This window comes from Anas platyrhynchos, chromosome 1 (assembly GCF_047663525.1).
Source record: "Anas platyrhynchos isolate ZD024472 breed Pekin duck chromosome 1, IASCAAS_PekinDuck_T2T, whole genome shotgun sequence".
NCBI classification, from domain to species: Eukaryota; Metazoa; Chordata; class Aves; order Anseriformes; family Anatidae; genus Anas; species Anas platyrhynchos.
The window spans coordinates 142,473,307-142,715,512 of record NC_092587.1 but is presented as its reverse complement, the minus strand read 5'-3'; the positions used below and the strand labels follow the sequence as shown (position 1 = coordinate 142,715,512).

The 242,206-nt window shown below is 40.5% G+C and overlaps 4 protein-coding genes and 3 long non-coding RNA genes across 15 annotated transcripts; 2 read left to right on the top strand and 5 right to left on the bottom strand.

The window, feature by feature from the left end:
• Positions 1-34,180: 34,180 nt before the first annotated feature.
• Positions 34,181-46,894, bottom strand: LOC113839965 (uncharacterized). The gene is made up of 3 exons (XR_011805892.1): positions 46,423-46,894; positions 45,126-45,218; positions 34,181-42,675 (listed from the first exon to the last, which is right to left on the bottom strand). It is a non-coding gene; the product is annotated as an uncharacterized lncRNA (long non-coding RNA).
• A 39-nt stretch (positions 46,895-46,933) lies between these two features.
• Positions 46,934-78,530, bottom strand: LOC140000718 (uncharacterized). Its single transcript, XR_011805890.1, has 4 exons — positions 78,151-78,530; positions 52,224-52,367; positions 48,923-49,037; positions 46,934-47,753 (listed from the first exon to the last, which is right to left on the bottom strand). It is a non-coding gene; the product is annotated as an uncharacterized lncRNA (long non-coding RNA).
• Positions 55,630-76,702, bottom strand: LOC140000716 (uncharacterized). Its single transcript, XR_011805889.1, has 4 exons — positions 76,237-76,702; positions 70,883-71,121; positions 57,386-57,518; positions 55,630-57,205 (listed from the first exon to the last, which is right to left on the bottom strand). It is a non-coding gene; the product is annotated as an uncharacterized lncRNA (long non-coding RNA).
• Positions 78,531-85,917: 7,387 nt separating the features above from the next.
• On the top strand, positions 85,918-127,096 carry FHL2 (four and a half LIM domains 2). Of its 6 annotated transcripts, none has more exons than XM_038173261.2 (7): positions 85,937-86,076; positions 101,799-101,888; positions 113,274-113,448; positions 121,256-121,430; positions 123,353-123,522; positions 124,525-124,711; positions 126,213-127,096. In XM_038173261.2, exons 3-7 carry the CDS (start codon positions 113,293-113,295, stop codon positions 126,362-126,364), a joined length of 840 nt encoding a protein of 279 aa, XP_038029189.1. In that variant the 5' UTR covers positions 85,937-86,076; positions 101,799-101,888; positions 113,274-113,292; the 3' UTR covers positions 126,365-127,096. The 6 variants fall into 6 exon arrangements, with proteins under 6 accessions (XP_012965303.1, XP_038029187.1, XP_038029189.1 ...); XM_038173260.2 differs by having other exon boundaries at positions 113,269-113,448; XM_013109849.5 differs by lacking the exon at positions 101,799-101,888 and having other exon boundaries at positions 85,918-86,076.
• Positions 127,097-128,829: 1,733 nt separating this feature from the next.
• On the bottom strand, positions 128,830-140,969 carry C1H2orf49 (chromosome 1 C2orf49 homolog). Of its 2 annotated transcripts, none has more exons than XM_027445419.3 (4): positions 140,784-140,968; positions 138,594-138,760; positions 133,515-133,887; positions 128,830-130,398 (listed from the first exon to the last, which is right to left on the bottom strand). In XM_027445419.3, the coding sequence occupies exons 1-4, from the start codon at positions 140,910-140,912 to the stop codon at positions 130,342-130,344; spliced, it is 726 nt and encodes a 241-aa protein (XP_027301220.1). In that variant the 5' UTR covers positions 140,913-140,968; the 3' UTR covers positions 128,830-130,341. The 2 variants fall into 2 exon arrangements, with proteins under 2 accessions (XP_027301220.1, XP_071887477.1); XM_072031376.1 differs by lacking the exon at positions 128,830-130,398 and adding an exon at positions 130,419-132,696 and having other exon boundaries at positions 140,784-140,969.
• Positions 140,970-141,965: 996 nt separating this feature from the next.
• On the top strand, positions 141,966-176,987 carry TGFBRAP1 (transforming growth factor beta receptor associated protein 1). Of its 3 annotated transcripts, none has more exons than XM_027445429.3 (12): positions 141,966-142,108; positions 143,885-144,586; positions 149,634-149,828; positions 150,830-150,984; positions 157,287-157,369; positions 163,526-163,867; positions 165,191-165,248; positions 166,546-166,689; positions 167,755-167,898; positions 169,722-169,881; positions 171,001-171,434; positions 172,399-176,987. In XM_027445429.3, exons 2-12 carry the CDS (start codon positions 143,902-143,904, stop codon positions 172,585-172,587), a joined length of 2,589 nt encoding a protein of 862 aa, XP_027301230.2. In that variant the 5' UTR covers positions 141,966-142,108; positions 143,885-143,901; the 3' UTR covers positions 172,588-176,987. The 3 variants fall into 3 exon arrangements, with proteins under 3 accessions (XP_027301230.2, XP_027301238.2, XP_027301246.2); XM_027445437.3 differs by lacking the exon at positions 141,966-142,108 and adding an exon at positions 142,144-142,226; XM_027445445.3 differs by lacking the exon at positions 141,966-142,108 and adding an exon at positions 142,240-142,375.
• Positions 176,988-199,065: 22,078 nt separating this feature from the next.
• MRPS9 (mitochondrial ribosomal protein S9) lies at positions 199,066-229,784 on the bottom strand. The gene is made up of 11 exons (XM_027445458.3): positions 229,356-229,784; positions 225,270-225,449; positions 217,596-217,658; positions 217,471-217,501; positions 215,087-215,166; positions 209,286-209,368; positions 206,495-206,570; positions 203,721-203,889; positions 201,912-202,020; positions 200,581-200,750; positions 199,066-199,270 (listed from the first exon to the last, which is right to left on the bottom strand). The coding sequence occupies exons 1-11, from the start codon at positions 229,767-229,769 to the stop codon at positions 199,179-199,181; spliced, it is 1,467 nt and encodes a 488-aa protein (XP_027301259.3). The 5' UTR covers positions 229,770-229,784; the 3' UTR covers positions 199,066-199,178.
• Positions 229,785-242,206: the final 12,422 nt, after the last annotated feature.

The window sequence follows — 242,206 nt, the reverse complement described above, 5'->3', positions numbered from 1 at the left end:
ATTTTTCCCTGTTTGCTCTGGGCTTCTAAAGAAAGGGTAGAACTCAGGGGAGGACAGGGTAACTGAGGAAATGAGATAAAAAAGCTACAGAAATTGAATTTCCTTGCAGAGTTATGCTTCCATAAGCTGCATAAACTTTCTGTACTTAAACAAATACTTTGAGGCTGACAAGTTTTTACATTTCCAGTGTAACTAACGGTGGCCTTTGCCCTATGTTGTGACTGTCCAGGAATCTCAGAAAATAGCTTGTACATTTGCATCCTATATAACACCTTGAGATAGACAAAATAAAGGGAAGCACAAAATTCTTCCAGACATTCTGCAAATACCAGAGCCTTATAAAAAATGAAATTTACAAATGATTTTAAATATATATATAGAAGAACCTTGTTCTTTTTGGTGACTGTACCATAAACACCTCTCTTTCTTTCAGTGTCAATGCTTGACTGATTCTGCCTGGACAGGCCACATATAAGGACAAAAGAAAATAATGAGGAAAATGTTTCAGATGCCTACTCTAGAAAATATCAACCTGAATATCAGCTATAATAGCACTAATGCAGTATTTTCAGTATATACAGTTCTGCTCTCTCCTGGAGTTTCCCACGAGACAGGTGTACTTTATATAGAGCTCCATTTAGGACAAAGAAATTGTGGCATACAGCAGTTAGGAGAGTTGCCTTTGATCAGAAAGCAGTTCATTATTAGAGATGAAATTCACCGCAAAGCTCCCGATTCCACTGCTCCCATCCATTGTCTGAACAGGAAGATAAATAATTCTGCATTTATAAAATGAGAATTAAAATTATTTTTGCTACAAGTGATTTTCTCAGTTCAGAAATATTCTAAAAAATAAACTTAGTCATCAATTTCTTACCTGATCTGTAATCTAAATGAATGATAATAGCCATCCCTTAACCACTAATGCCACATATGTCTTATGCAGCAGCATGGAGTCTAACAGCATCAGCTCTTGACAAGCAGAGATGGATAAAGTCTTACCTCCTTGATCTACCACAGCCAGCCTTTGGAGAGTTTATTTTTAATCCCTTTCCTCTCTATTAAATGAACAGTTCAAATCAGATGGATTGCCTTAAACATATTAATTTATTTTTTCCTCCATGAGACTCCTTTATAAAGATCTATTTTCCATCCCTGAAAGAAAAAAAAAGAAAAAAAAAATCTAAATAAAAGCAAACAACGAGCAGCAAGGCAGGATCTGTGATTTATTCAGTCTGGTCCCTTCCGAGGGTCCAAACAGCTGCAGTCTGCCAGGAAGGCATCTCACAGTGCTGGAGAATCAGTTCTTCACTCAAAACTGAAGCACGGAGAATTTAGAGCCAAATTAGCTCCTTTCATTCAAAGAAAAGACAATGAATCATCACTTGTTTACACACAGTCTGTCTTACTCTGCTCTGGGTAGAGGAAGTGCTTTCACCCACACATCGCTCCGCCTGACCTGTTCTTGTTCAGATTTCGTTGTCAGATGTCCTTGTCATCAACAACAACAGGAACTAAACATGGTTTTGTAGTATTTAAATTGTTTCATCCAGACTGTCAATAAAATAATTTTTTTTAAAAAAAGACACTTTAAAGTTAACCTCCTCAGCAGAAAGAGGATAAAACCCATCATCCATATAGATTTTTTCCCTTCGCTACTCATACTGCGCTCTGCAGTGTGGCCTTCAGCTCTGCATGGCTGGAGTTAATTACCTTTAGCAGAATTTTGCTGTCCCCTCACTTTTATTGTTCAAAGTAAACTCTTTCATCATAAATTATGACCGCCATAAACTGAACCACGGAACTAAGATGATGATTATTGCTACCACCAATAATGAAAAAAGTTATCTACCGTACTGGAACAAATCCCACAGCCTTTTAAGTTTCCTGCATGAATAATCTCTTATGTGCCTAGTTTAAACCTTTACTAACATTGTCTCCCAGTTTTGAGAGCTTTCAGAGTTTGACAGGGTAGTTTTAATTTATTGCAGCCTAAAGATCTTTACAAGACCGGGAATAACAAGACTCCTTGTCTAAATGGCAGGGAAGAGACAGCTGCAGGCCCATTACCTGCTACATTTGCAAATACTGCGCTAGCTGATGATACTCACGGGGGCTAAAGCCCCTTCCATGCTGCTGTTTTCCCTCTCCTCCCTTCCCATCATCTCTTCTCGGTGGCTGAAAACAATATTTTCAATAAAACGCTGCCATCGGAAATAAGGGAAATACAGCGGAACGAAAGGTGAAAGTGTATTTTTAGTGCACTGACCTGAAAACTCAAACCAAATCGAACTGATTAATTTATAGTACGAAGAGATTTATGTTATTTGTGCTGGCTGCATGCATACTTCTGCAGTCTCTCTTACCAAGAAAACACCATCACTTCAACTGCTTGGAATAGCATCAAGTGAATTCTGTGGTAAGAAGACGCATACGCAATAACATCACTCAGATATGAAAGCAGTTGTAGTAAAAAAAAAAAAATATTATTACTTTATAACGAGGCATTACTTTTACTGGAAACATTGGAGAGCGTACTAGAATAAGTGGCTGTGCATCTCCCCAAATTTCTTCAATCTACCTAAATTTCTTCAATCTCACATAAAGAGGGACAAAATTGATGGGAAAATCGCTTTGGGAAAATGTATGAATAAAAGTAATATTTAAATAATTCAGTTCTCTAGAATGGTCTCTGAAGTCTTTTCCCCATCATAGTGAAAAATGTAACATCCACCTGTGGCAGCCTGTAGATGAGGACTGTACTAAGAGACATTTAAATCAGGATGTGATTCCAACAATTTCCAGCTTCCCATGCCTCAGACAGCACTTCTGACATGGACTGAGTTTATAGGAGGTGTAATAAATATTCAATTTATTCAAGAGCTTACATAGTTTTTAGACTATTTGCTACCTAGTAGCAGAACCTTTCAAAGAAGTGAACTTTAACAAGGAGAGAAACCCAGCTCTCCCACAAGATTTCCATCTTTGCAGGATTTGTGGAAAACCAAGTACTTTGCATCGACTAGTCTAAAATTCAGATGTAATGGACATAGACTGGAACAGAAGAGTGTTTTTAAATAGATGGAGATGTCCCCAGAGATACATGGTTCTTGGGACTGCAATATTCCGGCATCTGTGCTTAGGGGCAGGGGTCAGCAAACCTCAAAAGCTGTTCTTATGGGTGGTGTCTGTAAAAAAGAGCTTCATACACCCACTTTTTTTTGGAGGGGAGGGGGACACTGAACAAGAGATATCCATAGGGTAAAAGGTCCATTCCCAAGTCAAGTGGCAAATGCCCCATGCAACACCCACAGCACCTCCAGGGAAGAGGGGGTCACAGCCCTGTTCCTTCCCCTCTATGTCCCCCCAGCACATAGGTGTCAAAAAATAAAGACCAGGCCTTCAAATGTGGTCAAACACAGGAACCTCATTTTGAAACATATATTTCTGCACAGTCTTTATTAGAATTTTGTTTTCCCAAAGTACGAGGGCAACAGTGTTACAAAAATAAAGCCAGAAAGATGAATTGGAATAAAACATTTGGGTGGAAACACTGAGTTGTTGCCATGACTAAAGGGAGCTAATTTATTTACTTATACATTCTTTGTAATCTCATCTTCTCCCATGTGACTGCCAGTGACTCACAGTTTGTTTACTGATGAAGAAAACATGCTTTCTGAGATCTATAAATGGAGGCATCTTCTCCGGACGGACAGCATTCCTCCCACGCACAAGAGATGCTGAGCCTCCTCCGCGAGGCCAGCCCCACAGACGAGGCTGAGCATCTTTGGGGTCGGCAGGGCAGGAAGAAGTGGCGAGGCACCTGCACAGGTGCTGTCCACAGGGACCACTTAGGGCAAATAGTACAGCTTGGGCTTGTTTCGCTTCTCCCACAGGGTTTCCCGACCTTGGTGGTTTGGGGACTTTCTGGACAGAGAAACTGCCTAGTAATGATGCTAGGAGAGCTGTAAGGCCAGTAGTTCAGAGCCAGCTCTGGTGTGCTCTGCTGCTGTAGGAGGGTTCAAGCCTCCTGAAGGCTTTTGTGGGCATGGGCTGCTTCGTAGGATCAGCCAGGCTGGGCCACGTGATGTTTTGTCTGGTTGCATTAACAACCCTCTGCATGGGGCTTAACCAGAGAGAGAATTATCTGCCTCATTGACACCATAATGCACGAGGCAAACTACTTAGCAATCCCAAAAGAAAACAAAACAAGGAAGTGCATAGTTTCTAGTTCACAGATTTCTACAAGGATGCTCCAGCTTCCGTACCGAGGCCAGTCTGCTGTACTTCTGGGCTTGATGTATGTCTTTTCAGACACCAGGACTGAGTAATGCAAAAGGGGAGATGTTTGCCATGTCTCTCCTCTCCTCTCCTCTCCTCTCCTCTCCTCTCCTCTCCTCTCCTCTCCTCTCCTCTCCTCTCCTCTCCTCTCCTCTCCTCTCCTCTCCTCTCCTCTCCTCTCCTCTCCTCTCCTCTCCTCTCCTCTCCTCTCCTCTCCTCTCCTCTCCTCTCCTCTCCTCTCCTCTCCTCTCCTCTCCTCTCCTCTCCTCTCCTCTCCTCTCCTCTCCTCTCCTCTCCTCTCCTCTCCTCTCCTCTCCTCTCCTCTCCTCTCCTCTCCTCTTTTTTTTCCACTCACATCCCCATTGCGATAAAGATGAGCAGAAATTGAAATCTAAAGATGTTCATGGGATGCTTCACGTTAGCAAAACAGAAAATTTTCTGTTGTTAAAGAAAAGAACAGAAGTTCATAATTGCTAACAAAGAAAGCCAGCAAGAATCACTGTGGTAATCTGCCAGCATCTTGGGAATGAAGGAGGGCTGCCTATAGGTGTGTCATGAGAAAAGCTGCTACTTGATTGTTTGTCTTTCAAAGGGACTTGCTGGACCTGGCTCCAGGATTTGTTAACTGGCTGTGTACGTTACCAGCAGCACGGCTGAGCACGGCTGTCCCTCTCTGCCTGTCCCCAGGCCACAGCCCAGTCCTCCGTTGGAGGTGACGGAGAGCCGCAGTCATTTGACGCCGTGGCTTTGCATCACTCTAGGCCTCCACTTATTGAAAAGTAACAAAACTGCTTGCAGGTAAACACATGAGATCATCAACCCTCCCATTAATTAGGAGGGAGTGTTCCAATACTGGCCATAATCATCTCAAGCGGATACGGAAGACCAGCCTCGTGGTAGGACTTAATGCAGCAGGGAAGCTCTTAACACCAGGAGGTAACGTTAGTCATCTGGGAAACCCTGAAAGGCCTCTCCAAAAGTAAGGCTAGGCTGCTGTCTGCAGCTGGAAAACAAATGATGTGCTATGGGCTAAGTCATGGCACATGCCCAAGCCCACAAATTCTGTCCACTGCTTGACTGTAGACTGGCCTTTGACAGCCCACTTCATGGTGCTGCAGCTCGGTTCCTGTACCTGTAACATAATGCAAAAGGAGAAAGCCCTGGATTCAGAAAAAAAAAAAAAAAATGAAATTATTGAATATAGATGCCTAAGTCAAAAACTGCAGCTTTGAAAGCCTCTGTCTTAGGCACCAGAAAAATCACTGATGCCTTGATTTGGCCAGTGAAGCCTTCCCCAGCCAAATCTACAGGTGTAGCTCATGCCACTGTTAAGGTCCGCAGTACTGCAGTGGTTAAATAGATTACTAGAAATATTTTTAGTCAAGATCTTAACCTGCACTAACCTTACGGGTGCTTTTGTTTCATAGAAATGAGCTGCAAAAGCAGGAAGCCCTGTCGAGCACAGCACTCCAGGAAGAACACAGAGGGTGCCAGCAAACCTGACCGCCTTGGAGTATGGCGATTGAGTGCTTTTATGCGTGTTCATCCCTGAACCTTTGCTTACATGAAGATTCAGAGGGACGTATATTTTATCTGTCTCTAACCTAAAATTCTCCAGGGTGATTGTTTAGCTTGTAAAATATTTAGATGCACACACCCACACATGGCCCATTTTGTTTTTTGAGTGAGGTTTGTATAGTTGTATGCCTAATTTGTTTGTGCAGCTTCTGTCACTGAATATTCATATTGTAAATGGACATGCAAATGCTTAGATACAAAGATACCAAACTCACTTTTCCTCATTTTTTTGTAGAAACGAGAATGCATTTTGTCACACAATGAGTAGACAGCAGTCTGTGCTTTTTAAAGGGAAAGTGGGCTCAGGAAGAAAAAAGTTCCAGTTACCCCACCACAAATGCATTAAGCCTAAAATAAGTTGTTCTAAAAATATATGTACCAAAGCTGTAAGTGGGAACTATTCATAGTGGATGGCCACATTCTTGACCCCTGTCTGTGCTGGTTATAAGATAACTGCAGGAATTCCCAAGTTGCAATTAGAAGTGCTACCCCATTCTAGAAACACTTGAAAATGAAGTTATGGTTACTGTAGAGAGGTGCTTCCGATTTTTTTATTTATTCACTAATTCAGAAAAAAATAAATTAAATGTAATTATCATATTCCTAGAGGTTTGTTTATGCTAAACTTCACTAGGGTTTTACCAGATACCTTACATAATTCCTAGTAAAAGCTCACGTAAGTTTTAAACTTGCATTAAAGGAACAGATGAAAATAATGTCACAGTCAAGGTGTACACAGAGCCTATATAAAAATATGTGGTGTTGGTGCATCAGCCAGTGCTGTGACTCATGTTAAACTGCGTCATGAATGCTATGCCACTGGGGTACAGCTATTGACTTTGAGAGATCTTTTGCCTTACAATGCTCTATTGCTTCCTCCGTACTTAAGAAGCATGGTTTTCCAAATTCCTTTCTGTAAATTTGTAGATGTCATCCTCGTGGAATTCCTGACTGAATGCTCATCCTCATCTCTGCAAACTGCCTGTAGTTGCACTCTGCATCTCTCTCAAAGGAATCCCTTCCCTCTCCTTGGCATTTTATTTACACTCAGATTTTTCTCCACTTTCCCTCTGAACAGCCACCTTGTGTCTCCAGAGGCCGGGAGGGAGAGCCAAGTGCTTTCTCTGTTTTACTAAAGGCCAAGGCCAGAGGCATCAGTTGTGATGGACTAGGGAGTCTATGAAGTGTCTCCTTCCTCTTCTGAAGTCCATGGGACATTTAGGGTTGAGTCTGGGGGCTGCTTGTGCCAGCTGACGTTCCCGGGGGAGCTGATATCCCTACACGGGGCTGGCAGATACGATACCTGCATCCTCCTGCATCAATGCCAGGAGTTTGAGGAGCTACTATGCTGGCTAAGTGTAGGTGCCTATACTAAGATTGGCTGACATCATTTTAGACATGACTTTTAGCTGTCAATAACTATATTGAACTATTTGTCCATTGGGGGAATACAGTAGGAACTTAAACATTCAGCGTGTGTGCAGAGACAGGCATTTGGAGTCTTCATGTGGAGCTAACTCCTGCTCCAAGCTCTCAATTCAGTTGGTTAAAGGGAAAAACCTGGAGCATTTTGAGATGCCCAGGACCTGTCCCTTCCTGCTTGGCCTCCAGCTCTGTGCTCCAGAGGGACATGGGTTTCCTGTGGCATATCTGTCAGTTCTCAGTGCATCTCACAACCTTTGGGGCCATCAGGCCATGTCTGCATGTGAGCAACTGAATGAAGCCTTAAATCACTGCTGATTATAAAAGGACATTCAATATCTCTATCGTGTAGACACTTCCCTGTTCAAACCAGCAAGCTGAATCTTTCCCCACATCCTTTCCCCCATCTTAATGTACTTTTCATTTGCTCTGAGACAAGAAATTATATGCAATTCTATAATACTTCCTTCAATATTATGGATGAATTTAGTCAGGGCAGTTAATCTACCAAATATTTTCTTGCATGCTTTTTTATCAACAGCTAAAATGTTGTCGATTCTTCTTAAGTGCCAGCACTCCACCTTCATTTTTCTTTCTATTAAAATAATAATAATAATAAAAGTTTGAAAATAGTTCTGTATTATTCCTATTTTGTAACAATTTATTTCACTTCCATCTATAGAAAGAGGCCTGCTTCCTCTTTGGTACAGTGTTCATTTTATCTGATGCCCCTTTGGCTATCCTTAACTCATTCTGCTTTCTTGCTGTTTTTGTCTTTTCCTGTGGACTTTAATCGAGTCTGACAAGCAGTCTTTCTAAAGGCACACTGTCTGTTTCCTTCTCCATTTTGTTTTCTTTCTCAGGGGGACTGCAGACAGATATGCTGCAAATGCAGTTTCTTTTAAAGTTCTCCAGCATTCCTGTAAACTCATGTTTAGTTGTTTGTTCAAGTGCTCCATTGCATCACAGCCACTAGTGGTCTTAATACCTTCCAAATTTGATTCCACACCTCTTACCTCCTGTAGTAAACATCTAATCCAAAACTTCTGGTTATTGGTGTTTGTCTCCTATACAACAGATTGTTTTGGTTTTGCTTACTTGAACTCGTTTCATTGTGAGTGCCAGGATCAAACTTTCCTACTCCTCTCACATACCTAATTCCCCTTCGCTGGACAGAAATAACTCAAGGCTGACATCTTCTTTGAAACAATTCCAGCTGTGCCAAACCCAAAAACACAAGGAACTTGTAGATCAGCCTTTCCGTATATAACTATGTGATCCTGGTTAAAAAAGGAGAATTGGAGGTCAAGAAATCATGGAAGTAAGTTAGCTTTTATTTGTGTTCAGGTCCTCTGAGTATACAGGCCATCCTTTTATGCTTTTCACTGCATGAGGGAGAGAAAAAGAGGTAGGCAGAGGGATGAAGGAGGGAGAGAGGGAGAAAGGAGAGGGGAGAGAGGGAGAAAGGAAGGGGGGAGAGAGGGAGAAAGGAGGGAAGGAGGGAAGGAGGGAAGGAGGGAGGGAGGGAGGGAGGGAGGGAGGAAGGAAGGAAGGAAGGAAGGAAGGAAGGAAGGAAGGAAGGAAGGAAGGAAGGAAGGAAGGAAGGAAGGAAGGAAGGAAGGAAGGAAGGAAGGAAGGAAGGAAGGAAGGAAGGAAGGAAGGAAGGAAGGAAGGAATTTTTATGTAAAAGGACAACTCTGACAATGATGTTTTAAGACAACTTTGAAAGCTCACATTAAAGTTAAAATGGTTAGCAGCACAAAGGCTCTTTATTATCTGAATCGTGATGCAGCTGTGTCTGCAACATAGAAATGCCTTGATATTTGCCGTAGCTATAAATGTCACACCACAGATGTCCCCCTGGGGTGGGGTGCCCCCCTGGTCCTGGTATTCCCAAACTCTGTGGTTGTCAGTCCCGGGATTGCTCAGATTCCCTCTCCTCCAGCCAGGCCCTCGCTTCCCACTTGTCCCCCACACCCGTTCATTTCATATTCCCTATTAAAAACAGCCTAACTCCACATACTCTGCCACCCCCTTTCCTGACCTAATCACATTGTTAGCACCCCCTGCCCCATCCCTGTCTGCTGTGACACCGTGCCAGGCCTAGGCCGCATGCCCATGACCACCCCACCATGGCTCAGCCCCATGGCCTCTCTCCTCTGCTGGGACCCCCCCAGTGCCATGGGGGCTGCTCCCTGCCATGGGGGTGCTGCCATGGGGAGGGTGCCCACCCTAGGGTGCCGTGCCAAAAAGCCCACGTCTGCAGGATAGACAGAGTCCATGCTGCAGGTGGCCTGACACAAGTGCCTCACATGCCAGAAAAGAAGGAAATTAGGGGGTTGGCAGCTATCAAAACTAATAGTGGCTTTGTGCTGGAAGCACTGGATAGAGGCGATATGAAGACAAAATGATAGGAAAACACCATCTTCGCGCAGTAAATCAATACTGTTAATATAACTAAGACCTTCTTGAAAGGCGAGGGCACAAATTTCTGACATTAGTTGTTGTCATAACAAGTGGTCCCTACTGCTCACATTTAAAAATTGACCTTTTCATCTTTCATTACTGCCATGGAGATCAATAATCTCATGCATGAGGAGAGCTACTGGTATCTGTAGGATGTCCCGAGGATTAAAAAAACAGAGTTGTACTTCCTGCACTGTCTGCCTGGGCACCTTTCTGTGAGTCTTACAGAACAACCTGGGTGAATTTCTTCTATGGTGCAGAGACGGAAGATAAGACGAGAACTCATCATCATTCATTCTACATAATTAATCAGCTATGATAAAAGCTTGATGAAGCAACATTTGCAGTAATGCAGACTTTAAAAATAGATTGTATAATTCCCTCCATGTCTACACTCATGCAGAGTGCTATGCAAATGCATAATCACATCCCTTACTCCCACACACATGTACTCGTAGGAAGGCTCGCTGATACATACGGTAATAAAACACACGTTCCCATGCAAAAACATGCTTGTTTTGAGGTGTATAAATTAAACATGCTAACATTTAATATTTACATTGTTTTCATCGTTCTTTTTAACCGCATATTTCTGTATGTGTTTACATACCGTGCCATCATAAGATATCATGTAAGCACACTGGTATCCATATATGAAGCTATCAAGCTGCAGAGACATAAGATGAACACTGCGGGTGAGGGACACAATGTATGTGTTCAGATGCATCTTCATTACATACAAGTGTTCAAAAGATTTTTGTCCTCCCTAGGTATATATCACCAAATAATTGGTTTGAAGGAATTTTTAGTTTCTAATTATTAGTCCTACATCTGAAATCTTTCTATTATCTCTATATACATATACGTATAAATCCATATTTTCATTTGTGCTTGTACCTATACACACAAGTGTATGTATATACACAGCATATAAATACCAACCCAAGCACAAAACTTCTGCAAGAGGAAGACAGCAGTGAATCCGACCCCAAAACGCCTTACAAAACAGGGCAGCCAGCTTATGCAACCTGTGTCTGCAGATCACCCTAGGCACAAAGGGCTGGTTCCCAGGGGACACGCCGCTGCTGCCAGCAGCGCCTTGCAGGCAGGTTTGCTGCACGAGCAGCATCAGCCGCAGCAGAGTGGGGATAAAGTCACTGAAATCGCTGACACGGCTCCTCAGCTAGAAAAAGCCCCGCGGTGGCCCAAAAAGAAAAAAAAAAAAAAGAAAGAAAGAAAAAAAGAGCCAATTTCTTTCCTCATCACGTCCTAATATACACCGCTGTCATGTCTTGGAAGAAATTCAGGGCTTTCTCCTGCAAGAAATAGCAAAAAGGAGGATAAATTGCTTTATCTTTGGCAGAAGTGGAGCAGGCCTTCAGTTATATCCCCAAAGCTGCTCCAAGGAGAGGATTTCCTCGCATGCATTCAGGCAATTATTTCACACTGAATGAGGAGCAGAAACGTTTCTGCTTTGTGACTGAGCCTCCCCCGGGGTCCTCTGTTGCAAATGCCTGGAGCCTGCCGTGCCTGGGGACAGGGCTGAGGGCAGGTCTGCTGTCGGCAGCCCTTTCCTCCCCCAGGGTCACACTTCCTTCATCAGCATCAGTTTTTAGAAAGGCGAATGGGCAGCCAGCACTGATTCTGCATGCAGAGTGACCATTTTAATTCTCAGCTCCACAGTTTCCTTCTAAACTCTGATATAGCCAGAGGTCAAGCACAGCCCTGAGTAACAGCAATGAGGCATTCGTAAAGTGAAGGACAAGCAAACTTCCAGCACCGATCTAGTTATAATTTTGTACAGCAAAAGTTTGTTTTCCTAACTATCTGCTTACACTTATGGGCATCAGACTTTCAAGTTTACTGGGGCACACCCGTGGTGAATACTGTTTTCTGCAACTTTTATTATTCTGGAGATTGAATCCCAGCAGAACATTAGAAGAATAAAATTGGACTTGTAAACTTTATGTCCTGAATCCACCCACATGTAATTGAAATAAATACTTGGATGGTTCAGTTCCACTTAACTGAAACTCATATTGATTGTGAGGGTGACAAATATTACACAAATATATACATATATATATAAGTACATATGCAAAGATTTGTCGATCCTTTGCATCTCTAAATGATCTTTACCTGAATTTTCACATTGATATGTAGCTTTGAAAAGTGGAAACATTTTCATTTTTGCTACACTCCCATGTGAAGACTAGCCCTCAGCATGGATTTTTACCAGAACTACAGCATCAGACTGACTGCCACATTGCCTTTAAGTGTAATAATTAGTTTCTTGGTATATTGAAAGCACTTGGGACAGAGGTCAAGGAAGGGGAGAGAGTTGCTCTATTTTCATGGAGTGGAGGCAGAACAGATTTGGCCAGCTGTGCAAAGTCACAGGGCTGGCAGTACTGCCACGAGTAATTTGAGTGGGAGAGGAGCCTGCTCAGCACTTGTCCATTTCCAGGTGCTTTCTGCACCTACGTGCACAGGCTAACACCACAAAGAAACCGAGTCTTTGGTACCTTGCTGTAAAGAGAGTGGAAGTTGTAGGGAGTTTTATTTGTAATGGATGAAAGATATTTCCCAAGACACGAGGCTTTGCTGAGACAAGAAGAAGCCATACGGAGGAGACAGGAGCAGCCCGCTGAAGAGCAGTGTGCTTGCTTTCAGCAACAGGGATGTGTCTGGCGCAGAGGGTGCTGCTGCTTGTCTGACACCAAAGTGCCCTGTGGGATCTGTAACAATGGGGGCTGGGAAAACAGGGACCATTTCTGTACAGAGAGCATCCTGCTTGTGGCACAACCACTGCGGTTAAGGGAAGAAAGGGAGACAAGAAACAGGGCACATGGCAGGAGAGGGAAGAAAGCTGTATTCGGCGAAGGCTTAAAACTCAGAGACATTGGCTGGCTGAGACACCCTGCCTGTGGATGTTTCTGAGCTCTCATTTCACCTTGGCTAGTCGGCGGCACGCTATCGCATCCCAGCACACCCACCACAGCCCTGGCGCTGCCCAGGCATGGCACCCGCAGAGCAGCTGGGGCTCGAGTCACGAAATGCGTGACAGTAAAAACACAGCTGAAAGAGAAAAGGCAGAGGCTTAGGAAACAATTAAGCTGCTTAAAAGCTGTGTGAGACTCTTGGGGGAAAACAAACGAAAAAGAGTTCTTACAGCTCTCAGCAGGGGAGCGGGGAGAGGTTTGCACAGCTCTTTCTTGCGGTGCTGTGCCTATGACATTTTGCAGATGTGAGCTCACCTTTGTTTAAGGTCAACTTTCCGGAGCTTGAAGTTACTAATCCTGCTGAATAGTCAGGCCCCAAATGAGCTCCATCCCAAAGGGAGCTGTCAAGCAATGCTTCCCTGCTTAACTGATTAAGACCTGCTCCTAGTTTTTTTGCAGGCAATTGATGAATCTAGTAGTTGTCTTTCCTGTGCACGGTAGATCAATTGACAAGAAAACTGTTTAATGGCAAAGCTTCTAAATGCTTGTCTAAATTCTTTTTGCATTTTAAGAGTGGAGACAAGTTATTCAATCAAGCGTGGCACTTCACACCACAGTGTCTAGTTAAACCATATCAGCCTCTCTGAAGAAAATGCTTCGGGTCATATTGTGGACAGAATATCCTGAGGAACATTTAATGTGACAGGCTTTGTCATCCAATATCTATGAGTTTTGGTTGGAAACAAGCTTGCAGAGGTGCTCAAAAATGCCTTCTGAGCTTGCAGGCATGTAGCCTGATTTGCTGGTTTAATCCCTAAGGGCGCTGCTGTGGTTGCAGCAGTGTGAAGGTGCAGATGGGCAGCTGGTGCCGCGCAGTAGCCCCAGATCTGTTTTCTGCTCAGTTGCTGGCTGCAGGCTTTGTTTCACCTCTACACAAGCATTTCTCTGGTCACGGTTTTGTTAGGCAATGCCTTCTCAGAAGGTCTCTGTGTTTTCCCTACCTTTACTAATTGGAGGCACAGTAGATTACACTCTTGCTGAATAGACTAATTTATTTCTAAGTCAATGCTCTTACACATTTATAAATTTGGCGTGAAGGAGAACTTACATTGGTCTGGAAAGTTTTCAACCATAGTCTGTTTTCCCCATATTAATAATCCTGTTCATAAATAAATTTGACTGATTTTTTCCTTTTTTTTGCATTTTGGGAGAGTACCAAACTTTCCAGCACTCAAAGAAGCAATGTAAACAGTGCACATTTTGCCTCGCTGAGCAGGGCTTCAGTTCAAGAAGAGCCCATCTGAGTCATTGTGGTAATGGCTCTCAAAGATGGCATAACCCGGTCTGCTTTGAGATATTCAGAGCAAAAAGCAGGCTGACTCCAAGGTAAGAAACTATTCTCTCTGGATTGGATCCCGCTCCTCTTTTCAAGGAGTCATCTTGCCCAGCAGTCACTTCTAAACTGAGCATTTCGAGCTGAAGAGGCTGCCACCTGCATAGGGTCAAATAAAGCGGGGGAAGCCAGCCTTTTGTGTGCTGAGGTACGTGCCCTTCCTGAGCTCACTAACAGCAGAGTCGTGCTTCAGTACGCCGTCCTTCTGTCAGAGAAGCAGCAGAGGAAAAGCAAGCCTGGAGCAAAACCACAGGTTGCCCTTGGGATTTTCACCTTTTCTCATCATACCTGCTTGTCTAAGGCAGGTCGTGCTTTCCAGTCTTTCATGCTTGTGGGCAGCCTGAACTAAAGACCCCAAAATGCAGGCAGCTGCAAAGCTGCAAGCTGTTAGAGAGCACTGTCTATTGCTCCAGTCTGAATTGTGGCATTCCTGCCTTTAACTATCTTTCCCCCTCTCTGGCACTGCCATTTGTTAATAGAGGCTGCCTTGCCTTTTAAGCATTAACATGAAGTTTATTGCCTTGAAAGATGGGGTAAGACTAGTTAGTGTATGATACCTCACTCATATCTATTTAATTGAAAATGACCACAATTTCCCTGCGAATTTATCTGGCCAAGGAAACCAAATAGTCCCTTTCATGATGTCCCAGTTATATTTCTTGTGTGCTACAGGACAATAACAAGTCCAGAAAGTACTGCTCTATTACCATTGATCGGAGGGTGATGCTCCAGCTGCGCCTGCTGCCATGCTTCAGCCACCCTTAAGATCAGGACTGCTGTGAGTATCACTTAATAAGCCTTCTTACACCGAAGTTTTGTCAGCCGCAGACTCCTGCAGAGCACCAGCTGCCTCGGTATTTACTCTGTTTTACAACAAAAAAGTTGAGGCTGCCAAAAAATTGCCAGACAACTTCCCATTTTTGCACATGAAACAGCTGCAGCTACGTTCCCTTCAAGGCATGAAAATTGATCTGAGAATGAATTTGGGGTTTGGGGAGGCTTTAGGAAAAAAAAATCTTTTTCTATTTTTGAAGTAAAAGAGGGTGGAAGAGTAAATACACTGAGCAAACCACTTCCCTAATATTCACTGTGCGGTTTGCTCAGACTTCTTTGGAGGGGAAAGGCGAAAGGCAATGGTTTGAACACATCTAAGAATATGTAGCCCAGCTGGGTGCAGGCAGGTGTGCTCCTCTTCCACCTGCATTTGAGAATATGCAAAGCAAAGGCACTCATCCGCACCTGTTTATGTAGACACATCCTGCATTTTGAAGCTTGAAATTTGGTATCAAAATAATCCCTTCTGTGCTGAACAGGTGTTTGAGGAGCTGCACACAGCTCGTTGTAGAGGAGCAGTCCTGAAAGCTAGGCAGTATGCGCCAGCTCTCTGGAGCAGACTGCAGGCTTTGGGCTGTTGGTTCAGCCTGAATGCACCCACAAACAGAGTGCATTCAGCTCACCTGTCTCATGACATCAACCTACAGCCATGACCTAACACATCAACTTCCTACATTTCAGGGGAAATCAAAATGATAATAATAATAATGTAATAGTAATGCTGAATAGTGATGCTGATAGCAATATAATAACCACTATCTGCTGGGGCTGCCATTGGACTTATGCAGCATGAGATTCTGCTAGAATTGCAGTTTGGATGCAGTTTGGCTACACGTAGCCAATGAACTGAGGGAGCACAAACCACCTTGTCCAACTCATTCCCTTCCTCGCCTTGTTGATGGATGTTTTGTGCAAGGACTTGTTCTGATGGCTTGAGGCCCCAGTGATTTTGGCTTTCTGTCAAGCGTGTTACAGACAAAGTTGGATGCAAGTCATCCTGTTTATGAAACTGAGAGAGACCTTTATAATGACATGTCTACACTGTGGCAAGACAAAGGAACATCTACACTTCTAAGAATCTTTTTTTTTTGGTTGTTTTTTTTTTTTTTTGGGCTGAGTTTGTTTAACTGCACTGTCCCAAATCTTCTACTGGCAGTACTGAATGTCTCCTCCATGAGGTACCTTTCCCATGCACAAGTACTTACAGAGCGTGGCCAAGGTGTCACTGAGCATGATTAGTTGTCTCCAAGAGCCATTGGAGGCAAGCACTCCGATCATTCCATGATCCTCATTTCCACTGGTTTTCCATCCTGAATCAATTGGTGTCCTTGCTCTGACATCCCTCAGTATCTCCACAGCAAATACCAATAACAAACCTGCACACAACACTCCTCACGAGGCTTTGTTGATGTGGCAGGCAGGAGTAAACTCCTTTCCTACCTCCCTCCTCAACATGATTTTAGGCTGTTAATTGTTGTAAAAATAGCTTTTCTTCTTGTGTATTTTATGTAGATCTTTTCAGAATGCTTTTTTTTTTTTTTTTTCCTCACTTAGGAAGACTTTGCTTTTCTAGTCGAGCTGATCCCTCACTACCCCGACCCTTAGTAGTTGGGCTAGATGAGAAACATGAATGCTGAAGGCTTTCTCTGCAGTCACTTGTAAGCTACCTAAATGTTTGGTGCCTTTAATTATCCCCAAAGTGAATGTTGCAACATGACCGCACCACCTGGATGGATGGCTTGGGAGCCAGAGAGCTGTGCTGGCTGCCTGTATGGTACTTGCAGGGCTTTACTTTGCTCCATAGCAGTATCTATTAGACATGCATGCATATGCATTTCTGCAAGACAGCCGTGCTAGAGCTCTCCAGGCTACCAGCTGGTGTGTCTCCGTGGTGCACAGCAGCTTTGATCCCAGAATCTCCATAATTATGTTACCGTATTGCTTCCTCCCAACTGCTTAGCTAAGCCGAGAAGCCATCTGCAAGACGCTTTGGGTCGGATGACGTCTTGCTCTCCCATATCAGGTGGTGATGCAGGTTTGCTCCCAGCCAGCTCTGGAGCTGCCAGCCCCTCTCACCTGGCCCCAGCCTGGAGCTCCCCAGCTGTGGCTGCTGCACCATGGCACGGGCACCGCTCGGCTTGTCAACCAGAACAGGGTGCCTGCACGCCGACACCCGCTGCTCATCTGCTCCCACCCAGGGCACAGCGAGACCACAGAGCCGAGCAGAGCTGGGGTTGTTCCTCCCGTGCTGGATGGTGCTTTCCCTCACCCAAAGTACCAGCTGCTTATCCTGGTGATGGGCATTTATGTTGGATTCTCTCCATCACAAGGGCTGAAAAGCATGAGTGGCTACTAAGGGGGCTTGCATGATACATAAAGGGAGACTACCCAGTTCCTACACACTTCTGCAGTGACAATATTGTTTACTAGCTCAGACAGGGAAACTGAACCATGTACATTTTCATTGTCTCATCCCTGCTCTGAAAAGCTCACTGGTGATGGTTGTGTTTTTTTTTCAGGACAACACCTGAAAACAAACCTGTCAAAAACAGAGAGATTACGTGAGGGTGGATCCAGATAAAGAGGAGATTGCCTGGTTTTAAAACCCCGGGGTGAGAAATAATAGAAGGAATTTGGGGAACTGCAGCTCTTCAATCAATACGTTTTCTGTCTGAAAAAGAGAGAAAGAGAAAGAGAGTGAAGACGCGCGGAGTAGGAAGGATTGCCTTGTGGTTAAGGGTCTCAGGAGCTCTAGCCTCATTTCCTGGCTCTGCTCAGGCTTCTCACATAACCTTGGCCAAAGTCACTCAATCTCCCCGTGCCACAGCTCTTCTGCTATTACATGCATCCCCATCTCACAGCATTGCCCCTCTTCTTCCCTCCTTTGCCTCACCTGCTGAGAGTGTAAAATCTCTGAGGTGCAGACTGCCTCTCATTTCGGATTTGTCTCTGTTTTTATTGTCTCTGGTTTGATTTGTTTCTGTTTGTACCCTATCCAGCAACCTCAGGCAGAGCCTATAGGTGATACCACAACACAAACAAAATAGCAACTGAGTTTTTGAAAGCTTCTGTGTTAAAAATAAAAAAAATAAAATCTGAAATGTTCTGCTTCTGATAAACTGGTAGTAAATTCTGAGAAAGATTGGCTTGTTCTGACAGTGTAATGGGTTTGCTGTATTGCAGACACTAACTGGCAGATTCTTATGGAGTTACTCTATGGATTTTTACATAACACATTTAATGTTGTAATCTTAGTCTGCTGCATTTAAATATTTGAACATAGTCCTATGCTCAGGGACTGTAAACTTAATTTTGCCAACAGTCAGCAGAGCCTTCCACAGGTGAAACTCTGGTGTAAGCACTAATCCCTGACATATGGCTGTTATCTAACTGGGCTCCAATTACCTCACTGGTGATATCCCTGTTGCTGGTAAGAAGCAAATTTCCATGAAGTCACACGGTATCAGTCAGAGGGCTCATACATTTGCTGTGCTAGTGACGTAATCCACCCGTTCAGATAACTGCTGTTCACTGTAGGAATGAATAAAGATTAATTCAGAACCTAATGTCCATTGGTAAACAAGGAAGACAAAAAATATGAAAACTTCATTTTCATCCAGAGTGTTTGCTTTCTCTTATCAATAAGCTCACTAGCAATAAAGCTTGCTGCTGTTTCATTAGGGAAAGGGAATGCAAATCAGTGTGTACAGGTACGGTCACTGTTCAGAGTTTATACATTATTGCTCAGACATACCCACAACATTTTCCAGGCAGCAATGGCTCTATTTCAGGTGAATTTTGTTGAGATCTTTGCTGCTGGGTAGAGGCATGGAGATCCTTTCTCAGTGCTGACCTTGACCCATGGCACATGCAGAGAGGGTAGGCTGGAAATGGAGGAAGCACGACCCAGGGGGACTGCCAAAAAATCCACTTTTCTCAGCTTAGAAAGGGGAGAAGCCTGGCTCAATGGTTTATAGGGTTTTGTTGCTTCTGTCAAGTGGGAAAGTGATCTAGTGACAGTCATGGCTTTCCAGTTCTGACACATCCCGTTCTGGAGAGATAACACCGCTACTCTCAGGCCTTTGGAGCCAACTGCAGGGATGTCTCCACCGAAGCCATTTTACAGTGCTTGTTCTGACACAAACCTGGCATTAACAGCTTAAAGCGAAGCGAGATAAAACAGTTCCTTTTATGTGCTTTATTTATTTATCTCCAGATCCGAGATAAGTGCCTGGCCAAAAACAAAATCTCGCGTGGCCCTGGTTCAGCGTCTGCAAACAGGAACCTGTGAGAACCCACCAGTCACCAACGCCGGAGTCTCCTTGCCAGGCTCATAATTAAATATAGATACGCAGGAGATGAAAGCACGCTACAGTGCTGAGACAGTTTGCTATCAGAGCGCTGAGAATGAGAAGCAGCCAGCGCAGAGCCAACTGCGAGGAGTCAGTGGAGCTCATTTGCAAGGGAAATGCAAATCCCGAGCTGATTGCGTTCCCTTAAATGGGAAAGTGTGCTAAATCTGATAAGGGCGCTCCGAGGGCCTCCTGAGCGTGGGCTTGTCTCGGTGCTGAGTTTCTGTTCTTCAGTGGGTGAGGGAGTGAATGCTCTTCTGAAAGCGCGCACAGGTGAGAGATAGCAATTATTTCCCTCTACTTCTTCCACTATCTGCATAAATTATCATCTAGATAGCCTTCATATCTCCAAAGCACTCCACATATATTAACTAATTAATGCTCGCTCTATCCCTCTGTATTAAAGAAAGAATTATCCTCATTTTGCTAATGCTGAAATACAAGGAGGAAGATTAAGTGCCAGAGAGAGAATCCAGCTAAGCACTTTAGTCGCTGAAGTCAAAGGGACTAAAAATTAATCATATGTTTGAGAGCTTCGGTGGGCTGGGACCTCGGTCTTGCACAACGCTGAGCACCTTGTAGAATCAGGCGTGCCCAAAGCCACGGAGGAATGAGAATAATAATAAAAAAAAAAAAAAAAAGCAATGAATATGAGAACATGGCATGGAATTGCTCTCCAGGAGCCGTCACGCAGACTCTGAAAGAAGCTGAAAGTCAGCTCTAGAAATGAGCTTTGCAAACTTATGCCCGTACAAGGTAGATATGAGAAAAAAAAAAAAAACAAAAACCTCCTTGAAACAAAAAGACATTGCCCACATTTAAATTGTGCATGTTTTCCTCATGGCCACATTTACAATGTGCTAATATATGAGCCTGGCACTTTCCAAAACCCCACTCTGTCATTACCTGCAGCGCCCATGGCAGAACGCATTAGCTGCTACCTGCACGTTGCATACAGCTCTCGAGGAAGCTCGCTGCATCTTCCCACAGTCATAAAAGCAAACAGTGAATTTTGAAATACTTTTTCCTGGCTTCAGAGCAACATTACCAGACAAGTGATCTGACAGTCCTTTCCAGAAGAAATTAATTGAGAAAAAGTATTTAGAGGAGCTGTGCAGCCAGTGGTCTTTAATTACCTTCATTTGCATATATGCAAAAGAATTTTTTGAGAGACAAAGAGGGGAGAGCTCTACCTGAATCTTTAACAAGTGCTTGTTTTATCAAGTTCAAGTTCAGGACTAAGCCCAGATCAGATACCCAACAAAATTTACATAGAGCAATCCCAGGGCCACTTGAATGTGCCTTTCCCTCACCGATTTGCTGCAGTTTACTGATACTGCACAAGATTGCGAGTTACTTTTGTAAGCAGCCCTGAACTGCTCGTATTAAAAATCCTCCTGACTCGTGTTTGTGGGGAGCCTTATTTGGGGATAAATATTCATCAGCACCTGACTATAGTGAGCGGGGCATTTTCCTTTTCTCAAGAAATGGCTCTTTTGTTGACATTGAAAATAAACGGTGAGCTTCTGAACAGACTGGTCTATTGTAAGAGTTCCCAAAATTAGGCTAAACGGCTGGTGACTCATTGCTGGAATATTAATCAGAGCGAGATAAATGTGTGTGCAAAGCAAGGGACATGGCTTATCTGATTGGGTTATTGATTGATTTGGAATTAATTTCAGAAGGAGACAGGTGTTGAAGGGGGGTGAGACCCACAGCCATAGAAAACAGTCAGGGCTCAGCTCCGTCAGCCCCTCCTGGCGCTGATAAGCTGAGAAGAAAAACGCTTTCAGAAGCAGAGGAGGGATAAAGGAGAACAGCAGGGCAGGGCAGCTTGCGAAGCCTGGTGCTCACAGGCAAACAGGAGGCAGCTTTTGTGTGTGCAGACAATAAAATGGCAATGTGCAGGGGGAGTCCAAGGGCCAGCAAAAGGGAAACCTGTGCCCGGGCAAGCCTTGTGCAAGAAGAAGACCTGTGCCAGCCCTACTGCTGTGGCTGGTTGTAAAAGAAGAGGGGTATTGCTATGGGATGAACAAACTCAGATGGGCTGGGTATGGCAGAGCAGAGTTCACCCGCGGAAGTTATTGGGCCGAGCAGTTGTGAGTAACGTGGAGGGAGGGAAGTGCAAGCGGCCAAGTGTGGAGAGGAAGCTGCCACTGGTCCCAGGGGAAGGAGGAGGCAAGCAGCGGAGAGAAGGGCTGGTCCTGGGGAGGCACAGCAAGCACCACCACGAGCGAGGAAGAAAACACCAAGGTGGAGAAAGTTACACCGAGATAGTGACTTTCAGCAGCTCCCAATGAAGTCTGGAAGAGAATAAGTGGAAAGAGTAAATACCCTTCTTTCAAAACCAGCTGCCTAACTTGACTATTTTGGGGGCCTGCAGAATTTCCCTGTGCGATAGGGATGCACTAGATGGGCACAGCATGAAGGCAGTCCTTGGTATTTAGCACACGTCTCCACATTACTGCTATCGATATGTTCTCACCCTCTGAACTATGTAGCACTTATTTTTCACATGAGTAAACTAGCTTTAATATTGGCTTTGAATGCAGATAAATACACAGAGCATATAGATTTCTCTCTGTCCCCATAATACTGCATGCATCTCTGGCCTGGATCTCTGGCTTTTCGCACTGGTAGCCCATCGCTAATATTGATTTGGGACGTAGATAGATAGTACACACATTATGGATTTATTTCAGTCTTTGTTGAATCTCTGTTGGTTTGGAAAGTAGATAATCTGCAAGAATGATTTTTCCCCATAACATAGCTTTTTGCACGTACGGGGTGAGAAAATATTATAATGAATATCTTCCAGTGCACTCAGTAACTTCCCTTTTGCTGACTGTACCTCATCCTCCCCAGCATCTGATATCTGTGGCTGACTATCTCAGTGAAAGGGCTGTGTATTGTCGTAGCACGGCACTTTCACAGTGAGCCATCCCATCTGTCTTCCTTTCCCACAGAATTTCAAGTGTCCCTTCACTTGAATACCAGTTGCTGAGCCTGCCTTTCATCTACTGCTGCACATTCAGAAGTGGGAACGCTGTAAAAATGTCAGACTTCTGGATTTGGGGTGTTTTTTTGTTTTCTTTTTTTCTTTTTTTTTTTATCTCCTGATGGGTTGGAGGTGGCTTTTGGTTTTTACTTGAGGGTGGCACATAGCTTGGGACAGATGGCGTGCAGTAAAATGTGTGGGAGCATGATATGCTACCACCAAGGAAACCAGTGTGTCCACACCATGCCCTACTGCACAGAGGAGTGTGGTGAGCACAGGGAAGCCAGGCATTACCTAGCATTGACAGTTCTTCAGAGCCAGGAGCCTGAAATTCTCAGAAGGCAACCTGAGCATTTTGTGACATCGTTCTTTGTAGCACGATGGGATGAATTCTCCAGCTTCATTTTTACGGTGCTGTCGGGTTTGTTGCTTGCCAGTAGAGGAGGGCACCCAGCTGTGTGGTGCCCAGGTGGCTCTGGGTGGATGCCTGTGCCCACCCCTTAGAGCTGCTGGAGAGGAACAGGCACTCACAGGGCCTCTTCCATCTCACCCAGAGGGGAACATTGAAGATAAGTTGCAGTGGTTCCTGTCCTTGAGGTGTTGGTTTGAAATGCAGGATGACCAGATCACATACAAACGTCTGTCAGAAGAATCCCACTTCTTGTGACTAATGGGCAGGCTCCTGAACTTAGAGAGTAAGAAATACAAAGGATAGTTGATTTGTTTGCCTTGTCATTTCTGCTCTGTGCCCCTGTACAGTACCAGCCACCACAGCAACTGGACTAAAAAAAGTCTTAACACTCATCCTATTCAGGCTTGTTCTGAGTTCACTTGTTTTTGGCCTACAGAACGTTTTCTGCATGCCAGTTTCATCATCATCCAGGCTATTTGTAATCCACCTGCTTACTTTAATAGGATTTTGTTGTCAGATAGGATTCCCTTTAATATTATAATCAGTCTTAGCTTCCTTAACATCTTGCTGTTCTTTATTAGATTCACCAAAATTGCTGGAGGGTTAATGTAGGTCTGGCCTTTTGGGGAGGACCCTTACATTTTGGAGCCTTTATGTTGGTTGGCTATGTGCAAAGCATCTCAAGTACCATTACACTCATTGGTACCCCAGAACTCTGTAGAAGCCTATTACTAAACACAAGTGTCTAATACTGTTTGAAGCATGTGAATGGGTAGAAAATGTAGTGCTGGTAGATATAACACAGGGCTTCTGAAGACCTGTGCCTTTTTGGAGCAGCTGCTGAAGTCAGGGCAGGAGACCCCAGGACTTCTCAAATGGCATGAGACCCTTGCATGTGTGCTAAGACATTGACTCTCCAGCAGCCATAGCTACCACTATGTAGCACCGTGCTCCCAACCTTCATTTTTTTTTCTGTTAATTTACTGCATTTAGGGAATGTTATCCAGAGCCTTTGCTTTGCATTGGTATCAAAAACATAATCACATCACTTCTTTTTTGCTAAAAAAATACTGGTGCAAATAATTTTCAGTAAGGGCTTCTATTATTATTTTTTTTTTCTCCTTTTTCTTTTCTCTGTAAGCCTGTATTTTGACTTTAAAAATGCATATAAAACCCACTTTTCCTCTCAGGTCCCCAGACCTCAAAAGGCTCGTCATAACTTCAGCCAAATATCATCAAACCTTCATTTCCTGCCTATAGCTGCTCTTATACTGAAGTTTAATAGGGACTTTTATGAATTTGAGCACAATGGAGATAAAAATAGGCAAAGCACAGGATGTTCATCAGGACTCCTTTGTAGAAGAGCCTGAAGCTGCTACCTCTCTCTGGATCCCCATTGTTTCCCAACTTTACCCCTTCAGGGAGAGATGTATCCTTAGCCAATTGACAAGAAGGAAAATATGCTGCTAGAGGAAATATCTTACTGTGATTTCTCTGCATGAAAAATATGTTTAGCTCATTGCTATCCTTAGCTTTCATGGAGCAGAGTATGGATAGGATTGTAAGATCCACCTGTCTTCAACTGTCTTTTGCTAGAGGGATGAGATGCAGAAAACCTATCCACGATATGTAGATGAATGCCAAAAATATCTAGGTCATAGGAAGCTCCTGATTATATCTCTATCCATTCCTTTAGAACTAAAATTTAAATTACGTCACCTCATCTCCAAAGTTTTTGTCTGGAGTAGCTTCTGAAAAATTTAAGCAAAATTCCCTTAAATTAAACTGCAGCTGAGCTTGTTTTGCTTAATTAGCACTTTTTCACATCAGGGAATAAGAGCAGAATGCAAAGAGACTGCCTTAGTAGATTGGAAATTATGAGCATTTTATACTGTGTAATAGGACTTTGTGCAAGTACAACTAGCAGGCTTAACAGCTCAAACTCTCCTGGCTTTGAACACTGAAAATGCTGTTAAATTATTAAGCTTAGTCTCAACTGGCAAGGACATTCAGTGTCTGAAACCTTACCAAACCTCAAGGCAGTTGCCAGCAGATAGTATAATGAACACAACAAGGAGAAATTAGGACTTTTTAAAGAATTCATTCTTCAGTTCATCCTTCAAACCGCAAAATTTTAAAACAGCAGCTATAAAACACGAATCAGGATTAAAACTTTTTGAATTTCTCTGGTAGAAGAAAATGGTAACAATTGCCACTTCAGACTGAAGGAAAACTTATCAAATCTATTTCAAGCCTTTAATCCCACATGAAATGAATTGCAAAATATAGGCATTGTTCAAAACTGGGAAGGAAGTGAAGAACGTAGTGCTTGCTTTATACAAAAGCTCACAGGTTAAATATAAATTGAGTGAGAAGCAGAGAAAGATGGATGGAGTGCAGGTCAGGGTGTTCCTCTGGGACTTGTAATACCAGGGTGCCAGTTCCTATGCCTGTAACTTTTCAGATGTGAAGATAAGTTACATTAACAGGAGCATCCTTTTATTACACAGCCCAGTGTTTAGGCACTTCTGGGAGGTAAATGTAGGTTCAAAACCACCCTGGTTATTGCACAAATGAATTATGGATGTCACATATTCTAAGGATCACTTTAATTTGTGGACTTCAGCCAAAACCTGGGAACATGTGCAGCAATATTTTCTTCTCTGTCCACCTGGTTTCATGCAGGCAAACCACCCATAATTCAGTTTAACCTGTTCCTCTGGTTCGGAAGCCCAGGTATTAACATTTCTTAAAATGTTGATTTTATGTATAACCAAAGTGAAAATTATTTGTAGATGTTGCACAAAAAAAGTAGTATAACATTCGGATTGTGATAAGAAGAAACCTCAATGGTATATTCACTAGCTTCTGAAAAGAGTTATAAAGAAAAAACTGTGTAGGGGCATGGGAGAAGATTATGCCAGTTGAATCTGTGCTGACTTTTACAATATTGGATTTCTGCAAAATCAAGTGAGGAAATGTTTCTTTCACACTGTAGAAAAATATGGTTTTAATATGGTTTAATAAAATTTCCCATATGAGTAGTAGACAGAGACTCTACATCATACCACCTTGTGTCTCCCACCCCATTGAGAGACCCACCATCACAGTGCCTGGTTCCTTCATGGGATCTCCTCCTGGTCTGTGTGTGCTGCCATTCCTCCTGGCACTTTGCAGCAGTGCCAGGCAACAATGTGGAGCGTCAGCTTAAAATGCTGTCACTCTGCTGCCAAGAAGAAGCCCGTGAATCTCAGTCAAGTTGCATTTCCTACACTCACAGCTAGTCAAGGTCAAGATGTCCTAAATGTTTACAGGAGATCACTGATGAATGAAGCACTGTTCAGACATGCTGAATTGCAGATAGCTACTTTAACTGACTTAATTAGAACATGCTCACTATAAATACTGGGTGAAGATGAATTTTGCTTCTGCTAGAAGCTAAGTGGTCTTTATCTAGAGGCTAAATAGGTTGAAAAAAAAATGAGGTATGGCCAAACTTCAAATAAATCATAAAAGGAGTGTGAATAAATGAAGAACTGAGTGCAAGGTTGAAATACATATGGTGTTTAGACAGTATGCATATATACTGTGCTCTCTGATGGTAGTGTCAATTTTCCAGGTCAAGCAGAAAGAGTTATGAGAGAGTTTGACCCAGTTATTGCTGAGACCCTCTGAGGCAATTCAATATTGGATTACTGCTAGTAAAGGGCATGCAGAACAAAATACAATCTTTCTGCTAATTGCTGTGAGCCTGCAAACACTTTTTTTTTTTTTTTTTAATAATAATAATAAAGAAAGCCAAGTGTTATTCAGGACTCTTGGATGGTACTCAAGATCTGTCACCAACAGCAGATGCCAGTAATAAATACAGACACGTTTCCAGAAATGCAATAAATATGGAGGTACACTCTTTTTTTTTTCCCATTGGTTCAGTTTTAGAATAGAATATATACTGTAAACAAGAGGAAACAGTATTTTGGTATTCTCACCTGGAATTTATCAATTAATTTTAAATATTTTATTGTTGCTTTTCCTCCCTTCCATCCAGATAACACAAACTCTCACTCTCTCTCACACACACACACACATACACACACACAAAGGCACAAAATAAGCACACGGCAGAGAGGTACAAAGGGTCTTTGTTCTGAATCACCCTGCAATGTTTTCCTTTTATTCCTTTCTGGAATACAGAAAGATGAAACCTTTGCTGGAGAAGCAGGGTGCAATTTCATTGCATCCCTAAATTTTTATGGAGAGCACTTCTGTCTTTTATGTTTTATCACTACAGGCAAAGCTGCCCTGTTTCAGTTCTGACTTCCAGAAAGAAAAGGACTGTGCCCTGCAGCAAACTATTACATGGGAAGATCCTGTTTTGAATGCAGACTTCCTCTATTATGACAGATGATTCCTGTCTGCTCTACCAAAGACACAGAACACACTGGAGAGACACTTGATAGCATTCATCTCACCTAACCCGAGGCACCTGCCAGGTAGATGTCTCCACCTGAGCAGGACTGGAGTTCCCTTCCTAGACTAATGGCTAGAAACGTGCATTTCTAGTTCATGATTCATCTGATCTGGTTGGGGTGATTACCTTAGGACAAGATGAATCACAAGTGAGCAGGGCTCATTTCTCTCTGCTGATAAGAAGAGAGTGGGTAGGAGAAGAGCCCTAATGGAGACATCTCCTTTGTAGGCGCCTACATTTAGTTGAGTGAATTCCACCTTCTGATTCAGAAAGATCAGTAATTAGTGTCTGACACAAATTCCATAAAACATGGACAAACAATTTTGCTGAGCCCATTTAGATATTTTGGCCATGGTTGCTGGGGTTTTGTCAAAACATTTCTGGCACAGGTAGGGCTGTGTTTTCTCTGGGTGTATCACTCTCAGCAGGAGAGTTAGCCTGCTAAACAAACCTGCAGGACATAAAATGGTTATTTCCTTAGCATTGGGGTTAATCTCTTGTCTTGTGATTTTAAGGAAATCATGAAGCTTAAATGCTGTAATGAAAACCCATGAGAAAATCACACAAATAAAAACCACACAATTAATTTATGTAACGTTATTCCTGAATGTCTAGCTATACTTCTCGAATCATTAGTGCAGAACAAAGCATTACAATTTTTCCTTGTTCTGCCTAAAAGACTGCCATTTCGATACAATTTTATCAGCAAGTTCTACAAATTACTGCTCCTTACTTTAAATATCAAGTTAACTAGAAGGCCTGGAAGTTTTTGTGAAAAATGCAGGATTAAAATATTGCTGGAGGCCTTCTCTCAGCTGCAAGGAGCTTGGGATTTCTGAATGAGACATGGTAATTCCTCCTACTTCACATTTCATATGAGTGGAGCCCCTGGGAAATAGAAATGGTAACAAGGGCAGGTACCAGAAGTGTTACTCAAGTATTAACTTCATTTTAACCATCTGTCAACATAAAGGATAAACCAGAACTGCATGACCAGCCAGCACTCAGAGAGTTCAAGAGTGTATAATCCAAGCAGTACAATGTGAAAATCTCTTTTCCGCTCTTCAGACAAATATCATCACTCCTCAGCTCCTGCACGTCTCTGGGAAAGGACCATGAGAGCCCACACAAAGCTGGTGGCGCAGAGACCAGAAGGAAGATCTACGCTCCAAGGAAAGAGTCCAAGTTCAGCTCACTATAGTGTAACATAATTTACCGAGTAACTCATCATTCAGATCACATTGTTTAGACTTGGGGATCTCAGTTAATTCTGCAGTAGGTGCAAAACTTAACTGAGAGTGGGGAATACAGGGATTTGTGAGAGGATATTAATGCAGGAGAAGAATCAATATTAGGAAAAACCTGATTTTTCTAACTGTTATGGCTTTCATGTACATCCAAGGACATCAAACACTTATCTCTGATTCTGAAAACATATTGGGATTAAAAAAATAGGCTAAATTAATACTATTGCTATTAATAACCATAATAACATAAAAAGGAAACAAATCCCTCTGTTCTAAATTTATTCAGCTGTCTTTGAAAAGACACATGTGTCCTTATTAAATCAGATGTATTCCATTTTCTCGTCAATTTTTGTTCTGTTTTTTGCCCACTTGTTTTCTTTAAGAAAAATTCTGGCATTCTTATTTGAAATCATGTAGCTAACTGCATCGTGTATCCATCTGACACAAATGGTTATGCATTGCCCGTGATAAATTAACTGGTGATGTTATACACCCAGATATTGTTTGACAAAACTGTCTTCATTCTTTGCATAAAGAAATCACTAAAACAATATTTTTTTTTGAGGCATTGTCCAGATATAAACAATATAAATACTTAAATGAAGCTTTATTAAAAGCTACTGCAATAATTAAAGACCCTAGTACATTAAAAAGAACTTTATGGAACTGTAGCTAATAGTAGAAATACAATGAAATTGAAGTTTCAATCCTACACACAGCCGTAACTTTCAATTTTAACATCTGTCCCTCCAAAACCCCTCTGAATGAACTCTCCTTGGCCAACCAAACACAACACTTCTTCCAAATCACAAGTGCTTAATGCAGAATACCATCTACCACAATTTAAATGAAGTCACAAGCTGCTCTGCATCGTAGAGATATGGGATGCCAGCTCAACACGTGGTTATCTCCATTTCTACATAATGCCTGTTGACAGCACAGCACTTCCCCTGTCTCAGCTGTCACGTACTTTCCATCTACGTCCAGAGTCCCCCTTCTCATATATGTGCATTCAACTCATCTGTGTTTAATCCTTCTAAGTATCCTCTTCCCCTCCCTTATCCAGCTCCTGAAATATCTTAAATATATACCGTGAGCCTCTGAACTCTGATATTATGCCTCAGTTACTCATTCATACAAGTTAAATGAAGTATAAATAGGAGGTAAGTGGGAGGTAATAGGATGGAATTAACGTCATTTTGGTGGATCTTGATTTGCAGGAATCAAACCTGTGTTTCAGGCTTTAACGTCCTGAAAATAAAAGTTCCTGTGTGGACACGAACATTATGTTATGGCTTAAGACAAATACATCGGGAAGACATATTACTATTAAACCTTTTATTGATTCATTTAATAGATAACACTATTCAACTGTTTCTCAGCCCTGAAAGAGCCGTACAATGAATCCCATCTGATCCTGATTTATTGGTATTCATCCCTCCCAATATGTGTGGAGTCCTTTTGGCAGAGGCTTAAGTTCTCTCATCTGCTGTATCCTGGTACACATCTGCTCGTAAGTGTCACATGTAGGTCAGGCACAGCCAGAGCCACAGACAAATAGTACAAAGGCAGATGGTTACCAACTGCATTCTGGGCAAGATTTTGGCTGAACAAGGTAATCACTTGCTCTGCTCTCAAACACAGTCCCTATTTCTCTAAAGTTTTTTTCCACTTTTATTTTTTTATTATATATTTTTTAATAATGACAAATTTTGGACAAGGAAGATTTCTCTACTGAGTGATGCAACTTATCATTGCCAACAACCTTTGTTATTTGCCAGTAGCTTTAGCAGAATCGTGTAATTTAGCCATAAATTGTTCACATATCACTCTTTAGAGAGGTCATAAAGGGGGGCAGTTTTTGATTGAGAAGAATTGCATGGAACCCTTCCACCCTGATCTCTAGTGTAAATGTTAAACCCATCACTCACACCTAATCCAAAATTAATAACATAGTCTAGCAATACCTCTGCTGGAGTTTGCATCTCTGTTGCTTCCCATGTTTTATTATCTTGACAGCTTTTCTTCACAGCAACATAATAGTTTACCCCAAAACATCAGATCAAGCTTCTATTTTTAAATGCAGAACAACAACTGTAGCTAAACATAAAAACTTTAACTTACTCAATAACCTGTGTAGGAAGGTTGTTTTATCTCCATTAGGAAGCTGTTAGAGGTTTGGTATTTTGGGATTTATTTTCAGCGTCTACGTGATGTGTTTAACAATACTAATGATGAACTGATAATTATATCTTGGGCTATTGTATGATGTCTAAAATGTGATGGGTGTTTACCCTGTAAATTTTGAGTACAATTCTGTATCAACCAGCGATTATTTAGCTACATGAAAGACTACTGCAATTAAATGATCAATCTTATGTGAAGATTAATGCTGTTTTCAAGGCCATTGTCCTTTTCACCAGTCATCTATATTGAGTGAATAAACTGGTAGAATATAATTTCCCCTCACCCCTTATAAAAATCACTTCAATTCTGTTGATATGTGATGTACTATTGAAATAATATCTCAGATGAATATTTATAGGCATTTCTGCTCTGTACACATACATTGATTGGGTTCATCTGCACTGTGCAGACACACGTTTCTTGTTGGCTAATGATAATAGTAATTATAATAGCAATACTAATACTGCTCTTCTTTGTAAGGCATGTTGATATCTCCGATTCAAAAGAACTAGAGAAGAACTAGGTATGATTGGTATAGGTTGTTATTGTAATAGCAATATCTTACTTCAATATTTTTTCAAAATCTGGGCTTCTTAGGTATAGTAATACTCTGAATTTTTTTTGCACATCCTTGTGTTTAAGTGCACAGAACCCAAAGTGTACAGAGAAGCCAGGTTTATATATGTTGTTATTTATGTGTTTGTTTATTTTCCCATTCAGAGCATGAGTGAGAATGATAGCTCTCAAGCCTTAGATTTTTATATTTCAAAGCAATGAGATAACAAGGGGCACAGTTCAGTTGAAATTCCTGTTTACTTTCTTGACTCTTTGCCTATGTAACATGTGCAGGATCTGTGCCCCACACGAGCTCCAGTTACTTTGATGTGAAGAATATTATCTGTGACTTTTGAACCATTGCTGGATGCTGAGAGATGTGCTATTTAATTGTCATGGTTAGGACTACATCTGACTGTGCTAGTCAAGAAAAGTCATCATCCTACTTAACATCAGCACACAGCTACCCACCCCTCTCCAAAAATCTCTCCTCCAGTGAAGTACCCCAAATTGGTACACACAGGCTGAAAAGACGCCCATCTGCTCCATGAATGCCCCTGTTAATAGTCAGTATTTGTAAATACTGCAAATGGTATTTTTAATATGTTGCAATCACATTGTGAAATCGGTTATTTTGTGAAATGACTGTTTTATAATGTCACTGTAGCACATACATAATTGGACTCTCTCAGAGGAGACAAACTGACAGAACACATACCACATACTGAGAAAACTGAAAGGTCTGTGTACAGCTCCAGATTTCCTAACGAATGAAAATGATTGAAAAAGTGTTCTTTTTTTTTTTTTTTTTTTTTTTTCCTTTCTTTTGGCAGCTTAGTCAGAATGATGAGACACTCAGTATCTAAAGCCAAATGGCTTCTGCTTAGCGATAGCAAAGACACAGGAGGACAGCACTGACCTCATTGAAAACTACAGGACTTCTACCTTTGATTTCAAAGGGTGAGAAATTAACCAGTTATTTCTAATGGACACAGAGGATTATGAGGAACAGAGAAGTGGAAAGTATGCTCAAGATGACCAGACATTTCTTGTGCACTTGTGGAACAGAGCACGAAAAACTTCAGTGAAGCACCTTTGCAGTGCTGAAGAGCAAGAAGAAAACTACGTTACTGAGCCAAAAAGCAGAGAAATTATGCAATTTTCACATATCTGATAGCTTTTAATCTTTTTCTTTTTTTTTTTTTTTTTCTTTGCTGTGTTGTTGTGCACATGCCTGTATGTTCTGCACACAGCAGATGTACACAGGCAATTGCATAGCAGATGTTAGTGCACGCCCCAAGGTCCTGACTCACCCGGCTAGGGACCTGGCTAGAAGGTGCCATCAAGCCTGGTCACCCAGGCTTCCTTATCATGACAACCATAAAAAAAACAAAACAGAGAGATATTACGTACTGGGGCTCATCCTGACAAAACAACAAGACACTCTGATGTCCCTCCATTTGGATGTGGCCAGACTTAATTCTCTAATATTTGATCAGCTTGCAGGGAAGCTACATGTTCAGAGACCTACTATCTAAGCAAGTTGCCAATTAACTAATGATGCTCCAAGACAGGCTGTAATATTGCCCAGTCTCTTGGGATGCAAAGTGATTATACAGCAAGAACAGATCCCATTTGCACTTTTCTCCAACAACGTTAAGAGGGGAGGGGGCTTTCTGTGTCTGAGCTCTGAAGATGTGCTGACTAGGGAGAGCAGTACTCTTGCATTGGACCTGCCGTGGACTTTTGGGAAAAGTAGGGGCAAAATAATTGTTCACTAAATTGTCCTCTTCCAAAGCTTAGTAGGAAGATTAACAACAGTGTTTGTGAAATGCTTTGAAAGCTATGGATTAAATTTATGTGCCTGAAGTCACGTGGAGTGCTAAATACTATTATTGTCTCCCGAAATTAGAAACACCTTCCAAACACTTTCAAACTCTTCTCTCGCACAGTCAAATAAAGGAAATTAATCTTGGCCACAATTAACTTTCTATCCTCATTTCTCAAGCTGTTCTGTCTGCTACTTCATCTGACCTGTTCCTGCACTTCACTGATCAAATGCAGTTGTGAGCTTATCCATCATCTTTTAACATAATGAAGTGTAAATATTTTCTGCATCAATCTATCATGTGAGCCATAATTTGAAGTTCAAAAGATTGTGTCCAAGACCATTTTGAGCTTTAATCACAACCAAGCTGAATGATGGGCTACTTGCCTTCAGCAAATATGTTTGTCCTTTACTGTTGGACACTCTCAATGAATCCAGAAATTTTATAATCTTAATAAACTTTTGGAGTTAACGAGAATTTTCTAAACAAAAACAACCAAAAAAAACTCATATAATTTTTCCAACATGACCTTGTTTAATAGCTATCTTTAATCACTAGATTGATATTTGAGGTGAGTACTAAAGAAAACATGATAACAAAATTATCTCAATGACCTGAAAGCAGATGCTGGGAGCAAGGATGCAAGACTAAGGATGATTATACCAGGGGTATTGCCTGTATCTTTCAATTTTGCCTCATAAAGCCCATTGCTACATAAAGGCCATTTCAAAACATCCTGCAGAAAAAGTATCCACGCACCATTTCAAATACATTTTGCATATATTGCTGAAGTAATCAAGCAGCAATGTAGCACTGGTACACCAAAGACAAAAAAAAAAAATGCCATCACTGGCTTTCATACTGTTGTCAAAAAATATTGATAGCAACTGACTCCAGCATCTGGTCCTCAGTAAGAAAGAACAATCTTTCTCCACTAGGCGTCACATCCATAATATATAATATTGAATTGAGAACAAACAAGTTGTAAAATATGTTTCAAACAGCAAGGAGCAGGGAGGACACCAAGGAATACAGGAGAACAAGAGGAAGACAAAGGAAAGCACAGGTCCGACATCTCACAAGGGAGAAGAGCAACAGTGGACAAAGTATTCAGCAGCCTCAGTCCTCACAAAAAAAAAAAAAAGGTTAACTGGACCTAGATTCTTACCACAATTAATTTCAATAATGGGGAGAAAAATCAGGATGAACGTGCAAAAGAAGAGATTAAACAGCATTTAGGTAAATAGAGGTGTTCATATTGGTAACACCCAGAGAAACACACACTGGAAAACTTGGAGGGCTAGCTGAAGCAATTTTCAAGTCTCTAACAATTATTTTCAAGACTTTATAGACGGCTGAGAGAAATGTAGAATGGCAAATACGGTGCATGTTTTTTAACAGGTTTGGAAGACTCCTAAAAACAAGAGTTCAGGGAATATAACTTCGATGCTTACAGCTAGTTAACTGAACACCACAGAAGCACCTAATGCATAATATGGTGATTGAAAACCAGAGATTGTGGAGTTATCGAAAGGAATGATGTAAACCCAATCTAATTCCAGTCTTTGAGAAAATAATTGGCCTAAGTGATAAAAAACTTGATTTGCTTTGATTTTCATACAGCTTTTCAGACTGCTCGTTATGGCATTCCCCTAAGCAAAAATGAAGATAGGTAGGACAAGATGCAGCATCAGATTTGTGGTTCATACAGAGAGATTTCTCTTTTTATTGTGGAGGTGTCCACACATAAGATAGCTTTCTATGTTTCCTTTGCAGTGACATTTAGGGCTCACTGCAGTTGCCCACATAAAAGTGTCTTGTGCCACCTGCATGTCTCCTGGCTGACCTTCAACTACCACTTCAAAGCCGGGTGGACCTCCCATACATCCTGCGTCCGACCTGTCAGCCTTGTAAGACTGCTGTGAGGGCATCATGGTACGAGTACTTCTGGGCAACCAGAGCAATTAGCCAATGCAGCCAAGGGAGCCTAGGGATGAATTTACCTGACCATGCCTGACCATGTTGTGCTTACTCAAGGATGAGCAAAATTGGTCTCCAGCCTCCACTGGCTGTGACAGATGTTTAGACACCTAGCTCATAGGTGGACTGAGAGAAAAACACTGAGGGAAAAACACATGCAGAGTTTTATTTATTTATTTATTTATTTGTCAAATTGGGATGCATTTCAAATAATATTCAGTGGAGATTTACCTTAGATTTGGTCTTGTTAGGCAATTTGCCAGATGGAACAGAAAATATTTTTCTGTTGTTCGTAAGTGACAGAAAGCTGGAAAATAATGTAGATACTTCTGAGGACAGGGATAACATTTAAAATGATCTTGACAGGCTGGGGAAGTAACTCAAGGCTTGTAAGGTCTCAGTAAATAGAAATGCAAAATTCTTCCTTTAGCCATTAGATTCAAATACAGAAATACACAATGGAGAGCTAACAGTAAGTCAGCAGTGCAGTGGAAAAGAATTTGGCAGTTGCTGTGATTCACAAACTAAAAATGTGTGTGTGATGTTGCTGCAGAAAAGGCAACTCCCATTCTTGGATCTTCTGGCAGGGATGTCATGTGCAAGGCATCGGAACTATTTAACATGCTCTGATTCATAATGATAAGGCCTCGGCTAGGGTGTTCCTCTGGCCAGGGCTGATAACCACACTTTAAAGACAGATAATGACAAGCTGCAGAGAGGCCTAAGGAGAAAATGAAATATGATAGGAGAGTTATATTACTTGTGCATAAATTCAGGGATTTTGCTGTGCTTATTCTGGAGAAGATTGGAGGACAGGGGGTGAGGGAGGGCAGGAACCAGTCACCCAGCTCATCAAAGGTTATAATAAAAACGAGGAAGATCAGACTTCCTCTGTCTGCTAAGCGAAGAATGCAAGATAATTGGCCTGATTTGCATCAGCAAAGGTGTAGCTAAATCCTAGAACCTGCAGAAACTGCTGAGCTTCTTTTATGTTAGATTTTTAGGAACAGGTTCAAAAAAAGGGGAAGCTGTCAGGTGTAGTGATGGGACTCAGTAGGTCAGGTAGACTGTTGGACCTGATGATCTCGAAGGTTATCAGAAAGAAAGAAAAATAAAGAAAATAAAAACAGCTGCTTTATGGCAGCAGAAGATGGACTTGTGCCTATCTGCACACCAACAGCCCCCTAGAAAGAGGAAGGATGAAATCCTAGTCGATGGGAATGGTTGAGAAGACCTTGAAGGAGGTGGCCGAGTGCTACATGAATCAAACCTGATTCCTGCAACAAGTGCTCCTTGGCACCTTCCCACCAAGGTCAGATAAAATGCATAATAATAGCTGGAGCTGACTCCAGCACCTGGTCCTCAGCGAGGCAAGTAAGGAGGAGCCCTGGTGGGGTGGCCTTTCTCTGCAGAAGGCATTCATTTCCCTGGTCCTATCACAACTCCACTACGGCACAAAGCTGGGTTTTGGGGGACCTGTTTTTTTTTATTTTCTTTTGTTTTGTTTTGTTTTGTGATTGCTGATCGAAGGCAATATGCAAACATTCTGCTCATTTTATCTTTCCTTTTGCTGTGAAGATGGAGTGATGCGAGTTTTATTACCGCACAACAGTTCTTTAGGAAGGTGGTTAATGAGCTGTCAGGATTTCTGTAATAAACTTCTCTTTCAGAGGGGTAAGTAATAACTCACTGCAAGATGAAGCACACTTTTAGTCATTGCTCAGAAATGTGTTTTACCAGTTCTGAAAAATAAACCTCATTTTATTCAAGAACCTTATGTCTCAGTAAAAACAGACTATGGAGTTTTCTCAGAGCAACTTGTTTTTCAAAATATGAATATAATTGCTCCTTTATACTTATATTGAAAGTACGTGTGTTGTAGAGCTGTAGAACCATAGAGGGAATTGGGACATTCTGCCTCATTAGTGTCATTCTTTCTTTGTCTAATGCTATTTCCCTCTCCTCAAGTGTATCCCTCGCAGGAGATGACTAATCCTGGCCACCAGTAAATGACAGTGCGCAGAACTCCAGCCAGGACATGGCTCTGCTTTACAGCAGAGCCAGGTACTTTCTCTGCCACACAGTTGCTTGGCTTGACACTTCCTGAATTTAAAAAAATACAAATAAAATAATACCATTTTGTTTTACCAACCTTGACCCTTTCTTTCCCAACATATGTTGCCTGCTAGAGTGGTCAAAGGGGCAGGGAGAGGAGATTGTGTTATGTCATGAGTAATTTGTCTGATAAGGCACATTGCCTGTTGCAAACAATCTGCATGCAGTTTGCAGTCCTTGACTTTAATAATTGTTTAAAGGTTTATGGTGTAGGATACCTGAGCCGATTTTCACCCTGGGTTTTCTGCAGCCGTCCCAGTTTTGCAGTCTTACAGCTGATCAATGAGATCAAGTGGTCTTGTTTCTTGTTTGTGAGCTGATACAGGCTTTATGGCTGGGAAAATTCCCTCTCTTCATTGCTCAGATGCTTTTTTAGCGTTCCAGAAATGTGCTTGCAAATAGTAAAAGCACAATTTCAGGCAAGTGCCTTTTTTGAATATGCACACAGGTTTTGATGGGGCTTTTCGGTTCTGCACACATTCTTGAAAAGCACGGGAAGTTTCCTACATTAGCATTCATGAATAATCAAACACAAAAGGACAACAAACGTCAACAAATCATTGTTATATTCAGCAAAGGGTGCAGAGCACATCTCCCTGCCCGTCTCCCATCTCCCACGCTTGCAGACTGATGGTTTCATTGCTAAACTTGCCTCTTTCCCTCTGAATTGCTCGGGATCCTTTCTAATATGGTCTTCATTTTCCTCGTTGTGAATGAAGCAGTGTTTTTGCTGATTTTCCACTTCTCCCTCTCCGGGGCACCGATTGAGGAAAACAGGGCTCCGTGGCGGGGCTGCGATGTTTTGCTTCTGACCTCTGGTGGTTAGAGGGGGCTCTGCAAGCCCATTACTTTCAGAAATAAGGGGCATGGAAAAAGCAGGCAGCCTCGGTGGTTTCCTGCTAAGAATCAGATTTGCTGTGGACGGGTTGTTATCCAGCACTGAATTTACCTTAAGTACATCCTTAGGTGATGTTTAGCTGATTGAATGAAGGCAGTCATGCAAACAACGCGATGGGCAGAGGCACGCTCAGGGACACAAGTACCTTCATTCACCCTCTTCTAGAGTGCTCACTACTCACTGAATGTCCTTATTCTGCATTTTACATGGTGTTTTGTTTTACCAATTCTCCTTCTCTAAAGAAAAGTACTCAAAATAATATATACATATTTTAGTATTGAAGACTTTGTTTATAAAATTCAATTAAATCACAGTTTTCTGAGTGATTTACACCAGGTAAACTGCAATCTTTTTTGCAGCCATACAAATTTGTAGGCAAGGGAGGATCTGGCCATAGCTTGGTTAACTAATCTGCAGAGCCACAGTGAAGTGCATACACATAAACTGTGCATTCATTAAGTATTTATAAATATTAACTGCGTATTAGCGAGGAGGAAGTTGTGGAGAATGGAAATCAGGTAACATGCACACATCTGCATAACAAAGTCAGGGCTGGGCATAGGACAGGAATTCCTGCAGTCTAGTCCTGTTTTCAGCCAGCTGCCAGGCAAAAGCAAGAACCAAATGGCTTTACTTCCTTGCACCAGCTGTAGCTGCTGCCCTGCTCCTGCCCATGCTCCAGAGGTGAGCAGCTGCATGTCTGTTGTCTGGTGGATTTTAAGTCTCAAGCTTTACCTCTGCTATGCCATTCTGAGGGCACAAAAAACCCTAAGATTTTGCCCCTGCTTGAGCTGCCTCTCCCTGTGGGGAAGTTATCCTGCACCCTGCAGGGGTAAGATGTCTCTCTGATGGAGAACAGGACAAGGCAAGTCTCCGTCTCCATCACAGTCCTCAAACTGTGCAGAAAATCACACAGCAGGGATTTTTGCTTGAGTCAACAACCTCCTCTTGAACTGCACAGCAAAATGAGGTTTGGCTTCCTAGACCCTCAGCAGTACTTCAAAATCCTTTCTGTATGAAGTCCGATGTGGGAGAGCTAGGATTAATGAAATGGCAGGGAGGGGATGAGCTGCAGGAGAGCACATTTCCCCTGCAGAGTCCTGCAAAGAAATCGGGTCACCTCAATGGGTCTGACAGCAGGGCTTCATCCTGACAAAGCATGTCTGCCTACTTTTAGCCTTGTGTACATGCAGATCCCACCAGCCTGTCCTTAGTTTTAAGCCTGCTGACTTCACTGGGATCTTTCCTTTGCTTAAATCTCAGGGCTTTTTTTGAGATGGGTCAGCAAAATTAGCCTTTTCAAGCTCGCTGGGTCTGAATTAATGAGGCTGGGGTGTTTTTGAAGCAGTCTTTTCAAAAGTTGATTTAGAAATCTTTATCCTTTATTATCCGTGCCCTAAGAAGGTAAACAGCCCCTTCAGTGTGATGTGGTATCAGAAGGCATGTCTGCGCAGCTGCAGCCACAGATACATTTTCTTCCCCGAGAACTCAAAGAACATGCAGTTTATTCCAAGGCCAAACAATTTAATTGCTGTTGAGAAGAGTTTCATTACGGGTAGCAGACAAAGTCCTCTCAACAGATGGATGTAAAATCTCCACCGCATTTCACACATTTGCTTGAAGGGAGTCCAAATCTGAAGTCACTGTGGCTAATTTATATGTATTTTTGTTTTTATTTTTTTGGCTTGTTGTACCATACATGCCCCGGCTTCTACACCTTTACACCAGCTGCCATGGGCTTGGAGAAGGGGCACAGCAGCTCAGACTCATGCCCAGACCAGTACATCTCACCCCATATCTATCAATCCCCTGGTAGGCTAATCTCCAGGCCTCCTAATGACCGCAAATGGAGACAATGACTGGGATGAGCCATTTATCAGCCATTTGATTCCCATGTGTAAAGGTAAGTCCATGAATCTGGACTGAAGGATTTACAGTAGTTACATAGGAGAAGTCCTGGAGAGAAAAGAAATCAGCTCTGCTAAGTGTGGCGTGGAGTGCTGGAGGATCTGTGGACTCATCCAAGTGTGCACAGACGACCTGGGTGAGAGCCAGGGATGAATACACAGCTCCAGTGCCCTGGTCCTACATGTCCCAGAGAGGTGTGAAATGGGTAGCTGTGGTCTGACAGCTCTTCTCAGGACTGGTGGTGAGCAAGGAGGATGGAAACAAGGATCAGAAGAGTAGAGATGCTCAGCCAAGTGCTTGTCTATCCGCCGTCTCACACTTTCAAAGCCAAGATATTCATGGTAAAGGAAGTCCACTGCATTCATGTCAAACCTTTTGAGATCTCTTACTGTACCGGGAACCTGGAGTAGAGCTAAGAGATGAGAAGCCCTGAGGCTGTTCCTAGCTCTCCAAATGATTTTCCAGGTGGATGGAACAGACAGAAAAAGAGTTTGCAGTTTATGATGTGAAATGCTTGCTTTGTTCTGAAGCAAAGGTACTCAGCTTCTGTCTTAAGCTTTAATGTTTTAGAAAAGGGGAGTTTGAAAAACAGGCCGAGGTGGAACCCAAAGTGTGAAAACAAAATGTTTCAGTGCGGGGAACTACTTCTAGCTGTGTCTTCTCTCACCCCACCCACGGATGAGCTACACAGTGAAGTGAGAGCACAGGAAATGATTTGGTATTGCTGGGTTCAGATACGGCACCTGAAAAGAGCTTTAGGGGTGAGGAAAGGAGAGGAGGGGGGAAAAGGCCCTTTTTTACGCCTTTTCATGCAATATGGAGGACATATGGAAAAGCTAAAATCCAAGGACCACCGGCAGGTGTTAGGTATTCACCAGACAGCAAGAAAGGAGGGGAGCCAATTTCAGCAAGAAGCAGCCAAAATTGCTGTGCCAGGCTGGAGGCAGTGAGGAGAGGCAGGCAGCAAATGACACAAGAAAACAGGCAAACCAGCCAAAACCTGCACAAGTCCCGCGTCAGCAATACCTCCCCCGAGTCTCGCACGGTCTCAGCCTGGGAAGCACGGACAAGGGCACGAGGGAGAAGAGAGTGAAAAGACAAGGGCAAGCAGGAGAAAGGGGAGAGCAGCACGCCTCTCCCAGCAGAAACCTGCTTCCCTTTGCTCTGTGTGCTTTTCCTATCTCACCCTACCAAGCTTGCGGCTAGTCGATTAGATCGCTCTCTCCCCCTTGCCGTTTGTGTGTCACTTCTCTGCTTATCTTGGATCTTCCCCAGGGTAGGGAGCATATCTACGTGTACACAGCCTCGCTGCACTGCAACACAGAGGTTAAGGAGAATAGGAAAGTGCTCACAGAGAGAAAACACGGCAAGTAGGGAGATATTTTTTTTTTTCTGTGAGCAATGAAAAAAAATAGAAATGTTAGTGTCTGAACTGGTTACATTTAACTGTATAAACATATTGCAAGTCTGCTGCCCTCTGTGCTGTCATTATTCCCATGTACCTATTTCCCTAACCTCGCTTACCCTGTGCAGCTAAGTATGGTGCCCTTTTACTGGAAATCAGCCCTGCCCCTGTCAGCTTTGAGAAGGATCATTGTAATGCTTGCTGTAGGGGAAAGAAAGAGGAAAATCAGTGCCTGATGTGCTAGCAGACAGTAAAACTTGAGGGTCAGAGGAAGCCACAAATCTGCCAGAGATGATTAATTCAGTGGAGAAAGTGGAAGCCTGAAAGTTTTTTTCTGTTTCATCTGTACTGTCAAATTTCTTTTCGCTTGATGCAAGGGACAGCACATCATTAGGAGAGATGTCTGAAATGAGGTGTCCTAGGGCATGGCAGACATCGGGATACCAGGCTGTTACAGGGCAGTGTGCCACCGATCGGGACCTATTGGAGCATGGGTGATATGTGCCTGGCATGTCAGCCCCTGTCCCATCCTGAGAAGTAGCACATTGGAGGATGTCAGATGCTGCCTTTTGGATGACCAAATCAGAGCCATTTTTGATAGGATCCAACCTGTGGTGCTACCACCTCATCTCCAGATTTATGGTCTTAGCTCTCCTTGGAGCAGCACCAAGATGAGTCGTGTGAGTCTGAACTGTGCAACAAGGATGGAGAATTATTATACAAGTGAAGCTGCCAGAAGCACACCTCCATAATCCCACAGTCATTGGGAATTCCCAGTAGCATATTTATTAGAGAAGAATGAACACATTTGGACAAAAATACTTTCTTAGTTGCTGACCCACCTCTGGAAAAGGAACTGCTTCCTTCAGACTGAACACACCATCTGTCTGCCCCTTTGTGTTCCCACCCTGTGTTCCCTGACCCACACAGCTTAAAAAAAATCAGACATCTCTATTCCACTATCAAGACCCTATGTAGTCCTGCCTCTGCAAATGCCCTTCTGATCTTCCCTTCCCACCCCTCTATCCCCCATAAAGCCACGGACATCTTTTCTTTCTCTGTTTACTGCTCCCATTCTGCTGCCTCTCCTTTTGCAGCTCTGCAATGCATGAAAAAAGCTTTTTGTATTCTTACCATCTCCCCTCTGAAGCTCAAATCTGTCATGGATCTGACAGGTAGCGCAGTAATATGGTAGCAATAACACATACTCTGGATCCTCAAGATGTGCATGGTGGATATATGCATATAAGAGAGCTGTCAGAGGATGCAACCAAAGGGATGCAGGACGTTCTTCTTCATCCTCCTCTCCACTCATCCATTTCTTCCTGCTTTCTGCATTGCCTCTTCATTTTTTTTCAGTGAACTCTGAACCAGGGACTTTGTTTCTGCCACTGGTGAGGCACTAAAATGAAAATAACAACGGGGAAAAAAAAAAAAAAAAAAAAGCAAACAGGGAGTTTTAAGATTTGGCCTTCCCTGGTGATAATGCAGAAGTTATTGAGTAACTGGTAAGAAACCAGGGCAAGGAGTGATGGGAAGGCTTCTGTGTAGCTGTGGTGTCTCTGGCAGCCAGGAGGCAGCAGGGAAACATAGCAACTGGATCTTAACTCCCCCTCTCACAGCTTTGGGCCCACCCCAGGAATCACCTTCACTACAACCTTGTCCAAATCTTGTCTGTTGCTGTGGGCTGCTGACAAAGCCCACGGGAAAATGTTACTTTCACTACCCAGTAAATCAAATGTTACATGTACAGCTTTCAGATTTGACTTAATCTTCATTACATCTTCCCATCTTCAAAATCTTCAAAACCCAAAGAGCTAGCTAACATTTTGTGCGTTTTTCTTACAATTTTCAATGTATGTACACATGCATGGTTGTCCCGGAGCACAGATCTAATAAAAGACAATTGTCTGCAAACAGGGATCTCAATTAGTACAAACCCAGTAATGAACTGGATGTCATGCAACAAATCTCTCAAAGGACTAGGATTACAAATCTCACAATTTTTAGGCCCATAATCCATGTTTACACTTAGTGCAAAATGGAAAAGGGACTGATTCCATCTTGGAAACAAAGTGGTAATGTATTCTCATATCCAGCCAGCTAGACACCATGACCTCTCCTTCCTCCTCTCAAAGCTCCCCAGCATGGCCATGTCCAGACTCCTGCTGGCATTGTCCCTGCACATCCTAACCTCTGAATTGTTCCCAGCCATGGTGTAGGGGATTGCTGGCTGTCTTGGCCAAAACACTTTGGGGAAAATGCTACTGACAAGCTGCATGGTCACCTAGAAGAAGCTCAGGCTCATATCCTGTTGCTGTTTAATTTACCAATGCAAACATATCCATGTTGCATCCATTCTCTAACATTTTTGTTTTCTTGTTCTTATCCTTTCTTGACAACCTCACATGGCATTTATCTGTGTATTGAAATGTGAGAGGCTAATATCCAACTGTGTCCAGCAGAATCTGAAGAAAATGCTATATTGAGAAGCAGATCATGAAATCCCGCAGGTCACTACATGCATGCTGGACTCTTTGGCTGATTTATAGGGCGTTATGTACACGAGGCTGATTTCTCCCAAAGACCCAACATCAGCATGCTTTGAACACAGACCCTGAAACACACCACTCATCAACCCGTGCCTTATATGTGAACATAAACAGGAAGAGAGACACGTTCTCAAAATGTTGTTCATAAAAGAAGCAGCTGAGGAGATGATGACCATTGTTTTAATCAGATGGGAAGTTTTCCCCACACACTTTCCTAAACTAAAATCTTGGTCTGCTCATCTGCCTTGGCAAAAGAGCTGTCAGATGTAAGGCACACAGACCTGTCATATGCTTTTGTTTTTGAGTGAATGTAAAGAAAGTAATAAACACACCTTGCAATGGACAATTGGCTTGCAAATAATTTCCATACTCTGAACTATACCATGGTCAGAAGAAGCTTCAGAAACCTAAGCATGCACTGGGATATGAAAATTAATAGCTGGAAAGTGATCTTTGATGAAGTGTTTCAAAACCTTGGATCCAAACCTCTCTGAACCTTTAATAATGAACCATCATGCTTGGACTGGCTGCTGGTGCCTCTTTTCTCTGGACTCTACAAACTAACAAATTCACTGATCTTTGAAGCAGAAGAAACTGCTATGACTGACAAGTGTGATCTTTTCCACTTTGCTGGCCACAGATTTTCACCAGACAAAACGTGCCCAGGAGGGAATTCTGGGCCGCTATTGTGTAGGCATCCACGCAGGGAGGATCTGGTGCACCATTTCTTGCACAGAGCATCAGTTGGGTTATGATGAATTTGGCACTCACTGCTTCGGCAGTTTTGAGGTCAGATACCCCTCCTTGGCGCTAACAAAAAGTACACATACATTTTGCTTCAGATGCACAAAGACCCCATGTAGACTTTTGTCCTGGTAAGGAAAGAAGTACACCTGGGATATCAGGTGCCTTATCTATTGCAGGGATCTGATGGAGGTCACCACCATCCCGTAGAAGGACACGTCAAGGAGCATTGGGTAGTGAAGACTTGGGTGGTGCGAGTTAGGTACCTTAATGAAACACAGCTTCCCCCAGCTTTCTGGCCTCCAGGAAAGGAAACTCAGGAGTGTGGTCTCAAAGTGCCTCTCAGGTAGCTGGGGACCAGAAAGTAGGGCCATGTCATATTCTGCATCTGCTCTGTAGTTTGAGTTTAGCTCTTCCTATAAGTTCCGGTTTGTTCATTTATTACTTGCCGTGATTGATTTCCGTGGTTATTTGTTCAGTCATGCAACAATAACTGAATATAAGCTGGTTATTTGTCTGTTCTATAGGCTATCCAATAGGTAAGAAATGTCCTTACCTTTATGAAAGCTCAACAGGCATGAAGCATCATTTATTAAAGCAGGGAGAAAAAAAAATGCTGGACTGAATGTAGAATGTGCCTGCAACCTGCCTGGGAAAGAAAAGAGACAGAGTTCTCAATTTCTGAAAACTGAAGTCTTAGACTTGATATTATTCATTTTATCTGAATAATTAAGCAGTAATGACCATGGCATAGGCTATTTCAGGCAATTAATGAACAGCTCTAGGGGTTGATGGCCTGTGAGGAAGCTAAGGGACATTAACCTCTGCTGGCTATTAGTCATCCAGATATTGCCATGTGCTGACTCTATTGCAAATTCCTCCCATTTTTAAAATATACAAGTTCAAAGTTACACTAAAAGCATCCACGGTGAAATGACTGCAAGGGAGACAGACACCTCTGCAGAAATAGCAAGCAACAGGGGCAGTGCTGTGATGGCCCAAAGACCTCTCGAGGATGTCTTGGCTTCTCTAAGAGTCCTGGGGCTGTGCTGCTACTGAGGACTGGTGGCAGAAGGACCAGGAGGGCCTGACACAGGCTTCCCAGAGAAGCTGTGGATGCCCCATCCCTGGAGGAGTTCACGACCAGGCTTTGGGCAACCTGGTCTAGTGGGTGGCATCCCTACCCATGGCAGGGGGTTGGAAGTAGATGATCTTTAAGGTCCCTTCCAAACAGAGCTGTTCTTTGATTCTACGATTCTATGTAAACATTTGATCTGCCTTTCTCACAGTCTGCCCAGACATATCCCTTTGTAGCCTGTTTAACTGTCCCTATGCTGGTCACACAGCACAGAGAGAATGGCCCCAGCAAAGACGAAACAGAGCTTCAAGATCACTGGCGTTTCAAACTGCAGTCTCAAATGTTAGACAGGGACTAAATATGTAGTTTAATAAGAAAAGGAAAAAAATAAAAATAAAAATAAAAAAATCCACAGACTCCCAAGTCTGCAATAATCAAATTAACATGGGTAAAGAGTCAGTTGACCATCAGCAGAGAAGAAGAAACCAGAATAGTAATTGTAGTAATTGTTTTCATTTAATTGGCAGAAAATTTACTTCATTCACTTTTTTTTTTTTAATTCATGCGTGTCCTAGGGAAAAGGGGGAAACAAGGGGGGGTGTTCATAATGAAATTATACTAGAAACAGTCTAGTGGGTCACATGTATTGTTGGCGTAATTTTGCTGCAGAGGAAAGTAGTCTAGCTCTTGTGAGACCACTCTATGGCTTATTTCTCTGGGCCACTTACAACGGACTCTGGAGAAAGAGAAGTGTGAAAATTGTATGAAAAAATACCTAAACAGCATTTATCGTTTCTATGGATGATGGAATTCTTATCTGTTGCAGAGTTTATTCATTTTGTTGCATAGTATTATATCCTCAGGCCCAAGCTGTAATTGTTATTTCATTGAAAGTAGAGAAGAAGTGATGTCATCAGACCAAGTGCATTACTGGATGAGAAGAGACAAAATGTAAATAAACTTTTTGCTGTGGCCTACGTTTAAAAACTGCATCCAGATTTCACACCAAATTGCCCTATTAAGCCGTAAATTCATGGTCTTCTCAAAGGTTCTTCTGCAGTGGTAGTTTGTCTTTTTTCTTTTTTTTTTTTTTTCTTTTTCCTCTTTTTCTTTATTGTTTCCTTTTTTTTTCTCTTTTCTTTTCTTTTCTTTTCTTTTCTTTTCTTTTCTTTTCTTTTCTTTTCTTTTCTTTTCTTTTCTTTTCTTTTCTTTTCTTTTCTTTTCTTTCTTTTTCCCCCCTCTTTTCTCTTTTTCTCTTTTCTATTTTTTCCTTTTTTTCATCTTTTTTTTTTTTTTTTTTTTTGCCAAGAGTCTAATCTTTTGATATTGCCGTTCAGATAAGCTTTCAAGGGTTAGTATTTTTTTACAGTGCTTAATACATGGGATTTGGGAAGGTGAGGGTCTAAGAGAGCTGCTGGCCTTGAAGTTTCTGAAGAAAACAGCTGTGGGGACGAGGACAGAGAAACTCAGCTTAACCTTACCAACCCTATGAAGTCAGCTGCCCTGTGTCCCTTTCTGGTTTAATTAAGACTGGCAAAATATGCTTGCCTCAGCCCAAATCTTGTCTAAAAGCCTTTACTGCTGTGATGAGTGAAATGAAAATGCTCAAGCTATTTTTTTCACCCATAAAAAAAAAAAAAGCAGCTTACTTTAAATGGATAATAATTTGCAGCTGGTTGAGTTTCCCTGGTAATTAGGTTTATCCCTCTTAGAGTTTTTGTTTTTCTCATATTTTCACAGTTTCAAGTCTGATAGCCCAAGTATTTAGAGTAGTTTCTCACGTCCAAACTACTCACATTAGTTTATTTATAAACCCTTAGGTTTACAAACTAATTCATAGATATAAATCACCTTTAAAGTGTGAATGTCAGCCTTCATCCTGTCTTTTCTCATTTTCACTTCATGGTAAAGTTAAATTGCTCAAAACATTCCCATATTCTCCTCATGTATTTTTACAAGGAGTAAATTAATTTCAGATTCAAGAAAAAAAAGATGCAGTAGATGCCTTTTACACAAGAGGGCAGATCTGCTTCTCCTTTCATACTCTGTAGTCCCCTGTTCCACCTTGTTCACCAATAACTTCTGCATTCAGCCAGGTATCTGGGTCTAGATATCACAGAGAAATCATGGTATTAGAGAAGGGTTTTGGTCTGAACAAACACTACCATCTAGGGATGGTCTAAAGGCTTTTTATACTGCTAAAGCAATGCCCATAAGAGTATAAGCACACACTTATAAATGCTCTGTTATATAATTATCACTGTGGTTACAGAAGCTAATCTTTGGGTTTGCAAGCCTAGAAAGGAAGAAAGGAAGAAAGGAAGAAAGAAAAAGAAAGAAAGGAAGGAAGGAAGGAAGGAAGGAAGGAAGGAAGGAAGGAAGGAAGGAAGGAAGGAAGGAAGGAAGGAAGGAAGGAAGGAAGGAAGGAAGGAAGGAAGGAAGGAAGGAAGGAAGGAAGGAAGGAAGGAAGGAAGGAAGGAAGGAAGGAAGGAAGGAAGGAAGGAAGGAAGGAAGGAAGGAAGGAAGAAAAAAGAATTTCCAAGCCTACAAAGAGGCAGGTTCACATTTGGGTTTTTCATCCTGTCCCTCACCTTACTTCCTCCCCTTTCCTCAAAACAATTCTGAAGTCTCAGACCACAGGTACCAGTTTCCAGCCCTCTCTGCTGGCTGAGTATGAAGATTTCATTTTGAAGCCTTCTGACAGGGAAGAAGTGGCCCCAACCTGGAGCCAGGCTGGGGGCTCTGCAGCTCACTTAATTGTCTAGAGAGTCAAGCCAATATCTGTGACACACTCCCCAGGCTGTCAGCAACCCAACACAAGTGACAGTCCACTCCTTCTCCTACAAAGGACTGATTTAACACACAAAAAAAAAAAAAAAAAAATCAAGGTCCTATATGATGATACTGTCATACAGCTGCATTTGGTACTCCATATACACCAAAAAAAAATAACAAAAAAAAAAGTTGCAAATTTTGAAGAGCACCAAAGGGTTACTTTTTAAGAGAAAAGGCATTCTATATAAATCCCTTGTCTTGCAGCTCCTGGAAGTTTTAGAAAAAATATGCACAGTGTTTGCCTTCTGAATGCCCTTAGGCAAAGGCTGGAGTCAGAGAATGGGAAAAATAGGACTTTTTATGAGAAGAGATCTGATAAGCTCATCAGAAAAAAAAAAAAAAAAAAAAAAAAAGAGAGAGAGAGGCAGAGAGAGAACTGACCAGAGCTTATCTGTATATCTTTCTCTTGTACTTTATGGTGTCCTTTAACTCTGTCATACCTCATATATTTCAATTACAGGAGCAGATTATTGCTGTCACCACTGTCGCTTGGTAACTGTACAGCTAAAGCCACCTGTTGGAGACCATGTCAACACAAGAGCCAAATGCCACCCGCTGTAAAATAAAAAAAAAAAAAAAAGGAAAAAAAAAAAAGAAGAAGAATAGGAGTAAAGCCACTCATTTCAGACGCAACTGAAGATTTACTGGGATGTTGCTGGAAGAGATTTTGGAACTTTCCAAAAAGCTGGGCTGCTGACTGTCAAATGTGTTTGCTTTTCCATTTTAACAATCAATGGAAGCTGCGTATGTGGAGAGACTGATGAACTATTTCTCACGTCAATCATAATTAGAGAAGTGCTAATCATGTTAAGGAGTTGTTATCATACATTAAATTAAATGAATGACACATGCTCTTGTACAGTGCACTCACCAAATGACAAACCCATCTAAGGTACTCTCTCTTGCTCTCTACATCATGCATGTTTGGCCTACGAATATATAGTAATTGATGTTTTTAATTAGATTATGGCAGTGCATACAGTAAACAGTATTCCTGTTATCTGCTAGACATCTTTTTCCTTTTGCAGAGGCTTCTATACAGTCAAGACATTAATGGATGTACCTTCTAAATATATCCCACAATGTTGTTGAAAAATTGCTCTAAGGACTTGAGCAGTACTATAGAATCATAGAACCATTCAGGTTGGAAAGCCCTCCAAGATCACCTGGTCCAACCATCCCCCTACCACCACTGTCACCCACTAACCCATGTCCCCAAGCACCAGGTCCAACCTCTCCTTGAACACCCCCAGGGACGGTGACTCCACCACCTCCCTGGGCAACCCGTCCCAGTGCCTGACTGCTCTTTCTGAGCAGAAATGTCTCTGAGCAGAGTACAGGGGGATGACCACCTCCCTGGTCCTGCTGGCTGCACTATTACTGATACAAGCCAGGATGCTGTTGGCACTCTTGGCCACCTTGGCACACTGCTGGCTCATGTTCAGGTGAGCATTGACCAATAGTGAATCAACGGGGAGGAAAAAAGGAGATTGTGTGAAAGTGCCCTCTGAGCAAGCCAGCAATGGAAGACAGCTAATCAGCTGTGTTACAGTGGGATTTGGATTCCCTTAGCTAGGTCAGTACAGGGAAGAAACATCAAGAGGTACTGAAGTGGTATATCCAAAAATTTTCTTAGCCATGGCTAAAAAGCAACTCTTCTGCAATCAAGAGAGATTTGGCTAAACTATGTGCTTGTTAATAGTGAAGGGAGGAGCTTGTGAGAGTGTATACATGTATGTACATATACACAAACAAAAAAAGTTTACATACAAAAAATGTGTACATATATGTACACATACATAAACATGAATGTAGGGAATGCAAAGACAAGTAATACAAATTAGAAAATATGCTGTGTAGCAAAACAGAAGAAAATACAAGCCTACTGGCAGGCTGCCTGCAGAGCACATGGGGCGATTCACCTGACCTTATCAGCTTTCCTCAGCAATTGATTTTGGTCACTGCAGGGTGCTGTGCTGGCTGGCTCTGTGCTCAGAAGCAGTACAGCCTGTCTCTCATCAGGCTTACAGACTGCTGGAGAAATTGTAGTTCTACCAGGAGCAAAATACTTACCGTGATACCAGCCAACTGTTAGAAGGAGATGACAATCTATTAAAGATGGTAATTAAAAAAAAAAAAAAAAAAGAATTTATATTGGTGTTAGTGAAAAAGCAGAATGGCCTTTTTTTGACGATAATTGTGTAGAGATCTTGGAGCACCATGCACATCCCAGAAGTGTGGGAACACACTGATTCTGTGTCAGCAGCAGACTAACTTCGGCTGTTGAGCCTGACATCAAACATCAGCAAACAGAAAATAACAAAAGGCCTGGAAAACAAAAGGAGCAAAGGCAGAGAGTTTAATGTTGATCCACATGGCTTTATGAAAAATCAATCTGTTCATAAAAAAGTTTGATTTCTTTTTTTTTTTTCTTTTTGGCAAGATTACCAGTTTGCATGATAAAGAAGCTTGACGGAAGAAGAAATAGGAGGACACGCCCTCTGACAGGTATGGCATCACAGCCAAAACGTGCTGTGATGCTACAGCCAAATGAGAATCATGCATCAAAGAACCACAGCTAGACAAAAACTGGGCCATTCCCACTGGGTAGGTAATGGTATCCTCAGGAATATCAACTCCCTACAGCAGCTCGAGAGGTGACACTGGACAAGGAGCAGCACAGTCACCTGGGACCGTGCCAGCAGCCTAGATCCTGGGTGTATAATCAGAGAAGCAGTGAATTAAATTTAGCTCTGTTGTCAACATAGATAACAGCGAGTAATTCTGGTGTCCTGATTTTCAGAAGGATTTGAAAGGCTATGGAACCTGCAGTGAAGAACTACCAAGACGAATTGAAGGCTGGAAAAAATGCCTTGTAATCACAAACTGGAATAATCTGGTAGTTCTTAAAAACAGACTGAAGGGAGGTTCAATTTCTGTGTGCAATTTCTGTGTAATTTCCTGTGTGAGAAAATATACATATATATATATATATTTGGAAGCTAAATCCAAGTGCATTCAAATCAGAAACAGTGACAGACATTTTCAGCTGTGGGACTTAGTTGCTGGAACAAGCTACAAAAGAAGATGCTGCGTTTGCCATCATTAGGTGTCTCTGAGTAAGGCCAAATCTTTTTCTTTTTCTTTTTCTTTTTCTTTTTCTTTTTCTTTTTCTTTTTCTTTTTCTTTTTCTTTTTCTTTTTCTTTTTCTTTTTCTTTTTCTTTTTCTTTTTCTTTTTCTTTTTCTGTTCCTTTTCCTATTCCTATTCCTGTTCCTGTTCCTATTCCTGTTCCTGTTCCTATTCCTGTTCCTGTTCCTATTCCTGTTCCTGTTCCTTTTTATTTCCCAAAAAAATATGGAACTATGACCTTTGTTGTGAAGCAGATGAGATTTGAGTTATCACAAGAAGTTGTCTCAACACATCAGGATAGAATAGAGAACTTGCTCCTACCAAGACAGTGCAGGTCACATCCATGTAGTGAAGCCCATTAAATGCCACTGCAGTTTCCACTGCTGAGTCTCTGGGACTGATAGTTAATTTTAAAAATTGACTGGGTTTCTTCCCACTTGTGGCTGTGCTACAGTGGCTGGAATAAGGTTGCTTGTACTTAGCCCCAGGCATGGATGTGGGAGAGGAAGGATGGCTGGAAGAACATGTGCCAGGAATGTGTTTAGATATCCCAGATAGTACTTTGTGGTGTGAAACAGACACACATCGCCATCCAGGCAAGCACTCTTACCTGTTTATTTTAGTGCTGCTGGAAGCTAAACATGTTCCTGCTTTTCCTCAGTTGCCACGTAACATCCCCTTCTGTTGTCACAACCCAGCTCTTGCACTTGACCAAGACATCTTGGCTGTTTGGAGCCACTCTTGGCTTCTCTCTCTGTCAGACATAAAGTTTCAAGTGACTCAGTAGGGTCTTTCTGGAAAAGATGAACTTGCTTAAATGGAATAATTTCTGTAAGTATTCTTACATCTAAGTTGTAAATGTTATTTAACCCAGAGCGACTACTTTGTGTTTGTGCTGTGGATTTCATACACACTGGGGAGTGTTTCAGACCTGTTGTCTTTAACTGCTGATGGGATTTGCAGCTATGTTTGTGAATTCCAGCTTTCCCATTTACCTCACTGAGCTCCAAGTTTATACACTGAAAAGAACTGGAATAAAATATTAACACCACACGGCTAAACAGAGAACGTTTGTACAGTATCCTGCACTACATTTTTCTCTGCTTTCCATTGGAAAAAGAACAAATAAGGCAAAATGAGGCTGAACGTCTATAGCAATACATTGGTTTAGAAAACATTGTCTTTACTTTAGAAAACAAAACACCCTGACTCACATATAATTTATGTGGAGCATGCAGCTGATTTAGAGAAGGCCTTAAAATGACCCATTAATCCCAAATCAGCTGGAAACTAGAATAGCTGTAACTGATCTGTTGTCACAACAGCAGTACACAGAAGTCATAGGAACAGACGGAGAAGATAACACTGCTAAAATGTAGATGTTTTCCCACAGTATCCTCAGGCAGCCACAAACTCTTTTATAGTTATCAAAAAGATATAATTACATTAAAAAATATAATTGATGTCCTTTTCTTACCTTTTTTATGTAAAACAGAGTATCGCTTACTCTTTGCCATTTACGTATTTTTTACCTTATAATTTTACTATTTTTCTTTTACTCCTTGAAGTATTTATATTTCCAGCCCACTCGTTCATTCTCACATATCAGCACATTGCTTACATGTTAGGATTTACAGCAGAGAATTCAGTTTAAATCAGAAAAAGATTGAATTCTAATTAAACGAGTTCTGAAGCATAAAACAGGGATAAAGCTCTTACTAACTAGAAATTTTTCATCCCTGACCAAAGTTAATAAATAAATATTTATTATTATACTAGATTTTGGTTTGTTTTCTTATAATTCCCTAGACATTTGTTCGTAATAGCCAATCAGTTCCAGAAGCATCTGCAGCCATGAGTTTGCTGGGGATGCTCAGTCCTGCAAGCTTCTGAGCTTGGTATGAAACTGGAGGAGGGAAGTTGGGAAACTCCCCCTCAAAGTGACCACAGCATATATGCAGTTACATCTTTATCTCCATCCCTTCTTGGAGGAAATGCACAGCCTGCATATCCTGTTTTGTGGGCACCCATGCTGTAGTGGCAGAAAATGTGTGTTGCAGAAACCAAGAGAAGCACTCCTCTCTGCACAGCTCTTCTCCAGCTGATTAATGAGGGGGGAATTAGGACCAACCAACGTCTGTGGAATGATGGCAAGCCACAAATTATCCAGCTGTCCCAGCTGGGAAAAGTGAGTCTGTCTCCCTGAGTGGGCGGCCCAGTGCCCACACAATTGCCAGAGACCTTACTGCCAATTGTCATTCAGAGGACGTTTGTCCTTAGCCCTATCTCTCCATTTTCTGCCCACCCCTCCAATGGGGGAATTCATCTGTGGTGACCTGAATGTCCCATTACCCTTCACAGACCTTCTGCTCTTCTACTTAGGTCGTTCTGATGGCCCACCCATGCTGAAGCCTTCCAGTGTCTTCTTCATCTGAACTTGTATGACCTTCTTACTACACACTGGGGCTCCTTTCTGAGAAAGCCCTTCATGGAAAGGTTAAGGAAGCACACAAGCCATCAGCATGATAAGAACGTGCAGCTTGCAGTCATCACCAGGATTTTTAACTGCTGTTTGCAAATATGAACAGATCCACTTTCCGCTGCAAAAATTGCTTTGATACAAAAGGCCTGCTCTTGTCTGGGCTGGTCACATGGAGGCTTCCGTGTTTGTTTGCTGCATTTTTCTTGTTATTCATAATTTATTTAGAACTGACCCTGTTCAAAGTCAAAACAAAGACAGTATGTTCAGTCACTCAAATTATAGTCTGTTCCCCAGGGCAATAACCCAAGACTGCAAAAATTCATACAAAGCCTTCAAAAAAGAAGGAAGAACAGCAGCCTTGTTATTTGGCAAGCAAGAGCTATGATTTTGTTGAGACTTGCATAAAAGAAACATTATTAGATCTTGTTTTGTCCTCTCACCAAGGATCTATGCATAAGAGTAAATTATTCAAGCATTCAGGATTTAGGGTATGCCAGAATAGAAGTGCCCATCACCGTGCCCTCCATTTGCCCTGTGTTCCTCAAAACAATCCTCCTGTGCTGGGCTGCCTAATGATCCTCAAAATGTTGGCTTGCTGATCAGATGAAGTGACTGGCTTTTCCACTGAAAGATGGTTCACGTCAGAGCTGTGAACCGCAGAAGAGCAAGCTAGGAAAACTTCAGGAAGCTCTCTCAGTCAAGACGAGAGACATACGGATGTTTACGGCTCTTGAAAGACTCAGCAGCAAGCTTCAGAAAGGAGGCCACAGGACAGTGATTACATTAATAAAAATAAAGATTTTTTTTATTTTTTTCTTTTTTTCCTGGAGATGTACTTGGTGGCTTGAAACTAGCTTCCCTGCAAGCACAAGGGGATGATGCTCAAAGTTCACTGTCCAGCAGGCACTTGGGCATCACCTTCTGGTTGTTGAAGTGAGTTATGGGGGACCTGTAGGGGAGATGCACCTATGGAAATGTTACAAAAGCCTAATTCCAAGCAGGCTTCCTCAAACAGACTCTTCTACTTTCTTTTATTTTATTTATTTATTTATTTATTTTTAGTTTTCAGTGTTTGTTTGTGTGTGTGTGTGTGTGTGTGAGTGTGAGCTTTTTTGTTTGTTTTTATTTTTCTTTTGTTTGTTTCTAATGATTTGTAGTCAGAAGTATAGAGTTGCAGATCGATGCAGTATTTCCTGATAATTTGCCATTCTTTCTGCTACTCTTATAGCACAGCACATCTAAACTTAGCTAACCGTGACCTTTTAATATTTTTTTTTTTTTCAGAATTTCTCACTTAGACTTACCATACCTTTCTTTTTTTAGATCAGTGTGATAGTGATTTTTGGAAACTGAGAGACTACTGTGGGGAAGAAGGATTCTTGCTCTTATTTCTACTTATATGTTTTCAGCCAATTTTGGAGACAGGTTACCATGCATTGGACTTTTGGTCATATGTTGTTATAGTTTCCTCCTCCCAAAAAGGAAATTATTTTCTGAATAACAGCATACACAGACTGACCATGTTTATGAGTCATTTTGTTAACACTGTTCTCCAAATCTGCTCTAGTTTTGGCAGTTTGTGCCTGTAGTACAAAAGCTTTATTCCTTAGATACTTTCCCCAGGTAGATAACATGGAGTCAGAAACAATATTGTGGGTGGATCAAACTGTGTTTATTTCACAAGGGCTAATGAACAGCCATGGTATGGCAGAAATTTTTATGACCTCCACTTAGTTTAATATGCAACCACCTACCATTTCTTAATGAAATTGCTGACTACGAATCAGTCCTATGGACCATTTGAAAGCTTTAAATGCATTGTTCACTGGTGGCTTTTTTCTGGACTGTGTGTTGACCTTTGTGTGCCTTCTCTCTAATTTGTTAGTGAAGGTGTAAAAATGAGCAGCAGAAACATCTAAGCAGAAATCCCTAACCCTGCCATTTAACCCTCATCAGAAGTCCTAAAGCGTTGTGATATAACTAGCTGAGGTGCTGCAGATGAGTGTTATGCAGGTAGAACAGTATAACTTTGTGGAAGAAGCAGGCAGAAGGACAAGATAAATCATAGAACTATAAGAAATAAAAGGTCTTGATACCATGTTTTGCAACCTGAAAGAAAACCCACTAAATGCATAAAGCGAATCATATGACCCAGTAGTTCAGTAAAACTGTCATTACATAGGATGCTTTTTTCCCCCACTGTGCTAATTTAAATCACTTCTGCAGATGAAGAGGAAAATCTACATACAGTTCTTTATGAATTTAAAGAGAAAAGGCCAAGAGCAGTATTCTCATTCACTTCCATGACACAGCAAAACTCTTCACAATGATCAAAGTTATACCCTGAATCACAGTCTGTGTGACCTTTTCATTTATTTACTTGTAATGGCTACCAAAAGCAGATAAAATCTTCACACTGTTATCTTAAAGGGCAATGAGTGAGTCACTTATGTTTCTGAAGTCAAACAAGCTATAAACCAGTATCTTCTCTACTATATACATGTAAGTTTATCTTGAAAATCCAGAGCTAAGTTTTGGGATAGTCAGGTCTTTTGCTCTGACCAGGTAAGAGATTTGGGGTCTGTTGATCTCTTAGGAGTGTTCGACCAACACTGCCCACGCTAGTGCCTGATCCATCTGCATGTGGCCCAGGACCTATTGACTTTTCATTACATAAGGACCAGAGACAACCATTCCAGATTAGTTATCTCCTTCTTTTCTTTCTCTCTGTCTATCTTTCTGTCTGTTAGTGCTTGAACAAGAGAGAGGATTCCTGTCTGAACTTGACTTAACATTTGCCAGTGAAGACCATTAATCCCAGAGACAAGGCAATCTCCCATCTTGTTTTCTCTTCTGCTTGAAGACTCCCCTCCTGCTCCTCCTCAGCTCTCTCCCAAACCCTGTCAGAGAGATAACAGCTTCTCCTCGGGGGCAGCAGAGACTGTCTGGGACAGTCAGCCCCAGACACCCCAGCTCTATTTGGCAGGTCAGTCACTGTTCAGGTATGAACTTGGCAGATGCGTGATATGATCTACCTGCCCTCCTTTTTCTCCTCCGAAGGTCAGTGTGCTTGTTTTGCTTGCAGCACCCAAGTGACAAAACTAGCAAGGCTGTGGAGATAAAGAAGAAAATGACTGAGCTATTGAGGACTGAGAAAATGCAGGGATAAGAAGGAGAACCAGGCTAGAAAAGCTAGAGCTAGCAGCCAGCAGGGAACCAGCAATAAAAGCCCGTAGCTCCCCTTGGGTTTGTATAAACTTTCTACTTTTATATCCATGAAAGTGACTCACAGCTCCCGCAGAACTGGATTTCAGGATGACGAGGCAGAACCTGGCAGACGGCCGTCCCATGCTGTTCCTGCTCTTGCTCAGCACTATGTCTCTCCTCCCACATGGCATTTGCTTTAAAACACCAGAGCTGATTCTAGGGAAGATTTTGAAATGCTAACATGAAGGCAAAAAATAAGAACTTATCTTTCAAATAGTTTTCCTAATTAATTTGATATGAGGAAACTGACAGGTAAGGTTTTCAGGTTCCTGGGCTCTGCAGAATTCGGAAAGACTTTCAAGGGAGAACAACCTGTTTGCTACACTGCTGCAAATGTCTTTTTGCATGGTCATACTGTGTGCATGTATCACCCAACAACCACTAAGAGCCCTTGATAATTTTCACATACATTGTTAGAGGAGTAGTGATTTCAAATATATGTGTGTTTTGTTTTGTTTTGTTTTGTTTTGTTTTGTTTTGTTTTGTTTTGTTTTTCCTACAGGAGTCAAGAAAATAAAAAGCTAGTTAGAGAAACAAAACTATGGAAACATACAGGGTTGAGGTTGTCTCCCCATTAGACATCAGGGAATCCACACCAAATGCTCCAAACAAAAGCGGGGTGGCAGTTCGAACTTCTGCATTTTTGATAATGCCAAGATTAATACAAAACTATAAAAGGAAAAATGGAAAAGGAAAAAAAAATACTTTCCCATTACATATTTCTATAAAGCAGTAGGAGCTTGTTCTTGTTTTGAATTGCTAAAAAGTCTCTGCTTCTTATTGTATCTGGTGTATATGTTGCATATGTATTGACATCTTTGCAGATTTATTATCTGATAGATAAGGAACTTCAACACATCCTTGTTTAAATTCATCTATATTTTAAATTCTCATCCTGGTCTGAAAGGTACTAAGGGATTTGTCAAACAAATGTAAGGATTTGCTATTTGTCAGTTTAAAATCTGTTACTTCGGCTTCAGAAAAGAAATGTTGTTCTGGTTTCTATGAGTTTCTGGTCTCTGTCAGGGTTCCTAGGCACTATGGCAATACAGATAAATAATATCTGCAGAGAGAGCCAAATGGCACAGGTGCAAAAATAGTTTGTACCAGCTGAGCAGAAAAACTGTGCTCCTTGTGCTTCCCTTGTTTTGCAAGGAAATTTTAATTTTCTTGATAGAAAGAGAGAGAGAGAGTGGAAACCTCTAGGTCATGCTAAAAATAATTAAAAAAATAATAATAAAAAATTGTGTTTTAGAAATGCCTCTGAAGTGCCTGCTGAGAGCTGTTTACCCTCTGTCTTAGCTCCTCATCCTTTCCACACACCAGGATCCCATAACAAGCTGTGCTATTTTTGTGTTTTCATTCTGAGGAGCTGGGTTCCCTGGGATACAGTGCTGCAGGTGAGGAACCAACCTGAGAGAGAAGAACAGCCCCTAAGCTCGCTGAACCATAGCTCTCATAAGGTCTTACAGTCAAAGTTTCAATTCATTTCAGTTGTTTTCCCAACAAACCAAACATCAATTTTAGGAAGCAAACGTTTCATTGGCAAAAAATAAAAAAATAAAAATAAAATTGATAAAATTTAAAAATATATATTTTTTTTCTTTTTCACTAGAGAATGCTTTTGAAGGAAAATCTGGGGCAAGTCCTAATCAGGAATTAGAGCATAATAGTCCTATGGGGATGGCTTGTGATTTCCAGTATCTGGGCAAAGGAAATCAGGCTCTGCACAGCCACAGAATGACAGAAATGAACAAAATGTACCACTGCAAGACTACTTATTTCTCCCAGTTCTTAGTTGTGGTAGAGGACTATTGAATGATGTTTTCATCAGAAACTCAGATGTCTTTAAGAGCAGAAGGTCAGAACAAGTTGCATGGTGTTGCCCATTTACCATTTTTTTCAAATGGTTAAATAAAATTTTGATCTTTTACTCCAGGCCTGAAGACACAGGACCGAACAAGAATATCAGCTTTAATTTTCCAAAATGACACCTTCAAGTCTTGTGATAGATAAAGAAAGTTGTTAAGGTAACATCCTTCCCTGCCCACACATATACAACCCTTCCTTACACTGCAAGCCAAAGTATCAGGAGGCCATTAACACAATCCAGACACACATTTTTAATCTCTAGTTTGTTGAAATCTGTCTCATTGTTTGTCTTTTTCTTAACACTTGGCATTGGCAATAACTAATGCTGCCAACGTTTTCTTGCCAGGAAAGATATTTCTTTCTTCTCTGGAGTTCCAGCAAGGCCTGGAGAAACCTCCTGCTACAGGGCTGCCTATCACCCCTCACCTATGGGGAGGGCAGCAAAGAGGGTGAGGGTGAAAGAAAGAGAGGCAATTGCAAGCACAAAGGAAACAAACAAACAAAACAAAAAAAAAGGACCAGTTTGGGTCAAGATCAACAGGGAAAGGGTCAAGGAGCTCCAAATATCTTTCTTATTTGTTCCCCATTCCTGCACAAATTCTGCTTAGAAGTTACTGATAACCTCTCTCCTCCCCTTCTCAGACACAGCACTGCCTATGACTTGCCCCAAGAAACACTGCTGGCAGAAAGCTGGTGGCAGGCCTCAGAGTAACCTGATTGACCTGCAGCCTACTCTAGGCTGATCCACAAAATGAGGGCTACCAGGACCAGACCCCAGGAGTTTTCTTAGCAGTCTATATCATGCCTATGGGTTAAGACACCCATTTGCATTGGGGAACCCTGACCACACAGTGATTGGGGTTAAGCTGATCTCTATATGGGGCAGATCTCCACCTGCTTCATATTTTTTTTACCCTCCCTGTGAGGTGGGGTGACCAGGAGAGGCATTTTTAGCTGGCCATTTACAGCCGGATGATTGCCAGCTCCTTTTCGCCGCCTGCACACCACAGAAGCGCCAGATCAGGCTTGAGGATCTGGCCCATTATTTTTTGATTACTGTCCCAAGGATAGAAGAGCACCCTCTTCACTTGTCAGCAGCTAATAGGTCACAAGCTGGCCAGTTTAGCAAACACGAAAACAATTTGCCAACAGCAGGGACCTACACCCTAAAAGGAGAGGACAAGCTCTAGCTGGCAACCCCATCACCACCCCGAACAAAGGAGAGATTATAAAGGTATCAGGGCTTGCTTTTAAGTTGTTCTGAGTGCTAACTTGTTACTGATTTCAGGCTGTCTGTCTTTTGAATCGTGCTTGCCTACTGCTAACAACTGCTCAGTGAGCTAATACTTGCTAAGAGCTGCCATCAGTCACCCACACGGCCCAGTCTGGAAAGCACACATGAAGTTTTTGATAGCCTGATCCATACCCCCCCCGAATCTGTGGAATTCCTCCAGTGACAGAGGGGAAAGGGTTAAAGACAAATTATTGTGATGCCCACTGTCAAGCTTCAGTAATCGTAATCAATACTGAAAGGGCCTAGATTTATTTAATTTAGAAGGATGGTAGTGCCATGGAGACAAAAATTCCCATTTATCCCTAATGGTATCTTACTACATTCTAATTACATTTTCTTCCTTCCCTCAAACAGAGAATTCAGAAGGAAATGCCAGCAGAAGATAAATTGTGTCTGGAAGTTGTATAGGGGTTAAAAGGGGTGGACAAAATATTTAGGATGGCTGGTGGGGAGCTGCACCCCTTCCACCTCTCACGGCCAGCACTGACCAGGTTTGGTCTCTGCAGCCCTTCTCTTGGACTCCCCCACGCTTGGTAACATTCCTCTTCTAAGGAGATGCTTTAAATGGGAAAGGACCTTTCAGGGCACCACAATGTTGCCCGCAGCTGTGATTCATGCTGGGAACAGTACCCTCCCTTGGCCCTCGCCTTTAGCCTCTTAGCACATCTCACAGCAGGGGTTGGGCTCGGCTGCCTGAAGTTCACAGAGTTATAAGAGGAACAATTTTTATTCTTATTAAGGCAATGAACTGAGTGTGGCCATCCAACCTGGCCTTGAACACCTCCAGGGATGGGGCAGCCACAGCTTCTCTGGGCAAGCTGGTTGTCCTCTCTGCCTGCCCCACGTGGGTGTCTCAGAGTCCCCATACGTGTATCTCACAGACCCCCTGCCAACAGACTTTAGATTTTGAACCTGTATATTGTATAAAGCGAGATAAATCCCACTTATTCTATAGCAAAACATGGCGTGGGCAAAATAGACTACAGCCATTTTTTAGAACATTTTTTTTTAACCTCAGTCACGGACCAAAGATATTTACAAACCTCTATTTACCCTCATTTTCCATTCACCCATTTGCTTTTTATTCTTGTGCATATCTCTCAGGTTCCCTTTTAACAACTGCCAGAAGGAAGCTGCCCACACACTGCCCACAGCCACGGCTGCCTCCCCAGCACACCCCATTTAGCCCCCGGGTGGGGTTTCCAGGAGGTGAGAAGAGAGCACGCGTTGGCGGGGGCGAGCATACGCTCTGTAGCATCGCGGTGATGCTGCAAAGCAGTCACTGCAGTGTTGATCATATCGAGGCAGTGATACCAAGAGACACCTCGCAGCAGGGCAGACATGCTCTGCTTGAGTCCCTTCACCCTCGGGAAGGCAGTGGGTGTAACGTTTTGCATCTCTCTCGCTCACACGTGAAGGACGAGCAGCCTAACAAGGTCACGTTTGTTCGAGGCACGCACGTTTCCATCTGCTCGGGCTGGTGGCAAACAAAGTGCCTGGCACAATGCGAGGCACTCTAAAAAGGAAATGTTTAGGAGGGAGAGGCTAAGCAAAGCTGGGGAGGTGAGTGGTGTCTATACACTGTACTTTGAGACAGACAGAAACACTTTAAATCAAAACCTCAATTATTTACCAAGCACAATAGTAAAAGCTCCTTTTGATTTCCAAAATCCTGCCCACTGCATTGCTTTATAAAGTGTTATTAATATATTGTCAGAGAAGAAACATAAGCCTTAACACCAGTGTTCCCCCAACTCTGACAGTTCACTCTTTTACTTTTAAAACCAAGTTTAGGCTGCAAAACAGTTTGTGTTATATAATTGTTGTGGTTTTTTTTTTGTTTGTTTGTTTGTGTTAAATACTTCTGAGATGAAAGCTCTAGTTCCAGGTTTCATATCCTGAACTCAAGGATCTTCAGAGCACCAAGGGTTCAAAACCTATTATCCTATAAAATATGATTCCTTGAATTTACCATAATACTATGCCAAGATTAAGATACTTCTACCATGATGAAGATGTCCATTAGGTCAATGTGAAAATATTTTCTTAACCTAAAAATTATTTGGGCTAAACATATTAAACAACAGACTTTTAGACATAGATAAGACATAGGGGATTGCAAAGGAACAGAGAAGAATAGTGTGTCTAAAGATTAAAATTATCTTTTAATATTTTCTTCTTTTCAGACTTCCAGGAACACTGAGGAATTAGTATGGAAATAAAATAAGAATAAAGAACAAGGAATGCACAGACAGAACTTAAACAAATTGCTAGTTTTCTTTTGAGGCATCACTAGGACATGTTTTGTGGTGATATTTGGTTAAAGTTAGACCTTATTGCATCCTCTTCCAGTTGAAGTAAGTTTTAAGGAAATTGCATTGTTCTCTGTTGGCTCCTGAGAACTGCAGCTCTTCTTTGAATGCACATTGTCACTTTGAATCAACAGTGATTCCCTTTCCATATAATGTTTTCTGTGAGTTTTGTAGATTTGCGTGTTCCAGGAATGCATCTATCAAAAAGACATGCTAAGCTCAACTAATTTCTGCAGAGACTGAAGATGTTCAGACAGCAGGAGATGTTCCTGCTTCTGGGGCCAGGATCCCTCTTCTCCTTGCCTGTCTTTGACTCTGGTATGAGTTGAAGAGGAGCAGCAAGGCCCCAACAGACATGCTGAACCCTTGGGCAGAAGAGTAATGGTCAATGGTGCCAGAAAAGAGTGGTGCAGGCAGAAGGGCTGAAAGGTGATGATGTGGGTGCCCGTGTGTGCCCCTGTGGGTCCCTGCAGTCTGGGGACAGCTAGGAGCCATCCTGCATGCTGCAGGAGGGCTGAGGAGCTGTGACTCTGGGGGAAGCCCCATGCCAGCCAAAAATATGCATTTGGCTCAGTGCCAGGGATACTGGCCAGCGCTAACTTAAATAATGCATGGTATTGTCCTACCAAGGGTTTTCCTGGAAATCCTTTTCAGAGCAGACCTGGGTTCTGTAAGCCCAGATGAGGCTTACGGAGAGCATTAGTTGCTGTCGGTGTGGGCTGACAGAAAGCAGGTTGCTAAAAGTTAGACATGGCATAAAATTTCAGCCATGCCAGAAGCAAGATGACATTTTCTAAAATTAGGAGTAAATACAGTTTGACACATATAGCCCAAGAAATTAAGTGCTACCTAACTCATTTTCTGCATATGCTAGCATATGGATATACAGCAAGAACAAACGTGTAATGTCTCAGGATGGCTCCTAAAGCCAATGTTTATCTCTTCATTAGCTTAATTAATAGTTAATGACAGACACATGCCAGTGGATAACCACCAAGTGGCTTAATCAACGTCAAAGCCTTACACTGCTCCTCATGGTGTGGTTGGCTCCCTTGAAGAGGACTATCAGCAGCAATTCATCACCTCTGAAGAGGGGCTGATAAGCAGCAGGAGCGTTCTCAGAAACTCAGCTCCTGAAGAAGGACAGCACAGTTTGGCTCTGCAGTCACGGCCCTGAGGTTAGCAGCAGTGGTCAGAAAAGGATTTCAGGGGCCAATGTCTCCAGATCTCCTTTCAGGGGAGCTGCCTTAAGATATGGGGGAATAGCACAGCATTCCAGGGTGAACTCAGTGAAGAGGAAACACTTGCCTATTTTACACCAAGTTGTGGCTACTTTGAAAGGATTTCAAAGCTGCATGAAGCACTTTCACCGTCTAATAGTAGCCCTTTACATTTGCTGATGTATGAAAACATGAGATGTCGAAGGTGCAAATAAGGAGCATTAACATCCTTTAACTGACTAACAGGGAAATATTTTAAGAGAGAGTTCATCTTCGTTAACAAGTCTCACAATTACTTTTCAACATAAAAAGTCTTTATTCCAGGAACTTTTCCCCAGTACATGAGACTATGCTGACACAACCTGTGCTAACTGGATTCTTTTTAAAAGCAATAGTCACATTTATTTTTAGACAAATGTTTTTAATTACTGTAGCACTGCAGGGCCAGCCAGGTCAATGTCTCAGTTGTGCTAGGTGCTGTACAAAAACAAACAATCACGGTCCCATGGCACAGTTAAATGCCAGCCTGCTCTGCATTTAAGCTGGGATAAAGATCCCTCTGTAGTAATCCTGTGGTTTGCATGCATTTAAAAAATGTCTCATTTTGTGCCTCGGTTAAATCGCAAGGGAAAGACTTTAAAGGAGAAACTTCTGCATTTTTCTCCCAGGTGTGGGATCTCCTCCCTCCATGCACACCTCTCGACTCTCTCCAGAACAAATCAAATCTCCATCTGAATGCCTATATACAGACTGACTGATTTGTTTAGTCAAACGAGGACTCTCCCAGGCTGTGCTGAAAATAGTACCACCAATAACGCACACATTATTCCCAATACTTTGTTCCCTTTAATCATGAGGCTGAATTCTACTTGTTATTTGAGTCTTTCAGGGAGCTTGCATGCCCTCTTATTGAGGGGAAAAAAAAGGTGAAATAAAGATCACATTACAGTCCAAATGTGCAGGAGGCTTCTGTTGAGTTCTCCTGCTTATTTTAGTTATTTGGATACCTTCCCACACCAGATAATGCTGATCTGAGGTGTAAGTCGTGGGCACTGTGTGGTGCTAGAGATAGGTGCCAGACAAGAAACAGTTTTTTGGGAAAAGCCCACAGATACGAGTCATGCACAAAATTCTCTGCCCACCTCTGTTAAGTTGCAATACTATTTTTATTTCCTCTGAGCTCTGGGGTGAGGATGGTTGTAAACAGGAAGGCTTAACCTGAAAACTTCTGTCCATGATAGCTTTTCATGGTGCAGGCACATTTTTCAGCTTTCTGTGGCCACTTCAGCTGAACGATCCTCTGCCTACCTCACCACCTGCAGGAGCGATTTCCAAAATCATGTTCCCACTTCTCTTGTGCTGCTGCTTGTGGGGGTTACACAATGAACCATTCAGGGGACTTGGTTGAGTTTTATTCTTTTTATTTTCTAAATGTATTGTGTTTTGGGGTGGTTCCGTTCTCCCACTGCAGACTGACGTGGAGCTGTACCAGCCCTGCCAACCCAGCTGTGCTCTGTGTGATTTATGTTATGACTGATTTATGTTATGCTATCATCCAGAGCCCATCCCTGGAGAAACAAAGCATTGGTAGCCCATCTAACCTTCCATCTGCCTTGTACCACTTCTTATCTCCACGTGAGATAGACTGAGCTAACAACAACCACAAACACACCTTCATTTCATTTTCTTTTTTTTTTTTTTTTATTTTTTATTTTTTTTTAATGGTAGTTTAACTCATCTTTTTTTCTTTACTTGTTAGCCATAGAAAGAGATTGATGTCACATGCACATTGTCACCGGGAGTACTCAGGGATGCATTTCTGGATGCAAGGACACAGAGCAAATGGGACAGCTAGAGAGTATGAGAGATTCCTGTAGACAGACTAGGTTACAACTGCTACCTTAAGGGTCAATATCTATTGGCCCCAAATAAGACAGATGTAGCCTGACAGGTTAGTTCAGGGCCACAGGTTACCTGCTGCAAACCTTTCCATTTGTCCTGTGGAGGTGAAATTGCTCCATCGTAATTTACAACTGCTGTGTGTGACCTGCTATACGTCTCGGGTCCCCTCACACTCTTGCCCCCAGTCACATGCTTGCAGCTATAATTTCAGTTTTAAAGTGCTGAAGAGTTGTAACAGGCATTTCTGTGACATATACATGTGCCTGAAAGCCTGGGCCCCAAAGTTGTTTATTTATAGGCTACTTGACATGCCCGGCTCCTATTTCTGAAGCAGGCACTTACCCCTTGCATTCATGACCATTGTGACCCATGCTCATCTCATGCTGCTTAGGTTTTTCTCTCTCATGCCGTCCCTGAGTAGAAGATATAAGGTACAACCAAAATGAGCTTCTCCGGCAGGGACAAACCATGAGCAGAGAGGGATGTGTCATAAGGGATGAAGATCTGCAAGGGCAAGGACTCAGCCATCAACAGCAGGTGGCTGACCCTAACACCCAGAGCTGAGCCCTGGGAAATAAAGGGTCTCTGCAGGCAGGAGCACAGCTCCACAGGGCATAGCAAATGTGTAGATATATGCAAGGTAGCCCCTGAGTAGGGGCTTTGCTGGTCTTTTTTTTGGATCGCTTTTTTGGACTGATTCCAAAATTCCCATCTGGACCTACCCCAGTTGTTCCCACAGCATAGCACAGGGGAAGGAAACAAAGCCTGCTAGCAACAGCCAGTAAGGAGGGCACTCCAAATGATACAGGCCAAATGCTTTTGTTATGGACACCATATTTCCAGATCAAAAGGGACTGAAAAACAACCCCAAAAGTACTCCATCTTCCCCACCCCCCACCTACCCTTACCCCCCCCCATACTCCCCCCAGGTATTCCAGCTTTTTCAATGAACTTCTTCTTTGAGATGAAGAAAAAAAAGCAAAAAGAGAATATGGAAAGACAAAACAAGAAAGCGCACAAAATTCTCAAAATACGGGCTGAAATTCCCCAAGCAAACTAATGTTTCACTAGTAAATAAACAAACGGGGGACATGGGTCTTTCTGCAAGCACATGGGTGAAAATCCTGCTGCCTAGCAGGAAGAACAACATGATCATCAGTGCCATGCTGCTGGCTCACAGCTCTGGGCAGCCAGCTATTCCAGGGCTAACGGCTGATTAAAAGCATAGTCCTCTGTTTCAGAAGTCTTGTATAGTATTGATTGACCATCTAAGCAATGTAAAAATGCATTTTAAAGTCACCTAAGCATATAGCTGGAAGTGGTTTCATTTATTTCAGGATAAAATGTACTGAAGGGTGTCAAGACTCCTGAGCAAAAGGCTGGAAAAAAAAGCAGCAAAGGTGCAAGGGTTGTTAAATTTCCTTCAATGACAATGCAAACCCTCAGGTGAGGAGAGGAGCCAGTGTTGCTCTGACTTCGGAGGCAGGATTGTGCCAAAACCTCAGCAGTTCCCTCCATTTCCATCTTTTGGACTCCCCCCCAGATTTGTATCTGAGAATCCTCATCAGATAACTCAGCTAGACAGAGCATTTGAGTTGTCCATGGAAGCAGCTTCCAAATTACCAAACTGAGTTCCTTGGAATAGATCACTAAACACATGATTACAACTTCTGGTTCAGGAAAATACTTAAACATGTGCTAATGCCCATCCTATATGAGATACGCCAAGAGGCTGGGCTGAGCCCTCCCCCAGGTGGGAGGCCACTGAAGGAAACCATGGGGAGCCCCAGGGTGCCTGGCTAGAGCTGGATGAGCAGTTCTTTGGGGAACAAGGTCACCGCTGTCTGTAGGGACAGCAGGGACACGCTGCAGAAGAAGGATGAGGAGGGTGTCCTTGGTCTGGTGAGGTTGTAGCAGTGTTTTCCTCTTAAGCCCTTATTAATTTTGCCTTAAAGGCTCGGCCCAGGCAAGAGTGTGATATACAAGGTCTTCTCGTGGCAGCTCAGGTAAACTACATGCTTAATAACCTCTACATTTAGCACCTTATTTTAAGAGACTGTTAACTTAAAATATAAATCACATGTTTTAGTATAAGAAAGTGAATTTCCAGGTATTAGAAAATGAGCTTGATTACTGTTCTACCTCAGTACTTCAAATTAAGAGTGGGCTGTTAAAGGCAACGTGGACATTCCCAAGTAATGCAGTTTAAGCTGGATGCTTTGAACTATTTATACATAAAGAACCTTATTGTCCTTTGTACAAAGACCCTAAAGCGATAGGAAATAATATTTAAATCCACTTTAAGATGTAAACATTTTCATTAAAAGTATTTTTATGACATGCCTAATCCAATCTAATCTTGCAAAGATGGTTTAGTGGATTTAGTAAAAATTATTTACATGATAACAGGCAAAGTGAATACATTTTGCCAGCTATTAAAATATAGTTAATAACTCCAGTTCAAGCACTCATCTGTAAGAGCTGCTTTCCATTTCAGTGAACTTTCTGCTATGGAGAGGAAAGAAATGATTCATCTACATGGCTGAGCATCAGGTTTCTTTGAGCATGAAAGAAGGCTTGTAAATGTTCGATGTTTATGGTTGGTTGTCTTCATCAGATGTGTTTCTGACATGCAAATAACCTGACATCCACTAGCACTCCTTAAGCATCTCCACTTTAAAACCTTCTTCTGAACTGTGTCCATCCAGACCAGTGAGTGCACATATTCTCTTCACCTCAGGGGGCTGTTTAATCTCCTTGTTTCTGTACAGCTAGACATTTGAGTGAGAAGATCATGATGGTAAAATAAGAGTCTGCAGTTTAACATGGCTGGAATGCAAGAAGTTTTAAGGACAGGGACAGAGAAGCAAACCTGTGATGATAAATTGTCCCTATTTGGGGGCAGGGAGGTTATTTTATATAAGAGGACTGAGTGACAAAATGAAACAAATGAAACGGGTATCTGTGGATCACAGATGGGCTCTCCTGCCCTCCTGCCTGCCTGAATTTAGTTCTGAGGGCAATCTTCACTACCTTAGAAGAATGGCAGGGGTAGATTTTGGAGTGGATGTAGGCTTGGAGCAAATCATTTTCTGAAGAGCTAATAACATTTTTTTTTTTTGGTCTTGTTTTGTTTTAGTACTGTTCCCTGTTTAAACAAGTGAGGATGTTTAACCAAGTGAGTTTTAAACAAGTGAAGATGTCTTCATACTTGTGGGTAAGTTGGACTGTGCCTTGGACTCCGCAGACGCCTGAGGTGGCTCACTGAGATGCAGATATTTAAGCTGTGGTGTCTACATGCACTCAGTTGGTACCTCCCATTTTGTATATTTGCACATTTGACTTTATATCAAAGGAAATAAAAGGACTGCATTACACAACCAAATTTACACCACCTGAAAAATCCATGTTTGTTCATCACAGCTCAGGAATAACCTTGAGCTAAAGCCAGGGACTACATCTGTATTTGAAATATTTCAGGTCTGCACTGCTTTAAAGTCATTCCACGGAGAGGAGCATGGAAAGGGTTCCCCACAGCCCTTCATGGTGCTTTCCACATGTGGCAGCCCTGCTGCTGGACCTGGCTTATAAAGGAAGGGAGGATCTTATTTCAGCCTAGTGATGGAGGTGGTTTGTAGATACGACTGGCAGCCAAGACTGGGCAAGGCAACAGTTCTCTAAGCCATTTTATAGTAAACTGCAAGGTGCCTTGAAGATGAGGAGGACAAGATTTGTACCCATGGGATGTCTGAGACCTTCTGATTTGGGCAGCCAGACATGTCCCTGCTCCCTGGGACTCTGGGATAAATCAAGACCTATCCAGGGAGCAGGGGGAACATCTCCCAGGAGCACAGTGCTCAGGTCAGACCTGCATGACAAGCAGTACTTCTGGCCTGTCACTATTCATCCATGCAAAAATAACTGAGTGCAGTTAATATTACAGGGCAGCCAATGTTACAGTACTTTTCTGAAAGGCAATCTAGCCATGGCAGCACTGCACAGCTGAACACCGGGCTCCCATAAATAATTAGTATCGCAAATCTTCACCTTGCCTTTTATCTTTGTCACAGGGGCTGGAATGCAACCCACTACCAGCTGTGATTATACTTCATGCGTCACTAAAACCACAAGGTATGCTTTTTACACTACTGATGTCCAGCCCTCCACCCACCAGCACTGCCCATAAATCTCACTCTTTTTTTGAAAGACATTGGGACCCACTGGCAAAATCTGAAGACTTGCCAAGAACTTGCTTGAAATATTAATATATTGTTAAAAACAGAAGCCCTTGACAAAAGACATATCTGACATTTCCAAGAGTGTCTGGTGAGCTAGAGTATCTGGAAAGTGTCTGTTGTGAGCATGATGGAAGGAGTGGTTCAGAAAAATCTTTTGCAGCAGGAAGCAGTTTTTGCAAGGACCTCGCTTCATGAAAAGGAAGATGCTGATAGAATCTGTCCTTAAATAGCTGCTATATTTATTATCATTGTTAGCTGTACTGATTGTAATAGTAGTATAAATCTGAGCTACCACATTCAAGCAAGAGGAAATAACCAGCTGTGCATATTTTTAAGTTCCACTGCAAGGTCCGTATAAAGTATGAAAACAAGTACAGTCTAAATAGTGAAGTAAAAAAAATTAACAAAATAACTCCCCTCAGAAAACCCAAGCCAACAGCCTTCCCTAAAGCACACAGCAGTGATCCTAAACAAACCCAGGGACTCTGCTTATGGCAGAGGCTTTTAGAGCCATGGCACTGTGAAGGAGCAACACATTTTCTAAGGGATACATGCATTTTCCACAGACACCTCACTTGCCTGGGTATATCCACAGGCTTGACAAAATATTTTTATTCTGGAGATATGTTAGGCACCCAAAATTTATTTGTTGAAGTACTTACTACTTTTTCTGTAGACATACCTGCCAGCACATCAGCTTTCTCTAGCACTTCAGGTAGACTGATGAATATTGCACAGGCACTACAGGTGTTTAAGCAGAAGCTGGCGTTTTGTCACAACTTCTGTCAGAAATGATACAACTGCGGCTGATTTTGCCCAGGGGCAAAGGATTCAGCCTTGTAGCTCTTCAATATTCAGCAAGTCCCACAGTCAGGAGGCGGAAGCCGCAGAGACTCCGAATTTCTCAAGGAGCTGTAACAGCTTGGTAAAAAGTTAATGAAAAACAGCTTTGGGGAAACACAAGGAGTATCAGAAATTTAAATTTTGAAACTTGCCTGGGGCATCATTTTTAGAAAAATTAAGCTAATATAGTGAGCACTGGCTTGATGTGGGGTTTTCTTTACAGATCTGTAATGTTTATTTTCTCTGTAAAATGGTGCTGAGTGAGAACAGGAGTGTGTGTGTTTTTGCTGCATGATTCAGTGCCTTTGTGAAAAGGGCTGGTGAAAGGCTTTGGTAAACCTTGTCCTGGCCTGTGCCTGACACAAACTGTGCCAGGCAGAGCTCGTTTTGTTACTGATGAGTCTCTAGGCTTCACCTCAGCTGTTTGCAAAACACACTCTGGGGAGCAGAGCCGGTCTAACTCACAGTATTTCACAGGAATCAGTGGGTTTAAAACAGCTCTTGTCATCCAAGCCTCTACTGCTTTGTCAGTGTACCTGTTTTTATGGCCATTATGTAGGGGCTTATGGGGTGTGGAGTTATGGGGTAAAGTATCATGCAGCCACAGGCCCACTGCCATGGGGCTGTGAGTGAGGTTATGCAGCCCAGGACCAGAGGAAGGACCATTCCTGTGACCCACAACTCCACTGGTAATGAAAACTGCACTGCTAGGAGGGAGCCTGACCCTTTCTCCTCTCTGCTGGTTGGCTCCCTCAAAATGAAAAGGCTCAACCACCATGGCACTGGAAGGCTGAGGGAACAGGGGAAGGGAGATAGCTACTCACATAGCACTAACGTGCAACTCTTCTGGGACATTTCTGTTTTCACCCCGACTATAAGGCAGGATACTCAGGCTTCTTACCACCCTGCATTCAGGATCTGATTCAGAGACCTTGAACGCTTTCCACTGATTTTGAAGGAGTTTGCATCATGCCTTAGAGCTTTTTAAAGCAGCTTGGAAGGGGGAAAAGTTAAACAGACTTTTCCCCCTGGAAAAATCCAGGAAAGTTACTTGGGCAGAGAGAAGTAGGATACTGTGTTTGTTGGGTTTTTGTTTTGTTTTGTTCTGCTTTGCTTTTTTCCACAGCAGCTCCTAATCTAATGCCTGGATTATTTTTAATATTACATTCTTCTTCTCGTTGTGCTTTCCAAGGAGAACTGCCTGCAGGCTGCTGGGCCCCACAGATAGCTGAAAGGGAGCAGCAGGAGCTCCTGCAGAGAAATGCAGCTCTGGGCCCAGCTGGCAGGCCCTGCTCCCAGCGGGATAGGGGAGGGAAGGGTCATCGGGGAGGGAGGAGAGCACAGAGCCCTGCTTACATCTCCTCTCCCTAGAGCCATGCTGACCGAGCAGCATCCTTCAGGGTAGAAAGTATTTGGCTGCTCACCATCACCAGGTGAACACCATGCTGTCAGCAGCCCATGCACCTCCTGGTCCTGTCACTCCCACAGTGGCTCGTGAGAAAGCTCGGGGGAAGACAAAGGTTCGTGGAGACTGATTTTGGCTAACCTTAGCCACACGGCTGTTTAGATGGGGCCTGGTCCAAAGTCAGCCTCAATGTTCTGGTTTGTGTCCTGGCTGAATTAATTTGCTTTTCGGCTTTTGAGAGACCCCAGAGAGCAGGCTCCTGGTGTGAAAGCCCTATCAGCCAGGCTGCTGCTGTTTTATAAGCGTCACATTTGTTTCCTTTCACATCCTTTTGGCTTAGGAGTACGTAGATACATTTAACAGGAGCACATGCCCTAAAAATAACATCTTCAAAACAGTTGGAAAATCAAAATTTTTATTTTTTTATGATTACCTTTAGCAGCTCTATTTTATGATCTGGCCTGGGAACTGAAATCACGCAAACAAAAACAGTTTTCACACCTTACCACTTTTAAGATAAAAAGCCCTTTAATGGCTTTTCTATTAATTAGCTGCTGTAACTGCCAATCTCTTGGCAGAGCCTCGATAACACCAGCTAACATGATGGTTTTTATTTAAACTATGTCAATAAGGGATAAATAAGCAAAAAGGTGCTGCTTTCTCCCACTGATGGCCACCCCCAGCAACATCCCTCTGAACATCAGACCTTCTGCATCTCCCACCTTCCCAGGAGAGGCTGGTAACAGGCAGACCCCGCAGCAGCACTGAAGTGGCCAGGACAGAACAGACAGCTTTCTCTCTTACTACAGCCCTGGCAGAGGTTTCTTTGCTCCTAGACATAACCACGAGGCATAAAACCCACCTGAGGGTACAAGGGACTAATAAACCCTGCAGCAGTTTTGGAGGAGATCAGTGAGCAGCTGTCATGAAGCTTGCTTAAAGCTTTCCTCTTTCTCATGGGAGAGCTCTTCAGTCAGAGCAGTGTGCCAATAAACATGATGTCAGTAAAGAAAAAAGCCATCTGAGTACAAATGAGAAGGGCCAAAGCTTCTCTAGCTGTGGTCAGTCTCTGAGCATCTCCATGATCTAGACGTTGCCAACAGGAAATCCAGCTCTTGCACTCTCACAAATGGCTTTGCTCAAGCAGTGTCAAGCACTGGTTGGACTAGTATCAATAAGGGATATTAGGGGAACACACACAAGCACACTAGGGAACAGCAAATGATCTGGATCATTTGCTTGGATGCCCCTTTTAAATTAAACATTTAGAGTTTCAGTCCTTCAGCAGTCCATGACTAGACTAGCCTAATGTCATAACCTCGGGATTTGTCAGCTAAGAGCACACTGAACATTGGCCTTTCTAGTCTTACACCACAAGCTGGCTCGTTATTCCTAGCTAACACTAGGAATCTGTCTCTGCTCATATTTTCCACACAGTCTCAAAACTACACGCAGGTCTTTCAAACTGATAGTTTAATTAAATTTTGGCAACCAAGTTTATTTCAGTTCCTGGAGTATCTGAGGATAAATCACAAAATCACAGAATGCTTTGAGTCAGAAGGGACCTTAAAGACCACCCAACTACAACCCCCTGCCATGGGCAGGGACTCCTCCCACCAGACCAGGTTGCTCCAAGCCCCATCCAGCCTGGCCTTGAACACCTCCAGGGATGGGGCAGCCACAGCTTCTCTGGGAAACCTGTGCCAGGGCCTCACCACTCTCACAGTGAAGAAATTCTTCAGAATATTTAATCTAATTCTACCCTCTTTTACTTTAAACCATTGCCCCTTGTCCTATCACTACACTACACTGACAACAAGTCCCTCCCCAGCTTTTCTGTAGGTCCCTTGAAGGTACTGGAAGGCTACTATAAGGTCTCTCCAGGTCTTCTCCAGGCTGAACAACCCCAAATTCCTCAGCCTGTCTGCATAGGAGAGGTGCTCCATCCCCTTTTATCATCCTCATGTCCCTCCTCTGGACTCGCTCTAATACTTCCATGTTCTTCTTATGCTGGGTACTCTAGAGTTGAATGCAGCGCTCCAGGTGGGGTATCATGAGAGCAGAGAAGAGGGGGAAAATCACTTCCCTCACCCTGCTGGCCATGCTGCTTTCCATGCAAGCACTTGTGACACTTGTGCTTTCAGGGAAGTGGACAGACTTTGTTCTGAAGATGAAGCTTTCAGGGGACTGAATTTCATTAGCATCTGAACCCCCCAAGATCATTCTCCTTTCGTGCATTTTGAGTTGGATGTTCCAGGATGGAAGCGATAAAGATTTCTTGTGGGAATCTTTTCATAGGCATGCAAGGAGAGATGGAAATCCAGATATCCCTCTGTGCTAAAGAAGTATTTTTAAGTGGTTTAGACAGACTCCATGCATCCAGGCGTGCCAAGACAGAACGGCTCCCTGTGGGTAGCTCTGCTTGGCCCTGTCTTTTACCAGCCACATGGAAAACATTGTTTCTGTGCATTAGGTTGTTTGACTAGAGGCCAACTGCAGCAGTTTTCCACATCCATCAAGGGGGAAGGATTATGCCATTCCCAGCATGAAACCTCCCATGATGGGACACCCAAATAGGCCAGACAGCAATGTGTGCAAAAGGGAGATACTTCCTGACAAGGTAAAGGACTTTTCTTGTGGATGTTCCATCCCTGGAGGTGTTCAAGACCAGGTTGGACGAGGCCCTGGGCAACCTGACCTAGTGGGTGACATCCTTGCCCAGGGCACTGGGGTTGGAACTGGGTGATCTTTAAGGTCCCTTCCAATCCGAGCCATTCTGTGATTCATATGGTATGCAAGGGGCAGAGAATTTGAGGATTGTATATAATTTCCCACGGGAGGTTTTCAGGAGTCTTTGGGAATGTGTCAGTGTCAGTAAGGGATGCTGAGGAGAAGGACCAGATGTGGAGAAATGGAGGGATTGAGGTAATAACAAACATAAGGAAATAAAGGAGAAAAAGGGATATGAGGGTTCAGCTGAGCATGAAGAGGTTGCTCATCAGCACATTTGCCTGACTGAGCCCTGTGCTTCATCACCACCATCTATCCTGCATTCTCATTAAATCCTATTTCTAACTAGCTTCTGTGAGGATCCGGTCTGTATCCTGAGTGGCTTTATATGAGTGCTAGCAAGCTTCAGACCAGACTGTCAAGATGAGAGGGTACCAGCACCCAGAAGTTGACCACAAAACCCTGGTGTCATACCTCTGGGTGCCAGCATCTGGAGGAGACCAGGAGCTAGGTGCCAACCAGAGGACAGCTCCTGGAGTGACCCACATTTTGTGTGTATGTACCAGTAGAGGACTTGTGTCCAGACCCCCGAGAGAGGGGGAACAGGTTCAGGTTGTCTGTGCTGTTCATGTCTGTGGGAGTGCTGTGTGGGCAGATAAAGGCACTGCTTTGTCTTTGCGGTGGTATGTGTGACTGTGCGTATTTTATGTGTATTAGTCTACTGGGAACACACGCCCAGCCTCACTACAGGCTGGACCCATGACTGTGGAGCTACAGCACTCTCACATCCATCAAGCTATCAGGATAGGAGGAATCCAACCCCATCCCAAAGCTCACCAGATTTGGCCACCCCAAACTTGCTGTAAACTCCATGTTGTGACACCTTCTAAGCTTTCCGTACACTTTCTAGAGATACTCTGCACCCCCAAAAAAAGTCCCTTCCAAGCTGAGAAGCTTCATTACCAACTTTTAAAATGGGCCATGAGGTTCGAGAAGAAACATCTGGCTACCTCTGGCATTGTATTTTTATAGAAGAATGGTCCAACGCCCCCACTTACTGAATCGTCATCTCTTCAGGAATGGAATGACGGTGATTTGCCAGTTATCCTTAAATCACTCCTATCACCAGACAGGCTTGAAGATAAAGTGAGGAATGAATTTATTCAGGAATCCAGAGATCAGCGGTATGATCTCCTTATTTAGAGGCAGCTGTACAGAAACAAAAGAAGACTTTGCTTACAGCTGCAGACAGATTGTTCTCCGTTTTAACCAGTTAAAAAGCCCTCATCGTGCTTACAGAGCTATCAGCTGGAAACTCATCAAGCAAGGCCTGATCCAGAGCATGTATTTCATTGAATGGATCTTGATTTAGGGATATCCTTGTACATCTCTTTTGTCCCTGAGATCATTTCAGCTCCCCATCATACCTCTTGTATTTGCTGTCATCACCTAACCTGCAAAGTTCTGGTACCTCCTGGATAGGTGGGATCTCCTCCTCTCCAAAAGAGAAAAGGTATCACTATCCTGATGCTTACCTTAGTGTGTTTTTACTGTGAAGGAAAGCTCCCCCTTGAAGACAGAGCAGGATTCAAGCCTCCTTGCATTAATTCTTTATACACTCAAAACACCAACACTTATATATGCATAAGATAACAATCATGGTAGATATAAACATATAAACAGTGATAATGCATGTAGTTAATTAAATCTTGGCTGCATGAAGACAAGAATTAATGGTAACCAAACTATTTCAGGATGACAACAACAAGAACATGCTTGGCATGAGTAATGCTCTTGCAATATGCTGTGAAGGCATCTTTTTCTTTTAAAGGTATAGATATACCAGGTGAAAGAATTTTGGAAAACATTAAAACCAGAAGTAATTTATCTTACTTCATGTTCTATTAACAGTTTTATTTTCCATCTGTTCTCCCAGACCCACATTAGCCAACACTTTGTATCAAGCAGTCCCTGTGTTTAGGTCCTGTGTGACGCTAGTGCCCATCTTCCCTTGCAAATTTTCAAAACTGGCCACTGACAGCAAACATACAAATGATTTTACTTCTTTTTTTAAGTTTGGTAGACATATCTGCCACTGCCATATTGACATCGGTAAGAATTACCTTGGGTTGTTTGGCATTAAACTGATCTCACACCTGTGAAGAGTGATTTTGACCTACAGGTTATTTTGTTTGGCACAAGAACCACTGGCTGGTGGGTGCTGTGCAGGAGGGTTGGTCTTGATGAGGCCTTCCTTTTTGCCTCTGGCACCCAAGCCTATGGAGCTACTAGGAAGAAGCTGAGTAATGTGAGTGGCTAGCATGATACCATGTTTGAAAAGTAGCAGGCACGGTCTGTTACCCACACACATTAACAGATGATGCAAATCATTTTCCCTCATGGCAGCACTAGGTCAGACACGTGAGAGTAGAGACTGTGTCCATCACCCGCACAGCACAGAGCTCCTGGGGCACAGACGGAGCCTCCTGGGGGACAGTTTGTGCCCAGGGCCTCTGGTCCTGGCACTGGGCACCTCTGACAAGAGCCTGGCCCTGTCTGCTGCAGCCTCCCTTCAGATATTTACAGACGGAAATATCAGGGGGATCAGATGATATCCCCCTGAACCTCCTCTTCTCCAGGCTGGGCAGTTCCAGCTCTCAGCCTCTCCTCACAGGAGAGCTGCTCCAGGCCCTCCATCACCTTGGTGGCCTGCCTTGGACTCTCCCCAGTATGCCCAGCTCCCTCTTGTACTGGGAGTCCCAGAACTGGACCCAGTGCTCCAGGTGCAGCCTCACCTATGCTCACCAATACCTCTTCTGCTGCACTGTGACTTTTCTTTTTCTCTCTCTTAAGACACAACTTTTCCCATCCTATTAGATTATATTAATGAAATTATTGTATTTTTTTTTCCCTAGAGGTATTTCAGTGTGCAAGGAAGAGATAACAAGTTCTCTTTCTTTCAGTTTGCTCACCTCCCTTTTTTTTCCAGACTCTGCAGTGCCGGGTGGTCTTTCTTTCTGTACTTCATTAAGTTTGGCAGCTATCAAACCTCTTCAGGCCCAAGCTCAACTGCAAATCAGGGGTGATACCTGGGGCTCGTGCAGGAACTCAGAAGAAATACTTGATTCTTAATGCACTCGTACACAGGAGCACATTCTTCCTAGAAGCCAGAAAGGAGCTCTGCTGTCAGCTGAGCAGAAGCCAAGTTTAGCACACTCACAGACCAAGGAGAGGCGTGAACCTCTCATCTCCATTCTGTCAGAGCACTCCATGGAATATTTAATACCTGCACCCAAATGTTAAATGGCAGATGTGCTTACAGACGTGTTGTCCAAGAGATGCCCGGGTTACACTCGGCAGCTGCCCTTATCACCACCCCCGCCCGTACCTAGCGTGTGTGAGTGATTTATTGAGCTGCTTTCCACAAGGCTCCTGCTCACAGGGCACGGCTGCACTCTGGCAGCACGGGGGGAGATGGGAAGCAGCAGCTGCAGCAGATGGATGCAGCTCTCCCCTCGGTTTGGGGCCCCCTGCCAAAACTGTGCCAGACACACGCGCTTGTGCACGGCTTGATGAATGAGGAAAAAAGTGAGAACATTTGTCAACCGAAAATTAAAAGAAACCTTAGGGAGCTTGAGTTAAATGGGAGTGGGGTGAGGCAAAGGGGGGAAACTGGTGAGGTTTTGAGAAATGCCAGCTCATCCTCGGGGTGAAAGGAATGGTGGCAAGGGTGCTGAGCACCAAGAGCCTGAGAGGATTAGCTTGCAGGTTTCAAGCAAAGAAAATGACTGCAGCCCTAAGGTGGCCTTGTAATAAATTAGGTGCTGGTTTTATGAGGCATGTAGGCAACAGTTAGAAAAGGATCACAAAATCCATAGTCAGGATATATGCAAAAACAGGACACAGATTTTGCACAGCAAAGACTTTTATGGCACTATCCTCCCATTATATTGTATGTAAGTAAACCTTTTTACAACATAAAAAAAAGGCACTGTGAGGTGTTTTTTTCCCCTCAGCCTGAAAATCAGAGAGCTCTTTGCATGTTTTGATCGGTGTGCAGCTAACAACCTAGCTGTTTCAGCTGACAGGACACACATAGCAAAGAAGTGTCACTTCCCTGCTCAGCAAGCTTTGGGTTTGGTTTGTGGGCTCAGACACGTAATGGCTAAACCTGTCTTCTAAGACCTTCAAATTAATGCTTGGTCATAGAACTGATTATTTGTGTTTGAGTCTTCTCTGAAAACCCTGAGCAGCTCTGATCACAATACAAGTAGTTCTGTTGTTTAACTGAGGACCGTAAAGAGCTGTCACCTGGTTAAATGCCACCTTCTCTGTGAAACCTGAGAAACAATCTTGGCAATAAAAACAAGATGCCAATTTTAATACACTTTTTTCTTTCCTTTTCAGCCACCAGCAAAATCTCTGTGAGTTCTCAGAAAAGCTATGACATAAACAGCTGAAGTTTGAACGTAACCTGATCAAATCCTTTTGTGTTATGGATGAGAAAAGAGGAAAATCAGTATCTTAACAAAAAGCAAAAATGAGCATTTAGGACTCATCACAGTCACAAGCAGGACCTGGGGAAGGGGAAACAAGTCTCAGATTTAACATTAATTTTGGCATGTGTCCAGACTAATCTAGGCTTCCCAGCAAAATTGTTCAGATTGTGCTAAGTGGCCTGAAAGGTATGTCGTACCCCCGGGTTGCACTGCTATCAGCATCGCAGCAAGCAGTTAGCAAAGATCGAGTTACCAGTTATGCTGCTGGTTATGACTCCAGGGGAAGCACATACACCATAACACCAGCACCTGCTGTTTATAAACAAAACTTTTCAATATTGCTATGCTTGCTTCAAATTGCACTGAGGCAATGCCAAAAAGGGAGGCTGCTGAACTTTTCTCTCTCCTGCCCTATTCCCTGGTGTGCAGAGATGACACAAAGCTTGAACATTTGAAGATTTTAGATTTATCACCAGTGCCAGCTGTGTTACCCTTTTGTTTTTTCCCTGTTTTGGGAAGTGCCTTTGAAGGTAGTATAATGGTCATACTAGTTCTGCAGCTGAAATCCTACCTAATAAGTCCTAAGAACAGCCTAGTGACTGTGATGCACTTTGTAGAAATGGGACAACTTTGGTGGGGGGTAGGCAGAACTGTTACTGAAATTGAAAAACAAAACAAAACAAAACAAAACAAAAACACTATTAGAGAAAAGTTGCGGCGCCAACTTTGTGCCAAATCAGTAAAGCTCTCCAGACAATGCAGAGAAAGGGTTATCACAACCATACTTGGGGCTTTTTGCTGGGAAAAGCACTCATGCTGAAAAGATTCTTCTAATGGCTCTCAAAGTCTGGAAACTCTAAGTCTGCTAAGGTGTGTTGTGTTTTTTCAAGATCTCAGTGCATTTTTCAGATCCTGTTCTCAACAGTCTCTCACAGTTTCTCCTAGAAGTGGGAAACCTGAGACCCTAGGAGCTTAATTTATTTTTTTTTTTAAATGTTTGGCACTTGTAGCTCCTCTGTCCTTCAGTGGGACTTGCATGCATTTGCCAGTTTTGATAATGTGGATGTGAGTGTCATGTCCAAGGTCACACAATGAATTAATGTGAGAACTGGGATTATTATTACTTATTATGGGCAGGCTGGCGATTATACCTATGCTTAAAGCAATCTACATCTCCTATTACAAAAATCTGCTTTAGCCTCTTACACATGCCAAAATAAAACTGCTTAGACTGGAATTGCTTATCCACACAAGCACATTTGCACTGTGGGCAGGTGAAGCAGGGCTCTTGCTTATTTTTGCTAGTGGCAATGCCTGACTTTTGCTGCTGGCTTCACAACACTGTACTTCTCTCAGATAACAGTTATCTCACCAGAAAATGCCTCTCTTCTGAAAGAAGTCCTGAAAGTTTCTTTTGCATGTGTACTTGTACTCACTGGCAGAGTGAGGGGCAGCGTGGTAAAGATGTTGATTCAAGCAAGCAGGTGAGTGTGCAAACAGGGCACTGAATTTCGGTGTTACTGGGACTGCTTCCCCCATCTGCTCTGAACTCAGGCAATCCCTAGGATCCTTTTGTCACAGCAACCCACAAATAGTTACATCTCTGCTTGTAGTTAAGTGAAACCTGCTTGGATTTATTAGGACTTAGTTTGGTGGATTATGAGGGTAGATTTAGCTTTGGACTGAAGAAGTCTTAGCATGATCCAAAAACAGCAGCTACAGCAGAGTGAACGTGTATTTCAGCCAAAATGGGAAAGGGCAGAGGTGGGGCCATGAAACAGCTGCGAAGAGCAGTGTCCTTTTGTGAGCTGTAACATTTACTGGGCAGATAAATGGAGGGGTGAAGAAGAAACGAGTCCTGTTTTTCCAACCTTGTTTGAACTCTGAAAATACATCTAGAGCTCTCTCTGGCTAAAGAGGCACCCTCCTGTCTTCCCTTTTCTCAGGGCTTTTGTCACTGGATTTGCAAAGTGAACCCTCGTATAGGGCCAAGTAGGGGCAGGAAGGCTGCAGTGCAGAGAGGGGACTGGATTAGTGTTCCTCTGTGTGAGTGGGGCAGGGGATGAACAAGGGGTGAAAGGATTCCTTAGGTTTTCCATGCAAAGTTTGGTTTTAGAGGTGTTGGGTGTCTGAATTTTCAAGTTAAGGCTCATCTGCATCATTGACAATCCAGCACACCCCCAGCTGAGGTACTGTATGTGCTGCAGGGAGAGTTCCTGCATCTGCTCCAGGCCTCTGCAATTGCCCAGACATGGAGGGTGCAGGCTGCATTGGCTGGGTATAGGAGGGATCAAACACCCTGACCAAATGCCCTGAGCATTTGGGTTTAAAAAGTGCTGAGGAAATTTGTGGAAAGGAAAAGAAACAAGGTCATTAAAAATAGTTTGCCTCTGTCTCAGACAGTCCCTGAATCAAAACCTGTGGGAATCCAGGAGGGAGTCCTGGGGAATATATATTCTCAGGCATGAAATATTTGGCCATTGCTGGAAGCAAAGAAATGGGCTGGGCTAACCTATATCTGGCCCAGCACAGGCATTTTTGTGGCACAGCACGCAGCAAGGGCATCTCACGCTGCATGCTAGGCATTTCACAAAGCTGTAGTCATCAGAAGCTAGCTGCCTGCTGTGAGCCATCTACCTCCCTCTGCAGCCAGCAGCCAGAGATAGGCACCTCCAGTGGCCAGGGAAAGCATGCAGATACACTGGATGCCAGCTTTTGGTGACAAAAAGTAGGTGAGCTGAACTGCTGATGACAGCAGGAATGGAAAACAGGGAGGTCACAGGGCCCTGAGTGCTGGAGCCTGCTCTCCAGCCCCCGCTCAGCTTTGCAGCGATGACATCTTCTTGGAGCCTCAGCTGGAAACACCGGGCAGGAGGGGAAGCCAGGCAGAAACAAGGCCCTTGGAAACCCCGCACGCTGTGTTGTGTCCTCTCAGAGCATCTTGTGTGTTCCCTGGAGCCCTGGATGTCACCAGGCAGTGGGGACAGCCACCTGCTGGGGGCAAACTGGAGCTGGGGACCTCCACATGCACCTCAGCCACCATGGGGTGGTGAGGGAGATCATCAGGGTCCCCTAGGCTGTGGCTGCTGAAGCTAGCTACCACAAGTGTTTTCACCAGCACATAAATGGACAAATATACACACAACTCCCTGTGTGCCTTCTGCCAAAAGGCTATGTGCCCATGGGTCTGCATGGGGGTCAGAGTTTGGGAATGCTCTCCTCCCAGGTGCAGGTAGGCTGAGTTTGGGGCTTCATGTGCAGATGTCTTCTTTGGAAGAGGAACACTGATGACCTGTGACTGCAAAGGGTGAGAACAAGCAGGTAGGCTGATGGCCTGATAGAAAATCTGGATCCCCTTTTCCTACAGCAGATGCTAATCCTATTTTCCCCACCACAAGTGCCCAAATGTAAAGGGTTTGCAAAATATTGACTACTGGCAAAATCTCTTCAAGCTCTCCTCCTCTGGCTCTGTTGTTAAGTCTGTGGCAGTCAATACCAAATGCACACAACCTATCTCTAAATCCCCCAAATTAGATTAAAGGCTCAATGGCATCATAACATATTTTTAATCCCAATGCTACCTGCTATGAACGCAAATGTCAGGACAGCAAGGTCAGATCTCCATGGATGTATATATGTCAGTAGAGATCTTCCTGTACAAAAGGCAGTACCGGTGCAAGCTGGAGAAAGTTTCTTGTTAAAGCTGTACTGAAGATTTACATCCTTCCTGGCTGCCCAGGCACTGGCATCTGTGAGTTGCAAAAAATAGCCCTGATTGTGAAGATCAATGATAAAACTTGATAAAACAACTTGATAAAACTGGATAAAACTTGATAAAACTTGATAAAAATGATAAAAGTCCCCTCAGGAGTCCCCAGAGCAAGGAGCCCCACTGCCCACCATGCCAATGCTGCTTTGGGCCAGAGTGCTTCAGACACCTCTCTCTTTTCAAAGGGATAAATTCAAACGTGGCTGTAAAGTTAAGGAGCTTGGTGATGTCCCTGCTTCCAAACAACGTCCACAGAAATACCCTTCTTTCTCACATCTTTAGCCTGGAGCACTCTGCACCTTCAGAGAGCTGTCACCCTGAGAGTGGGGGCATTTCCCTTTGGACAAGATCCTTTTTCAGGGAGCTGTCTTTCCCACAGTTAGTCTCATCAAGAAGTAAAGCAGTGTCCCAAATGAAACTGGGACATTTTAAATCAGTGTGGTCACTAGGACTCTTTTTCTTTTTTGAGGGAGAAAAGTGAAGTTAACAGATGTGCAGTGCACCTTCCCAAGCAGTTAGATGGAGTCTGTCAGTAGGACATGTTCCCCCCAAGCTGGTCCTCAGTCACTTGATGTTTACACCAGACCCAAATTCACTCAGTAATTGGGCTTACACTGGGGGACTGAACATGTCACGAGTGCCCAGTATAGACGGGGCTACAGACAATCGTCTTTTGTACATGGTGTTTTTACAAATTAGCCCCGACCTCTGAATCATGCAAACAAAAAATTGGCCAACATTAAAGGCTGAGGCTTTCCAGAGCTGTCCAACCATATGTCCTAACTACCACATTTTTGCTACTTATACAGCTTTTCATAACTGTTTATTGTTCTGGGAAATGAGAAAGGACTGTTTACACAGTAGCTACAGGAACGTGTGCCAAAAAGCCACTAACTCTTGTATGAACAATATTTTCGTCAAGAAACTGTGGGATAATTCTCGTGTCTCCTTTACCTAAGTCTCTAAATTGTGCTCCTAGTCCCTGGTGCTTGGAAGCTGGGAGGCTTTGCATGGACAAAGGCAGATGTCGCTTGTTCCAGGAGTCTTGACTCTCGCTGTCAAGTTATGTTGCTTGGCAGGAGCTGAGGACGTGTTGTTATGAGCTTTTTGATGTCAGGATGAATCCTCCAAATGCCAGCTTCTGACTGGCTTGGCATTAAAAACATAAAACCTGACTGGGCTCCATATCAAATGGTAAATCAGTCTGTCATGTCAGAAAACCTGGCACGGGTTTTGCTAGTATCCAGGCTCCATGCTTTGACCCACGTTTGCTCTTCAAACAAACTGTTCGGAGAAGAGCTGGGAGGTGACATGATCTCCTAAAGACTATTGATCCACCAACACTTTGAAGAAAAGAGGGAGGTGGGGAGAATGGGACATTCTTTGGGACTGTGAAAATAATAGACAAATCCATCAAAGAAATTGAATCCCATGGCAGATACTCCTGCTTCAGCCGAGAGGAGGAACAACAGATAATCTCAGTTTAACAGCACGGTATTTCTCCTGAGATGTGTGTTGCTGGGTAAAAGAGAGTTATTTGCCTTCATGTACAGGTTGCCCAATGCTATTTCTTCACCTGCCTGTATTAAGGAGGATATCCTTTTCCTCCCCTTAAAAAAACACCTTAAAATAGTTAAAAGTGGTGGCCAAGGACCATGTCTCTGCTGCATCTTGCCCTGCAGAATCACAGCAAATTGCAGACATGGGCCCAACGTTGGCAAGGAGGGAGGCTGTAATCCTAATTCTGCTTGGGCAGGTTTTGCTCTGCAGCTGGAGAGGCTGTGGCCATGTGAGCTGCTGAAAGACCTTTCTTCCACCTCTAATCTCTCATTCCTTAGATGTGTGAGTGCCCCCTGAACCAAGCACCACACCTCCCTTACAGCGGGCAGGAAGCCCGGAGAGGAGAGCTCCCTCCTGAGTTATGGGGCCCCTGCCCACACCCACTGACTTGTGGCCTCAGGCTGGTCCCCAACTTTGTTCTGTTCTTGCTGGGAAGTGTCAGCACCGACACTGCCTTCCCCCAGATGAAGTGCTGAGGGGTGAAACGGGGCAGAACGAGGCGGACAGACTGCCCTGTAATGAGGCTGCACACCTGGGATGGACGATCAGATGGATGGATGGATGGATAGATGAAGGAGAGTTGGGACATCCACAGAGCAGTTGGCATTTCTTATGACACTTCTGGTGATCCCTGAGCCTTGGGGGATAATCTGACTGAGAAGTTAGAGCTGCCCAAAGCTCAGCTAAAATACCAAGCCATGGAATAACGCTGGTTCTATGAAGGACCCGTGCAGGAGCTCCTGGCAGTAGGTGAGGGTATTTTGAGAGCTGGCAGTCCCAAAGGGAGCAGGCCAGGAGCACGGCCGCCCTTTCCATCGGGGCCTCGTGCTGCCCTATCTGCGATGCCTTAAAAGGCTGGTGGCACAGAGGTGCTGCGGTCCTTATCTCCTCCGGGTGGCCAGGGCTCTGGAGATATTATATTTATAGCTCATCTGGAGCACGGATGCCTAACCGCCTAATTGCTATATACATAGTGTGGGTAACCCAATAAAGCCGTGAGTCTCCGCTTTTGTCCCCGTCCTCTCTCACTCGCGGGCTCACGAGCAGAGGCACCACCAGGCTGCAGCAAGGTAAGGCAGCGGCTTGTCTGGCTTTTCACCGTCATTTGGCCCCTGTTCTCCTGTTCACCTTCCTTTTGCAATAGGGCCTGGAGGTTTCTCAGGGCTCTGCTTAGACACTATGAGGGGAGGGCTTCTTTCTTACGGAAAGAGGGGATTTTAGGATGTTTGTTCATTTCTTGCTGTCAGGACACATACAGAGTGTCTCACGTTGTATTTCCAGACTGCTGTTAGGAATCAGGTGCTAAATAGCAGCTGCTCTTTAGTTTCCGCACTAATAATATGCTGTCATGTTTCCATGTTCTGAAGGAATACAACCATGTCTAACTATAGACACTTTCCTGGTTTGAATAGGAAACTGAGTGACTTCAGGCAGAAAAATTCTGATCAGTTATTTTCTGTTTTTTGTGTGTTTTCTTCCCCCTCTATCAGCATTTTCTTCTTTATGATGAATATTTGGAAAATGAATAGAGAGCGGGGAAAAAAGAGGGCAGAGGGAACACTTTTTTTCTTTTTCCTTCTTTGAGACCATTTCCTAATGGCCTTGAAATAAAAAAAAAAAAGCCAAATTACGAGTGATGCTTGCTGATTTCATGTTTAAACAATTGCTTGATATGGATTACAGCAGCTGTGTGAAAAGGGAAAAGGAAGAAAAGCACTGAAACATATCTGGGTGTCAAAGCAGGAATTGTTCAGAAACAGACTGTAAAATAACATTAGCAATAACAACCAAATGCCAATTATCAGACCATTGTTATATTAAATTACTTTTAACCTCATCTCATGAGAGCATTAATTTTCAAATGAAGCTAATAAAAGAAAACCTCTTGGAAAAATAAGGTTGTTTGTGCATATGTGTACATGTGTTTAGATGCATCTACACACACAATTTTAACATAAACATCCCTATAAATGAAAGTCTCTTCCATCCAAGGACCTTAAAGTATGATACAAAGGTAAGAAATATTAATTTACTTGTAGCACAAGGACTAAAGCTACCGCATTTTACACAAGTTTATTACTCTGCTAGGCAATTGAATGAAAGGAGGTTTTCTTTCAAATCGCTCAGTAGGCTTTGATATGACTACAGGTTGCTGTCAGCCCTGGAGAGCAGAACTCAGACCTGACACAAACCCAAGTGTTGTACGAATGGGCACCTCACTTCAAAGTATTTAGGATCGGGCTCAATCCTTAAATGAAGTTTTGAAAGAAAAAGGACAGGCCCTTAGATGTTCCAAATTGCTGGGATCCACTGACTTTAGCTGAGATTTAGGTATTCACATCAAGTGTTGACTGGGCCAACAATGTGAAGTTGGGCCCAGTACCAGGGTTGTGTCTCTGGCCCCACCACACAAGTACATACAATGCATCCTGCAATGCTCTTGGTCCACGTCCATGCCATTACACGCTCCTTGCTTCTAAAACAAAGTGACCACATCCGAAACAAGTCCAATGGACAGGGCTCACTCTCAAGCCATGCCGAGGTGGGAGAGCCCTGGCTGGAGTTTGGACAGCTGGACAGTGTGGTCAACTGAGTCTTTGTGCCCAGGACTGTCCTGAGGTCCTCTCTGATTTAGGACCATAGATGCAGGCTTTGGGGATGCCTCTGCATGTCCAAACAGTGTGTTGGAGACCCACTTACAGGGTGGACATCCCCAGCTGGCATGTCTGGTCTGGCTGAGCTGTCCAGGCAGGGGCCTGTGACCATCAGTGTAGACAGTGTCGAGACAGCAAGCTTAGGAACAAACTTGCTCTGTCTTTTATGTGAAGAACAGCACATAATTTAAAGAGAAGGAAAAAAGGAGTGGTGAATACCAAACAGTCTGCACACACATCTATCTTATCTAGAGGCTTACTGAGCCCTCAAGGATGCCTTGGAAGGCTTAACTTCTTCAAACACCACTGCCATTGCCTCTGCATGTTCCTCTGATCTCTGAGTTATGGTCTCACCACCAGACTGTGGTCTCTTCAGTTCAGACCCATACAGAGCTCTGATCTTCTCGTCCCCAGCACTAGTGAAATGAGTGTTGCAAATTGATTGGAGACCAAAGGTAGCACCTCTCACTGAAGAGCACAGCGTTGGCTCTGAGTGGGCCACCAGTAGGTGTTGGGATCTGCCCCAGACCTACAGCTCCCCTTGGACTGTTTTTTTGTTTTGTTTTGTTTTGTTTTGTTTTTGTTTGTTTTTTTGTTTGTTTGTTTGTTTGTTTGTTTGTTTTGTTTTGTTTTGTTTTTGTTTTCCCTAAGGTCCTGCAACTATGCTTGACTGTTAGGTTTCTGCAGTAAATTGTGCAATAAAGAAATTATCACATATTATGCACAAAATTATCCGTTTTTAATAAAGTGGTGTCCTTGTTCTTTTCCTTTTCCCTCACTTCCCCCATGTTAAAATTTTTCCTGTGTCCTCAATTTTTTTGTCTATCATTCAAGCCTTAGCCTAAAACAATAAGAATAAAACAATTATTCTGGTTGGGCACTCAAATTATCATCACTGGTGTATTGATGGTATTCCCTCTTAAAAAAATAACAAGTAGAAGTAGCATTCCAATTATGTGCAGGAAAATATTATTTTTTTTTAATACTTTGGCCAAATATATTTAGCTTGAAAAAATTCATGAACATGAATACTAGTGCAGTGATTTTTCACTGGATTTGAATTTAAAAGTGAAATAAAACAAAAAGACCAAAAGCCTGTTCCCAAAGTGAACCCATTTTAAAAGCAGTCTTCCCAACAATAATACTTTGTTCTTACCTAGCATTTGAAAATATGATTAATGCATGAATATCTTTACTTTTTCCTTTCCAAACAGCAAACCATTAGAACAAGGCAGACCTTTGATTGCAGCTGGCAAGGGGCTGGGAGGGGGCAGACTCATTCAAACACTTCTTTAATACAGAAAATGTAAAAGGCCATTTTTACGAGGAAGAAAACCAGAGAAAGAAGGGAATGTGAATACTTATTTGGGGGTTCAGATTTTGTCTTTTTTATTTTTTTTTTCTTATTATTTGTATAGTACCAAACTTGTGTAGATTTTTATCAGCAAAGGGTTTTCACATTTTTCCATACCAGTTCTCCTTTTTTTTTTTCCTTTTTATTATTTATATATATATATGTATATATCTATGTACTGTTGAAGCAGAGCATAGGCAATCTGAATGTTTCAGACACTGTTGCACTGTTGTTTTTCAGTTAGATGAATTATTGCTGGCTGCAATATTTTATCTCTGACTTTATATCTTAGTGAGTACAGTTTCATACTGATAAATCTCAGGCAGCTTCAACAATGTTCATCATATAATACTGATTAGCTCAGAGAAGCATAGATCATATTACAGAGTCCCGTTTTTTCTGAAAGTAGTTTGAGCAATCCTGCCTGTTTTCACTCAACTCATTCTGACACGAACATGGAAGGAACACTAACAATACACATTTTAAAGGGATTCATCAACTTCACAAAATGTTTCTGCTGGAAGTTGATTTACTGGCTACCATTACAAATGCCACTGAGAAGTAGTGAAACTGAAAGAGCAGGAAGAAAAGATATTTTCCATCTATTCTGCTTTATATTTTGAGTAACATTTTGTGTGAAGCCATACAGGTTTTCTTTTGTAGTCATTATTTCCTGCTGCCTCAGTGAAACTTCCATATCACAAAGAATGAGCAGAAAATGCTCTTTAAAAAAGGAAAACGAGTACATTTTCAAACCCCATTGTCGTGGGAGCAAAATGGACAAAGACATAGGAACAGAAATTGTTTCAAACAAATAGCAAAAAAGCCAGTGAGCATTCAAACCAGCATATTCTCCTGTGAAGCTTAAGGGATTTTCACCAAAGTCTTACTAGAAATTTGCATATTTTCTTTTGGAGGGAAATAGGTAACAGTGACCCTTTTTGGTAGTCTGCAGCTAGGGAAGCAAAGCCCTGCTTTCCTAGAGATTACCATACGAAAACAGGAATATCTGCAATCCTCAGAAGCCCTCCCACCACCACACAGAAGCCCATTATTCTGTCATCTACCCCATTTTTTAAATTCTGAGCATCCTGATTTCCCATGCATTCCACTGCCTGTCTCAGTGCAACACTCCCCATGCCACTGGTGTTGGGTGTGTTTGGAAATGCAGGCAGAGAAAGCAACATGTCACTCCAGGGGCAAGGACACTGCTTATAATACAACGAGAAAGATGTGCTAACACTGGCATGGCACTCCTGGTACAGAACAATAAAAGACGGGAAGCTATCAGAATAATCCCTATTTGCAGGAAGTTTCAAATTCTGGGCTTAAGCCCCAGGTCAGGAGTTTGAATGAGCACAGGGTAAACACGTTCTGTGTTGGGTAATCATATGGCTCACTTTTCATACTGTCGAGTTGCTTCACAGCCTTTGTTTTATTTCATCTCACAACATCCTTTTAGGGGAGAAAAGTAGCACTTTTTGTCCTAATTTAGAAATGAGAAGTAAGAGCCAGGTCCAAAAGTAGACTCAAGTGTCAAAGTGCAGTGAGGATTGGCAGGCTGTGAGACCCAAATCGGGGCTGCAGTGACCCAGGACTCCAAGAAAAAAGTCTTGGTGAGAGAATATCCTTTCTTTTCCTCTCATCTGAATAAAAGTCAGTGTGAGTGATGTTGTGTCCAGCTCTGCACAATTCAGTGAGGAAAAATGCAGCAGATGAATTCAGGTGTATGAATTCCACTCCTGGACATGCCTGCTTGAATTTGGCTACCCAAGGTCAGGTGTCTGCTGAACTAGACTCCTAGGTTCCCTCTAGATTCAATGAGGAAAGAAAAGTACATCTATAGGGCAGTTCATTTCATCCTCTATAGGTGTCTAATGAATCAGCCATTGCAAGTGCCTCTCTTTCCCTATCCACTATAGTGGAATCACAGACGGACATAGATTGCTAAAGTTTAGTCAGTTAAAATTTGGTGAAATGGGTACCACCATAAACTATTTGTACATGTTACAGAGAACATTTTTTTTGATTGAGGAATGGGCAGTGTTATCACAAGTCCCTGACTAGTACCTACAAACCCTCTCTCCCTTTCTACTTTTACAAACCAGAGTGCTGTAGTAATATAGACTGTAACAAGAACCATGTTAGGCTTACTTTTCATCTTTCTCCTTTGACATGTTTACTTTCCGTATTTCCCTGTATACTGATGAGTTTTGGGACACTTTCTGGAGATTCATGAGGCTATCTTGGTGCTGTAGAAACTGTTGAAAATCTGATTCCAGACTGCAAACTGAGACCCTGAGCATAGGAAGGAGCATGTCAGATGAATGGAAAGTGCTTCTGGTGGAGTCAGGAACTATTTTGGAAATATTCTGTTAGGATTTTTTCCTAGCTTTGTGGGACTGTAACAGAGTGCAATATTCTGTGGTAATGACTTTGCCTCTCAAAACAAGAAGGTGTAAGAGTTTATTCAGGAACAAAGGGTTATGAAAGAGCAGAGAGACCTAGAAGCAGGGACTGAATGGAAATGATTTTCTAGATCATTCATTCCACTAGCCCCATTATCTGCAGGGAGAAAATGACACAAACCTATTCAAAAACGTGTACTGACAATAGTTTTTTCAGCCAACATGTCCTGAATCTTTTTTAGTCCAATACATCTCTTTGCTCAAAGACAAAAGTCTCTGAAAAATTCAAAATTATGGCGAAAACATCAACAGTCCCTTACAGAAACTTTGAATGGTGATGTTTTGCATGATGGTTGGTGTTTTCTTGACTGATGGTATGTGTCAGATTTGCATTCCTAATTATTTTTACTGATCTTCTCAAAACAATGTGACTACAGTACCAATGACAACTAGTCAGATAGGATACTGGAGTCTCTTATTTAGACTGACCATTTAAAATAAGAAACAGTATAGCATTTGCCTTACTCATGGATACTGCATATGCAAGTTTGTTGGTGAGAGAGTTAACAGGAAAATATTCGAACATTATAACTAACCTATTATAAATGGCATTTGTCATTTCTTATTAGCACTAATACCAAAGCCATTTATTTTTAAACTGTTCCACCCTCCACCCAAAAAACTCATCAGTTTTACTCTGAGTGAGACCTCCAGGACTGGCTGCAGAAGCATTCCTGAGTTTCGTGGTAGTAATGTTAATATTTCTTTGTACACTACAACCTTAAACAAAACCACAACATTATTTCTAATGTTATCTTATTTAACTCTCATAGTTCAATAACTTGCAGATTCATAACCTCAAGATGATCTAGATTTATTAGTGCGGTTGGTGTCTTCTGACACAATTATTTGTTGCTGTGGAATACTGGTAGGTAAGCAGAGGGTATGGTTATATGGACTAGATTATATGAACATAGCATCTGATGCGATCACATAGTATGTGGTCACCCTGAGATCTCCCTGTCATTGGCACAGGCAGAAGATTGCAGAATGCAAGGACAGTTTGTTCATCCATCCTTTTCTTCTTAGCAGCTTTCTCTTTGCTTCCAGTGGCAAAATACACACACAGAGGTGCCCTCTCCCCTCACCACAAGCAGGAGCACCCAATGAGCATGCTAAGGATGCCTTGGGATTCACGGCCAACCTTCATCCCAACTATTCCTCCCCCTGTTATCATCGCTTTCTACTGGAGTTTGCCCCTTCTCCCAGTTGCCTGCTTTGGTAATGGTTTCCTCGTTTGTTGAATCAGAGCAGCAGGGGTAGCAGAGACCTAGAAGCCATACCTTCTTTCTGCCTTTTCCTCCTGTAATTACAAAAGCAAATGTAGGGTGGATATGCAGCTTGAAAAAAGAAAAAAAAAAAAAAAACAGCACTGGGTCCAAGGCATGTTCAAATACAAATCCAGGAAGATAAGCAGCATGGGCATACCTGTAGAAGATCAGTGGGCATCAAAGCAGAGCAGTCTGCCTTCCTAGCAGGTCTTCCTCTGCTTTCTCCCATGAGAGAAATTTTTACTGCCTGTTGATTCTGAGTTTGCTGAGAGACAAGCCAGCCCCTTCCCCTCTTTTTTTTTTTCCTTTTTTTTTCTTTTCTTTTCTTTTTCTTTTTTTTTTTTTTTTTTTTTTTTCTGGACATCCAAGCATTAAGAGTTCTTCCCTGCAAATGAGAAGTTTGGATTCATGAAAATCCTTCCAGATATATGGAAGAGCCAGCACCACTGTGGACAGGCTCTCCAGGAAGCAGCCAGCCAGCCAGGCAGTGCTCAGTCATGTAAGAGAGCAGCCCAGCAAGGACTCATTGGATTTGAAGGTTAGAAGCTGGGGATGAATGAAAGGACTAGTGCTCCTCCATAATGTGATTTCTGACTCCTCTCTGATAGTTCAAAAATTACTTGTCCTGCAGCGTGCAACGCATTGTCTTCAAGACAAGCCACTGTTATATGGCTGTGTTTCATTTTACTCACAGCATTTGAATTTCATTCACATTAAGACAGCAACTCCACCAGAAAGCCGTGTGAATACAAACTTGCCAGAGACAAACACAATCCATATGTCTACCAGGCTGACAATGGATAATATATTTTTTTGAGCTCTGTGTGAAGTGTTAGACATGAAACTCACATCAGCAACCAAATGATTGCTTTAATCCTATTATTTGAAGGGCCTGAACACTTATAGGGTTCAAAGTAAGCACAGGCCTAAGAGGATCAATAGCGAGGACTCTACTTCAAAGTGCACAATCTAAGCTCATATTTTGAATCATAATAAATGTCTGAGCCTACTTCTTTGACCCTCTCAGAATATGTGTCGTATATAGAAATGGAGGTTGAGCCGAAAAATATCGGTTGCCATACAAGAAGGATCTTTCTGCAAAACGGTGTGTTCCCAGTCATATTCAAATCAAAAAAGGGTGGCTGCTTCTACTTACAGAAATATATTAGGATTCTGAAGTAATCTGGAAAGTGATTTGCTACCATATGCTTCTTTTGAATTCAAGACAAGGGGGATGGTCTGGGGAATGATGGGGCCAATAGATAACCAGGACATAAAAGGAGTCCTCAGGAAAGAGAAAGCTATAACAGGAGGGGAAAAAAAGGGGGGGGAATGTGCTCCTGTATTCATATTCACTGTGAGGAACTTGGAGAGTTTCCCACAGCAGAACACTACCCTGTGGGGATCATCAGAGAACCTATTTCAAGATGAAGTGTCTGTAAAAGAGGTATGGAACAAATAAACAAAATAAATAGGAAGGAAATGTTAGAACAACATGATGTTCATGCAAGACATCTGAAGGGACTCAGTGATGAAACAGCTGAAATAAGTATAATGCATGGCCTCTTATTCAAAATAAAACAGGCTTAGAAACGAGCACCTGAAAGTAGCTAATACAGTGCCAGCTCTTAAAAATTATTCCAAGAGAAACTGGGGGAATTAGATCCTGGAAAATCTGATAAATGTAGTAGAAATTAATACACAGGATAGAGAAGAAGGATAAATATTATACATTGGGAGAAATTCAGTACAGCATTGTAAAGGGAAATCACGCTCTACAAATCCATCAAGTTCCTATAAGACAGTAAGAAACATGCAGATGCAAGAGTCCTTTGGTTGGCAGTATCTTCCTTACTTGTGCTTTTCCACGTATGCAATAAGACCTCTCACCAAACACCTTTAAAAACCTGTAACACCTTTAAAAACCTTCCTTACTTGTGCTTTTCCACGTATGCAATAAGACCTCTCACCAAACACCTTTAAAAACCTGTAAGCAGCCACAGAATAAGAGGGAAGATCTCTCACAGATTATATAAAGTTGGTTGAAAGGTAAAGAGGCAGCTCTTGCAGTAAAAGGAGATCAATAGTGCAATTCTACAAAGGCTGAGAAGCAGAAGGATCTTAGGAAACAGGGTGATCGGACACTGCAGTAGCATCTTAAACTGAATGTTGATGAACACAAAGCAGCACACATGAGGAAAAATACAACTTTATCTATAGAATAAAGTTTCTGAGCTGACTACATGCTCAAAAACAGCCAAAAAAAAAAAAATTGAATGTTCTGGTCACATCATCTGAGAAAGTAAATTGTCATAATGGAAAAAGTTTGTGGAAGGAAGATAAAACATAGGGAGTGGGTTTCATAGAGTGACTACATAGCTTGGGTCTCACCAGCCTGGGAGAGAGATAGCTGAGGGGAGGTACAATGAAGATGGATAAAGACATCAGCAGCTTTTAGAGTATGAATAAAGATCAGATGGTGATTATTTCTGCAAAAGTAAGACCTAGGGTGAATCAGATTAAGCTAATGGGTGCTATGTTGAAAACAAACATAGAGATGGTTCTTCAACAACATAGAGAAAAACCATCTGTTACAGGAAATTGTAAGTACCGAAGGCTTCATGGGATCAGGAGGTAACTGTGCAAGTTCATGGAAATAATATTCTGTATGGATAGTGACTCCAAGTTGAGAAATCCCTGAACCAACCATTGCTAGAAGAATTGGGGGGGGGTATTAATCGGAGATATGACTATAAGCTATTCTCACTTTCTTCCTAAAATATTTCTTAGACCTGAAGGCTAGGATAATGAGTGAGAGGAGCCCTTCTATACAGTTATTCTCATATTGCTATAGCATGATCTTAATATGTGCAACTTACAGGTTCTGCCCAGTGCTAGTCATTAGGCATTCATGTTAGACTGCAAACTCTGGTCTGAATGCTGTTTCCTTTCTCTCTGTGTTTTTACATCTATGTTGGATTATCAAAACTTATTTGCATTTGGCTTTGGAGGTTACGGAGGTTATGGAGTCCCAACCTTAATCATTAAGGTCAGACTAGTCGAAGATCTGCCAGGAACAAGTTAGGTGTTGTCAATCCTGCCTTGGCAATGGGTTAGATGAGTTCTCGAGGTGCCTGCCAGCTGCTCAGTTTTATGAACCTCAGTTTGCGCAGAAGCTCCCCTGGACTCTGACTCGCTGATAATGGGAAGTGGCAGCTACAAACGTTGCTGTTGGCTCTTCCTAGAGGGTTGTAAAAGATGTCAGGGACACAGGCAGAAAAGGCATTCAGGGGAGCAGGAGGAAATTACTCACTCAGAAGCAACATTTCGGAGGAGAAACCTTGAGCAGTGGAGCAGTGAGAGGGGGGAGGATTCTGGAAAGGGGGCTTTTCCTAAAAGCACTGTAGCATGCTGGGTGCACTGAGGGGAGTACCCAGATATGTGAAGTATTTCATATAGAATTCCTCGTCTCTTGTGCAATCAAAAACACAGAGTGATGAGTTATTTGGAACAATCTTGCTGTTCTTGTTTCGGGTGTCTGAAACAAGGAACTATAAATCATGATTATACTAAAATGAATAAATCCTAAATTAAGGGGTAGTATTTGCCAGTTCAGAAGACCAGCAATTACTGCAAGCTCTGTAGCAATTTGTCAGCTCGGATTCCATCCACAGGGGTAGGAAACCCAAAAGCCTCTTCCCATCTGTCATACACAGGGCCCTGCATAGCAATCAAGCTGAATTGAGGGGAAAGGCAAAAAGCAACAGCTCCTCCACACAGGGCTCTGTGATATTACCTGGGTCTCCTCTACAACATACAGAGAAAATACTTTGAGCAACAAAGCAGAGAACAAATGCTTTCTCATCTTCATTTCTAAGATGGTCATTTTAAATAAGGTTCTGTGTCTAGGAGTGACAGAAGAGTTGCATTTCTAAAGACCACCCAACTCTTTTCAGAAGCTGTAGTCTTGATCCTGTGACACTCCCAAAACTCAATCATCATGAACCAGGGTTTTTCTTAACAGCTACCAGATTCTTTAAACCCTAACCTACTCATTGAAGCTTCCTCTGGTGTGCTCCATCCCCTCCTTCCTTGAGCACTGCCACTCTTCTCTCCTCTGATTCCCTCAATTCACGCACAACCATTCATCAGTGTCAAGAGATCTTTGTCACCAAGGCTGAGACAGAGTGAGTGCCAGCAGCAGGGACATAGCTGCTTTTCTGCCTGTGTCATCTGCAAACATTCCTACATCTCAACAGTCCATGGAGAAAGGGTAATACAGAGATGGAGGCAGACCACATGTTGGCCAGTGCCACATGGCCACATTTGTTTTGAGGCAACTTTTTCAGGAGATAGGTTTCTCTGAATGAAACAACAGCTAACTAGGTAGAAAAGAAGGTCATAATTAACTATAAAAATGGAGCAAAGTCTTTGTCTAAACTGATCATAAAGATCTAAACATAAGTAGTCTAAACTGCTCTCAGCACCGTCACAGACTACATTATCACAGAGTTAGCCTTGAAATTGAGTCAGTATCACCTATCTTATCACATAACAACGTCATCTTTCTGACGATAACATTTCCTATAGAAAAGCAGAAGTTTCTGAGTGCTACTGAGCTATGGCATCTCCCTCTAAATTCACTGCAGAAAATTGTTAAAACTGTCTGTGAAAACAATTAAAAACTAAAACATTCTTCTTTTTTTTTTTTCAAATTAGTTTGCAATTTCTAAAGTATTATGTTTTTCGCATTGTTTTAGAATAAACACCCAAATAAAAATAGAAGTTTTGCATCCATCCAAAGTAGACAGATTTCCAGCTCATGTAAAGGTCTCTGTTTGCTTTGGTTGCAGTGGACTTAATGGATTGTCTAAAAGTATCTATAATTTCTTCAGAGTCTCTGAAACTCTGACGCTTCTTACTCACTGAGTATTTCTCTTTCATCACCCAGGAAAAGGAAAATAAAAAAATAAAATAAAAAAAAAAAAAAAAAAAAAAAAAAAAGATCAGAATATTGCAAAGAGACTTATGACTGGGATACTGAATGGGGAAATAAAATGTAGACTAAAGCCAAGCCATTTACCCTTTGTATATTTGTCGTGTGCTTGAGAATAACTACATATTTGGAAATATCTTATAAGAATAAAATTTCAGAAAGATTTAATATTGCCTGGTTGTTATTTCAGGTTTAATGAACTAAAATGTAATGTCTGCATGAGTCTATACTACTTCCTAAACAACAGTGCCAAGAACAGCAGTTCTCCTAAATGCACCCTCTCGTGTTCAATGGAAGCTTGTGTTACACGGGTTCCAGCATCAGAAGAGGATTTGCTGAATTTTGATAAAGTAACATAACAGTTGTCAGATAAGATTGTGATGGGAGAAATCAGTCAGTAGCTTAGCCATTTTCAAGCTTTAAAGCATAGTTTTCCACCTCCCTTGCCCCCTCAGAGACATTAAATTTCTCTGTGACTCAACTTTGGGGAAATAGGTATATTACACTTCCAGACACCTTTTTCCACTATTTTTCTTGGTTCGTTCATTTCAGCCAGAAAAGGAGATAAGTGTTGAAATGGTGGTTACTGAGGCATCAACCTAGTAGCTAAAGTGAGATTTCTGAGGGATTAGTAAAATCACTGAGAAGTCCCAGTATGAGAAGGATACATTTTCCATCTCATTTCCTATATGTGAGGTATGCCCTTCTCCATATCGCATTTAAACCTGCTAAGGCACACAGTCAACTGAAGTACAAACAATAAACTCCACTTAAATGCTACATCTACTATGAATATCTAAGCCATAGGGTATGCTTCTGAATCGCAAGATGGCACTGAAAGGTGTTTGTGTTTTCAACCCTAAATGCAGGCTTCCTTTTAGAGATATTGCCTGATGAATTCTTCATTGAATCGTTTGTTGAATTGTTTCCACTGAAGCCTTGAAGATGGCTAAGATGGCTAATCAGAGAACCAATGAAGTTAAAAAAAATAAATAAATGTCACTAAACCGCTAGATTTGCCAATGGGGGAAATAGATGATAGATTAGATAGATAGATAGATAGATAGATAGATAGATAGATAGATAGATAGATAGATAGATAGATAGATAGATAAACTTCCCATTCCCTTCCCATACCTTTCCCCACCGTCTGCCTGGCATTAAGGAAATAAATTTTCTTTCCTCACAATGGATTTAATACTAGTGGGAGAGAAGGTATGTGACTTTTTGCCAGTGAATAAGAGGTCAGAGGTTCCTCTTGCCATCTCTGGTAGTGCTTGGTGGAGAGCACCAAACTGTGCTGTCTGGTAACTCTCCCTCATCCCTTTTCAGTTCCTACTGAGCATCAGGTCCAATTGTGAGAACACAACCCCACAGATCATCAGGTTATAAATCAGTAGAGGCTCTTCTGCCTTCAGGGACTCAGAGATTTGATTAAATCAGACAAAAATGATCTTATCTTCCCAAACTCAACTCATGGCCTGCAACAGTTAAGCTAAACAATTTCAGGTAGAAACAGTATGTATTTTTAACTTGTAATTGTGGAAAACACTACAGTGTATAACAGCAGGTCATGTCAAAATATCTCTGGCAGAGTTGCTGTCTTGGCAGTTAGTACACAGGTAGGGAAGTGAAAATATCATGGAAATAGAAAAAAAATATGTATTTAATTTGTTTGAATATTTAATTTGTTGAATATTTAATTTGATTTAGAAAGGTCTGGAAATAAACTGACTGAAATAGCCCAAATCTAATCACCTTCAGGGCTCATTTTTCTTCTTTACATACACTTCTAAAACAGAAGTGAGTTACAAACTACATCTAAGATGGAAATTAACAGTTTTTGTCACCACTGTGCAGTAATTTATGCTAAAATAGAGAAAGATCAGGATTATTATTATTATTATTATGCATTAATCAAGGCTTTGTAAATTTCCCAACAACTCGCACGAGAGTGTATTTGTCCTGAAAGCTGTATTTACTATTTATATTAGGTGAAACTAAAGACTAGAAAGATTCAATGTCTTGTCCAAGGGCATCAGGCAAGTGATAGGACTGGAAACCCATCCAGCAGCTCTCCCAATAAATGGTTACAACCCCATGGTAGCTCAAGGGCTCACTGAAAATTACTCCCTGTCTGGTTTAACTCATCTGCCAGTGCCAGTGCCAATGCAAGGGAACAGCCAGTGACACATGGCTGGGGAGAGCAGCAGCTTTGATTTAAATGAGCTTTAATTGCCATGGAATCAAGCTCCATAGTCCCTTACAGCTGTGGCTGCTCCTCCAGGGCACAATGCCTGAGCTTTGAAAATACAACTGTAAGGGCTGCAGCAACATACAGACAGACCTTTGGGCATTGATGGACATCAGAATAACTCCCAATTGTAGAGGAGAGCTAGGAATGGCCCTTTCTTACCATTTTATTCTGTCTGTGCTTTTGGTAGATTTCAGGTAGAGCCAGGACATACTAATACATTCCACATCATTCAAAATCTGCCTGCCTTTCAGGTACTCAAGATGAGAGTGAGTATGGGTCAGGGTTCTGGCACAAGGGGGTGGTTTTTTGCTTTTTTGTTTGTTTGTTTGTTTGTTGTGTTTTGTCAGTTTGTGTTTTGTTTGGTTGGTTGGTTTCAGGAGAGACACTTAGCAAACCCATCTCAGGAAGCACTTTTTTACTGTGTGGATGACTCAGGTTGCCCAGAGAGGCTGTGGGGTCTCCTCCTTGGAGGCCTCCAAAAGCCACCTGGAGATGGGCCTGGGCAGCCTGCGCTGGGTGGCCCTGCTGGAGCAGTGCTTGGACCTGGTGGCCTCAAGCATCCTGTGGTTTAGTGATCTGTACAGCTGCACCACTGCCCAAGCATGTGCCAGGACCCAATGTCCAACACAAAAGGACATAGGATTATCTTGCATCATCTGGATGCAGAACAACAGCAACAATATCTCAGGCTAATGGGCTTTACTTTCTCATCCTATTAGTTTCTCATAAGGCTGAAAGCCCTGAATTTAAAGCACCTCCTTTTGGCATGCACCAGTCACTACTGCGGTAGCACCCTGGATTGCCTCCCCTCTCTGCCCCTCACGTGGCAGAGAGCAGACATCCCCCAGGTGCTTCTGATCCAAATTCTTCCCTCCAGGAGGTTTCCCAGGACCCTCGCTGTTTCGATTAACAGAATGTGTTTCTGCTACAATGGTTGATATATGAAATTGGATTTTGTAGCAGAAAAATTAGTTCCTGGTTATAGGAGGATTAATGGCTCCCCTCTCTTTACTGTGTGCCCACTGGCAGGGCTCTCTGCTGGGTCCTGAGCATGTACCGAGACAATCTGTTCCCTTGGCTCACTCTTACACAAGGGGCTTGTGGTTTCACTAATTTCCCCTGCTTTTCTTCTTTTTCTTCCTCACTACGGGGGGAACTCACAAAGAAAGGAGGGTGGGGAGAAACAAGAAAAGGCTCCGAGTGCTCGTAGGAAAAGCCTGCACACTTGCTCCTTGTCAAAATGTGCACCTCTCCACGAAGGGGAGAGACAGCTTGTTTCACTCCTCTCTGGGCGAGGCACTGTCACAGCAGGCAAAATAGCCAAAGTGAATAAAAACTACTGATTTTAACCCAACGCTTCGCTTTCTCGGCCAGGTGAAGAGACTTACAAATGCTTGGCTTCGACTTGCTGTAAAACAGGATCCCTCGGCTTTGGCGAAGCCGCGTTATTAAATAAGCATCAGGGGTTTAAAGAAACAAAGGCTGGAGGAGTTGGTGGGGGGGAGCCTTATTTTAGGAAGGGGGCCAACAAAGCTGAGATGTTTAGGAGGGGGAAGTATCTACACCCTTGGAAGAGAGCAAGTGCCGGGTGCCAGCTGCAGAGAGCCTACAAGAACGGGTGTCTCCGATCCTTTTGTCTCCTTATATGGTAAAATGATAGCGAGGGGTTTCACTGGGCTGGGGAAGGCAGCAGCCTGCTTCCACACCACGCTGCCTGCGGAGCTGAAATGAGAAGAGCTGCTCTGGGCAGGCACTAGGAAGCCCCGGCTGGCTGTACCGCTCTCCTCTGCAGGCAGGCCGGTGTGCTCCTCACCCGTTTGTTAATGGACGTGACCCCCTGCCCCTGCTCCGGGAGGTGACACTAGCTGCCCGCTGCTGCTCTGTAAGTAAATATCCCCTTTTTCCACCTCCTCCCTCCCCGCTACCCACCGCCTGTGCCTTTGAAGGCGCCGCTGGAAACAAAGGGTGCAGAGAGATGGAGAGGGATGCGTGATGTGGTACCCAGTGGGTTGTTGGGTAAGGAGGCAAGGAGAGGGATCGCCGGTCCCCCTTTCTCCTGAGCGCACAGCCAGGTTTGTGAAGAGGAGAAAAAAAAAGATGAATTCCTCATCAGAGCAGTTACTGCTGCGTGTCCGAGCTGATGAGGCACCGGGTCATTTCGTGCGTACCTGTTTTTAATGACTGCATTGTGCTGTGGGTGTAAGCCGCTGGGGAGGTCAGAGCAAGTCAGAGCCGGGCTCTTGGGTTTCGCACACCTCTGTGCACACTTCCTGCTTCCTAGCGCAACAAAGGATCATTTTTGCACTCCAGCAAGAGCAGATGCACATGAAACAAAGGTAGCCTTTCCTGATCGCAGGCAAACACTGTGGACGGATTGTGCACGGGAAAAACGGGGAGCCATCAGCACCATATTTCTTCTTTTTACGTGGTGAGAATAAATTAGAATGCAAATCCCAATTAATAGCTCTGAATCCCTTCCTTTCATGCTTCTCTCTTTGTGCCTGTGTGTGCAGCCACGATCATGTAGGTGCTTACTGTATGCCACCGAACATGGATTTCTCTGTGTGCATAATAAAGGAAATACTAACTTTCATTGTCTGCATTAGTGGCTGCTCTAAACTTCCTACTTCCCTAAAGAGATATGGCTTTTGTTTAGTTCACTCAATGCCGGCGTATTTCAGCTTTGCTCTGTACAGAGGCACACAAGAAAGCAAACCTTGTAAAATCTATACAGCAGCTGCCGTTGTTACTCCCCTGATGCCTATCTGGGGGTATATTAACTGAGATTGCTGATTGATCATTAGGTCCAAGGTCAATAGCTGTAACGTATATTGTTGGCTATACATATTTGTACACTGTCTTAGATAGGAGTTGTCCTAGAAGCGCCAACAGAAGGGTATGTATTATCAGACACTCACACAGATCACAGTGTGAAGGAATTCTGTAGCTAAGGTTGCCATTTCTGTTATGAACCTTATTTTCATCTGTTCATACACTTACAGAACTCCCTGCTTTCTGGCTAAAGTCTTCTGTGTCTTTTATCAGCCAGATGGAAAACTTAGAAATTGATTGCTTTGGGCATTTGGATTTGAAAAAGTGAGAAAAATAGTCTTTTTATATATAAAAAAAAAAAAAAAAAAAATCTTATAAAAAATTGTGCTTGTTTTCTGTGTCTGTACATATAACTGGGAAAATATGCACCCAAAAGACTGAACTCTCCATAGAGCCCATGATCACATCTAGATCACGTTTTGTGAAAATTTAAAAAAAAAAATCATATGAGGTGCTGTATCTATTAAAAAAGCAGCTCCAAACACTACCTAGTAGCACTACCACATCCAAAAGCTGGCCAGAGCTCTAATAAAACTGTCTTTTGCACTAGCCATAAGATAGATATTGATGATTTGGGGCTGTCCTTTGGTGTCAGAACCAACACATGGTTGGGATGAGGTGCCAGCTGGAAGGTCAAAAAAACCTGCTGTTACTGAGAAATTATATTTGTGGAAGTTACCTGGGGTTCCCACTTGACACCTCATCCTGACTAGTGAGCCTGAGGTTGGGAGATGCACCAGTGCCTGAGGTTTTTCCAGAATACTTAGAAGATCCCAAGATGGCAGAAGCATTCGGGTAGAATTCATTTACTTTTGGTTCTTACCACTCTGCTGAATGTGCTCCCAAGGGAATCAGCAGTGCTACACATGCAAGCACCAAAAACTCACTTCCAGGTGGTTGTTTATTTTATAGGACATTCTCATTATTTTCTGTGAGATCACTGCTATTGTATAGCAGCAGCTGCGTTGTTGGACATTATTTATGTAAAACTTCCACCATGAAGATCATGCAATGGCAATTTAGTCTTTATCTATAACTGATCAAAGTACTCAGATACAGATAATGCCCTACCTAAGATAACACAGTTTCTTAAGGAAGTCTCTTTCCCTGAAATCACATCTTTCCTATCCGTACAGACCAACATCGGCACTCCCAGAGATCACACTTTGCACTAGAAAAGGTTTAGACAACTCCTTCAGTCACACTCAACATAGTCCTGCAAGTTCCTATTATGCTTTAAATATCAGGAAATTAAAATAGATAGATAGATAGATAGATAGATAGATAGATAGATAGATAGATAGATAGATAGATAGATTGCAGGTCCTGCAATTGTAAGGGCAGATGTGATTGTTTCTGCTGCATTTCCATACAAATTCAAACTTTCACTCCAAAAGAAAATGAGGGGAGTGGGCTGTAAAGACCTATACTCACATGAGTGAATCCTGGCTCTGTTCCACAGGACATTGAGTCCCAAGTCTGAGAACCAAGCAACGCCTTACCTGCTGTCATCCTCACCTCCTTGCCTTGCAGTGTGCAGGGCATTCAGAATTCAAGGGGGGACTGGATTAATGTTAACTCCAACAGGCAGAGGACATGGCTCCTCTATGAAAACTGGGCTGAAAACTGAATGATTGCCTGTTGCTGCTGGCCGTACACCACCGCTCATTCTAGGACCCTAAAGGCGAGCTACAAGCAGGTCTGAGGTGCATTTGTGTTGGAAAAATTGATCCTCAGTATCATCAAAGAACCTCTGTATGGTGTAGTGTTGTAGACAGTCACCTTACCGCATTTGGGTACTGCTACAGAGATTGTGGAACTCATAATTTGCATTTTTAGGCTGATTAATTTTAATTGTGCAATTTTTATGGTTCATTTACATATGCACTGTTATTTGTGATGCAGATTCTTCCCAAGTGAGGGTGTGAAATGGCAGGGTAATGAAAGTTTTCATGGAAATAAATCTTGGATAAATTGACTGCCAATGAAGCATTAACATTAAAACAATGCTAATTAGATATCCACATATATGTAATCATAGAAAGGTTTGGGTCTGAAGGGACCTTAAAGACCATGTATTTCCAACCCCCTGCCATGGGCAGGGACACCTCCCAGGGAACCAGGTTGCTCAAAGCCCCATCCTACCTGGCCTTGGACACTGCTAGGGATGAGGCAAATATATATTTTGATTAGAAAATACTAGAGGCTTATTTTAAAGCTGAATACAATAATACGTCAACTCAAAAAATTAGTCTTCATTTTTTTCCTTTTTACATACCCTTCTACATTATATTGGCTAACTAGGATGATAATGTTTAGTGTATATATAGCAAAACACTGTAAGAGGGATGTAAGTGAATGTAACACTGACATAAAAATTTTCACCTCTCCCTTTTCACAGCAAATTTTCAGTTTTGAAGTTGCAAATATATCAACCACAGAAGAGCAAGCTCTAGGGCTGCACATAAGTTTGGCAGAAAGCAGTTCTAGACCCTTGGCAAACATAGGCACGAGGGTTCAAAACTCATCACTCTTTACTTCATCTTGCATAATAACAGTACTAAGTTGCATAAAAGAGTAAGATATTTGTAAGCATTTCCTTAGCCCTGTTTTCTCGTTGTTCTAAGGAACTCTTGGGATTTAGACCAGAAGTATCTTCAGAGACTAGGTCCCATCACTGATTAATTCCTCCTCCATGTTATGCAGTACATCTCTCCACAGTCCACCCAACATCTTCCTTCTTCAGTTAGGAAGGATCTCACTCACAAAAGGATTACCTGGGTCCTTGTCCCCAGGCTCACTGTCTTTCGGTGCCTTTTCCCAAGTCTCTCATGCATCACAGACACTTTGACTCAACATTAACAGCTGATGTGAGCTTTGCTCACTATGTCCAGTCCCTATCCCCAAACCCCAGCCAACAAACTGGACCAAACTGGTTTCACCAAGCTGTAACCCACCTATTTTTCTAAAATATGTCCACCTGAATGGGCATCACTAAGACTTATGTAGCCTTTTTTTCCCACATTTTGGAAAGCCAATGGCTCAGGAGTTTAGCAGAGAAGTATGGATGCCTCACAGCATCGAAGCATTCATTGCTACAGTAGTTTCACACAGCAGATGAAAGACGTGCATTAACTGTCCTCCACATCACCATGTGTGCCAGTTATCTTAGACAGAAAGGGCTTTTGTGGTCATGACTTGGTAAACAGAGAGAAAGAGACGGAGCTGCTTTGCTAAAGTCCAGGACAAATAACAAAGCATTCTTCCTGCATAGGATCCTCCCAGGTTTGTTTCTATACTTTCTAGAAAGAAATAAACATTATATATTTGGGGCAGTGTCCTTTTTTTGTGTTCTGGATTGTTTTACACAGCATTTCAAAAATATAGAAAAACTCAGAAATTTCGTTGCATAGTAGAACGTGATTTTTTTCTGGATATTTTTATCTTGGAGTCTGATTTCCTTGACATTAACAGTGCTCCTGTTAATAAGAGAAAATGATACTTTTCTGGAAAAAATATACCTCTATTGGAGCCTAATAGCTGCAGTCATTTAGCTTAAATATTTTTTTTCCATAGGGTAGAGCCAGAGATAACTGCAGGTTTTATTAATTTTATACTATTTATCTCCTTCCTCATGTTCTGTTATCTGCTTAAATGATCTTACTAGAAATATGAATTTCTATGCTTAAGTAATGTCAAGTATTTGGCCTCTCTCTTTGGAGTAAGTCTTGTCTTATTCCACAAGAGAAAGAAGGCAGACAGCAGTTTCAAAAGGCTTTGAAATACAACATAAGAGCAAGCCTTTCCGCTTGAGCTGTGCTCTTCCTTGCTATGGTAGATGTAAGAGTCATGCTCTGTGTTATTTAAATAGGCTCCTTTTGTAAATGAAATGTATGCAGGAATGTTTGTAAAACCATACATCCTGTAGTCACTTCAATATCAACCTCAGTTAATCATAGTGTAAATTGTGTGGGGTGCACTGTCAAAGTACCAGTGCTCATTTCTTCTGTGGGATCTGTACTTACTACCACTGCTGCTTACTCCACAGCTGCAGGAATGGCTCTAAACCGGAGCAGATCCTTACTGAATGCCAAACACAACAAACCACGCAGAAACCACAACTGGAGTGTTCCTGCTCCACCGTTGTGACTGTACTCAGGCAGCAGCATTGAGAGCCTTCCCACACAAGAAACATTTTCTGTTCTTTATTATTATTATTACTTTAATGAAAGCAATCTTAAATAGCAGACTTTCCACTTTCTAATTCATGATGGGCTGACTGTGCTATCCAGACAGGAACCAGGTATGCTTTGGTTATCTGCACATGTTAATGCCATCTGTCTGCTCAGAAAATTGCTCTAAACTACTTAAAAAGAGACACTGGAATGTTATACCATAAGCAAAATAAGTCACCCGTGTACAAGCAAGGTGAGTTGCTGGAAAAACCTAAATGTGATTCTGAAGAATACTTTCAGGTAACTTTAAAAGGTCCATTAAAACATACAGGTTTTGTTTGTTTGTTTGCTTGTTTTAATATTTAGTATGTATATAGAAAAGACTGGGTGGGATATTTAAGATCTGGGTTCAGCTTTTATTTATTTTATTATTATGTTAAAATATCAAATCAAGTTTTCTCTGCTTTTGCAAGGTAACTGGTAGATCTACAAATATCTTCTCTGAGCTTAAAACCTTCAGAAGCAGCAAGGGACACCTCTGTAATCAGATATTTCTGACATCCTAACCTTGACTTGGACACTGGTAAATCAGTCTGGACATTGTTAACAGGGCTGATGTGGGAGAGCAATGACACGTTGTGTTACAAGGACTTGATTTCTTGAAGGCAGGGTGCCAAATCTTTTGATGGGTTTACTACAGGACTGCTCTTCCACAGCAACAAGAGAAAGAAGCTTCCACTTTTTCCTCAGCTTAAAAACGACAAGAGAAAGAAAGACTGAAGCCAGATCTGTCTGAGCATCCTTGTCTCATTTACAAGCTGAGCATAAGCCCCAGATTATGGGATACAGGGACACCCAGCAACTCATTCCCTACAGTAATCATGCCTCCCCTTTTCAGGGACATGCACAAAAGTGATGTTATGAACAGCTGCCACAGTAATAAGCTTCAGTGTCTCAATAACCTTGCAAAAGCATAACTCTTTTCCTCTCTTTAATGAAGAAATTCATCTTTACAGAGTGGTAGCCCAACAGCCACTGTCAGGGACAGAGGGCCTATGGCAGGAGAAGAGCAGATGGCTGAGCTTTCTGTAGGATGAGCTCTGTGTCACTTGCATCTCAGCATCTGGCTTAGCTTTTGGAAGCTAAGGATGAAAATGTCCCTCTGTGATCCATGGAGAGACATTTACCTGCTCTGCATCAGCTGGCTTGGTTCCCCATGGCCAGGAGCCTGCTGCTGGAGGGTCAGGGATGCAAGCAACACAGAGGTAGCACTTGTCCCATGGCCAGCTGCAGATCCAAGCACACAGGTTTACCTATGGGATCTGCCATCAGGGTGTCTGTGGGCACACGTCCCACAAAGCAGAACATAAGCAAGCCAAAAGAAAGAGTGTTACTGCCCCTAAATGCGTCCAAGTAAACCTAAACATAAAGGACTGTTTTGGATGTTTGTGGTGTGCATCTGTTCCAGCTAACTTTCACCCACTGAAGTTCAGGTGGATTCTGACTGCATGTTACATCTTTTTTCCACTTGCCAGTGCTACTGTCAAATGGTCATTTCTTTACTTCTCCTGAAGTAAATGTAAAAGAAATACACACACATATATATACAGCCCTTCTTCTCTCCTGCCCCCCTGCATGACATTATTGCCTGGTGTGGAAAAATGATTAGCACTTAGAAGAGTGGTTTGCAGTTGCTGCAGTAAGATGGTAGATAATAAATGTGGCAATAGCTGCTAAGTTACAGGAAAATAATCACCTCTTGCCAGAAAGACCAGCACAGTTTGAACTGCTAGTTCATAGTTGCAAAGGATATCATAAATCTTTGCAATTTAGCCTTTGGAACATTAGCATAAATTGTTTCCAAATGCTCTGGACCTGCATGGCTTATGTCACTGGAGTTGCCAGACACAAATCTTCCTTTCTCAGGGGAAGGAAAATAAACAGATCAAAAATACTCCATGTGCACAGTTCTTCTGGGGAAAAAAAAAAAAAAAAAAAAAAAAAGTCAGGTGGGAGAAATGTGTGTATGTGTTGGAAGAAGATGGGTGTCTCCAAAGACCTTTTATTTCATGTGCAGGTGGCTGAGAGAACATCTTGCTCTTAGGGGCATAGGAAAACTCTAGCCCTATAGATCTGACCAAGGTCAATAACAAACCCCTCTTAGGCATCTACAGGTGGTTTAGTTCAGTATCTGCAAATACCAGTAAAGAGATCAGAGTTTCACTTCTTTAAATAAACTAAACTCCTATGTTTTTTAGACAATTTAGAGAACATCTCTCATTAGGCTTGCAAACATTGCTGGAAAAGGCATACATGGTCTGGGACAGCTAGTCCCTTCTTCCAGTAGCAGATCATGTCAATTGATGGGGGAGTGCCACATAATTCCTTAATAAACCCTAATTTTTATGAGATAGTATGATAACTTCAACCATTGCTTCTAGTAAAATGAGCCTGTTTTAGCAGAGAGGGGAAGAAGAGGAAAGAAGCACAGCTTTTATTTCAGCCTACTACTTACTTTTTGGTAATTTTCATGCCAATTCTTACATCCTGAAAGACACTATCTGGGTGGTGCTAACATTTAGCATAAGCTGGAACTTCCCTTCTGGGCATGCAGGGGAAAGCTGTTTTCCTTTTGGAGATGTACTCGTTATGTCTAATGCTGTAGGAGGGAGACTGTGGCAGAAAAATCAATTTCTCCCTTATGCTAATGTTGAGAGCAATCTGAAATTGCATCAGTGTAAAATGACTACTGCAATAAAATCTAAAGACCTTGTGGTACTACAGAGAGGCATAATAAAGATGAGCTTCTGGCCCACAGAGCTCTACATTCAACAAGTATCAGCACAATAGGAAGGCATTAATCAATGGCAAGAAGGCTGAATTGCAATTTGTGCCTGTCCACAACTGAGAAAATAGTCTTTTTTTTTTTTGACAGGCAAAAGCATTGCTCAGTGTGATTTCATGTTTATTTGTAAAGCAACAGTGAAAGGATTCATTTGGCATTCCTACGAATATTCTGCAGATAGGCCCTCTGATTATTTTAGATTTAATTTCTTCTCTCCAGAGAAGAATAAAACTGCCAAAATATCCTCAAAATATCACATAGTGGGTTGTGAGATTCAGTCCAAGACTCAAATCTAAACAGCCTGGAGCTTGGGATGCTTCGCGCTGAATTCCAGCTTTCTGAAGGAAACCATATGAACCTGAGTGCCTAACTTTAAGAGATATTGGGTCTGAAATTATTGCCAGATCCAGCAAAGAAGTCACGTAACTAAAACCAAAATGCAGATCTTGGAAATTTTCCTTTCTTGTCATTTAATTTCCCAGACCACTGGAGCTATGCCTCTAACCCTAACCAGAAATATCCCTTCAGGGTCTTCTCAGAGTAGAGTTCACCCCAAATCTATTTGAGACATAGGAATTGGTTCTGCCTCTCCCTACTCTGGGAGGGACCTTGACAATCTCAGAGCACAGTTAACAAAATCAAATCCCTTTCAGGATGTGTCTAGGTATTTTCCAAAATAGTGGCAGTGACTCTTCTTATAACAAGTAAGCAGTAATGCTTGCCTGTGTTCCTGTGAAAAAACACCCAGAAAATAATAGAGCACTCAGGAACACCCCCGCGACATCGGAACATCCAGTTCAGATGTAATAGTCTTTGCTTCCAGTCACGAACCACTTCTATTTTACATTTGGCAGCTTTGGATGAAGAATAGAAATGGTATAAACCTTTAAGGGAATTGCACCCTGTATTTTTCACTCTTACACGTCTTCACCACACAAACTTTTGGCTCTGTGGTATTGCACACCTAATTCAAGGCTAGGAAAAAAAAATAAATCTGAAGAAATGTGAAAAATGCAAGTCCATACACACTTCCTGCTCAGATTTCAGATTTTTAATAATGCAAATTGACTGTGCAACCAAATCCTATCATTTAAAAAGGTGATAGAGTCTGGTAAAAAGCTACAGATTTATGTCCTAAATACCTACCTTTTACAGAAAGCTATCACTCCTCTCAGACTCAGTCATACACACAACTTTATAATAGCCTGACTCCATTCATTTACCTGAAATTACTCCTTGAAGGGATTTGCTTGAAGCAAGTTAAGTCCTTTCTATTTCCTTCATGGGAAGTACAAATGTGTTATGTAGGTTGGGAATGTAAATGGGCTCAAAATGGAGGGGAAAATAAATCTACCAACACCGACTAAATGTTGTGGAAAAGACTTCACCTCCACTTGAAGAGGAGACTAACCTGCAGGAAGCAGTTTATGAAGGAAATACACCTTTGTGCCAGCCCTGTTTCTTGCTCTCTTTCCTTCTGCTGTCTTTGCTAGCCACTGCTGTTGGAGATGGGCTACTGGTGAACTTTAGGTAGTCTCTGCACTTCTTTCTCCAGTGTAATTCCTCTGATTTTCCATCGTTTCATTATCAATCCCTATGGTCCTCTTTAATCTCCAAGGACCAAGAGCACCTAGCGTACTCCCAGCTTTCCTTTTGGATAAGGAAGTTAACTAGTGCTTCCCCACAGCTTCTGTAGGGTGAAAACAGCTGCACTACTGCTCCTTTTGAGTAGGTCATAGCACGGATGACCGGCTGCCAGGATTTGTGTTCCAAGCACTTTGGGGTGTTCAGTAGTTTCCCTGTCCTTTTCCTTTAGCAGTCACCTGGAGCTCAAAAGGCTTCCCAGCAGCTGAGCCATCATGTACCTGCACCACACATACAAAAGCTTTCACCTCTTAGGCTCTGTGAGTAACTACACAATTCAGCAGCTGACAGATCATCAAAAATAGAAAGCCTTCTAGCCACCAAATCCACCTTTGCCCATTCGGACCACCCTACAACCTTAATCAAACACCAGCCACAGGGGATATAAGATAATAAGAACTGAAATCCTGGAGGAGAACTAAGAATTTCAGAATGCCCTAAGGGTGGCTCCTCCAGCCAAAAGAAGAGGAAAAACTCCAGGATCAAGGAACCCATGCCAAGAACACTAAGCAAGTAACAACTTTTTGTTTAAAAGTGAGGGCTAAAGTTGGCAAAAGCACTGCGGCTGCTGTGAACGTCACTTGTGTGTGAAAGACAGAGATAGCCACTTAAACCATTAGTACCCAAAGCATTTAAGGCTTTATAGACCAAATCTGGCTTAACAGGGAGCCCAGGCCTGGCAGGCAGTGAAGGTCATGCAGTACAGGTGGAATGTGCTTTCTGCCTTGGAAATTCCCCTTCCTAAACAGGCGGCTATGTCCTGCTCCAGCTGTAACCTCTGAGCAGATTTCAGGTGTAACACACACTGAGAGCCTCAGGCTAAGAAGCTGATGATTCCAGTTAAACCCAGACCCAAAATAAATTGTCCCAGGCAGTAATGAACATTCATGCAAGTAATCAAAGACATTCATGTCATTGTTACTTGTGTGTGCATCCAAAATATACTGGAGACATAACAAGACCAGAGGAAAAAATAGCAAGTGACCCTGATTCAGACAAGATGACCTTTTGCATTTTCTTCAAGTGGCTTTTTTCCTTCCATAAACATTACATGACATTTGGTTTAACCAGGGTAGCTAGCTCTTGTTCGTGTCCCACTAAACCACAGCAGCTGGATAACTCATTCAGGGGCATCAGGGAAGACTCAGACACACAATTGCTGCCCCCCCCAGCTCCTGCTGCTAAGAGCACCCACAGTCCCACATGTTAGCAGAGATGGAGGGGTAATGGCTCTCTCCAGAGCAATGACTGTTTGCCATGGGCTTATAGAGAATGCAGAGAAGGAAAGTGCAGAAGCACATGGCAATGGTGTTAGATAGCCCCTGCATGACTAAAGTCTACCAGCAATGCAAAACTTCTCTCCTTATAGAAGAGATGCTGGTCCTTCTGGAGATTAGCTGATTCATCCTCTTAAGATATTTGGTTTCCTCCATCCCCTACAGAGACAACGTCTTGCATTGGGCCTGTAGGTCAAAGTTACTCGATATTCCTTAGGAATCCCATGTGAATTCTTCACAATCACGACTTACCCATTTTCCTTTCTCTGGTCTCTAACACTAGCTCTGGTCAAAGACATGTCAATGGTGGTTAAAATAGACGGGCTACAGTCTTTGTCCAGGGCTGCGAGATTTATAGTTTTCTTCTATTGTGTTGATTTATCTGATTGAAATTTGAATTTGATAAACTGGAATTGATAATAAAGCTTTCTTGGGGGATTGGGTCAACGTGCCTAGTCTGATAAATGCCTGTTTCTGTCTTTGTGGCAGAATAGCTGGACTCCAGACACCAACATGACCGAACGCTTTGACTGCCACTACTGCAAAGAGTCCCTGTTTGGCAAGAAGTACATCCTGAGGGAGGACAGCCCCTACTGCGTGAAATGCTACGAAAACCTCTACTCCAACACCTGTGAGGAATGCAAAAAACCTATTGGCGCTGACTGCAAGGTACGGCAGAGTTGTGTCTCATCATGGAAATCTTGGCAGAGTAATATATTACCCCACAGCTGCAAGCACATCCCTCACTCTACACAGAAATGTTAGGCTCATCCTTGAGTGCTTAATTCACTGATGTCATGAATGAACGATTTGGTCCTCAAAGTGCTAGACACATCTTTGGAACCAGCAGGAATGGAGGGTGCTTCGCACCTCTTAAAACAGAGTTGAGCAACAAACTTTCAGATGTTTGTTAATTCAGTTTGGAAGGGTGCCCTGAATGCCCAGGGCCTTATATAGCTGGAGGGCATAATGCACAGGTTGAGAGGAGTCCTGCTCTGAGCAGCAAGACCCAATTTAAAGTACCAGAAGGGTTTTCAGGTAAAAATATTTGATGTTAAAAACACATGTAATCCTTCAGTATTCCCCAAAGTTAACAGGTTAAATTTAGTGAACTTTTTCCAAAGGTAATACAGCATTGACATTTTACTTTATTATTTAGGATGGAGAACACTGTCTTTATGTGGGAGCCTTGTGTCTGAAGCATGGTGCTATTAGCTAGAAGGACCTATAAGCTTATCTTGATGGTTATGTAGGGTTTTCTTTTGGTGAAAAAGTGGTTTTTTTCTGGACCCCTGTGTCTGTTTTTCATCACTTCCAATGGCAAGACTCTGTTATAAAACATGTTAATAGAAATTGAAAAGCACCCCTCTTCCTTTAAGCCATGGGATGATCTGATGATAGAAAGTCTCCTTAACTCATTAAGAGAGCCCAACTGGCCTTGGGACCAGCTAGGACCTGTAAAGGTGGCAGAAACCAATTTTTCTTGCCTTTGGATGGGATGGAGATAAGCTGCTGCTGTCTCTGCAGTGACCACAATTAATTGTCATCAAGAGACAAGACACACTCAGAAAAAGATGCCAACTCATGGACCACAAAAATCTGGCCAACACTGACCAAAGTAATAAGTCAGTCAGAACACAATTAGACTTCTAAATGGAGAATAATGATAGTGGAACCCAACTAAAGATTACATAGGAAAGAGCAGAGGCCTCGCTTGTTTGAGCTATGCACCACATGGCAACACGTACCCGTTCTAAATGAGGTGTGACTGCCTATTTTCCTTTTAAATTACCCCAAAGAAGTGGAGTTCTCACCAGTTTTACTCTGACTGAATGAAGACAGATGATATTTGAGGCATCCAGTGAAGCGATGGTTGGACTGCTATGGATGGATTTCATCCTACGTACACCCTCCCTGCACAAATTTGACCTGTTCAAAGTTGGCCAAGAGTTTCACTGGCAGCGTGGGTTTACATTAAAACAGTGATTTACGTTGCATGGCCATAGGATTCTTTTATTTCCTTCATTGCTGATCCATACCTCTAGGAACATGAATTAATTCATTTTGCTGGTACTACCACACTATCGTTACTTCAAAGGCTCAGAAATATAAAAGTATATGCTTATCCAGATCAGGAAAATTTGATTTCTTCTCTCTTCCAAACTTATCTATCCTACCCTATTGGAAAATGGGTGGGAAAGCCCCTTTCGGAAGCCTTAAAATGGTGAAAATGTTTGGCCATCATGACAGAGAACTGGCAATAACCCATAAGAGGCTATAAAACTGCCAGTTTCCCTACAGCTCATAAATATGCAGATTAGAGAAAAAATACAGCTGGCCTGACCTGGAAAAGCAAAATATTTCTGCCCCATTCTAGAATGTGCTTTTGTTTTAAGGTCTCCTTCTAATCCCCTGAGAAGATATTTCCATGTGTTGATATTCAAGAATTTCAAAACTTGGACTGGCTTCAACAAATCTCGGACAAAGTATTCAGGAATTAATCAGGCTGAACTTTTCAACCCAAATTTATGGATTTAGGGAGTGTGGGTGTTATCCGATATACTTCATTTCTGTATTTTTAAGCAAAACACGCTCTAATAGCAGATAAAACAAATACAACAACAAAACAATAATTTTCTGCAATACAAGAATATTTTTGTACGTAAAGGACCAAAACTATATGTGGAGAACCAAAACGAAAAGATAGTAAATAAAGATTTCTTAAAGAAATTAACTGTGTATCAGAAAAAAAATGCATCTTTTTTTTTTTGTTGTTGTTCGTTTCTATGACTGCTGTGTGTGCCTGCAAACAATCCTCTATGCTATAGCCTTTCAACCTGCTGACCAATTTTAAGCAAATTTTAACAAATGGCTAAATGTCCCTAAGATCTTTGAGTCTTCTGAAAATGAAATATGTTGTGAGTATTAAAAAAGAGATCTGAATAATATTCCCATTGAGAGGAAAACTAGAGTAGTTTTTCAAGTACAGTAACAGACTCTAGAGAATACATTTAAGAGAAAGCCCTTCAAGGTTTCTCAGCCACAAGTTTCAAAGTTTGTCTATGACTGAGCATAATTGAACCAGGAAACACAGTCACAAAAATCACGCTTCTTCTTATTATTAAGCTATATATATACACATAAGCATCTAAACACATAATAGATATATAAACATTATACACATATACATATATATATCTTTTCACACACTGCATTTGCAGTACAGTCAAAACATGTCATGCTTGTGAATAAAACCAGTACTCTTACTACAAGAACAAAGTAGACTCCATACATATTAGCTGTCCTGACGTAGCCTTTATTCAGCTGTAAAATTTAGAACTAAAGCTTTATAAAGTGAAAATGTTATCCAGAAGGGTAGCATCCAAGCCTCTGTGTCCTCCGGGGGCACCCACCCTTACATCCATCCACAGGACAGATTGAAAAGCCCCAACTAGCTCTCACCTCAGATCCTCCTTTGCAAGTCCCTTCTTGGCCACCGCTGTTTCTCTGCACTGAGAAGAGCTGAAATTAGATCTCACCTCCAGTGGGGATGCTCCTCATTTCACCCTGCAAAGAATTACTTCTTGTGGGTGGCTTGGTTAGTCTATGGCTGTTTCTTAGGACCTGCAAAATTTGAGACTAAAGACTAGGATTAAGACTCTCAGAGCTCCCGATACCCAAAGCATGAACTCTTATCTGCAAAATTAGGTGCAAAGCAAGAATTAGCTTTGATTAGATTGTAAATGATTACTTATCATTGTGAAAATTACTGTACAAAAACCAACAGAAAAACAGTGAACAGAATCTCCTCTCAGTGGACAGGAGCAATCCCCTAACCAGCCCTCCCACTCAGGAGCAACCCTCCTGCAGCTGAAAGGGCTACACCAAAGCAAAACGGGTGGTGACAAAGAGACAGCCAGCTCTCCAGCTCCAGCACTACTGCGGTGTCTTTCTTGCTGTGTTTCAGCACTGGTGCATAGCATCATCTCCCCTGGGTTACACTGAAGCTTCATATACTGAGTGGTGGGAGGCACTGGCAGACAGACAGTCGAAAAACACGATGCCATGTCTCTCACAGCTATTACACATCCTCCATATGCCAACAGGTCCTAGCAGAAATTTGCTCCTTTTAAGCAGAAGAAGTTGGCATTTTGATGCCCGTGTCCCTGGTGAATGCTCCCTACGCCCACCGTTTCCTTGCTTCTTTCTGGAAATCCACCCATAATGTTCTCATTTGCTTAACTGCTTAAATGTGACTTTTGGTTGATTTTTGCCTTTTTTTAATAGTTTCTTTGCAGGCCCTCTGGCACAGAAACCATCACAAATACAGGAAATACCTCCAGTAATCAAGTGCTTAATGCAGACCACAAGCTGGCCTTGGCAAGCAGGAGAGGGTGCAAATTCCCTCCACAAAATGTGAGAACTAAATTAAAAGTGGAGCATGAGATAAACTACTTTGGCAGCACATAGGCCAAAAATGAGTCAAAAGGGTCAGTCTTACATATAAACTCAACAAAAAATATAGCATCTAATGACGTGGATCAGGAAAGGATGAAAAGCTGTCCTAATTTTTCAACTCTCTTCTGTGTTGCAACACTTCCTCTGTGCACTGCTGAATATCAGACTCACTGTTGTGAAGAGGAATGGTGACAGACCATTAGTCTCTTGTCATATCACTATGGTGCTGGCTTCAGTAGAGTGCTGCTTAATTTTACCTTTTCTAAATACGATCTTAATAGGGAATTAACAGTCTAGCACACTAAAATGTTCAGTTACAGTGAGTGCATGACCATAATTTGTACAGAGTTTTGTTGTAGTACCCCATTTTCCCTGCTTATCCTTCTGAAAATAGCATTGTCGCTAGCAAGAAAGTCTGATGTGTGTTTTTCATTTATGAACAAACATATACAGTTATCCTTCTGATAATGATGCCTCTAGTCTCCTTCTTCTTGTTGGGTCCCTGTTGAGAGCCAGTTCAGGAGAAAAGATAATTCATAATGGTTTAAGCTTGCTTAGACTTATAAAGGTCTAAGACACAATATATTTGTAGGATATGAGGGGCTGAAAACAGCTATCCTGACAAAGTTCTCTTTGGAGATGGCATGATGAAAGTCAGGGAAAGTAAAATTGTTTGAAAAGCACCTGAGGTCTTTTCAAAACTGTAGTTTCAAACCTATTTTGCAAGAGATGACCAAAACGCTTTGGATATAAATAGGGTCCACTTTAATGTTTATTTGTGCCATGTTCCTACTGTCAGTCATCTGCATGTGTACAACTCTTGGCTCACTCTGATGTCTCTTGGAGAAACATCCCAGAATTTGCCACTCATTTGGTCCCCCCAAGGAGCACTGAGCTGAAATTTTCGAGAAGCAGATTCTCAGATCAAGCTGAGAGATGTACCCATTCAAATCTGAGTAGCTTCAGGTCTCGTTAATCTAGTTATGCTTATACTCACGCAAATCAGATAAGGGAATTATTATTTTTCACATTCAGAAGAAATATAACTGAATGAAGTGCTAAATATTTCTTCCTGCAAATTCAGCTGCAGGATTTATTGTAGCTCTTCAGAGGCAGGCATTGCCCTCCTCCCCCTCTGTTTTCACTGGGAGCACATCTGGAACTAGTTTGCAGCTCTCTGCTCCTCAGCTGCAAAACACTTGCCCGGGACAGACCAAGTCCACAAGCATCTGTGTGCATGCATCTCTCTGTATGTAAACACACTTCCACTTCTGAAATGTCAATCTATGGTAATTCTTCAGGCTGTTATCTGTGCTTGTGTGTGCTTTATCTGACGAGAGCACGTGGCTGTCAGTTTTCATAGCCAGATGCACAGACTGATGGTAAAAAGTCATTCTCCAGATTTCTTTTAGGAAACATAAGAGGATTCATTAAAAACTAGTTAAAATACGTCGCATCAGGGACTCATTTCTTTCAAGCTGCATAAAGCAGCTGAGAAGTTACACTCATCAGTATTTTAAGGCTGCACTCTAGTTGTGAGTCCACAATAGCAAATGTCTTTATTAGTTCTTCCTGGAAATCCATGCAATAAACAGTAATTACAAGTAAATCACTTGTGTCTTCTGCTGGAACAGATTTGTTTATGTTCCTGTCAGCTAGCCTAACCTCGAGTAAATCTAATGCTCTTTCAGCTTAACTGAGCACCAGCCTAATAGTCAGACAAGCTTGAAGTCGTCTTTGCAGATGCAGCTTCTCCAGTGTAGAATCTGATCTAGATCGATAAATCTGTAATTTATGTGCACACCAACAGCTCCAGTTGGATATGCAATGTACTGACATAGACAAAACCTGATAGCCACCGACTTCGTAGCACTGACCTAAGAACAACCATGAAACAACTCACAAACTGCTTCATCAGTACCTTGAACTTCCCTGCTTCAGATGGCAGATTCAGAGAAAGAAAGCAATAACCATTTCACCTGGCCAATGCTCTGCCGCAGGCATGTCCAACCCAGACATCCTAAACATCCCCCACATTCGATGACACCAGCTGCTGCAATCATCCAAGCTAGCTAAAGATTATTTGCACCAGTCTGGATCTTGCTTGCTTTGGGTTGTGGCTGTGACTCATCACTTTGCCACGATGAAGTGTCTGGTACTGTGACCTGCTCCAATAGTGTCCATACAATCTGCCATCGTGATCGATTCAAAGATTAAACATTGCATCAGCAAAAGCTAATCCTCTTCTTCATTATTCCCCTGCAACAGGAAACAGACCTTCTGCATGGTATCATTTTATTGATTCAACAAGGCAAAATGAAAGGAAATATCAGTGAGTGAGTTTGGGGTATAAACATTAGCTTGCAGAATATTGCAAAATACGGAGAAAGGCAGAAAATGAAGGAAAAAAAAAAAAAAAAAAAAAGAATCTATCCTGTTACAATAGAAAGAAAAACAGATCTGTTGTCATTCTGTTTTCTTGCAGGCAAATTTCTTATTTTGGAAAACGCTCTTGGCTGTATGTTATATTTCTCTGATGAAAATATTTTTCTCCTTTGAGATCAGATTGAGGCTATTCAACTTAATTTAAAGAAGAAAAAAAGTTAAATAACTTCTAAACAAGACGTGTTTTTTGTTTGTTTGGTTGGTTTTTAATTTTTCTATTAGAAAAGTCTAAGGTTTTCTGGTCAGAAATCTGGGTTGTTTCAAAAAGATTTCCTTGAAATAAATAGACAACCTGAGTAAACAACTGTCAGAAAGCCGTACAGTATGAAGCTTAGATATTCTCTCTCGGGCTGCATTCTCAGAGACAAAAGACGTATTGGACACTACTTGTTACTCACAGTGACCTAAGAAATCTAGGTGAGCAGCTCAGTAGTCCAAAGAGAGATTCTTCATTTCGCAAATTCTTCTGAAGTTACTATAGTTTAGCACATTACTACGCATCCGCTGAGCTATGCAAAAACTATTTCAGTGTTTCCTGTTAGCTATTTTTGAGAACAAGGATCCTGCTGACATAACATGTTGCTATTTTAGGCTAACCTAAATCCACAGTATTTGTTTGCTCTGGGCTAAGATTGCATGTTTGGAGTCACCTGTGATGTGACTATGCTTACATGGAGCAGAGTAGGTCTGACACAAGCTATTGTTTCCATTCTACTTCATACAATTAGGGGAAAAAAATAAAAAGATATAAAACTCATTCCTTTCCTTCAGTTAACCAGGGCAATTCTGTGCTTCTAATTAATATATAGCAGATCTCGAGCTTGAACCTGACAAATTATTTCTGCTTAATTTTTATATTTCCTACTCATGACAACACGAACACAGAAGTCACAGTTCTTAGAAGAACTTTTTTGGTGTTGGTTTGTTTTGTTTTAATTTTAAAAAGTACCACTGGCGAGATATTTTAAATACTTAGGTGCTCCAAGGTGCTAATCCCTTGGCCAGGAGTGTTCTGGATCAGCAGCTACAGGTACGGTGTGGTCTCATCTTCCAGAGCGTTCGTTCAGTCTCCAGCAAAGCACCTGATTTACATTTGAAACAGAAATATAAGACTTGGTAAAAATCAGTCACAGCACACACACGTGCATGCCTTGGTGTAAATCTGTTGAACTATCAGAAAGGGAAAGGGATTTCAGTCCAGAAACAAACAGCTATAAAATGACCTAGAAATTGGAAATACTTAAGACAAATAGAGGGAGTTGTTATATTGCTAAAGTTAACAAGTCCTAACCTGACTCAAAACCAGGACTTTATTCTCAGAGGAAATACCTAACCGAACTGAAATTTAATTCAATTGACCTTCAATTGAGAGAGGGCTGACAGTTGTCATCAGCTGCTTTTGGTAATCATGGCAAAATAAGTTCACCTTCATTAGAACATGCTGTTTTCTTGAGCTGTGGGAATAAGCCCTAACTCCTGGCTGTGATCCAGATCCGAACACGTTTACATGCTCTGAGCTTCCAGTTGTGCAAATTGTTCGTTCTGTTTACTCTGTGGTTTTGGATTTCTATAGGATCTGTCTTACAAGGACCGCCACTGGCATGAAACCTGCTTTCACTGCTTCCAGTGCAAGAACTCATTGGTGGACAAGCCTTTTGCCGCAAAAGAGGAACATCTACTTTGCACTGACTGCTACTCCAATGAATACTCTTCCAAATGTAATGAGTGCAAGAAGACTATTATGCCAGGTTAGGATGCTCACTTTTGGGACTGAGGAAAGATCTGGTTAAATATCAAACCCAGTCTTGGCAGTATTTGTGGTGACAAATGTTTTTTTCCATGACTCTCTCTGCTAAGACACGGTGAACTTTGTAAGATACGGTTGAATCCTAAGTTATTTCCATGACCAGAACCCATAGTTTTCATAATGCATCTTGTTAGAATTTTTATATGTGTGAAATGGATTGTTCTTGAAAACTAGTATCAATTTCATTTAGTAGTTTTATTAATGGGATTTACAATTCTCTTTAGAAGCATTCATTGAAAGGCTTTTGATGGCTGGACAACTCTTCTGTCCAATCCCGCCTTTGTACTCTGTCTCAGTTGGCTTTCCATGCTTGAAGATCAGAGGACACTCACACAGTTTACTTAATTCTCAGTTTAGTTGTTTTAGGTAAATACTCTAAATTTAGATTCTGCAATAAAAAATGAATAATTGGTCAAAATATCTGTAAGGTCTTTCTTGAGCATAAAAGGTATAAAAAAAACAGGAAAACAGAAAAAAGACTCACTTGCACATGACAATAGGACAGCACTTGATTTTTAATTGATTTGATTGATGATTTGAGGGCTTAAAGTGGAAGGAATATTGGTCCAGCAATAAAATATTAAAAGGCAATTTGAACAATCCATATGCATGTTCCATAAAGATTACCAGTTACTTTTTGCTGTAAATTTTTTCCTTGGCTGATTCTCACACCAGTCATCCTAGACAAAAGCTCAAAACCACAATTTTCTTTGTACACCTAAGGTGTTTTGATAAGGGTTTGATGAGAGCGTAGGACATATAAATAAGAAACAGCAAATATACATAAAAACATATAGACATCCATTTATCAGTATAAGCATCTTTATCTGAGATGAGAAATATTTTATTTTTATTTTTTTACTATTTTTAAAGTTTGCTCGTACAGCACTCCATGTTACTCTGATCACCAACTGGAACATAATTCGTTTTGAAAGAACCAGCAAGAGGCTGGATACCCTTCATGGAGATTGTTGATGCTACTCTTGTCCTTTGCTTTGCTCCACTAAACATACAATTTAGATTTAATAAAGCATTATAATGACAAGCCCATTAAATACTAAATAATTACAAGCTTGATCTTTCAGGCCTTCTGCAAACTGAGCTCCCACTGACTTCAATCTAGCGGGTAACAAACAGGGTTCCCCCTGCCTTGTGTTTCAGTGATAATACAAACCCAAATAATGAACTGCTAAAAACGTGTAAATATAATTCTTGGCTATTCCAAAAACATGCATCTATATCTTTTCCCAGGATGCCACTCCTCCAAGAATTCCTTTTGGTATGATATAAAGAGTTACCAGCACAGGGAGTGCATAATTCTTAAAAGGTGTCCATTAACAAAAAGGGTCTGCAATACTCAAGGCAGAAAGATGAGTAACAGTGCACTTACTACATTGCTGCAAATGAGATCTTTAAAAACCAAAATTGCTGAAGTATGGGCAGAATTTAATGAGACCAAAAAAAAGAAAAATAAAGTTATGATACTGGTAAACAAAGGGGAATTAAAATTTGAGAAAAGGAAAATGGTAAAACTTCACCCTGTGGTGACTGGTGTGAGGAGAGTTGGCAAAGGAATTAGTGTGGTTCATCATTAGCCAACACACAAACAGCTCGTTAGTCTCCTAAGAACTTGATATTGTGTCAACAGACAGAAAAGTGGATTAGCAGTAAACATCTCTCTTCTTTTAAGGAGAACCTCTTACTGTCCAAAATCTTAAACTGGTACCCCATACCTTGAGAACATAGGCTAGCCTCTGTCTCATAGCTGCACTGCTTTTTCCCTGACAGTCAGCCACTGAAGTAGAGTTAAAAACTGCATTGGTCTCAGCCAGGAGTTCAGTTTGTGTTCTGGTCTCATTACAGGCACACGGAAGATGGAATATAAAGGCAACAGCTGGCACGAGACTTGCTTTATCTGCTACCGCTGTCAACAGCCAATTGGGACAAAGAGTTTCATCCCGAAAGACAATCAAAACTTCTGCGTACCCTGCTACGAAAAGCAGTTTGCTATGCAGTGCGTCCAGTGCAAGAAGGTAGTGCTCTTATTTTCTTCACCTAAAACACAAGGGATTGAGCTCCGTCACATTTTAAGTCCAATTAGGTAGAACATCATATTTTTCTGTGCATGGGAGTGAGTGGGTGAGTGTTAAAAGATTCGAAATCAACTGATTTCAAGAGATGATATAATTTCAGCTCCCATCCTGCACCAGGGACAACATTTACTCAAGTTTTCCTTTCTTCTGTCTGAATATAAATCTAATTACCTTTACTACCTCGTAGAAGCTTCAAAAAATTGGTGAATGGATAGGAGTTTCATACCTTAAATCTCCCTCCTAGAGTCTCATTTTAACTCCGTTTGAGAACAAGCTCCTAAATACTTTGGAAAGAGGCAAAGACAGATGAATGCTCATATTAAATTGCATGACCACACAGAAGATGGATTTACCAGGGAATCTCCCCTTTGTGAAGGCAGGAAATGAAATTAAAGTGACCATTTTTACAGCTTTTTAGGAACACTCAGGAGTCAAAAGAAGTTTGGTTTGTCTAAAGTCAGGGGAGCTGTTATTATAGGCAATGTCTAGTTATAAGAGGAAAAAGCCCAGACAAATTACAGAGAATCAGGAAGAAAAGATTTCAGGTAAAATTGAAATAAAGCAATCTTTGCCAAGGGAAATAAGGGGAAAATTAAAACACACAAGGTAGTTCTTTCACTATGAAGAATGGGACAGGTGAAGGAACAGAAATGAGACAAATCCTTGCACATTAATTTAAAAAAAAGACCTACAAAGACCAGCTTCAAAAACAAAGAGCACAATTCAGAGTGATACATAGGGCTTCTTTGTATAAATGGGGCAATTACAATGAATCACTTGTATGTTCTTCTCAAGGTTAAATTCAGCCAAAATTATGCTTTGCTGCTGTTAAGCCTTTTTTTCCTTCCTCCCACCCACAAAAACCTCATCGCTCTTCCTCTCTACCAAAGATACAAAGCTGCCACCCTCAAGAAAACACTTTGTCTTACTTCCCATAAACAGGCTATCACTTCAGGAGGCGTTACTTACCGGGAGCAGCCCTGGCATAAGGAGTGCTTTGTTTGCACTGGATGCAAGAAGCAGTTGTCCGGACAACGCTTTACCTCCAGGGATGAGTTTGCGTATTGCCTGAGCTGCTTCTGCAACCTTTACGCCAAAAAGTGTGCTGGATGCACAAACCCGATCAGTGGTAGGTCCCTCGTGGCGAGTCACTGAAAAATTATCTCATTTTTTTCTGATGAACTGCTGCTAATATTAAAAATGGTTCGTTAACTTATTCTGACGAGCTTGACACTACATAATTTAGGATTCGTGAACTTAAATACTTACCATGCCTTCCAAGTGCCTCATAAAAAGTGGAAGAGGTCCTTAAATTGAAGTTTTCTCCTTTCCACCTGACTTTCATGAACCATGGTGGATGCACAGTAACAGTTATGCAGGTAGTGGGATATCCATATTCTGTATGGCATTTCACTTGTGCTCATGAGAGGGATCACTGACCTCAGTAACAAAAGTCTCTCTACCAGTAGCTTCTAACTGGGTTATACCTCATGTTGTAGCAAAGTATTGCTTCCCAGGACAGCAGCTGGGAAATTACAAGGCTTTCCAGTACAATGGTAGTCAAAAGATCAACTGCTTACAGCTTTACCTTTGAAATACTTAGCATAAAATTGTAACGTCCTATATGTAGTAATCAGCATTTAACACCAAGATTGCATATCTGAGTTATAACTGAATCATTTTTGCATGACAATATTGCTCTGTCCCACACTTGTAGATGCTGATTTGCGTATCTCCTAGAAAGGTCAGTGCATAACACCTTGCTTGTTGTTACCTGTTCACTTCAGAAGCATTTTCTCTTCTGAATATGGCAGCCCTTTTTCATACACTGTTTTTTTCCCAATGTTATTACAAATGGCAACGCCCCCCAAAAAACCCTCTCAAGTAAGAGAGATGCCCAACCGAGTCCTTTCATTGACTTTCAGCTAGTCAATCCTTCTGCATAACATTCAAATTGCTTATCATTAAGATTAAGCAATAATTACTATTACGAGAGACATTAGCCCATTTTCTTTTATTCTATACAACCTCTATATTTCCCATGACAACCTCCACAGCCTCACACTTTTTTGTTTTTTGTCATTTGCTAACCTTCTTTTCTTGAGGCACCCTCCCTGAAATCTGTGAATCAAGTCATGAAGTAGCCTTCCTAAGTAAGGAAAGGAAGTAAGACTTCCTTTCTAAAGAACTTAATGCATTTTCACAAAACAAGATTAACTTACCCAGACATCATAAATGTTGTGTAAATAACCACCAGACTTCTGTAATTCAGATGCAGTTGCTTTTCTTTTCTTCTGCTCTGCATTGTAGTGCCATCCTGCTGTCAGCTAAGGGCTGAGCCTATCCTTAAATGTTCATTTCTGCCACCATCCATAACCACGCCAACAGTCTAGCTCATGAACTCAGCTGAAAGCAACAGAACTGCTTAAGGATGAAAATCCTTCTTGTTCCAGAGCAAGGGTGACAAAATTAGCACAGCAACAAACAGAAATAGGTTCAGCATAATGGCATTTTTCACTGCTGTATGTCAGATGTCCACAGCTACCCAGAAGTGGAGTCTGAAATAGCATCACTTAATGGCTAACGCGCTACTCTTCCCCTGTAACAGAATGCTTTTGGTTTCCAAACAGGTCTCGGAGGAACCAAGTACATCTCGTTTGAAGAGCGGCAGTGGCATAATGATTGCTTTAACTGTAAGAAGTGTTCTCTCTCGTTAGTGGGCCGTGGCTTCCTAACAGAAAGGGATGACATCCTTTGCCCTGAATGTGGAAAGGATATTTAAAGCTCAAAATAAAGAGGCAGGGAAGAGAGGCAGAAAGCCGCGCTTGCAATTTATAGCCTGAAACACACAGATGTTTGGAGCTAGCTTTGCCCTTCCGTGTTTCGCTATACTATTAACATCACTTAACCTTCTTACTCAAACTCTGCAAGTACAGAGGGAAAACAACTTCGGAATCTCTAGTAGCAGTGATGGTGTTTAAGATTTCTGTAGCTAACTAAAACTAATGCAAAACCTGAGATATAAAACCATTTGGGTGTTACTGACATACTACACTTTTTTTTTTCCCATTAAGTATTCCAGTTTAAGCATCTGAGTTAAGTTATGAGCAAGTGAAACAGTCCAGTGATTACAATGGCCGCACGCAATAAATTCATAGATGGGTATTCAGGGTGAAACCCCCAGCCTGCTGAAATTAATGGCAACCACCACTCAATTTCAATAAGGCCGTGGTCTCACCTCAGTGTTCTTGAGCTATGTGACTAGTGTGTGCTGTCAAGTACGTAGGAAGACTACAGGCATAGAGGGTGTGTTAATGTACAAGGATTTGTGCAATGTCGTAAAGAGATAACGATAAAACAGTTGAAGTGGGAGTGCTTCATAACATACACATTTTATTGCATGACTAGCTGATCATCGTGTGAAGTACAAGCTCTGATTGACAGTGCCAGTATTACATTTAGTCGACATTACACCGCACATTGTATTTTTCAAAATAAAGTCATTTAAAACAAAGCTGTTGCCGTGGTTTAACTGCATTTACACACCAGGTATTTACAAATAAATTGCTTTCACAGTCTTAAGAAACACAATGTAAGAGCCACACAGACACAACCCTTTTTGCATGCCCAAGTCACTATGAAATTGTGGAGTTCAAACAATCCCTGTACAAGCCCTGCTGATACAGCAGTCTTCTACTAACTGCAGTCATGGGGAAAGTTATCAGCAAAACCAAACTATGTGAAAATACTGACTTGATTGCAGCTGATAGAAGTGTGCTCATAGGCTCTGAACTCAAAACCAAAGTATTCTTTCCAGCAATCACGCTTAAAAAAAAATCAAACAACATTTATCTTTGCAAAGGTCAGAAGTTTATCTTCTGACTGGGACTTGTTTTATTATGTAATTTGTAATACCTTTTTCTCTAGCATCATTTCTGCTACATGTTTGCTACAACAGCAATAAAAACTAAGATGACACAATCCATGGGACGATAAACATCTTCCCAAAACACAACGTGGCCATGTTATGCAATGAACTAACCAAGTAAACCTTCCCCATGGAATTTGCTTGCATCATGGAAGAGGAGGAAAGTAACATCACTTTTCCAACGGGAATCTTTCTTTGCTCTGAGGGTGGTGAGGCCTTGGCACAGGCTGCCCAGAGAAGCTGTGGCTGCCCCATCCCTGGAGGTGTTCAAGGCCAGGCTGGATGGGCTTTGGGCAACCTGGGCTGGTGGGAGGTGTCCCTGCCCATGGGACAGGATGGGGTTCCAACCCAAACCATTCTGTGATTCAATGATCTTCAAATGTGCAAAGCAGAATTAGGAGTGTACTTGCTGCGTGTAACTGGGGAAGGTAAGTTTGCTCCTAGTTCCTGCCACCATTCTTAAATTCATCTTTTTTTTTCACCAAGTGTACAGTAGTCACAGGTCGTTCCTCTCTCATTAATTCAACAAGCTACATAGTTGCATTGGATCAGACTTGGTTTCCTGTACAGTTTGAAGAACTTTGCTGTCTGCTATTTCTGAAGCGCGCACCCTCCTAACCTGATCTCACCAGACAATTAAAATCTGTCCTGTAGTGACTTCGTTCTGTGATGAAGGCTGCAGTCAAGAACATCCATCCTTACATCCACACCCCCTAAAGCCAGAGAGTGCCCACCTCATTTAGCCTCTTCTGGGATCCTGCCGGTCTCCCAGCACACTGCAGCTCCGCGCTAGTACTTTGCTGAGAGAAGGACTGCTGCTATCTAAAGCAGCAGTGTAGGGCAGTAAGAAGAGCATGGCTTGCACCCTGCAAAAAAGGTTACAGCAGAAAGTAAAATGGTCCCAGCTTTGGGGAAAGGTAGGTAAAATGTAAAAAAGCTGGAAAGCGCAGGAGCCTTAAAACAAGACTCTTATCATGCAACGGCAGCATCAGGCTGTCATTCCAGTACAACTCTGCAAAGCACTCCTTAACGGTACAACACACACACACTCTTCCAGCAACTAGAACTACAACAAAATAAAACCTAGGCTCTAAACCACTGCCAAGAAGCCACCCAGAAAACAGAACTTCTGCCAGTTACACTAGTGCAAGGAGCAACACTTCACGTGGTAAAAAACACTGTTAAAACTCAAAAGTAGCCATGGAGCCTTCTACCCTGTAAGTATTTCTTAAGTTCTAGTCACTTGAATTCCACTGAAATGTAACCGCATAAAATGGACCGGTCTAATTACATCGTAAAAACAAGTCAGAACTACTTGGTTTGCTTTTAATTGAATTTATTTAAATAGGATAAGGCTACTTAAAAGACAACTCTTTACATACAAAATGTACATTACGTTAAAGTTTGCTGTACTCAAGTACAAAAACTGCACAAGTGTTTAGTAAAAGGGAAACAGCACACAATATTTCAAAACACACATTCTTACCATTTTACAGCATTCAAGAAGTGCCTTTTATGTCACAACAGTGAATGGACAACTGTCAGTAATGAATTAAGCTACAATTTTTGGTTTCAGTACTAACCAATTAAAAAAAATGTAAACAAGCCTTCAGATCACTACTGACAGCTTATTTTAGTGAGTTAGCTAAGTGGATTCAGAAGTAGATTTTTTATTTATGTTTTACTAAGTCTGGAAGTACTATTGTTTTCTACCATCCATATATTTAAAATGGATTAGGCTTCATCCTGAGCCACTGAGATTTAATAAAAAAAAGTTGCCATCAACTTAACTGGATGCCTGCCTTATAAGGCACTACCAATAATCCAGGTAAAATCTCAAGTTTCACAGAAAACCAACATCCACCTTACATGATCATAAGAAGGGAAGAGAACAAAATATGTATTTTTTAAGAGTGCAACTACATACGCTAATGCTCTCAAGGTGGTACTTAGTCTTCCTGACCCTTTCCCTCTCCAACTGTTTGTAAGCTGAGAAAGCACTGGCCTGAATTCCACAGGTTTTCCCCATATTTTATGAGCATGATTATAACCAGGAAAACAAGCAAATCTGCTATATCGGCACATTTTTACACTTACATGTGTATAAAATATGCCTGTGAGTATTAGAGAACATGGCACTAATCCATTCACTACTTCCTCTCAAAGATTCGTATCAGACAGCCTAATAACATACTTCCGTCTGTGCATTTCTTATCTCATAAGTTAATAAGAGAAACTTCAATTTGAAGTAATGCTGTTAAATAGTTCATCTCTTATTACCAACTTAACCTGCCCTGTAAATTCTACACTCATGTTCTGTGCAACAAAAAGGAAAAAAAAAAAGTGTCTCAGAATAGCTTATCAGCAGAATAGTCAGTTTTCTCATCTAAATTAGTTATCTTCATGAAGCCAAGAAGGCTCCTGGGATCGCTCTGAATATCAATAACTATTTTAACTATTTATCCAGAAGCAGAACAGAACTGAATCTTACTGAAAACAAATCAAGAATATTTATGCATGTGATTTGTAAGGACACGCAGGAGATGAACTATAATAATCTTGAAAACTAAAAGTAGAGGGTTTGGTGTAATGTAATATTACCACCTTTTAAAGAGGGAATAAACTGTTTTGTGTACAATAGTAGACACTCTTAAGGTGACTGGTGATAATGACTCCAGATTTACAACAGGGAACCTTTAAACTTGTTAAAACTTCACAGCAATCTGAATCCCTGTAAGGTTTAAAAATAAGAGTACCTAAACTGTTCAAATATGACTTATCTGTTTGAAAACATGGAAGTAACATTTATGTTTGGAGCACCGCTAGCTACTTCATGGCCATGTAACATGCTGGATTTTCTTTTTTGCTTCCGTAGGCTTTAGGTCATTCTGCAACAGAAGAAAACATACAAGCATTCTTAGATATATTGCACCAAGTTGATATTAATTATTAACTTGAAATGTTCAAACCTAGTACTATTGCTGTACTCAGCTACTATGCAGCTTTCTATTGCCATCTTGTGGAGAAAGTTGAATATCACAGAGATAGAGAAGAAGGAAATAAAGCCCATTAATTTAACTACATGCAATTCACATACATCTTTTGCTTTTCCTTAATCCCTAAATGAGTTAGACAGAAGTTAACAGGCACACATTAGAGCTTTAGAACACCCTTTTAAAGTTCCTTTAAATTGTCTTCTTAAAATACTTTCTAAAATAGGATTGTGTAAAGAAAATAATCAACAGAATTAGAAAATCAATTCACTGTCGTTAAACAAGAAATGTCAGTAAAAAAAAAAAAGGAAAAGTAGGTCTTGCTTTATAATGACCCATATAAAAATGTAAAATAATTGCTGAAGCCTCTTTCAATCCCCGCTCCTCCACTCCAAGAAGCCAGAAAACATTAAGCAAGCCTGAAGTAAAACGATGGGAGATTTAAGTGGTGAAATAAATACCTTTCATCATCTAAAATAAGAAAAATATCTGAGAAATTAGGGCTTTAATAGTTCACACACAGAGAGTAAACACAGCTACATGACTTTTCCAGATCATTTTGAAAAACTAGTTTTGGCATGACCTAGAGATCTCTCTTCTCCTTAGGAGCTAAAGAGGTAGCAGTTGACAGCAGTCCTGGGTGTCTTAGCCCCTAAGAGGTTGTAACAAATTAATCAGAAGGATAATTCTGTGCTATTCTGCATGAAAACTTTAGTTTCTCTTGGAAGTCAAAACCCAACCACTTTCTTGAAAAGGCAGCTGTCATTACTATCATTATACTAAAAATACACCAGGCTTCATAGGCTACAGGCATTGGAAAGGATTGCCCAGGGAAGTGGTGGAGTCACTATCCCTGGAGTCGAGGAAAGGTTGGACGTGGTGCTTAGGGACATGGGTTAGTGGGTGACATTGGCGGTAGGGGGATGGTTGAACCAGGTGATTTTGGAGGTGTCTTCCAACCTTAATGATTCTATGGTTCTATGATTCGGCCATCAGCCAAGTGTACTGCTTCTTCCTGCCAATATTATTATTCAATACAGAATTCTATAATTTCAGACAGTGAAGTAACATCCATTGGACACACTTGCCTAATTTCAATTTTTTTTTGACCCACGTTAACCAAGGCATATGAATGAACTTACATGTACTTAAACTGGACAACAAACTGGCTAAGATAGAAAATCAAGTATCAGAAGCCCTGGCTTCCAAGTGTCAGTAATATAATGGCAAACACTTAAATGATACTATGTCTGTGAAATATTCAATTAAAATATAAAAAAAGCTGTGAGGTGTATGCCAAGCAAGTTTCAAAAGCTCTGTGGGTTCAGATCTAACCAATTAAGAAGTTCTAAATACTAAAATAAGTTAATGGTATTGGTAGTAGGAAACACCTCTCCAGCAAAAAAAATGATTCAGTGCCACAGCTATGTTGCTTGTAAAAGTGGTTAAAACTGTCTTTCAGAACATTTGTGGTACATTTAGGTGCTTGTGTTTAACAGAACTTTGATAGAACCTACAAAACTATGCAGTAAGGATGTTACCTGCATTCCTTCATATAAGAATTAAGAAAAAAAAAAAGAGAGAGAAGTGAAAGGGAAAGAAAGAAAAACAGCAAAGGAATTAAAAAAGTGAAAGGAAGAAAAAAGGATTAATAAAAAAATGACATGAGGCAATACTGAGGAAACAGAAATAAGGTGTGGTGTCCAGAGAAAATTTCAGTCAATGGAACAGTGTAACGGCATGCTGCATTTCTAAAGCTCCCCCTGCAGTTCAGTCAAGATCATATACCTCTATATCCTCCTTTGAAGCCTAGACTTGTTCCAAGTATTCCTGTCTTCCAGTGGAAACGTAAAAGAGCCCTTGCATTTGTTTACTACATTTGTATTATGAATGAATACAGTGCAAATGTAAGACTTATCCCTACCTTGAAGCTGCCCCATTACTGGGCTCTGCTCCTTGCTCTCCATCAAGAACTTAGCCTAATAACACCTTCACCAAAATTCAAATACTGCTGCATCTTTCTCCTCAACTTGTGGCTGTGTTCAGCACCATTACTTCCACTTTCAAAGGTCCACCCTTCTGAAGTCACATATCCTGCTTTAGTTCTTCTCTCATCTCTTCGGCTTACCAGCCTCCTTCTGCCTCATCCATAACATGGATCTCTTCTCTACCTAGATTCGTTTGCAGCTGAATCTAACTTACAGAAAAGAGGTCACTATTTAGTGTTATGATTAACAAATCAGCAATCAATTTTCTACTTGAGAACAGCACCCTCCTGTTCAAGATCTCAGCACATCCTTCTCATCATCTTATAGAAACCCAGGTACCTGAGCAAGATCACCACGGCTCAAAATGAGCACTTGACCTTTGTCCTCTCGCTACAACTAGCTCGGTTTGTTGTTGCTCTCATTCAGACCCACAATCTAGGCAGCTCTCCAGATTTTCTCATCTAATTCCTACCTCTAGCTTGCCAATTCCTATGTGAGATTTCAAACAGATGGCCTTCTTCCTTTAAGGACACATGCTACAGCTTGCAGCATCTCACTTCAGTTCCTTCAACATCTCCTCCTTCACTTTGACAAATGAAAGCTTGTCTTAATCATTCAAGTGTGATTGTTACAAATGTTATCATTCCACTTTTTTCTTCCCTACTACAAAACAGACCAGGCTGCTCTTGTTCTCTAAAGCCTGTCCTCTCTCTCAGACCTACAAGTAGGGTTATTTTTGTTTGATTTAGTTGACCCTGCTACCAGCACCACCTTACATATTACCTACTTGCTCATTTTACAATGACATGCATGTTTTCTGCAGAGCTGCCTCTAACACAGAAGCTTCCCACAAACAAGTAAAAAATACTTCATTTTTTTCCTGCTGGTCTCTCCCAAACCAGCTACTCCTTTCTAAATACTGTACTGTTACTCCAACATAAAATAATCCTGGGAATTCTTACCAGGTTCTACCTTTGGTTCCTTCAACTTTCAATAAAAATAAAGGTATGTGAACGTACGTACCGGCAAATCAGAGTCTTCTTTTGGAACAGATCTCTTTAACTTCACAACAGTAGCTCCTGCTACTGGAGTCAAAGGGTACGCCTTCAGATTAGCCAATACACTGCTATTAGTCTTTGAAATATTGTTCTGCTTAGCCTCACTATTCCTCACTTCCAGCTTAGCGTCCTCTGGTAAACTGGAGGCTGAAATGTATGATGAGGCATTTGAAGAAGCTGATAATCTCCTAACGGTATTGGTGGTGCTTCCAGCTGGGGGAGGTTTTAGGCGATCGGTAGCTCCATTCTCTGTTTTCTTCACTTTTATGCTTGTGCTCGTTGAACTACCATCAAATACAATTAATGGCCGTTTCCTCAATCCTTCCACCGCTGTAACACTGAAAATACAAATTGTAAAATGATCACAAACACAAGCCAAATTGCTCAAAAATAGCATATCCAAGACATAAGCAGTAAAAATGACTTTAATCTTGCGTAAGGTAAAAATACATTCCAGAATACTGTCCTTAAACTCTTAGCTGCCCCAAATTTAAACAATAGGAAAAATTCCAAAATACAAAGGGGCGTGGGGGTGTGTGGAAGAGTATGGGGCATGCAGGGGATCAACAAAGAGGGGTTGAGTGAGGCACCTTCTAGACAGGCACAGTTGTACATCCTAAGATTTCACACTTAACTTATACCACTGTAGCTCTTCCTGAAAAGCAAAAGACTTTAATAGTCATTAAGTATTTAAAAAGTATTTGAGAAAGCGTGAACCACCTTACAAGAACAGGATCTAATATTCTGATGCTTATAAATCTCCTCAATTCAATACTTATTCAAAATCGTAGTGTTAAAACAGCCTAAGGAACTGTGAGATGAGGAATGAAAACGTTAAGCAAAAAAGAATGCATACTTGTTTCTGAAATAACCTGTGGAGCAGGAACCCTAAGCGGATTTAATGTCTTTTGAATAGTTTGTGCCTTCGTGTCTAGTCAGAGACGGCCAATTTAGTAACAACTGATTTATGAAAAAAAGAATACTATCAACCTACTATTAAAAGACCAGTATCAGAAGACATCCTGACTGGCAAAAAAAAAATAGAACAGTTATCATACCTTACTCTACATAAATTTAGAGTTTTAAAATGTGTTGCTTAAGAATGGCAAAGATGAACTATTCAGATTTAACAAATAAAAAAACAATTCACCATTAAGTCATAATATTCCTGTTTAAAAACTTCAGTTTTCAGTACGCACTTACTGTTTAGCCATCTTGCATAAAACAGGGGAATAGAAGTTGAACTACAGGGTTTTCAACAGAGAAATACATTCATTAATTTGACAATATTGATGTTAGATATATGTACAGACTTTAGAAGAAGCCACAAATAGAGGTTTCAGTTGTTTGATCTGAAACATTAGATTAGTAGCTGCTGAAAACTTCACATGTTAAAATAAGAAATGATACATCTCGTGTACAATTTCTGTCAAGACCAGAGATTTCTGGAATGAAAGGAGTAACAGTTTAGGGCCTCACAGAGCAAAAGAAAGTTCAGCTTTTCTTCAGATTTGCTTCTACCTTACTATCTGTTCACAACAATACACATCACACAAGCCTCCTCTTTTTTTATTCATCAGCTTCCCAGAACTGATAGACACAAAGACCTTAACAAATGTACCAAATGAAATTAAGGGATCAGACAGCTCTTTGGGTTGTATCTACATAACTGTGGTCTATAGAAGAGCTTCTACAAAACATGACTAACTTCCAAGGAGCGTTCAGACAGACAGTAGATAAGGTTTCACTGAAACAATAGCAGTATTTAACATATCTGTTATATTAAGGAGTACAACTTCACTTGAAAAGCCTAAAAAGCTGATACATGCCTCAAAAATAAAGCATGATACTCTTTGCTCACTTTGGCTTTGTCTAAGACTTAACACTACAACAACAACAAAAAAAAACATTCCCCAGCAGCCTTTTTGGAAAACTAGTTTATAAACTATGTGAAAGAGGGGATTTTATACCTTTTTTCAGTCACCTTCCTTAATTTAAAGTATATTTTTCCCCCTCAGGAGATTTTTTCTTTTTTTAAGTTAAGCTTTAAGACTAGTAATTCAAGAACTATGATTCTACCTGGATTGTTATCTATGCTACTGAATTTTAGAGTTGTAGCACTTGTACAGGTGACCACATGCTACAATAGAGATAACACTCCCAGAGAAGCACTTTGGGCAAGTTCCAAAAGAAAACTGGACACCGTACCATCAAGCATTGTCACATCTAATTTTTAGATAGGTGGCTCGCAGACAAACACAGAACCTGAGGTGTGACATTCGTTTTATTTACATTAAGTAGAGAATGCTTAAAAGCTTCAGAGTAGGACTTACGTTAAACAGCACTCTTCCGAGGGAGGATACTGAAGCCATAACAGCTGAAAATAAACAGTTTGAGATGGTGTTCCTTTCCACAAGACACTCCGTGAAACCTAAATTTTAATGCACATCTCCTAAATTCTGGGGAAGTGCTCAAACCACACTATAAGCCAAGCTGAATGATGGGCATGCTCTAATCCTGATGTTTATTGTGTAGTGCATGGTAAAGAACTCAAGATTTGCTAGAGGAAGCAAGAACTTCTCTACACAAGCAAGCAGGGTTTCTGCTTTTTCAAATGATTATTCAGATCACTCATGCAGTCAGCTCTGGAACAGCTCCTGACCATGAGGACAATTGAACAAAAAATTTTCCTTGTCTAGCCCAGCCTGGTACTTAATGTAACACCCTAAAACCAGCAAGAAGTGTAGGTTTTAGGTCCTGGCTCCTGATTACTCTAAGTATCCACTCTGCTAAAAAAAAAAAAAAACAGGCAGGTGATCATCTTGTCTGCTAATGTTTTAGAAACTGGTCACGAGTGCCACACTATATGCTGAACTCAGTATTTTCAGTGCATTGGCAGTCCTCAGAGGATGCTGAAGTGGCCTGTCAAGTGACAATGAAAAAATTATCAGCTCTACCAAGGCCACAGCCCAGAGCATGCACAGCCACAGAGCTCCCAGAGAATGAGTTTGTGGCTGAGATTCTTCAGACTCCATAGCACTTCAGAAATTACACATACATTTTGAGATGCAAACAGTCCTCCTCCTTCCAGCAGTCAAGATGCTCTTACAGATGTTTCTGCAAAATAGCTGTCCCTAAACACAAATACTTTCTGAAACGTTTGAGGTTGGATACAGTGCATTTGTTCTTATTCAGAGTGATTGCCTGCACACTCAAAATTCAGAAATAAGATGTTTCAACACTCACCTCAGATATTACATTATATTATTGAGGTATAACATGATACTGCAACTCAGCAAGTCTTTTAGGACATGCCAGCAATCACCAGCAGTAAAACTGAACACAGTCCTCAACACTGAGTTTTAAATTTCAATTGAAGTTATTAATGTGTTTTTACCTCCTATCTGCAGCTATTAGAGGTATGCAACTACACACCGAGCTCTGCTGAGCGTCTCCAAGCCCTGCAGTAACCCGAGCATGCTCTGGAAAGCAGAGCCTTCCCACGGTGGAATGCAGCAGACAGCTCCTGTTATTCAAATGATGAATCAGCTTATCTGACTTTGAGTAAGTAATTGTACTTTTAGTTCAGTTTATCTCTGACTTGCACATAACTTACAGCCCCATAATGGCCTCGGATTTTCTTGTTTTGAAAAACACAAATGCCAAGGTCTACTTCCGTGTCTTCACAATGGCATGACACCAATTCTCCTTAAGCTGACAAACACAGCTACGAGGAAAACCATACTGTTTTAACATCCACAAAGATCACCAAACTTCCACGATTCTTCCCATGACCATACTGTAACTGAAGTTTTCTCTGTGCAACTTTTACTTACTGAACATGCTGAAATTTGATTACCTGCTCCTGGTTCTCTGGGAGCGGCAAGTGGAAAAGAAAAGCAGACTGGTGGATTAAAAATATCTACTTTTACTGACCATTTCCCTAGTAAAAATAGGTTTGACCCTTACTGAGTTTTATTGCATCAAATTAACAGCTCCTAAACTTACTCTACGTATGACATAAGGATGAAGCCATTCTCCCATCTAAAAATTAACACAGCTGCCTTCTCTCAAAAACATCCTCCCCGCTATCTTTAGTTCTCTGATAAAAAATTCTTTTGCACCTATTTCAGCACACTAACAGTGTCTTATTATTTGAACACTAACCTCATGCTTTTATCTTCAAGTCACAAACGGACCACTCTACAAACAGGCCTTTTAAGCACGTGGGGAAAAAAAGACATAATAAGACAAATCAGTACCCTAGACACTGCTTTAAAAAAAAAATCACATGCCAGAATTTGTTTAGTTCTTCCTTGTTAGAAACCTCTGTAAGACTTACGAAATTATGAAAATATGAAACAAGTTGTAATAGTGCAAAAAGCACAATGAGAATTTCTGTCCACCTTTCCTTTAGCGTTTACTGATGGAGCTAAATCAGACTTGCCACCCATGCACGTCAAAGTTAAAGTCTTGGGCAGGGAGAAGGTTTGGGGAAGAAAACATTCTGTTAATAAACTTCTTAGGAAGATTTTGCTTTCTGATCAAATCCAAACATAAAGGTTTTGAACACAAGGCAGAACACTTTCAGAAAGGAGGCGTTAGTTTTTAACTGGACACACAAAACTGCTGCAGCACACATTCCTGACTCAGCAGACCAAACCCGTTCAGTGAGCAATCACAGTTAAATATGCTGCTGGTATTTGTCTTAACACTGTAAACACGATTATTATTATTTAACAATTATAAGGTGAAAACAATCATGATTTTTTTTCTTGATAAACTATTTTGAAACATAGCAATAAAAAGCAAGTACTATAAGCTAGATGCTATTAATAACATTTAGATGACAAAAAAGATAACCCTTTTTCCCTATTATTGGCGTAGGAGGATCCAACACTTCTGACACAGGCTGTGACAGCATTCCTGCTAAACTGTAACAATGTTCAAAACTTGTACAAGTTTTAGATGTCAGCCAGATGAAGACCAAACTAACTGCATTTTCCTAAGTTCTCCAGATCTATCCCATTGAAAGCCAAGTTACCTCTTATTTTCACTTTTCAGTTCATTTTGCTGTCTTTTCTTTTCCATCATTTTCCCCCATCGACTTTTGGGTAGGTCACGCTGAGGCAACGGAATAGCATGTTGAATGTAGAGATCAGTGAGGCCATCTTTGTCCATCTTCACATCATTTTTGACGAGAATGTTCTTCTGTGGGGAACAGAACAAAAAAAAAAAGTGATTATTGTGACAAATTCAGAGCAAAAACAGTGGCCAAATTTCATTTTCAAAAGCCATTCTGAAGTAGTGAATTTGGCATAAATGCCAGGGTGTCAGTGCTGAGGGGGCTGGCTGTAGGGGTGACCTCCATGGGAGGCAAGGAAATGCCCTGTGCCAGTGACAGCTGATAACTCTGAAAACAACTCTGAAAACAACCCACTGCACACCAAAGCTTCAACCAAGCAGAGAAGGACACGGTGCTTCTGCTCAAATAGACCTTTAATGAAGGGCAGCAGCCACTAGGGACAGGAGACACAAAAAAGGACGCAGAGGAGAAAGCACATGAGGAGCTTTGTGAAGAGATCCTCTCCCTCCTCAGGCAAGGAACTGAGAAGGACTGACAGCAATCCACATCAGAAAGAAGAGAAGTTGAGACCAGGAAGGGAGGAGAGGTGTTTCCCTGTGTGTTTGTTTAATGGTTTCTTTCTGCCGTTTCTTACTTCGTATGCATTTTCTTCCTCTGTTCCTTGATTCTAATTCATTTTCTTCTGCTCCAGAATGGGTTTCTCCACAGACCAGTCTCCATGAGGTTTTTTCCTGCTCCAGCAAGAGCCCTCCACAGGCTGGAGCCCACTCAGAGGCACATCTGCTTTCCAGAGCCCATCACCAGCCACGTCCCCAAAATCTAATTTTTCATGAGTCCTGTTTCCCCATTCTCCTCACATCTCCTCATCTGGCTACTCCTGCACGGCCTCTCTTTGCTTCCTGCCGCTGCCACTCTTTGTAAAGCAGATTTGAGCAGTACCACTTGTGGAAGTACCACTGGTTGAAGTTTTGGTGTGCAATGGGCTGTTTTCATCACTGTCAGACAGCTGAACCTAGCTGTGACCGGCACCTTTGCTTGCACAGATAACCTCCACAGTCCACTGCTATGCAAGGCCTGCAAGTTTTCCCAATAAAAAGAGTTACACAAGAAAATGAAGTTAACCAAGGTTTTCATGCACTCTTAAACATGTTTCCCTACATCCAACTACAAAGCCAGAGCTCTCTTTTGTACCTCCAAAAACCAGGCAACTAGAACATAAAGCAGTTCAAATTCCCAGATGCGGAACTCTGCTTCTGCACCAGTTCCCAACATGTGAGTTGCTCAGAGAGACTTCTTGTCACTGTCAGTTATAAAAGCACACAGATTTTCTTTCTGAACATACACAAGGATGTGAAAACAAATTTTGCTACCTTCTACCAAATTTATTAAGAGAAAGAAACAGTAATGTCACGCAAACACAGGCCACTGAAAACAGGGCAAGTTTCTGCTGCTCCAATGAGCAGCAGAAATGCTTTATAACTTCTGATAGGGGCTCAAAATTTGTACTGTTGTGCACATAAACTATGTGAACAAGAGCATACAAAGTTGAGCAATCTCACGTAAAAGCCTTAGAAGATTGTTTCATTCCCCTAATGTTGCAGATAAGGCAGTAGCAAGTACATCAGTACTTCAGTACATCAACTGAAGCTACAAAGTGGGCTATAAGTCACTTTCAAACTCAGATTTTTCAATAGCATGCAGTTAAACATTATCTCTGCTGACCGTGAAGGACGTGTTCCCTTTAGCTCACTGAGTATGCATGCACCAGCCTTAACAGAGGAGATCGACTGTCCACAGGTAACTACTGTTGTACGTAAATGCTGCCTCACAGACACACACACAGTTTGATAAATTATTCTTTAGCAACCACAGGAGCAGGGCTCAGACGCAGCCCCTATGAGAACAAGGGGGGCAACTCTCAGGCTGCACACCTCTTTTAAGCAAGTATCCAACCTACAGAGCACAACATTCCTTTTTTTTTACATTATTTTTTAATTATTTCTTCCCTGAGTGCTTCTGGTGCGCCCGACCGGCGAGCCCAGAGAGGGGCTGGGGCAAAACCTCCCACATGGCAACCACTGGGGCCCGAGGCCGACCTCCCCCCCCCGGCCCCGGGCAGGGCCGCGCCCCCCTGCGGGGCCGCCCCACCTGCTCGAGGGTGAGCAGCAGGAACTCCTCCGAGAGCAGCTCCGGGTGCAGCAGCAGCTCCGAGGCCGAGCGCCCCAGCGGCCGCTCCGCCGCCACAGCGCCCGCCCAGCCCCGCCGCTGCGCCGCCATCTTGTGCCGCCGGCACCGCTTCCGGCCGCTGAGGGGCCGCCGGGCGGGGCTGAGGGCGGAAGTGGCGTCAGAGAAGGGCGGAAGGGAAGGGAAGGGAAGGGAAGGGAAGGGAAGGGAAGGGAAGGGAAGGGAAGGGAAGGGAAGGGAAGGGAAGGGAAGGGAAGGGACCTCAAGATCATCGAGTCCAACCTCTAACCTAACACTAACAGTCCCCACTAAACCATATCCCTAAGCTCTACATCTAAACGGCTTTTAAAGACCTCCAGGGATGGTGACTCCACCACTTCCCTGGGCAGCCCATCCCAATGCCTCACAACCCTCTCAGTAAAGAAGTTCTTCCTAATATCCAGCCTAAAACACCCCTGGCACAACTTAAGCCCATTCCCCCTCGTCCTGTCACCAGGCACATGGGAGAACAGGCCAACCCCCACCTCACTACAGCCTCCTTTAATGTACTTATACAGAGCAGTAAGGTCAACCCTGAGCCTCCTTTTCTCCAGGCTGAACAAGCCCAGCTCCCTCAGCCGCTCCTCGTAGGACTTGCTCTCCAGGCCCCTCACCAGCTTCGTCGCCCTTCTCTGGACCCGCTCAAGCACCTCCATGTCCTTCTTGTAGCGAGGGGCCCAAAACTGAACACAGTACTCGAGGTGCGGCCTCACCAGAGCCGAGTACAGGGGGACGATCACCTCCCTAGCCCTGCTGGTCACGCTGTTTCTGATACAAGCCAGGATGCCGTTGGCCTTCTTGGCCACCTGAGCACTCTGCTGGCTCATATTCAACCGAATACATCCAGCTCTTAAGATAGTTGTATTACTTATGAATTCAATTTTGGAATATTAACAATAACTTAATTGTACAAGCAACGTAACGTTTATTTACATCCACAGAGTCACAGTGATTTGGGTTGGAAGGGACCTCAAAGCCCACCCAGCTCCCCCCGCCATGTGCAGGGACACCTCCCCCAGCCTGGCCTCGGGCACCTCAGGGCTGGGACCCCCACGCCCACCCCAACGGCTCCAACGGCTCCAACGGCCGCCTGCCCGCCCCGTCACGTGACGGGAAGGCAGCGGGCGGGGCGGGGCGCGGTACCGGAAGCCCGGCGCCCGCCCCTCCCCTCCCCGCGGCCGGCGGAGCCCCAGCGAGGCCCGGCCCGGCCCGGCCGCGGATCCCGGAGCGGCGCCGCTCGGCGCTCGCAGGTGGGTGAGGGGCGAAGGGGGGGGATAAGGCCCCGCGGGGCCTGGAGGGGTTTCTCTCGCCGGGTGGTGGCCGGGGGGGGTTGCTGGGTGCCGGGCGGCAGAGGAATTTAAAGCCCGGGTGAGGCTGAGGCTTGAAACGGGCAGGGGAGGCACATCCTAAACCTGTTAACTGCTGGGGAAATACAGGAAATGCTTGGCTTGAAAGACCACATCATACCGTGATTTATTTCTGGATATGTTCTTGCTTTGGGCTAATTTCAGTTACTGGTAACTCATGAGTTGTCGTTTACCTTATTAATCTTTGGAAATGTTATTTATTATGGTTTTCAATGTTGCCTTGTAAAAGCAACTCTTCATTTTTACATATAGCAATTTGAAACAGAATTCATCTTTACTACTTGTATTTAATTTCAGGATGATTAAAGTCACGCTTCAGTGCACCAAAGTTTCACTAGGCTGCCCAGGGAAGTGGTGGAGTCACCATCCCTGGAGGTCTTTAAAAGACGTTTAGATGTAGAGTTTAGGGATATGGTTTAGTGGGGACTGTTAGCGTTAGGTCAGAGGTTGGACTCTGGGATCTCGGAGGTCTCTTCCAACCTAAACAATTCTGTGAGTCTGTGATTTGACGTTTTGTATCCACAGTATGCGTGGAGTAGGAATAATTGTGCGTGTTGTTTCTCAAAGCCAACACCGAGTGTCTTGAATGGAGAAGTGGTTGTTACAGAGCAGTCCTGGCATAGTGAAGGGTGACTAATTTAGGTCAGCAGTTCTTCATCTGTTCTTCCGAGGGCTCAGCACAGGTGTCTGCTGGTTCCATGTAACAGCAAGACTAGTCTGCAGCACAGCAAAATTACATCGACTGGTTTCAAAACACTGATAATTGCTTCATGAATTGGATCTGCCCCTTGGCAGTGCTTGGTTGTAAAAAGGAAGGTCTAGTTTGCAGAATGTGAATATTGTAAGTGCTGCTTAGCACTTAAAAACAATCTTTGGCAATGGTTGTGATAGTAGTGAACAAAAACTCCTCTAATTTCAGTGCTTCTTGAGCTTAATAAGCACTGTATGGGTCATACTTCCAAACCACATGTGTGACCATGGCTAATACTTGCTAAGTCCATAGTCTGGTATTCAGTGCTACTCACGCATCTCTAAAACGAATGCTTGATGGTATTACCAAAAAAAAATCACAGTGATTTTCATGAATTATTTTTCAGGGGCTTGAAAGTTAATTTCACTTCTTATTGTTGGAAAGTCAGGAATGGAAATGTGTTAGATGTGTTATGCCTGTGGTACCTCACTAGAAGAGTTACTAATAGGACTAAATTTTGTCAAATAAAATGTAAAGCAACATGAGACATTAACGTGTAGCACTCAGCCTTGTAGCTACTCTAGAAGTCTAAGAGCCAAAGTTGTTTTTTTTTTTTTTTTCATGTAGAGAAGATGTTTGAAAGCCACAAAGTAGTACTAGGAAGAACTGCATGCAGTGCCAAAGTATCAGAGAGCCAGCAATGGGCTTGTTTCTTGTGGAAGAAGCATTGCATTCAAATTATCTGGGTGCTACTGTGAATCTACTTCAGAACAGACTTGAAGTGAGAAGTCAGTTTGAGTCAGTTCTGTGGTTATTAACATGCTCGTTCTGGTTTGTGTAATCTGGTTGGAAACGAGAATGTAGCCCATAAAAAGAAAAAGTAACTTTTTTTTGTGCTGGTAAATGTTAAATGGCTGCCTCTAATATTCGACGGTGGTGGTTTGGTAACTCTTTTCTTCCTTACTCAGATCACCCGGAAGACACAATGAGTGTGAAAGCTTTCAAGCTCGTTTCTGCTGTGGAGCGGGAGGTGTTAATGGGAGACAAAAATCACATCAACATCGAATGCATCGAGTGTTGTGGAAAGAACCTCTACATTGGAACCAACGACTGCTTTATCTATCACTTCCTGCTGGATGAAAAGCTATCGACAGCTGGAAAAATAACTTTTGCTGCCACCAAGCAACTGCATAAATACCTGGGCTTCAAGAAGCCAGTGAATGAGTTGAAAGCAGCATCTGCACTCACCAGGCTGCTTGTGCTGTGTGACAACACGATAACACTAGTCAACATGATGAACTTGGAACCTGTCCCCACTGGTGCTAGAATCAAAGGAGCTGTGACGTTCACCTTAAATGAAAACCCTGTGAGTGGGGACCCTTTCTGTGTCGAAGTCTGCATTATCTCGGTCAAGCGACGGACCATTCAGATGTTCATGGTGTTTGAAGACAGAGTCCAGATCGTGAAGGAAGTGTTTACCCCAGAGCAACCCTGTGCCGTGGCTGTAGATGGCTATTACTTGTGTCTTGCGCTTACTACACAGTACATCATTTTGAATTATAATACTGGCGTCTCCCAGGATCTATTTCCGTACTGCAGCGATGAGAAACGGCCAATTGTGAAGAGGATTGGCAGGCAAGAGTTTCTGTTGGCTGGTCCTGGAGGGCTAGGTGAGACTGAGGTTATATACTTCACTTTTGTTGGACTTGAGAAGGGAAGCTTAAGTAACCATTAGTATTATACAGAACCACAATATTTTTCTTCACATTCATACTGGAATGTTGTGATTCCAAGGTAGATGGTATTAGTACTAAATGTTACTGCTCTTCTGCCTTCTTAACGCACACAAATCAGGTTATTTGTATTTTAATCCTGCCTCTACAAAGCTTTATGTCTGTATAGACAGATAACAAGGTAAGTAGCGTCCTGCAGGACAGAGTGAATAAAACTTGGTTGGTGCCATGTGAAACTTCAAAGGCTGATAGCCGGCCTGCAGTGACTAGCTGCACTGAGTTTGAAGAGCCCCATGTTGCTGTGCATTATTTTTTTTTTTTTTATTTAGTGTAGGCAAGCTGTTTTTTCCTGTGCTGCTACTCAGAGTTTGTACAACTCCCTTCTAGAGACTGTTACAGATTCACAAATAGGCATGTCTTATTACAGCACTAATGAGAAAAGTTAGTGGAACTAAGCTGCATCCCAACTCCTGCAGAAGTAAAATCGGTCTTAACTGTAGATCTTGTGACCCTGGACAGTGTTGTTGTTTATTTTTTAGTAGTTTTCAGCTCTGCATTACAGAAAATGATTAAATATTGCAAAAATGAAGTTAGATCATGAGAGATAATGCTCTCATCTAATGGATGTTTGTAAGGGCTAATGTTGCTGCAATCTGCCTAAATCAACAACATGCTGTAAATTCAGTAATCTTGAGCTTATTTTGGGAAAGCTGTGATATCCCAGAGCTGACCAGACGCAGAATGCTTTCGTGCTGTTTGCTGTATGATCCTACATTTAAGAGGTGCAGTTTATTTGTCTTCCCTAACACATTAGGAATAACATGATGCAAAGAGATCTCAAACGTTTAGGTCTGTAATTCAGGGATCTGCATGTTTTTTTTTTTTTTTTAATAAATTGCAAAGGAAATCAAGAATGTGATCAGGTGCTTATATTGAATTATCACCTCGTGAACAGATATACATCAACTCACCATTTTTCCTTGAAAGAAGTAGGTATGCATTAGAATATCAGCTTATGCAAATTAAAGATGTTCCAAGATGAACTTATTTTTTCAGACTGAAGACTTCTGTAAATCATCTTGGTTACATGCTTTATATTAGGACTGTTTGTTGTTTTGAACGTGGATGTAAATTTGTGGGTATTAACTTTCACAGCACTACTAAACTGGTTAAAATTCATGACTGGATTGTCTGGAAATATTCCTTTTTGGTGTACTTCTAGGGAGACATGGTTCTTACTTTAATCTGTATTTTTATAGGAATGAAATCAGATTCTGTTCCTTTGTTTTCATTTTTTTAGAAGATTAGATACGTTCTTACAAAGTAGAAAGCAGAATTATATTTAGTTAGACTTCTGTTTTTATCTGTTGTCCTGGAAGAGCTATCCAGTGAAGACCTTTGTTTACAAAATCCAATGTGCCTGTGTAACTAGATCATCCTGAGGCTAAAATACCAGGTATGTGATACCTTAAGCACTCTTCTACACTCCTACACAAATCTATACTTCTGTAGTTCTAGATGTGCTGTAAACTTTCTCTTTTCCTGTAATGCAGGCAAAATCTAACTTGAGCTATCAGACACCTTACGAAGACTGCTTGCTACTGATCGTACAGTATTTCGTAGATCGTATAGTATTTTCTTGCCAAACTCAGTTTGGCAAGATAGTTTTTTTAATCATCTGTTTTCCATTCCACCCTCACTGTAGTTTTGTTTAGTATCATCCCCCTTGCTGTTTTTCCTCAGTAAAATTCTTGGTGTCTTTAGCAATAGTCTCTGCAGTTGAGAAGATAGGTGAGCACCACTATAAAACATCATTGGCATCTTGGTGTTTGTGACAGGCTCTTGCTGTTAAGTGAATGGACTTGAAAAGACTTGATGTAAATCTTAAATTCTCATTTTGGTTTGCTTTTCTACATCTTATCAATTAATACGCATTCATCTGGCATTTGGTAGAGCATCTCTATTAAATTAAATTGGTGTTTAAAGGGTGGTGGTCGGTGTCATGAGGAGGGTGCTAATGGAAATAACATGGGTGGTGGCGCAGCCTGCACCCACAGCAAGTTTGCATGTGATACAAATGTGGGAGGAGTGGCTAATACAAAGATGATGAGGTGATTGCAGCATCTTGTGAGGAGAGGCTGTGAAGCCTTGGGACTGTTCAATCTGAATAAGAGAAGGCTTGGAGAGATCTTAGTGGAATATATGGGGAGGATAGTAAAGACACACATCAGTCTCTGCTCGGAGAGGTAATGGGTACAAATTAAAATACAGGAAATTCCATGGAAACATGAGAAAATCATCCTCATTTTGATTGTGGTCAAGCTGGAACTAGGAGAGGATGTGGAGACTGTTCTTCAAAGTACTTAAAAATCTGTCTGGAGGACGTCTTGAGCAACCTAGTTGAACGTGCTGGGAGATTAAACTGGGCAATCTCCAGAGGTCCCTTCCAAATTCAACTATTCCATAACTTTAACAGGCAAAACCATAGATTTTAAATACTTAATTTTAGTTTATTTCTTTTGCTTTTCTAGCACAAACTCTTCTCACTAGTGTGTGGTTTGAGGGGTTGTATAGTGACTGAGCAGCATACAACTGGACAACCGAGCCTTGTAACTTAGAGCAAGCACGTGTGCTAAGCAGAACAATTGATAAAAGGTTATGGAGGGGTCTTCTCACAGTTGATACTGCATAAAGCAGAGTGGTCAATGGTAACAAACATGTCCCCTTCCTGTTTGCAGCCACTTGTAGTATTCCTCATACTGTCAACTTTGATAACCAAAAGTTCTCACATTAGATTTTTTAATAAGTAAAGAATAATGCTGCTTTCCATACTTCACTTTTTTCAAATATTTTCACTCATAAACTTTTGCTTTGAAAAACAAAGCCTACAGAGTCTATTGTACAAAGCCATGAGTAACCTGATCTAATTTGATCCTGCTTTGAGTGAAAAGAGTTGGACTGGATGTCCTCTGGAAGAACTTATATTTTTCTTTGGTTCTGTGATTCTACAAATTTCTAGATCTCTCGGTGCTAAAAACAGCATAGCTGTGTTTTGAGCGATTCCTGTAACTTTTGGATAGCATGTGCATTTTTAATACAGAATTGATCAGTGACTTCATCTTTCATCAGTTATATTCCTGTACTTAGCCAGAAACCACAGCCTTTTTATAGTTGTAGTGTTTGTTATCCTTAGGTGAGAGCTGGAGTAACTGGAAGGCATTAAAAATGGGTAGTACAGTCAGCCTTGCATAATACTTCACTTCTGATCCCTAAGGTTATTGAGATCTATAGAAGAAATTTGGATTGTGTATTGTGGTATTTTCTGCAAGGTGCTCTGATAAAAAAGCTGAATCACTATAGTGTGAAAGTAAATAACATTATTTGCTAGTAGGTGTGAAATGATGGCTTTGCCTAGCACCCCTACTCAAAGGAAGGGTCTGATCATTTCAAATGTTCTCTAAAGGATTCAGAATCTTAATTTCTATACCAGGGTTCTGTAACCATCTACAACCGCTTTTTTTTTTTCCCCCTTCCCTTTCGATATGGCCCTCCTGCCCAGCTACCCTTACCTCATTATCCGCTGTTTGGAAGAGCTTTTGTACATTGAATAACATAATCTTTTAATCTCTGTTCTTTAGAGCTCAGACTCATTCTGCCAGCTGTCAAGTGGCTCATTCCTGCTGTAGGACAATTTCCATAGTCACATTTTGAGTGTAAAAAGTACTGACTCTAAGTGGTTTTCGTTCATGTTTAAAACTGAAATTTACATCATGCTTCAGGATGCCTCATTGTCAAAATTGCTGAACAATGTTTGTAAATTCAGACAGGGATTTTTCTTCAAGTTAATGCTAGAAGTCTCAGGAAATAGAATTGGGGAATACCAAGTACAAGAAATAAAAAGGCATATTGTTCAAAAGCAAGTCAAACTCTCTCTGGAAGAGAATAGACAGGAAGTGGTAGAGAAAAACACAAATTAACTGAAGATACTGGATTTAATCTTGGTACATTGAAGGCGTTGTTGGAACTTGTGGGGATCTGGGGGTTGGCCTCTTCTCACAGGTAACTAGCGATAGGACTAGAGGGGATGGCCTCAAGTTGTGCCGGGGAGGTTCAGGCTGGCAATGAGGAGCCATTTCTGCTCAGAAGGAGCAGTCAGGCACTGGGACGGTTTGCCCAGGGAGGTGGTGGAGTCACCGTCCCTGGGGATGCTCAAGGAGAGGTTGGGCCTGGTGCCTGGGGACATGGTTTGGTGGTGACATTGGTGGTAGGGGGGGTGGTTGGACCAGGTGATCTTGGAGGGTTTTTCCAACCCTAATGATTCTGTGATTCTATGATATTTAAGTCTAATCTGTGCTTGGCTTTTGTGAAAATGTTTTATACATAACCTCAGATTTTTTTCAAATGATTGATTGTACCTTACAGGAAGTGATTCTTTTGAAGAAACTCAACTCTCATCCTGTGAAAATTTTGCCATGGCAGAAGTGGTGAAGTAAATAACTGTCTATATACCAAAATCCTCTTCAGACATACAACACAGCAAAGAATAAATATTCCTATATTGTGGGATAGGTCAGGCAGCACAGACCTGCATCTCTTAAGACAATATTTTTTGTATTGTTTGCATGTTGGATCTCACTAAATATCTCACTAAATATTTGTTGTTTTGAATGATTTTGAACATGGCATAATTCTTTAAACTTTTTTTTTAATAACCCAAATAGTTCTTGTTAGGCCTTTTCAGTATTCCTCTCTTCATTTCTTATGGTGTTTGTTTCTGTGGGTAAAGGATAAAGCAAAACTTTGAACAGAACAAACCGACAGGTGTGTAAGATCCAAGGAGCTATGATGCACTGTCATTGTGTTATCTGATACTCCATCTGTTCTTTTGGGCCTGTTTCTATACCCTGGTATCCATACTGGGAAGGGGAGGGAATAGTCTTTGATTAGTGCAACCCTCAAGCTTTTTTTTTTTCTTTTTTTGTAGGCATGTTTGCAACTGTGGATGGCATTTCACAGCGAGCCCCCGTGCACTGGTCTGAGAACGTGATTGGAGCAGCTTTGTGCTTTCCCTACGTTGTTGCTCTAGATGAGGAGTTCATTACAGTGCACAGCATGCTTGACCAGCAGCAAAAGCAAACCTTACCTTTTAAAGAAGGACACATTCTGCAGGACTTTGAAGGTATTCCAAAGGATGCTTTTTTTTTTTTTGTAATTCTGGAACAGTCTCAGTGTGGGCACAGTCACTTCCATTTGTTCTTCTTAAACAAAATATCTAGCAAGCATGTTAACCATTGTCACTTTTCCCTTGCAAATACATTTGTGATTATATTCCTGCTGCTTGTGCCTATGGTATGAAAAAGTGTTTGTTATCCAAAATTCAACACTTCTAGCAAAATGTATGACAGTTTTCAAGTCCATTGTCAGATAGGAGTGTGTGGGCCTAGAGTTTTTTCTTATAATTTATTTTCTCTACTGTATCACACTATTAGCTTTATGTTGTGTGAAGGAACATTATTAGCTTGGTGTTATGAGTCTGTAATTGTGAGCTATGAATATCTGTCCGCTGCTTTTCCTGGCAGTTGTAACATCTTAAAATTGTTCTTCTGGGCTACTAACTAAAATATGTGTTAAAGGTTCAGAAGTAGGTATTTATAAATAATTTTTAAACAGAAATATGAGAATTATGATGTTACCTGAAAAATATGACTCTAAGTGTGGAATACATTGCATCACTCATTTTTTCCTTTTTCTAGGAGAGTTACAAACTCTGGTACTGTGAACTGTTACTAGTTACCTTTTGAGGTACAGCTTACAATTCCCTAATGTAAGCCTGAGGAAATAAACTGGCAGCCACAGGTCTCTGTTGTCTTGAATCTGGGCAATAGTTTTACAGTGGTGACCTGTACAACCTTGGCTGTCATCTCCTATGATGAGCCGTTTCATTTACTTAGAGTGAACGAAACCTGTTGTAAATAAATAAAACTCTTATATTTGTGTGAGGGCCAATTTACAGGTAATCTGTACCTCCTGGTAAATATGGTAACAAGAAATACAAGTTTTAAAACTTTAACTCTGTTTAGGATTTTGTATCTTAAATTGCAAATATTAAAGCTTATTTCTAAAAATCTTTTTTTTCCTGCAGAGATTATAAACTGAAATATGTCTGTTTGCTCTGTCCAGGAAAGGTGATTGTTGCTACTAGTAAGTGTGTGTATATCTTGGTGCCACTGCCTTTGGAGAAACAGATTCAGGATCTTCTAGCTAGTCACAGAGTGGAAGAAGCCCTTGTCCTAGCAAAAGGAGCTCGAAGAAATATTCCAAAAGAGAAATTTCAGGTCTGTCCTTTAATTTTCATGAAAATGTTAATCTGTGGTGGGGGCTATGTATGCTGATGGTCAAATGACTGTAGAAGGTGGGAGATGGATTTATGTTGAAAAGGAATCTAACTAATACCTCTTATGGTTTCAACCTGAGGAAATAGATATGCAACTGATTTCTTTGTTTGTAATGGCCATGACATTTTCAGGGTTGAATGCTGCTCTTCTGTTGGTTTTGGTATTTTTTTCCTCTTGTGTACAACTAAACAAAACCAAAAGCTAGGGATAGGAAAAAATACTGCAGTGCTTATCATTATGTGTTCAGTTGTTAGTTGCTGTTTAAAAAAAAAAAAAAAAAAAAAAAAAAGGTGTACTTTACTTCCAATCAGAATTTTTAAGTTTGACTTTGTATTGCAAATTCTCACTGTGCCTTAAACTCCACAGTATTACAATTTTAAAGTTAAGTGATGGGAAATCTAAACCAAGTACATCCTAGTTCTAAGCTTCTACTGGTGTGTAACTGAATAGTTAAGATTTCTGTGCAGCAAAAGAGTATCTTACCATAGAATGGTTTGGGTTGGAAAGGACCTTTAAAGATACCTAATTCCACCCCCGCCCCTCCATCATGGGCCTGGATGCCACCCACTAGATCAGGTTCCCCAGGGCCCCATCCAGCCTGGCCTTGAACACCTCCAGGGATGGGGCATCCATAACTTCTCTGAGTAACCTGTTTCAGTGTCTCACCACCCTCTGAGTGAAGAATTTCCTCCTTCTCTGCAGGGCTGCTCTCAATGAGTTCTTCTCCCAGTCAGTATTCATGTCTGGGATTGCCTTGTCCCAGGTGCAGCACCTTGCACTTGAACTTAACCCTCGTTAGGTTCATGTGGGCCCACTTTTCTAGCTTGTCCAGGTCACTTTGGATGGCATCCCTTCGTTCTGTTGTATTGACTGCACCACTCGACTTGGTGTCATCTGCAAGCCAATTCCTTTTCGGGGTAATGGTCCACTCTTCAAATCTGTCTCTCTCCAATTCGGAGGCGAGGATGTCATGTGGGACCAAGTCAAAGGCCCTACAGAAGTCCAGGTAGATGACATGGGTCAGCCTTCCCTTGTGAACTGATGCAGTCACTCCATCACAGAAAGCCACCAGATTGGGCAGGCGCGATTTGCTCTTGGTCTTGTGTGTGCCTTAACGTTGCTTCCAGGAGGATCTGTTCCATGATCTTCCCAGGCACAGACGTGAAGCTCACAAGTCTGTAGTTCCCTGGGTCCTCCTTTCTACCATTTTCAAAAAAGGGAGTGATCTTAGTAGATTTTTGGTTACTGAGATTTGTAGTCCTTTCCTTCTGCCTCGGGTTTATAATATAATAAATATGCTACTGGATTTATTCCTATCTGTGATTTAGAGACTGAAACTTGGATGAAGTCGAATGAAATCTCTGTAATATAAAGGAATAATCATATTATTCCAGAGCAGTGTTGTAGAACATGAAAATAATTCGCCAAGCAGGTGAATGAATCTTTGATGGTTTCTTTCTTTTTTGAAACTATCTGTAGTCTACAGGAAACCTATATGCAGAGCTAAAATTAATCTTTTTCTATTTTCGGCTACTTCAGAGTGTTTCATTGCCCTCAAAATGGCATCTGTTGCATTACTTCCAGCTGAAGTAATTCCAAAATGAATTAGTCTGGCAGGATATATATATCTTAATTTTAAGAAGATTGTAATTTTATTCTTATTTCAACATTTAAACTTTGTTCAGTGCCTTTGGAAGGAAGAAGTCAATAAATTAAATGAAAATGTTAGGGATTCTTAATTCCTCTGTAGAATGAGTGGCTGGGAGGTTGCTCTGCAAGTTATTTAAAAAAAAAAAAAAAAAAAAAAAACTTGGCCAGAAAAGCACTTCCCTCCTTTTATTTTTAGTTTTATCTTAGTACTTAAAAAGTACTGAAGCATTTCAGCAAATTCAGAATTCAGTTTTTCATTGCCTCCTTGTGTCCAAGTTTTCCTTTGCAATCTAAAGAATCAAAACAAAATTCTTCTGAGAGAACAGAATATGTGATTAAAGGTCATCATGCATAGGCATTAATTTTCTAATTATTTATTTCCAGTTTATGAGTATTAGCATGGAAGATGTCTCTTCTTTTTTTTTGTCGTTGGTTGTTTTTTTTTCCCACAAATTTATCTGTAATTTATATGAAATTGATATGGAATCTCGTTACTCTGAAGTTTTCTTGCTTTTAGGATTTTTCTGTCTTTAGGATAAGTCACTTTCTGCTTACGTGTACATTATGTGCACTGAATGTCTTACTTCCTGAAATTACTGTTTCCTAGAATAAGTTTTTTCTTACTTTATGCTTTTAAGGGTGTTCAGTTACTTTGGGTTGATGCTATGGCTGAAAAACAGGAAGCTATTTACTTGTATGCAAAACAACCTGTTGTGGTTCTGAGTTGTACCTACAGACTGATGCTAACCAGCCTAAATTGATAGTCTCCCATTGACTCATATTAAAATGATTGAATTTGGCTTAGCTGTTGACAAGGTAGTCCAATTTTTCAGAGCGCATCAGTAGCTGGAAATATAACATGTTGAGCTTGCTTTCTAATGTGCCTCTGATAATTAATGTTGTCATTACAGGTTTGCTACAAGCACATCAGTCTTGCCTTTACTGTAGTCTCGCGTAATATAAATCTGATGGAGTACAACCAAATTACATGCCTTGCATGCATGCATCTTTTGCATAATTTCTTTGTCGTACTTTACCTGATCACATAGTTGCTCCTTTCCAACTTCTGTCTTGTAGATATCTTCAGGTATCTATTTTGCAAGCTTTACTGATTCTTGAGTAGCTGACAAATTCTAGGATTTAATTTGCTATTTCCTACTAGCAGAGGTAGGAAGACCGAGGTATTCAGTTAAGACACTTGATCCAGGAGCTATAATTTATCCTTACAAAAGAGCAATTGTAACTTCTTGATACAGGTAGTATTTTGTACAAGGAAAACATGTTTTCCACAAGCTGCTGTATTTTCCCCAGTTTGGGATGGCTTTTGTTGTCTACACATAACTAACTCAGTCAAGAGAGTTCTTGAGGGCGTAGGGTTTTTTCCTACAGTTGAGTACTGCATTGTTGTTGCATGCATACACAAGTGCACGCTGTCTCTCTTTGTATTAGCAGAAATATGCATATATTCCAATAGTGCAGAATAATAGCGGGTTGGAAACAGTAAAGTACTACATTCACAGAACTGTTTGTGCAACCAGTGTTACTGGAAAGAAGGAGGTCAAGCATTAGTAGCTCTAACCTGTTGTTTAACCTATAGCCCCTGCAGACTGCAAATTTCTCTGCTATATTACATGAAAGTTTCTTTTGTCTTCGAACATCGAGAATTATTGTGAAGTAAAAACTGCTAAGTAAAGTGGTGCAAGGAGATAGCATTGCTGGATATCATGTCGGAAGAATACAGAGGCCTTTCTACCATGCTACCATGAAATGACTGAATGCTACTTATTAATTTTTCAGGACAGCTGAAGTTTGCAGAAATCATGGTTGATGGTAGTGAAGACCTTGGTTAGATTGACACACATCTTGCATAGGTATCTCTTTTTTTGCCTCTCATTTTTCACTAGTTCCAAAACACTTGTTTAACTGTACACAAACCTGACCAGAAAGCTAAACTTCCTACAAAAAATCTTTTTGCAATCTTGTTGGTAATGCTGATCATCCTAGAAAGACTTTTTTTTTTTTTTTTTTAGCAGCTGGGAGAATTAAAGCTTCACTACAACCGTTGCAGGTTCAGCAGTCATCTTTGTTGGCTAGTGTTTTTTTAAATATGAATTAATACAAATCTTAATTCAGTTTCTGTAGCTAGAGTTTTGTTCTCACCATTTTTTCTAATGTGAATTCAGTCAACAATACAGAATTTGCCTAAAGCATTTCAAGTCTTACAGTTGCCCTTCAAAAATGATAGGGGAATAAATAATGTGTTGAATTTTGATGGATTACAGCTTAGTACCTTTTTAAAAGATACTAATTACAATATTGTGGCAGATGAGTCTGGAAGAACTCATTCTGGAAGATGGCTCTTCTATTGTAAACAAAAATTAAGTGTAGTTGGCATATAGATGTAGCTTGTTTTTAAGATTCTGGGAGAGACTGTAGAATTTTCTACATCTGTTGCTTCCATAATCTTCAGCATTTGACATCAAAATGTCTTATGATAAACTTGGCTGAGAAGCAGCATGGATACTTATCAGTTTATCTTTCAGAAGTTGGGAAAGTCTCTGCCAGCCAGGAGACATTTTCCAACCCTTTCGTGCATGACTTCAAGGGACAAGTGAAGATGTATTAACACTTAAATGAAAGTGAACACCACTTAATCAGTTTAAATTTAAAGCTGATTTCTTAGGGCTGTACTTAAAACGAACTCATTGACAGTTTAACTTCTATTTGAAAAGATTGCTGTACAAGTAAGGCAGTGTCTTCAGAGTGTTAGATCAATTCAAACTTAATTCCAATATCCTAATTCATAATGTGTAAATATTAGCAGTCCCTCCACTGGAAAAAAATGAAAAGACTTCAAAACAAAACCTTTTGATTCTAGTTTCTTTAATAGGATGAAAAATGTTTGTATTGTAACCCTCCCTAGCAAGTCTGAAACCAGATTTTGAAGTTTCCTGGTGGAAAAAGGTGCAGGTAGTTGATGGTAAAGGATTTCAAACTGCATCCTTAGGCAGTAACCAGAGGGGTATTCATCAGTTCACAAATTTGGATTCATTTGTTTAATACCATAGCTATAAAAATTTTATATATTTTATATATTTTTTATTTTATATATTTTGCTTATGTATTATGAGGCAGTTTTACTTTATTACTATATTTAATTTCCCTTTTAGCTTTATTTAATTAGTACAGATGGATATATAGTATAGTAACATTACACATATGTGGTGAATTACTGTTTTTTATTTTCTTTGTTAGATTTTTCTGAAAAAAATGCACCAGGTAACATTTCTCTTTATTTTCCCTTTTCTTCCTGACACTGGAGAGGCAAGAAGTCCTACAGCCTTACAGATCAATAGGTTTTAATGGTTTACTAGCAATCAAGTGTTTCCCTAGGATTATCCATTAGTGAAATATGCACAGGCTAAATGGACTTAAGCTGTTCTCTTAATCGATCCATGATTTTTAATCAAGGTGAAAAATCAGCAATTGGACTATCAGTCTACCCTGCTTGGGGCCTCCCTCTTTTAGCAATTCCCGCCTGGAATTTGTTCATAGCAATAGTATTGCTATGTCGGTAGGTGTTTTGATTGTAGATAGGCTCCTATAGTTAAGAACAACATTCAGGTACTGTGGTAGACATCAGAAAACTGCATATTTATTCATGGAAAAGGTGGAGGAGAAAATGAAGGGCATGTGGATTTGGCTAGCTGGCTGTATTCGCAAAATGCAAGTGTTGTCACAAATGGTGGATTCTTTCAAAACACTGTTTAGCTTCCTTTCAGTAATTCTCTTTTTGCCATTGGAAATATTTGAGCCGCATTTAATCTAGTGGTAACTAACCATTTATATTGAAGGGAGAAAAAAAACTCACATGTAAAGTACATCTCATGTTCTTTTTCTGTCGAGTCATGATCTTAACCATAAAACATAGTAACACATTGCTGTTCTTGTGCTCTACTTCTGTTTTTCTTACTAATATTTTATGTATGTTTGATTTCTATATTTTATAAATTGAACTGCTTTAAAATTATTTTTGAGAAAAGGCAGAAAATCACAAAAACAATCATCTGGGAAAGAGGCTGTGAAACTCACCAGCAAGGCTGCTAGGGAAGTGGGGTCAGAAGAGGAGAAAGTTGGATATTTATGGTCAACTGAGACCCTTGAGTTTGTCTCGTCTTTGTCTGCTGAATTATGAGAACTTTTAGAGATAACCATCAGCCTTCATGTTTGCACATACCACAAGCAAAAACTTGAGGCAGGCCATACTGATGTTAGAGAAGTTATTTTTGAATTAAAAAAAAAAAAAAACTTTAATTTGCTTCTCGTTGACTTTGTTTTTAGTAAGTACTAGTGCATAGTGTTGTATTTACACATCTGTAAAAAAAAAAAAAGTCTGGATAGCAGATCCTGTGTATGTTCAGTTACGTACAGTAGAAAATGTGCAAGATAAAGGCTTTATTTTGCATTTAACTTGATGGTCCTGCTTGAAGATGACATGTTCAGTGATTTTATAAGGTACTTATTACAGACATTACTAGTAACATGTGAATAGCTCCTTACAAATATGTTTTTTCTCCTCTTCTCTTTCATAGGTAATGTACAAACGAATCCTGCAGCAAGCAGGTTTTATACAGTTTGCACAGCTTCAGTTCCTTGAAGCAAAAGAGCTCTTCAGGTAATTGTGTAACAAGGAATTTATTATTTATTTATTTTTTTAAATAAGGAGATAGTATTCTTGGTTTTAAAAGCACTTAGTCACCTGAATGTTTTTTAATGCAGATTGGAGATCAGTGTGATAAGATAGCTTGGTTGGGAGAAAAGCAGAGTAAGACTGAAACAATTTTATATTTGAAGAGTTAATGCAACTGATTCTTTCGTATGCTAACAAACAGCAGCATTAAGGCTCTAATCCTGTATTTTGATTGTGTAGAGATTTTTTGACTCCATGCTTATGAAGGTCAAGGCATTATTACTGAGTGTGTGCTGTGACCTGTTTTCTTAAAAAAATAAATAAATAAAATAACAAAAAGTTACAATGTATATACAATTGACACAACTACACAACTGGAGTTTTTATTGAGAATGATGCTACTGAAATTGTTTTTAACACTTCTTCTGGAGGTCTGTACAAATCTTCCCAACTCAGCTGTTTCAACAGTCACTTGTTCGTACAATGACCTTGGTAATTCACTTTCACTCCATAAAAGCAGTCAAAAATGCTGCTTGGTATCTTTATTTTACCTGATAATTTCATTTCTGCTAGTAGCACCTCATTCTGTGCAGGGAGGCTGTCCAGGGTTACTGTAATCCATGCTGACTACATAATCTCAGCAGATAAGAATTCTCTTTGTTTAAAATCAGTTGAGAGCCTATGGAATAGAATTGCTATGGTTAAACGACTTGCTGTAGGTAGTAGGCTTGTATATTTTAGGGGAGGGAAAAAAAAAGTTGTCCTTGGGTTAATTGAAATGTGTCAAGGAAAGGGAAGCTTTGGGCGAAGTTACTATTGGAGAAGGGATTTTTCACTTTACCTACAGCTGTCTGGGGTAATGGGAAACACTGGGTTTGAATGGGCAGCATACACTGGATGGAAATTGGAGAATGACAGGAAAGGTCTGAACAGTGTCTATGGGCAACTTGTTCTGGCCACAACCATTTTTTATATTACCTTGTAATTTTTGGCATTAGTGAGCAACTTGCAATCTTATTCCTCCCGGTAGTCTTCCAAATACTGGACTAAATTACTGCTGTGCTGTGTATGTGAAGTAGAAATACAAGCTTTATAGTGAGGAATTTTTGTAGTAAGGAATCATTTAAAGATTCCCACAGAAGTCTTTCCGTGTGGCTTTCCAGCAGATATCTTGTTAGTGTGGCTAGTCTTGGTAAAATAGCTCATTGAAGTTACATTAGCTGTAAAGTTTCTTTATTTTCTGGGTGTGCCCAGGTGGCCAGAATCGTATAGCAGTGTAGCTATCTTGACTTGACTGTAGCTTGACCCTTCTACCCCAACTTTTTCTATCTGTTCCATCTATTCCACCCTGCCTGGCAGTGATTCACTGTAGGATCTAGTCTGAGGCTTCTGCCTTGCTGGTAGTGGTTTGAGGATCTCTTAAAAGCAGTGGAAAAGGAGAAATGTATCCTGCAGGGAGCTTCAGCACCTTGTAGAAGGAGGGGAGATGGAATAGCCAAGATCAGTTATTCAGCACCCATGCATCTAGCAGTCCATCCAACAAATGAGCTTCAACGAATGGTATTGTGCAAGATACTTTATCAGAACAAATGTGTTTAATGAGAACTTCCTGTCCAAGCCTGAATTTTGGAGCTCAGTCAGCATCCTGGGGTGTTCCCTTCCTCTGAAAGTTGCTATTCCAAAGCAGAACAGCTGTTCACAAGCTGCTAAAAGTCTTTGCTGGGGGGAGAAAGCACAGACAAGCATCCCTTCTGACCAGCCATGTGTAAGTACTTGGGTGACTGAAAATTCCTTGTAGAATGCAGGATTTCTGATTTTCAGTCCAGGCCATTACACCCAGTTCAAATAATATCTGGTTATTCATTGACTGAACACTCAGACAGTCCTGTTCATTTAAGGCTTGTTGGTGTTTGAGGAAAAACTGGGAAAGATAATGGCAATCCACGCAAACACTTCCTCCAATCTTTGTGTTTCTCTGGAGCTATTTCAAGCTAGCGTTAGTCAGAAATAACTCGTGTTAAAATGCCGAAGGGCAACTTGATGTCTGTCTGAGGAAAAGATGGATTTAGCAATGAAACAGTAGCATCAGTAGCTCCAGCAAACTGGTGTGATGTGGGGCTGCTTCTGGCCAAGTTTCATGTGAGATCATCTCATTCCTCAGAAAATGTCCGAGTTATAAATCAGCTGGGGAAATAATTGAGTTGGACTAAAGGCATCATTTTCTTGCACCAGTAATCCTTGGTTAACCTTGTCAAGACACTTATTTTATGCTTAATGTCATAGTTCTTAGATACCAAAACCTCTAGGAGGAATGTTTTCCTACTGAGTTCCTTTAGGTTATGCTGATACTTCAAAATACCGGAGAACGTTGACAAGAAGGAAGGAAGTGCTGGCTGTATTGAAACTGAAGTAGTTCAACAAAGGGAAGAGATTTTTTTTTTTTTTTTAATTTTTAGCTGATTTTGTTAACCTTAAATTGAGTGCACTGTCAACAATAAAACTTTTTTTGGTCTGACAGATTCAGTTGTTGTTAGCACCATACAATCCATTATAACTTACAAATCATGCTGTTTCATCTTGCTGTCATTGGGGGGTTTGCATGCAGTTAGACCAAACAGCGTGTTTAGCAGGCTGTTTACTGAGTTCCAGTTATTTTGCTGAGATGTTGGTGGTATAGATGCCCCAGGGAAAACATTTCTCTGTGGTATTTGCTTATGTCCTTTCACTGGTTAGATGTTGTTTACATCTGACAGATATCGGAATTTTTCTAAACCTTGTTGTTTTTAATAAATCAAAGTATAAATTCTTCTTTTTTGGTAATATTGTCTCACCTGGGAAGAGATATATATGGACTTCTAGCTAAGAAGCTAGCTTTCCTACAGCAGAAAGGTTTAAAAAAAAATGCTGGTAGTCCTACTTGGATACATCGTAAGTAGGATTTAGTGTTAGGTGATGTAGGACTTAGTGTTCAGTTTGCATCTTAAATGTGATTCAAGGATATAAGCTTCCATTACAGCTAGTGAGATCTGGGTAAAACACCAAATTGTGTAGGCTCCATTGATATCTTGGATATCTGTAAATTTAGGAGTTATAATTTGGACCGGAATTTTCCCAGGTCTTGTAAATTCTGCCTACTGTGCAGTTTGTAATCATAAACCCAGAAAAGACCTAATGCAGAATTACTCTGAGGGAAGTTGTATATTAAGACAAATCAAACTGTCACTGCTAAGAACCTATTTTTTACGTTTTAGCAAGTGGCTAGCTATATGTGGCTAAACCTTAGAAGCTGAAAACTCAAACAGATATTCCAAGGGAAGGTGCTATTTGTAACTCTCTTCTTATATAATTTCCTTCGAAGATAGTGGGAAAAAAAACAAGCTAAAACTTGCAGCTCCAAGGAGCCATGAGCCTTGAGGTGAACATTAGTCAGTCAAGCACGTGGGGCTGTTGTTTAGTATTTTCTATGTCTCTGAAGAAGTCTGTTCTGAGTGATGCTTAGCTTTTAAGGAGGTTGCCTAATTGCCAGTTAGCATTGCTATGGGGAGAACAAAATTGTACGATCTGAGCTCAAGTCAGACCTGCTGAGAGAGCCACTGGTGATTCAGAGCCCAAGGCATGGCGTAGCCCATGTTGGAAGCTGGTTTTCATTCTTCTTCTGGAAACAGATGGCCATTAAGGCCAGAATCCATGAAGCTCAGAGGTGAGGTAACTACTTCCTCATTTAGGAGTTGGATGGTAAGGTGAACAGGTGCAGAGCCTCAGTAAACGTAGAAGTTGGAAAATGTTTTAAAACTTGTTAAATGTGGCGTGTTAAATCCAACACTTCTAACTTCTCCACGGTCGTAATCTCCATCTAAGTTTAGGCCATCTCCAAGTATGTGAGAGCATGCCAACAAGGAAACTGTTGTCCATCTGTACTTTAATTTCCATGGATTTATCAAGACTCCTACACAAATTTGGAGTGGACTTATGATGTTATTCAAGTTATGGATTAGCTTTGCGTTCTAACATTAAATCAATGAACAACCTTGTAGGGAAAAAAGTCTCTTCTTTATTTAAATACAATTAATTTACTCCTGTAAAGCATCTAATGTCATATGACCTAGTGGTCCTGAAGTTGTCTTAATTTATGTGGAGTAGTTGAATTAACCAGAGCTGCAACTACATTAATCTAAGTCCAAATGCTCTTTGAACTGTCAGATCATACCACTGTCAAAACTTGTTATCTCCTGGTCATTCTGCATCTTTAAGAATAAATCTCATCTACCTCTGAATTCCATGTAATGTGGATCTAAAGCTTTCAAAACCAAATATGAAGTCTGAAATAAGGAATTAAAAGGAAATCTCAACTGCAGGAATCTGCAAAGTAGACATGAACGCTGCTTCTTAGTAGAGGCTGGCCTTTCTAGTGTAGAGGTGTTTTTTTAGGCAGTAGGAGCTCTGTTTATGAATTGGAAAAACTTTCTTTTCAAACCTCTTTTCACAGGAAGGTTTGTCGTGTTCAGATTTTTCTCTCTTGAGGACTTCTGCTTTCTACGATGCTGTTTCCATGCTTTGTGGTCACTAGGTTCTGGAACAGGGTGCTTACTGTTCTTAAATTTCTTGCTGTTGTTGCAGTCTCCCAGAATTTCATTCTTCTGGTACAGATTTAGTAGCCAAAGGATACTCTTAAATAGCTATTTAGAACTTTAAAAAAAATAATAATGTTGGCATGGAAATGCTTCTTACGAGTTCATATTTCCTGGAGGGTTTTGGAATAATTTCTCTGGCAAGAATTGAACAGCTTGAGGCATACCATATTGCTTTCCTTGCTTTGGAACAGTAAAGGAGGGATTAACCCACCTGGTAGGATCACAGAATGGTTGAGGTTGGAAATGGCTTCTGAAGGTCCCTGCTCAAGCAGGGCCACCTAGAGCAGGTTACCCAGATCTTTCTCACTTGATTGCCTGCAGAAGGTAAAAGTCTTCCTGCTTCATCTGCTTCTGTAGTTAGGACTTGTTTGCTTTCGGGATACTTCGCAATCACATTTGTGAAGGGAAAATCTTTCTGAGGTTGCTGATCATTGGATAGATCAAAACTATTTCAGTTTTATTTGCAACAAAATAGTAACTAAACAGGATTTATTTTGAAGAACTTCAGAAGTTCCTTTTGAGTTTTTTTCAGCAACAGTATCTTCTGCAGTTCAGGACTATGCATCTTTAAAGATCGATTCTTAGTAATGAATTTGACAGGGAACTGAATCACAACCCCTGGTTTCTTGCAGTTCTCCTATAGCAAAACCTAGGAGGAAGAATCATTCTAGCTGTGAAAATAAGGAAGGTATTTGCCGCATGAACAAAATTCTGTTTTATTCTTCTGTCACAACATTCACTCTATGAATACTTGAGGAGTTTCTTCAGTGAGGTAGAAAGAAAAATGTTTTGGGTAACATATCTATGTTACAGCCTGCTCCTAGATAGGATACCCTACACATGTGGAGGGAAAAGCCTCTCACTAGTATCTGACATTGATGTATGCCTGACACCTAAGCTTGCAGAATAGACTTCCTCTTACTGGTTAGCAGGATGCATGATTAGTACCCACAGTTCATTTTCAGAGCCTCTTAAAGAAGTAAGCTGAAGGAGGAATCTGGTGCATTTCAAAGGTAGGAAAACATTTTCATCATCCAAATGTGTTCTGAAAGGTTCAGTTCTCTATAGGAGAATCCTGTCTTCTGCAGAACTACACTTGCACAGTCTCTGGCTTGCCTGAAAGGGTTCACTGTCTCCATTTTTTTTTGCCTTGATCAGCATACTAGCTACTAGAATGTATTGATTAAATCTATGATGCTGCTAGGAACGGCACTAGGCCTAATCAGACGATTTTTGTATATGCCACCAGATAAATGTAGGATGTCAAAAGCAGAAGCCTAGGCAGTCTCTGAATTCTTGATACTCTAGGGACGTAAAAAGAATAACAAATTTGGGTAGAAATATTAAAAAATAAAATAAAATCCTAATTTATTCTAAAGATCCTTTCTCCAGTGTTGACATGTTAGCGTCCTGACTCTAAGCACATGTTCCCAGAATGTTACATTTTTTTTGTGCCTATGTATACTTTCTCTTTCTTTTTGCTTCATCTAGTTTGACACTGTAATTGCAGAAGCGGCCAGCTTGACGTCCGGGAGCTGATCTCTCTCTACCCCTTCCTGTTGCCTACTTCCTCTTCATTTATACGGTCTCATCCCCCTCTGCATGAGTATGCTGACCTCAACCAGCTGACCCAAGGGGACCAGGAGAAGATGACAAAATGCAAACGATTCCTCATGAGTTACTTGAATGAAGTCCGCAGCACTGAGGTTGCAAATGGCTACAAGGAAGACATTGACACAGCTTTACTCAAGTTATATGCGGAGGCAAATCACGAAAGCCTGCTAGATCTGCTGGTTTCAGAGAACTTTTGTCTATTAACAGATAGCGCTGCCTGGCTGGAAAAGCACAAAAAGTGAGTGGATTTTTTGAGTAAGGTAACTTTGAGACCAGGAGAAAACACATTTGTCTTAAACGCTGTTGAATTTTAGAGCAATGTGTTCAAATCCCTTCAGTTTCTCCAACTTCAGGTTCAAAAGACATTTTGGCCTGACTTGTGAGCATTTACAAATTTCAGGGGAAAGATATTAATTGATAGCCTGAAGTAATGAAAATTCATTCTGTCTTATGCTGATAAATACTGTTTTTTCCCTGAAACTTTGTGTCCAACACAAAAATAAGTTTTGATATGGATTTGGCTGGGAGGTGGGAGGACAAGCAATTTATTTGCTCTCATGATAATGTGAGAGTTAAATAGATGCGGTAGCAATACTCCTCTTGATGTCTTGGACAGAAGGAAAAGATGCCTCAAAACATGTAGAAACTATCCACTAACTAGTAGCTTTTAAATTATACTCACTTATTCAGGGAAAGAAGGCTTGCTTTTGAATTTTGAACTCCCACTGATTCACTAAAAGAACGCTGCTTAAGATGGCTGCAAGTGACTTCAATTTAGAAATACCCGTGGGTGGAGAATTTGGGTGTTAGTCATTAAACAAGAAACACCAGATAGTAAATGTGTAAAATATTCCAGTCGTAGGTAGTGTCTCTGTCTTGGATTTAATTTCTTTAAAACATGTAGTACAGTAGTAGCAACTACAGCGGTGACAGGGAGCGTTTAATTGTGATTAGATTTAGAGTGGTTTCGTTTCTTCTAGGTGTTTTGTTGAATCCTCTTGGCATGCATGCTTTGCTTGGCAAGCTCTTGCAAATATGAATTGTGGAAAGTCATTTTGTGGAAACAGCCATTGTAGAACTTCAGCTTCATTTGTATTACAGGACACAAAAACACCTCTGTGTGGGTGTACTGTACAAAGCTCTTCCTTGCCTGACTTGATTTTGTGTTGCACTAAAGAAAATGTTTCTGATAGTGAAACAGAGTTTTAAATAAAAGCATCATATGAATTTGATTTTGAAGACATGATTAACTATTGGTGGAATACTTTATTATTTGGAGTTGTTAGGTGTGTATGTGAAATTTGAAGAACAGCAAGGGAATCTTCTCTAATTTGACAAGTAGTTTGTCACTGTTTAGGTTGGAGCTAGTAACCAGAAACTATCTTTAGAGAGAGGAACAGACACTTTTCTAGGACAGAACTTCTCTCCTTTGAATGTAGGCACAGCTATATTCATGTCACCTAGAAGTCCCACTGTAAAATACTGTTATATTCCTTAATAAAATAATGGAATTGGTAGGGAAGATCTAGAAACTTTAATACTGTTTTCTCTTTTTATATAGGTATTTTGCCCTTGGTCTCCTTTATCACTACAATGGTCAAGATGCTGCTGCACTTCAGGTCAGAATAAAGCTTTTAGTGTCATCTGTAAACCACTCCAAAATCTTAACCTCTGAGATAAAAATCTGAGGTGCTAATTTCACGTTTTGGAAAGTGATGTGTATATCTAAGAAACTTATGCTAACACTTACTTGAGTAAACTAATGTTAGACCTGAAAGACCTTCAGTTATTGAAGATGGTAGTGATTTGCATGCTTGTATCCTGTTCTTAATCGTAACTGTTTATATCAGAATGTTTGTACTTTAAAAAAAATGTACAAAAGCACTAAAATCATCAAGATACCATTTCAAATGGTGTTTGAGGGACTTCAGGACGTATCCTGTGCTGATCAGTCTGTATACAAGGAGCAGAACAGTAGTGTAATCTCATGACAGCCACTGATAGCGACTGGGAATTTGTTCACTGCTCATCGCCAGGTTAGGATGTAACTTGCAATATCAAGTTTCAACTGATCTAGTAATTCCTTTAGGGACCCCCTTCTGATGTCATTAAGACCAGTGGTGGATTACAGACTGCAGACAAAATAGCTTTGTTATTAGCGTCTAAAAAACTTCATCTAGAAAGATGTGCTTGATCAATAAATAACGCATATCTCAGGCCATATCTAGTATCTAAGCAGTTTGCTGTGTGGCTTTTAGAGTGTGTTTATTGCAGTTACTGTCAAATGTATTCAAGACAATTAGATGTAAATAGTAATTTCCTGGGCAGAAAGATAGTAAGGAAATGAACCAGGAAGCTCCATTGTTGCATACAAGATACTTTTCTGTTTGTTTCAAGGAGTAAAGTTTATTGCTAAACTGGTCTGCTAGATGTGGTAATTCTTACACAAATTAAAATTAGAACTAAAAGGAAGTCTTCTCACATGGTGATTAAAGTTCTTCAGTCAAAATAAAAGAAGAACAATATTTTTTTTTCCAACCTGTTTGAAACATTTGCTTTTCTTTTGCACTCTCCAAAAACATGAGAAGTAGACTGTGTACCAGAGAAAAGGATTCTTATCAAAAACTTTCTTTGGTGTACTTCCACCTCAGTTCTTCTACTAGTCATTCTCAGATAATGAGAATCCACACATAATGGGGTTGGAACTAGTTGAATACGGCAGGTACAAGAAAAGACTGATGGACAAGAGGTACGACTTTAGCAACCAGTGTGGTCCCTTACAACTGATGTTCCTAGAAGCCCTTTCTAATTGTACAAGTACCAATGGTTGCTATGAAATGTTGTAGTAGCTTGCATACATCTCGAGTTAGAAGACAGTACCTGTTTTTAAGCACTTGAATCTTTTTTTTTTTTCAGTTATGGGTGCAGATAGTTGACGGAGACATTGAAGATTCTACACGTTCAGATCTCTATGAATACATAGTAGACTTCCTTACATTTTGCTCAGACCAAGATCTAGTGTGGAAGTACTCTGAATGGGTTTTACAAAAAAATGAAGAGGTTTGTAATTGGTGTACTTTTTCCAGATCATCATATATATAATGCTGCAGAAATGTTTGGCTGTTGAATAATATTCATATCATCTTGGTAGCTGATTGGACTGTTTTTGCTGAATATTTAGTAACTAGTAAATAGTAACTGATAGAAACCTAAGTTTTCTTCTCAGTTTTTCTAAGTCCCAATGTTAGCAATCCCTATGCTGGTGATTAACTGCTGACTCTTTTTCTGGAAACAAAACTTAGGTCATTCTGAACCGTCTAAACAATGAAAGATACATAATCTTTTTTCCCATTTCTAAGATAATTCTTAGATCTTCAAAAAAAAAAAAAAATCACTGAAGACGTTAGCTGCTGTTGTTTTTTCATCTATGAAAGGATTTCGGTGAAGGGTACTATCTGTTTACATTATAGGAATTATAGAATAACTAGCCTTCATTCAAGATAACTTCTCACTGCTAAACAAATTAACTTACTTAAAAATAGAATTTTATAACATCTGTTGCTGTACTGTGCTGTGAAGTGGGATGTTTTATGCTGAATTAGTCTGTGCTGTTGGAACTGGTCACTACCTAATCTAAATTAATTAAAAGCTCAGTTATTGCATGTAATTACCAGATTTCTCAACTCTGGTTTTGGTCGTTGCAGAAGTCTCTTAAAAGTGATGATATACACAAAGGGAGAAGTTTGTAAACAGTCTGGTCTCCAACTTACGCTTTATTGTTAAAAAGGACTGAAATCCCTCGTTCTGTTCCAGATCTGTTCAACACTTCTTGTAGGCAGTAGAGAGTATGCCTAACATGTAACATATATAACGTACACATATAGAACAATATAGAATAATACATTGTATTGGCAATGTTTAGAGCACCAAATGAGGTAGGGGAGATAGGAGCAGGTAAGATCACATTAAGCACAAAGTAGTGTAATCTTAATGGTGTGAGTGAGTTTTTACATTGTCCGTTTTCTGAATAATGTACTAACTGATCTGATAGTGCTATTAAGTAGACATTTAAATGGTAATAAAATAATTGTCAGTGAGCTCCTAAATACAATTATCTCTTTCTAGGTTGGAGTACAGATTTTTACTAAAAGGCCTGTGGAAGAACAAGAGAAGAACATCAATCCAGATGATATCATCAGTTGCCTTAACAAATACCCTAAAGCACGTGTTAAATATCTAGAACATCTTGTATTAGAAAGAAAAATAGAGGTGAGTCCTACAAAAATATCAAAAATAGTTTACACTCTGAATCCTATGCATGTGGTGAGTAACTCTGAAAATAGCCAAATTCTAGAAGAAATGCACATAATATGAAGGATTTTTATATCAGTGTTTCTCTTCTGAGTATTGTAAAGTTAAACTGGAAAATGAGGAGCTGAGATGGGCCGTCTGTTTATAACAGTTCAACTCATGATGGCAAGACGGTTGCCTATCATGTGTCAGTTTTTCTACATCTGATTCTCACTTGTTTTTCTGTGTCACTGATGAGGCTCAATCCACAAACAGTGATTTAAGATATTTAAATCAAAATTTCTCTGGGATGCTTGCATACTAAGTATGGCACTCATTGAGACTGAACTATACATCCTCAAATAAGGAGTAGTTAACACACAAAACTTTGAGCCACCCACAAAGTGCATGGGAGAAGGTGAAACATAAGAGTGTACTTAATCTGTCAGAATTGACTGCATATTGATCACCAGAAGCCATATTTTTTGAAGTATCATCTATCGCTTTCAAACATCTGAACTTATGGTGGTGTAGTTTCTCCATTAGAGAATGTGACTGATTTATAGTTTGCTTTTTCAAAAAGAGAAAAATGTACATCTCCAATAAGATCATAGAAAAACGTCTGAGCAACCACTAATCCTGTTGCACAGTGGTAGTAATGTATTAAAATTGGTAATTCAATGTATTAAAAGTAGGTATGTTTTATTCTTCTGGAGTGATCTGAAGAAGAAATAAAATTAAAACATGCATTTCTCACTCTGTAGAATTCCAAGCATCTCTTTGTTGAATGTCCAAAAGATGTGTTTGCTAGTTGAAGTGACTATTATTTTATTCTTGGTTGCTTTTTAAGTATAATACAGAGGCAGGAAAGCGTTAAAGTACTTGGATATGAGACATTTTAAGCATAAGAAAAGTTCCTTTATCAAGTAATGAATATAAAGAAATAAACATTGAAGAAACTCAGTAAGTCTTACCAGTTCCTGAATTTACGTTCTTAAAATGTACATACTAGATCAATGGTTTCACTCTGTTGCTATTGCAGATATTCCAGATGTGCTACACTGACCAATTAATGTACTATTTCTAATGTTATGAATATTTTAAAATAAACTTTTAAATAGTCTTATTACCACCTGCTAGTAAAGGCTGAGTAAAGTTATATATATACACTAGAGTATTATGACTGCTTTAGTGAGAATGTTTCAAACAGTAGTCAAATCATCAGCTTGTTTTGATGAATATGAGGTAATGAATAATGCAGAAAGCATTGTGCTGTCAGAGTGCTTGTCTACCTCTGGTGGTGGCTTTCTCAGATTTTATTGCAGAAATAGAAAAGAACATATCTGAATATGGTAAAAACTGCATTAAACCATTTTTTTTTTAAACTAGGGAAAATAGAGGAGAAGAGTAAACATCCTTGTACTCAAAAGAGATCTGTTTTACTGCATTGACTTTGATTAGATGAGCTTTTGAAAGGAAATAATTTTTGCACAAGAAAAGCTATTTATTAATCTTTTTACTTAAGGTGAAAAGAGGTTTAGGAATAAGATATCATATCTGTATTTCAGAAATACCTGACTTGTTGATGTAGAGAACCCAGTATTGTACATAGAGCATATCCTGTCATGTGAAACTGGTATGAATAAGTTGTGTATTTGCATGAACAAAAGACTTCTGGATTATCTGAATTAACTGAATGAACTTAAACATTTCTATGTAATTATGTACATATTCATTGAAGTGTTACGGGGAGGAGGAGTCGGATTTGTAAACTGAGCTAACATTGCTCTTTTCATTTGTAGAAAGAAAAGTATCATACTCATCTAGCTGCATTATATTTGGAGGCAATACTTCAGCGAAAATCTGTGACCACGGATAATTGTACAGAAACAACTGAACTTCTATCGAAACTACGCAGTCTTCTTCAGAAATCTGATCTTTATAGAGTTCACTTTATTTTGGGTAAGACACACTTCTCTGCAACTTTGCTTCCTGCTGGAGCTAACATACAGCGTTTATAAAGTTCTCTTAAGGATTAAAAAATAAAAATAAAAAAATTGAGGTTTCTAGATGGTAAAACTATCAACCAAATTCACCTATTTAAGGTAATTCAGTGAAGACAGCAGCTGTTACCATCACCTTTTGATCTGAGTTCATGAATTAGAATGGCATGTTTGCCACTTCATCAAACACAGAGCATGTAACTAGATAGAAAAAGTATCTTCATACAGTACCTTCTTAATTTCCTGCTTCTTTTTAATGATGTGCATGTAACATGACAATCTTTTGCAAATGGAAAAGTTACAAGTTTATTTGTTAAGCAGTCTGTTTCTTAATTAGTGTGAACTATAGAAAAGCTTTGAGGAGTGTGATTACTAGAACTTATGTTGTACGTAACTGCCTCCTGCTGTGAAAACTGGGTTTCATGCTGAGCAGAAAAAAAGAGGATCCTTTTTTTTAAGTGAAAAAGACAGTATATACCTTATTTGTAATATAAGACAAGCAACGGTTGAGGTAAAATACCTCTGGCCAGTGCTTCTTTGCCTTGCTTGTTAATGTACTTTCCAGTGGTTGAAAGGGAAATGCCTTGTTGTACTGAAAGATGTGAAATACTTTCTGAAAGTCAGTGAGAAAAATCCGCTGGCTGTTGAAATAGAAACAGGTGAGTAACAACTAGAATAATGAAATAACATTTACTGCCTCCTTGCCTTTCAAGTTAATAAAATATTATATAACACGTAATATACAAGTATAAGATTCTGATGGAAAGTCTTGCTCTTTTTTATCTTTAATTTTTTAAGAGTAAGAGCTGCAACGTGGATTATTCTCTTGAAATCCATGTCTTTCAGAACACAGGTTTTACTTACTTTTTTTGTCTTACATAAAGATGAGATCAATGCATGCTTGTGTGTTCCTTCTTGAAAAACAAAATAGTTTTATGGGGAAAAACATTGTATTTCCTTACACATACATGTACTTAGTGGGAATTGAGCTCTGTGGGCTTGTCTACCTTGAATTTGGGAGAAGCAGTAGTGTTCTCTCCTCCGCTGAGCAAATATTGCTTTGTTTCTCATTTAACAGACAAAGTCCGTGGCACAGACCTTCATATGGAAAGTGCAATTTTATATGGAAAACTAGAAGAACATGAGAAGGCTTTGCATATCCTTGTCCATGAGTTGAAGGACTTCCATGCTGCTGAAGAATACTGTATATGGAACTCTGAGAACAGAGATCTGCAGTACAGACGGAGGCTTTTCCATATGCTGCTGTCGGTATATCTAAATCCAGGCGCTTCGGATTATGCACTAGTCATGGCTGCTGTGGATCTCTTGAATAACCACGCTGCTGAGTTTGATGCAGCTCTGGTTCTGCAGCTGGTGCCTGACAGCTGGTCAGTGCAGCTCCTTTCCCCCTTCCTGGCCGGAGCAGTGAGGCAAAGCATTCATACAAAAAGAATGACTCAGGCTGCACTTGGGTTAGCACAAGCTGAAAACTTGATCTACAAATACGAGAAGGTAGGTTTTTGCTTTTAACAAAGGTACTTGTACCAGAGGCACTTTGAAGCTTTATTCTGTATTTATTATATATCTTAATTATAATCAGACACTTGAAGAGTTAGGAGAAAGGTGAGATCAGGTCCTTGGCAATTTTAATTGGTGCATTTATTAGTGTGTTGGTTTTTTTTTTGCCATGGCTACTACAGTCAATTTTATGCTTTCTCAGTAAAACAAAAGGGGAGGTGGAGCCTTGAAATAGGAACAACTTCGAACTTGTGGACTGAATGAAAATGAATCTTAATCTGAGATTTCTGGATTAATGAAGCTCTTTTGGTTGTGTTGTCTTTTTTTTGTTTTGTTTTGTTTTTTGTTGGTTTTTTTTTTTTTTTGAACAATGGAGCATTTTCTTGCTAGGATTGAGCACTGTCAGAAGTTGCAAGAAAGCTTGGCATTAACGCACAGCACTTGGCGTTAATTAAAGTTTGTCAATCTTTGCTTAGTGATGAATTCACTTATGAAGCATTTTTCTATTCCAAGCTATATAACTGTGTTGCTTAAAGTTTCCAGTGGATTTTTGATTTCTTTTTGGTCTAATAAAAGTTTATCCAGGTTAATCTGTCTATGATAAGAATGTGATGATACTCGGTTTGCTTTCGAGTTGTCATGTGTCCCTGTTTAGGAAGCTGTTGCAGGTTTTTAGCTATACTAAATGTGTGAGTGCCTTTCTTTGAAAAACAGTTTAAAAAGGGAGAAGCATGGAAATAAACCAGCATGAATGTGGAAATTTAATTTCAAGTTAAATAGTTTTAAAAAGCTAAATCTTTTTTTGCCACTTCTGTCATTGACTGTGTTTGTAATGATATGTTGATGTTACCAATGATCTGTTGTGTTTTTTGTTTTTTTTTGTTTGTTTGTTTGTTTGTTTTTTCTGCATCTTATTTTCCTTTCTTGCTAGATTCATGTTTGGAATTTTTTTCTTTAGGTCAAACAAAAAGGAACTCCAATTCTCCTTTCGGACAAAAAGGTCTGTCAAGTGTGCCAAAATCCTTTCTGCGAGCCTGTATTTGTAAGATACCCGAATGGGGGTATGGTCCACACACACTGTGCTGCAAACAGACGTCTGAATTCAAACATGGCTCATCACTCTTCCACCTCCAGCAATCAGACTTGAAATATGTTCCAGGTCCCACAAGTTCCCATGACTTGCATCCCATTGAAAGTGGGCTGGAAAAAAGAACAAAGTGCAGCTACTTTAAGTATAAATCAAGATGAACAGATAGTCCTTGGGTTAATGGGAAGAATTTCATAAGCATAAAATACGGCCACTTGCCTTCTCAATTTCTAATGAATGTAGATATAGGAAAAAAAGTTCACTACCACAGAGAGGTGTAAATATAGGCTCTTCTGTATATAGTAACAAACAAAGAAAGCAAGCCTTTTCTTCACAGTAAGGATGAATGTCATGGAGACAAGGTAAACAGTTATTTTCAGAAATGTCACTTTGCACTGAATGCGGTGTTGATAAATGTGTAGAGGTGGAGATGGCATCTCTTGAAGTTGGAATTCTTGGAGCATTACACGACAAGACTGGCATAATGCAGCTGACTATCAGGACAAAAACATACTTTCAGTTATGATGTTTGCTGCAGCATGTCCTCTTTTGGATTCTCTTCCCCAGGATCACATTATGAACTTGTTCTTTGCTCTACGAGTCATTGGCTTTTGCACTTTTTAGTACTTTTATTTCCTTCCCCTCTCTGCTGTACGGAATTTAAACTTGAGCACTGGTTTGTTAGGTTTCTACTCCTACAGTTACTGTAGTAAACTGAGTGGAAACTGATTGCCTTGGTCACACAGCTGTGCTTGGAAGAAAAAAAATGAAGTCAGATTGTCTGGTCAGGCTGTAGTCACTTTTATATGGGGAAGATACTTTAATATTGATTTATTTATTAATATGCAAATATACTGTACATACAGTTGGATAAATTGATCTTATCATAGAGTTTCCTTGGAGGATAAGCATGTAGCTGATGCATAAGCATATAGGTTACATGCTAAATGTTTGCTATAACATAACTTAAGCAGATTGAAACTCCACAAGAATGGGTGTTAGTACCTGTGGATGACTTTGTGCAATCAGAATCATGGAAAGGTGGTATAATTGGGAGCAAATCTACAAAGATGCACTACAGGGGTACTGGATTTGTTGTAGTCTACAAAATGTTCTGTAAACTAAAGCTTTTCAGACAACGAAAAAATATTTAACTGCCAGGATGAATTGTTTAACCATTTTAAAGCAATTTAAAAGAGGCAGCATCCCACAAAAAAAAAAAAGTTTGAAAATGATGACTTTAAATAAAAGTTAAGAATTTCAAAGTCAAAGCATTTCTTTCAATTTTTTAATGCTCTAATAAATAGTGAACAGCATGCAGCTGACAGTCAGTAGGGCTTCTTACTGTTTTAGTGTTCCAAATCAGAATTCAGACTTTCCGCAAAGTGGATCATCTGCATGATATCATCTAGTTGCGGTCTCAGCAGAAGTCTCAGAAGTGTTATAAGGCTGTTTCATAAGCCAGCCTTTCCATAAAGATTGCGTTGAATCCAGGAATGGGCAACCAGGCTGCATCCAGGATATTTCTTTCTGTTTGAAGTAAAAGCCCTTTGGATCTTTCTCTTTCCTGAGTCAGAACTCAGAAAAGTATAGCCATCATGTTGGGTTAAAAAAAAAAAAAGTTGTTGTTGTTTTTTCTTTCTACATTTAGTGAAAAGCACCTTCAAAAAGGACATTCTTTGTCACTTCTATTATGAGTGATTATCCAGCGTTTAATTGATACGAGCAGGTTCTGTATCTTGTATTCATGATTTTCAGTTATCATGTATACAAATAATAATGACAGACAAATTTGTAGTTCCCTGTCCTCAAAATATTTGCTGACAGAAAGGCAGTGACCTTCCAAAGATCTGATAAACTTTGCGTATAGTAGCATGCTATTCATAAGAATTACTTTATTTTGCTGCAAGCATCCTCAGTGTGCTCTTCATTCTCATCTAATAAGGAGGTATTAAAGCAAACATCACTCTGCACGGTCAAGACTAATTCTGCTAGGTAGTGATGAACAAACTTAGTCTTTGTCAACTAGTGTTGCAATGGATTAGAGATCATATTATTCCAGACCACAAGAAAATTCTTAATTGTTATTGCATGAAAAGGTAAGGCTGAAAAATATAAACTGTTTATATTAATGATTTTCCATTTTTTTTACATTGGCTAAAATGTAGCAGTAACAAATGTCTATTTCTACATACAGAACTAATACAGAAATAGGAGTAACGCAAGGTAACATGTCTGCAATCACTGATGACCAAAAAGGTGATTGTTGAAAATGGGAGATCTAATCTTTTAGCCCGCCAGGAATGGGGACTGGCAAAGGCATTAACACTTCTTTCATACATTGTTGGCTTTTTTTTTTTTTTTCCCCAGATGAGTTTTATACCATCATTTGGATGAATTAATATGAAAGTCCCATGACTTGCAAAAGTCCCAGCAAAATGAAAAAGCAAAAAACCAGCACAAGGCTAAGGTAGAGCAGGGCAGTGGCAGGTGAAGGATGCTGCCGCAGTGTGCGTACAGCACTTCAGCAACTAGGGCAACTAGGACATTGCATGATCAGAGGAGATGGCAGCCTATGTCAGAGCGGTGTGTGGGATGCTGTATTTTATCACCAGGAAATTCATGGAAGGTGTCATGGAAGGACAACTCCACCACCTCTCTGCGTAAGAACTTTAAATTGGAGAACCTGAGTTAGTTCCTCCATTTCTTAGTGCTGTCAGTTTACTCTTTCTTGTTTTGTATACCTGAAATGCTGGGACAGCGTTGCTGCTTTGGGAAGTTCTTCTGACACGGCTACAGCAGCAATGGAGGAACAATAATCTGGTTGTCAACTGCCAACTAGATTAATAAAGGCAGGAAATAAAATTATTTCATTGACTATCCTAGATCTGAAATTGAATGGAGTTGGGGCTCTGAAAGGTAAAGCTGCTGATTTTTTTTTCTTCTCTTTGTCCAGCTAGGGGATGCAGCCTGCCCTTGGAGAAAAGAGGTTGAGGCAGAACATTTCTTCTTAATTTAGCTCTTGGTAAAATAGTTGTTTGTAATTGGTCTTCAGATTTTTTTGCTGATGAATGTCCTCAATTTTGTATGTGTTGAAATCCAAACACTAGTGCAGAATTTTTTGTAATGTCACAGGGTGACTGTGATTCAGGGCATAGCAGGTGAGGTTAGTCTCTCTCACAGATGCCTTTTCAGGTATTGAGACTCATTTACCACAATTTCTAATTAAGGAAATACTGCATTTCTGACTTTATTTTTAGCCATCCTCCGTTACAGTGGCTGACACATACAAAAAGCACTTCTTAAACCCTTTTATTTCTTTTGTATATCCTCTTTTCCTCTCATAAACGTTGTCTGTTATCTGTGTGTATGCCATCCTGTGCAGTTTTTTCCTTCTCGAAGGCAAAAAGAGGAAAAAAGTTGCCTGGAATCCGGTGCTGTGTTCAAAGTAACAGCTGTACATTTATGACTAGGGAGAGTTTGTAGATCTTCATTTCTATGATTTGAAGAGTTATCATGTCAATAATATTATGAGAATAATGGGCTTAAAGTCTGGAAAAACATCAGCAATTTTTCTTTATACAGAGTACACCAGAAGAACTGATGAAGTGACTTTTTCAGGCAGCCTGTCCTCCAGTGGCTCCGTTGTGCACAGGAGCTTAGGCTACAATGAGAACGTGGCTTTACCGGCCACACTCCAACCTCCGAAACCTATAACCTGTATTACCCAATTAATATTGGTTTCCTAGCCATAAATAAATTGACATGCGTGTTAGTCTGGAGAGTTCTGGATGTTCCTTAGCACATCTATATCTGCTCAATAAAATACCACTTAGTTACATCAATGAAATGAAACATTTATAATGTCAACTGTGGAAAGGTGGTGGTGGAGATGGAGTGTATGTTTTGAGACCTTCATTGCATATTTGAGCACACAAGCATTATCTTGATTCTGCTTAATCTTTATAACAAAACCTGTTATTTGCAAGACTGCTATCCTGAATGACATTAAAAGATGTTATTTTATACAGTTTAATCAAGAGGTAGCTTCATTTTATTACTTTTCCCAATTTGCTGCAGTCTTTATTCAGCATAGACCTAAGTCTTTTATTACATCCTGCTGTTTATAATCGGCAGTAACCGATACATTTTCATTGTGAGCTCTCCTCCCATTGCATCTATTTACTGTTTTTTCTCCTGCTGTACAACACTTTGGGGCTTGTGCCCTGTGAACACTGATAATTAAATGTGCTGCTATTTTTGAAGGAAACAAAAAAGTTAATGACATTCTACAACGGTTGATTATAAAACTGAAGTTCCCCTGCAGTAAATTTTGTTCTGATGGAAATCTGTACTGTTAATGCTTTCTGACTTAATGGTTATGTTGGTGAACATATACAGCAGTCTGTGAAATGTACAAATGTATAAATATGTTGATTTTTAATAAATACTTTTAATTATGTTTGTCATTTATTCCTAGATAGATACACAATAGAATGTGGATGGCTAAGTGAAAGATAAAGGTTTGGGTTTTTTTGGTGTTTTTTTTTTTTTTTTTTTTAGAGATGGATAGAGAATTTAGAGAATTCATTGGGGTGACTGACAAACAAAGGTGGTTAAATGAGAAGGCTGAAGTCAGCAAGTACAGAATGTTTATGAAAAAACAGGTGCTCTGTTTCACCAAAACTGGTGGATTTGAAGTTTCAAGTGAAAGTATCTACTGCCCTTCTGGACTTGGACAACCTTAATTTGCCTCGCTGTGGCCAAAGTAATCCCTCCTTGGATTAAAGCCATCAGTTAAAGTGGGGGATGTGTGGGCAGGGCAAGGACTTCACCCTCCTTTACACCAGTCCTGGAACTAGTCCTGCTTTAGAGGGCAGGAGAGGGCCAGTATGACACTGCAGGACTTGATGAGGAAACTCTAGGAAAGGGATGGTAAGGGCTGGGATAAGCCAAGGAAACCTGTGCATCTCTGGGGGAGACAGTAAGAGAGAAGGACCACAGAAGTTCTTAAAAAGGAATAATCTATGTTTTAGGACATAGATATGGGATCTAATTCAGCTGCTGTCTAGTCATGACCTGGGTATTGCCTCCTTGCATCTTTCCTGCATGTGATAGTAGAAAATCTTATATGTGAACATATTGGCCTTCACTAGAAATGTAGAATGCAGTCTTTTCCATGTTCAAGGTTTTTGCAGGAGGATCCTGGAAGTTTTACGTGTGAGCTCAGCTCAAACCTCTTGGAGCATCTTGGTGCTCAGGCAGCAGAGGACAGGGTAAGCAGCAGGAGGAGGTGGCTCTGCCAGGGAACATGGTGCTAATAGTGCTGCAAGCATCTGCAGGACACCAAAGGCAGGCTGGGCACCATGTAGCTAGGGAGCTGTCAGGGTAAAAATACAATAAACTGAACAGCTCTTGTTTTGAAATATGTGCCTGCGTTCATCTGGTGAGGTTTCTGCAGCGTCATCAAGACACATTTTGCAGAAGCAAAGGCTTTGGGCGTCCTCAAGAGGCTCTTACAGAGGTGTTTGGGATGCAAGGGTTAGGGCGCAGCATGATGCTGAAAGGGATTAAGACCATTACTGCAACGAGCATCCCTTGTTGGAATTTCAGACAGCAAGGAAGTACACAATGGAGAGCTCTGGTTCACATTTCTCACAACCATCCTTCCAGTCAGGGGAGGAAAGGCAATGCGAAGAGTTGGCTTCAAAAGAAAAAAAGAAAAAAAAAAAAAAAAAAAAAAAAAAAAAAAAAACAGTTGTGGCTATGGCACAGCAGGAGTTCAGCTTGTTTTGTCTCTAGACAGTGGTTAGAAAATGGTCCACGCTAATCATCCAGATGGCAACTCCTTCCAAGACAAATAATCAATACAGCATAGCTGACTTTGGGCAGAAAGGAGCCCCAAAGGTCCAGTTCACTGCAACAACCCTAGCTGCAGGACAGCGCAAGGTCAGGGAGGCCAGGGCTGCCAACAGAAAGCTGATGGCTGAGCACACAGCAGGTTTTCCGTGGGTAATGAGGCTGATAGCAGTGCCTAAAAATCCAATAGCAACAGGGAACATTATTATTGCCTGTGATTGCCAATAACACCCTGAAGATACTGCTTGGTACTTGCGTTGAGTGGGAGCTGACTGTCCCCAGTCTGGGTTAAAACCAGAAAAATTTAGGCTGTTTGGGTCCTCTAGAGATGGTGTTGTCCAAGCCCAACTCAACGCAGGGTCAACCTGGGTCAGGCTGGTTGTGTTGTTTCAGGCCATTGCTGGTAAGATTGAAACCAGACTGGGAAAGGCCCAAATGTCTTCTGCTCAGCTCTTTGCAGGGGAAAGTAATGCTTAAGCATCCACAAGAATCTGAGGTATAACTGGCTAAAAGCAGTCTCTGTCCTGGGGGATTTTATTTTTCACATACTATAGGATTGAATAAAAAGGGAATTTCTAGAAAAGAACAGGCTACTTTGGGATTTACAGGAGCTGTAGCTGATGGCAGCTTCAAGAGTGTCTGCTTGGTGCTTCTCTGACTTCATCACCCATATAACAAACAGCAAGTGCTGATTTCATGCAAAACAAAACTCTCAGACAAGGTCTCCTGAATCTAACTGTCTTCAGAACCAAAGGAAATGGAGTTAAATAACACGTTATCTAAGCATTGTGTGGGGTCAGACCCGTGACAAAAAACATAAAATTTCTTTCAGGTAGTTCAGGTGGTCCTGACAAGGGAAATCATAAAAAAGCAGCAACTTTGATGTGTTACTTTTACATATCATTTTTTGCTTTACACAACTGTCCTCCTTCTATCTGAGTGCTGTGACAGTGGTGGCAATGAAAGTCCGGGGTCCATGAGCCACCTTCCAGCCATGCACCATTGGAGAGAAAGAGCGAGCACTGGCACTTAGGCAGGCACCTCAGTTAGAGGCAACCACCCTTAGCTGAGGTGCAGAACATGCAATTGACAAGGCCATCCTTCACTTGGCCTTTTGTGGTGGATTTTCTTTCACCCAAGTCCAGCAGCAGGCAGGGAGGCAAGTCAAGGACAAATACATTGTTCCTCTTAACACACAATGACAAAGGGCTGCACCAAAGACCAGTGCAAGCCTTGAGTCCCACAGCACAGCCAAAATATACAGAAGTTTGTCCCACAGGATCTAGCCTGCTTGGTGAAGAGGTATGTACCACCTGGGGGCTATGTTAATTCATGTCCATGCTTTTCATTGTGCTTTCCTATAAGAACATTTTGAGGTGTGTTTAGGACTCCCTTCCAAAAGATGGACATATTTTTCCCCTAGTATAATGATGGAGGATAACCTTTCAGCCTTACCTGGTGCTGGGCAGAACACAGGCATGGTGAAATTACACCACCAAGAGCATCTCTCCCTCCCCACTCCTTGTGCTGGTTCACCTTCAGGACATCACAGTTAGGTTCACTGTCTCCCATAACAGCATTTTGGGGTGAGGGCTTTGCTTGTGCAAACTCTGTTCATGCACACCTAGCACTAAAGGTTCATTAATTCCCACTTTCCGAAACTATGCAAGCTGCATGAACATGATAGTGAGTGTTTCCTGTGTTTCACCTCTTAAATAGTGTTTTAAAAAATGTCACCTTTTGTTCTTTCATTAACAGCAATTTAGAACCACTGAGAAAAAAAAAAAAAAAAAAAAAAAAAAAAAAAAACCTGCAGCCACAGAAAATGTCAGGAAGCTCATCCAAGGGGCCTAAGATCACAAACTTGAGTTGAAAAGCTAACACATCCCAGAATAATTTCATGTTTTAAGTATTTTAACACTGTATGTTAAAATTATGTAACATAATAAGTATTTTAACATTGTATGAACTCCTGTTGCTCCTCTTCCTCTCGCCTCCTCTGTTCCCTACAGCTCACCAAGACTTTGAGACCTGTGCTGCCCTCTTAAATGCAGCATTTTTCTTTTCACTCCTACTTTTCTATGCTGATGGCTAGAAAGGGCCAGGGACCATCCCTAACTATCTCAAGACATCTCTTAAGGCAACTGTATCAGCACTGTCTACCTTGGCGATATAGCAAAGTTTTGTCAGGCGAATTCATGAGAAAAGTGACTTATTTACAACTTCAGCTATATATAAAAAGGACAATAACAAGCTTATTTGATAAATTTGAAACAGACTTAATGTCATCTAATTACTGCACCTGTACCAAAAGGCAGAAAGAAAAATATAATTAAATTCCAGAATTAGACAGAGGGGGGAGAAACAGCCTAATAATAGCTCCTTCACCAATAAACATAAAGGTTATAAGTGGAATCCCCAGAATTTCAGAGTCAAAATAAAATTGTGAAAGTGAAAAGGTTAAAGGCAGAAAAAAAAAATAATAATCAGGCAGCCAAATGTAAATAATACATTCATCATGCACATCTGCTGGGGCTGGCGAGGGAAGGCTTGGCTGAGCAGCCAAGGCGGCGCGGGGCTTCGCCTCACCCCAGGCTGGCAAGGACCACAGGAGCAGAGTAATTAGAAGTAGGTACTGGGCATAGCTCCTGTAGGAAACACCGTGCTAAAGAGGGGAAAGCATATGGCAAGAGGCAAAACTCAGCGGGTGATGGCTAGGCGTGTGCCCATGGAAAATCAAGTGCTACTGCACTGGTGAAAGCTCTGTGGACAAATGAGTGTTAGCTGCCCTTGTGACAAGTGACACAACAGCTTCACTTCAGTGCTGATCTTTTCCAATTTTCCTACTTGCAAAATAAATTGGCAGGTCCTGACGTGGAAGAAAAGGGTGACTTGTCTTCGTGTTGATGTTAGCGTTTTAAGGCAGCTTGATGCATTTACTTAGGATAAGTTTATTATTATTTTTGTTGTTGTTGTTATTTTGTTGTTTTTAATGTCTGTACAGACAGCTGATGACCAAATTGCCTGTAGTTCTTCAGGATGTGAGCCGTGACCAGCTGTGGGTGTGCTGTTTTGCCCAGCCAAGGTATCCCCCTGAGAGATGCTGCTCACCACGTGCAAACTCCTCGGCCCTGGGAGCTGCTGCCAGACAGGCAGGGCTGTTTCTGCTGAGAGACTGGCATGGAGACACTGGAAGCACCTGGTAGCTTGTGCACAAAGCTTCTCTATTTACAGCATTAAACTCTTATGAACCCAACACACACCAGAGCTAAACAAAACTGGGGCAAGCATCCTTACAGGACTGTTTTAATACCTTGGAAACACACAGTTCCCACTGCATATAGTAGCTATTACATCTCTGCGGTGACTAAAGCTGAAGAAGAAAACATGAGTGGGCCTGGAGCTGATTTTGCTGATAGAATTGCTGAGGCCTCACAACATTAGCACTGGAGAAGCCAAAATCCAGCCCAGGCTACCACCGCAGTCTACTTCAATTCATATAGATTGGATGTTTCCCGTTATTGCCTTCAGACCACTTTTCCTTGATACTAATTCACATCAGGACACTTCTCCCTGTTGTTCTTTTATTATTTATAAGCTGAAGGTTCTCCTGAGGGGCACAGTTTGTCTGCCTTGGAACAGGTGATGTAGAAATCTTTGCTCTAGCCTGCATTTAGCAAGCTGTGTCTGTCCTGGGTGTTCACACTTTTCGGTAGAAGCCTCTGCTCTTACAGTTATTCAGCCAAAAGGGTCAATCCAGCATATTTTAAAAAGACAATTTCACCAGTAGTCCATTTAATTTTCTTTTTTTTAAAAAAAAAATAATAATTTTGTACATTGACATCCTGGATATGGAAACAGAAACAACTAAAAAACTTTTAGCAAATTTCAGATAAACTCAGGAAGCAGAAAACAACTTCTACAAGACATATGCAGATACCTTTTAAAACAAAAGGATTCTGTGAAAAGCACTGCATTGAGATGGATCCCAGAGAATTATGTTTATGGAAATATGTTATAATAAGTAACTATAAATAGGAACTCAGAAAAGTGAAGTTTACTATTTTATATGAATTTAAGTTCAAGGATTAGACAATATTACAAGGGGAGAATTTACTTGTACTCAAGGAAAGCGTTAGCAGCTTCTGAGGTCCCTTCAACACTTTTGTGTTTTCGTAGTTTAAGAGGTAAAAAGAAATGACTGATTGCCTGAGGATTTTTTTTTTTTCCAATAGGATTAAACACAAAGCAAAGATCTCTTCTTTCTGCAGGGTACGTGGAGCTGAGCATTGCAAGAACCTGTAGAGGCATGAAAATGTTAGCTTTTGACACAAATTTCACAAATTTAGCAACTCCTCCTCTGTCAACTCATACTGGAAAGTGCCCGTGGGCAAACATTTCCAGACCCATGGTGCAGACAGACTCCAGGCTGCAATGCAGCATCGTCTGGCCCCCACAGCACAGGGAGCGATGGGCACATTAAGAAATGCTCTCTCACACCTCGTTGCCTGTGTCCTGGGGTGGCTGCTGCCCTGGTGGGTGCACTGCTGTGCCCCTGAGCAATGACCTCTGGAGGAGGCAGCACACTATTTGCCATCCCCTGCTGCACAACCTCCCAGGCTGTGCATTAATCCACATCAGTCCTCTGAAACATAGCCAGGCACAGTGTGGAGACCATTACTTACTTCATCTCTAGTACCTTTAGTTTCAACAAACAGAAAGCTAGATACAGTGGTTTTTCTTTAAATCCCTCATGCATCATGGTCATAATCTGCCTTCCAAGGTGTCTATTAAAATTAATCATTTCATTTCCCAATACTTTGTAGCACCAAGGTTTTGGTAGCAAGGGGGGCTGCAGGGATGTCCTCTGTGAGCAGAGCCCAGCAGCTGCCCCACGTCACATCAGAGCCAGCTCCAGCCAGCTCCAAAAGGCACCTGCTGCTGGCCAGTGACGAGTCAGGGAGCAACACTAAGTGGGCCTCTGGGAGAGCAAATTGAAGGAAAACCTGCTGTGCAACAGCAGCTGGGAGAGAGGAGTGAGAAGCAGCCCTGCAGCCCCCAGGTGAGTGCAGCAGGAGGGCAGGAGGTGCTCCAGGCAGGCAGCAGCAGTTCCCCTGCGGCCTGTGCAGGGAGAGGCCCCTGGTGGAGCAGGCTGTCCCCCTGCAGCCCATGGGTCCCACATGGAGCAGATCTCCACGCTGCAGCCCCCCCATGGGTGGAGGAGCCCCCGGTGGAGCAGGTGGATGTGGCCTGGAGGAGGCTGCGGCCCATGGAGAGCCCCCGCAGGAGCCACAGAGAACCCTGATCTAGCAAAGCACTTATACAGAAAAGCAATGTGCTCTTACAGTGCCTTAATGATGGTTATGGAGATTTTGTGCTATGGGAGGTAAAGAGCTAGATTTGGGAAGGAATAGGAAGGCCTTTGGCATAAGAGCAGTTAGTGTGTTTTTGCTGCAGCTCATATTCCCTTCAAGTAGTTTGAGCAACGTAAGATAAAACATTTTTACCTCCAAATTTTCTAGATTCCTGAAACATGAAAAATGTGAGGTTGATGTTCAAGCTAGTTATTGTGCCTGAAAGACACATGTGGAACTGCCAAGAACCATCTCAGGAAACAATTCTAGCTTTGAACTACAACATAAACAAAGAGACAATCAGGTTTGTCTCTGGGGAAAGGAGAGTAGTGATTCTAAAATTGCAGAGATGTAGTCCTGCACAGAAACAGCACTGCACTGCAGGGGAACCTCAAGGGCTGGTAGAAGGCCTGTGAAAGTATCCTTGAACTTTTTTTTTGTGCTAGGACTAAGAAGTGTGCACATGTGTCAAATTAAATGATGAAGGTTAATTTAGATCTCCCTCATAGTATGCAGGCATAGTAGGTTTCAATCTCCAGGATACTTTCTCTACTAGAGCTTGAGGGAGATCAGACTGTTGAAATCTAAAGCTGTAAAGAAGCTTCTTTTCTATCTAACACATTAAATAATAACATGTATTTAAGAGATACCTGAATTTATTAACAGATCAGGTTTGATTATAATGCAAGCAAGTCTTACTTGAAAAGCTATCTTAATTTATTCACAAATAACAACAAGCAACAGCAACAAAAGCTTGACTATGTAAAGAGTTGATGTAGAAACTGTGATAATGAATTAGTGAAAAATAACACCACTAAAAAAAATACAAGATCCTATACATAGAACCTCAAAAGCAAAGCCTTTTTGACTATTTTTTTCTTGGTATTAGCATTGCTGTACTAAGCTAGAAGTCTTTTCCAGAGAGGTGAATTTATAGGTGGTTATCGTTAAGCTGAAACCAAAAAGGTTTGTAGTTGAAAATTCAGAATAAAAAGTATCCACATCTGTTCAAAAGATAAAGGCCAGCACACAGTCCTGAGAAGTTATGCTGAAAGTGTTAGTGCTATAAAGCGACAGATGAATATTTAGCTTTATGTTCTACCATAGGGTGGCAAACTGAGGACAGTAATCATGGAAAAAAACTTTAGTGAATTGCAACAGCCATGTTCTTAGTGCAGGGCTCGGAAGCCAACTTCACACGCTGCACCTATCCAGGAAAACAGTAAAATGGGATGGTGTGGATTTGATGTGTGTGTATGTTTCTCTTTTCAACAAACTAAAGAGAAAAAAAAAATGTGGTGAACTAGTTTACCAGGATTCTGATTCCCACTGAAAAACTCATTCAGAGAACTAAGAATTCAGCCTAACCAAAATAACAGGGGGGCTTTTTTCTTATCAGGAAAAAAATAACATTATATACATACATATATATATATATGTATGTATGTATTTATATACACACACACTAATTTTTATGACTACATCACAAGCAGTTTACATCATTAATATCAGTGTAGCAGAAACTCATTTCCATGATGCTTTACTACTACTCACCCACTACAATTTTATTTTTAACAATAATACCTAAAACCTACTTCTCTACCTGTGTGAATGCATAGCAAACCTCTTCTGGTAGCTCCATTAACCTCTTCTAGCTCCATTAATTTTGCCCGCTCTTTCATCACTTTCTCCCAAGTCCTTTTGCTTCACTTGTAAATAATTCCCGGTGGAGGATGGCCTATGCTCGAATCTCGCTTTTCATCCCTGAATAAGGGGCCATGCAAATTAGATCTGCTCAGCTGAGTAAAATCCAGCTTGCTAAATACTGGTAAAATTATGTCATGGAAACAGACCCCCATAACCTGCCTTTGCTTTTACCCACCACTTGTCAGACACGATCACAACAATAGCAAATTAACTTCAGAAAAAAATCCTGACAGGGCAAAGATACTCGGGCAATATTCAAATGAACCACTTAACCTTTTGGTACTAAAAGCTTCCTGCAATAATGAAACATTAGTCATTAACTAAATGTGCTTTGTTAAATATTAGACAAGAGAGCACATTCAATTTAGCTCTCACATATACTTAGCGATAAAGAGCCATCTGTGTTGAACACAATCTCCAGGACAGGAAGTGTGCTGTGAATGGCACTCCAGTCTAGCAAAGCTCTGATGTGTGGGCAAAAATACACACAACAGCCAGCACATCATGGAAAAAAAGGCAATCCGGAATGGAGAATAATCATATTTATGAGGTTATTCTCCCCTCTCGGAATTATCCATTCTGTGCAAGCACAAAGGAAAGAAGGATTAAAAAAAGAAAAACTCCACCTAACCATTGGGCAGACAAGGAAAACTGCACAAAGTAGAGTGTTGTTCTTGCAAGGGCTGCAATTCCGTCTCTTGCTCCTGCTCTGCCATGGCATGAGGACTGTTGGGGCTAGATTAACACAATGGATAATTAGTCTCCTAAATATTGATTAGACACCCAATGCTGAAATTGAAATGTTTACTCCCATTTGCTAAGCAGTGATTTTTCAGTTCCTCACTGCCCATATTTCTGTCAGAAAACATGAGCACAGCCACCCAACAATTGGAACAGCAAAGATTTTGTTGAACAGCAAACTACCCCATGAGGCAACTGTTCTGATTAGGCTAGACCTCCCTTCTCTCAGCTCCGGGGCCTCCTCCAGAATCCTCCTCCTGGAGACTGCTCGTAGGCCCACAAAGCCTAGCTAGGAAGAGCTGTGAATATTCTCAGCTGTGGTGCCCAAACTAAGAGACCTAGCTTTAAACCTCTCCTCTACCTGAGGACAGCCCCTGAAGGTCTGTGGACTGCTTGAGAGAAGCTGTGAACCTAAAAAGCCTGCCTGCTATCATTTGGATAATGGGATGGGGCCTTCAGCTCTACTGGAAACTTGCAGGGATCCACAGACTAGGAGGGAAAGCAGTTTAAAAGGAATGATGTTGCTCTGGTGGAGCCAAAGGCACCCCACAGCCCTACACCCTAAATTAGGTGGGAAAGCTGCCTTCTGGAGTTTCCTCTTTCCACATACACAGATCTCTGACTGATGAACTATACATCTCTGGGGTGGCTAAAGCTAGGAGATGTGAATTCCCCCCGCTCCCCAGAAAAACTGGCAACTTTGAAGTTAAAGGAAGGGACAAGAGAATCTTAATTTTAGGTACTGAACCGCACTCTGATGCCAATATTCCCCTGTGGGCCTATTCCCTAGGAGTGTTTTAAAGATAGTCTTTAAGCTGTGCTTTTCTCCTCAGCTTTACCCACTGGCTAGTTTTGGTAGTCCCTGCTGAGCACATTGGATTCATGTTACGAACTCATTGTGCTGCAGTTCTTCCAGAGTAGGGTGTAGGCATGCAGGCCCCAGATCCCAAAGTGAGAAGAATCCCACTTGACAGCACTGTATTTGAGACATCTAAATTGGTCATTGTGGTCACTTTAGTCATCAGACTTTGCCCATACTGCCCATGAATTGTCCCTAAAGTGATGATCAATGTTTCTTTTAGAACCATATTATCTGATGTGATGCTCCATGTCTCTCTTCTGTGTGCTTTCATGGATTATTCACAGCATCTCAGTCCTTTAACAGCCGACAGTCTGTTGCGCTGGCCAACAAAGCCTCCATATGGCACAAGCATCCTAAGAGCAGCACTCCTCTTCCTCCTTGACCTTCTTTAACACTTACTGGTTCCTGGTTCACCTGTGCTGAAATGCAGTTGGCAGTTTGTAGCTGATGTCGGTGGGCACTGCCCATTCTCCTACATTTGATATGAATGATGAAACATCCTGACAGACCTCCACTGGTCACCTGGCAAGCTCTTGTGTTAACCAAAAAGCACTTCAGTATATCCTCAGAAAAAGGTTCTCCAGTCTAATTTGTCTGAATGTCATTAACTATATGATAAAATAAAATAAAAATAAAAAAATAAAATGAATTTATGAGGTGTAAAGCAGTGTTATTTTTTTTCTTTCTTTTTTTTTTTTTTAACGTTCATATTAGTATACCCATAAATCCATGTTAAAAGAAGCCAAGAATGCCAAGAAGCATTATTTGTGTAGCGTCACATTTTTTCAATTGCTTTTTTATTAGTGCTTCATAAGTATTCAGAAAGTGCTTTAGACATCTCCTGACCAACACCCAGTACAAGTGTCATCTTCTTTAGCTTTAATGATATTGCTCTGGGCAAGGGCAACTATTTCATATCTTTCTGTCAAGATAAGAAAACACATAAGCAATAGGATTTGAAAGATTTCAGCCCTTCTGGGAATCCTCCCTGTAAGGATCACTACAGCTGAATGTCTCAACAGGAACAGCAAGGAAAATGTGTGTCAAGAAGAACAAGGTCTTACAGCATATTATTATATTTTTAAAAATTATTTTCAAGTCCTTTGGACTCAGAGAAATGCTTTTACAATTTCTGCTGAGTCCTTTAGAGGGCTCCTCATCAGCACTTGAAAACTCAGCAAGTTCTTTAGCTTTACAAGTCCCCTATTTGTGACACAGATTCAAACATACAACTAAGTAGTTCATATTCAGAAAACAACAAAACAAAGTTTTTTTCAGGAAGGAAAGTGTGTTTTACCAAAGGAAAATAAATAAAAAGAAAAAAAAATCCCTGTATGGTAAGCCATTATTTCTGTGTATTTGGGATTTCTGTGAGAGTTAGTTGTCCCGTTCCTTTCAAAGACAGAGATGATCTCATCTAAATCTTGCAAAATCTATAGAAACTTTGCCAAGGTGTATCACAGTAGTCTTTAACTGGTGTCTTCTGCTGGAAGATGCCAGATGTAAACACACACATCTTATAAACAGGTGGAAAACAGATGTTTTACAACAATTAGTCCTGAATCTCTCTTCTTTTCTTTCTTTCTTTTTTTTTTTTTTCTACTTCTCCCACACTTCTTATCTATAGTACTGGCTGCATAAGTCACCCTTGCCAGCCACAGTGAAGAGCTGAGAATACATTAAATGCCAAAGAGTGAAGATGAACAGTCCTTGTCACAGTACATTATGATATGATGATAGTGCTTTTTCTGAATTGTTCCATTAGAAAAGCTATTCTAGAGGGGAGAAAAGATGGTTAGCAGTCAAAATATTAGGAAGAATTCTTAGTAAATGCTGCCTTTAGAAGTCTACCAGAATAGCTACTGAGATTGCACTTATATAGAATAATAATAATAATAAAAAATAATAGTTTTATTCTGATATCTATCTTTAGCTGGGTTTAACTGAAAAATTCAGCCTATATTAGTAATTTATAGATCAACAGAGCAAAAAGGAAAAAAGACACATTTTTAGAAGTATTTATGGTTTTGGCAAGTAATAAACAATTTCATTAAAAGAAACTACCAAAATGTATCCATAACTCAGGATACCCGTACATACTGAGAAATACAAGTGGGAATTGGCCTGAAGAATGAGAAGCTGTGGGAATAATACCCCTGGTTCAGCCACAGAGGTACAACTGCATTTTGGTTGAATGTGTTCACTTTCCACGGGGACTTTCTGTCCGGGCCTTCCTGGCTCCTTTTTGAAATTCCTATTAAAAACAGCAGGCTGACATTAGATTCTGGCAATTATTACCGACAAATGCTTCAAATGTTAATGTCATAATTGCATCACTGTTGCAGCGGAGAAACAGCACACCTCAAAGAAACCAGGCCAGCTGGGCTGGGGAAGCAAGGCTGCCCTTTCTCTTCAGAAGCAAAGAGTCCAGGCTGTGTGGTCACTGCCAGCATAGTTTAGCTCAGCAGAGGCCAAGAGCCGTCTCCTGTGACCCTTCCCCGATGAGGTCTCAACTGCAGATGCACAGACAGCTGATGGAGGCTAAGGGCCACTTCCACAGTGCTCTTCTGTGAAAAAGCAAGTTTGTCTGTATGCACACATACATACACGCACATGACATTTGTAAAGGTATTCACACCTGAGTTGGGTTGTTCCTTCCAGATTTTGAATCAAGCAATTTAAAAACCACTACTTTGAGTTGTTGAGATTGGCTTAAATAGGCACTTTTCATTTCATCAATACACGTATGACATGTACATACCTTTCTTTATGTATTTATATACACCTACATAACTAATTGTTCGTGATGTCTGATTTCTACAGGCCTATGAAACAGGCATCATGTGCTCGTCTCAGTATTATAACAAAGTTCTTCCAGATTTTGGGGTGGGAGGGGTGGGGAGAAGAGAGGGAAGGAAGAGAGAAACTGCATGTGAACATTTTTGTCGAGGGAGATTGGAGGCATTTAAGGGACCTTTACAAAAACCTCACTTAAGAGACCTCTTGTTCGTCTTGCGAACATTACAACAACAGCTTGCAGGAAATGATGATCATCTCCTACTACCACTTGCTGGTATCCTATAAAATATTCTTTTAAAACATCTAGTGTGTTGAGGTGTGTCAAGTAGCTTTTTCACCACTCGACGTGCGATAAACAGGATATCTCTCGTAATCAGAAAATCTAAAGCGTAGGGAATGTAAAGATTAAAAGAGCAGTGTTTTTCTTTAAATGAATGTAATCAATGCGCTTATTAGTTTGCTGCGGCAGAAGGAGAGAGTGGGTGGGTGTTTCAGAGTTGGCACATGTCTATTTGGCACCAGTGAATAGCCTGAGTGTTTATAGAGAGAGCTCTGTGGAATCCCTAGATTCTGCAGATTTCCTTACCAATTTTGTCTCAGATAATTAAGGATTTTAAATAATAAAAGAAAAAGTTAAAGAGGAAGTACAAGCTCCAGCTGGATCAAATAAAAAAAAATAAATAAATAAAAAAGGAGGGTTTTTAAATTCTCAATATTGCCTTAAAACTAAAAATCAGCACTCAAGCACAATTTGGCTCTTAAAAGTAACTATGGAAAACTGGCACCTGCTTCCTCAACAGATCTACTCGCTGGATGTATCCACAGCTATATCTTCTTAAACTAGTCATTAAAAAAATTTCTACAGCTGCTGGACCTGCAAGACACATAGCGTGGGACAGGATTGAGCTGGAGCCTTTCTGGTCCATACCTGGCTGAGCTGACCTGAGTCCCCAAACGCAGTCTGGTCACTCTTCAGCCATGTTGGGATGTAACCGTGGCACCCACCTGGCTCAGGCAGAGCTCTGGCTTAGGCAGAGCAAGCACGTTGCCTGCGGGAGCACACTGCTGCAGGCAGCAAACCAGCCATAGCTCTTACTTGGACTCTCTAAGGGAAACTTGGATGCTGTCAGAAAGCCCAAGAGCTAAATGGACATCCAGTGCAACTCCATTCACACTGAGTATTACCGAACTCCTGCAGCTCGTGCTCAGGCTGTAAGCTGTTTCTCTGCAGTCACATACAAGCTCTGTAAGGGAGCAGGACTCACCTATTTCCTATGTCCTAGCGCAGCACTGTAAGAACTTAAACCATCAATCATATTGCTTTTTCTAATGCATATAATATATTCATAAAATACCTATGTGCTTATATATGTATATATAATTGTATACATATAATATATTGATCACTTACAACTTTACCATTTAATGATACTGTTTGATTGTTCACAATCTATTTCCTACTCTTACTGTGACTAAAAGAGGTCAGTACTCTTGGGCAATGTGTTATTTTGTCAGTTATGTGAAATTAAAAGCTAAGTAAGACCAGCAGCAATTCAGAATGATAACTTTGGGGAAAAAAAATCTATATATTACAGAAATGTTGTGTCTTTTTTTGTTTGTTTTGTTTTGTTTGTTTGTTTGTTTGTTTGTTTTTCCTACTCATTGGCTTACGGATTTAGATGAAATAATATTCAGAAAAATATATCATTTTAAAATGCACATCTATTAGGTACACATTGCCCTTTTTTATTTTTAAAATGCAATAATCAGAATGTTACAATGAGCCACTAAGACCTGTAACAACAACAAGTGCTAGGTGCACAGTCATGATTCCTGTACTGCAGCTGTGTCATACCTCCAGTAAGGAAGCTCTCTCCTTTGAAGCCAGCTCAGACACTGTCAAACCTCTTTCCACCTCCTCACTCTCTCCCCATCCCTATCCACTCATTTAAAAAAATAAAAAAATAAAAAGAAAAAAGTACTTTTATACTCTCTCCAAGAGCCACTTATATCAGACCTAACCACCAATGCCATTTTGAAATAGTCTTTGCTCTAAGGCCTTTGCACTGAGCTCTCCCCTCATGTAGAGGCGTCCTATCACCCAGGGAAATGTTGGTAGTTATCCAAACAGGGGATGTCCCAAAGGCATGGCAAAGCTGGCGGCTCTCAAGGATTTAGGTATTTAGTGCTGCACTGAAGGGGCAGCCACAGCTCCAGAGGCTTTGCCAAGTTCATGAGCCCCACCAGAGCAACCTCAGAGAGTGGAGGAGCCTCTTGACTCAGGACATCTCTGCCTCATGGGAGGGAGGTGGAGAAGGGGTGAACCTCAACCCCGTTTACTCCTCCCTGGACTGGCAAATCTGAAGTAGCCACGGAGGGATGGCAACCTACAAACTGAGATGTGCCCTACTATGAGATCTCACAGAGGATGAGTCCATAAAGGTTCATGAAGTCAATAAAATTTCCATTGACTTCTGATGAGATCCTGAGTGTAGCACATGGCTGGATATTATACTTGGGCAAGGCCAAAAGAAATATAATCTGGAAGAACTGGGCTCAGGAAAGAGGTTTTTGCTCCTTCTGAGCTGTGAGATACAGTCCAAACCCCCATTCTACATCCTTTTTCAGTATGCATATTGTCTGGCTGGAACGCTTTACATCATACCCTTCAAAGCACTTCCACAACTCTTCAGATTTGGCAGCCACCATTTTCTCATGCTCTATTTATTACTCCTACGGTTTCCATGACCATCTATTACAAATAACGGCCATGGACAGCACTGTGTAGGTGAATCACATTAATGTCAATACCATCCTGCAATTGGGGTGTGCTAAGCTGCTTCTTTGGGAAGATCCTCCCCCCTCCTATTTTGATTTTTCTGCTGCTGTACTTGATGACTAGCAATAAAAATGGGTAAACAGAGATCCAAGGGAAATGAAACTACATCTGCTGAACATTCAGAGCCAAAATACACAAGGTGGATAATTTGCATGCTCTATGTAAAAAGTAGTTACGCAGCTTTCTTCCTACTCTTTACATCTCCATAAAACATAATAATGGATTTCTAATTATACATCCAAATAATAGGCAAGCTGCAAGATGCTGGGAGAAAATTGGAAAGGGGGAAAGAAACTAACCAAAGGTACAGATGTAAAGAGGGTAGTGACTTTTCTATAAAGATGCTGTAATGGCTGCTAAGTAGTCATTTTGAAACAGAAATTTTTAAGTGTCCTAATAGGAGTTTTCATTTTCTGACAATTTGCTACACAGTTGAGTGATGTCAGACAACAATCTGCAATCTACTACAATGACCAAAGAGGAACTGTCTTCATGCCCATTAAAATATATAATTGATTCCTAAATTGGCTCTCCACAAAAGAAACCAATCAGATTGATGCCAAATTCAGGCAGCAGATAAAGTCTTGACGGTTGAGAGTAAGCATTTGATAGACTTGATGCTGAAGTGAAGCACATTTGTAAATGATAAGCTCCTTGAGGTAAAACCAAATTTACAGTGGATTATGAAACACTATCATCCTCGTTTTGTTGGTGAAAGATGGCATTCAAATCGGCTGCGTTGCTGCCAGGAAGGGGCTCATTGCTGGTGTAAAGCATGAGAGCCCCTCTGTCCTGGCTGCAGGGGAACAACCCAGATGGCCTGTATCCTGCTCACCTCTGGAGGGTGAGACAGAGTGAAATCCCAAAGGGTTGAGGTGCTGGAAACTAGCACCCATCCCTTCCTCAGCTAGTGATAGCGTGGGCTCCCTCCCAGCACCTCCCCAGCCTTCAGCAGCCAGTGGGGCTGGCTCGTGGTCCCAGCACCTTCGCTGCCCTTGCTCTTATTTTGCCTCCTGCCTATTTTTTAATAGTTGTTTCCTACCTTGGGATATTCTTCTGGGGCAGTCTTTTTCCAAGTTTCTGGTCTGAGGCACCCTATGAGTCTTCCAGAGGGCCATGCACATGCTTTGCACGCTTGCCCCATCAGTATCAACTCCATCAGCACACCTGATGCAATCATCTTGCCCAGATGAGTTCAGGCAGAGATTACCTGGCAATCTTTCTGCTGTAGCAACAAAGAATCAAAGTTTTTCTGATGAAATTTTCTAAGTGTTGTTTTCCTTTCTCATTTTCCTTCAGTCAAATAAAATCATTAAATGTCCTTTGCAACTGGAGTACAAATAAGTTCTGCAGCTTTGGAAGAATGTACTTTGAGGGGGGAAAAAATGAAAAAAAATGCATGATTGCTTAATCTTTGAAATTAAATGGAGTTTCAAGGTAATGTTGGGGAGGATTTGGAATGAGCCTCAAAGTGACTTTGACAGAAACTCTGCGAGGGAGCTGACTATGATAGCCAATACATCTCATCTGTTCTCCTAGCAAAGTATTAGCTACCAGAGAGCTGTCTTAGGCAAGATACAAGAGGAACCCTTGGCACAAAAATGTCTCTGACAATGGATGTCAGCACTTGTGTCAAGGTCTCACTAGTGAACAAGCTTTTAATTTCTGAGGAATTTAACTGCAGCTGGGTGAGGAGAAAAAATATATATATATTATTTTACCTTGCAAGTGAAATAATAGGTGGATGAACTTTTACTAAATAACAGATCCCATTTTTTTTATGTTCCAGAGGAACAGATGAAGGCAGCGTAGCTGTTTATTGCATAACCATGAGCTTAGATTCACCTTTTTACCTGTCACATATGAATGTTAAAAAAAAACAAAACAAAAAAAAAAAAAAAAAACAAAAAAAAACAGGTATCTCCACCATCTAAGAGATTCTGCAACTTTTGCAACTGTCACTGCCTATACGTGATCCAGCACCCAAAATACAAAACATGTAAGGTTATAGTTCAAAAGGTACTACCTAAATCCTGAAGGACCGTTCTGGGACCTGAAAGAAGGCCTGTACAAAACCAGCTTGAGTTTTTTGAATCAATTCTGTCCTGGTACTACTGGTGTAATCATCTTTGTCTTGGCAGCATTGTGCCTCACCTTGACTTACAAGAAATAGCAGTTACTGAGGGGAAGTGCAACTAGGCAGGCAGGCACTGGGCACCAGTCCTGAAACGGAGGAGATTTTGCTTTTGTTGATCTCACAGGACAAATGGCACTTTCAGAAGAAAGTGTTAGTGTATTATCTTCATAGCTTGCAATTGCTTCCAGGATGCACTCACCGGTTTAAGACCCAGGGTAGTGAAACACACCACACCACTTAATTTACATCGTTTACCAGATGAGCACTGTCAGCATCTAAATATGACATTCCTTGAAATGATACAGAAACAGTCAGCACACATCCTGAATGCCTTAAAGATTTAGCACATTGAACTACAGACTTTATGAGCAAGAACTTTATGAAACTAACCATAAAGATGAAGCTCGTACTAGTTACATACATAATAAATACTATTTAAATTGACAGAAATCAGTATGCACCTTTACATGAATTTAATTGTCTAAACTCCTACTGCTTTTTAGTTCTGCTAGCTCAAAAATGTTAATTCCTTTAAAAGATCCAAATATCCAGGACAAACAACAGTATAGATAAATCAGAAGAGATTGAATTAATCCATTGTGATATCTGTAACATTCACAAAATAAACTATCTTTTCATGTTGTTTTTTTTTTTTCTATCTAGGCTGATCTCTATTTCTGACACTGGACCAAGATGGACCAAGAAAATGAAAAAAAATACACACAAAAAAAATTTCCCTTGCTGATGACTGACAATGGTATGCGTATGGGACATCATGCATCACCATCAAATACTTCCCAGAGAAAAGAAATGTTAAATGAAGTGAGATAAAATGGTTGCTTAGCTTCACTTTTCAATCACTGCTGCCTATTTTTCACACGCATTATTGAGACATCCACTGAACTTTGACTACTGGGACATTCAGTAGGACACCAAATGCTAGGACAGGGCATCCACGTTAGTCATTTGAAACAGTTTGGGTATGACTAGCCTGACTGGGAGACTGAGGTGTAGTGTCACTTTCAAGTGTTGTATTTTAAATTGTGATAAATACTCGACCTGATATGACAGTAATTTAAAATGTATCTCTGATTTTTCTGCTATTGCAAATTTCATCACCATCATTAGTTTGTGTTCATTATTTTCAGCCAGGATTCTATAGAGGAAGTAGAAGTATTATTCCCCGTTTTTATACTGTTTATGGCCTTTGAAGAAGGGACAGGACAATGACTTAAACATAAGCTTTGAGAAAAAAAAAAATGTTTAAATGTTTTTGTTTTGTTTTGTTTTTAAAGAACAAATTCTCTCAATGTTCATGTGATGTTAGCTATATTGTAAAATCCCTCTGTCCACTCTAAACAGATTCCAAAATGCATCAGGATTATTGCTATGCGATACCAAAGATCAGAACTCCAGAGTTTTCAGAGATCACACATCAACTGCCATGCCTTAACGTATCATCTGAAATACTCACTTGAAGGTATTAGTTATTATCTGAAACTAGGTTGCTGAAAACTAGCATTCTCCCACATTTATTTCTCACTAAAAATTGATTCTTGCCAGAAGAAAAAAAAATCCTGGAAGGAAAATCTGAATCTACCCTTTAGAAACCCAATACACTTAATCTGTTTTTACAAAAGTATTTATAGGGAAGATCCATATTTCTTTCCAAAATATCTACATACCACTTTTGAAGACAGCTAGTTTCATTAGGTTGCAAACTGCTCCATCTTGTGGTAAAACAGCAGCACTAATACAAAACAGGAACGGCTTTATACCTTTTTATTGTGGGAACCACCAGCCAGAAGGAAATGTGAGAATTACCAGAAATCAATTGTATTGATGTATTTCTTTTGTCTTGCAGCCAATTTCCGTATCTCACCTCAAAGCAAATCATCAATATGATGAAAAAAAAAAAAAAAAAAGCCATATGAATCACAGCACACATTGACCAGAAAGCACAGAAGGTTTATTTCTTCCTTACGCCTGCATTCAGAAAACATCTTAATGTTTTAAGTATAAGTATCTGTCACAGTCGGGATACTTTTTCTGAAATCGTATTGGCAAGATAAGTTGCTCCACACTGTGCAATCTGATGGCAAGGGACACATTAGGAAGCGCCACCAGCCCCCGCTCCTGAGTGACTGCAAGATGGGAGACCGAGTTTACCAAGCTGGTATTCATAAGAAACTTACTCACGTCTGTGGAATTGCAGTCTGCTCTTAGTAACTAGTTTTCTAAATGCTAGTTGCGTAGGTACAGCTGTTTTCCAAGCAAAGGGATGTGACACTGTTCACTGAAAGATCCCCCAAACGTGGATCATACTTCCCCCCATACAGGACATCCTCTCTACCCACAGGACATCAATTCTAAGCTTCAACCTCCACACAAGTAGAACTGGTGCCACACTTAAATCAGGAGAACCGCTTGGACAAAACATCTGAAGGCACAGGGAGACGACGAGTAAGAGGTTTGGCACACACAGGTGTTGGGTAGTTTGAAACACGAGACTGCAAAAGGAATGGAGGGGAACAAGAAATTAAAACAGCCTCTGATAATCAATCTGATGCTACTGCTGTGCGTCATTTAAGTTGACATGCTTGTGTACGTGATCTGGTATGTAAGAACATCAGAAGAAGCCCTCTGTACCTAAATGGATATTTAGTGAATGCTTTTATTGAAGTCACAACTTTTACTGAAATACGATATAGAGTTACCTTGCTACACACTAGTAATTTAGAGTTAAATTAGCAGAAATGCTACTTAAACCATTTTCTATAGTGTAAAACATGTCTTGTACAGCTCCCATTTGCTTTTCAAAGAGCCAGGTAAATTGCCTCAGCTGTTTGTTAAATTGAACTTGAAAAAATCACGCTTTTGGTTGGGACCAACTAGCTTAGTGATACAGAAGCTATCAGTGACTCTATAGAGAAATTTTGCCCAAATTTTATGAGTATTCTCGAGAAACAACGGCGAACAATGACAGTTCAAAATTACCACCGAGGGATTCTGGGGAAGCAAGGACTCAGAAATGCACCAGTCATGGATGCAGACCGCTGAAACCCAGTTTCTAACCTGCTGTTTTCTTCAGTCCAAGAGATTTGTGTGTCTAATGCCACCTCCTGAATTGCACTTGGGAAAACAACGACACATACAAATCACTCACAGCTATTTATTATCAGCTGCAGTGGACTGCTAGTACCTTTTGGTACCTCTGAGGTACAATATTTTTGGCATAATCTACAACAAACATGAGGTAGGGCAGCGTTCTCACACTTAGAGAAACTTAAAAAGGGCCCTGTTGCCACATCTACTGAGCTGTATTTCTTTTTGTCTGCTTTCTCCAGGCTTGAGGAACCATACTTTTTCTGTTATAGCCCCGTTCATATGGGAAAGATACAGGATATGCTTTTCCTGGATGCTCTATGTATTTGACCTCTGTCCCAGGAAGGAAGATGGAAATAAACCAAAGTTTTGCGCTTTTGGGGGAGTGCTGTAACCGCTGATCTATTTTGGAAGGCTACAATTATAGAGAGGAGGTGGGCAGCACTGCCATCACCTCCTGCTTCTGATTTTAAAAAAGTTATGACTGTTTTTGGCAAAGAGTCCAATGCTATCTTTGCACATTAGCCATATTCAGAACACGCCTCCTTGATCAGGCCCCTTGAGATTTAAAGGGTGGAGAAGATTAACTTCAGCCTAACCCCTTCAGCTCTTTCTGCATTTGGGGGAAGAAGAAAAAGCTGACTCCTCCAGAGGGTGATTCAGAGCACCTAAAATTAGATATTTGCTCTGAATCACTCCCCACTTAACCCTAGGGAGGCATCCTGGAGAAAACTGTTTCCACAGACAAAGGTTAGCCTGTGGGACTGTTCCGCTGTCAACATCCCCTCAGTTGTCAGTGTCATTCTCACTAGTTTCTCAACTCCACCATAGCTTAGGTTGGAAGTTATCACTTATCTTTGGACACCTGCAAAACAAAAAGGGAGACACTTCAAAACTCTCCAGACACCTGTCTAGGAGCTGCCTATGAAGTCCAGAATTTAGACAGCTGAATCACTGAACATACTCATTTCTCAAAAAGTTACAATCCACCAACAATTTCATACATTGTCACTAACCTCAGTACAGCTAAGATGGAAAGCTGGCACTCAAAATGCATCATTTTGACAAATGGTGAATTTTTTCAATTTTAAATAAATTTAGAAAAAGATGCTTTTTCAACAAAAAAACACAGCAGTTATAATGGAAAGAAGTCTTTATTAGTAAATATATTTATACAACAGCTCTAACTCATAATTGTGTATCTTTTGAAGTTCTTGGAGCTTTCTGCCTTTCTTTAAATACTCAGCTTTATCGCTTTTTCCAGGTGAACTTCCGTCGTGCTCCCTCTTGACCAGGCTTTTTTCGTTCCTTCACACGTGGGTCAACCGTTAGAAGCCCAGCTACAAAACACAGAGAAGCACCATTTGTTTACTGTTATGAGTTAATATTGTAGGAGTAGTATGCGTGCGTGACAATAGAGGGTTTCAAGACAACCAAGGGGAAAAGTCCAGGATAAAACAAGCTAAAAGGAATTTAATCAGATCCTCCAACACTTCAACTTTTCTTTGGTAACTGAATTTTGTTCACATTTAGAACCTTTGAGCCTTTAGAGCAGTGGTCTCAACTTTTTTTTAAATTGCACAATCCTATCCATAAAAGATTTTTGAGCACTTACCCCTATTACGTATATTCATTAATTTACAAATTACATACATATACTACTGAAGTTCTGGTATTTTCTTCCTGCATCACAGTAGATCTTGTGCACTCCTGGGGTGCACCCACCCCTTTTGAAAGACTAAGCATATTATAAAACAGTGGTCTCCAAACTGTATTTTGCAACGTCCAAAACCTGTTTGGAATCACGCTGATGTCCTTAAAGATACCAAATGAGTTAAAATGCCAATTTGTATTCCCAGCAAGTTACACTTGTCAGCACTGAAGAACTATAATCAGAGAAACTTACTGCAAAAATACCAGCATGAATACAGCTTTACTTCCATGGGTGGAAACAAAGTGGAAAAATAGTAACTGTCCTGCAAGTAATACACACAGGTATTCCCTACTGGTCCAGAAAGAACATAGTTAAAAGCTCATTGTTCGTAATTCTGTATTTGCTACAGCAGTATGGCATCTAATCACTGAGAGGTATCAAGTACTAGAGAACCAAATACCAAGTAATTTCTATCTTGTTTAGGTAAATTGTCAATCCTAAAGCAAGACTGAAAAGAAGCTCCTTTAGTCTGACTAGTTCCGTGTAGTATGCTTACACTCCTTAATATCCCTTTAAAGTCAACACTCCAGTGTTTAACTTTGAGAATACATATTTTTAAACATAAACAAGGTGCAACTATGAAAGTAAAATAAAATATTAATTATCCTACTGCTCTCAAATGCCTGATCCAGATTTTATAGTGAATATACATGCATGTTTTGTGATTTTATATAGATGCAATATAAGCTGGTTTATTGACCTAACAGAGGTCATGAACATATGAAAAAAATGCTTACATAATCTAAAACGCACACAGAAGAAACTAGGAAAAAAAACTGGAAACAATTTTTACATTCAGATCCCATTCATACAATAGACAAGGTTTCACTTGGATTATCTACTCAAATTTGCACTGATCCTTAATGATTCTTGTATTAATTCAGCTAATTACCAGAAACACACTAAGAAACATTGAAATAAGATTTCTATTCCTACCTTGCCTCATAGATTCCACCTCCTTCTCTGTCACAAAACTCCTCAAAGCTTTTGCAGAGGCTAAACGTATTGCGCCAGCCTGTGAGGATCTTCCTCCACCAGAGACTGTGCAAACCATATCATGTTTTCCAACTCTGTCAAGAAACTGGAAAGGGAACAACAACTGCTCTCTAAAAAAATAAAATAAATAAATAAAATTATATACATGTAGGTAAGATTATATTACATATATTTCCTATTGTAGTATATAGAAAAACATGGTTAACTTTCAGACAGAGATCCAGGAAGGCATTTATATCCCTAATGTCCTACTAAAATACACTTTGTCAGCCTGGAGAGAAGAGGCTCCAGAGAGACCTTCTAAAAGGTGTCTACAAGAAAGCAGGAGAGGAATTCTCTATCAGGACAAGGACTAATAGCTTTCAACTAAAAAAGGGTAGATTTAAATTATATATAAGGAAGAAATTCTGAGGTGATAAGGCACTGGCACAGATTGCTCAGAGAAGCCCCATCCCTGGAAGTGTTTAAGGCCAGACTGGATGGGGCTCAGAGCAACCTGGTCTTCTGGGGGGTGTCCTTGCCCGTGGCAGGGGGTTGGAACTGGATGGGATTTAAGGTCCCTTCCAACTTGAACCATTTTATGAAAAGCAAATTACTAGCAAGGATCATGTTCAAACTGCCAATGGTAAGTACTTGAAGATCAGTTTTGCAATTAATTTTGTCTCACTAATTATCTATGGCTGCCAAGATCTGAATATTAAAGACTGAGAAATCTCTCCCTCTATTCTTGAGCTTGGAAACCACAACATAAAATAATCACATAGGGTCGACAAAGGAAGCTTTCCATCCCTTTTGAGAAGTCTTCTCTATAGCAAACCGCACATCTTCAAAATCTGAAGCTGTATATAAAGTGTCTTGCTTTGTTTGCTTCTACTCATTACTGTATGACAGAGTAATTACATACAAATACAATTCACAAGTCTCTCAGGAAGTTTGACACCTTTGATTATTATTTTTTGTTCAAATAAAACTGCAAGTCCTTTTTAAGGCAACCAAAATTTGAATTATCCAAATAGCCTACGTTCTTGGTTTCTGTATCCCTGCAGAAAGGGAAAGAGAAGAAACAGAGCAAGGCTTACCTATCACTTCTTACAGTGCTCACTGGAAACTAGGAGGAGAGGCAAGACTAATTTTCATAAAATAGACAGACAGGGGAAAAAAAAGAACGGCATCAACTGCGTACGATACAGAACCAAAAGTAATAGTATAGCATAACTTTTGGTGGCATATTTTCTGTACATTAAGAATACAGCATTTCATAGTGCTCTCACCTGTCCTGCAGCACTGGGAAGTAGTGTAAAACATCTATTCCATTCACTGTAATTTTTCCAGTCCCATTGTCATAAACTGTTACAGTAGCTCTTGAAGTTTTTCTTCCACCTTAAAGGAGTTAAAAGCAATCTGTTACATGCCTTCAATATTCTACAAAATTTCAAAAACCTAAGAAGTTAAGCTGATCTTCAGTCTTTCAAACTGTACCAGATGTTTGTTTTTTGAAGGCTAACATAATAAAAAAAAAAAAAAAGGAGGAAACAAGTAAATACAGACAGTAAGCAGTCAGCTTTCAATACATTTTAATCAATACTATTAAGAAGGTCAGGACCACTTTCTGGACCTGGTGAACTCAGTGTGTGAAAATACACAGACTGTTGAACACTTATTTTACCATAAGCACAGCTTCAAAGTCTTTAATATTAAAGACTTGATAAAATCATACAGAAGTTTAAGAATATTCACATGAAAAAGGTTAACACTAAATATGCTGATATAAATAATGCTTACGCATCATTTAGCATTGTTTCCTCTGAAATTACTAGTTGCAATTCAGTTCTGTAAACACATTAGCTTCGAGTTAAAACACAACAAACTCTGTGCTAAAGCCTATGACCAATCTTCTGGGGGCAGAAAGGAAGCAACCCTAACAATGAAACACATTAGACGTTTTGCTTAATTAAGGGGGGTGATGGGACACAAACATGAATGTTCTTGAACTTATAGAGATGGCTTTTCTTAAGATGGGTTGCATGTTTATCGAACTTCAGCAACTACTACTCTGAAGATACTGTTGAAAACCAACAGTGGATTAAATCCCAGTTTGGCTCTTTCACATCTCCTTGGTTTCGTATCATCTTGAAGTCAACCCAGTGAGAACAGAGCGCACCAGCTATTTTGCTCCTCAAGCTCTCTGAGGCTTTCATTCTTATCCTCCTCCTACTGCTTAAGAATACATGCTCCTCTTAAACATACAGCACGAAGTGTGCATATGAATATGAAAGACTGAGAATATGCAGACACAGGCTTGCACGTGCTATGTCCAGGAAGAATCTTCAGACTTTCCTACCCATGTTTTTGATGCATTAGTTTTCCTAGTCAATCACCCATATCACATCAAATCATTCTTCAACTGTGTGTCACTTCACTGAAAATGTAAGCCACTTGTATTTAGAAGATGCACAGGCCCTCATAGCTTCTCTCTAACATCCCCTCTGTCTCAGTACCAGTGACTGAATCCTGTCTCTGAAACATAATGTTAGCTACAGTTCATCAACTTGTTTGAAAATTTAAGAATTTTCAAAATCTTTGCATTTTCCTCAGCTGTTTGTAGATACTTGTTATTTGCATCTTCAAAATTCTCATTTCTTGAATTGCCTACAAAAGTCATGATAAAGGCTACTTAGTGGTCTAAGCACACCACTTTTACACTATGCAACCAACACAGAATTCTCCATGTGTGTTTGGGATCCCCCAGTTCCCCATCCTTTATGTTCAGTCAACTTTTCACAGCAAAGTCTTTTTTTTTTTTTCTTGTACAATGTGCAGCACAGTGAGGTCCTCTCTACATAGAAAGTACTGTATCAGAACTAATAGCTGACAGACTGTGCCAAAATCTGACTTTGTTAAACCAATCTGGATCATAACTTAGTATGTCAAAACATAATTAACAACTATACATCCAATATACACAGAAGCATATAAGAAGAAATAGTGAAGCTGTGTTGTACATACATTAATATTATACAGAAATGAGTGGGAAGAGGAAAAGAATTCTGTATCTTTACCAACCAACTTGAAATTTTTACCTTCACCGGTGCTGAAGGCCACTCCTTGTTCATCATACTTCAAGGGCTCAATAACAACTTTTTGCAATTGTGCAGAGATTTCTCTGGAAAACTTTTTTATATAATTCTCCTCAATGTTACCACATGGCATCATCACCAATTTTTGTAAAAGTTGAATAAATCTCGAATACTGTAGACAACAAGAACTTCATTAAAGGATGCAAGTGTAATTGCATTTGCTAAAAACTTTCTATTTTTATGTACTTAATCTTTCCTACTTCACTTTTATTGATGATTTCTGACAAGATGACACTTTTGCACCTACATGCTGATTTAAGAACAGCATGCAGATGCATCATTTGCTGTGTGACTAAAGATACCTGGTTCTTTCTTCAGGCAACAATGAAGCTTTAATTCAAAGTATAACCACCAACCCCTTTGTAACACAGGATTATTGTATGAGAATGAAGTTCATCTCGCTTTTAGAAAGAAAACATTGAGGGGGTCTTCATTCTTTTGTTGTCATTAAAATGGCAAAAGGAAAAGATTTTTACCTCATTTTCAGTAAGTCAGCATATTCATTGACTTGGAAATAATTTTATTTCACTAAACTGAGCCTCTTAAATGATTATATTTCATAATATATACAGGAAATACCTATCTATCTATCTTTGGCTGTTCAAGCTGAGTTGCTTTAATGTTTATGATTTCCTTTAAACCGAACAATCAAGCTATTTAAAAATTCAAGAGATACTTGACTTAAAGGGCAACCTCTTGAAATAAATTATCCTTTGCTACTGTGTGGTTCTCCTTCCCCCTTACACCTCCTCCGAAGTTCTTCAACATGTGATTAAAGAGTAAACACCACTGTGTTAACCCATTTGTGCTAAAAGCTGGGATGTCCTGTTATGAAGTGTTACTGGCAGGAGTACCAGATAGCTAGGTCACAGGATGTAAAGGTATGCCAGCTTTTAAAACGGATTTTTCATATACATATCACATCTTTATTTTTCAAGTTTTCTTAACTCACCAGTTGTTATTAAAAGTATTTTCTCTTCTGCTTCTAGAAGTTTCTGCACAAAATTAAGTCTTTTTTTTGGTAATTTAGCAATCGCTTCTGCAACTCTTGACATCACTCAAAAAGCTACTTCTATCTAACAATCTGACACAGATCTGTGGCAAAATAATAATACAAAAAATTAAGAATCATGGAGGCTGTAGATGAAGAAAGCTTATAAAAGTTCATTTGCAGAGTGAAAAGAAAAAAAAATCAATAGCTTTGATTTTGTTTAATACAGCAAACACCACAGAATATTTTGTTGCAGTGGCAAAATAATAGAATTGGAGTGGGTAACACTAGCAGCTCATACCTAGGTATTTCAAATACATTTAAACATTAGTGGCTGAGGCTTTGGGGTTTTCACATGTTGAGAGGCCAGGACATAACAAGTTTTTTTTGTTTGTTTTGTTTTTTTTATAGTCTACTGCAGTCTATCTTCACAGACATTTGGTGTACAAAACCAAGCAGCGAAGAACACCAAACTGGTTGGTTGTACAACTAGACCACTTTCTGGGACTCTAAGAGGAAAAACAAGCATCCCAAACACAGGAGCTAATGAAAACACTGAGATTGTAACTACTACTACTAGGAGCAAGATAGCTGAAATCTCCTGGGTAGATCAGGATGGAGAACTTACAACAGCAACTTCTAACTTACGGACGTAAAACTGCTGAAAACTTTTCCACTTTACTCATAGACAATAAGCCATGACATGTTACTGTCTGGATGACAAATGAGCAAAGGGTACGTTTGCTGCTGCCATGCTATTCTGTAATGATCTTGTCCACAGGGCAAAAAAGTGATTCAGTACTGCTTCTAAGTGGAAAAAATATTTGGAATGCTCAGTGTTACATTCTCTTATACTCAAGCTTAAACTTCCAGAAGAAAACCGAAGTTGGTCACACAGACTAAACCTGCTGTTACAAATCTAATGCTATTTAGGGGATTGCAGGAAAAAGCTCTGAATAAGAAAAGTGGATGACTATCAGGCTTGGTAGTCTTATTCCCAGAGAAGCATGTAAAGTACTCCAAATCTCGATACTGATACAGCCTACTGATACTGGCAAAACTACAAAAATCCTTTTCTCTCCTCCCATACTTCATATCAAGGAGAATGTAAAAAGAGCCATCCCAGATGAGACCACAGATCTATTTAGCTTTATATCTTGTTTCTGATATTTGATTCTGTAGCCAATTGCTAAGAAAAGGAATCCTTATTTCATCCTTCTCTGTGACTTTATCACTATCATGGCCTTAAGATTTAGTCAAACACCCTCTACAGATTTACCATTACACAAATCCACCACGTTTCCCCATCTTGAACATTCACCCTTTCCCTAAAGTAAAGAGAAGAGGTTCTGGCCCTGTTTTTAATCTGTAATTAGAATAAATAACTATTTATTTCTATTACAAGCTGTCACTATGCTCCATTTTGTTAACACAATTAGATGAAAAGAGACAAGGCCTACCACAATGCTACCAGAAGAAAAAATGAACTTACATTAGCAACAATGGAAAACTCTTAATTGTTCTGTACTATGCTAGTAAAAAAGGGGCACAGGGTAAAGAGAACATGAAAATAATGTAGTAGTGCTATAAGCATGTGCATTTTATGGAAAGAAAGTTCTTTTGAAGAGCACCTGCCTCTATGTAATGCCTTTACAGTATCCAAAAATGCAGAGTCCATGTTTTTAAGACACAAGCCTCCTTAACATTAGAAGGATTAATTACTTACATCATCATCCGACAGTTTTTCTAACAACATTTCTTCCAATTCCGTCTTAGTCAGCCATCTGCTGCCAACCAGGTTCCTGTTTAAAATATCACATATATCCTCCCTTTAATTAACCATGCAATTAGAGTTACATCACAAAGGACCACACATACAGTCTTAGCTCAGAAATATATTTTCCATCACAAATGAATACAGATCACATTCCCATAGTAAACAGAAAAAGGCCTACGCTGATTTTAAAAGATCTTTTGAAAGAAATGGTAACGTCACATATTGAATTTACCAAATTAAAATTATGTATTTCATTTACACATCATTCATATTATTGAAGTCTGATATTGAGCAAGATTACTCTTGCAAGAATAATCTATCTTCTCCTCAGCTTAAAACTTAGTTTGACAAATTTGCTGCTAGGAAGAGTTTGGTTTATTAGCAACAAAGAAACACATCAGAAGGCAGGATATAAAAAAAAAAAAAAAAAACTTAAGCAACAAAATTTTGCCTGTGGTCTCCAATTTTTTGGCTCAATACCAAACTCTACTAGCAGTAAGTATGGTCAAGGTACTAATGCAGCAATAACAATCATACTGTATTTTAACTACTATATAAACTCGGTCTGCTCAGTACAGAAACTGAACCAACAAGAGAAAAAGCAGAAGTTAAGAAAACAGCCTCATACAGAGATGTTAACGCAAAGAAAAAAAAAACGTGTGAAGTTAAGTCTTTGGGAAATATGTATCATACAAAGTGTCTGACAAAACAGAATGCTACCATGAATATACACATCAACTTTATCAGGTAAATTTAAGGCAAAGCACTAACTTTCTTACCTCTGTAAGATTTTTTTTTTTAATTTTTAATATATTTTTTTTTTTTAAAGAAGCAATCCTAATGAACAAGCTCTCATTCAGAAAAGCATTCCTACTCAAGGTGATTTTAAGTAGTACTTCTGAAGTTCGGATTTTCATGTTTTTCTGAGTCAGGGCATAAGAAATATTTACTTAGAGACAGTGCTGGTTTTAACAGGAATCCTAAGAAGTACCTAACCCTGACAGCTTCAAGTATATAGTACACGTATAGTTACTTCCAGTGAAGCCAGTGATTTATTTAGTTTAAATGTGCAAAAAGCTATAAGCTTAAGTCTTTCAAGATCAGGTTCCTACCCCACAGTTAATTTTACAGTGTGTCCACGACAGATTGCTTGCTGGAAAAAAAAAACAAAAAACTAAAAACCACAAACAGTTCCTACCAGCCCCTACCTACATTGAGGAGATAAATTATTGAGGCTAATCTCAAAGGAAGTACTACATCCCTTAAACCCTTTAAATTCTCAGAGTTTTTACAAACATAACAGAGGAAAACAAAAACTTTCAACCCTGACCACCTTTGGGTCATTTTTCACATCAGTAAATCCACTGGCTGAGCTCTCTAAGGTTATTTTTCAGCAGCATACACCAAGAAACTAAATTCATTTATTCTTGTCTGCTTAGAAACTAATACAGATCTATAATAAAACATTCTGTGGCTCACAGGACACTATATATATACACACACATACCATGAACAAAGATGCACTTCTGTTATTTAAGAACGAAATAATCTCAACAAATTAACCCCTTCTCTTCCTAACATAAATGATAAATGGCTGAAATTAAGAAGTGACAAACCAACATGATGTGCAACTGGAACGGCGCACAAACCTGGCCAGAAAATACACAGCAAGAACATAAATCAAAATTTTTTTTCCAGTGTCTGAATTGTAACTATATAAAAATTGGTAAACACTGAAAACAAACCTTCCTAGCTGTATCCATTTCTTTAAGATACTTGCTTGATTTCACATTCCAATATATCAAGATCTTTGCAGAAAGAGTAAAATATATTTAAAAAAAAGATCAAGAATGCAGCCTAAGAGAAGTGAACAGTTTATAAAACATATATCCATTTCAAAGACAACCCTGACAGTATGCACTGAGAAACCAACAACTATAGTATTTCACAGCTTGTTCTGGTTAACATGCATCTTTTCTGTCCAGTAGCTATGGCCAAGCTAAAAAGCTTACTATGCACACCGAAGAAGTTAAAGAAAAGAAGGGAAACCAAATCCAATTACCATTAATGGTGATATTAAAACAAACCGAACCAAATAAACTTTTCTAAAATAAGTACAGCTTTGATGATTCAGCTGTACAAAGCCATTAGAACAAAACAGTGGAATTAGAACAAAACAGTGGAATTATTTTGATGCTCTTCAGAATCAACATTAGTAAGTAAAAATACTCAAAAACAGCAATCAATGAAAGACTATTAAAAAGCTCAGCTTCAGATCTTAGGATTTTTCCAACAGTTAAACAACATATTTGATATTTACAAAGGCCTTATTTTCTCATAAAAATCTTACTACCCTTTTCAAAAAACTTTACTGAAGAAATAATTAGGAAACATCGTATATGACAAAGAATACTGGATATTCTCTATATATTTTCAAGTCACACTTTTGAATTCTTATATAGGAGAGAACATTGAAAAGAGCTGAGAGAGATTAAATAGCAAGAGATATAGTTGGGGGTTCCCTATTTCAGCAGCGAGCACTCCACACATACAGATTACACACAGACCTTTCAACCTGAAATTAGCATACAAACATTAAGTGAGGGAGTAGGGAAAATGTCTGAGAATGGGTTAATGGAATAAAAGGCAGGTAGGATGGGAGACTACGACGTGCCAAAAACAGCATACTGAAGCATTTTAAGAAAAGTAATATCAATATGGAATCCAACTAGAAACGTACTTTTTTTCCTTCTGAGGTGGCAAGTCTTGAGCTGCCAGTTGGTCTTGATGTTTCTGAACATTTAGCAGTTTTTCATAGGTATCCTAAAATATATATGAAGAAAAATTTAAATGCATTTTTTCATTTGTTATTTGATTTTATTATGTAAAACATGCTTATGTGGTTTTGGTCTCCAAACATCTAAAATTCAAGAGGTTAGAAAACAGAGCTCTAACAAGTTAAAAAAAAAAAAAAAGAGCATATTAAAGCTAAACCAATAAACATTTAGACAGTGGGTGTAATATTTTCATATGTAGTTCAAGGTAATTAATTTTGAATTGTGCTATTGTTCTTCAGTTTGTTGCCTTCTTATATGTGCTTTTACAAAAATTCTCAAATGTATACAGAAAAGAAGCTACGTTTATGTAACGGATATGCCTCCAGAACATACTGCACAATCTTTCACAGAGCATTCACATTTTAGCTTGTCTTCCTCAAAATAGTGAGGAGATTTAAAATTGCAAATTATTTCATTTAGCTAGATTTTTGTACATTTGAATTGTCAGCTCTATCAGTAGGCTGTATCAATCAGAACTCCCTCTTACCCAGGCACATCCACAAAAACATACACAATTAAATTTATCATGATCAGAATTAGTTGTGTGTTTTTTGTTGTTTGTTTTTTTTTCTTTCCCTCCAAACATTACAGATATACTGGCTCTACATTTTCAGTACTTTTTTTTCCTCAACAGTTTTCTCAAAATTCTTAGCTATTTAACTTCAAATCATGCTGTGACAAGGATTTACAACTTCAGAAAACCAAAAGCAAAAACATCCACAAAGCCACACAGAAGATATTACGTGAGACATGTTTTTTAATAAATTATCTTCAGTTTCTTAATTTCAAAAACTTTTGGAATCTATTTTGTTTTAAAGTATTACATCTAATACTAAGAATTACAGCAGTGATTTAAACTAGAAATAGGAATATCTGGAAAAATAATTACAAATAATATTGAAACAAAACAGAATTGTATTACAACAAAGTGCTTGAGTGTAAAATAATTTACTTTCATTAACAAGTGAAAGTACAAAGCTTCTAACCACTTTCACACACTTTAATAATTTAAGGACTTTAGCAAATACTAGGGAAGCTACAGATTAGGAATTACCGGGAACAGGGAAGGATCTTTTTTTTTTTTCCTGTATTAATTACAAAGAACAGACTATTAAAAGAAATGCAAGACAGAAACATACTGTTAAAAATTAACCACTGAAATTCCAGTTCTTAACACAAGTAACGTTGTGACTTGCAACAGGATGCAAATTTACAATCTTTTTTTTAAAAAAACAAAACAAAACAAAAAAACTCGCTTAGTTACGAGCATCTACTGTCCAAGCTGATTTATCCATTGATATAAAAAAACATTGGCTGATATACTAAAAATATGTGTACTTAAAGTACATGAACTAAGAACAGATTGCTATCTGAGCTGCACTCAAAGCATTTAAACAGGGACAATTCACTGAGGCCTTTGACGCAGGTCATTGATGACATTTTTAACAGCACCGTGGAACAAAAGTATTTTTGGAATAACTCCACAGTATAAAATCCTGCAGTACAAAACTGCCCACTTTTCCTTGAGACTGCAAAAGAACTCACATATTATAGCAATATGACTTCCAGAAATCTTTCAGTTTTGACAGAGATAACCCATTTCAGGTAGGAACTAGGAAAATTTTTCAATTTAAAAAATACTCTGACTTTACAAACATGAAACATCACATAAAAGGGTAAAACAAATCATATTTTCATATACTCCCAAACCTCAGAAATACATCCGCATCTTCTTATCTTAGAGATCTATGGTAGCACTACTTTGGGTATCATTCATATCACATCATCTTTCATAATCTTAACAGCTCTATTCAGAGCTGACTATTAGGCTGCAAAAAGTTTTCTGTGCAGGAAAAACAGGCACAAGTTTTGGGTTAGAGGGCATGAGATGTGCCTGACACCAAGATTTTTTTTTTTTATGCATTTGTAGTTGGACTGGAAGAAGAATCAGTATGGAAGCTGTAGTGGGAATGGAAGAGAAGGGAAACGGATTTAGCTGCAGGTCGGGTATCTCTGGAGAAGTCCCTGGAACAGGGGCTTCAGAATACTTTGAGCATTGGGAAATCAGCGAACCAGGCACGAAGATGATATTTTAGGAATTAAGATGATCTCCTTAAAATGTTCAGGTTAAATTATAGAAGCAACGGTCATTAAAAAAAAAAAACACACACCGACAACACCCTAACTAAAAAACCTTTACACAGGAGATGAAATCAAATAAAATTAGAAAATAGTATTATAAAACATTTTGGCATGGAAGTCAAATTCTAAATATAATTTCCTGCATATTTCTGGCAATTAAAGTGGACTTGAATCTCTAATGAGATAAAATTTTGGTCTTAAGTATTAAGAAAAAAAAATTAATGCAAGCATTTAATGTCTGTAGAGAGATGAAGTCAACAGACTAAAAGAACCACTCACTTGTGCAGTAAAGTACATGGATGAGTCTTTGCAAAATCAGGAATTGCATGTAATGCCCAATAATTTATCTGACAAATCTTCACTCCCCACAGGCTAAAGAAAGCGTCTGAAGACACACTTGCTTTTTCAAAGCTGGCAGGTGAAGATTTTACTAATCACTTCAGGATTCAATAGTCCAATTCATGAATGTACACATCTGTGTGTCTTGTAAACTCAGCTAGTACACAATCAAAATAGCTGATTTTACAAGATTGGCTATGTGCTAAAATGCTTCCATTTCTAATAGAGGTATCAAATTTCAGATCTGTGTAAGGATGAAGCCTTCTAAAATACAAAGCAATATTCTTCTTTTACCCTACTTAAAATTTTTGGGAAGAAATTAGCAAATGGAACCCTAGAAAAATGAGGGTTTCTTGGTCCTTTTTTTTTTTTTTTTTTTTAAATGGGAATTTAGCATTGTAGCATTTTGGTTAAAATATGCTGCAGAGCTCATATAATTTTGCCTTTTTCTTCATGTTTTTTTTTTTTCACTTCAGCATATACTTTAAAAAAAAAAAAGTTAAAATGTTGTATTGCATATATTATCCACAATCTGATATTTCTAAAAAAGTAAAGGAGCAGTTACATAAAATTACTATTTTGCTTCACAGACTGGTATGAAGAGACCATTTTGTCTTGCTCTGTGCATTACTAAAATATGACATTTTCTCCAAAAAACCTTTAAGTTAAATGATGATCAAATATACGAGCAAATACTTGTGAAACTGTTTCATGCAGTAACCATTCTGTTGTGTATCAGAAGTAAAATAAATTGTCCTTTCCTGACAGCTAAACTTTATTCAAACAGGCAGAACAAAGGCAACAATGGAGTATAAAGTGAGTATCCTTTATGAAAGTTCGTTTAATATTCGAGTCATAGCAACATGTATATTGGCTGTTATAATACACGTGAATACATATGGTTTCTATTTTCACTAGGTGGGTAACATTATTCCCTAGCATTAACTACACAAACAATGCTGTGACCATTTATGCCACCAGAAATTAATAAAAGTGAAGTTCCACATGAGTCTGTGTAGTAATTAACAGCATACAAGTTTATCCAATTTATGAGACTTAACGTAGCAATTTTAAGGACATCCTCAAATGGGATTGATCACTTACACTACACTGTATTAACATACAACCTTTCTTTTTTCCTAGCCAAATTAATTAGCTTTGAGACTTACAAATATGTTTTCTTAAATACACATTAGCCTAATAAGAGGTTAAAACAACATTGGGAATTTCATGCAGATTTCGTCTTTCATTTGGCTGACTGAAAAAAAAATGTTAAATCTCCTTTAATGGATTCAGGCTTACAGAACTCTATTTAATAAAGATATTTAGAAACATTCTAAGAACGCTCAAGTACTTAAATATCCTATACTAATGAAATTTGTGTTTGTCAAAGTGGCTTTGTTTGAAGGTGGTTGCCAGTGTTAGAAACAAGATGCACACTATTCTCTTTGAGATTTCCAAGGCAATCTTGCATACTCTTTCTAACTGCTTGGAAGAGCTAAAAATAAACTTGTGCTCCTTGTAAAATTTGTAATTTCTTCATTATGATGGAATGCAACAAAACATCTTGCCCTTGGGTTGCTCCGTTTCAGCCAAAACAAATGCAAATGGCTTGTCAGATGACAGCTGTTTGATAAGGCTCCTCTACAAGACCTGCATGCTTTACTTTTTTCCGTGAAACTTGGGATGAAAGGCAGAAGGCAGGAAGAGAATTAATGTAGCATACAGTCTAAAGGCAATGCTACAACCGTGATTAAGTAGAAAAGTTAAAAGGCACAGATTTTCCACAGCCTCGCTGCGTGCAACCCATCCGTGTAACAAGTTGACAGGCCTAGCGCGTCAGCTCCATCATCCTCTCCGACAGCTAAAACGCAGCATTGCATCCCTTTTCAGAGAAAATTTGCGTCTGCACCATGAAGCGTTGTACATTATTTCTTAGCACTGCAGGGGGCTCAAGTCCATATGGAACCTTCACAAATATTACCACAGATCAAACCAGCGGCGTTTCGAGGCAGATTTGACATACCTATTTAAATGAACAGCAGGGGTCCTCGGGCTGCCTCAGGCTGTGCAGGAGAAAACCTCTGTGGAAAGCCTATGCTGCAGCTCCATTACTCAGCAAAGATACACTCTACATTTATCATTCATTTCATTTCTGCCAGGGCAAGAAGCTCATTTGCCCAAGGTCAACAACAAAAAAAAAAAAAGAAAAAAAAAAAAGAGGGGGGCTGTTTTTTATTCTCCCAAAGAAATAAATGTACCTGACAAGTGGGGATTTTGTCCTTTGGGTACGCAGTACACAAATAAATATCAGATAATTCTAATAAAATCATGGCACTCCGTAAAACTGTGGACTGACTTCAACAATGTAAATTTTATTCTTTTGAGAACAGACTAATCATAGAAATAACTTTTTAAGACTATCTAATAAGGAAACAAAATCTGAAGTGACTGTCCAGTTAAGTATTTCTGCATACAGCATTAATGCTTTCATTTCCTATAAGTACACAGAAGAAACATGCATAAACTCTTCTAAGGAGGTAGATAATGCTTGCGCTATTGATGGTCACAGATATGAAGTGCCTATTCATAATCCACATGAAGACTCAGAAGCTGTATCTGATAGAACATAATGAGACCCTACCATAAAGGTAAACAGATGCAGATCTTTTACTCCTGGAACCATGCTAATCAGAAAAAGCCTTAAGTTTGCATGAATGAAACAGTCTTAGAAAAATCAATTAAGCAGTTTAAATGCAAATTTTCTTCATACTAAATGTCAGCACAAATAACATTTCCTATAGCTTTGCCCTTCAAGGGGGAGAAAAAAAAAAAACACAACAACTTTTTTTTTATTCTACAGCGATTTTTCTTAGGACTAGCTGGTTTTGTTGTTTACACATTCTCCACTACTAACTTTATGCTACTAAGTGGGTACAGCCTATAAGAAAGTGGTCAGACTATTCAGATGCAGATCATAGTCAAAACTGTAAAATAAACCAAAAAATAAGCAGGAACTATTATCCTCTGTTCTCTTAAACTTGACATAAAAACACCCCTAGTAATAGATATTGTGGCAAAAATTAGCATTTCTTTCATGTTCAGTGCTGATATGGCCTACCGTGAAAACACTGAGTAAAGTCAGGAGCTCCTAATACACATCCCTAGAATAACGTGTCCTTGACTGGGAACTAACATTATTTACTACAGGTACCATACTTACATGCATTAATGAATAGTATGACTGCTTGCCGGTATAAAAGAGGAAGTGAAATGGCCGGCCATCTTCTCCCCACTGGATTTCTAATGAAAAGCAAGATTAGACAAGAAAGCAATATACACTCATTAAAAAAAAATATTTGTATTTAATTGCAGTTACAAACATCTTCCATAATACTGATTACCTTTTAAAATATCAGAGAACAATGACATTTTGTGGGTATTCAACCTGTCTGGAAATCTAATGATTTAGACTACCTTGGTTATAACAAACAAAAAAAATCAAAACTCTAGCTGCAATTATAAGTAAATATTTAATACTTCTAAACATCTTTTAACACAAGGGAATCCCTCATGCACATCTTAAATGAACTTTCAAAGACTGTGTAGTTGGTATTACAGATGCAAATATCCATTTTAGAATAGAAAGAAGTACAAATTAAGGGACAATTGAAATCTACATAATGATGGCAAAAGGCTAAATATTAACTGCTCTGGAAAACAGTGCTTTAAACTCTGAACAAATTACTTACTAGTATAACACATCTAAAACAAATTTAGTATTCATACAATTGTCTTTTGCAGGTAACTGCAAATATTCAGAACTTGGGAGATTTTAGGGCTTGTTCATGTTGATGCCTGTGGGATATTTAAACACAAGACCTATGCTATGCTTTACATAATTAGTACAGCAACAAAACAGGCTTTGTTTAATTCATCACATCCAGATTACTTTATTTATCAAAAAAAAAGCTATTTATGGACATGAATTTCAACTTAAGAAAAAATTATGTATCAAATTTAAGTGTCTTAACATGACACCCATCTCTTCCAAACACAGAAAACTAACAAAAATAAACACCTGAGAGCTTTTAAAAGATTGAACTGTAAAGAAACTGCCAGCCATTTTATCCAGTAAGTTCAGCTGAAGCAAACTACAGACAAAAGATAAGACTGCAAGAACCTGTCTGATAAGCATGCTGGTGTATTGCACTGAAACATTAACACAGAATACAGCAGAAGTGGAATGAAAAGATGTAAAATTTAAAAAAAATAGAAAGAACACTGGGGGCATTTAACCAGGTATACTACTGGGAGAATGTATGAATTTCTCTTTATGTGGCTGTGAAAGCCCGTTTAGTTGAAATCCCTATTCAGGAAACATTCTGAAGTATAAATTTATGGTTTTGTACTTCCAAATTCTTAAAGATGTAATGCACAGACAGTCAAGAAAAGCTGCCTCAAAAAAAGATATTTATTGAAAAGTGTTAATTTTAGACACATACATTTACACTAATCCTCGTTCTCAAGACAGAGTTAGAATCTCAAAGAACTCTTTGGTCCTGGAAACATGAAGTAGTAGTTTAGTTCTGCCATAAACAGTCTTTAGATTTTAAAATTGCATAATTATGATTAACTGTCTTACCCTTTGCATTCTACTTTCTATTTCATGATACTGTGAAGTTAGAAATTAATGTGTGATACCATTTAATAGCTAACATTCCAAGACTTCTAGCAATGCAGACATCTTTCTAGAAGATGCACAAAATTCAAAAAGAATCTATTGATTCCAGAACAGTAGAAGGAAGGAAGGAAGAAAAGAAGGAAAATGATGGGATTACACTGATTATCAGAAGTTTCTAAATGGGACTCAATAGTTCAGCGAATAAAGAATTTCACATCCATGCTAAGAGTTCATGCTAAACAGCCAAAAAAATGAAAAACAACTTTGTAAAATTCTTTGTAAAATTTAATTTGGTGATTTCAATCAGGTTCTCCCCCTAAACAACATATTTGCACATCACTGACCTCTGGGTGCCTCAGGAAGCAAGGCCAAAGACTGTATGGATCAAGTGCAGATTTAAGACTTCCAGGTCAAAAATGAGACGTGATGGGAAGCGGTTCCATTCACATCACCCCCTATTCTCTCAACTGGCAATTTTAAGGCTGTAATTTCTCTGCTTTTAGAGCACCGAAGGTACCAGGAAAACTTTTGGTTTAAAATAGCATTAATGAATATTTTATGGATGTTGATAGACAGCACTGACAAAAAAGCTACTGAATTCGACAAAAGGTTTTCCAGTGATTTCAACAGATTTGGCACGTCATTCTACCTGCTGTTTATTTTTAAAAAATGAAAAACATTTATCTATAGTCAGTTCACAATATGCCTCAAAGGGCTACTGGTGTTCCAGAATCCAGCAGTATTTTATTTATTTATTTTTTTTACCCTAAAAGCTAGATCAGGCTTTGTACTGCTCATGTCTTATCAGTTCCCTCCCCCACATTGTTCCTAATAAAAATAAATCTGTGAAAATAAGGTATTCTACATATACAAATTTTCTTAATACTTCAAAAAAGATTATGAAAAAAATTATGAGCACTTACTCCTCTGTTCTGGAAAAATTTCTGTGGGATGCTGCAAATAAATAAACAAATAAATATCATCAAAAGGAAAAAGTTACTTGAAATTTCATGCTATGGTTATTCAAAAATGCAACAAGAATTCCTACCTTCATCATGGGCCTGGCTCGTTTGTCGAATAAGCCCGAAGGAAAGAGATAGGCAATAGCTCTCTGAAAGCAGAGATCACATATGTAATTTTTCCATAAAAGAAGCATCACAACATTGCTTAGGTACTTTCTCATAGAGAAAATTGAACAATTTTTGCACATACATAAGCAAAACAGTTAACAACAACTGCCACATATCTGCTGTGTGGAAAAGAAAAGCAGTTTCCTCAGGAATCCTCAGGTGGAGTAAAATCTCATTATGAAGGTTGTGGTCTAATACATCAGAATGAGTGAACATTCCCTTGCAAAGTTTATTTTTTTTTAATAACAGTACACATTTACAATGACTCACCAGAACTACTCGAGTGCAAAGACCACCTTTTTAATAAGTAAATGCAACACTCATTTTATCTTAAAACTTCAAATGCTACAACTTCTATTACAATTACATTTTACTCATCTTTCTGAAAATATCAGAGATTGTTAATAGTGCCTCCTGACAAACTCAGCATGAGAGTTTTATTTATTCAAACAACTGGACACAAAATTTTGCAAATTTGGAAGCCCAGTTTCTATAGACTGAGGTTCCCAAAGTCTACTGCCACAACAAACATTGCTTTTAGAAGATACTTTACATAGGCTAAATAAGCATTTCATTAAACACTGCATTTGGAAACAACTGTGAATCACTGCAATCTTTGCTGAAGTTGAACTAATAGCGCAGCAAAGCAAGACTCCTAAATGCCATTTTTCTTTTTTAAAACATTAATTCTCTCACTTTCTCGATACCTAAGGGTTTGGTAAAACAATTTAGAAACAAGTATGACATTACACACCCATGATTTACCACTGTTTGTATGGCGTACAGTGTGCCAGATGCATCGCTTTCTTTTACTTAACCAATATTCTGCTTTTCCTGTGATATATAAACTTCGTATTATTTGTCTCCAACAAATAAAGTAGGAATGACAAAATTCAAAGTCATTCTGGCAAAATGCAAAGCAAAGCAGCTTACAAGGTTAAACCCAGTAGCATGTGTTTCCATTCAACATCATTTTACTGTCCCTTTTCATTGCAACTGAAACATAAATGTTTATATTTTTATTTACAGAATGGTTCGGGGTTGAGATTTCTGGAGGCAACCTACTCCAACCCCTGCTCAAGCAGGGCAGCCCAGAGCAGGCTGCCCAGGAGCATCTCCAGGCGGCTTTTGAACATCTCTGAACATTTCTGAACAGGGAAAACTTATTATAAAACATTACTAACATATGAGAGCTGTTCATTTCCATTTGTTTTCAAAAATGGAAGAGACAAAGACAGCCACCAAAACCCCCCAGATGCATGGCTCTGGCGAGTGCGGTCAACTTCAGACAGCAGGCAGTAGAACTTGAGATAGAAATCATTTGCTTGTACAATAACATGGAATAACTGAATAAAACCCTCTGGCTGTCGTCTCACTTATATTTCCACTAGACAGTAAGGAAAAGTAGAATTACAATAAAATCACAATTAAAAATCTGCTCTTAAGAAGAATGCCTCTTTGTTAGTCAGGCAACCTTAGGGCTATTATTTGCTGATCGTTTTTTCCATGGACATGGAGTAGTTTGTCAGTGCTTCAACAGATTTAATATGCATGGAGTGTAAAAGGACCTAACCTATTACTTTCATTAATCCCCTACTGGTATTCTGAACAGAAATTTTGAGAATTCTGAAGCAAACAAAAGGCTTAACTTGATTTTATGAAATGGTAATTTTGTTTCTCTTAGTGACTACTGTATTCCCATTTGTTAGTCAATGGGCATTTTATGCATACACACAGTAGGTGAACACCTATTTATGAACAAATGGGGATTAATTATGATGACAATAGAGAAATCCGCTGTGAGCCAAATGATGTTAAACAAACACATTATATAATATATTAAAAGAATTTATTACAGGATATTGAGACTGACTGTGCGTGTACTTAAGAGGTAGACGTTATACAAGCATCTCTGGAATCTCAATCAAAACAGCTCCTGACACCTTAATAAATGCCAAATTTACAGTTTACCATTTATAATGGAGAGTGTCTGTCATCCGAGATGTGCTACATCTTGGAAGTTTATTTTATATTGCTTGAGTGTATGCTCATGTCTTTCATGCTAAATCATAAACAAACCCTGCATTAAGGAATCTTAACACCTACTTTTAGCTCTCTACACATCAACTAGCCAAAGAATAATACTTCTATTTTATAAGTTTCTTTTTTATGCTGTTGGGGTATTTGTTTTTCCCAAAATGAAAAGAAGTAGTCTTCCTGCCCTTTCCTTTCTTATGGAAAGTATTTGGAGTATTTCAATCAGGGAGCATTTGTCTTTACAACCTGTTCAGAACTATCCTGGGATGCAGCAGACTACAAGTGAAGTCTTGCTCTCCTTTATGCAGAAGACTTTCTTCATGTTAAATAGCTGTGCCCTCAGTTTTTTCTGAATTTGACCAAGAGCTGCTTTCCTTAGGCTATCATTTCAGGTAGGCAAGATCCTGCTCTAACCTCCACAGATTCTGGGCTACTTCTTCACAGTTCAGTTAAACCCCACTATTCCCATTGTTTTCTGAAATAAAACACAGCTTTCTAGAAAAGGCACAGCCATAATTATTTTCAACAGAAATGCTTAAAAATCCTTGTACATAGTAACAGCATGGTGTTTCCAAAAATGACTATTTAAACTGCTGGACAAAAAGGTGGAATGGGTACAGTCTGCATTTGCTATGAGTTGCTGAAAAAAAAAAAAAAAAAAAAAAAAAAGAAGTACCTGTTTCCTCTAAGGATTTGAAGGTGCTTGTTTTTAAACTGAGCCATTCAGAAAAAAAAAAAAAAAAAAAGAGGAAAAAACCCTTTGTAATCACACCTGCTAAAATGCTAAATCACAACGAATACACATTAGTATCAAGATGGTTTATCTCAGACATTGCTACACTGCTGAAGGACCACATCGTATTTCACTTCCAGTTAGAAAGTCTGAATTCAAGCCAGTAGGCATAATGAGAACAAGCTTCCATCCCTATCAAAAATCGGATCTGGCAGTCCTTCAACCAAATTACATGCAAAACAATTCATTAAATAAGCTGCCCGGCGCTGCATGGGGCATGTTGTGCAAATCCAACATACCTGCCACACCCTCAGCATGTGCAGCATCCATGATGAGGAGGGAAGCTGACTCCTCATCCTCGCTCCCCTTCCTACCTACAAGCAAGGAAGCTTTTCTCAAAGCTCAACAGACTTTAGTTCCGAGTGAGAGAGGTTCAGCTGGGTCAGGAAGGGTTGCTTTTGTTTTTGTTTTTTTTTGTTTTGTTTTGTTTTTTTTTGTTTGTTTGTTTTTTGTTGTTTGTTTTGTTTTTTGTTTTTTTTTTTTAGAAATACCTTGCGGAATTTGATACCTTAATTCCTACGGAGCTGACCGAGTCATATTGAGGTAGGGGAGAGACACTGAGGCACTTCAATCCTTAAATTATCCTCAACGAACTGGGGAGATTTGACAGGGCAAATTCATCTTGCCCAAGTGCCTTCCTGAGCTCTTCTCAAATACAAAACATTCTACTTTTCATTGCTCAAATCATGTGTAAATAAGCTAAGGAGCATCCACTGAAAAAATACGTTTTGTAGAAAATAAATATTCAAAAAAAACTCCACCCCAGGTGGGCTGTCTTGCAGCAGCATCTTCCTTGGCATAGAAGGCTCAAGAATCCAGCTCGCTTTTTTAAATATAAATTCTGATGTGGATAGAAAAGCAGAAAGACAGCATTTTAACCCCATCACTTGAGAAAAAAATACAGCCATTAAATGCAAAAAAAAAAAAAAACCAAACCACTTCTTTTAACATTAAATTATATTAAACACTTTCAAAACTAAAAAGGTGATATCTTGTCCAGAGCTCAGACAGCAAAAAGCTTTTGAAAGAAATAAATATTTGTTTCTTTATTTTCACTGTAACTTTTTAAAAGACTGAACAGTATTCGAAAGAAGAAAAAAAGATAGCAGTCATCAGGTCAAATGGACCGATGTGGAGTTTGTCTCCACTAAAATAAAGTTTTATAAAAGTATTCTAGATTCAACTATTTAAATAAACAGTGCAAACCCCAGTGTTTCTGGTAAGGACAGTGCTGGACATCATGTTCTTACAGACATGAGAAAGTTCAGAAACGTATTTTGTTCTGAGTAACGCTCCTGACATTTCACATATGTTAATATTCACTCAATTCTAACAGGCTGGGTTGCTAAAACTGGAATGCTACTTAGAAATCAGATGCTCTGAGCCATTTTTAAAAGCAACCGAGTATCACCCATTTTTCATTAGAGAAGTCTTAATTCATTGAAAGAAACCATACCCTCTAAGGAACAAAGCTTCTCACGTTTATAACATTTTCATGCTGAAAATGCTGCCTTACTGGTACTTTTGCAACAATATATATTAAGTGAAGATATTTATTTCTAAATGTGTATTTTAGATTTTTTTTTCCCCGTCTGCTTTACAACAATCTATTAGGTCATAGAGCAGACAGCAAAAGAAAATTAACACATTTCCAGCTTTCAAGTTTTGCTAACTTATGGGAAAGAGAACGGCTTCATGATGAACTCCTCCTATCTTAGAGAGCATTTAGCAACTGCATGGAAATGAATAATAAAAATACTGGCATATAAATAGGTCACAGAGATTAAGATGCTTTTCCTATATTAATCTTACTTAGATTTCTGGTCTTGAAAGTAGAATATCACAGGACTGACAGTGGAAAATGAAGGTGGGCTGTTTACTACAACCATAAGTTAAAGTTAAATCAAAAAATAAAAGGATTACAGCCTCGACTGGGAAAAAGCACTGGGTCAGGACTGCAATCTCTATTAATTAGGTATCCCAGCTGGGCAGTGGGTATGCAGCTGTTAACTTGATCAATGACTTACCTAAATGTCATCTCTACTGATTCGCTTATAAATTACCAGCAAGTGAGACTAATGTACAGGTGCTAATTTATTTAAACTGTTCTCTGCAGTTCTACATAGCTTTATAAACTGCATCTGGCACCTAATGTTAGCTGTCAGTTGTACTTAGACATGCCTGTCCTAACGACTCTGTTCATTAGAAATGAGCACAAATTATGAAATATTGTGAAAAATGATACATCAAATGGAATGGGCAAAGCAAATCAATTAGAGAAACTTCATACCACGTATTCACACATAGGAGAATAAAACATCTCAGCTTCAGAGCAAGGTCTGTAATACCAATTAAAAAGCAATTGGTAGACTTCTGCAGAGTTATATATCAATTTGCTGGATTTTTTTTTTCTTCTCCAGAAATACAGTTGTAATGCACAGCTTAACTTTTCATTCCCAAATAAAAGCATCGATAAGAGGCAATTCTGCTTCCACAACATCCAGGAGAAGGATTAACAAGTCAACTTATTTTCCAGTTTAGAACTTTACAAGGTTTAGCTTCTATTAAACTATACCTAAAACTCTAGTGAAGGACAGAATCCTGTGATGCTTACTTTGGAAATACACTGCACAGACTGATTAACAGTAGAAGACATGGAGCGCTCACATGCTCAATGTAAGCACTCATCAGAAAGAATTACTTCTGTTTGAAATGTAAAGCTTGATAATTCTCCTGCCAGTGCTTAAGCAGCTTTTATATTTTTATAACAGAAATTTAATTATGCATAGCAGACACTATTATAGACTGAGTATTTTCCAACACCTGATGGAATATGAAGAAATTAAACATGCACCACAGATACTTGGTATCCCTAAACAAAATACTACACTTTTAGCTCCACTTCTCCATCTTTTAAGAAACGGAGCCAGCAAAGAGGTCACACACTTGTCACCTGCACTGCATGTGTTAAAGCTAATTTTCAGAATGAATCTGCTTTTACTAATTATGGAGCTCAGTTAATGTTGTGCAAATTATAATAGGGCTGTGGATTCATAAAGAAAGAACAACTACTTGACTATAAATGGTCACCTTCCACTTCCAGTCTTGCTGTCTGTAAGCCTTCCCTGTAGGCTCCATCAAGAGAAGGAATCCAGCCTGCAGGTGAATGCACTGTCCTACCTTTAACCTTTCAGGCAAGCTATCTAAACTATCAGCAGCAGCATCTGTAGTAAAATGAGAAGGGTTTTTTTGTTGACAAATCTGTGCATGCATGCCTTTTTGAGTTACTTTCTTGTAATGTGTCATTAAACGTAGGGGAAAAAAATAATAATAAAAAAAAAACAACATCTGAAAAATGCAAGGAAAATAAATTCTATGGTCTGTTAAAAACTGCAGAAAAGAAAGCCAGAGTAAAGCAGGCTTTTATTGCTGACCCAGATGGCTCAATGAATACTTTCACTGTTGACTGGAAGGGTCTGCAATGCCACTTGTCTTTAGAAGAGCAAAGTGATATTTGTGATTCTGAAAGAAAGCAGCCACAGAACCAGTGCATAGCTTTGTCCTCATGAAGTTTGATTTCCTATGGACTTCTGACTCAAAGTCAACTTTCCCTTATGGATTTTGTAATGCCTGACAAGACTCAAGTCTCATTTCAGCTTTTTTCTCTGCAGGCCATTAACTGTGTCTCTTCTCTACTCCGCCATCTATTTCCAGAGAAGTTTAAAAAATTCATTTTGAAGCCTCTCTGTCAAATGTGGTTGAAATCACCCTGCATTACCACCTACAGGTGTAGTTCTTCTTTGGCATAAGCATGCTGTCACAACCTCCTATGTGGACACAGCTACGCTGACACAAGTTTGCCACAGAGAGGTGACAAAACCATGCTAGCAAAACAATCCCCTGGAAAAACTAAGCCACGTACACCTCTTTTGGCACATACAACATCAACCCTAGGGGACCCACTGCTACACTGTGCTGCCATGGCTCAAGTAATAGTGTCACTGCTGCGCAGAAAAAGCTCCGGCTACAAGACTTCATGCAGCTTCACCTAAGACTGAATGTCACCAAATGACATTTCTCCTCACTGCCTCTCATGTGTGATAAAAGAAATGACAGAAGTGAAGCACAAGTTGGACGTTAAAAAAATAAAAAAAATAAAATAAAGAGAAAGCACATCTATACACGAGCCTAAGTGATACGCAGAAAGAGGAGGCCACCCACCTGTCAGTTGTCAGAGGGAATGGCAATAAAATAGTATGTTTTGAGGTACTGATATGAGCTTAAATGCAGGTCTACGTTAAAACCCCTAAGCTAAGCCAGAGTGTTAGTTGTAAAACATCCTATAAAATTTAATTTGCATTACCAGCAACCACAGTATCATACAAGAAAACCCAACCTAAATACACACAGCAGGTCAAATTGTGGGTAAACGTTTCAAAGTGCTACATAAACCTTCACAGTGCCTCTTACAACCTCAGATCAAGGGGATTATCCATTAGTACTTTTAAAAAGAACCTACTGTGCTTTAGCAAGATATGGTATATAGCTCTATACTGTGATGCCTGACCTCACTTGGTAGCAGGAGTAGAATCTCTATTCACAGTCACAGTTGCAATGTTTGCAATGTATAGTAGTAGTCTTTCTTATTCTGACAGTTTGATTAAAATTCACAGAGAGCTGAGGGGCTCATGCTGAAGTAAAGTGCTTTCAATATCTGAAACTCTACAGTAAATTACTTCTCCAACAGAGCAACTGTACTTACATCAATATCCTCTTGGGTAAAAGTTTCGGGATCTTCTCCCATCATGTTGGCTAAATGTCTCTTTCCTATGTTGAACTCTTCAATCTGTTTTTTAATAAATGCCTCTGTGTACTTTTCAGGTCCTGAGGCTGCTACATTTTTCTTCCACGCTGCTGTAGTGGTATAGATTAGCCTCAACGTCTAACAAAAACAAAGCAAAACAAAAATGAGAGATTTATTTTGTATTTTTGGCACAGTGAGCTCTAAATAAAATGAATAGTAAAACAAGCCATGCATACCTATAACAGGATTGAACATATTACTGTAGTAAGTTAGAAAACGCAAGTATACTCACAAAACCACTTTCTTCCAATTGTTTAATGCCCATAAACAGATAAACACATGCTAGAAGGTGAACATTTCTGCACATTACCATTAATCTTGGCAATTGCTTCTCTTCTTATTGAACATATTTGTATTGCACCTGCCTTTTAAGTTTTTCTTTTTATTTATTTATTTTTATTTATTTAGCAGGATTTTTCTGATTAAAAAAAAAAGTGTAATATCCCATGTTAGGAAAATCCAGCAAAAGCAAGACACAGAACTGATCAACAGATGCAGTCTCAAAAAAAAAGAACAACAATAAAAATAAAATAATAATAATAAAGAACAGCACATAAGGAGGTTTTGCATTCACCTAAAGGCACCCTATAGTGAAGTATGAAAAGAAGGGCAGCTCTCTTGTGGCTTTTGGAAGCACGTGGGTGCCCCATGTCCCACGGCACAGTGGACAACCACTGCTGAAGGCTCTGGAAAGGCTATGAAGCCCCCTTGCTTTCTCAGTGCCAGAACATTTCTTCAGCTATTTCATTGTCTCAGGTAGAGCGATTGGAAAACGAAGCAGGGTAATTCTCATCAGCATCCACTGCTGAGCAGGGTTCCAGCTCAGAAGTCATAATTCAGGGGACACTTACCTTTTGATGTTTGTGGGATGCAAATTTTTCTTTTCTTTTACCAAAGGATGACTAATTTCAATCAAGACCTCTAGCAGAGGATCAGGAACTTCAGTATCAGGACTGCAGTGTCCCAATTTCGGCTTAGTGCCAATAGCATGCACTATTTTGCCTCTCCAACACTAGCGTTATCAAAGTCTTCTGCAGCGTAATTATTCGACAAACTGAACAGAGAGAACTGATTATCTGCATGGCCTTCTGGGGCGAGAGGGTGGTAGGTAATCACCAGAAAAAAGGATAGGGGGTAGAGAAAAGCAAAGACGGAAGAATCCCTTCTGAATCAGAAAAATGCCAACTGTTGTTCACCAAAAAGCACCCTTCAACATTTACTTTGAACCTCTTCAGCATGCCACTGCTCAGATGAGCAGTTTCAGATGGCAGAGCATCTCACAGCTTGCCAGACCTTGCATTCTCTCCCCCTGCCCCATTACCTACTACTTACTGCTCACTCTGGCACTCAGACTCTTCCTCAAGCCAGCTCAGCTGCCTGGCCTCAGCAGAACACTAATTCCTGTGTCCTCCCCAAGAGCAGGGAGCTCTCTGCTGAGCCAGCAAAAGCAATTCAGAGAAGGCTCTGAGAAGTGCCAAAGCCGACAGGGAATGCAGCTGAAAGAGGGAGAAGGAAGAAGCAAAGTCCCCTCTTTATTTCTTCCAGCGAATTATTAAATTGTCTCTGCTTCTCCTGGAGTTGTAGCTTCAGTGTATCTTTGGCCAATTATTAAAATCCACACGCTTAGAGTAATGAGATCCCTTATTATGAGGGACAGAATAAACCCTAAATAAACCCTAGAACTAAACCCTGTTTAGTTGTTTCAAATGCTTTTGAAACAACTAAACACCCTGAGAGTCACAGAAATAGTCCTCTGCAGATCACAATCACTGTTTTGACTTGACTTCTCTTAGTTAAGCTAATACAAATAGCTCGAAATCCTTACAGTCCTCCTATAACTAATACAAACACAGCAGCAATCTTCAGGCCTGGATGCAACCACAAAGACATGAACGCACAGATGTTCATCTGCCACAAAAGGCTTAAAAACAGCCCCAAGAAAGAACTCAGTGCTGAAGATCCTGCTGTTGCTTTGTGTGGCTTATAAGCATCACATGCAATGCTAGTCCTGGTTTGCCCCTTTTTTTTTCTTTTTAATTTATGTTTTCTGTAAGATTATATTTACACAGGGAATTAAAACAAAACAAACAAACACACACCACAATTTTAAATTTGCACCATTTCTACTGGCAATGTTCTTATTACTTCCTTAGAAAGCAGGAAGGTATCTGCATATTCCCTATTCTTCTCGCAGTCACTCCTCAGGAAAGAATTCATCTTCTGTCCTGCTTGTCTTAATAATAACTAATTATTTGTAATTCTTGTCAATGAACACATGATTCCTTATTACTTGGCCCAAAATTGCTTTCTGGCTGCTATGCTTTAAACAGGATACTTTAGAAAGACTGCTTTCATCTTATTCCTGTCAATTTCTATTGTAATTTTCTCATTTTTGTCCTCCTTCCCTCAAGCTATTCACATTCTTCCCTGGTTTCAATTCGTCACTAATCAAAAGTCCCCGGACACACAAACTGTTCATAATTAGAAAACAGCCTCTTATGCAAATTAATATCTATTGTATTGGGTACCTCTTCGGGGATAAGAGGCCTATTTCATGGGTGGTACAGGCGAGAACTGCAAAGCAGAGCCAAACGCTTCTGGCATTTCAGTCAAACAAGAAAGCCTGCTCCTCAGCTTTCTAGGGGAAACCACAGAGGTCTGCATTTACTTTATTACACATTTCATGAAGCACTACTGCAGACAACAGCCTCACCATTCCAGAAGTAATGATGGCCATTAACAGCACCCCTGAAATATCAGGCTGTTCCACCAGGAGAGGGAGAAGGCAAAGCCTTCTCTTCTGGACCCAGCTCCTGAATGTTATTAACCCTTCCCGACCAATCCCTCCCCAAACAACCGAGCGTTAAAACAGTCTGGCAAATCCTTATTTTCCAGGGAGACGGTCAGTTTATAGAAAATCATTTTCTGTAAAAGTTGCCTCAGAAAAAAAAAAAAAACAACAGCTGTTTTCAGGCAGCTTCAAGTTCGCTGGCCTACTTATTACAAGATGAGAAGGAGCAAGGACCTGTTTGCTTACTGTTGTCCCATGAGTTTTGCTTCACTGGCATACAGGTGGAAAACCAATGCACATCACCAATAGAGGCATCAAGCTTCCTATGCTTTTGCAAGGGAAGAAAAGGGGAAGCAGAGACAAAAGAGAAAACTTTCAAGAGAAAACTCTATTTTACCACGTGGCATAGCTACAGAGGTGAAAGGAGATACCCCATTTACGTGGCATGTTTGCAGCTGCACCATTGTCAAGCTGCTTCCACGCTGCAGGCCAGCAGATTTCAACCACCTCCTTTCCTGATATCGATACAGGTATAGTGGTTCACACGGAGCACTGGTCCCAGTCAAACAAATAGCATATAAGGTACCCCAAATGTTTTTGTAGAGAAGAGAGCTATACAATCACAACAGAAGGAGTAAACAATAACAAAGCTAGATCACTTTTTCTTTATAAATCGTACTAAGGATCCATGCTTTGCTTATTAGAAGAATGGACTACACCTATTGTTCAGTGAAAGGTAAGGGGAATGGAATTACAGTGACCCTGCCACTTACACTCTCAACATGACAAGCTTAAAAATTAAAAACATATGTATTATTATTATACTGTTTTATATATATACATAACAACTTCTCGCTATCATGGTTGGGTAAACAGCTTACTGTTTTGCAAGTTGCTTTTGGCGCTCCTATAACCGCTCAGCGCCCACCCCTGAGCAGACCTCACGGACGCCCAAATCCCTCCCCCCGCGCCCCTTTCCCTTTCCCTTTCCCTTTCCCTTTCCCTTTCCCCTTCCCCTTCCCCTTCCCCTTCCCCTCCGCCGGCTCCGCCGCGACCCCCCGGCTCCCAGCCCGCCCCTGCACCCACGGCAGCCGCGTTTTTTAATCACACCGCGACCCCCTGAGCGCCGGCACCTCTCAAATCCCGCGGGCAACCCCCGTGCATCCCCGGGAAGGGCCGGGCCCGGCTCTCACCTGCGATCCCGGCCCGCCCGCCGCCGCCACCAGCGCGGCGCCCCGCCGGCCGCCCGCCCGCAGCAGGCGCCTGATGGCCGCCGCCATCACCGTGGCTCCCGGCTCGGCTCGGCCGGGGAAGGCCCCGCTGCCGACGATTGGCGGGCAGGGCCGCAGCCGCGCCTGCGCGCTGCGCCGCCGTGAGGGCGGGCGGGGATGGCGCTGCCCTGCGCCGGGCACGGGAAGGGCGTTGGGGCGGGGGGAGAGGTGGAGGTGTTGGAGGGGTGGCTGAGGTGCATCGGTGTGCTCAGCCCCGAGCAGAGCAGGCTGAGGGGAGGCCTCATGGCGGCCTGCAGCTCCCTCACGAGGGGAGCGGAGGGGCAGGCGCTGAGCTCTGCTCTCTGGGGACAGCGACAGGACCCGAGGGAACGGCATGGAGCTGGGACAGGGGAGGGTCAGGCTGGGGGTTAGGGAAAGGCTCTGCACACAGAGGGGGGTCGGGCACTGGGACAGGATGCCCAGGGCAGTGGGCACAGCACCGAGCCTGACAGAGTTCAAAAAGCATTTGGACAACACTCTCAGACACATGGTTTGATTTTTAGGGGTCCCATGGGGAGCTGGGAGTTGGACTTGATGGTCCTTGGGGGTCCCTTCCAACTCAAAATATTCTACGACGTGGTGATTAACAAGCTAAAGCCGATACATGGTATAATCACAACATACATCATTAAAACAGGTGGAACTGCTCTTCAAATAAAAATCAGAAAGTGTTTTTTATTGTTCATTTGTTTGTTTTTTTCTGGTTTTATGCCTCCAGACCTGTTTCACCAGGAAGTTGCAGTGAGTCTGGTGTGACCCCGCTGCTCTTGGCAGCTGTAACAAGAAGTTTTATTTCATACTCACCTTTAGTTTTTCTCAAAGTAAAAAAATGCCTTTTTTTAGAGGTAGTGTAGTTGTCTTGCTTGTTTTGGGATGGATGCTGTCACCTTCCAAGGTGGCATTAGTCTGGATGCCGAACCTCGAGGGCTTCAGAGGGTGTTCGTTATTTCCTCAAGTTTTATGGTGTACATATACCCCTAGAGGTGATTGTTTTTTGTCAATAGTGTTTTGTGCCACAGGAAAAGTGGAAAAAAATAATTTTTTAATTCAAAATATATGTATATAAACTCTAGACTTTTGGGGCCTTCTTTCTAGAAGCACTTGTTATATGAGAGGACAATGGAAGCCGATCTCAGCTTTTCCAGGTTTGCTTTTGTTTTCACCTTTTTTTCTGGTGGCCTTTGCTTCCTCCCATTCAATCGTTAAGTATGATTTCCTTCCCGGGATTTAAAAGGGGGTGTAAGAAAACTGGCAATGGGCAAGGGCAATCACCCATGCGGGGAGGTCAAGGAGAAGCCGGCTGGATAGGTATTTATTCCTAAGGTTGCCAACAGTGAAAATGAAACCATCAGTGTTTTTATTGACGCGGATATATGTAAGTGACTGCTATGAATCCTGTGCCAAAGGCAAACGATGAAACATCTCTGTTTTGCACACACCTGACCAAACCCTGGGAACAGCAGACTGCTTTCATTCACATGGTGTGTAGGGATTGTGCCTGTTTAGCAGCTGTTTCTCCAAAAGAGAACAAAAGTGGGTCGGGTTAGGGTCACGGTCCTACTGATGTGCTCATGGAGAGGCCAGCAGAGCTGAAAGGTAGAGAAAGCCAAAGGTGCTGCAGCCTCTTGAAGGTCCACAGCGAGTCTCATCCGCCACCTGTTGCCCCCTTGCTTGGCTTTGCTCAGCATGGAGGAGTTCCTCAGTCCTCAACGTGCCAAACAAGCGTCACCTCTCACCGCTGCCAGCTGTCTAGAAGCAAAGTGCCGCTGGAGTGAGCTGCTTTCATTCTCCACATACAATTAATTGTCAATTAAATCCGAGGAGTAGGGCTGCCTATGCAATATTGGCTGCTTGCACTCTGAAGCTGGTTGATGTCAATCCAACTCCCTACACTCCTTAAGCCCATTTACTCCTGTGCCCACTGTGAAATAAAGCCAAATGCTACTGCAGTCCAGAGCATGTTTTCAAGGACGTGGGAGTCTGTATACCATCCATCGTTTTAGTCTGAGGTTGTAAAATCATTCTCATGAATGAAGAACTCGGTATACATGGAGTCCAGTATTTAGTGAAAAGGACCATGTTGTGTCTCTTGTGGATTTTCAGAGTGGTCAGTTCTTACAAATTAATTTCTACCCCTTCAAGATAGAAAACTTTTGCACAAATTGTTTTGAAATCCCTTGATTCAGGTACTTTTCCAACCATCCTGCTACTGCCAAGGACTTGCTTGTCTCCCTGGAAGACATTTCTCCAGAGATGCCTGGGTTATCACCAGTTTCTAGACTGATCATGCAGCCAAATGCAAATGAGTGTAGTTACTTCTTGGGATGCTTTGAAGGAAATGGCTTTTGTGGTGGGCACGGTTCATGTATTCCAGTGGGATTCCTTCTGCTGGAAGGATTCCCACTTCTGTTCAGATGACACGACTCTGCATTTACCAGCCCCAAATCACATTTTAGCACAAGCCAAATTAAGATAAAAATCAGTGGAAGTTATTTACATGCTCAGCTCCTGCATCCCCGTCCCTCTGTCAAAAGTTTATTAAGACAGAGTTAAGGAAAAACGCAAGAAAACCATGTTTAATCTACTTACCCAAGTCTAATTCCAAAGGGCTTCTTTTTCTATCTCTGTATTTAGTTGACAGATTGTATATGCTATACCTAATCCGTGCAAACTGTCCTGATGCTTCGCTAAGCCCTTGTAGATCTTCAGTCTTATGTGTGGCAGGAATGTCCTTTTGAGCCCAGCTGGGCAATGCTCGACTCTGAGAACTTGTTCAAATGTGACCCTTATTACCCATATACTGGCATCAACTTGTTAATTGTGCTCTACACAATCACACAACTGGGAACTGCTGTTTGCAGCGCATTACCTGCTCTTGTTTGGAGACTAGATAATGAGGGTTAGGATATAATTGGGGATAACAAAAGCTTTGGAGTCTGTCTTTCAGGGACAGCCTGAGACTCAGAAAACTGGCATTTCTGTGCAAGCCTTGAGATTTCTGAAGTGAAAAATCACTGAACACAAAATAAGGAAACCAGTCTGAGCGTAGCATATACGTGGGTCAGGGGACAGCCTGAGGGGCACATCTGTAGTGTATGCAAATTCTGGAGTGCAGACCTGAGGCTGTGCTTCAGTCCAAATTTGCTGATTGCTTACATTACCAGCCCACACTCACACAGTCCTGCAGTGAGATTCAGGGCATCCTTTTGTAATCAGAGATGAGGTTTGTAGCTAGCCTGCATACAGGTTACCGGTATGGATAATGTGAATACCACCTGCTTGAGAAACATGTATCCATGTGATGGTGACATGCATGGTAAAAATCAGGGCAAAAAAGCACACCAAGTTTCAGCTCCCTGCCCCACAGATGCAGACAGAAGATAGCAAAGATGGCAGTACTGGGTCAGACCTCAGGTCATTGAGCTTCACTCTAGCTGTGGTCAATGGTAGATGGAAGAGTTGAAAGACGAGGAAAATATACTGGGATATTTCCCTGATACAGTCTCCAGACCTGCAATGAGCCAAAGGCTTAGACACACAAAAAATGTATGCAGGAGAAGAGGGCAGGTCTTCATGGAGGATGTAGCAGGATCTGCTGTCACACAATTGAAAGAGCTAATGTGCAGCAGAGACAGTGGGACACGATGAATCAGAAGACCAAAGAAATTGTTCTAGGAGCATTAAGACTTCTCAGGATACTATAATTTAAATCCACTTCAGAAGAGATGTCTGAATTTTGTAGTGTTTTCACTTCTGCACTTCTTCACTTCTTCAGAAATAAAAGAGTAGATTTGCTTTTGATTTCTGAATCGAAGTTTTTCCTATAAACTATCTTCTCTTCTCTTTCACCTGTGCTTTTCTTCCTTAGTCTGTGAGCATTTTGGCTGAAGTGACACCTGTGCCAGAACAGACACCAAACACCAGTGCTCTTCCAGGGACCAAGAAGCTGGGTGGCAGAGACAGAGCATCCACATGCTGAGAATATTCCTCAGATCTTAGCCGGGGCAGCTTCTGATTTCTCTTTAGAGCCAGAGAAGTTCAGGAAAAACCAGGTCCAGTCAACTGAAATTCAACAACAGCTTGAGGTTTTGGCTAGGGAAAGCACTGGAGAAGGGTGGCTCAACCAAAAACTTTGTATTTCAGAAGCTGATTGGTATGTGTTTGGAAAAAAAAAACAACAACAAAACACATGTTAAAAATGCAAATAATTCAGCAGTATTTTAACTCTGTTCCAGTTAAGTAATTTCTCAATATTTTATGGCACGTGTGTGTTTTTTGACATTGAAATTGTTTTGCATTGATTTTTTTCATCACTATTGAAAGGCTTGAGGCTGATATATCCAGAAGTCATGCTTTCTTAAATGCAAACACATTAATTTTACTTTTAAAAAATGAATAATAAGAACAGCTATTTCATTGTACCTAGATTTCTTCAAACGTGGACTGAGCACACTCCATTTTGTAGACTGCATATGCTAGCTACCTAAGGGTTGTCAATTATGTTATGCTATAAAAGGCACAGCACTTAGGGGGCTGTCAATCAAGTCTGTTGTGAGAGAGGCTTCAAGAATCATTATTCCAACGGTATTTATTGAATGTAAAAATAAAACAAATTTACGTGAAAACACTGAGTGCAGATGGATCATATTTCATGTTATTGTGAGAGGGGTTTGGAGTGAGCACAAAAACAGGAGAGGTGACACCACCAGAGATCTGTGCTTGTGAAGCAGTGCCCTCTGGTTTCTCCTTCAGACAGCTTTCCTTCTTCCTGGAGGAAGGTGGTACCCAAATCCCACTGATTTCAGTGCACTTTGGATCACAGCCCCACATCTGTTTCATCTTTTCTTCACAGTACGAGCGCTGGTGTTCTTTTTATTTTCCCTCCACACACCACTCACACACACAGCTGATGTGTATCTTTGAGCACTGCGAAGCTTTTTGGGGAGTGTTCTTTTCCGTAGCGTTATGTTCCAGCTCTACCATAATTTATGTGCTCGAGTAACCCCCATTGAATTTACAAACAGTTCTCAGAAGGAAAGAGAACTTGTATGGATGTAATTTGGAGGCATCTGAAGACAGTTTTATTCCACATGGATGCCAGAGTCAGCCCAAAGAGATCCAAATGCAGTGTCTGGGCCTATTTTTAGTTGGCAAGTGCTTTTAGACTATGTAACGTGTCTTTGTCATTTGTCTACCATACGCTTTGCCTCCATATGTTTATCACTGTTGCTATTGCTGATTCAGTATTTCAATAATAGAATCACTCAGAGCTATGCTTTCGACTTGGTTTCGCATCAGACTTTTTATCCCTGTATAATTAGACTAATGTCACTACTGATCCTAGAAGCAGCTCGGAGTCAGAGCTGACATTAGACCCATAAGCTGCGTCTATACAGCTAAATAAAGGAGGCCTTAGTGCTGGCCCAGCAACCAAGTGACCTTGATTGAGTCACATCAGTGCTGATTTTAGAGCCATCTTCCCTGAGCAGTGATGCTGGCTGGAACAGCCCCAAATGGAACCAGAAATACAAATAATCTCCCTCGCCCGTAGACAGAGCAGTTGTAATTTTATCTCTTCATCACACAGGAGGAAATTTATTGCTCTTCCCATTACTGAACCTTCTCAGATTTATAAACTTTCCATTATTGATTTTTCTAAGTACTGGAGACGTACATATATTCAGAATAAATGGAAGAAAGCAGTGATTTCTCAAATTGTATATGCTTCCCAAGATTCACTTACAGATAGGGAGCAGACACTGTTAAGTCCTGCCTACCTCACAAGATAACCAGAAAATACCTCTTAAATTATGCCCTCCTGGGACGATGCAAGGAATTTGTCTGTGTGCAGTTTACGGATGCTGTTCGAGGTTGGGGACTCCATACATATATATCTTTGTCAGGCTGCAAGCTCCGTCTTGGCTTTAAGGCTGGAATTCTCCTTACTGTGGTCTCACATCTTTCCTACTGGACTGAAATCCATGCAGGGTGCAGGCACGGAGCAGCAGACAGTTGATGCCCAAGTGCTATCTACCCCATGGAGCACTGTAGCCCTAGGCACCGAGTTACTCCTGTGGAGAAGGTCATGTTATTGAGAATGTGGTCACCTTGGCCACAAACTAATCTGGCAGAAGACTGTATTTGCCTGCTGAAAGCTGAACAGGAACTGACAAGTCAAAAAAACCACAAGTGTTCCCTGGGCCACCTTCAGCAGCTCAGTGTTAGAGGGAGGAGATGCTACTTGCATGACAAGGCAGGGCAAATCTGCCCTTCTGGTGTATTCATGTACTCTGCCAGGAGCTTCCAGTAGAACTGGGCTTTAGAACAAGGGGTCATCATTGTTGCTTTTCCAGAAGGTGTCTTTTCCAGAAGTGCTTTATCTTTTACAGAAGGAAAAGGTGTCACCTCAAATGGCATAGAAGATGGGCATTGCATTGGTCTTCCCCTGCATTCTTCCATAAGAAGAAAGCATAAGCCTCACCTTTTCAGTGAGTATCAGAAAAGAAAGCTGTGCATTCTTTATCCTTGGAGTATTTTGGAGCTTGGGAACTGGCAAATACCTCATCTAACATTTTCCATGCTTCTTGGAGATGCTCAACAGAGGTCAAAGTGGTTATTCAGGGGAATTAAATCTCTTCTTCTTCTCAAAATGGGAATGATGACCAAAGTACTGGCCAAATCAGAGCTGAAAATGAAGCTTTGCAATTATTTTAACAAGCTTTGGACAAATCTGTGAAGTAATGAAGCCCAAGAAAGTATCACTTAAAGATTTCAGGTTTTAAAACAGCAGTAGCAGCAGAAGCTTCTGAGTCATCAGGGCTTCCACTGAAAGTCTAAAGAAATACATATGAAGCATCTTTCACAGAGATAACAAGGAAGGAGAATGACAAATTGAATCTGGATTAGGGAAGAAGAAAAAAAGCACCAAGTACTGATATTACTTTCTGACTACTATATTCAAATAATAACAAAAATAATCTGGCCAGTTTTCTGCTGTAGAACTCTTTCCAGAAAAAAAAAAAAAAAGAAATGTTCATGTGTCTGTATTGAATCTATTTAAAAGCTTTGGGACCATTTGCTTTCTTTCATGATAAAACAACTAAATATGATAATAAATAATGTTTTTATACCTGCTATAATATTTTTAGGTACTTCATTTTATGATTTGAAGGCTATAGAGAGTCCGGCAAAAGCAAGTATCTAACACAATACAGATGTTCTCCCCAGATGTTCTGATAAAGGAACTGCTGGCTCTTTTTGGCTTCTCTGTTCTTACAGCAATGAGGCACTACACACAGTCTGCCCTGTGGGTGCCAGCACCTGAAGAGCCAGCCAGAAAAGATGTTTCCCATATTTATTTCTGCAGCAAAAGAAGGGTATAGTCCACAAAAATCTTCTGTTGGTCTCTTTGGAGGTGAAATTCATGCAGGGTGCAGGCACAGAGGTTGAAGTCACTCGCAGATGGAAGAGCAGGCTCTGTTTTGATATCTCTTACTCTGCCCTCTTCAACTAAATTTGCTTGGCACCTTCAGCTTAAGAGGGCAAATGATCCAGTCTGGAGCTAAGTCATGAAATAACACTCATAATTGATATTATTCTAAGCATCAGTAGAAACTGCCTGAATCATCACCTCCTCACATGTGAGAAGCCAATACTGTACGTCAGCCTAAATCTGAACATCTGCAGCAAGCAACTGCATTTCTCAGATTATGGTAGCTCTCTTTCAAAACAGGAGGCAAAACAGAGGAAAGTTTTCAGGGGTTGAGGGAAAATAGAAAGGATTCTGAAACTTCTGTGAGCATTGTCACGGACTGACAGATTTACCTGCATGTTGATGGCGCAAGTCATGTGTCATTTATAATGTGCTGTCACAACCTAGCTGAACATGGTTGGCTGGCAGCAAATTATCCTGAACCTTGCAGAGGTAAGTAGGCTGCAGCTTATTCAAAAGGATGCCAGACATTTTGTCTCTTTGGCCAAGTCTTCCCAGTCATTTATAAAGTTACATGCAAAGGTCAAACTGTACTTAGGTATAAAATATGGTTAAAAGAAATCACATTAAACCATTTCAGTTTACTTAAATAAAAGCAAAGCAACATGGAAAAGCTTCTTAAATATCTCCTGGGAGAGGACTCCACTGTCCCCTACTAAGCGGGCTGTGATCACTGTTTTTCCACTCTTCTGGTTAGACTAAAAATAAGAAAACAAAGAGGAGTTTCATCAAGAGTTTCTGTTGGAGTTCTGATCAAATGTGTAAAGAAGCATAAACTCCTTATGCAAGGAATCTTTAGGAAAAAAAATCTAGAGTGGAGTTTTCAAGGAAAATATGGTGCTATTCAAAATTTCAATAACAATAATAATAATTTTAAGCACCGAAAATAAAAGGGAAGGAAAGTCAACTATGTGAAACTCCTTTCTGGGATCAATGGGATAGACATTTTTATTTGCTTTTGTTTTGTGTTTCTATGGGACTCTGCTATCAGCACGCATTCCTCTACATTCCTATAAATCTAGCACTGAATCAGAATTTAAAGGCAAGCCTAACTTGACCACAAAAGATCACATCATTTGGCATTACACTCTAGCACATACTTCAGGGACAGCTCCATGCCTTACTGATCCTGCCCACAGACTGGCTTGACCTTATTAATCTGATTTGCCTATGGCAGTTATGACACTGATCAGATCCTGTCTAAATGGCTTTTAGATGTTCATTTTCTTAAGATTTATGTTCTGCTACAATAGGAGAACTAACAATGACTACTTTCCCTGGAGTGTTTAGCAGTCTTGGGACCAGAAGCCATTAAGAGCAGGACATCAGTCACACTAAAGGCAGAAGTCACCACTTGTGTAATGACTAAACAGTAGAATGATAAGAAAGGTTACTTTTGATTTTACAGGTGCTTTCCTGAAAAACTAGTAGCGTTGTCACTCTTCACAGGAAATTTTTTTTTAATTTTAACACTTGCTAGAAAAAAACATTTCCATAAGTGGAAAAGGGTGAGCTGAAGAAGGAGCCTGAGAGGCTTTCTGTCCCAGACGTAATGCCGATTCCAAGAAATCGCTTCTCTAGCAGACCTCAGGCAGTTCTGTGGCTCTGTGCAGATGCCACTTAGGAGACAGCTCAAGGAAAGAAGTAGGATTTATCCTTTATCTTCTGTGATTTTATTGATCAAATTCTGTAAATGACTGATGCTCAAAAGTGAAACAAACAAACAAACAAATAAAAACTACCTACAAATAAACAGCAAACCAAGATCCACCTTTCCTCCATACCCCTCAAACCATTGCAGCATTATTTATGTACTCTGTGCCAAGGTGCTGATTTGCACTGGATAAGGCCTTTTGATGCATTTGTCATAATACATCTGATTCTGAAAATGCTCAAGCAAATGAGTAACTTTACTCCTGTGAATAGTATTTACAGTTCTTTCATGGTTAGGCATTTGGCTATTTCTTCTATATTAGAAGTACTTTCTCTTGATATCTGGAGAGAGGGCTGAGAGACACAGCAGGTAGAAATGTTCCTTACATGTTTGTACCTATCCTTTTCCCATCACTTTTTTTTGATAGGGCTATTCTTGTCTCGATATGGACATTTTCCTTCCTATCCTGTCAAGGCATTTCTTCATCTTTACCTGATAATGATACCTCTTGCTCAAGCTGATGGAGTGCTTTAAGAAATACAGATGTGTACTATACTTAGAAATAAGAAAACTCTCTGGTGAGGTGCTTTGTCACAATGCCATTTCATCCAAAGAGACATACAATAGAGAGTATGAAATGAAATGGTGAATTATTAAATTATTTCTACATAATTAAAGTATTTCTACACACGAGATAGTATTTCTACACTCTGGTCACTTTTTGAACACGTTTCGGTAGCCTGCAAGAAGTTGGCCTCACAAATGAGGACCAGGAAAAATGAGGACCTGGGGAAAAAAAATTTGTTTTGTTTCTTTCTGTTTGAAATTTTCTGCAAATGATATGTAGCTTCATTGTTATTTTTAATTGTTTATATAGGTTTGTTGAAATGGGTTTTTACACTCTGCCAGAATATGATAGTCAAGCACCCTCTAATTATGTAGAGAACGTTTGCAGACATACATTCGTTTTCATATTTTTTTCAGATTAATATAATCATTTGATGCACAAAATTGGAATTGTTTGAAATTCTTAAGAGAAAGCAAATTTTCATCTCATGTTCACAACGTAAATCAGATGTGAAATATTTGAATCCTCTGTTCCAGGAGTAGAACAGATCTGGCAAAATGGATTGACGTATCTGCTCACTCATTACAAGACCCTCATTGATTCTCCAATCTTCTTTGCAATAATCTACTGAATTACCAGCTAAAGTATTAGGTAGTGGCAATGTATGTGTTTTAGCTTTTGCAATGTGTAAAACAGGTTGTGACTATCACCGAGTAATTATATTGCAGTTACTGGTAGTGAATTCTGAAACAGGTACAATTTAGAAACCTCCAGAAGTTAAGTGTAAGGTCAAGAAAGCAAAATAATGGAAATGTACAGTCAAGGATTATAGCAAAATTAAACACAAATAGCAGAGCATTTTTTGCATCTGAAGAATCTGAATTGTGAACAGAAGCTGAAGAATAGCTTACTCCTCTGGGAAAAACAGATGCCAATAAAGAAGGCAGAGAATAATTGGCTGAATATATGGCAAAAAATAAGGGTATTATGTTCTCTTGAAATTCTATTTAGAACTGAACCAACTGCAAGATTCTTCTCCATGTTTATTTAAAGACCTCCTCACCTGGTGAACAAAGCTTTTACCATCAGTGGCACATCATTAAATGACATTATTAAATGACCCCAAACCAGGTCCTAAGCATTTCCAGGACCAATTCATTACAATTTTATTTAGTTTTAGGCCAGAGACTTTGACTGGGTGGTAGATGATAGCAGCTCTGCTGAGGGACTGTTCCCAGGAGCCCTGGAGATTCCACCCATGACTGATGCCTGCCTGGCCAGCAAAGAGTCTTCAGATGCCTTGTCAGTGTGTCAAGCTTAGATGTTAAATCCTAGCTACCTTTTGTGTGTGATGGACATTAAACAACTGATTTACACTTCAAAGATATGCACATACTTCTTGAAGACCCTTTGAACCCTACTCTAGACATCTGAACAAGCTGGCCCAAAGGAGGAGCTGTAAGGATGTATGTGTATTCACACCTCTGCTGAAAAAAAAAAATTAAGAGATTCCCAAAACATAATATCAGAAAGCCAATGTGTTAAGGGTTGGTGCTTTTTAGAGTAGTAATGTTTAATTAATTTATTCTTCTTCTCCTTGTAAAACAGGTATTAATTTATCTCATATCAGAAACTTATTTCAAAACCTTATTAAGGGTTTTTCTTAGTGTTCTCTCCATTCCAGTCAGAGCTGTGGCCATACATTTAACTATTATGCTATTATTGCTATACCAAATTGCCACCAGGAAAGAGCTTTTCTTACAGTCCCTTACATTATTTGTTGCCATGCCTTTCTCCATTACCTGAGCTACATTTTCAAACTGCATAAACCACAAGACAGGACAGGACTAACAGTCAGGAGCGTTTAAGAATTACCAGCTGTACATTTGAAAATATTTTCAAAATCTCTAACATTATTAGAGGGGAAAAAAACATATTACACCTATCATACAAATGTTTAACACACCATAGCCAATGGAAATCTCCTTGGTAGGCTCAGTAGAATTGCTTCAACTATTGTTTACATGCCTTTGGAAGACACTACTTTATTTTTCAAGGTGTACTCTGGATTCATTATATTTACTGCTATCATCAGATTTCTTTTATCCCTTGGCAAAAGACTTCTAAAAAGATTCTGGATTTCATAGTCAATATACTTAGTCTCTCTTATCCTCAGTTTATGATTTAAAGCAGCAGCACGAGAGTCATATGCTCAAAATGAGTCAAAAAGTACTGTAATGCAGTTGACATTTGAAAATTGATCCATTTAATTTGAATTGTTTCTTTTCAAACCATTTACTGTCTGTCTTTCCTTTGGTTGGTCAAAACATTTTAAAATACAAGCACATTTTTCATTGAAATAAAGCAGTGGAGACCTAGAAGGCACACTCAGAAAAGAAAGCTTAAAGCCAAATCACATAGACTGAGGCTGATGGGTTCAAATGTGTGATGAGAAGTTCAGTGCTCATGGTCTTATTTAAAATACTATTTTCTATAATTTTCCAGGGGGAAAAAAAGCTGTCCACTAGCTTTTAACTTCCTACTTTAAAATGTGCTGTTTACTTCAACATGTATAGTGCTAGTTTATGCTAACACAAGTATGATCATATCCATAAATCAAAGACAAGAATAAAAAATGTAATTAATATTCTCTCTTTTATACCTATTCTGTGCTTGTTTCATAATTTGTAGCAGATGGAAGCCAAATGTTTTTAAAGAATCAGAACCAGTTTTATAAGAAGATGGTTCATCTTCTCTAAATAACTTCCCCTTAAACTGCCGGTTATACTTATAATTTTAATCTATAAAAACATGATTGTTGGAATATATTATATTATTTTGGGTAGCTCAAAATAAGTTCACATTCTTGAACTTTCTTCCCTATTCCATGGCTTAATTTTAATACTAATGGCTTATTGTTTTATTTGTCTTTGGAAAAATCTAGAATCCTTTGTGACATAGCGATATTCTCACTCTCTGTTAACAAGCTGTTATGGTATTATTTATGGTAGATTTTCTTGATATAGATCAAAATCTGGCTTTTAAATTTATTTTATTTC

Excerpts from the sequence above, each read along its gene's own strand:
- C1H2orf49 (XM_072031376.1), bottom strand. The coding sequence starts at position 140,912 with ATGGCGGCGCAGCGGCGGGGCTGGGCGGGCGCTGTGGCGGCGGAGCGG. Across the intron at positions 133,888-138,593 it reads CTGAAAAGTGAAAATAAGAG|TGTTACAGCGGTGGAAGGAT; the intron begins GTAACTTGGCTT and ends TTGTATTTTCAG. Across the intron at positions 132,697-133,514 it reads AAGAAGACTCTGATTTGCCG|ATTCAGCTGCAAACGAATCT; the intron begins GTACGTACGTTC and ends TCTGTAAGTTAG.
- MRPS9 (XM_027445458.3), bottom strand. The coding sequence starts at position 229,769 with ATGCCGTTCCCTCGGGTCCTGTCGCTGTCCCCAGAGAGCAGAGCTCAG. Across the intron at positions 209,369-215,086 it reads CATACTATTCATTAATGCAT|GATACCTATGAAAAACTGCT; the intron begins GTAAGTATGGTA and ends TATATATTTTAG. Across the intron at positions 200,751-201,911 it reads TTCCCAGTGCTGCAGGACAG|AGAGCAGTTGTTGTTCCCTT; the intron begins GTGAGAGCACTA and ends TTATTTTTTTAG.
- TGFBRAP1 (XM_027445429.3), top strand. The coding sequence starts at position 143,902 with ATGAGTGTGAAAGCTTTCAAGCTCGTTTCTGCTGTGGAGCGGGAGGTG. Across the intron at positions 144,587-149,633 it reads GGCTGGTCCTGGAGGGCTAG|GCATGTTTGCAACTGTGGAT; the intron begins GTGAGACTGAGG and ends CTTTTTTTGTAG. Across the intron at positions 166,690-167,754 it reads TTTTACAAAAAAATGAAGAG|GTTGGAGTACAGATTTTTAC; the intron begins GTTTGTAATTGG and ends ATCTCTTTCTAG.
- FHL2 (XM_013109849.5), top strand. The coding sequence starts at position 113,293 with ATGACCGAACGCTTTGACTGCCACTACTGCAAAGAGTCCCTGTTTGGC. Across the intron at positions 121,431-123,352 it reads CAAGAAGACTATTATGCCAG|GCACACGGAAGATGGAATAT; the intron begins GTTAGGATGCTC and ends GTCTCATTACAG. Across the intron at positions 124,712-126,212 it reads ATGCACAAACCCGATCAGTG|GTCTCGGAGGAACCAAGTAC; the intron begins GTAGGTCCCTCG and ends GTTTCCAAACAG.